The sequence below is a fragment of the Anolis sagrei genome, chromosome X (genome assembly GCF_037176765.1).
Source record: "Anolis sagrei isolate rAnoSag1 chromosome X, rAnoSag1.mat, whole genome shotgun sequence".
NCBI classification, from domain to species: Eukaryota; Metazoa; Chordata; class Lepidosauria; order Squamata; family Dactyloidae; genus Anolis; species Anolis sagrei.
Genome location: NC_090034.1, coordinates 63,493,217 through 63,737,564, shown reverse-complemented (window position 1 = coordinate 63,737,564; position 244,348 = coordinate 63,493,217). Strand labels below are relative to the sequence as shown.

At 42.9% G+C, this 244,348-nt stretch overlaps 1 protein-coding gene across 5 annotated transcripts; it reads left to right on the top strand.

Annotated features, from left to right (window-relative positions):
• The first annotated feature begins 13,119 nt into the window (after positions 1–13,119).
• Positions 13,120–195,379, top strand: HIVEP3 (HIVEP zinc finger 3). 5 transcript variants are annotated; one of them, XM_067473635.1, is made up of 9 exons: positions 13,120–13,530; positions 43,703–43,800; positions 98,722–98,822; positions 137,592–143,132; positions 144,641–144,786; positions 168,601–168,776; positions 179,651–179,749; positions 189,111–190,174; positions 192,260–195,379. In XM_067473635.1, the coding sequence occupies exons 4-9, from the start codon at positions 138,111–138,113 to the stop codon at positions 193,070–193,072; spliced, it is 7,320 nt and encodes a 2,439-aa protein (XP_067329736.1). In that variant the 5' UTR covers positions 13,120–13,530; positions 43,703–43,800; positions 98,722–98,822; positions 137,592–138,110; the 3' UTR covers positions 193,073–195,379. The 5 variants fall into 5 exon arrangements, with proteins under 5 accessions (XP_067329736.1, XP_067329737.1, XP_067329738.1 ...); XM_067473636.1 differs by lacking the exon at positions 43,703–43,800; XM_067473637.1 differs by lacking the exon at positions 98,722–98,822.
• The last annotated feature ends 48,969 nt before the right edge of the window (positions 195,380–244,348 follow it).

Sequence of the window (244,348 nt, the reverse complement as noted above, 5' to 3'; positions counted from 1 at the left end):
TGTGGCGGCAAAAAAAGCCAATGGGATTTTGGCCTGCATCAATAGGAACATAGTGTCTAGATCTAGGGAAGTCATGCTACCCCTCTATTCCGCCTTGGTGAGACCACACCTGGAATATTGTGACCAATTCTGGGCAGCACAATTGAAGAGAGATATTGACAAGCTGGAATGTGTGCAGAGGTGGGCGACTAAAATGATCAAGGCTCTGGAGAACAAGCCCTACGAGGAGCGGCTTCAAGAACTGGGCATGTTTAGCCTGAAGAAGAGAAGGCTGAGAGGAGATACGATAGCCATGTATAAATATGTGAGAGGAAGTCACAGGGAGCAAGCTTGTTTTCTGCTTCCCTGGAGACTAGGATGCGGAACAATGACTTCAAACTACAAGAAAGGAGATTCCATCTGAACATGAGGAAGAACTTCCTGACTGTGAGAGCCGTTCAGCAGTGGAACCCTCTGCCCCGGAGTGTGGTGGAGGCTCCTTCTTTGGAAGCTTTTAAACAGAGGCTGGATGGCCATCTGTCAGGGGTGATTTGAATGCAATATTCCTGCTTCTTGGCAGGGGGTTGGACTGGATGGCCCATGAGGTCTCTTCCAACTATGATTCTATGAAAAACAAGACTGACTGTCTGCTTCTTTCATCAAGCAGGGTTCAAGCCTTTAGAGACCAAAGTTACAAGCAGATTGGATTTCACCCCAAACTCCGAAATTAACTCTGACTCACACTTGGTGAAAAGACATGTCATGGCTTTCTTCTGTTCTTATTGGCTCAACAGACAGGGCTCTCAGGGAAACCCCGTGTGGGCACGTGGCTGCCTCTCTGCGCTCCATGTGTGTGAAACCAAAAGTAGCCATGGTTAGCAGCCCCATGGTCTGTTGCGGCTGGAAAATAATATGGTGGCAGGACCCATGACGTTACGGCTGGCTGAAAGGACCGAAACAGCCAGAGCTGGTTTTGAAAAACTGATCTGTGCACAGCCTTATAATGTAGTAAAAAAATGTGAGCATTAGAATCGAGTAAATACGGTCGTTCACAGCCTAGATGGAGCTTATATGTACCATGGAGATGGGCCTCACAACAGTTGTAGGAACTGCAGTATGTGTTTTTCCACCTCCCCTGCTACAATGTGCTGTGATTTACACTTAGGTGTACTGATACAGATTATGGGCTCTATTTCAGAGTATCCCATTTTCCTCATCCTGGTTTAAAGCCCTTAATGTGTGTTCACATTGAGTGTTATCTAAACACATGTTTTCATGGTGCTTTCAATCCACAAGACGTGCTCAGTGTAGATGTGCCCTAAGTTTGAAGGCAGAGGGGATCCTGAATGCTCTCCAGTGTGTTGGCTTGCGTCATCTAAATCACAGCTTCTTAAACTGTGGGCCCCAACCCCCTTAGTTCCATGTTAGCAACAGTGAATGTCACTGCTGTTTAAGACATTTACGTGAATATGTGCAGGGTTTACGGTAGATGCTGCAGAAAGTGCTTCAGCTGTAGTTTATGAAAAGGGAATATCAGCCTGTTTGTCAAGCCGTGCAAATACAGCTTTTTTTACTAGTAAATGCTTGATCTTATTTATTTATTTATTTATTTACTTTGCTTGTATACCGCAGTTTCTCAGCCCGTAGGCGACTCAACGCGGTTCACAAGAGCAAAAAAGTCAGTCCAACAACATACAAAATTTAAAAACAATTAACAACATAATATACAGAATAATGACACATCAATAACAACACATTAACGTCTCATAACTAGAATCGTGATCCAATTCGTCATCCATAATTCCGTTTCCGTTTCCTATATTGTGTCCAATTCTGGGCACCACAATTCAAGAGAGATATTGACAAGCTGGAATGTGTCCAGAGGAGGGCGACTATATATATACATTGCACTGTTTATCCGAACGCCTGTTCAAACAGCCAAGTTTTTAGTTTTCTTCGAAACACCATTAACGAAGGGGCTGATCTAATGTCCATGGGAAGGGCGTTCCACAGCCCTTCCCATGGACATTATACCTATACCTGATCTTATACCTATTTTATTTACCTGGGCAGTCACATAAAAATTTCTCAGGCCAAAAGGGAAAGTTTTAGAAGCCCTGATCTAAATGCGGCATTTCCAAGCTGCCTTCAATCCACAGTGCTCAGTGTAGATTGGGCATGTTAGGAATTGTAGGAATTGGAGTTCAAAACACCTGGAGGGAGGACCCAAGTTGGCCCATGCCAGGTGTAGATGTCTGCTAAGGTTCTTTTCAGACAACCCATTCCAGGCAGGCGCGAGTCTGAATCTGGCTCAGTTTGCGGGTGACGACGGAAGGAATCCAGCAGCTCTCCCTGTCCTGCTTCCCTTTTTCCAGAGTATTGACCAGCCCCCTCTTTTCCTTGTTGACGTCTCTCCTTGCTTGGATCAATACAGTGGCCTGATATTGGGCAGAGGCCCAAAGAGAGAGAGGCAGGGTTGCTTTGGTGCCAAGGTTTTGCTGAGCTCAGGCTGCTGCTCCTGACATTTCCGGCTGCCGCTTCCCATCTAATTGGCAACGATACGTGAATGGTGATGGTTTGATTCTGCTGGAGAACAAATGAGGAGGAGAGGAAAGAGAAAGGGAAAGAGATCAGCTAGGCTACTTCCAATCTTCCAAATTGCACTCTTCACACTAATTTAACAGACAATGGTTCTTTCCTCCCATCCTGGACATCATTCCACAGGTATATATAGTTATTATTATAGATTTATTTATACATATCAACAAAGCACACATGCACATTATTTCTGAGTGTCTGAGATCTATCTCTGAATATCAGGCTCTTCCCAAGGGCCTGGGATATTACAGGTATTATTATTATATCATTATTGTTATTGTTTGAAACAAAACAACATGAGTCCACAGCAAACAAGAGGGACCGCCTCACCCCCTACCAACCCCAGAGATCCCTTCATTCTGAGGACCAAGATTTATTGGAAATTCCCAGTTTTAAGACCTTGCGTCTAACAGCAACTAGATGCAGAGCCTTCACAGAAGTGGCACCGTCGCTTCTGGTGGAATACTCTGCCACCAGAAGTCCGTGCCTTGCGGGACTTATCAGTTTTCTGCAGGGCTTATAGGACATACCTGTTTCTACAGGCTTTTGATCTTTGATATGTTGTTTTAAATTGTGTTAGATTCTAGTTAGTTCTTGTAAGCCGCTCCGAGCCCTAGGGGAGTGGCAGCATATAAGTTTGAATAATAAATAAGTTTGAATAATAAAGATCACTCTGCTGGCTGTTCTATTTGATCATACGTCGGACACCTCCCAAGTGGGTGCTAGAAACAATATCCTACGAAAGCTGACTGGCACAACCTGGGGATCACAACCAGATACAGTGAAGACATTTGCCCTTGCGCTGTGCTACTCTGCTGCTGAGTATGCATGCCCAGTGTGGAACACATCTCACCACACTAAAGCAGTGGATGTGGCTCTTAATGAGACATGCCGCATTATCACGGGGTGCCTGCGCCCTACACCACTGGAAAAATTACAGTCTAGCCGGTATTGCACTACCTGACATCTGCCGGGAAGTAGCAGCCAATAGTGAAAGGACCAAGGCAGAGACATCTCCAGCCCATCCCCTGTTTGGGTATCAGCCAGCACGTCAACGACTTAAATCTAGAAATAGTTTTCTAAGATCTACAGAGACACTCACTGGAACACCTCAGCAAGCGAGAGTCCAAAAGTGGCAGGCCCAAACCCAGAACCTCAACCAATGGCTGATACCCAATGAGAGACTCCCCCCTGGGCACACAGAGGACTGGGCGACCTGGAAGGCACTAAACAGACTGCGCTCTGGCACCACGAGATGCAGAGCCAACCTTCAGAAATGGGGCTACAAAGTGGAATCCTCGACATGCGAGTGTGGAGAGGAGCAAACCACTGACCACCTGCTGCAATGCACCCTGAGCCCTGCCACATGCACAATGGAGGACCTTCTTGCAGCAGCGCCAGAGGCACTCCAAGTGGCCAGATACTGGTCAAAGGACATTTAATCAACTCTCATACTCACAAATTTTGTAATCTGCTTGTTTGCTTTGTTCTGTTAGAAATGTAATATAATTTGACTGGTTGTTCTGACACGACAAATAAACCTCCCAAGTGTCTAGAACTGTGTGATGTATCGGCGAATAATGCATGCAGATCCCAGTAGGGTGGCCTTTTGCAGCTGACAGATGGTAATTTCGTCAGTGCCAATTGTATTTAAGTGCAGGCCAAGGTCTTTAGGCACTGCACCCAGTGTGCCGATCACCACTGGGACCACCTTTACTGGCTTGTGCCAGAGTCTTTGCAGTTCGATCTTCTCATATCATGTCAGCTTTTCCAGTTATTTCTCTTCAATCCTGCTGTCATCTGGGATTGCAACATCGACGATCCATACTTTGTTTTTTTAACATGATCATGAGGTCAGAAGTATTGTGCTCCAAAACTCTGTCAGTCTGAATCCGGAAGTCCTGGAGGAGTTTGATGTCTTCATTTTCCATAACTTTTTCAGGCTTGTGATCCCACCAGTTCTTTGTCGCAGGCAGATGGTATTTGTGGCACAAGTTCCAATTAACATCTGAGCAACAGTTTATGCCTCTGCTTGTAGTCTGTCTGCGTAATCTTCGTAATCTTCTTGCAGCAGCTGAGGATATGATCTATTGTTTCATCTGCTTATTTGCAGAGTCTACACTTGGGATCTGTTTTCAACTTTTCAATTCTGGGTTTGATGGTGTAGTGAATCCACTACCAGTTAGGCTGAGAGAAGCCTAGGAAAAAAGTAGGCCCAAGAAGTTCGGAAGCCATGTTGGAAAGGGTGCTGGGGGAATCCATTTTAGTTATTCATTTTCTGGAGGGGGCGTGGTTTTCGTATCACAAAACCACAAGTCGAACACTTCCCAAGCGTTTAGGACTGTGTGATGTATTCTTGAATGATGCGTGCAGATCCAAGTAAGGTGGCCTTTTGCAGTTGACAGATTGTGATTTTGTTAATGTTTATTGTTTTCAAATGCTGGCTCAGATCTTTTGGCACAGCACCCAGTATGCCGATTTTTGTTGTTGTTGTTGTTGTTGTTGTTATTATTATTATTATTATTATTATTATTATTTTGAGCCTTTCTTTCTCTCCATGGGGACTCAAGGGGGCTAACATCTATTCACACTAAAAATTTTAAAAGAACAATACAAACATTAAAAAACAATTAAATAATAGCAGTGTGATAAAAACCATTAAAATACAATAAAATTGCCTTGATTTTTAGGAGTTGTAGTTTAGCTACTTCCAGAGAGCACTGTGAATCCAAACAACAATGGATCTGGACCAAACTTGCCACAGATGATGGGACTTGCAGTACCTTCACTCACTTCCAGAGACCACTGCAACCCCATGAATGATGGGCCTGGATCAAACTGGGCACACAGACCCCCATGACCCACAGCCAGTGGAGCTGCTTCAAAAGGGTGTGTGTGTCTGCTCCCTGTAGCTAGCCACACTTAGCTACTTCCTGTTGAAGTTTGGAGGAGGATGAACCACGTCTGATGGGATTTGCAGTACATTCACCCAATTCAGCTCCCACAAACTACTGTGACCCCCCACGAATGACGGACCTGGACCACACTTGGCACACAGACACCCTGTGACCCACTTTACATCCTAGTGTGGTTTGGGGGAGGTTGGACCATGAATGATGGGATTTGCAGTACCTTCACTCATATCCAGAGACTATTGTGACCCCCACAAATGACGGACCTGGACCAAACTTGCCACACAGACTCTCCATGATGTTCTTAGGATCATAGAATCATAGAATCATAGAATCAAAGAGTTGGAAGAGACCTCCTGGGCCATCCAGTCCAACCCCCTGCCAAGAAGCAGGAATATTGCATTCAAATCACCCCTTACAGATGGCCATCCAGCCTCTGTTTAAAAGCTTCCAAAGAAGCTTCCATCCAGCCTTTTGTCAGCACTCCGGGGCAGAGAGTTCCACTGCTGAACGGCTCTCACAGTCAGGAAGTTCTTCCTCATGTTCAGATGGAATCTCCTCTCTTGTAGTTTGAAGCCATTGTTCCGCGTCCTAGTCTCCAAGGAAGCAGAAAACAAGCTTTTAAACAGAGGCTGGATGGCCCTCTGTCAGGGAGTGATTTGAATGCAATATTCCTGCTTCTTGGCAGGGGGTTGGACTGGATGGCCCATGAGGTCTCTTCCAATTCTTTGATTCTATGATTCATTCTGAACCCCACGAATGACAGAATCGGGGCAAACTTCCCACACAGAAACCCCATTACCAACAGAAAATACTTAAGGCCATCAATTCCAGCTGCCTTCATCAGGACAAGAAAACATAATCATAGCCCTCCTGACAAAAAGCTATAATATCTATCTATCTAGATAGATATTATTCACACACACACACAGATATAGTATCATAGAGTTGGAGAAATTACACTGCTTAGCCGGTATTGCACCACCTGACATCCACCGGGAAGTAGCAGCCAATAGTGAAAGGACCAAGGCAGAGACATCTCCAGCTCATCCCTTGTTTGGGCATCAGCCAGCACGTCAACGACTTAAATCAAGAAATAGTTTTCTTAGATCTACAGAGACACTCGCTGGAACACCTCAGCAAGTGAGAGTCCAAAAGTGGCAGTCTCAAACCCAGCACCTCAATCCGTGGGTGATACCAAATGAGAGACTCCCCCCTGGGCACACAGAAGACTGGGCGACTTGGAAGGTGCTGAACAGACTGTGCTCTGGCACCACGAGATGCAGAGCCAACCTTAAGAAATGGGGCTACAAAGTGGAATCCACGACATGCGAGTGTGGAGAGGAGCAAACCACTGACCACCTGCTGCAATGCAACCTGAGCCCTGCCACATGCACAATGGAGGACCTTCTTGCAGCAACCCCAGAGGCACTCCAAGTGGCCAGATACTGGTCAAAGGACATTTAATCAGCTACCAAGTTTGCAAAATTTGTGGGTTTTTTTGTTTGTTTGTTTTTTATCTGTTTGTTTTGTTCTGTTAGAAATGTAATACAATGTTCTGGTTGCGGATGACACGATAAATAAAATCAGCTTCCCTATGCGGTCAGTGGTTCCCTTGATGTATGGCAAGAACACTTTTCCTCTGGGTGGATCTTCATCTTTATTCTCGTGGCTTGTTCTTGGTCTTGCAGCTCTTCTGATATCTGAGGTGGAGTCTCCATTGGCCTGGAGAGCCCAGTTGAGGTTATTTTATTTATTTATCGAGTCATCAGCAACCAGTCAATTATATTACATTTCTAACAGAACAAAGCAAACAAACAGACAAAATACAAAATACAGAATACAAAATTTGTGAGTTTGGTAGGTCAAATGTCCTTTGACCAGTATCTGGCCACTTGGAGTGCTTCTGGTGTTGCTGCAAGAAGGTCCTCCATTGTGCACAGGCCTGTAGCCAGGATTTAGTTCCGGGGGGGGGGGGGGGGGGGGGCTGAATTTTTTTCAGGGGGAGGTTCGGGGGGGCTGAGTCTGAGTGAAAGAGGGTCTACCCTAGCAAACCTTTTGTATCGTTACCCCAATATCCCCATGCATATGTTATAATGCTCAAGATCCTGCAAGGAAGACTCCAGCAATACATGGAGCGAGAGTTGCCAGATGTTCAAGCTGGGTTTAGAAAAGGCAGAGGAACGAGAGACCAGATTGCCAATATCCGCTGGATAATGGAGAAAGGCAGGGAGTTTCAGAAAAACATCTATTTCTGCTTCATTGACTACTCTAAAGCTTTTGACTGTGTGGATCATAATAAATTGTGGCAAGTTCTTGGTGGGATGGGCATCCCAAGCCACCTTGTCTCTCTCCTGAGGAATCTGTACAAGGACCAAGTAGCAACAGTCAGAACTGACCACGAAACAACAGACTGGTTCAAGATTGGGAAAGGCGTACGGCAAGGCTGCATACTCTCACCCAACCTTTTTAACTTGTATGCAGAACACATCATGCGATGTGCGGGGCTTGATGAATGCAAAGTCGGGGCGAAAATTGCTGGAAGAAACATTAACAACCTCAGATATGCAGATGACACCACTCTGATGGCCGAAAGCGAGGAGGAGCTGAGGAGCCTTCTAATCAAGGTGAAAGAAGAAAGCGCAAAAGCTGGGCTGCAGCTAAACATAAAAAAAACCAAGATTATGGCAACAAGAATGACTGACAACTGGAAAATAGAGGGAGAAAATGTGGAGGCCGTGACAGACTTTGTATTTCTAGGCGCAAAGATGACTGCAGATGCAGACTGTGGCCAGGAAATCAGAAGACGCTTACTTCTTGGGAGGAGAGCAATGTCCAGTCTCGATAAAATAGTAAAGAGTAGAGACATCAGACTGGCAACAAAGATCCGCCTAGTCAAAGCCATGGTATTCCCTGTAGTCACCTACGGATGTGAGAGCTGTGGTGTTGGAGGAAAGTGCTGAGAGTGCCTTGGATTGCGAGAAGATCCAACCAGTCCATCCTCCAGGAAATAAAGCCCGACTGCTCACTGGAGGGAAGGATACTAGAGACAAAGTTGAAGTACTTTGGCCACATCATGAGGAGACAGCAAAGCCTAAAGAAGACAATTATGCTGGGGAAAGTGGAAGGTAAAAGGAAGAGGGGCCGACCAAGGGCAAGATGGATGGATGGCATCCTTGAAGTGACTGGACTGACCTTGAAGGAGCTGGGGGTGGTGACGGCCGACAGGGAGCTCTGGCGTGGGCTGGTCCATGAGGTCACGAAGAGTCGGAGATGACTGAACGAATGAACAACAACAACATATGTTATATATTGAGTATGGTGATCAGATCATGATATGAATAAACATAACAGTTTAAATAATGCACCAGTAAGGCCTTTTCGCGAACCACCATGAGCCCCCCCCCCCCCCCGGCTACATGCCTGATTGTGCATATGGCTGGGCTCAGGTTGCCTTGCAGCAGGTGGTCAGTGGTTTGCTCTTCTCCACACTCGCATGTCGAGGATTCCACTTTGCGGCCCCATTTCTAAAAGTTGGCTTTGCATCTCGTGGTGCCAGAGCGCAGTCTGTTCAGCGCCTTCCAAGTCGCCCAGTCCTCTGTGTGCCCAGGGGGGAGTTTCTCATTTGGTATCAGCCATTGGTTGAGGTTCTGGGTTTGAGCCTGCCACTTTTGGACTCTCGCTTGCTGAGGTGTTCCAGCGAGTGTCTCTGTAGATCTTAGAAAACTATTTCTAGATTAAAGTCGTTGGCATGCTGGCTGATACCCAAACAGGGGATGAGCTGGAGATGTCTCTGCCCAGTTGAGGTGGCGAACAAGAAATACTGTTTACCCACAAGCAGAAAGACATTGCATATATTAGAAACCAACACTTTCTCATTATTATTATTATTATTATTATTAAACTTTATTTGTACCCCGCTAGCATCTCCCGAAGGATTCGATGCGGCTTACACAGGCCGAGGCCTCAACACATAATACAACAATACAATCTAAGCAAATCAAACAATTAAAAACAGAATAAAGCAAAGTAAACAACAGGCACAATACACTAAAACACAATAAAACTGGGCCGGGCGAGGTGGGTACAAGGATTAAAAGTGCTGATGTGACAGGAGGTGTATAAAGGGCTTCTAGGGCAAGTGCGATGTGCGATGTGCAGGAGTCATTGGTTCTGGTAAAGTGATTATGGGACTTGGTAGAGGAGATTTCCTAATCTGGGAAGGCGCATCGGAAAAGCCAGGTTTTCAAGTTCTTTCTGAAGACAGCCAATGAAGGGGCCTGTCTAAGGTCTTTGGGGAGGGTGTTCCAGAGTTGGGGGGCCACCATGGAAAAGGCCCTGTCCCGCGTCCCCACCAAGCGCGCTTGCGACGCCGGTGGGATCACGAGCAGGGCCTCTCCAGATGACCGAAGTGAATGCGTGGGTTCATAGATGGAGATGTGGTCACGCAGGTAGGCTGGTCCCAAACCGTTCAGGGCTTTGTAGGTAAGCACCTGCACCTTAAATTGGGCTCGGAAAATAAACGGCAGCCAGTGGAGTTCTTTGAACAGGAGGGTTGACCTCTCTCTGTAAGGGGCCCCAGTTAGCATCCTGGCTGCTGATCGTTGGACCAGTTGGAGCTTCCGAGCCGTCTTCAAGGGCAGCCCCACGTAGAGCGCATTGCAGTAATCCTTTATTTTCCAGATCACCAGACTGGGCCACAACAACGCCTGGCAGGGGACAGCTAGTACCAGGGCCGTAGCCAGAAAAAAATTTCGGGAGGGGTTGAAATTTGGGGGGTGTGTGAAATTTTCTTGGGGGGGCGGTTTGAAACCTGCCTCCTAGTTCACGCTGAAGCAAAGAGCAGAGCAGGGGGCAGAGCAGCCTTCAATAACCTGCAGCTCCGCCCCTGTCAACCACCTCCACCAAGTCTGGCCTCCTTAATGAGAACATTCAACACATACACCCCCAACTTGGTTGCTTCACTACATCGGCTATTGCTGCAAGTAATGACAGTGTGAATAAATTGTCAATATTTGCCTGAGATAGTGCTTGCAGTTCTGGAGGGACTCTTAATTTCATAGACTTAGCATGAGGATTTGGTTAACCAGTTAAAATTCATGAGTAAATCAGGTTTTTTTAAAAATCTGAAACATTTCGGGGGGGGGGTTGAACCCCTAAAACCACCCCCTCACTACAGGCCTGCTGGGGGGAGTATCTCATTTGGTATCAGCCATTGGTTGAGGTTCTGGGTTTGAGCCTGCCACTTTTGGACTCTCGCTTGCTGAGGTGTTCCAGTGAGTGTCTCTGTAGATCTTAGAAAACTATTTCTAGATTAAAGTCGTTGGCGTGCTGGCTGATACCCAAACAGGGGATGAGCTGGAGATGTCTCTGCCCAGTTGAGGTGGCAAACAAGAAATACTGTTTACCCACAAGCAGAGGCGGCCCTAGGTAATTTTCAATGGTAAACAAACAGTATTTTGGCGCCCCCCCCCCCCAACCAATCATTGATATATATTTTCTGTTTGTCGTGGGAGTTCTGTGTGCCATGTTTGGTTCAATTGCATCATTGGCGGAGTTCAGAATGCTCTTTGATTGTAGTTGAACTATACATCCCAGCAACTACAGTTGCCGCACTTGCTCCCTTGCCTGGCCTGTTTTTGGTCCGGAGGTGTGCCTGAAGACCCCGGCGTGTGCACCAAAAGTCACCTCTTCTCCTGACTTTCTCCTCAGCCATTGGGACAGAGAGAGAGAGAGAGAGAGAGAGAGAGAGGTGGAGAAGGTAGGCGCAAAAACAAAGGAGGGAGCGGAGGTGGGAGATACCTCTAGCTGGAGGGGCTCTCTCTCTCTCTCTCTCTCTTGGTCCCAATGGCTGAAGAGAAAGTCAGGAGAAGAGGCGACTTTTGGTGTGCATGCTGGGGTCTTCAGACATGCCTCTGGACCCAAAGCGGGCCAGGCATGGTGGCTCCGCCCCTTGGCCCACCCGCGGATTGGGGAGAGGAGAGGAGGCGGGTGGAGCGCCGGGGGATCGGGAAAGGGAACCGGTCATGGAGAAGGGATCGAATGTGGAGAACGATTGGGGGGAGCAGGAACGAGAGGGGCTAGGCGAGGCTCAAGGGCCCGGCCCCTTTGGGCAGCGAGGCAAGAAAGCCGAGCCCCCCCCCCCCGACTGCTAGGGCTGTTGTGAGCTGAGGGGGCGCTCCTCAAGTGGCAGTCGAGGGGCATTTACAGAGGCGCCTTTGCGCCCCTGGCAAAAAAAAAGTGTTCTGCGATTGCTTATTTATTTATTTATTTATTTGCTTTATTTCTATACCGCATTTTTCAGCCCTTAACAGGCGACTCAATGCGGTTTACATGGTACAATTATCAAACAGTGTCAGTGCAATTAAAACATAACAATGCAACAAACAGGATCAACAGCATCAATCCACAACAGTTCACAATCAACAAGACAGATCAACAAAACAGACATAACATAACGCCTCAGTTGAAATCAGATCCGTTCTCATAATCCTTGTGCCATTCCTATGTTCCATTTACCGTCTTCCTATGATTGGTTGCACTGCTTAACCAAACGCTTGTTCATAAAGCCAGGTCTTAATCATTCTCCGAAACGTCAGCAGCGAAGGTGCCTGTCTGATGTCTGCCGGTAGGGCATTCCATAGCCGAGGGGCCACCACTGAGAAGGCCCTGTCTCTCGTCCCCGCCAAGCGTGCCTGTGACGCAGGCGGGATCGAGAGCAGGGCCTCCCCAGACGATCTTAATGTTCTGGTTGGTTCATAGGTGGAGATGCGTTCGGAGAGGTAAGCAGGGCCAGAACCCTTTAGGGCTTTATAGGCTAAAGCCAGCACCTTGAATTGTGCCCGGTAGCGGATTGGCAGCCAGTGGAGCTGGTTCAGCAGAGGAGTGGTATGCTCCCTGAGTGCCGCTCCCGTTAGCAACCTGGCCGCCGAGCGCTGGACCATTTGAAGCTTCCGGGCAGTCTTCAAGGGCAACCCCATGTAGAGCGCGTTGCAGTAATCTATACGGGATGTAACCAGAGCGTGGACTACCGTGGCCAAGTCAGACTTCCCAAGTAAGTATGCTTACTTCGCGTACTGGACGAGCCGCCCCTGCCCACAAGCAGAAAGACATTGAATATATTAGAAACCAACACTTTCTCATTCAATGTATTGTCGAAGGCTTTCATGGCCGGAATCACTCAGTTCTTGTGGGTTTTTTCGGGCTATCTGGCCATGTTCTAGAGGCATTTCTCCTGACGTTTCGCCTGCATCTATGGCAGGCTTCCTCAGAGGTCCAAGACCTCTGAGGAAGCCTGCCATAGATGCAGGCGAAACGTCAGGAGAAATGCCTCTAGAACATGGCCATATAGCCCGAAAAAACCCACAAGAACTGACTTTCTCATTCCTTTATTTTCCAGATCACTAGACTGGGCCACAGCAAGGCCTGGCAGGGGACAGCTAGTACGTAATACTTGTGTGTATGTGTGTGTACGTCTAGGTCTGTCTGTGTGCATGGGCAGTGTGTCATGTCGGTGTCAAAATGCGTGGCGCGGCTGAGGCGCTTCGTGGGGGAGCGGTGACGCCTCGCTCGGCCGCCCCTCCTCCTCCAGCTCTGCCTCGGGCGCAGCGGACGGGGCCAGCCCGCCCTCCCTCCCTCCCTCCGGGCGAAGAGGAGGGAGGAGAGGAGGATGCTGGCTGCCCATCCGCTGCTCGGAGGCGGCAGGAAGAGGCAGCTCCCCTTCAGATTCCTCCTCCTCCTTCGCCGCCGCCTTGTGCCTGGATGACTTCCACCGCGAAGCCGAGCGAGGGAGGGCTGGTTCCGGGCGGAGCATGCTCACACGCGGCGCCCTCCCTCCCTTCCTCCGTCCCTCCGCCCGGGCTGAGCTCCTTCTCCTTCTGACAGGCAGGCAAGCAGGCAGGCAGGCACTCTCCCTCCGCGCCAAGCAAGGAAGCCAGGCAGGCAGGAAGGAAGGAAGGCACAGAGGAGCAGGGGGGCCGCCCAGGTTCCCCCCCTCAAGAACAGCAGAGGAAGACTGCCTTCTCCACCAGCCCGCCCGCAGGTAAGCACCGAGCAGGCTTCCGCGCGCACACAGCCGCGCCACGCCGCACCTGCAGCACGGGAGGGCTCGCGCGCTTCGGCCCCACCTGCAGCGGACAGGGATGGGCATTTTTTGGGGGGGGGGGGAGCAGTGACAACACCAGCCCGCCCCTGGGAGGGACTCTCCTCCTCCTCCTCCTCCTCCTCATCATTTAGTACTAATAGAAATAATACCCTAACCTGACAGTATCATAACAATACAGTAATAGAATCCAAGACTATAGAATGCAAAAAGAATAGGAATAATATAATATAGGAATAATGTCCTATTATGATACTTTAAGAAGAATATAATGCAATAATATGTAATAGTAATATAATAATTTATTCATACAACACAATAATATATCATATATCACAATAATATCACAATAATAATAGAAAACATATCATTAATAATCGTATGTCCTAATGTGATACTGATATAATAATATAATTAATCATAATGTGATAGTATAATAATAATAATAATATAGTAAAATAGTCCAATAATAATAGGTCCTAATGTGATAGTATAATAATAGTATGTCCTAATCATAATTAATCATAATGTGATAGCATAATAATAATAATAATATAGTAAAATAGTCCAATAATAATAGGTCCTAATGTGATAGTATAATAATAGTATGTCCTAATCATAATTAATCATAATGTGATAGCATAATAATAATAATAATATAGTAAAATAGTCCAATAATAATAGGTCCTAATGTGATAGTATAATAATAGTATGTCCTAATCATAATTAATCATAATGTGATAGTATAATAATAATAATAATATAGTAAAATAGTCCAATAATAATAGGCCCTAATGTGATAGTATAATAATAGTATGTCCTAATCATAATTAATCATAATGTGATAGCATAATAATAATAATAATAATAATATAGTAATATAGTAATATACTCCAATAATAATAGGTCCTAATGAGATAGTATAATAATAATATAGTAAAATAATAATATAGTAATTATACGTTCGGACCTTCCCTGCGAACTTCCTTTAGGAGAGACTTGTAATAAATCATAATAATATAGTGATATAATGCAATAATATGTAAGAATAGTAATATGATCATAATTTATTCGTGAGACCTCACCTCTGAGGATGCTTGCCATAGATGCAGGCGAAACGTCAGGAGAAATGCCTCTAGAACATGGCCCTATAGCCCGAAAAAACTCACAAGAACCTAGTGATTCCAGCCATGAAAGCCTTCGACAATCATATCATTGATAATAGTATGTCCTAATGTGAGACTGATATAATAATGTAATTAATCATAATGCGATAGCATAATAATAATAATAATAAGAATAATATAGTAATATAGTCCAATAATAATAGGTCCTAATGTGATAGTATAATAATAATATGTCCTAATGTGATGCTGATATAATAATATAATTAATCATAATGTGATAGCATAATAATAATAATAATATAGTAATTATACATTCTGACCTTCCCTGCGAACTTCCTTTAGGAGAGACTTGTAATAAATAATAATAATATAGTAATATAATGCAATAATATGTAAGAATAGTAATATGATCATAATTTATTCATACAACACAATAATATATCATATAATAATAGTAATCATATCATTAATAATAGTATGTCCTAATGTGAGACTGATATAATAATATAATTCATCATAATGTGATAGCATAATAATAATAATAATAATAATAATATAGTAATATAATGCAATAATATGTAATAATAGTAATATATTATTAATGTATTCATACAACACAATCATATATCATATAATAATAGTAATCATATCATTAATAATAGTATCTCCTAATGTGATACTGATATAATAATATAATTCGCCTGCAAGGATCCTCAGAGGTAGTGAGGATGCTTGCCAAAGTGCAGGCGAAACGTCAGGAGAGAATGCCTCTAGACCATGGCCATACAGCCCGATAAAACCTACAACAAACCAGTGATTCCGGCCATGAAAGCCTTCGACAATACAATAATAATAATAATAATAATAATAATAATATAGTAATATAGTCCAATAATAATAGGTCCTAATGAGATAGTATAATAACAATATAGTAAAACAATAATATTGTAAGTATACGTTCTGACCTACCCTGCGAACTTCCTTTAGGAGAGACTTGTAATAAATAATAATAATATAGTGATATAATGCAATAATATGTAAGAATAGTAATATGATCATAATTTATTCATACAACACGATAATATATCATATAATAATAGAAATCATATCATTGATAATAATATGTCCTAATGTGATACTGATATAATAATAATAATAATAATAATAATAACAATATAGTAATATAGTCCAATAATAATAGGTCGTAATGTGATAGTATAATAATAATATAGTAAAATAATAATATAGTAATTATACGTTCTGACTTACCCTGCGAACTTCCTTTAGGAGAGACTTGTAATAAATAATAATAATATAGTAATATAATGCAATAATATGTAATAATTTATTCATACAACACAATAATATATCATATAATAATAGTAATCATATCATTAATAATATGTCCTAATGTGATACTGATATAATACAATTAATCATAATGTGATAGCACAATAATAATAATAATAATATAGTAATATAGACCAATAATAATAGGTCCTAATGTGATAGTATAATAATAATATAGTATAATAATAATAATAGTAATTATACGTTCTGACCTTCCCTGCGAACTTCCTTTAGGAGAGACTTGTAATAAATCATAATAATATAGTGATATAATGCAATAATATGTAAGAATAGTAATATGATAATAATTTATTCGTACAACACAATAATATATCATATAATAATAGTAATCATATCATTCAGTTCTTGTGGGTTTTTTCGGGCTATATGGCCATGTTCTAGAGGCATTTCTCCTGACGTTTCGCCTGCATCTATGGCAAGCATCCTCAGAGGTGAGGTGAGACCTCACCTCTGAGGATGCTTGCCATAGATGCAGGTGAAACGTCAGGAGAAATGCCTCTAGAACATGGCCCTATAGCCGAAAAAGCCCACAAGAACCTAGTGATTCCAGCCATGAAAGCCTTCGACAATACATATCAATAATAATAGTATGTCCTAATGTGATACTGATATAATAATATAATTAATCATAATGTGATAGCATAATAATAATAATAATAACGGTGTGTTGTAGGTTTTTTCAGTCTGTATGGCCATGGTCTAGAGGCATTCTTTCCTGATGTGTCGCCTGCACTTTGGCAAGCATCCTCAGAGGTAGTGAGGTCTGTTGGAACTAGGAAAAAAGGGTTTATATATATCATATAATATGGATATGACCAGGGTGAGACAAAGGACTCTGGTGTGAATGTTTCAACTGACCACCTTGATTAGCATATAATGGCCTGACAGAGGTAGTGAGGATGCTTGCCAAAGTGCAGGCAAAACGTCAGGAGAGAATGCCTCTAGACCATGGCCATACAGCCCGAAAAAACCTACAACAAACCAGTGATTCCGGCCATGAAAGCCTTCGACAATACAATAATAATAATAATAATAATAATAATATAGTAATATACTCCAATAATAATAGGTCCTAATGTTATAGTATAATAATAATATAGTAAAATAATAATATAGTAATTATATGTTCTGACCTAGCCTGCGAACTTCCTTTAGGAGATTCTTGTAATAAATAATAATAATATAGTAATATAATGCAATAATATGTAAGAATAGTAATATAATAATAATTTATTCATACAACACGATAATATACATCATATAATGATAGTAATCATATCATTAATAATAATATGTCCTAATGTGATATTGATATAATAATATAATTAATCATAATGTGATAGCATAATAATAATAATAATATAGTAATATAATGCAATAATATGTAATAATAGTAATATAATAATAGTTTATTCATACAACACAATAATATATCATATAATAATAGTAATCATATCAATAATAATAATATGTCCTAATGTGATACTGATATAATAATATAATTAATCATAATGTGATAGCATAATAATAATAATAATAATAATAATAATATAGTAAAATAATAATATAGTAATGATACGTTCTGGCCTTCCCTGCGAACTTCCTTTAGGAGAGACTTGTAATAAATAATAATGATATAGTAATACAATGCAATAATATGTAAGAATAGTAACATGATCATAATTTATTCATACAACACAACAATATATCATATAATAATAGAAATGATATCATTAATAATAATATGTCCTAATGTGATACTGATATAATAATATAATTAATCATAATGTGATAGCATAATAATAATAATAATAATAATAATATAGTAATATAGTCCAATAAGGAGCCCTCAGTGGCGCAGTGGGTTAAAGCACTGAGCTGCTGAGCTTGTTGATCGAAAGGTCGCAGGTTCGATTATGGGGAGCGGCATAAGCTTCCGCTGTCAGCCCTAGCTTCTGCCAACCTAGCAGTTCGAAAACATGCAAATGTGAGTAGATCAATAGGTACCGTTCCGGCGGGAAGGTAACGGCGCTCCATGCAGTCATGCCGGCCACATGACCTTGGAGGTGTCTACGGACAACGCTGGCTCTTCGGCTTTGAAATGGAGATGAGCACCATACCCCAGAGTCAGACATGACTGGGGACTACCTTTACCTTATAGTCCAATAATAATAGGTCTTAATGTGATAGTATAATAATAATATTGTATAATAATAATAGTAATTATACGTTCTGACCTACCCTGCAAACTTCCTTTGGGAGAGACTTGTAATTAATAATAATAATAATAATAATAATAATAATATAGTAATATCATGCAATAATATGTAAGAATAGTCATATAATAATTTATTCATACAACACAATATCTAATATAATAATAGAAATCATATAATTAATAATAATAATAGGTCCTAATGTAATATAAGAATATAATTAATCATAATGTGATAACATAATAATAATAAAATAGTACTATAGTACAATAATAATAGGTCCTAATGTGATAGTATAATAATAATATAGTAAAATAATAATAATAAAAGCAATTATACATTCTAACCTACCCTGAAAACTTCCTTTAGGAGAGACTCGTAATAAATAATAATAATAATAATAATAATATAGTAATATGATACATTGATATATAATAATAGTAATAATATAATAATATAGTTGTAATATAATGTAATAATATAGTAATATAATACATAATATAATAATAGTAATCAGATAGTTAATAATGATGATGATGATGATGATGATGAAGACAGGAGCAGAATGCAAAGATACAGAATGCGGGATGCGTGTCTCGAGAGCAGTACATGTGAAAAACATCTCAGAGTCCTTGTGGACAACAAGTTAAACATGAGCCAACAATTAGATGCTGCAGCTAAAAAAGCCGATGGGATTTTGGCCAGTCTAGTCTCTTGGTCAGACCACACTTGGAATATTGTGTCCAATTCTGGGCACCACAATTGAAGGGAGATATTGACAAGCTGGAATATGTCCAGAGAAGAGCGACTAAATGATCAAGGGTCTGGAAAAAATTCCTATGAGGAGCAGCATAAAGAGCTGGGCATGTTTAGCCTGTAGAAGAGAAGACTGAGAGGAGACATGATAGCCATGTAAAAATATGTGAGGGGAAGTCATAGGGAGGAGGGAGCAAGCTTGTTTTCTGCTTCCCTGGAGACTAGGATGCAATGGAACAATGGCTTCAAACTACAGGAAAGGAGTTTCCACCTGAACATTAGGAAGAACTTCCTGACTGTGAGAGCTGTTCAGCAGTGGAACTCACTGCCCTGGAGTGTGGTGGAGGCTCCTTCTTTGGAAGCTTTTAAACAGAGGCTGGATGGCCATCTGCCAGGGGTGATTTGAATGCAATATTCCTGCTTCTTGGCAGGGGGTTGGACTGGATGGCCCATGAGGTCTCTTCCAACTCTATGATTCTATGATTCTATGATTCATTCTGAACCCCACGAATGACAGAATCGGGGCAAACTTCCCACACAGAAACCCCATTACCAACAGAAAATACTTAAGGCCATCAATTCCAACTCTGTTCCCCCACAACTCTGTGGTGGAGGCTTCTTCTGTGGAGGCTTTGAAACAGAGGCTGGATGGCCATCTGTTGGGGGTGCTTTGAATGAGATTGTCCTGCTTCTTGCCGGGGGTTGGACTGGATAGCCCACGAGGTCTCTTCCAACTCTATGATTCTGTGATGATTGCTCCTAACCTTCCCCGCAAACTTCCTTGGGAGCAGGTCCGTAGCCAGGATTTCGTTTTGGGCGGGGGGGGGGGGGTGTGGGGCTGGCTGAATTTTTTTCAGTGGGGGTTTCGGGGGGGCTGAGTTTCGGGGGGGGGCTGAGTCTGAGTGAAAGAGGGTCTAGCCTAGCAAACCTTTTGTATCATTACCCCAATTTCTTGACTTACTTGACTTAGGCGATCCCTCGCTTTCCGAGGATGATTGTCTTCCAATATTCTTGTGGGTCCGTATGTGGCTGTGGAGCCCTATTCTTGCTCTTGCCAATTCTATTCTTGCCAATACCCCCATGCATATGGGATATATTGAGTATGGTGATCAGATCATGATATGAATAAACATAACAGTTTAAATAATGCACCAGTAAGGCCTTTTCGCGAACCACCATGAGAATTTCGGGGGGGGGGGGTGAAGCCCCCCGAGCCCCCCCCCCCCCCCCGGCTACATGCCTGCTTGGGAGAAATATCATAACAATAATAAGAATGTGATCATGTAGGTGGACTGCAACTTCCATCACCCTCCCTCCCACCACCAGTATTTGAAGATGGTCACGAGGGGTATGTGTGCCAGGCTTGACCCTGGGGAGCCTGAGGAGGCAGCAAGAGCTTGGTGAACCTGTTCCGTGCTTGCTCCAGGGGAAGGACATCACACCGCTTCCTGCAGCAGCAGCACAGCAGTAATCTCTCCGAGAAAGTGGCCTGGAAAAGAGCTGGAATGCCTTGTCACTGCTTGGGACAGGCAGCATTTATTTCCCCGGTGTCTGTGTCGGGAAGGCATTACCTGCAAAAGAAGGGAAACAGCATAGATGCATTTCCCTTCAGCTTTCAAGCCCTATTGTTGGTCTGCAAAATATGATTGACAGGGACTTGGCCGCAATCTATGGCTGGGGAGCAAGCACACGGCCGATGCTGGCTAGCCACATCAGGTGCCTCCTAACAGAGGCCCAGCTCAGCCTGGACACCTTAGTCTCCCTTTCATTGTCCGTCCATTTCCTGCCGATACTCCTATGATTGTTTCTCCTTGTCTGTCTGTCGTATTATCTCTTGGGCAGCAGTGTTGTGTTGGGCATCCTCTTGATTCCTAGGTCTCGTCCTTCAGGCAGGTGACCTGCAGCTTTTGCTGAGCAAAACAGGCCCCCTTTCCCAAGCAACCTCACGTCTGCAGTGCCGGCTTACCTCTCTTCTTTAAAAGCAAGACCTTTCTACTGGGTTTCAAGGAAAGTGCAAAGCTGTGATTGCAGCAGTGACTGCAGAGGACTGTCCTCTGAGGAAGGCTCGAAAAAAGTCTGAAGGCACCAGAGCACACAATTTGGCCCCTTGAATTGGTCCAGTTATTGCATAATAAGAGGCACGGCAGATGCAATGTAAGCAAAGGCTGTTTTTGGTTAGTCTTGTGAATTCAGTCTTGGGGATGGTGCATTTTTCTCTCTCTTCTCATCCCTTGACCATTTCCTGCTAGGCTTTGATCTATAAACAAATGATGTATTTTTTTTAAAAAAAAACAACAAATACTGCACTCATTGTCTTTTTAACCTGTCTCTGATAAAAGTCACCTGAGCCCATTGTTCTTGTTCAGGTGTTTATTGTGCTCTTGGTAAACAAGAGGATGGCTATTACCCTCCAGCCGGAATATCATCATACAGGACTGGGAGACAGAACAAAATGATATTAGAATGAATACTGAGTTTCACTTAACCTTGCGATTATGAAAGCTATGTTTTAAGAACAAACCCCAGTGAGCCTGGGATTAAGATTGCAACTGTGGCTTGTTGAAATACTATTATTACTATCCTTGTGTCTCTTTGAACCCCGCTTTTTTTCTCCACAAGGAGACTCAAAGCTGAAGCTCTTTTTGACAAAGATGGTTTGGCAGAGCATTTTCATAGCATTTTCTTGTTATAGGTTTTTTGGACTGTATGGTCATGTTCTAGAAGCATTCTCTCCTGACGTTTCGCCTGCATCTGTGGCAGGCATTCTCAGAGGTTGTGAGATCTCACAGCCTCTGAGGATGCCTGCCACAGATGCAGGAGAACTGTCAGGAGAGAATGCTTCTAGAACATGGCCATACAGCCCGAAAAACCTACAACAACCCAGTGATTCCGACCATGAAAGCCTTCAACAATACAAATTATAGCATCACAGTTTAATATTTGGGCAACACATGAACCTATGCTTAACCTGAAAGAGAGGAGGAAGATTTGTGAACTGTGTTTGGCTCTTCATCCAGGGGAGGAGGCATTCATACGTGATACTGCACCTGGTGTTTAATAACATCAAATGCATTAAATACAGTATTATTGTATATGGTCAGGGGCGGCTCGTCCATTACGCAAAGTAAGTGGTCGCAGAACACTTTTTTTGCCAGGGGCGCAGTGGCGCCTCTGTAAATGCACCTTGACCGCCACTTGAAGAGCACCCCCTCAGCTCACAACAGCCCTAGCAGTCCGGGGGGAGCCTCGGCTTTCTTGCCTTGCTCCTGGGCGATCCTCTTCCCAAAGGGGCCGGGCCCTTGAGCCTCGCCTAGCCCCTCTTGTTCCTGCTCCACCCGGCCACCGGGTGCGCGAGTAGAGCCGGCGCTCAATTGTTCTCCGCATTCGATCCCTTCCCCATGACTGGCTCCCTTTCCCGATCCTCCAGCGCTCCACCCGCCTCCTCTCCTCTCCCCAATTCGCGGGTGGGCCAAGGGCCGGAGCCGCTGCGCCTGGCGTGTCTGAAGACCCCAGCGTACGCACCAAAAGTTGCCTCTTCTCTTTACTTTCTCTTCAGCCATTGGGGCCGAGAGAGAGAGAGAGAGAGAGCGAGAGAGACCCTCCAGCTGGAGGTATCTCCCACCTCCGCTCCCTCCTTTGTTTTTGCGCCTACCTTCAGGAAAGGTGGGCATCTCCACCTCTATCTCTCTCTTGGTCCCAATGGCTGAGGAGAAAGTCAGGAGAAGAGGTGACTTTTGGTCTTCAGGCATGCCTCCGGACCCAAAGCGGGCCAGGCAAGGGAGCAAGTGCGGCAAGTGTAGTTACTGGGATGTATAGTTCACCTAAAATCAAAGAGCATTCTGAACTCCACCAATGATGGAATTGAACCAAATATGGCACACAGAACTCACACGGCAAACAGAAAATATATATCAATGATTGCTTGGGGGGAGGGGGGGGGGGGGCGCCAAAATACTGTTTGCTTACCATTGAAAATTACCTAGGGCCGCCTCTGTATATGGTATATTTTAATAACTGCATTGTTAATTTTTATAGTCGTTCACCAGACAAAGAATTAAATTCAAGATGAAACAGTATTAGCCAAAGCGCTAATCCACTTTGGCACTTAATCACGCCATTGCGTGCCCTGTGTTCCTTGAGTGTGATCTCTTCCTGGACTGCTGCTGGATACTTGGCCAGAGCATTTGTGTGACTAAGCAACATAGCAGTTGCTGGTAATGGGGATAACAACTTTGTTAGTGAGAGGGATTTGTTTACTTCCCAGCAGGAAGAGAAACAACCCCAGGACTGTGAGATAGTCATAGCTAGTAAGTAATACTACTATTATGACTACTATATCTCCAGCAGTTGAATTGCAAGATACCCTCATTTCAAGTCATGTAATGACGGGTCCTTCGGTGGCAGAGTGGGTTAAAGCACTGAGCTGCTGAGCTTGTTGATCGAAAGGTCGCAGGTTCGATTCCGGAGAGCGGCGTGAGCTTCCGCTGTCAGCCCTAGCTTCTGTCAACCTAGCAGTTCGAAAACATGCAAATGTGAGTAGATCAATAGGTACTGCTCTGGCGGGAAGGTAACAGCGTTCCATGCAGTCATGCTGGCCACATGACCTTGGAGGTGTCTACGGGCAACGCTGGCTCTTCGGCTTAGAAATGGAGATGAGCACCACACCCCAGAGTCAGACATGACTGGACTTAATCTCAGGGGACTACCTTTACCTTTACCTAATGACTGGTACAGGAAATAATTGCACGATTCTTGAGTCCAAAGCCTGACTTCTGAACGGAATCAACTTTTTTTCAGGGGCATACTATTGAGAGTATCCAAAAGGGGTTCCACACATTTGCTTTCTCGGAGGACAGACACAAAGTGATACTTCCATTCATTCTTCTGACTCCTGGGCCTGCAAGCCTTTGCCTGCAAACCCAAGGCAAGTGGGAGAGGGATGATTCCACTCCTCCTATTCCTTCCCATGCCCCACGCAGGAGCAGGCTTGGCCTCGGCTGCTCTCCAGACTAGCCGTTCTCCTTTCTACTTCCTCTTCTCCTTTCTCGTGTGATTTCAGAGGCAGGCTTGGCAGGATGTTACTGTTGCCATGGCGACCAGGAGGTGTTGCTTCCCTGCTGCTGCCTTTTCTGTCCCTCATTGTTGACATGGTGATGGAAGGCATGGTTCCTTTTTTGCTATTTGAGAGGATGAGCCATTATACATGATCACGGAGGCAGAATTATATTGCCATTGACAGTCTTGAGTTGACATATCGTTCTACACAGCTTAGGTATTAGCAAAATTCAGCCTCACTGTAGTCATATGTCCATGATGGTTGTTTTATTACCAAAGATACAGCGCTATACCCAGGAGCAGGCCTGTAGCGAGGGGGTGGTTTTAGCGGTTCAAACCCCTCCCGAAATGTTTCAGATTTTTTTAAAAAAACCTGGTTTACTCATGAATTTTAACTGGTTAACCAAATCCCCATGCTAAGTCTATGAGATGCAAAAAATCAAGAGTCCCTCCAGAACTTTAAGCACTATCTCAAGCAAATATTGACAATTTATTCACACTGTCATTACTTGCAGCAATAGCCGATGTACCAAAGCAACCAAGTTGGGGTGTGTGTGTGAATGCTCTCATTAAGGAGGCCAGACTTGGTGGAGGTGGTTGACAGGGGTGGAGCTGCAGGCTATTGAAGGCTGCTCTGCCCCCTGCTGTGCTCTTTGCTTCAGCGTGAGCTAGGAGGCAGGGTTCAACCTCCCCCCCCCCCATAAATTTTCACCCCCCCCCCGAAATTTTCACCCCCCCCCCAAATTGTCAACCCTCCCCGAATTTTTTTTCTGGCTACGGCCCTGCCCAGGAGTATTTATGGTGGTCTAGTAATTGGAGAATTAGGCCCTTATCACAGTGGGATGTCATCCGTTTATATCAGTATGCATCCCATATTTTTAAAATAGCATCGCTGATGGGATGCATGCAGATTTTCCTATCACATGCAGAAACAGTGCATCAGCAACGGAATAATCTGTAGTATATATTAGAATTCCGTCTGCAAATAATCTGTTTTTGCAACACTTTGCAGACGGATTCCGACAGAATACTGACAGGATGGGGCAAATGTCATGTGATGGGACCCGTTCAGAATCATAGAATCAAAGACTTGGAAGAGACCTCATGGGCCATTCAGTCCAACCCCCTGCCAAGAAGCAGGAATTTTGCATGCAAATCACCCTTGACAGATGGCCATCCAGCCTCTGTTTAAAAGCTTCCAAAGAAGGAGCCTCCACCACACTCTGAACGGCTCTCACAGTCAGGAAGTTCTTCATCATGTTCAGATGGAATCTCCTCTCTTGTAGTTTGAAGTCATTGTTTCACGCCCATACCTCGGGAAGTCTGACTTGGCCACAGTAGTCCACGCTCTGGTTACATCCCGCATAGATTACTGCAACGCGCTCTACGTGGGGCTGCCCTTGAAGACTGCCCGGAAGCTTCAGATGGTCCAGCGTTCGGCAGCCAGGTTGTTAACAGGAGCGGCACTCAGGGAGCATACCACTCCTCTGTTGAGCCAGCTCCACTGGCTGCCAATCTGCTACCGGGCACAATTCAAGGTGCTGGCGTTAGCCTACAAAGCCCTAAACGGTTCCGGCCCCACTTACCTCTCTGAACGCATCTCCACCTATGAACCGACGCGGACATTAAGATCTTCCGGGGAGGCCCTGCTCTTGGTCCCGCCTGCGTCACAGGCATGGTTGGCGGGGACGAGAGACAGGGCCTTCTCGGTGGTGGCCCCTCGGCTATGGAATGCCCTACCCATTGACATCAGACAGGCTCCTTCGCTTCTGGCGTTTCGGAAGAAGGTTAAGACCTGGCTCTACGAGCAAGCGTTTGGCTAAACAGTGCAATTGAACATAGGAAGACGGTAAAATTGAACATAGGAATGGCACAAGGATTATGAGAATGGATTTTGCTCTGTTATCGAGGCGTCATGAATTGATAATAATTGTGGATTTTGCTATTGTGTATGATGTGTTTTAACTGTTTATTGTTGTGATAACCTGCATTGTGTAAACCGCATTGAGTCGCCTAATTAGGCTGAAAAACGCGGTATAGAAATAAAGCAAATAAATAAATAAATAGTCTCCAGGGAAGCAGAAAACAAGCTTGCTCCCTCCTCCCTGTGGCTTCCTCTCACATATTTATACATGGCTATCATATCTCCTCTCAGCCTTCTCTTCCTCAGGCTAAACATGCCCAGCTCCTTAAGCCGCTCCTCATAGGGCTTGTTCTCCAGACACTTGATCATTTTAGTCGCCCTCCTCTGGACACATTCCAGCTTGTCAATATCTCTCTTGAATTGTGGTGCCCAGAATTGGACACAATATTCCAGGTGTGGCCTAACCAAAGCAGAATAGAGGGGTAGCATTACTTCCTTAGATCCAAACACTATGCTCCTATTGATGCAGGCCAAAATCCCATTGGCTTTTTTTGCCACCACATCACATTGTTGGCTCATGTTTAACTTGTTGTCCACGAGGACTCAAAGATCTTTTTCACACGTACTGCTCTCGAGCGAGGCATCCCCCATTCTGTATCTTTGCATTTCGTTTTTCCTGCCAAAGTGGAGTATCTTGCATTTGTCACTGTTGAACTTCATTTTGTTAGTTTTGGCCCATCTCAAACAGTCTTAGAAACAGAATATTTCCTAACGTGAGAAGGTCCTTAGACTAGGACACTGAAACAGACAGATGCAAGTGCAGAGTCCTACTTATCAGTGGATGTTACTGGATAACCTTGGAGTTGATGTTGATGCTCAGCCACTCTCATCGTGCCTCATTCTTGAATGACCCACACAGTCTTCAGCTCAACTGCACAACTTCTGTCAGGGAAACAAAGGCCTAGTAATTGGTAAAAACCGAAGACAACAAGGCCTAGGTAACTAAACATTCCATGTGACAGAAGGACAGGGATTTGGTATCATTGTTGCATATCTGTGCATTGAAGTATTGAAGGTGTAATGAAGTTCTTTGTTCTCTGCCAAACAATAGAAGTCATGCTGTTGACTTTGGTTGGAAGTGGCCTGGGTCCCAGTTACAGCTGCTCCTGGTAGGATCACAGTGACCTTGATTACTAGCACTCTTTAGTGTTTCCAGGCATATTAGGAAAAAGAGCAGGGTCTGTGCGTCTTGCAAACCTTGCTTTGTAAGGTTTACATGAACTGAGTTAGTGCAATAATCTGGCAACTGTCCTGTTAGGTTAGCTAGAAGGTGGTGTCGATTGCCCCACAAAATATAAGCCATAACTAGAACAGTGCAATTTATTTATTTATTTATTTGGGGTGCTTCTACCCCGCCCTTCTCAACCCCCTAGGCGGGACTCAAGGCGTCTTAGAAAAGGCACAATTCGATGCCCAACAATTCACAAAATAAAATATACAAAATTACAATATAACATCAACAGTTATAACTAGTTAAAACAATCAAAACAATACAGTCGCAGCAATAAAATCAAGATATGTGATGGGGGATGAAAAAGTTTTTTCCCAATGTGCCAGGGATTGGTACCATATTCAAGCCAATTGCCTTTACGTTTAACAAAACCTAAACTTCCCTGTCCGGCTGGAAGTTTTCAAATCATTGTCAGAATTGGAAGGATGGGGAAGGAGGGCCACAGAAAGACAGAGTTTTGGTGTTAGTAAAAATGTCTCTAGTATTTATTTCTCGTGTCAGGGCAGCCAGTCAATTATATTACATTTCTAACAGAACAAAGCAAACAAACAGAGAAAATACAAAACATGTGAGTTTGGTAGTTGATTAAATGTCCTTTGACCAGTATCTGGCCACTTGGAGTGCTTCTGGTGTTGCTGCAAAAAGGTCGTCCGTGGTGCATGTGGCAGGGCTCAGGTTGCATTGCAGCAGGTGGTCTGTAGTTTGCTCCTCTCCACACTCGCATGTCGAGGATTCCACTTTGTAGCCTCATTTCTGAAGGTTGGCTCTGCATCTTGTGGTGCCAGAACGCAGTCTGTTCAGCGCCTTCCAAGTCGCCCAGTCCACTGTGTGCCCAGGGGCGAGTTTCTCATTTGGTATCAGCCATTGGTTGAGGTTCTGGGTTTGAGCCTGCCACTTTTGGACTCTCGCTTGCTGAGGTGTTCCAGCGAGTGTCTCTGTAGATCTTAGAAAACTATGTCTGGATTTAAATCGTTGACGTGCTGGCTGATACCCAAACAAGGGATGAGCTGGGGATGTCTCTGCCTTGGTCCTTTCACTATTGGCTGCCACTTCCCGGCGGATGTCAGGTGGTGCGATACCGGCTAGACAGTGTAATTTCTCCAGTGGTGTAGGGCGCAGACACCCCGTGATAATGCGGCATGTCTCATTAAGAGCCACATCCACAGTTTTAGTGTGGTGAGATGTGTTCCACACTGGGCATGCATACTCAGCAGCAGAGTAGCACAGCGCAAGGGCAGATGTCTTCACTGTATCTGGTTGTGATCCCCAGGTTGTGCCAGTCAGCTTTCGCATGATATTGTTTCCAGCACCCACTTTTTGCTTGATGTTCAGGCAATGCTTCTTGTAGGTAAGAGCACGGTCCAGAGTGACTCCCAGGTATTTGGGTGCGCTGCAATGCTCCAGTGGGATTCCTTCCCAGGTGATCTTCAAAACTCGGGATGCTTCTCTGTTCTTGAGATGAAAGGCACATGTCTGTGTTTTAGATGGGTTGGGGATCAGCTGGTTTTCCCTGTAATAGGCAGTAAGAGCACTCAGAGCTTCGGAAAGCTTCTGTTCTACCATCTCAAAGCTCCCTGCTTGAGCAGTAATGATGTCTCTAGTAAAAAGTGCAAACAGCATTATTGCCACTTCAAACCTTTTTTGCACTTTTTGCACATGTCTCTAGTAAAAAGTGCAAAAAGGCTTGAAGTGGCAATAATGCTGTTCTGCTCTATCCTATCCTATCCTATCCTATCCTATCCTATCCTACTGAAGCTGTGTGTACCTCCCTGGAGCAGGCACGATAAAAGAAGAACTGCCTCTTGAACCTCTTAATGCAGTGGTTCTCAACCTGTGGGTCCCCAGGTGTTTTGGCCCACAACTCCCAGAAATCCCAGCCAGTTTACCAGCTGTTAGGATTTCTGGGAGTTGAAGGCCAAAACATCTGGGGACCCACAGGTTGAAAATCACTGCCTTAATGGATGAGTGTGAACAGCAAAATAGAAAAAAGGAGAACAGATAAGCCTATCTCACCAGCTATGAAATCATGTTAAATGAAGAAGAAGAAGCAGCAGCAGCTGCTGCAGCATAGATCTATACATTCAGTCACCAAAACTAGAAACTATAACAAAGTAGGTGCCTTTGTAATAATCATTCATCCCAGGGTGCATTTTGGAAGGAGTTTTTAAAGGATCGCTAGAAAAAGGGACCATAATTTTGACTAGCAGTAAACTAGACAACTTCCATGCTGAGCATTAACAGCTGCTAACCCAAGTAGATCCCACAGCATCATATTACTTATTCTGGGCTCAGTTTGAACCTGCAGGCTTAAGCCTTCTTATCCCATAGGGTGATTTTTAAATCAGTGCGGACTCTATTAAGATCTCCTAAAAGTTTCAGCAACATGGTCTCCCTTCCCTCCCACACTCAAGTTTTGAGAAAGCCAAAACCATATTTAAGCCATGCATACTTGATCATAGAATCATAGAATCTAAGAGTTGGAAGAGACCTCATGAGCCATCCAGTCCAACCCCATTCTGCCAAGAAGCAGAAATATTGCATTCAAATCACCCCTGACAGATGGCCATCCAGCTTCTGTTTAAAAGCTTCCAAAGAAGGAGCCTCCACCACACTCCGGGGCAGAGAGTTCCACTGCTGAACGGCTCTCACAGTCAGGAAGTTCTTCCTCATGTTCAGATGGAATCTCCTCTCTTGTAGTTTGAAGCCATTGTTCCGCATCCTAGTCTCCAGGGAAGCAGAAAACAAGCTTGCTCCCTCCTCCCTGTGGCTTCCTCTCACATATTTATACATGGCTATCATATCCCCTCTCAGCCTTCTCTTCCTCAGGCTGATGTAAAAGTTTTGGCCAAATTACTAATTTCCTATTAATTAACAGAACACCTTGTATGTACAAACCACCAAAATATATCTTGGCACTCTTATTTCATAAGCATTGAAGGACTTTCACACTTGGTTTTTACGTGACCTGGGTATATAGGGATATAAAATAGGTATAAAAATCAAACACTTACTGATTACAAATCTGTCCTTGCAAAGTTTGCTAAACAGGCTGTTTTTTCTTTTTATGAAGTACAGCCGAAGCATCTTGAAACATTCAAGATAAATGGATAACTTACCATGGCATGTTGGTTGTAGAAAACGAGTTTTTTTGCCGCCACATCACATTGTTGGCTCATGTTTAACGTGGACAACAAGTTAAACATGAGCCAACAAAGTGATGTGGCGGCAAAAAAAGCCAATGGGATTTTGGCCTGCATCAATAGGAGCATAGTGTCTAGATCTAGGGAAGTAATGCTACCCCTCTATTCTGTTTTGGTTAGACCACATCTGGAATATTGTGTCCAGTTCTGGGCACCACAATTCAAGAGAGATATTGACAAGCTGGAATGTGTCCAGAGGAGAGCGACTAAAATGATAAAAGGTCTGGAGAACAAGCCCTATGAGGAGCGGCTTAAGGAGCTGGGCATGTTTAGCCTGAAGAAGAGAAGGCTGAGAGGGGATATGATAGCCATGTATAAATATGTGAGAGGAAGCCACAGGGAGGAGGGAGCAAGCTTGTTTTCTGCTTCCCTGGAGACTAGGACAAGGAACAATGGCTTCAAACTACAAGAGATGAGATTCCATCTGAACATGAGGAAGAACTTCCTGACTGTGAGAGCCGTTCAGCAGTGGAACTCTCTGCCCCGGAGTGTGGTGGAGGCTCCTTCTTTGGAAGCTTTTAAGCAGAGGCTGGATGGCCATTTGTCAGGGGTGATTTGAATGCAATATTCCTGCTTCTTGGCAGGGGGTTGGACTGGATGGCCCATGAGGTCTCTTCCAACTCTAGGATTCTATGATTCTATGATTCTAAGTTTTGGCCAAATTACTAATTTCCTATTAATTAACAGAACACCTTGTATGTACAAACCACCAAAATATATCTTGGCACTCTTATTTCATAAGCATTGAAGGACTTTCACACTTGGTTTTTACGTGACCTGGGTATATAGGGATATAAAATAGGTATAAAAATCAAACACTTACTGATTACAAATCAGTCCTTACAAAGTTTGCTAAACAGGCTGGTTTTTCTTTTTATGAAGTACAGCCAAAGCATCTTGAAACGTTCAAGATAAATGGATAACTTACCATGGCATGTTGGTTGTAGAAAACGAGTTATATAGGATTGAAATAATGGAAGGGTTTTTTAAAGGTAGGCATCATATTCATAGACAGTTGATGGGAAATTTAAAATGGATACAAAATGTCCTGGGTTTGAATAAAATAAGACAGAATTTGAGATACAAACGTGTGCCAATGATGAGCATTTAAGGACAAATATGTGCAAATTATTTTGAAAATTGAAATGTAAGACGAACACGTGAAGGAATAAATGAATGATTCAATGGGGTCAACATATAGATCATAGCATTCAAGTGGTACAATGGGAAAAATGTGGGCCAATGGGCTGAGATTGGCTCTGAGTTATAACATGAAACCAAAATATGTATAGATAAGAGAGAAAAAGGCTATGTGTCACAATTTCAACAAAGCCAAGCAGACTGTATCCTCATCCTCTTAAGATTGTATTAATGGCAATTGCCTTTGGAAGACTACCTAGTCCCTGGGCACGTATCCCTGTTCTAACTAATCTTCTCACAATGGATTGGGGAAGCAGGAAAAAGCTGCTTAATGTAGGCGTGCATTCAAAGTGCACCCCATTCCCATTGATAAAATATCTCCCGTACTTATGAGCTAAAGCCTTTTCCATTGATAGGCTCCCATTTCATTGTGAAACTTCCTGCTATCATTGAGAGTTTTGGGGGCTTTCATTGATATCATCTGGACTATCCACAGATACAGGCAAAGCTTAGCCCATTGAACTATTCTATTCTAGTCTATTTGTCTTTAATCCACTCCTTTGGGCTTCACGCAAATCTACCATTTGCCAAAACATACGATCCTGTGCTTTTCTTTTCCATTTCTGGCTGAATAGCGTAACCATAGGTTCGTCTCATTGACTACGATGTCTGCCCAAGGGCCGCTTGGGGTCTCGATTGAACAATTGGTTGCATACAATTACTCATTGTATTTACTGGACTTTCTGAAATCGGGGTGTGGTCTGACAATATCTTTGGGTGTATTTCCATTTTTAAGATTATTTCCAACACACTGTTCGATGTCCTTGTCAATTTGAGAGTAAGTTTTGTGTCTCTCCAAGTAAAAGATATAATCTTTTTCATCTTTATTCAATTCCTGCCATACATCTTTTATTCCATATTCTTCATGTAACTGCCAAAAGGTTTTTAGGAGTTCGCCTGTTAGTTTTTGTGATATCTTTTCGGTTTTCGATCCATGGTCAAATCCGCAACTGCATTGAAGTGGACTATTATTTATTTATTTATTTATTTACTTTGCTTATATACCGCTGTATCTCAAGCCCGAAGGCGACTCACAGCGGTTCACAAACAGTAAAAACAGTAGAAACAGCAGTGGTTCCATACAACATATAACAATTGACTTAACACATTATCCATAAATTACCAATAAGCAATTACAATGCACAATTATTACAAAAAACAACCGTACCCAATCTTCTCATCATCCAAGCGTAGTCCAGGTTCGTCATCCATTGTTCCATTCCTATGTTCCATTACCAGATTGCACTAAATTACTCAAACGCCTGCACAAACATCCAGGTCTTCACCTTTTTGCGGAATACCATTAGAGATGGTGCTAGTCTAATGTCTGTAGGAAGGGCATTCCACAGCCGAGGAGCCACCACCGAGAAGGCCCTATCTCTCGTCTCCGCCAGCCGAGCTTGAGAAGCAGGTGGGATCGAGAGCAGGGTCTCCCCGGAAGATCTCAAAGTCCTGGTGGGTTCATAGGCAGAGATGCGGTCAGATAGGTAGCTTGGGCCGGAACCGTTTAGGGCTTTAAAGGCCAACGCCAGCACTTTGAATTCAGCCCGGTAGCAGATCGGTAGCCAGTGGAGTTGGCGCAACAGGGGGGTTGTATGCTCCCTTCTCTTTGTGTATGCTCCCTATCTCCCTATCTCTTTGTGTTCACCTGAGCCGGACTATTGACTCATTCAAGGATTCTTTTGCGTATTGCCCAACCACATTTCTAGTTTTCGTGCCCCTCTCGGGGGTGGAACATTACACAGACTGAAACTTTGTACTAGCAAATGACAGCTCTTTGAATTTCCCGCCACCTGGAGGACCAACCTCGGAAGCTGCTTCACTGAGTTTTCAGCTAATGGGGGCACATATCTTATCCTGACTGCTTTTTAGCCAATCAGAGCTGGCGCAGGTATTCTGAATAGCTGTCAAAGTGAATTAAAATGCTCTGTATTTCCTAATGCTTTATGTCAGTACTTTGAGCATTTGCTCTGCTGATACCCTCTTTGGCCACTGATATTAAAGACTTCTGCATTTGCCTTCACACCCATCTGTGTCTCTTTAGACCTCTTGGCTGCCTGACACACCGGGCTCCCGGACCCACAGTTTAGTGGTAGCTGAAACCACTCATCAATTCTAGTGAGAAGCTAAAAGGAGCAAAGTAATTGGCAGAAAATGCTGCTAATGCCAAAAGCTTCATGACAAAGTCACCAAGCCATGCATCCAACTCCTGCAGCTGTGCACAGCTTTCGCTGAGCTTTTCACAACAGGCTTTTTTTCAATTGGGAAGTAATTTGGTGGAGATTCTTTCCGCTGCTGTTTCATGTTGTTGAGTGAATGTTGGATGGATGACCATGTTAATCTTGATGTTTGCAAAATACTGCTGTCCTTTTTACAGCTGTATGCTTTTCATCTGTCTCTCACTGCAAAGTGGTGTTATCCAATGTTCTGTCTTCATTTTTTTTGGCATGGATTAATATATGGATTGCCAGTCTCCTAAAGCAAAGTAACACTTTGAAAATTGATTGCTTCTAAGAGTTATAAAAATAGATTCAAGAGATTGGGAAATTTGTTGTAGATTGAAGACCTTGGAAAAACAAGTTTTTCTGGTCACTTGAAGTCTTGTAATACCATGGCCATTCAGGCTACTCTTCTACACTGAAGTCTATGGTTCACCTAAATCTTCAGTTGCATACCAGTCACATGTTGCCGAGTAGTCCTTTATCTGGTACCAGTTACTGATGCAGTCATAGTTTAGAGAAGAATATGAAAGGTGTGCCAGAACTGGAAAAAGTATTCTGAAAGTGTTGTGGAATAAGTTGATGTTCTTGTTTTTGAAAAATCGTATGTGGAAGGAAAAGAAACATTATTCTTCCTTCCCAGATATCATCTGGAATGATAGGTACCATGTATATGCATGTATAAGCTGACCTCATGTATACATCAAGGGCAGGTTTTGGGGCCAAAATTATGAATTTTGATATGAGCCCTGGAGTAGTCAAGAGTAATTCAGCAGAGCAATGAAAGTGTCTTTTTTTTTTTTGCTGCTGGTATTGCCCTTCCATAGGCCTCCAGATAGATCTTGGCTTCTTTCCCAATGGAACCACACTACATTTTCTGCCACTGTCCATCTAGTCCCCTTCTCGCCCTTTTCATTGCTGTTAGTTCCTCAGTGAACCAAGGGACTAGTTTAGCTCCACTTTTGAGGCTTTCATTGTCCTGCGCAAGCCACATCAATGTGCAGGGTGACTTCTTCTTCTTTTATTTTTTAAATTTTGATTTAAAAATGCCAATGACTGACTTCTGTGGTGTTTTCACCCTGTTGGGTTGGGCATCAACATTTTTACCAGATCTAACATATTATCCACAAAATAAACTCCTCCAAATAAATAAAGATGTTTCGCCCCTTGCTCAGGGCAATTGGGAAGGGAAGGGAGCCATTTTCAGTTAGTCTCAGCAAGGAAAGCTATTGTACAGGACGTGTGCAAGCTTCCCCTGTACAAAAGCTTCAACCCTTAAGACTTTCCGGGGGGGAAACAGTCTTATGAGCATCCAAAAATTCCCAAAGATTCCCAGGGAAACAGCCCTAAAGCTCTGAGGAATTTCGGAGGGAAAACCAGCTTTGAATATCAAAGAACTCCAGCTGAAGAGACTACAGGCCTTGCTGGTAGGTCCACTCGGTGCTTTGAGATGCAGTTCAACCCGGTAGTGGAGCCCACATCAGTTAGGTTTAGGTTCACAGTCAGCCTGGGCGAAGTTAGAAAGGGATTTTCCTTTAAAGTAAAGTAACAGCCACCAGTTGCACAAAAGCCTGGAAGCATTTGTTTAACCTTTTGAAGACAAGAGAAGTTTCTGTTTGTTTGTTCATCAATAAAAGACTTTGTTATATTTCACAAGCCCTCTAAAGACTGTTTGTGGTGGAAATTTTCTAAGAGTTTCTTTTTGGGCCCCCTGGCTTCCCGCTGGGCAAAGGTTGCATGTCCTGTTCTAAAGGAAATTCTTTACAGGCCCAGCACGCGACAGAACAGTTAATAAATTGGAGATGAACTTTATTTCTTGTGGTATTTTAGTAGTATCATATCTCAATAGTAAAGCTATTTCTGGGCTACTCGTTAGCTCAGTTTTTGTCACCTCTCTTATCTCTTTAAATATAATTTCCCAAAAGTTTTGTGTATATTTGCGTTATGGATATATGAACCTCTTTCTTGACATCCTCTAAGACATTGATTTGAATATTTCTTATCCATCTGGTTTAATCTGACTGAAGTTAAGTACCACCTCCATACAATCATATAATCATTTTCTTTAATCTTTACAGACATTTTTTCAAAATACACACACCCCATATTTCCTTCCATAATTGTACCTTCAAACTTTTCCACCATCTTTTCCCCATGTTTCTTTGAGGTAGCCTTGCTTCTGCTCTTCTTCCATCAGTATTTTGTAGATATCACTTGTTGTGCCTTTAACTGTTTCATTCCCTGTTTTAGCCTCTCTTCGAACACTCATTAGTTCAAATTTTGTATACTCTCTATCTCCCTTGTACTTCTTTCATATGTCTGCTGGCCATTTTTCTAATTGTGGGCTCTTGAACCATGCAGGGTGGCTTCTGTTTCTCATGGTAGACTCTTTTTCCTTTGAAGTAGTAGACCTCCGTTATGCTGGTTCTGCTGGACCTCTCTTCGGCCTTCGATACCATCGACCACTGTATCCTCCTGGGACACCTCGCGGGAATGGGCCTCGGGGTACTGCTCTGCAGTGGCTCCAGTCCTTCCTCGAGGGTCGATCCCAGAAGGTGTCGCTAGGGGACTCCTGCTCGACCCCACGGCCTTTGTACTGTGGAGTCCCGCAGGGTTCAGTACTGTCCCCTGTGTTGTTCAACATATACATGAAGCCGTTGGGAGAGATCATCCGGAGTTTCGGGGTGCGATGTCATCTGTACGCAGATGATGTCAAGCTCTGTCACTCCTTCCCACCTGCTACTAAGGAGGCTGTTCAAGTCCTGAACCGGTGCTTGGCCGCTGTAATGGACTGGATGAGGGACAACAGATTGAAACTAAACCCAGACAAGACAGAGGTACTCCTGGTCAGTCGAAGGGCCGAATAGGGCATAGGTTTACAGCCTGTGCTTGACGGGGTGACACTCCCCCTGAAGGCGCAGGTTTGCAGCTTGGGAGTGATCCTGGACTCATCGCTGAGCCTGGAGCCCCAGGTTTCGGCGGTGGTCAGGGGAGCTTTTGCACAATTAAAACTTGTGTGCCAGCTGCGCCTGTACCTTGGGAAGTCTGACTTGGCCATGGTGGTCCACGCTCTGGTTACATCCCGTTTAGACTACTGCAATGCTCTCTACGTGGGGTTGCCTCTGAAGACTGCTCGGAAGCTCCAACTAGTCCAACGAGCGGTAGCCAGATTGTTAACAGGAGCGGGATACAGGGAGCATACTACTCCTCTGTTGCGCCAGCTCCACTGGCTGCCAATTAGCTTCCGAGCACAATTCAAAGTGCTGGTGTTAACCTATAAAGCCCTAAACGACTCCGGCCCAGTTTACCTGTCCGAACGCATTCTCCCCTATGAATCATCAAGATTGTTAAGATCGTCTGGAGGGGCCCTGCTCTCGGTCCCACCAGCCTCACAAGTGCGTTTGGTGGGGACGAGGGACAGGGCCTTCTCGGTGGTGGCCCCTCAGCTCTGAAACTCCCTTCCACTGGAGATCAGAATGGCCCCTTCTATCCTGACGTTCAGAAAACGGGTGAAGACTTGGCTCTGGAAACTGGCATTTGACGTGTGAATCAATATCCTGCAATATGGATGGATGATGGTGAACGATTTTATTGTGACGACTGATCATTGTAATTATAGGACTGTATTTTGCTATTTTAATGTTTTTGTGTCATGTGTTATATGATGTTTTTAACGATTGTTTGTGATATTGTTGTTGGAAACTGGCCTGAGTCCCTCGACGGAGGTGAAAAGACAAAATTTCTAAATAAATAAATAATAAATAAATATCAACCGAAAGTATGGGAATCAAAGATGAAACAGGGCTGTAGTTGAAGGGCAACAGGTTAATTTAACCCTCTCCCGATGCATACACATAAATTCAGGCCCAGATCCAAGTAAACTGTTTCAAAAGAAGCATTCTTTCCTTAAGGGCATGTAGTTTTTCCTAGAAACCCACAAGGTTGTGCTAAATGATCATACACATATTACTTCAGGCAGACTACCAGTTATTACTCCTAAAGAAAGTCAGCAATGTTTTTATTATCATAATTAGAACCCCAGAAAATATATATCTTGTTCTATATTTCCAGTGTTCTGCAGTTGCTGCTGTGGTTTGTCGTATATATTTTGTATTGACAGAGTGCAGGTAATGAACAGAAATTTGCAAGGCAGAAGCACTTCTCATTATGTTGTTTAAAAATATGCCTGACATGGGAAGGACGTCAGAATTTTTTATGGAAAACATTTAGGCACACACATGCAATGCTTTCCTGCTTCTTCCTGTCGCAGCTGAATTGTATCTATCCGCAGGAAAATGTTATATGTCTTAAAATACACAGTGCAGTTTTGTGCTCTGCATCGCTTCTTCTGGAATGTGTCTAAGAAAATAGAAAACCACAGAATGAAAACACAGTTGACCTATCTGGGAGGTGTTTTCATTTTCTAGTTTTCTCTACTTCCTTTCTGAAAATAAAGGAAGCTCCTTTATGTCAAGTCAGACAACTGCTGGTCCTTTTAGCCCAGTTCTGTCTGCACGGATCGGCAGTGGCTGCAGACACAGTGTTTTCTCAATACTTGCTGGAGATGAAATAAAATAAAATAAGATCTGCATAGTCAAAGCCAGGGTATTCCCTGTAGTAACCTACGGATGTGAGAGCTGGACCTTAGGGAAGGCTGAGCGAAGGAAGATCGATGCTTTTGAGCTGTGGTGTTGGAGGAAAGTTCTGAGAGTACCTTGGACTGCGAGAAGATCCAACCAGTCCATCCTCCAGGAAATAAAGCCCGACTACTCACTGGAGGGAAGGATACTAGAGACAAAGTTGAAGTACTTTGGCCACATCATGAGGAGACAGCAAAGTCTAGAGAAGACAATTATGCTGGGGAAAGTAGAAGGTAAAAGGAAGAGGGGCCGACCAAGGGCAAGATGGATGGATGGCATCCTTGAAGTGACTGGACTGACCTTATTTATTATTTATTTATTTCGCGTACTTATACCCCGCCCTTCTCAACCCCCGAGGGGGGACTCAGGGCGGCTTACAAAAGACACATCTCGGTACCTACACAAATACAATAACATATAAAACCAGCAATTAAATCGTCAACAATTAAAACACTTAAAAACAATATATCACACAATCAATAGCCAATCTCAGACACAGCGTTCACCAACTCAGAGTTCATATTTCGTTCCACCATTGTCCAATTCCTATCCATCGTCACAGTCCCTTATTCATCTGCCAGAGTGCCCAAACGCCTGGTCCCATATGCACGTCTTTAATTTCTTTCTGAATGTAAGGAGGGATGTTGCTGATCTGATCTCCCCGGGGAGTGAATTCCATAGGTGAGGGGCCACCACTGAGAAGGCCCTGCTCCTCGTCCCCACCAATCTCACTTGTGACAGAGGCGGGGTCGAGAGCAGGGCCTCCCCAGAAGATCTCAGACTCCGAGATGGGACGTAAAGGGAGATGCGTTTGGACAGACCTTGAAGGAGCTGGGGGTGGTGACGGCCGACAGGGAGCTCTGGCGTGGGCTGGTCCATGAGATCACGAAGAGTCGGAGACGACTGAATGAATGAACAACAACAAGCTGGAGATGTTGGACAGATTTTACAAGCAAACCATATGATTGACCATGAAGTTAAATTTCTCCCTGTAAGGCTTGCCTCCCTTTCCCCTTCATTGCTAAGTTTATCTAGAATTCAATTTGCAACCTCTTGTATTCAAAACAGGCATTGTGCACATATATCATTACTATGCAGTATGTGACTCTCAAGGTGTTATTTGAACTGTAACTTCCATTAGTCCTGAACCAGCATAGGCTGTAGTGACATTATGGACATTTTGGTGGCCCTTGTGCCTGATCAGTTGATTCTCAACACATTCTAGCATTAGGTTAGGTGCATGAAAAGAAAGGAAGGCTCTGCACCTTTAATAGCTGTCCAGAAAGGTGGCATAGGAATAATCTATATCTATATATCTATATTTATCTACATATATCTATATATCTATAATATGAATGTATATACTATATCTATGTTTGTTTGTATGCATTTTTGAAGATGGCTCCAACTTCCAGAAAACACTGTTACTTCTGCCAACAATGGATCTGGACCAGAATTGGCACACAATGCCCTCCATGACCCACTTTAAATCCTGGTGGGGTTTGGGGAGGTGAAATACCTTTACCCACATCCTAACATGGCTGCGAACCCCATCAGGGGAGGTTCTGTCTCCCATGCTTTTTAACATCTACATGAAACCACTGGGAGAGGTCATCCGGAGTTTTTGAGTTAGGTGTCATCTCTACGCAGATGACACACAACTATATTACTCATTTCCACCTAATTCCAAGGAAGCCCCTCGAGTGCTGGACGAGTTCCTGGCCGCTGTGGCTATCTGGATGAGGGAGAACAAGTTGAAGATCAATCCCGACAAGACAGAGGTCCTCCTGGTCGATCGTAAACCGGATCGGGGTATAGGGTGGCAACCTGTGCTGGACGGGGTTACATCCCCCCTGAAGTCACAGGTCCGCAGCTTGGGAGTCCTCTTGGATTCATCACTTATGCTTGAGGCTCAGGCGTCGGCGGTATCCGGGAGGGCTTTTGCACAACTAAGACTTGTGCGCCAGCTGCGACTGTACCTCGCAAAGGCTGATCTGGCCGGGGTGGTCCATGCCTTAGTCACCTCTAGGTTGGATTACTGTAATGCGCTCTACGTGGGGCTGCCCTTGAAAACGGCTCGGAAATTCCAACTTGTTCAACGGGCGGCGGCCAGGATGTTAACTGGCGCCCCTTACAGAGAGAGGTCAACCCTCCTGTTTAAGGAGCTCCATTGTCTGCCGTTTACCTACCGAGCCCAATTCAAGGTGCAGGTGCTTACCTACAAAGCCCTAAACGGTTTGGGACCTGCCTACCTGCGTGACCGCATCTCCGTATATGAACCCACGCGTTCCCTCCGTTCATCCGGAGAGGCCCTGCTCACGATTCCACCTGCGTTGCAGGCTCGTTTGGTGGGGACGATGGACAGGGCCTTCTCTGTGGTTGCCCCCGACTTTGGAACACCCTCCCCAAAGACATTAGACCAGCACCTACGTTGGCAGTCTTTAGGAAGAACTTGAAGACCTGGCTATTCTGATGTGCCTTTCCTGAATAGGATAACCTCCAGCACTACGTCCCAGAAGCACTTTATTAGAGCTTAAGACTCTCTGCACATTGCACTTGCCCAGAATCCCAACATATCACCTCTTACACCCAGCACTTTTTTAACCTGTACCCTTCATTGGCCCGGCCCTGGTTTTATTGCGTAATAGTGTTATGTTTTGTTGTTGTTATTGCTTATATTTTTAATTTGCTAGCATTGTATTGTCTGTTGTTGTTGTTGTTGTGGCCTTGGCCTTTGTAAGCCGCATCGAGTCCTTCAGGAGATGCTAGCGGGGTACAAATAAAGTTTAATAATAATAATAATAATAATAATAATAATAATAATAATGAAGGACTTGTAAATGAGGCACCACTTTGAAAAATGGACTGTTGCTAATCACGCCGATCCTGTCTTAGCAAATGCACTCTCCAGAGGTTATTAGTAAGAGGAGCCCCTGTATAAGCCAATGACTTTGAGAAAACCTCAGGCAGGTGAGAAGGACCCAGGAAGAACTGGATCCTGAATGAGGGACATGTATGTTGCTGTGTGTGTGTGTGCGCACAGAGGAAAGATGCTGCCTGCAATGATTCTTTACTGTGTGCTCTGAGGAAGGCCAGCTAACTTCTCAAATTAGGACCACACATGGGGTCAAGCAGGGCTGCACACTGGCTCCTACTTTGTTCAACATATTTCCGTATGATTTACCCCAGGCTTTAGCATTGGTGAATGGTCATAGTCCCCAAGCTCCATTCTACACATGTTCCCTTACTCTTATATGCAGATGATGCTGTGTTATTGTCCTTATCTAGTATCGGCCTTAAACGCTTAATTCATTGTTTTGCCAATTACCCTGAAATAAATAGACTGGAAATTAGCTATGTTAAATCCAAACTTCTCATTTTTGCCAGAAAGTGGAAGCCCATGTTTTGGCAGATCAGGGGCCACAAAATTGAACAGGTCAAATCTGGAATATTGTGTCCAATTCTGGGCACCACAATTCAAGAGAGATATTGACAAGCTGGAATGTGTCCAGAGGAGGGCAACTAAAATGATCAAGGATCTGGAGAACAAGCCCTATGAGGAGCGGCTTAGGGAACTGGGCATGTTTAGCCTGAAGAAGAGAAGGCTGAGAGGAGATATGATAGCCATGTATAAATATGTGAGAGGAAGCCACAGGGAGGAGGGAGCAAGCTTGTTTTCTGCTTCCTTGGAGACTAGGACGCGGAACAATGGCTTCAAACTACAAGAGAGGAGATTCCATCTGAACATTAGGAAGAACTTCCTGACTGTGAGAGCCGTTCAGCAGTGGAACTCTCTGCCCCAGAGTGTGGTGGAGGCTCCTTCTTTGGAAGCTTTTAAGCAGAGGCTGGATGGCCATCTGTCAGGGGTGATTTGAGTGCGGTATTCCTGCTTCTTGGCAGGGGGTTGGACTGGATGGCCCATGAGGTCTCTTCCAACTCTTTGATTCTATGATTCTATGATTCTAAATACTTTTGATACCTCGGTATTTGCTATAGATATAACCTGCCGTGGCTCTCACAGCGACAAGCAATCATGGCTTCTGCACATACCAACATTGCAGCAAAATATTGTTTCTTCTACAGTAAGGGTAATCAATATATTTCTGGAGCCCTCAATGGTTTTGTGGCTAGGATTGGTTCTCTGTTGCTGAAAGGCTATTCCCCATTTGGATTTCTGCAATCAATAAGTCATTTAATACACCACATTGCAAGTTTCTCTGGAAACTAATGGGGCTTCCTAAATGTGTGTCTTATGCCGTTCTAAGCATTGAGACAAGTCAAACCACTCTTTAAACCTGAACATGGATGAGAGTTATATAATCCTGGCTGCATATACATTTTCATAGAATCATAGAATCATAGAATCAAAGAGTTGGAAGAGACCTCATGGGTCATCCAGTCCAACCCCCTGCCAAGAAGCAGGAATATTGTATTCAAATCACCCCTGACAGATGGCCATCCAGCCTCTGTTTAAAAGCTTCCAAAGAAGGAGCCTCCACCACACTCCGGGGCAGAGAGTTCCACTGCTGAACGGCTCTCACAGTCAGGAAGTTCTTCCTCATGTTCAGATGGAATCTCCTCTCTTGTAGTTTGAAGCCATTGTTCCGCGTCCTAGTCTCCAAGGAAGCAGAAAACAAGCTTGCTCCCTCCTCCCTGTGGCTTCCTCTCACATATTTATACATGGCTAAAAGCAGACCCCGATAGCTATATTCCCTCTCTGTTATCAGATCATTTTATTTCAGAATGGTATTCTTTGATTCTCAGAAAGATCGAAGCAATTGACCTGCCTTTGGAAGCACTCTTAATGCTTGCAAACGTGGAAGCCTGCAAGTCAGTCAAGAGCAGACTTTTGGATCTTGACTTCCATAACCTGACTCTTGCAGCAAAGACGGTTTTTGTTCCTCTACCACATCATTCCTCCCATGCGATTGTGGCATCATGGCAGCATATCTTCTCATTTTGATTAATCCCACCCAGAGGAGAGCTTTGGCCTCCTGCAAGATGAAATGTGTTGCCATCATAGGCTCTTTGGGTGGGAGTTATAAAAAAAGTGGCACGTTTAAAAAGGGTCTGTTCTTGTGACTTGGTCTCTGTTGAAACATTCTCTTTTTGTTTGCCCAAATATAATAATATTATATGTGATGAAATACAGGAATTCCATTTTTTTTCACAGTGTTCCCAATGGCAAAGGTGTGATAAAATACCATATCTTCTGAACAACTCTGATGCATTCTTTTGTGAGACTGCTGCAAATTTTATCCTTAAGATAAGGTATGTTTTTTTTTTATCTGTGATTTCCTCTTGTTGTATATACCAGTGTTGATTAGATTGAAAGTGCTGCCTTACCATTGTTTGTGCAAATGTAACAAACCCTTAAGAAGTGTTCCAGGGCCAGATCAACTACACCCCAGAGTATTGAAGGAACTAGCGGAAGTCATTTCGGAACCATTGGCAACCATCTTTGAGAGTTCTTGGAGAACGGGAGAAGTTCCAGCAGATTGGAGGAGGGCCAATGTGGTCCCAATCTTCAAGAAGGGAAAAAAGGATGACCCAAACAACTACCGTCCGGTCAGTCTCACGTCGATACCGGGCAAGATTCTGGAAAAAATAGTTAAGGAAGCGGTCTGCAAACACTTAGAAACAAATGCGGTCATCGCTAATAGTCAACATGGATTTATCAAAAACAAGTCATGCCAGACTAATCTGATCTCTTTCTTCGATAGAGCTACAAGCTGGGTAGATGCGGGGAATGCCGTGGATGTAGCGTACCTGGATTTCAGTAAGGCCTTCGACAAGGTCCCCCATGACCTTCTGGCAAGGAAACTAGTCCAATGTGGGCTAGGCAAAACTATGGTGAGGTGGATCTGTAATTGGTTAAGTGGACGAACACAGAGAGTGCTCACGAATGCTTCCTCTTCATCTTGGAAAGAAGTGACAAGTGGAGTGCCGCAGGGTTCCGTCCTGGGCCCGGTCCTATTCAACATCTTTATTAACGACTTAGATGAAGGGTTAGAAGGCATGATCATCAAGTTTGCAGACGACACCAAATTGGGAGGGATAGCCAATACTCCAGAGGACAGGAGCAGAATTCAAAACGATCTTGACAGATTAGAGAGATGGGCCAAAACTAACAAAATGAAGTTCAACAGTGACAAATGCAAGATACTCCACTTTGGCAGGAAAAACGAAATGCAAAGATACAGAATGGGTGACGCCTGGCTCGAGAGCAGTACGTGTGAAAAAGATCTTGGAGTCCTCGTGGACAACAAGTTAAACATGAGCCAACAATGTGATGTGGCGGCAAAAAAAGCCAATGGGATTTTGACCTGCATCAATAGGAGCATAGTGTCTAGATCTAAGGAAGTAATGCTACCCCTCTATTCTGCTTTGGTTAGACCACATCTGGAATATTGTGTCCAATTCTGGGCACCACAATTCAAGAGAGATATTGACAAGCTGGAATGTGTCCAGAGGAGGGCGACTAAAATGATCAAGGGTCTGGAGAACAAGCCCTATGAGGAGCGGCTTAGGGAACTGGGCATGTTTAGCCTGAAGAAGAGAAGGCTGAGAGGAGATATGATAGCCATGTATAAATATGTGAGAGGAAGCCACAGGGAGGAGGGAGCAAGCTTGTTTTCTGCTTCCTTGGAGACTAGGACGCGGAACAATGGCTTCAAACTACAAGAGAGGAGATTCCATCTGAACATTAGGAAGAACTTCCTGACTGTGAGAGCCGTTCAGCAGTGGAACTCTCTGCCCCGGAGTGTGGTGGAGGCTCCTTCTTTGGAAGCTTTTAAGCAGAGGCTGGATGGCCATTTGTCAGGGGTGATTTGAATGCAATGTTCCTGCTTCTTGGCAGGGGGTTGGACTGGATGGCCCATGAGGTCTCTTCCAACTCTTTGATTCTATGATTCTATGATTCTATGATTCTAAGGGAAAGATGTTTAATTTGCAGAGATACATCAGTAAACTACAGAGTCTTTACCCATCCAGTATCTTTATACCATTACCATTTTTGTTAGAATACCAGCACGATTTCACAGGCTTCATTGACATTGTAGAATGCTTTATTTAAAAGGATCTATTTTAACTTGGGGAGTCTCAAGAGTTTCAGAGGAGTGGAAGCTCTCTTTTAAGAAATTTCAAAGCATAGCCGCATCCTGACTCAAAGACATGTTAAAGGTTGATGGGTCGATGAAGATGCAAAATGAGCAAAGGTGCACTTTAGAAGAAATAAGAGGATTGTTTCTGATATGGATTCTCAATAGCAGGCAGATTTGGTAGATATGCAACATTTAAAAGAGGATACTTTAATGGCGGTAGATATTTTGCCTGCATATGCATGGCCTGCACCTTTGAAAGATTTTTATTATTTTATTTATTTATTATTTAAACTTACATGCCGCCACTCCCCTGGGGCTCGGAGCGGCTTACAAGAATAGCTAAAATCTAACAAAATTTAAAAGCAATTTAAAACAATTTAAAAACAACAATATCAAACATTAAAAGCCTGTCAAAACAGGTATGTCTTACATGCCCTGCGGAAAGCTGGTAAGTCCCGCAAGGCACGGACTTCAGGTGGCAGAGTATTCCAGAGTGATGGTGCCACTGCTGTAAAGGCTCTGCGTCTGGTTGTTGTTAGACGCAAGGTCTTGACACTGGGGACTTACAATAGATCTTGGTCCTCAGAACGGAGGGATCTCTGGGGTTGGTAGGGGGTGAGGTGGTCCCTCAGATGCATCGGCCCCAGACCATGCAAGGCCTTAAAGGTGAGTACCATCACTTTGAAAGTGATCCGGTGCTCAATTGGTAACCAGTGCAGCTGTAGTAAGATTGGTGTTATGTGGCATCTCATCGGAATTCCCGCAAGAAGCCGAGCAGCTGCATTTTGTACCAACTTGAGCTTCCGGATCACCGACAGAGGAAGGCCAATGTAGAGGGTGTTACAGTAGTCCAGTCTTGAGATGACCATGGCCTGGATAACCGTAGCTAGGTCGTCCCTGGACAGGTAGGGGCCAGCCGTCTAGCCTGCCGCAGATGAAAGAAGGCGGTTCTGCTAACGGCGGAGACCTGGGCCTCCATCGTCAGCAGAGGGTCCAAAAGGACTCCCAGACTCTTTACCAATGATGACGGGCGTAGCACCTCGCCATCCAGGGTAGGCAGCTGGATGTCCCCACTGCTCGTTCGACCCAGCCATAGGATCTCCGTCTTTGCTGGATTCATCCTCAACCTGATGGGCACCACAGTAATCAGGGCCTTCAGTACTGTTTTCAGGGGAGAGTAAGTCCTCACAATTTGTAAGCAAAGAGGTTGCCTTTTTAAGGGTTAACAATTATATAGACTTGTATGAAACATGAGTTCACCATTCTTATGTCTATACATTTCCCCCCTTCCTTTATTTCCTTCTGTTCCCATGCCCCCCTTCTCCAGAGCCGTCTCTTCTTCTAAAATCCCACCCAAAGTGCCGTTCTTTCCATGGAGGTAAATCCCCATATTCTTTTCCCAATACTATTTCTAAAAACCTTCTCCAGATACTTTCAAAGTCATTTTCCCACATAGTCCCTTCTTTAAATTTGACGTTAGTTTATCATTCAACGCCATTCTCCAGGCTTCTTTATACCAGTCATCATTTCCCCCTTCCAATATTTTGCTATTAATAATCTAGCTGACGTTAATAGCATATCTATTAAAAAATTTCCCTCTTATCTTTCCCTTCATCTCTTTTTTAATTGATTGCAATATTTCTGCCGGGTTCCTTCTAATTTCTATATTCATAATATTTTCTATGTCCCTTATAACAATTTCTCAAAAATCTTGTACATATTTACAATCCCAGCAGATATGCATATAAGAGGTTGCATTTGTAAAGAAGGAAAGCTGAATGTGCGTGTTGGGTCTGTGTCAAGACCCAGAAGCCTCAAGAAGGCCAAACACAGTATAAAAGATCCAAACAAAGGTTTATTAAACACAAAAAAGGCTTAGAGACACTCAACTCAGTGCCTCTAGCACAAACTAAGAGTCTATAGCAATCACTAAGCAAAAAACCCAATTTAAATATAATCTGGATTATACCGGAGTATAATCTGGGATAACAAAAAGTTACAGCAATCTGCTTGAAATTCAAAATGGTCCAAAAAGCACAAGAAAACAAGGTGCAAAATTGAAGTCCAAAAACAGTCCGAAGTCCAGGCACGTCCAAAATGAGATGAAGCAGTCCAAATAACGAAGTCGTCGTCAAAACACAGTCCAGAGTCAAAGGGGAGGTTGAAGTCAGCACTTACGGAGTTTCAGCCAGAAGACACGGAAACACGGAGATCTGTAGTCCAAGGACCCAAACTTGAGAGTAATGGCAGTAACAAAGATCCAATCCAGTTAGACACTTTGCCTTCTGCAAAGACCCATTGAAAACAAACCAACTTATATCCTATAATTCCTCATCAGAGGATGAACTGCTCCCCACCCTTTTATCATCACTTTCAACTGCCCCATTCCCTGCAACTGAGCAATGCCTCTCATCTCTCCACCTTTGCCAGTGTCTTTCAAGACTTAGGTCTTCCCAAGTGTTCCCTGATTGCCAGTCCTCTGCAAACCCCTCAAAGTCATCACTGGATGTAGGCTGAGTACAGATGTTCCTAATCTCCTGCACACGGGTCCAGTCTAAAGCATCCTCCTCCCCATCGTCACTCCCAGTCCCATCACTCCTTTCAAAACCCACAAAGTCTTCATCTTCTGTTGGAGCGCTAAGTATATCACGGATTGTTCTCAAGTAGCCCGCTTTACTCCCCGCTTTCCTCTCCTTCCCCCATTTCACAATCTGAGAAACCCTCAAAAGACTCAGAATCACTTGGAGCCATGAATATGTCTCTTATCCACTTTCGCTGCTGCTCTTCCTCCAACACCTGCGCAGCCCTCTTCTCCCTTCTACCAGTAGTAGTAATGTTACTATCACACTGTACTACAACAGTCTGCTTGTGCCCTGATTCATGACAGCCTTAAGTTAGTGAATGAGGCCAGATGAGAACCACATGGGACTAAGACTGGGGTGAGAGGAGGCAGGTGAGAGATAATAGTAATAATAATAATAATAATAATAATAATAATAATCTTTATTTATATCCCGCTTTTCTCCACAAAGGGACCCAAAGTGGCTTCCAACATGTTAAAATACAATAAAGTGCAAAACAAAATCATCAACAGTCAAAGGCATAGGTATAAACATAATGAATCCCGAGGGCTGCCTTGGATTTTACTTATTTATTAATTATTTATTATTTAAACTTATATGCCGCCACTCCCCTGGGGCTTGGAGCGGCTTACAAGAATAGCTAAAATCTAACAAAGTTTAAAAGCAATTTAGAACAATTTAAAAACAACAGGATGCCATGGCTAAGCTGCAGGAAGAACTGGGTCACCAGTTGGGCAAACTGGGATCTACAGAGCCTAGAGGCTACCACAGGCACGGGCCAACCTGCACCCCTCCAGATGTTTTGGACTCTAACTCCCATAATTCCTAACAGCCTATCTAAAAATGCCAATAAATATTATCAAATGCCTTCTCTGCATCCAATAATATCAACAGTCCTTTTCAGGGCCATGGCCAGAGGTGTGTGAGGGGGGTTAAGGGTTCTAACCCCCACTCCCCCGAAAAGGTTCTAACCCCCCCCCCCCCTTGAGTAAAACCTGGTTTACTCAAGAATTTTAACTGGTTAACCAAGTTATGAGTAAATCAGGTTTCTTGTTTAACCTGACACATTTCAGGGCAGGGTTAAACTTTTAACACCCTCCCCCCCCCCCCCGGCTACTGCCCTGCTCTTTTGGTCTTTATGCCCCTGTAGATATTCTATAGCATTCGATATCATATATTCCAGGCACAGGCCAACTTCAGCCTTCCCTCCAGGTGTTTTGGACTTCAACTCCACCATTCCGAACAGCCGGTATCTACCTATCGACTGTTAGGCTGTTAGGAATGGTGGGAGTTGAAGTCCAAAACACCTGGAGGATGGCTGAAGTTGGCCTGTGTCTGGGCTACCACCTCCCTGGGGCTCCAGGTTTTTCTGGGCCTTTTCATGCAGTTGGGTTTATATGATTCTTATGCACTGTCGAATTTAATGTACAAACCTAAAGCTCTGCTGATCACTTCCTCTCTGTTTCCCCTATCTTCTTTCAATCCTTTGAAACTGTTTTTGTGAGAATATCATGGGAGACCTCATTAAAGTCCTTGCTGAAACCAAACTCTCTCTATAGCTGCAGCACCAGCTCCTGGAGCTCGGTGCACAACATACAGGAGTTCAGTGCACAACAAACTGGTTAGGTGGTGCTCACCAATGGCTCCTCTTCATGCTGGAGTGACGTACCGGTGGGGCGCTGCTGTGTTCTGTCCTGGGCTCAGTGCTACTCCACATTTTTATCAATGCTACCCCTCTATTCTGCTTTGGTTAGACCACACCTGGAATATTGTGTCCAATTCTGGGCACCACAATTCAAGAGAGACATTGACAAGCTGGAATGTGTCCAGAGGAGGGCGACTACAATGATTAAGGGTCTGGAGAACAAGCCCTATGAGGAGCAGCTTAAGGAGCTGGGCATGTTTAGGCTGAAGAAGAGAAGGCTGAGAGGAGATATGATAGCCATGTATAAATATGTGAGAGGAAGTCACAGGGAGGAGGGAGCAAGCTTGTTTTCTGCTTCCCTGGAGACTAGGACGCGGAACAGTGGCTTCAAACTACAAGAGATGAGATTCCATCTGAACATGAGGAAGAACTTTCTGACTATGAGAGCCGTTCAGCAGTGGAACTCTCTGCCCTGGAGTGTGGTGGAAGCTCCTTCTTTGGAAGCTTTTAAATAGAGGCTGGATGGCCATCTGTCAGAGGTGCTTTGAATGCAGTATTCCTGCTTCTTGGCAGGGGGTTGGGACTGGATGGCCCATGAGGTCTCTTCCAACTCTTTGATTCTATGATTCTATGATTGATTATAGGAAAGCTGGAAGCTTGTCCAAAATAGTGACTAAAAGGGCTAAAGGTCAGGAAACAATTGATCCCTCTAAAGAAGAAGTAGCTGAGGAAGTTGGGGGTGTTTGGCTGAGAGAAGGGAAAGCTAAGAGTCGACATGATAGCCATGTTTAAATATGTGAAAGGAATATTGAGGAAGGAACAGGCTTGTTTTCTGCTGCTGTGGAGACTAGGACACAACGCAGGAATGGATTCAAGCTCCAGAAAAGGAGATTCTACCTAAACTTTAGGAAAAAGTGTGGATGGTGAGTGTTGTTGGCTTGGGTGGAGTGTTTTTCTTTGGAGATTTTTGTAAAATGGGGGCATGGCAGAAGGGGGTTAGGTTGAGGGCTCATGCAACACTATGATTGTATGATTCTAGAATATTTGACAATTACTCACATAGCTAGAATTCTTCCACTCTTCTTTGTTTCTGAAGAGATAATGGCATATGTTTCTTCAGTACTTTCCAGCATGTAGGGCTGTGAGTGATGGAGGAGTAGACACTGCCTATATTCTCCCAAAACATATCATCTGGGTTGATTTTTTTAGCATTGACTCCTACGTGAATCAATAAATGTGCTTCTCAGGGATAAAACAAGGCACAGTTGTTCTTTGCTAAGATGCGGGATTTAATGCTGTTTGATGTATTGTCTAAGGCTTTCATGGCTGGAATCACTGGGTTGTTGTAGGTTTTTTCGGGCTATATGGCCATGGTCTAGAGGCATTCTTTCCTGACGTTTCGCCTGCATCTATGGCAAGCATCCTCAAAGGTAGTGAGGTCTGTTGGAACTAGGAAAAAGGGTTTATATATCTGGGGAATGACCAGGGTAAGACAAAGGACTCTTGTCTGCTGGAGCTAGGTGTGAATGTTTCAACTGACCACCTTGATTAGCATATAATGGCCTGACAGTGCCTGGAGCAAACTTTTGTTGAGATGTGATTAGATGTCCTTGTTCGTTTCCTCTCTGTTGTTGTGCTGTTGTAATTTTCGAGTTTTTAAATACTGGTAGCCAGATTTTGTTCATTTTCATGGTTTCCTCCTTTCTGTTGAAATTGTCCACATGCTTGTGTATTTCAATGGCTTCTCTCTGTAGTCTGACATGGTGGTTGTGAGAGTGGTCCAGAACTCCTGTGTTCTCAGATAAACTGCTGTGTCCAGGTTGGTTCATCAGGTGCTCTGCTATGGCTGACTTCTCTGGTTGAAGTAGTCTGCAGTGCCTTTCATGTTCCTTGATTCGTGTTTGGGCAATGCTGCGTTTGGTGGTCCCTATGTAGACTTGTCCACAGCTGCATGGTATACGGTAGACTCCTGCAGAGGATCCCTCTTGTCCTTTGCTGAACGTAGCATTTGTTGGATTTTCTTGGTGGGTTTGTAGATTGTTTGTATGTTGTGTTTCCTCATCAGTTTCCCTCTGCGGTCAGTGGTTCCCTTGATGTATGGCAAGAATACTTTTCCTCTGGGTGGATCTTCATCTTTACTCTCGTGGCTTGTTCTTGGTCTTGCAGCTCTTCTGATGTCTGAGGTGGAGTATCCATTGGCCTGTAGAGCCCAGTTGAGGTGGTTCAGTTCATCTTGAAGGAGGTGGTGTTCGCAGATTCGTTTTGCACAATCCGCCAAGGCTTTAATGGTGCTTCTTTTTTTGACTTGGGTGATGGTTGGAGTTTTTATGTAGATATCTATCTGTGTGTGTGGGTTTTCTGTAAACGGTGTGACCCAATTGTTGATCTGGTTTGCGGATGACTAGGACATCTAGAAAAGGCAGTCTTCCTTCATTTTCTTTTTCCATGGTGAACTGGATGTTTGGGTGGATGCTGTTAAGATGGTCCAGGAACCTGTTTAGTTCTTCTTCTCCATGGCTCCAAATGGTGAAAGTGTCATCCACATATCTGAACCATATAGTGGGCTTTTTTGTTGCTGTTTCTCTAACTCTAAAATTACAACAGCACAACAACAGAGGGGAAACAAACAAGGACATCTAATCACCTCTCAACAAGTTTGCTCTAGGCACTGTCAGGCCATTATATGCTAATCAAGGTGGTCAGTTGAAACATTCACACCTAGCTCCAGCAGACAAGAGTCCTTTGTCTCACCCTGGTCATTCCACATATATATAAACCCTTTTTCCTAGTTCCAACAGACCTCGCTACCTCTGAGGATGCTTGCCATAGATGCAGGCGAAACATCAGGAGAGAATGCCTCTAGACCATGGCCATATAGCCCGAAAAAAACTGACAACAACTTAATGCTGTTTATTTCGCCACACATATTTGTGCTATTCTCGTACAGCGAACAGCAGCCTTGGCAATGCATATTGTTGTGTTTTTTTTTCAGAGTTGCAAATATTTTTTCAGTTATTTGTTTTGTTTGGGTCTTGGTTTTGGAATATGTATCTGAGAATTATGGATATCTGCTATTGCATCTACTATTATTCTATAGAAAATTGTCTCAAGAATGGTTTGGAGTACATTGTCTGCATAAAGGCCAATGATCTTATTTTGAGAATGTCGTGAAAAATAATGTGCATGTCCTTTCAGACTTTTAACTTCCACCTGAGTTTGTTAAAGTTTGGCAAAATATTGTCATGTTACTTCAGATTTTTCAATCTATCTGTAAATTTCAAAGGAATTCCCATAGAAGGTCTTTAGCCTTTTCAGCCAAAGTGCTGGTGCCTTGCCTCTACCCCCATGATTTCATATCATTGAACCATGCCAGTTAATGTGGTGTTTAACAACATTAATTCTAGTTTAGATACTCCCTAGGGCATGCGTGATTCAAACTGCAGGAAAACGATTCCACCTAAATATTAGGAAGAAATTAAGATAAACTAGCTCTGTATTTCAGTGGGAGAGATCATACGTGCTAACGTTTGTAGAACGGATTCACAAAGATGTTGCACGAATGTGATAGGATGAAAAGAAAAAAGCACGAGATGTTAACCTGCTTCCGTTCCTTGATGTATTGTGAAGATACGGTAGCTGCCCCTTTTAAGCTCTGGAGAACCTCTTGGGAAATCTAGAATAAGTTGTTGATTAAGAGTTATTTAAAGGATGTCATTATCTGATTAGGAAAATACTGGTTGACAGGTGGCTTAGATAGATCAACCTAGTATACAGCCGTGATTCCCAACCCGTGTATTAATTTTACATCCTACTATCAAAACTACCAAGTCCCACTAAATTGGAGGCAAAAAAGTCAACTTTCTTGAAAAAGGACGTTTATGTGTTTGTGGCTGTTTATTTGTCGCTTACATTAAGCCTCAAGGGCATAAAGATATAGCAGTATTAGTGAGGCAAACACAAACGTCCAAATTAATTACTAACATACAAAAAGGTCATGGATGGATAATCGGTGTCAAATACGGCCAGCGTGCTCACAAGACAACTTTGGGATTGAGAGAGAGTGAATTCTTTCTCATGATTAAGGAAATTCTCCATCCCACATTGCATCTCACTGCATTCAGTGAATATGCATGGAACCAGGTTAGAAGAGGTTGCTTTCCCACACAACGTTGGCAATTCCCCTTCCAAGCAGGTATGATAGAATCATAGAACCATAGAGTTGAAAGAGACCTCATGGGCCATCCAGTCCAACCTCCTGCCAAGAAGGAGGAATATTGCATTCAAAGCACCCCTGACAGATGGCCCTCCAGCCTCTGTTTAAAAGTTTCCAAAGAAGGAGCCTCCACCACACTCCGGGGCAGAGAGTTCCACTGCTGAACGGCTCTCACAGTCAGGAAGTTCTTCCTCATGTTCAGATGGAATCTCCTTTCTTGTAGTTTGAAGCCATTTTTTCGCGTCCTAGTCTGCAAGGAAGCAGAAAACAAGCTTGCTCCCTCCTCCCTGTGGCTTCCTCTCACATATTATTATTATTATTATTATTATTATTATTATTATTATTATTATTATAACTTTATTTGTACCCCGCTAGCATCTCCCGCAGGATTCGATGCGGCTTACAATAGGCCGAAGCCCAACACAAAAACAACAATACAATATCTAGCAAATAAAAACAGTTAAGCAGAAAAAACAATAACAATAGCAATACGATAAGACAATATTAAAAAACTGGGTCGGCCAGAGTGGGGTACAAGGTTAAAAAGTGCTGATGTGTCGGAGGAGTATGGGATTATGATATAAGTGCAGTGTGCAGTGTGCGGTGGTTTTGGTACTAAAGTGCTTCTAGGATTTGGTACTGGGAGATTCCTAATCTGAAAAGGCACGTTGGAACAGCCAGGTTTTCAAATTCTTCCTGAAGACTGCCAGTGTAGGGGCTTGTCTGAGATCTTTCGGGAGGGTGTTCCAGAGGCGGGGGGCCACCACGGAGAAGGCTCTGTCTCGTGTCCCCACCAAGCGAGCTTGTGACGCGGGCGGGATCACGAGCAGGGCCTCCCCAGATGACCGGAGTGATCGTGTGGGTTCGTAGACAGCGATGCGGTCACGCATATTTATACATGGCTATCATATCTCCTCTCAGCCTTCTCTTCTTCAGGCTAAACATGCCCATCTCTTTAAGCCACTCTTCATAGGGCTTGTTCTCCAGACCCTTGATCATTTTAGATCAGAACAGACTGGATACTTGTGTGGGTCCAGAGAGCACCTTCCTTGGAGTGTTCATGGATACTATGGATAGCAGGTTAGAGGAGATCCCAACTCAGGTGATTTCTGGACTCCCACAGATCCCTATGGCAGTATGTCATCTCTCTTGAGATTAGAAGGGGAACTGGCAACATTGTCGGAGAAAGCAATAGCAGATGAGTAGTGGTTACTTGATGACTATGGGTAATATTTGGGAGGCAGCCTCATCTTTCCTGCCTGCAAATTGGGTGAGCTTGGGAATGTTGACCCTGACATGTTATTTCCTTTTCAAATGTTTGGCACTGAACAGCGAAACACAAGGCCAGAGAGAGCCACACCCTTTTCTTTTTTCACAAGTGCCCCTGGCTCCGATATGGTGAGGATACACAAGAGACGAGACAGGAAGCAATGTACCTGTGCAGTGCATTTGCCCAACCTTGTGATGCTCTTCGTACTGGTCCAGTATATTTAAAGAATGCATCAGCCATAGTGAACACTTGATCCACCATGCTGCTAATTACTAGAAGTGTGCATTTTTGTGTTATTCCTTATAAGTTGTATCAAATTTGTTAAATTCGTACTTAGGAGGCAATATCCAATATATGCCAAAAACTTAAGAATCAGAACTTACCCAATACTTTTTCATTTGCATTTTGTAAACCTCGTAATTCTCTCAAAGTCTGTTTTATGTTCAGCGCAAAGAAGCAAAGCAAAGCCAAAAAGGCTCCCTTTCCTTGTCAGCTCCAGGCAGATCTCAGAACAAAACCACGCTCACAAGGGGGATTCCGTGGATACACATTTATTATTCAGTCTTGCCAGGATGAAACGAAGTTAGATCTGAATGTTTCCCGCCAAAGCAGTGGTATATTACCCATCCGATTCACACCCCTCTCCCCTCCCCCCTTATCTTGGTTTATGACTACATTCCATTCCCAAAGAACACAGAGCATCCCTTCCTGGCCAGATGGCCCTTATCAGGCCATATTTTACTTCAATGTCAGGAGGGAGGATTCCAGCTTTTGTTGACTTAAGCTGGAAGACCAGATCCTGACATTCCTCTTTAGATTAATGGCCTCTCACCATGAGAGGGAAGCAGCAGAGAGAAAGCAGAGTTCTCTGGGAAAGAGATGGAGAAAGCACAGCATTCTGGGAAATGTAGTTTGGGAAGACAAGGAGCCCTATGCCAGAGAATGCAAAAGGCCCTGCCCTGAACTACATTTCCCAGAATTCTGCTCAGCATCAGGAAGGCCCAGTCAGGAGAGGGAGCGACGTTTCCATTGTAGCAGCCAACCAGAGTTCCAATGAATGGTTGAATCTGCAAAGAGAAGGACTGCTTGAGACTTCTAGTAGGTAATAATAATAATAATAATAATAATAATAATAATAATAATAATAATTTTATTTATTTAAATCAGTGCTGGGCTGGGAAGAAATCCCTCAATGGATGGCCCATGGGGGTCTCTTCCAATTCAACAGGGGAAGCATATTAATTAGTTTAGGGGCTGGATGGCTATCTGTCAGAAGAGTTTTGATGGTGGCCTTCTGCCTGGAAGAAGGGGGTTGGACTAGATGGCCCTTGGGGGTCCCCTCCAACTCCAGGATTCTATGAAAATGTAGACTTGGTTAATATTGGTTTATCTTGGTTAATATATGAGAGACATTCAATGAGGTAACTGTTCAAGGAGATCACGCTTGTAGTTTCCTTTTAAAAAAGTGTTGTTTATAAAAACTTTGAAAATTCCCCAAAATTCCATGGATAAGTAAAACGTTCTGAAACTTGATGGGCCAATGGTGGTCAATGTGGTCTGCCATTGTAGGATGTTCCACCCGAATAGCTCTAAAAAGGTTTAAGATGAAGTGCGAGAGCACAGTGGAAATGGGCATATCTTTGAGTGCAGCATCAAGGAACACTTCATAATTTTAAGACAGTTTGGGAGAATTGGGCAGGGATTTTGTTTTACTTCTTTAGGATTTTGGGAACTTAAAGACAAGCCACCAGAGCCAGGCGTTTCACCTTTGTGGGCGTGGTGCATTTTTGTAGTTGAATGTTTGTTTTTAAAAGACATTACTTAGGAACTTCTCAGTACACAGTGATTTAAAACATTTGGTGCTATATGTGGAATCTCTTACTATTTTTAGTGTTTGCATAGTCTGAGATTGCGGCACAGCTGAGAAGCTTATGTGCCTTTATTTAGGTCAGGGAAAGCATATGTATGAAAAGCATCAAGACAGGTCAGGAAAGAAATCCCTCACTCTCTGTTCTGGGGAAAGATGGAGTGCATGACTTCATTTTTTGATACGTCTTAGTCACTCAAGTGCTAACAGGTATCTGGGTGATGTACAAAAAAATACAAATAAAATTCAAAGTCTTTTTCAATCAAATTGAAGAGTGATTTCAATGAACACATGGGTTCATAGCCCGATGCACTTTGCTACTCCAAAGGCCAGATCAAGACATGAAAATGAATTTGACGGCAAAACAAACAGAGGTTTATTGTTTCTGTCCAGATAGAATGTCAGTACAAAGTCTGCACTCAAAAGAAACAATACAAAGAACCTTATCCACTTTGACAGCCATTCAAAACACCCGTGCCCTCCCCTGGTTGGATGGAAAGCTGTCTTGGTTTGGATTTGGACTTCTGACAGCTGGGAATTCCTTCTGACGTAACGGGCTGTAGGGATTCAGCCCATAGCAGGAAAAAATAATAGCTGTGGTTGGGTGGTTTAAAGTCCAAGTCTGTCTAAAGATCCGCCCCCCCCCCCGAGGGGTGTGAGTCCAGGAATGTGTTGATGTCAAATGCAAATAGTCCCATGATTAACTTAATGTCCAGGTAAGCACAAAGAGGTAGTCTGGAAAACACAAAAGGGTGATTGGGATTTCTTGATGGAATGAGCAGGTCTGGCCCACAGCAGGTCCACTGATCAGTATCGGCACATATCCTTGGTCTTATCAATGGAAGTCAGGAAGTTTCCCAACACATGGAAAAGGATTTATCAATAGGAAGGAGATTTGTCAATGGTGAGGAGTTTTGGGTCACAGAAACACAGTGGAAATCTTATCAAGGGGGCTCGGGCACTTCCAAGCTTGTATTCATTAGCAGGCTTTAGCCCATTTCCTGTCCCAAGGTGTGAGATTAAGCAAGACAGTTTTACAGATATGGAGTTTTACTTACACTTTAAGGATTTATTTCCTTTGATATAGTTTATTCAATATCATAAAGATGGATTTCATAGATAAGGGGAGATAGGGCTGGGCAACCACGGAAAAATTTGTTTCTAAACTCGATTCGTTTTTTGGGGTTTTTTGCGTTTCGATATTTAAAAGAATTCCAAAATTTTTCTTTAAAAAAGTTCGATATTTACGAAATTTCGTAAAATTACGAAACAATACGAAACGAATACGAAACGAATACGAATTGATTCGTTAATGGCGGACGCGACCACGCAATACGCTAAAAAACCTCCATATGGGACAGGGGGAACTTCTGAAGCTTCCCTCTCCCTCTGTTGTTGACTGTTGGTGTGATATTTATAATTTTTTTCACTGATTAAACAAACAACAGATATAAAACTTGCCCCAGACATGCGGAAATAATAACGAAACGATTTCGAAACGATTTCGAAACGAATACGAAACGAATACGAAGCAATTACGAAATGAATTGAAAAATTTGTTTCGTTTTTTAGATGCTCCTAAATGGTTCGTTATCACTTCGTAACAAAAAAAAATAACGAATTTTAAAAAAATTACGAAATTATGAAACGAAACCGCCCAGCCCTAGGAGATAGCGCTGGCCAGACTTTTCCAGACTTGAAAAGGAGCGGTCTTTCAACATTGTGAAATTGGTTCAAAAAATCCATAACTATGTTTTTAACTTCGGTATTGTATGTTTTATATGTTGCAAGCTGCCTTGGATCCACTTGCGGGGTAAAAATATCTTAAATAAATATCAACCTGAACAACAAGTATCACTGGAAGATCTAATAAATAATAATAACAATAATAAATATTTTATTTGTATTCTATTATTTATTTATTTATTTATTTCGCGCATTTCTACCCTGCCCTTCTCAACCCCCGAGGAGGGACTCAGGGCGGCTTACAAAAGGCACAATTTGATGCCAACACAACAATAAGATAAAACATACATCAATAGCAATTATAAAAACATTTAAAACAATCAATTATACATCACAATCAATAAAACCAATCTAATGCTCAACGTTTGCCAGCTCAGAATCCGTAAGTTCATTCCACATTCTACTCTATCTCCCCGAGGGGACTCAGGACGGATTCTAGCATACACAAACTCAAAGGCAAACATTTAATTCCTAGAAACAACGACACACAGATAAAGGTAAAGGCTTCCCCTTCTGGCTCTGGGGGTGGTGCTCATCTCTATTCAGAGGCGGCCCTAGGTAATTTTCAACGGTAAGCAAACAGTATTTTGATGCCCCCCCCCCCCAACCAATCATTGATATATATTTTCTGTTCATCGTGGGAGTTCTGTGTGCCATATTTGGTTCAATTCCATCATTGGTGGAGTTCAGAATGCTCTTTGATTGTAGGTGAACTATACATCCCAGTAACTACACTTGCCGCACTTGCTCCCTTGCCTGGCCCGCTTTGGGTCTGGAGGCGTGCCTGAAGACCTCAGCGTGTGCACCAGAAGTCACCACTTCTCCTGACTTTCTCCTCAGCCATTGGGACCAAGAGAGAGACAGAGAGACAGAGAGACAGAGGTGGAGATGCCCACCTTTCCTGAAGGTAGGTGCAAAAACAAAGGAGGGAGCGTAGGTGGGAGATACCTCCAGCCGGAGGGGCTCTCTCTCTCTCTCTCTCTCTTTTGGTCCCAATGGCTAAAGAGAAAGTCAGGAGAAGAGGCGACTTTTGGTGCGCACGCTGGGGTCTTCAGACATGCCTCCAGACCCGAAGTGGGCCAGACGTGGCGGCTCCACCCCTTGGCCCACTCGTGGATTGGGGAGAGGAGAGGAGACGGGTGGAGCGCCGGGGGATCGGGAAAGGGAGCCGGTCATGGGGAAGGGATCGAACGCGGAGAACGATTGAGTGCTGGCTCTGCTTGCGCACCCGGTGGCTGGGTGGAGCAAGAACGAGAGGGGCTAGGCGAGGCTCAACGGCCTGGCCCCTTTGGGAAGAGGATCGCCCATCAGCGAGGCAAGAAAGCTGAGCTCCCCCGGACTGCTAGGGCTGTTGTGAGCTGAGGGGGTGCTCCTCAAGTGGCGGTCGAGGGGCATTTACAGAGGCGCCTCTGCGCCCCTGGCAAAAAAAAATGTTCTGCGACCGCTTACTTCGCATAATGGACGAGCCGCCCCTGTCTCTATTTCTAAACTGAAGAGCTTGTGCTGTCCGCAGAGGTGGTTCCTATTGATCTACACGTATTTGCATATTTCCAAAGTGCTAGGTTGTCAGGAGCTGGGCTTAACAGCAGGAGCTCACCCTGCCCCACGGATTTGAACCACCAACCTTCTGGTCAGCAAGTTCTGCAGCTTAGCGGTTTAACCTGTTGTGCCATCGCGGCTCCTTTTATACCAAAAAATATATAAAACGACTGAAACCACAGGAAATCCTAGTTCATTGCTTCAGTAGCAGAGAATATTTTATTCTGAGTAGATAGGGAGAGGGAACAGAGATTGAAAGAATGCCTGAAAATATTTGAAAAAATGTAGAAAATTATGGGAGTCAGGAATACCAGTATTTCTGTATTTTTCCTGCCTAGATGCATCTATTTTACATCTTATCGTTGTCTATCCTCTTGAGCAAATGTGAGCACAGTCCGATTTCTCCTCTTCAGGTATTGGTCATTCCTTTTTATTCCTCTTTGTATTTTATTATAGATGACTCTTTTAAATCTTAGCTCATCTGAACAGTCTTTGTACATCCACTATGGTTTTTTTGGGACATCTTGTATTTTTCTTCCATATTGGAATTATTTGTGACTGTGCTATCAATGTTTCAACCTCAATAAACATTTATGCACTGTGAAGTTCCTTCCCTTTGAGCATTTTAAATCATGGAATACCACCAAGCTTAAACTTACTGAAACCAGCTTTCTTGAAGTCCAGAATGTGTGTCTGGCTTATTTTGCTTCTCCTTTTATCTGTGTGATCAAGAGGCCGTGGTCATTTCCATCACTGGACGCTTTTACATGGACATTTATCCTGAGGCTGATCCAGAGTGTTGAATTCTGGATCAGCAACTCCTACCATCCCTCTCCCCTTCTTGTCATAGTGGCAAACAATGGCTGTGACATGGCTAGTGTTTGTCGCTCATTGCCTAGAATCATAGAATCATAGAGTTGGAAGAGACCTCATGGGCCATCCAGTCCAACCCCCTGCCAAGAAACAGGAAAATTGCATTCAAAGCACCCCTGGCAGATGGTCATCCAGCCTCTGTTTAAAAGCTTCCAAAGAAGGATCCTCCACCACACTCTGGGGTAGAGAGTTCCACTGTTGAACGGCTCTCACAGTCAGGAAGTTTCTCCTAATGTTCAGATGGAATATCCTTCCTTGTAGTTTGAAGCCATTGTTCCGCATCCTAGTCTCCAGGGAAGCAGAAAACAAGCTTGTTCCCTCCTCGCTATGACTTCCTCTCACATATTTATACATGGCTATCATGTCTCCTCTCAGCCTTCTCTTCTTCAGGCTAAACATGCCCAGCTCTTTAAGCTGCTCCTCATAGGGCTTGTTCTCCAGACCCTTGATCATTTTAGTTGCCTTTCTCTGGACACTTTCCAGCTTGTCAATATCTCTCTTCAATTGTGGTGCCCAGAATTGGACACAGTATTCCAGGTGTGGTCTAACCAAGGCAGAATAGAGGGGTAGCATCAGGCCCGTAGCCAGGATTTCGATTTTGGGGTGTGTGTGTGTGTGTGTGTGTGAGTTTTTTTCAGGGTTTTTTTTGGGGGGGGGTGAGTTTCGGGGGGGGGTGCTGAGTCTGAGTGAAAGAGGGTCTACCCTAGCAAACCTTTTGTATCATTACCCCAATACCCCCATGCATATAGGATATATTGAGTATGGTGATCAGATCATGATATGAATAAACATAACAGTTTAAATAATGCACCAGTAAGGCCTTTTCGTGAACCACCATGAGAATTTGGGGGGGGGGGGGCTAAGGCCCCTCAAGGCCCCCCCCCCCCCCGGCTACATGCCTGGGTAGCATGACTTCCTAGGACCTAGACACTATACTCCTATTGATACAAGCCAAAATCCCATTGGCTTTTTTTTGCCGCTGCATCACAATGTTGGCTCATGTTTAACTTGTTGTCCACGAGGACCCCAAGATCTTTTTCACACATACTGCTCTCGAGCCACGCGTCCCCCATTCTGTATATTTGCATTTCATTTTTTCAGCCTAAGTGGAGTATCTCGCATTTGCCTGGAGTGATGTTGGTCACGGTATCAGGAGGAAGAGAGGGGACAAGGGAGACGATGCCTCCTTTCCTCTTCCCTTCTTTGATAGCCCTCGAACAAAGTGGCAATCCATCTATCAGACACATGGCCAGCTATTTAAGCTTAGCAGACTGAAAGCCAAAACCAAGGTCACAATAACATCTGTTATAGAATCCCAATATGCTGATGATAAGGTAGTCTGTGCTCAATCAGAAGAAGACCTACAAGCCACTCTAAACAGCTTTGCAGAAGCATATGAAAAGCTTGGCCTCTCAGTGACCATCGAGAAAACCAAGGTACTGTTTCAACATGCACCAGTCAATCCCTCTGCAATGCCAGAAATACAACTTCATGGTGTAATGTTAGAAAATGTTGCCCATTTCCGCTCCTTTGGCAGCCACCTCTTCACAAAAGTCAACATCATCACTCAAACACAACACTGTCTGAGCTCTGCAAGTGCAGCTCTTCCAAATGAAGCAGAGAGTATTTGAGGATTGGGACATTCAAGAAGCTTGTTTATAAAGCCATTGTCCTCCCAACCATGTTATATGCCTGCGAAACTTGGACCATCTACAGATGTCACATTCAATTCCTGGAACGATTCCATCAGCATTGCCTCTGAAAAATCCTGCAAATCCCTTGGGAAGAAGACAGGTAGACAAATGTCAGTGAAAGAAGAAGCAAATATCACCTGCATTGGAGCTGTGTTCCCCCTCCATTAACTCCACTGGACTGAATGCCACGCCGTCTGAATGCTTAAAGATCACTGTCTCCCAAAGCAGTGACTCTGTTGGTGGTTAGGAAAAGAGATTGAAAAATGGGCTTAAAGCTAACCTTAAAAACACTCAAGCCTTGGCCCTTGAGTGTTGGAACTGGAGGTCAGCCGTGACCAACAGTGCTGTGAATTCGAAGAGGCACAAATGGAGGGGTGAGAGGGAGAAATGTGTCAAGAGGAAGAAGGCGCCTCAAGCCAACCCTGACCGGGACCACCTTCCATCTGGAAACCAATGTCCTCCCTGTAGAAGAAAGAACATTAGATCAAGAATAGGTCTCTACAGTCACCTGTGGACCCACCGCCAAGACCCTACGCTTGGAAGGCCATCCTATTCGGACATGAGTGATCGCCAATGATGATGATGAGCCCTTGAATCCTTAATGTTTGTATATTTGTATATTTTAAATTGGATATCAATGCTTTTATGTCAAGCCGCTTTGAGTCCCCTTTGGGGAGATCAAGTGGGGTATAAATAAGTAGCGGTCCCCTGCCACACGTTGCTGTGGCCCAGTCTGGTGATCTGGAAAATAAATTAATGAGAAAGTGTTGGTTTCTAATATATGTAATGTCTTTCTGCTTGTGGGTAAACAGTATTTCTTGCTGTTTCTTTGCCAGTGTTGAGTGGAGATTGTCTGGTTTGCCTACTCTGGAACATGCAACATATCATTGTCCTTCTTTAGGGGTCCCTTTCAAATCTTTTATACTGCATCTGTCATATACATATATGTGTGTGTGTGAATGGCTGGATGGCCTTTTGTCAGGAGGGCTTTGATTATGTTTTCTTTCCCTGGTGAAGGGAGTTGGACTGGATGGCCTTAAGGCAGCATTTCTCAACCTGGGGTTTGGGACCCTGGGGGCAGGTTGCAAGGAGGTGTCAGAAGGGTTGCCAAAGACCAGCAGAAAACACAGTATTTTCTGTTGGTCATGAGGGTTCTGTGTGGGAAGTCTGCCCCAATTCTGTCATTGATTGTAGGGGAACTATAAATCCCAGTAACTACAACTCCCAAATGTTAAGGTCTATTTCCACCAAACTCCATTTGTGTTTATATTTGGGCATATTGAGTATGCGTGCCAAGTTTGGTCCAGATCCATCATTGTTTGAGTTCACAGTGCTCTCTAGATGTAGATGAACTACAACTCCAAAACTCAAGGTCAATGCCCACCAAACCCTTCTAGTGTTTTCTGTTGGTCAGGGGAGTCCTGTGTGCCAAGTTTGGTTCAATTCCATCGTTGGTGGAATCCAGAATGCTCTTTGATTATAGGTGAACTATAAATCCCAGCAACTACAACTCCCAAATGACAAAAGCATAATTTTTTGAGTGGTGGTCACTCCTTGTGTTGTGAGACGTTTTGTTGCCAAATTTGGTGTGATTTTGTTAATTGGTTCTTTTGTTTTTAGGGTACTCATTACGCACAGAACATTTATATATATATAGATTATAATAAAATATAATAATAGTAATAATAATAAACAACAGCAACAACAATATGAGCAATGAGCGGTGGGCCCTTGTCATATTGTGCCCAGTGACTAGTGCTATGATGAGAACAGGAGGTGGACATTGAGTTCTGCTTCAGCTCAGGAAATATTGATTGAAAATATAGAAAAAAGAGACCTGATGCTGGGTGTTACAAAAACATTCTCCACGGTCTGGTCCTCACTGAATCTCCTAAACTGGAATAGGGAGTTCTGTCTGTTACACAACCTGTTCTGGATTTGTTCCGTCATTAAAGCTGCTTTCTCAAGGCTTGATGGAAAACAGAATCCCATTGCCGGTGTTAAAATAAAACTTGACCGCCAATCAAACCAGCTTCTGTAAATGGAAAGCGAAGTTTGTGCCATTTTGCCCTTTATCTCCATCAAGCCTTAGTTAGACATCAATCTCATTTGAAAACACTTGGCCCTGGAAACCTTGCCAGGAGAATGGGAGAAATTGGAAACATTTCCCTTAGGTCTACAATTCGTAGTAGCTTCTGTGCTGTTTGGGGGTTCGTGGAAGCTGCAGTGTGAAGAAGCAGAGCCCCCAGTTAAACAGTAAGGGTGATATGAAAAGGTCTCCAGTCGATTACAAGGCAGCATTTGAAAGAAATGTGAACTGTTTTTGATGACTGCTGAGACAAGACTTTGCATTCCGAGTTGGGTCTTTTGGGGATGGCTTAGCAATCACTCTAAATCAGGTTTTTCAGAAAATCTCATTTACACAAAATAGGCCATTCAGGGATAGATGAGGAGAACTGAAACACCGAAAAGCAAAGCGGAACTGCACCGGGTTTTCAGAGTGTTGACTTCTGCAAAGCAGAGGGAGGGATCCCACTCAAACTTGGCAAGGCAGGGGAGTGTTTGCAAGTAAATACAGGAATTATTTATAGACCCAGTAACTCTGGTACCTTTTTCAAAACGCCCCCTTTCCCTTAATGAGATCAACCACATCCTGTAAATAGCTCGCATCAGGATTCTGAATATTGATGACTATATATACTCGTATCTATGTCTAAAAATGTTAGTCAAAAGCAAAGCACTTCAGATCTGGGTCACCATTTCAATGTAAGTACTGTGCCTTTCCCCTCTTCTGAAAAAGTAACCATCCCCTTGTCTGAGTAGAAAAGTGAAAAGCAAGAGTTCGGTCCATCCGGGCAGAACCTAAAAGAAGCGCTTACATTTTCCGTTGTGCACCAATTCTAGCCTTTTTTGAGAAGGATCTTGGTGATGGCGACCCTGGTGTGTTACAGGCAGTTTCTGCCACACACCAGGGTCGCCATGACTTATTGATGGGTCGTATCAAAATTCATAATTTTGGACCCCCATACCTGATCTCAAGTTACACGTTGATGTGAGTTGTCCTGGCTGTCTGGCCCTGTTCCAGCAGCATTCTTTCCTAACATTTCACCTGCATCTGTGGCTAATCACATCTTCATAGTTCTGTTGGCAGTGAGGCAAGTGGAGCATAGATATAGATACATAGGTAAAGGTAAAGGTTTCCCAACATTAAGTCTAGTCGTGTCTGACTGGGACTCTGGTGCTCATCTCCATTTCTAAGCTGAACAGCCGGCATTGTCCACAGACACCTCCAAAGTCATGTAGCCAGCATAACTGCATGGAGTGCCCTTACCTTCCAGCAGAAGTGCTACTATTGATCTACTCATATTTGCATATTTTTGAACTGCTAGGTTGGCAGAAGCTGGTGCTAACGGTGGGAGATCATTCTGCACCCCAGATTCAAACCATCAACGTTTTGGTCAGCAAGTTCAGCAGTTCAGCGGTTTAACCAGTGGTGTCACTGGAAGCTCCATATCTATCTATTAGGGCTGGGCGGTTTCGTTTCGTAATTCGTTAAAAATTCGTTTTTTTTGATAACGAAGCGATATTGAACCATTCAGGAGCAACTAAAAAACGAAACTAATTTTTCCAATTCGTTTCGTAATTGTTTCGTAATTGTTTCGGAATTGATTCGTTATTGATTCGTAAATGTTTCGTTATTATTTCCACATGTCTGGTGCAAGTTTTAGGATTTCTGTTTGTTTTCTCAGTGAAAAAAAAATATAATTATCACACCAACAGTCAACAACAGAGGGAGAGGGAAGCTTCAGAAGTTTTTTTAGCGTATTGCGCGATTGCGGCCGCCATTAACGAATCGATTCGTAATTGATTCGTAATTGTTTCGAAATTGTTTCGTAATTTCCGAAATTTCATAAATATCGAACTTTTTTAAAGGAAAATTTCGGAATTCTTTTAAATAACGAAACGCAAAACCCCCCTAAAAACAAATCGAGTTTAGAAACAAATTTTTCCATGGTTGCTCAGCCCTACTATCTATGTATCTATCTATCCATCCATCCATCCATCCATCTGTGGAATAATGTCCAGGGTGGGAGGAAGAACCCTTGTTTGTTTAAAGCAAGCGTGAATGTTTCAGTTAGCAAGCTTGATTGACATTGAGTAGCCGTGAAGTTTGCAAACTCAATCAGTGAGGGCATCTGCAGAGAGGTAGCCTGTACTCTCTTGCCTGGAGGCACCCTCTGTTTGGGAGGTATTACCTGACACTTGGTTATTTGCTGTATGGAGTTCCCCTGTTGCTGAGTGGTATTCCTTATTTACTGTCTTGATTCCGGTGTTTTTGAATACTGGTACCCCATATGCTTGTGGATTTCAGTGGCTTCTCTGTGTAGTCTGACATGGAAGTTGTTACAGTGGACCAGCATTTCTGTGTTCTCAAATAAGATGCTGTGTGTACACAGAGAAGCCATTGAAATCTACAAGAAGCATGAGGACAATTTCAACAGAAAGGAGGAAACTAGGGCTGGGCAACCACGGAAAAATTTGTTTCTAAACTCGATTCGTTTTTAGGGGTTTTTTTGCGTTTCGATTTTTAAAAGAATTCCGAAATTTTCTTTAAAATTTTTTCGTTATTTACGAAATTTTGTAAATTACAAATCAATTACGAATCGATTTCGAAACAATAACGAATCGATTCGTTAATGGCGGGCGCGATCGCACAATACGCTAAAAAAACCTCCAAATGGGAGAGGAAGCTTCCCTCTCCCTCTGTTGTTGACTGTTGGTGTGATAATTTTTTTTTTCACTGAGAAAACAAACAGCAACCCTAAAACTTGCACCAGACATGCGGAAATAATAACGAAACGATTTCGAATCAATTACGAATCGATTTCGAAACAATTACGAAACAATTACGAAACGAATTGAAAAAATTCGTTTCGTTTTTTAGTTGCTCCTGAATGGTTCAATATCGCTTCGTTATAAAAAAAAATAACGAATTAATAACGAATTATGAAATTAACGAACGAAATCGCCCAGCCCTAGAGGAAACCATGAAAATGAACAAAATCTGGCTACCAGTTTTTAAAAAACACTAAAATAAGGACAGTAAATAAAGAGCAAGACTCAAAAAGCAGGGGAATTCCAGACAAGAAGCAAACAGGGCCAGTTAACACCTAAAAACAAAGGATTCTCCCAGGTTGCATTCAGCCAGGCTTTGAAGCTGCAAGGCCATTATGCGCTAATAAAGGTGTCTAATTGCAACATTCACACTTGCCCCAAGCAGACAAGGGTTCTTTCTCCCACCCTGGGCATTCCACAGATATATAAACCCCACTTGCCTAGTTTCCAATGAAATGGCAGGGAGAAGGTTTGAAGAAAAGAGACAAAGAGAGGTCCTGAGGTCTGAAAAGCAGGGTTTATTCTCGTTTGGCGCCAACTGGATATGGACCCTCCTGGTAAGCCATGAAAAAAGGGTACAGAACAAAGAAAAGGCTTGGTATATATACCCTTTAAAATAATATGCGTGCATCATACAGGCATCACAATGCGCGTCACAAAATTCTACTTTTACATTAACTTCAATGGTATATTTCAAACTCAACACCTGTCAATCTTTATTTTGAGCCTCCTTATCTTGTGGCGGCAAAAAAAGCCAATGGGATTTTGGCCTGCATCAATAGGAGCATAGTGTCTAGATCTAGGGAAGTAATGCTACCCCTCTATTCTGTTTTGGTTAGACCACATCTGGAATATTGTGTCCAATTCTGGGCACCACAATTCAAGAGAGATATTGACAAGCTGGAATGTGTCCAGAGGAGAGCGACTAAAATGATCAAGGGTCTGAAGAACAAGCCCTATGAGGAGCGGCTTAAGGAGCTGGGCAGGTTTAGCCTGAAGAAGAGAAGGCTGAGAGGGGATATGATAGCCATGTATAAATATGTGAGAGGAAGCCACAGGGAGGAGGGAGCAAGCTTGTTTTCTGCTTCCCTGGAGACTAGGACGCGGAACAATGGCTTCAAACTACAAGAGAGGAGATTCCATCTGAACATGAGGAAGAACTTCCTGACTGTAAGAGCCGCTCAGCAGTGGAACTCTCTGCCCCGGATTGTGGTGGAGGCTCCTTCTTTGGAAGCTTCTAAACAGAGGCTGGATGGCCATCTGTCAGGGGTGATTTGAATGCAATATTCCTGCTTCTTGGCAGGGGGTTGGACTGAATGGCCCATGAGGTCTCTTCCAACTCTTTGATTCTATGATTCTATGAGGTGCTATTAATGAGGACCATCGCCAGAATGTCTACTAGACCCGATAGCAAGAACTTCCATCCATCTTAAGATAAGTTCTTCCTAAAGCCTCTTGATGGCCACCTCATTAATCTTATGATAAGGTGCCTGGTACCAAAATGGAACCTCTTTCCTTTCATTCCTTTCTTTAGCCCCTGGCCTCTAATTTTTGCAGCTTTTAAGAAGCCAAGTGACGTGAAGGCCATGCATACATACATTTCTCTTTGTGATTTCATATATTTTCTAACTCTTATTTCTAATATGGTTACATCAAATATATATTTCCCAATATGTGCATGATGTATTTTCATTATGCCTTCATCACCAACAGACCTCACAACCAGGCCTGTAGCGAGGGGGGGGGGGTTTAGGGGTTCAACCCCCCCCCCCCGAAATGTTTCAGATTTTTTTTAAAAAACCCAGTTTACTCATGAATGTTAACTGGTTAACCAAATCCCCATGCTAAGTCTACGAGATGCAAAAAATTAAGAGTCCCTCCAGAACTGCAAGCACTATCTCAAGCAAATATTTATTTATTTATTTATTTATTTATTCGAATTTATATGCCGCCACTCCCCTGGGGCTCGGAGCGACTTGCAAGAACAGGCTAAAATCGAACACAATTTAAAAACAATTTAAAACAATTTAAAAATAACAATATCAGAGATCAAAGTCCCGTTGAAACAGATATGTCTTACGTGCCCTGTGGAAAGCTGATAAGTCCCGCAAGGCACGGACTTCAGGTGGCAGAGTATTCTAAAGTGATGGTGCCACTGCTGTAAAGGCTCTGCGCCTGGTTGCTGTTAGACGCACGGTCTTGAAACTGGGAATTTCCAAGAGATCTTGGTCCTCAGAACGGAGGGATCTCTGGGGTTGGTAGGGGGTGAGGCGGTCCCTCAGGTACATCGGCCCCAGACCATGCAAGGCCTTAAATATTGACAATTTATTCTCTGGAATACTCTGCCACCTGAAGTCCGTGCCTTGCGGGACTTATCAGCTTTCCGCAGGGCATGTAAGGCATATCTGTTTCAACGGGGACTTTGATCTATGATATTGCTGTTTTTAAATTGTTTTTAAATTGTGTTCGATTTTAGCCTGTTCTTGTAAGCCGCTCCGAGCCCCAGGGGAGTGGCAGCATATAAGTTCGAATAATAAATAAATAAATAAATAAATATTTGCTTGAGATAGTGCTTGCAGTTCTGGAGGGACTTTTAATTTTTTGCATCTCATAGACTTAGCATGGAGATTTGGTTAACCAGTTAAAATTAATGAGTAAACTGGTTTTTTAAAAAAAAAATCTGAAACATTTCGGGGGGGGGGGTTGAACCCCTAAAAAAAAAACCCTCGCTACAGGCCTGAAGTTGGGTGTGTGTGTGTTGAATGCTCTCATTAAGGAGGCCAGACTTGGTGGAGGTGGTTGACAGGGGCAGAGCTGCAGGCTATGGAAGGCTGCTCTGCCCCCTGCTGTGCTCTTTGCTTCAGCGTGAGCTAGGAGGCAGGTTTCAACACCATCACCCCCTGCAAAAATTTTCACCCCCCCCCCCCCCGAAAATTTCAACCCCTCCCGAAATTTTTTTCTGGCTACGGCCCTGCTCACAACCACTGAGGATGCCTGCCATAATGCGGGCTAAACGTCAAGAGAGAATGCTTCTGGAACATGGCCATACAGCCCAAAAAACTCACAGCAACCCAGTGATGCTGGCCATGAAAGCTTTCAACAACACATTGTTCTCCTTGATTTTGCTTCTATAAACAGGATGAGCAGGAGGCAAATGTGGATATCCCGACAGGACTCAGTGATCAGCACTAGGATGGATTCCTTGTTTAATGGCACAAGCAATAAAATTATTCCCTGTTGCCTTAAATTACAATATAGGTTGGTGGTAGTGGTGAGGAATCCAATACTGCCATAATGTTTAAGGGACTCTGTAAGCTATAGCCCCAATAAGTAACTTTCCCTATCTATGCACAGCATAATGTCACAGCCTTTAAATGATAGAAGTTGAAACGTACTTGCCTTCCAGCTTTGTCTAGTCGAATGCCACATGTCAGTGGCAGTTCCCTTCTGGAGAAAGATGCATGAAAGCACTTGCTTCTTCCCTTGCCGTGTTGTAATATTACTCCATCTTATGCCAATGGCTAAAGTAGTTGTCAAAAGATAACTCTCTTGTAAGTAGGTGTGAAATATACCTTGTAAATCTCTACAGCTTTCTTTCTCTTCACACATAGCTTGGTTTGTTCGTATTCCTTCACAAGGTCATATCTAGATGCTCAAGTAGGCATGGGAAACATGTTCTCAGCTTTTAAGACAGTGTTTCTCAACCTTTCTAATGCCACGACCCCTATATACTAGGCCTGGGCAGTTTCGTTCGTTAATTTTGTAATTCGTTAAATATTAGTTAATTTTAGCAATTACAAAACGATTACAAAACTTATTTTTAAACCCGGAAGTGTTTTTAAATATCGAAACGGCATGCGCCAAAAAAATTTGTATTTCCGTCCATTTCGGAAATACGTAAGATGGCTTGGCTAGATGCTTGCTGGGAGCTCTCCTCTCTCTCCTCTCCTTAGCCAGTCAGAGACAGAGCCTGAAAGAGGAGGAGGAGGAGGAGGAGGAGAGGGCGGGGAAGGCGCCGGCTGAGCAAGCGAGCGAGAGGGCGAGCGACCCTCAGTGGGAAGGCGGCTCGTCCCTCCTTCCTCACCTTTGCGGTGGGTATGCTTCGTTCTCCCAATTCCTTAGCGGAGGGCTGTGCTTCGTTCTCCCAATTCCTTAGCGGAGGGCTGGGCTAGATGGCCTTTGGGGAGCCCTTCTCCCAATTTCGCATTGCTTTGGAGGAGCCGGGCCTGACTCGGCGGCAGCGCTTGAGGGCCCGCCAGAGTGAGTGCCTGCCTTCCCTCCTTAATAATAATTTCTCCTCCCTATTCTACTAAATTAATAATTAAATTAAAAAAAATGAAAAAAAATTGAAAAAATATTGAAAAAAAAGGGCGCCATCTTTACAAAATGTTTTGTAAATATTAACGAAATTTCGTAAATACCGAACTTTTTAAAGGGAAAATTTTGTAATTATTTTAAATATCGAAACAAAAAAAACCCCCAAATACAAATTGATTTTAGAAACAAATTTTTGCGTTGTTACCCAGGCCTACTATATACAGTTCCTCCTGTTGTGGTGACCCCAACCATAAAATTATTTTCGTTGCTACTTTATAACTGTAATTTTGCTACTTTTATGAATCGTAATGAAAATATTTGATATGCAGGATATATTTTCTTTAAAAAATATTTTTTATTGTTTTATCATAGTTATTACATTTGTTATGCGTTTGGTTATAGCAGTTACATATTATTCAACACACTCTTTAACATATAATCTTATTATTCTGCTTAAGAATTTTCCCCCCTTTTTCCCACCACTGTGCTCTTCTCCCCCCCATATCAAGCCACAACTTTTACATATCGTCTGTCCAAAATTTCAATTCTTCTTGTGACGGTAACTTTCCTTCTTTGTTTTTTAAACCATTTACAACAAATTTTCCCCATACAACATCAAAATCACTTTGTTTCCATATACCTTTTTAAACTTTTAATATACATGTAAGCTTATCATTTATTGCCAATTTCCATACTTCCTTATACCACTCCTCTATTTGTATATTTATTTCTTTTTTCCAATTCCTTGCTATAAACAGTCTTGCTATTGTTAATAAGTTTGTTATCGCTTCTTTATCCTCCTTTTTCAATTGTATATTGTTATATAATGATAATAAAGCTGTACTAGGGCTTTTCTCAATTTTCATATTCATTATATCTTCTATTTCTCTAAATACTTTTCCCCAAAAATTATTTACATATTTACATTGCCACCACATATGTATATATGTGCCTGGTTCTTGACACCCTCTCCAACAATTTTTTGAATTATTTTTATTTATATATGCTAATCTTACTGGTGTTAGATACTAGGCCTGGGTAACAACAGGCCTGGGTAACAACAGGTAAAAACCCCCCAAATACAAATCTAAAATCGATTTGTATTTGGGGGGTTTTTGCGTTTCGATATTTAAAATAATTACAAAATTTTCCTTTTAAAAAGTTCAATATTTACGAAATTTCGTAAATGTGAAAACAATTACAAAACATTAACAAATCGATTTCTGAAACAATAACGAATCGATTCGTTAATGGCGGACGCGACCGCGAAATACGCTAAAAAACCTCCAAAAACTTCTGAAGCTTCCCTCTCCCTCTGTTGTTGACTGTTGGTGTGATATTATAATTTTTTTTCACTAATTAAACAAAAAACTTGCCCCAGACATGCAGAAATAATAACGAAACGACCTCAGAACAATAACGAAACGAATACAATAACGAAATACGAAGCATTTACAAAACGTGTTTAAAAATTCGTTTTTTTAAAAAATTGCTCCAGAATGGTTCGTTATCGTTTTGTAATTGAAAAAATTAACGAATTATTAACGAATTACAAATTAACGAAATGAAACCGCCCAGCCCTATTAGATACCACTTCCATATTAACTTATAATAATTTTCTTTAACCCGTATTGATAAATTTTTAAATGTCTTTGTCTCCATAGTTGTTGTCACTCTAATTCATTTATTTTTACCCCTAAGTCTTCTTCCCAGACATCCTTGAGGGTGTTATTTTTTGTGTTTCCTTCCTTTATTTCGATTATTATCTTGTATATTTTACTAATTATTCCTTTCAAGTTTTCATGCTCTTCTAGATCCCTTCCCTTCTGTATTATTTGTTCAAATTGATTAAGTTTACTTCCATTTTTATAATTTTTTCCCCAATTTTTAAGCCATTGTTCTAATTGTATACAAATATGGAACCATGTTAATTTTATTTCTCTAAAATCTTCCATAATCTTTTCCTTCTTCATTCCAACCTTTGCCCAGTCCCCTATCTTGTCTAGATTTTTTCCCCTTAACTTTTTATCCATTACTTTTTTAAGATTTTTTGGAAACTTCTTTTCCATTACAATTGGAGTAATAATTGACCCATCCTTTATTAACTTTCTCCTATATTTATTCCATACTTCTAATCTATTACTCATCATTGGATTTCTAATATTTATTTTATTTATTTGGTGCATTTGTTGACCGCCGTTCTCAGCCCTAGGCCGACTCACGGCGGTGTACAACATGTAAAAAACACAATTTACAAGAAGGCAATACCAACAAATCAGCATATCATTAATACACAATAATATAGTTACACTAAATAATCCGCTTCGTCTCTTCGTAAAATCATAAATCAATCTCGTAATCCAAATTCCGTTCCAGTTGTCATTACCATTTTATGTAGCACTCAGTTAAATGCCTTTTCGAATAACCATGTCTTTAAGTTCTTACGGAAAGACATAAGGGAGGGCGCCTGTCTGATGTCAACAGGGAGGTCGTTCCACAGCCGGGGGGCCACCACCGAGAAGGCCCTCTCTCTCGTCCCCGCCAGACGTGCCTGTGAGGCAGGCGGGATCGAGAGAAGGGCCTCCCCAGACGATCTCAAGGCCCTCGTGGGCTCATAGGCCGAGATGCGGTCCGAAAGGTATTTTGGGCCAGAACCGTTTAGGGCTTTGTAGGATAACACCAGCACCTTAAATTGGGCACGGTAGCAAATCGGCAGCCAGTGGAGCTGGAACAACATGGGCGTTGTATGCTCCCTGCGTCCCGCTCCTGTTAGTAGCATGGCTGCCGCGCGCTGGACTAGCTGAAGCTTCCGGGCCGTCTTCAAGGGCAGCCCCACGTAGAGAGCGTTGCAGTAGTCAAGGCGGGATGTGACTAGAGCGTGTACCACCGTGGCCAAGTCAGACTTCCCGAGGTACGGGCGCAGCTGGCGCACGAGCCTAAGCTGTGCAAATGCTCCTCTGGTCACCGCTGAAACCTGGGGATCCAGGCTCAACGATGAATCCAGGATCACACCCAAGCTGCGAACCTGCGCCTTCAAGGGGAGTGCGACCCCATCCAGCACAGGCTGTAACCCTATACCCTGCTCGGCCTTGCGACTGACCAGGAGTACCTCTGTCTTGTCTGGATTTAATTTCAGTTTGTTCGCCCTCATCCAGACCGTTACAGCGGTCTGGATGAGGGATGTATTTTCATTGCAGGATGTATTTTCATTGTTACAAATTGAACATAATTAAAGCATAGTGATCAATCACAAAAACAATATGTTCGTGGGAGTAGGGGACATGGATGGTGGGTACCTTCAAATGATTCAGCTCTGACTTCCACAGACCACTGAGACCCCACAAATTACACACCTGAACCAAACTTGCCACAAAGAACCCCCATGACCAACAGAAAATACTGGAGGGGTTTGGGAGGAATTGACAGTGATTTAGGGGAGATGTACACACCTACCTCCAGAGAGCATTGTGAACCCAAACAACTATGGATCTGGACCAAACTTGGCAAATTTGGGGAAAATAGACCCTGACATTTGAGTTGCAACTGCTTGGAGTTATAGTTGCACTTGAAATAAAAGAGCATTCAGAACTCCACCACAATGGAATTGAACCAAACTTGGCATAGAGAACTCCCATGACCAACAAAAAATACTGGAGAGTTTTGGGGAAAATAGGCCCAGACTTTTGGGAGTTATAGTTGCACCTGCAATAAAAGAGCATTCTGAATGAATGGCTTGAAGCCTCTCGCCTGGCTCACGCCACTGCTGAGTCTTGCGGGCGGCGCAAGCCGGGTGACCCAAGCTCCAAGGCAGGGCCTGGGCCTTGTGGGGGGACATTTTGAGGACACAGAGGGGGTGGGGCCAAAGGAGGCAGCCTCGTGATCCCTCCAAAATGGCCAAGCGATTCTCTGGGGGTTGCGACTCCCAGGTTGAGAACCACTGTTTTAACAGCAGACATGCACTCGTACATACAAGAATTGTTAGTTACTTTCACAGTATGTGTGAAAAATTTATTATTTTTCCAAGAGAGATTCATTAGCCAGAGTTGCTACTGTTTATACACCTTTTCCATGTTGCCTGTTTAGAAAGGCAAAGGATGCCTTTTATTTATTTATTTATTTATTTGCTTTATTTGTATACCGCTGTTCTCAGCCCTTATTTATTTATTTATTTAGGCAACTCAGTGCGGTTTACAACCAGGTCAATATACAAAGTGCACAACACTAGATTTAAAAACAGTAACTAAAGCAACTACATCAATATAACAGCACATCAATACATCCATATAACTAACCCATCACGTCTCATCAGTAAAGTCATAATCCGATTTCCTCGTCCATTATTCCAAGTTCCAAGATCAATCAGTTAATTGCACTGCTTAATTAAATGCCTGTTCAAAGAGCCAGGTCTTCACTCTTCTTCTGAACGTCAGCAAGGAGGGGGCCGACCTAATGTCTGCGGGAAGGGCGTTCCACAGCTGAGGGGCCACCACTGAGAAGGCCCTGTCTCGTCCCCACCAGCCGTGCCTGTGAGGCTGGCGGGATCGAGAGCAGGGCCTCCCCGGACGATCTTAATGTCCTAACTGGTTCATAGGGGGTGATGCGTTCGGACAGATAGGTCGGGCCAGAACTGTTTAGGGCTTTAAAGGCTAAAGCCAGCACTTTGAATTGTGCCCGGTAGCAGATTGGCAGCCAGTGGAGCTGGCGCAACAGAGGAGTGGTGTGCTCCCTGAGTGCCGCTCCTGTTAACAACCTGGCTGCCGATCGTTGGACCATTTGTAGCTGCCGAGCAGTCTTCATAGGCAACCCCACGTAGAGAGCGTTGCAGTAATCTATACGGGATGTAACCAGAGCGTGGACCACCGTGGCCACGTCAGACTTCCCAAGGCGACTTTTGTGAAGCTAGAATTGCTTTGCCATGGCTTCCAAGTTTTGACATCACAGAACTCCAGTGCGGTTTCTTGTTTGTTGACTATCTCACTATTTTTAGAGCTGTGCCATTGGGACTCCAGGAGTCTAGGGATTGCTTCCAGGTATATGAGGAAGGGTGGTACTTAGGCAAAATATTGTGATCTTGTGGTGTAACAATAAATATATTTTAGGAAGTTCTGCTATATTCCCCAACTAGTTATATAAACTCCATGAGAGCTGTTACTTGCAAAGAATGGAAAGCGTGTATTTGCAGCTAGACAATTAAGTTATGCTCATGATCATCCTAGCTCCAATCAGCTCCAGCCAGCTAATAATCATGATTGGTGAGAATTTAGCAACATTGAATGGCCCCAGGAGCCATTTCGGCTGGAGAGGTTGTAGACCTTTATTCCAAAATACAGAGGTACATGCACCAAAAATATTTTTGGATTAAAGGTCTACAACCCCTCCAGCTCAAACAACCGGGCAAAGGCTAAGGAGGATCAGGAGCATAACTTAATTATCTAGCAGCAAATGCAGGCTTGCCATCCTTTGCAAGTAACAGCTTTCATGAGGTTTATATTTGCATTGGGATGCTGGTGGGTGGAGGAGTTAAAAGCCTGCTCTCCATACTTAATGATCCTACTGGTATTTGTCTACATTCCTAGAGATAGCAAGATGCTTGTTTAGAAAGCTATTGTCTTTCCAATTCTTCTTAGCGTCATTCTCGACTTCTGGAATGATTGCATTAGTGTTCATAGAATCATAGAATCATAGAATCAAAGAGTTGGAAGAGACCTCATGGGCCATCCAGTCCAACCCCCTGCCAAGAAGCAGGAATATTGCATTCAAATCACCCCTGACAAATGGCCATCCAGCCTCTGCTTAAAAGCTTCCAAAGAAGGAGCCTCCACCACACTCCGGGGCAGAGAGTTCCACTGCTGAACGGCTCTCACAGTCAGGAAGTTCTTCCTAATGTTCAGATGGAATCTCCTCTCTTGTAGTTTGAAGCCATTGTTCCGCGTCCTAGTCTCCAAGGAAGCAGAAAACAAGCTTGCTTCCTCTCACATATTTATACATGGCTATCATATCTCCTCTCAGCCTTCTCTTCTTCAGGCTAAACATGCCCAGTTCCCTAAGCCGCTCCTCATAGGGCTTGTTCTCCAGACCCTTGATCATTTTAGTCGCCCTCCTCTGGACACATTCCAGCTTGTCAATATCTCTCTTGAATTGTGGCGCCCAGAATTGGACACAATATTCCAGTTGTGGTCTAACCAAAGCAGAATAGAGGGGTAGCATTACTTCCTTAGATCTAGACACTATGCTCCTATTGATGCAGGCCAAAATCCCATTGGCTTTTTTTGCCGCCACGTCACATTGTTGGCTCATGTTTAACTTGTTGTCCACGAGGACTCCAAGATCTTTTTCACACGTACTGCTCTCGAGCCAGGCGTCCCCCATTCTGTATCTTTGCATTTCATTTTTTCTGCCAAAGTGGAGTATCTTGCATTTCTCACTGTTGAACTTCATTTTGTTAGTTTTGGCCCATCTCTCTAATCTGTCAAGATCGTTTTGAATCCTGCTCCTGTCCTCTGGAGTATTGGCTATCCCTCCCAATTTGGTGTCGTCTGCAAACTTGATGATCATGCCTTCTAGCCCTTCATCTAAGTCATTAATAAAGATGTTGAACAGAAAATTAATATCATTAATAAAGATGTTGCCTTAGAAAAACCCTGCAAATCTCTTGGGAACAGGACAGGTGGACAAACGTCAGCATTCTGGAAGAAGAAGCTAAGACCACCAGCGTTGAAGTCATGATCCTCCACCATCAACTCCGCTGGACTGAAGGCCATGTTGTCCGAATGCCCAAAGATCACTGTATCTCAAAGCAGTGACTTTACTTCCAGCTCAAGAACAGAAAACAATGTTGGTGGACAGGAAAAGAGATTCAAAGATGGGCTTAAAGCTAAACTAAAATACTGTGGCATAAACACTGAGAACTGGGAAGCCTTAGCTCTTGAGTTTCTAACTAGAGGCCAGCTGTTACCAACAGTGCTGTGGATTTTGAGGAGATGTAAATAGAAGGAGAAATATGCTGAGAGGAAGGTGCATCAAGCCTTGTCATTACCACCATTTGGAAATGCATGGCCCCTTTGAGAAAGAAAGACCATGCAAGATCTAGCCACTTACGGACTCACTGTCAAGACTCTACCTTGGAAGACATTCATAGAATCATGGAATCAAAGAGTTGGAAGAGACCTCATGGGCCATCCAGTCCAACCCCCTGCCAAGAAGCAGGAATATTGCATTCAAATCACCCCGACAAATGGCCATCCAGCCTCTGCTTAAAAGCTTCCAAAGAAGGAGCCTCCACCACACTCCGGGGCAGAGAGTTCCACTGCTGAACGGCTCTCACAGTCAGGAAGTTCTTCCTAATGTTCAGATGGAATCTCCTCTCTTGTAGTTTGAAGCCATTGTTCCACGTCCTAGTCTCCAAGGAAGCAGAAAACAAGCTTGCTCCCTCCTCCCTGTGGCTTCCTCTCACATATTTATACTTGGCTATCATATCTCCTCTCAGCCTTCTCTTCTTCAGGCTAAACATGCCCAGTTCCCTAAGCCGCTCCTCATAGGGCTTGTTCTCCAAACGCATGATCATTTTAGTCGCCCTCCTCTGGACACATTCCAGCTTGTCAATATCTCTCTTGAATTGTGGTGCCCAGAATTGGACACAATATTCCAGTTGTGGTCTAACCAAAGCAGAATAGAGGGGTAGCATTACTTCCTTAGATCTAGACACTATGCTCCTATTGATGCAGGCCAAAATCCCATTGGCTTTTTTTGCCGCCACATCACATTATTGGCTCATGTTTAACTTGTTGTCCACGAGGACTCCAAGATCTTTTTCACACGTACTGCTCTCGAGCCAGGCGTCACCCATTCTGTATCTTTGCATTTCATTTTTTCTGCCAAAGTGGAGTATCTTGCATTTGTCACTGTTGAACTTCATTTTGTTAGTTTTGGCCCATCTCTCGAATCTGTCAAGATCGTTTTGAATTCTGCTCCTGTCCTCTGGACTATTGGCTATCCCTCCCAATTTGGTGTCGTCTGCAAACTTGATGATCATGCCTTCTAGCCCTTCATCTAAGTCATTAATAAAGATGTTGAACAGAAAATTAATATCATTAATAAAGATGTTGCCTTAGAAAAACCCTGCAAATCTCTTGGGAACAGGACAGGTGGACAAACGTCAGCATTCTGGAAGAAGAAGCTAAGACCACCAGCGTTGAAGTCATGATCCTCCACCATCAACTCCGCTGGACTGAAGGCCATGTTGTCCGAATGCCCAAAGATCACTGTATCTCAAAGCAGTGACTTTACTTCCAGCTCAAGAACAGAAAACAATGTTGGTGGACAGGAAAAGAGATTCAAAGATGGGCTTAAAGCTAAACTAAAATACTGTGGCATAAACACTAAGAACTGGGAAGCCTTAGCTCTTGAGTTTCTAACTAGAGGCCAGCTGTTACCAACAGTGCTGTGGATTTTGAGGAGATGTAAATAGAAGGAGAAATATGCTGAGAGGAAGGTGCATCAAGCCTTGTCATTACCACCATTTGGAAATGCATGGCCTCTTTGAGAAAGAAAGACCATGCAAGATCTAGCCACTTACAGACTCACCGTCAAGACTCTACCTTGGAAGACATTCGTACTCAGCCACAAGTGATAGTGTCTATTTTGATGTTTTGGGGGAAAATGTATGTTAGAATCTTAGAATCATAGAGTTGGAAGAGAACTTGTGGGCCATCCAGTCCAACCCCATTCTGCCAAGAAGCAGGAAAATCACATTCAAAGTTCTGTGTAATTAAGTTTAACTACTTGTATTTTTTTTATAATTCGCATCTCTTTTTATTCTGTAAATTGATTTGAGTTACATAATAAAAGCACTTCTAACAGAGGGCCATCCAGCCTCTGCTTGAAAATCTCCAAAGAAGGAGGCTCCACCATGATCCAAGGCAGTGAGATAGAAATCATGATGATGATGATGATGATATTAATAATAATACATCCATGTGATCCAATAGATAATAAGCCTATTCTTAAACAGAGGCCCAGAACCTCAGGGATATCTCCAAAGTGTCATATGTTTGAGCTACAGGAGCTGTTTGTTTTTAATATTATTCATATTTAATTCAGTTTTCATGTTTGTATATTTTAAGGTTTTAAATTGTATCACATTGGTTTTTCTTGTAAGCTGCCTTGAGTCTCTTTTGTAGAGAGAAAAAGTGTAAATAATCATAATCATAATCATAATGATGCATACACGAATCCCCATGTAGAGTCTTCAAAGGACTTCTTGTATCTGAGCTTGAGTGTCCATGGTGTATGGAAAGTGAATGGGATTTTGGCCTGCATCAATAGGAGCATAGTGTCTAGATCTAAGGAAGTAATGCTACCCCTCTATTCTGCTTTGGTTAGACCACATCTGGAATATTGTGTCCAATTCTGGGCACCACAGTTCAAGAGAGATATTGACAAGCTGGAATGTGTCCAGAGGAGGGCGACTAAAATGATCAAGGGTCTGGAGAACAAGCCCTATGAGGAGCGGCTTAGGGAACTGGGCATGTTTGGCCTGAAGAAGAGAAGGCTGAGAGGAGATATGATAGCCATGTATAAATATGTGAGAGGAAGCCACAGGGAGGAGGGAGCAAGCTTGTTTTCTGCTTCCTTGGAGACTAGGATGTGGAACAATGGCTTCAAACTACAAGAGAGGAGATTCCATCTGAACATTAGGAAGAACTTCCTGACTGTGAGAGCCGTTCAGCAGTGGAACTCTCTGCCCCGGAGTGTGGTGAAGGCTCCTTCTTTGGAAGCTTTTAAGCAGAGGCTGGATGGCCATTTGTCAGGGGTGATTTGAATGCAATTTTCCTGCTTCTTGGCAGGGGGTTGGACTGGATGGCCCATGAGGTCTCTTCCAACTCTTTGATTCTATGATTCTATGAATCTCATTTTATAAGTTGAGGCATAATGAAAGGTTTCTCACTCTTTCTAAATCAGGGGGTCTTGAACTCATTTTCATCGAGGACACATGGTTGCCTTTGAAGGGCCGTTTGTAATTGTATGACTGTATGAATAGAACTACTCCTAAACTAATGTTAAATGACCTGAGACACCAGGTCTCATTTATCACATGCCATTCTCACTCATTGATCGTGTTCTGGAAATAACAAGAAACACGAGACAAGATACAAGAACAACTCCTCAAATATATTCAGATTTTTTTTAAAGCACACCGTTTCCCGTGGTCAATGTGTCTATGCCTCATGGGCGACATAAAATGACATGGCGGGCCGGATCTGGCCCCCGGGCCTTGCGTTTGACACATGTTCTGAATGGTCTTTATGACTAATAATTGCTAGCACTGCTTTCTCCTCAAGATACTTAGATCAGCTCAAAGTGTAAAATGTGCCTTTTGTGTGTGGGTGGGGGAAGAATGATCCCACAAAGATATTTTTGTGTCAGTGTTGTGTAGTTTCTTCTTCCGGTCCTAATTATAACTTTGGGCCTGAATGAGACAGTCAACTCTGAGCCCCCAGGCAATGATTTTGTGGTTTCCGAATATATATTTTTTGGCAGAGAACTTTAGTTTCCCCAAGTATCAATAGCTAGTTTGTGCATCTCTACCTCATCACTGGAGCATTGCAGCACACCCAAATACCTGGGAGTCACTCTGGACCGTGCTCTGACCTACAAGAAGCACTGCCTGAACATCAAGCAAAAAGTGGGTGCTAGAAGCAATATTATACGAAAGCTGACTGGCACAACCTGGGGATCACAACCAGATACAGTGAAGACATCTGCCCTTGCACTATGCTACTCTGCTGCTGAGTATGCATGCCCAGTGTGGAACACATCTCACCACACTAAAACAGTGGATGTGGCTCTTAATGAGACATGCCGCATTATCACGGGGTGTCTGCGCCCTACACCACTGGAGAAATTACACTGCTTAGCCGGTATTGCACCACCTGACATCCGCTGGGAAGTAGCAGCCGATAGTGAAAGGACCAAGGCAGAGACATCTCCGGCCCATCCCTGTTTGGGTATCAGCCAGCACGTCAACGACTTAAATTAAGAAATAGTTTTCTAAGATCTACAGGGACACTTGCTGAAACACCCCAGCAAGCGAGAGTCCAAAAGTGGCAGGCTCAAACCCAGCACCTCAATCAATGGCTGATACCAGATGAGAGACTCCCCCCTGGGCACACAGAGGACTGGGCGACTTGGAAGGCGCTGAACAGACTGTGCTCTGGCACCACGAGATGCAGAGCCAACCTTAAGAAATGGGGCTACAAAGTGGAATCCATGACATGCAAGTGTAGCGAAGAGCAAACCACTGACCACCTGCTGCAATGCAACCTGAGCCCTGCCACATGGACAATGGAGGACCTCCTTGCGGCAACACCAAAGGCACTCCAAGTGGCCAGCTAGTGGTCAAAGGACATTTAATCAACTACCAAGCTTGCAAATTCTGTGTTTTGTCTGTTTGTTTGTTTTTGTTAAAAATGTAATACAAATGTCTGGTTGCTGATGACACAATATTTATGTATTTATTTACTTCATTTATATACTGCTTTTCTCAGCCCTTAGGAGACTCAAAGCGGTTAACAACAGCAATTTCAATACACACATTACAAAACCATTGGAGCATTTAAAACAATAGCATAACAACAATTAAACATCAATATGACAAATCATTCACGTCTTATCAATAGAATCAGAATCCGATCTCATCATCCGTTATTCCGTGTTCCTATAATCAATTACACTGTCTAATCGAATGCCTGTTTGAACAACCAGGTCTTCACTTTCCTCTGAAATGCCAATAAGGAGGGGGCCCATCTGATATCTGTAGGAAGGGCGTTCCACAGCCGAGGGGCCACCACTGAGAAGGCCATGTCTCTCGTCTGTATTTTGGAATAAAGGTCTACAATCTCTCCAGCTGAAATGGCTCCTGGGGCCATTCAATGCTGCTAAATTCTCACCAAACACAATAAATAAATACCTCATCACTTCACTTATCAACTTTTTAATCACCTTTTCCCAGATTGGAGGAGAAGAGATCGAAGAATCTATACACATAATAAAAGTGAAAACGTGTATGTGTGTATGTGCCGGAGGTGTTCACTTACACAGACAGGCTTCTTTAAGGAATTTGAATTAGATATAGTAATAGAGGAGACAAGTGGGCATCAGTGTTAGATTTGCTTCTGAATTTGCCCATTGAAGCCATTCTCAGCTTCTTTCTTTTTCGCTACCTTTTTCTTGCTTGCTTGCTTTCTTTCGTCATCCCCTGGTGGGGTTTTCTGTTTCTCCCCCAGCACCTACTTGTGGCGAATTATATGGGTTTGAGCAAACTCCCTTCTGAGCACGATCACTTTCTAATTTTAGAAAACCCAACTTCCTTCCCCCCCTTCTTGTCCCAACACGTCATGAAGTCAAACTCATTGGGCTAGGTTTGGTCTTTCCACCAAAAGGGCTTTTTTCCACTTCTTTTTTTGCATTTGGGTTGTATGCTCTCATGTCAAAGTGTGGAAGTGGAAATCTCTGTGTTCGAAAGAATGAGAGAGGGGCTGTTTTTATTTGCAGCCTTCAGTTTCAGGTGAAATCTGACATCCTCTGTGCAGTCCTATGCTTTGGGTCTGCTAAAGCCTGGAATGCTTAAGCAAGCAAGAGCAACAGGTCATGTCATGTGGCATCAGTCTGGGCACAAGGGTGCCATGCATCCAAGCTGGAGGTTGTCCTCTATGTTCTTTCCTCCTGGCTTCAAGACACCACTCAATTGCCAGTAAAGAGGGGGCCTTGGCAGCCAATCAGTGATAGCATCTTTTACCACCCATTTTGCACTGGAACACAAGTGTTCGAGTGTGTTGTATCCAGAGTAACCGATTGAGCAAAACTGGAATCAAATGGCATTCACTGGTGAGTCAATGCTATTTGTGGCGTGTGAATGTTCAGTGACATCAGGTGGCTTATAGGATGGGGGCAGAGGGCGAATTTGCCCATATGCCCAAACAGTCACCCACCCTTGCTGTTCAGGGAGGTTTAGAATCAAACAATAATAGAATCATGGAGTTGGAAGACACCTGGTGGGCCATCTAGTCCAACCCCATTCTGCCAAGAAGCATGAAAATCACATTCAAAGCACCCCTGACAGATGGCCTTCCAGCCTCTGTTTAGAAGCCGCCAAAGAAGGAGGCTCCACCACACTCCGGGGCAGAGAGATACAGAGATACAGAGAGAGAGAGAGAGAGAGAGAGAGAGAGAGAGTTGAACAGCTCTCTCTCACAGTCAGGAAGTTCTTCCTCATGTTCAGGTGGAATCTCCTTTCCTGTTGTTTGAAGCCATGGCTCCATTGCATCTTAATTTCCAGGGCAACAGAAAACAAGCTTGCTCCCTCCTCCCTATGACTTCTCCTCACATATTTATACACGGCCATCATGTCTCCTCTCAGCCTTCTCTTCTGCAGGCTAAACATGCCCAGCTATTTGAGCCACTCCTCATAGGGCTTCTTCCCCAGACCCTTGGATCATTTGAGTCTCTCTCTACTTCTGGACACCTTCCAGCTTAAACATCTCTCTTCAGTTGCGGTGCCCAGAACTGGGCACAGTGTGATTCCAGGTGTAGTCTGACCAAGGCAGAATAGAGGGGGAGTATGACTTCTCTGGATCTAGGCACTAGATTCCTATTGATGCAGGCCAGAATACCATTGGCTTTTTTTTTTTTTTGGCACTGCATCACATTCCTGACTCATGTTCCCTTTCCTCTCCATGAGGACTCCGAGATCTTTTCCACACATCCTGCTCTCGAGCCAGACATCGTTCCCCATTCTATCTCTTTGTATTTCATTTTTTCTGCCTAAGTGGAGTATCTTCCATTTGTCCCTGTTGAACTTCATTGTGTTCGTTTTGGCCAATCATCTCTCTAGTCTGTTAAGATAGTTTTGAATTCTGCTCCTGACTTTTGAAGTATTGGCTTTCCGTCCCAATTTGGTCCCATCTGCAAACTCTATGATCCTGCCTTCTAACCCTTCATCTAAGTCATTATTATAGATCCTGAACAGGACTGGGCCAGGATGGAACCCTGCTTATGGCACTCCACTCGTCACTTCTTTCCAGGATGAAGAGGAAGCATTGGGAGAATCGCCCTTTGAGTTCGTTTGCTTAACCAATTACAGATCAACCCAACCATAGTTTTGCCTAGCCCGCACTGGGCTAGTTTCCTTGCCAGAAGGTCAAAGGGGACCTTGTCGAAATCCAGATACACCCCATCCACAGCATTCCCTTCATCCACCCAGCTTGGAACTCTATCAAAAAAAAGAGATCAAATTCGTCTGGCATGACTTGTTTTTGATAAATCCGTGTTGACTATTAGTGATGACCACATTCCTTTCTAAATGTTTTCTGACCACTTCCTTAATTATCTTTTCCAGATTCTTGCCTAGTATCAACATGAGTCTGACCAGACACTGGTAATTGTTTGGGTCATCCTTTTTCTCCTTCTTGAAGATAGATAGGGACCACCTTTGCCCTCGTTCAATCTGATGTGAACTCTGGATTTGGAGCCCCCAGTGGCAGAATGGGTTAAACCCTTGTGCCAGAAGGACTGAAGACCGAGAGATTGGAGGTTCAAATCCGGGGAGAGCGCGGATGAGCTCTCTCTCTCTCATGTGGGGACATGAGAGAAGCCTATCAGTGCCGATTGTGTTTAAGTGCAGGCCAAGGTCTTTAAGCACTGCACCCAGTGTGCTGATCACCACTGGGACCACCTTTACTGGTTTGTGCCAGAGTCTTTGCAGTTCGATCTTTAGAGCCGTCGCAAACTCTGTTCCTGCGGGAGCAAACCTTGCTAGCACGTCCCTGACGTCATGAGCCTGCGCCTCTCTCCCCGCCCCTTTCTCCGCCCCTTTCTCTTTGCCAGCGTGGTTTTTCCTTTGCTAGGGCAGCATTGCCCGCATTTTCTCTCAGTTGAATTCTGCCAACTGAGAGAGTATGCTGGCAATGCTGCCCTAGCAAAGGAAAAACCACTCTCACAGGAAGAAAGAGGCGGAGAAAGGGGCGGGGCGAGAGGCGGAGTCTCATGACGTCAGGGACATGCTAGCAAGGTTTGCTCCCGCAGGAACAGAGTTTGCGACGGGTCTTAAATCCTCATATCGTGTCAGCTTTTCCAGTTGTTTCTCTGCAATCCTGCTGTCACCTGGGATTGCAACATCGACGATCCATACTTTGTTTTTTAACATGATTGTGAGGTCAGGAGTATTATGCTCCAAAACTTTGTCTGTCTGAATCCGGAAGTCCCAAAGGAGTGTTCATTCTCTGTAACTTTTTCCGGCTTGTGATCCCACCAGTTCTTTGTCGCAGGCAGATGGTATTTGTGGCACGAGTTTCAATGAATCATCTGAGTAACGGTTTTATGCCTCTGCTTGTAGTCTGTCTGCGTGATCTTCTTGCAGCAGCTGAGGATGTGATCTATTGTTTCATGTGCTTCCTTGCAGAGTCTACATTTGGGGTCTGTTGTTGACTTTTCAATTCTGGCTTTGATGGCATTGGTTCTAATGGCTTGATCTTGGGCTGCCAGAATCAGGCCCTCCGTCTCCTTTTTCAAAGTTCCATTTGTGAGTCACAGCCATGTTTTTCCTTTGTCCATTTGGCTCTCAATTTTCCCCAGGAATTGTCCATGAAGAGCCTTCTTTTGCCAGTTTTCTCTTCTGCTCTGGATTATGTTTTTACAGCATTCCCTCTTTGTCTTTTGCACTTTAAGCAGTTTACTACTATTGACTTCCCTCAATGTTGGTTTTTGACTGCTATTATTATTATTATTATTATTATTATTATTATTGCAAAGGCTATCTGGCCTTTGAGGCCACCTAGCCCAGCCGTTGGGGTGCTTTGATTGTGTTTTTCCTGCAGGGCAGAATAAAGGGGGTTAGTCTGGATGGCCTCGGGTTTATTGGGAACTTGTATGTCACAGATTAGCACTTTAACACATTACCTCAGAGCTTTCCAAACTTTTAATGTTGGGGACACGCTTCCTATGCCTGGTTTTGCTAGCAAATCAGGGGCCAAACCAACCCCTTATAAGAGTAGCATACAATAAGGTTACAAGATTTTTTTAAAAAGATAAAGAATGACTATATTTTAATGCAACTTACATGGATTGTATTTATTTATTTATTTATTTATTTTCCACATAGGAATTGCGGGAGTTGAAATATAAAATACCTGGGGAGCTGAAGTTTGTCCATGCCTGCTCTATAGCCATTCTATGAACTTCATCGCAAACATAATTATCAACAGGTTTTCTTTTCTTAATTCGAAACTTACCCATTTTAGTGGTAATTACTGCAATGGAATCAACAACTTGTGATTCCATTGTTATTTGAACTCCCACCATAAAATAAAGAGACCAGACACAAGAAAATGGATCTAAAGGGCCATTTTCTGACCAATTTATTGAAAGAACTCGTAATAACCTGTAAAGGGAAAATCTGTAAACACATGCAATGTAACTCATGGGTTTTTTTGAATTTATTTATCGTGTCAGCCGGGCAACCAGTCGATTACATTACATTTCTAACAGAACAAAGCAAACAAACAGACAAAATACAAAATTTGTGAGTTTGGTAGTTGATTAAATGTCCTTTGACCAGTATCTGGCCACTTGGAGTGCTTCTGGTGTTGCTGCAAGAAGGTCCTCCATTGTGCATGTGGCAGGGCTCAGGTTGCATTGCAGCAGGTGGTCAGTGGTTTGCTCCTCTCCACACTCGCATGTCGTGGATTCCACTTTGGAGCCCCATTTCTGAGGGTTGGCTCTGCATCTCATGGTGCCAGAGCGCAGTCTGTTCAGCGCCTTCCAAGTCGCCCAGTTTTCTGTGTGCCCAGGGGGGACTCTCTCATTTGGTATCAGCCATTGGTTCTGGGTTTGAGCCTGCCACATTTGCTGAGGTGTTCCAGCGAGTGTCTCTGTAGATCTTAGAAAACTATTTCTAGATTTAACTCGTTGACATGCTGGCTGATACCCAAACAGGGGATGAGCTGGAGATGTCTCTGCCTTGGTCCTTTCACTATTGGCTGCTACTTCCCGGCGGATGTCAGGTGGTGCAATACCGGCTAAGCAGTGTAATTTCTCCAGCGAACTCATGGGTTAATGGCAACCTAGTGAACCTTGTCCTTGGACCAGGTGTCACTCCCTCTGACCACCTCCAATGATATGCCTGCACCAAGGAGCCTGAAGGCCAACCAAAATTCTTTGGCTGCACCTGTCGGCTGATCATAGTTGGAAGGCCATCCCGAGGGTACGCTCTCTTTTTAAGAGAACCCCCAATCCAGTCCCAAGGGTAGCTCCCATTTTATGAAACTTATAGGGACTTTTGTGGAAGTCGGGGGTGCCACAGTTACTACAATGACTATTTAACCTTTATCATGCCTTGGAATCTTATTAATGACTCAAGGAAATCTATTTAAATGACACCATCCCAAAGCCAATTCCCACACCGATCTGAAACATTGTGGGGTAGGTGAAAAAACCCCAATTCAAACTTGGGGTGGGGTGGGGGGATTCCTACCCGTCCCTTGTACGACCAGTCTATACTCACACTGTCCATAGGCTGGAAGGGTGGGACACGCTGGCACGAGGCAAACTGAAAGAGAGGAACAGAGCAACCTCCTCCAAAGTATTGCTCTGCCCCTTCACATGCATGGGCCAGTAAAACGGCTGGCCCAAACAAAGTCTGACTCCTTCATGAGGTCATTCAAACTGCCCCCCTCCCCTGCATCCTAAGCTTTGCTTGGCTGCGGGTGGGACAACGGTACCAACGCAGTGATTAACCCTCTGGAGGTTTGTAAACAGAGGCTTTGACTGTGAGTTTCTGCCATGCGGAATGAAAGGAGCGGACTAGATGCCCTTTGGGGGTCTCTTTCTCCTTACTGTCCCCCTTCTCCTCCTCTTCACCCAGGGGCAATCAATGTGCTGTCATGACACTGTGAAGATAAGAAGGAAGGAAGATAACATGAGGAAAATTAAAGAGAAATTGTGGACAGGATATATATATATATATATATGGAATGGATAAAAAGTGGTGAAGCCCATGTAAATATTGTGAAGAGATGGGAAAAGCTGAGCTCATGGGTGAAGTTAAAGATATAATGGAAATTGTGGTATGGGTATCGGGAGGAGGAAAAAAAAGAGTGAATAGAATTAAGATATATTAGATAACTGAGTGGATTATACAGAAAGGAGGAAGAGAGAAAAAGGAAGAGGGAAGAGAAATGTTGCAATCGATCAAGGACATGTATGGAATAAATGTACAAAATCTACTCACATTATTATTATTATTATTATTATTATTATTATTATTATTATTTTGAAAAATAATGGCTTTACCTTCTGTCGTCTACTTGTTTTTGGAGATGGCCATGCATGAGAAAACACACTGATCGTTGATAATTGTAGGCTGTGGCAGCATGACCAAAAACGCCCTGTCTTTTGTCAAACTCATCTAATACTTTTAATTGAAGGAGGAATAGAATCAAACTAGTGTGGAAATGCATAGTTACTTTAAAATTTGGTGAACAACACACCAGTTCAACTGGATGATGCCCAACGGCCGCCCATGTGAGTCTATATATATGCTTAAGTATCAACCGATATAAAAAATGCATACACCTTCTCATTTTCCTTTCCAAGAGAAGAAGATTTTGGTTTCTTCGCCACACATTGCCGCCTAGAATAAGCAGACTTTCATTCCTGGGAGTGATATCTCACCAAGAATGAATGGCAGAGATGGAGCTGTAAAAACAAAGGACTGGCATTGTCTCCCCATGAATTAAGACAGCATGTGGGTGGGTGGTGAATAGCAAAGACTTCCTTCATCTTGTCACTGAGCTTTTCTTGTGTTTTGATTTTTTAAAAAAAGAAATCAGCTTAACGCTCTGAACTATGAATTGCCAGCAATTTGGAGAGAACAGGCAGCAAGCAATTAATATTACATGCATGTATATTTTTAAAACCCTTTGGCAAAGCACACGTGATGAGATGGAAACCTGGCCAAGATGGCTTTGTAGGTAATAGTATTGTTTAGAGGGTGGAAGAGGCAGCGAGAGGATCAGCGGTTTTATATGTGATCCTCCCCACAGGGATATCTTTGATGGCAGATGGGATGAACGTGAATAGCAGGATCTATGCTTGAGGACTGTTTGTATATAAAGAGTACCGACCACTATGTAATATATATAGTTCTTTGGATATATATAGTGGCTGGTGCTCTTTAGTTTTACCCAATTTTTGTCCTCAGATGCTATCAGAGGCGGCCCTAGGTAATTTTCAATGGTAAGCAAACAGTATTTTGCCCCCCCCCCCCCCCAACCAATCATTGATATATATTTTCTGTTCGTTGTGGGAGTTCTGTGTGCCATATTTGGTTCAATTCCATCATTGGTGGAGTTCAGAATGCTCTTTGATTGTAGGTGAACTATACATCCCAGTAACTACACTTGCCGCATTTGCTCCCTTGCCTGGCCCGCTTTGGGTCCGGAGGCGTGCCTGAAGACCAAAAGTCACCTCTTCTCCTGACTTTCTCCTCAGCCATTGGGACCAAGAGAGAGAGAGAGAGAGAGAGAGGTGGAGATGGCCACCTTTCCTGAAGGTAGGCGCAAAAACAAAGGAGGGAGCGGAGGTGGGAGATACCTCCAGCCGGAGGGGCTCTCTCTCTCTCTTGGTCCCAATGGCTGAAGAGGAAGTCAGGAGAAGAGGCAACTTTTGGCGCGCACGCTGGGGTCTTCAGACACGCCTCCAGACTTGAAGCGGGCCAGGCGCGGCGGCTCCACCCCTTGGCCCACTTGCGGATTGGGGAGAGGAGAGGAGGCGGGTGGAGCACCGGGGGATCGGGAAAGGGAGCCGGTCATGGGGAAGGGATCGAACGCAGAGAACGATTGAGCGCTGGCTCTTCTCTCGCACCCGGTGGCTGGGTGGAGCAGGAAAGAGAGGGGCTAGGCGAGGCTCAAGGGCCCGGCCCCTTTGGGAAGAGGATCGCCCAGCAGCGAGGCAAGAAAGCCGAGGATCCCCCTGGACTGCTAGGGCTGTTGTGAGCTGAGGGGGTGCTCCTCAAGTGGCAGTCGAGGGGCATTTACAGAGGCGCCTCTGTGCCCCTGGCAAAAAAAAGTGTTCTGTGACCGCTTACTTCGCGTAATGGACAAGCCGCCCCTGGATGCTATTGAATGACAACTCATTACTTTTGATTATGTGTCCTGAGGACTGGGAATAATGGGAATTGCAACCTAAAAGCATTTATGGCTCTGAGTTTAGGGGAAAGAAAGGTTAAAGGACATTTTAGAGTCAGACATCATCCTATCCACAAGTCTTGTATCTAAACCCTAACCCCCCTGTCCTGACTAAACAGAACAAACTTGCAGATGTGACTGTATCACAACTCCTACCAACTTTAGTCATGATGTCTAATGATGAGAAGTACAGGGCTTGTGATCCAGCATCCGGAGAGCCACATAAAATGACATGGTGGGCCAGATTTGGCCTGCAGGTCGTAGCCCGTAGAAATAGGAGAGAAAACTCTAGCTAGTTTGTGGTGGGTGGGTTAACTTAGCTTGTCTTTTTGAGCCAAGGAACCGAAGCAAAGCCCCACTTCCATCCTGGGAAGTGGGAGGACGGTGTCCACAGGAGGGCTTTGGTAAACTCATGCGTAACTGACTTCATGGATGTCAAACCGGTGAATGTGGGAATCATTCTTGCCACATTCTCTCACACCTGATTGATTTAAATCAGAAGCTTTCTGGTTTTGTTCATAAAACACATTTTATGAGTAATGTGTGCAGATCCCAGTAAGGTGATCTTCTGCAGCTGGCAGATGGTAATTTTGTCAGTGCTGATTATGTTTCAGTGCAGGGCAAGGTCTTTAGGCACTGCCCCCAGTGTGCTGATCACCACTGGGACCACCTTTACTGGCTTGTGCCAGAGTCTTTGCAGTTCAATCTTTAAATCCTCATATCATGTCAGCTTTTCCAGTTGTTTCTCTTCAGTCCAGGATTGCAACATCAACGATCCAACTAATTATTATTATTATTATTATTATTATTATTATTATTATTACCACTCACATTTTTTCTGTACAACAATTCTCCTAATTCTGGATTGTTTTTAGAACCACCAAACCAACCTTGGGCCAATGAAATTATTTTTACCATTATCAATTTGTCTAATCCCTCATTTTTTTTAAAAAAAGCAAACAACCAATGATATTATTTCTCCATTACTCGTCTCAGTTGGTTCACCAACTTTTTTTCCCCAGCGATATATGCATATGACAACAAGAGCCCCTTAAAAAATCAATTGATGCTTGTGCGCCATCACTCCAACCTCATGCCTTGGACATCTGCTTCCTCAAGTAGACCTTGGAAAGTCTGCCAGCAAGCGATCTGGCGGAAACGATGGTGAACTCCTGGGCAGAATTGTGCCTGGATTTTCCATGCAGCCTTTTGTTTGGGTGGGCATTGTAGCTTCCGTGTCCCTGGGATGGGAAGTGGGAAAGCGAATAGGGAGGGAAGGAGGGGAAATGATGGAGGAAACAACATGGCATACCTTTCATTAAAAGCTGAATCACCCACACCACTATGGGCAGCGTGCGTGGCCATTGGATTGTATTGCCCCCAACCATGCTGCACCCCACCTGCTACAGGCTGTGGTTGCCAATGCCTGCTCTTTGCAACGGTTCAAGGAGGTACAATTTCATCCTCTCTTCAGTGCTGGTTCCCCTTGACAGCAAAATCCTTGTTTTAAATATAGAAACCCTAGTTGCCATAACTACCATCAATTTTTTCCTCCTTCTGAAAGAAAAGAAAGCTTTTCAGTTTGAGAGGTAAAACGTTCTCCTGCCAACCAAGAAGCAAACAGTTGCTTTCAATTCCTTTTTTTATGCTTAGCCAAACTCTTGGACTTATTATCCTCAAAGGAGCCTGTATGGGAAAGCATGGGGGAGTGGGCACAGGCACATGTATGTGCGTGCACACACGCACAGGCTTCATGCTCAGGGCTCCATCTGCTGTTTTGTTGTCTGGAGTGACCAGCCTGCACTACAACAGGGATTCTACAGGAAAGAAAATGAGGGCATTTTCCTTCCCTTTCTTCCGTGTGCTTGTTCACATGTGAATCCCTTCTCATTGCTAGAACTACCTCAGCAGGCATGTCAATGTTTCATGGCTGAAAACTGAGACAGATGTGGTCAAGATGCAACTTTTTTAATGTGGACATATACACAAGCGAGGACATACCACAGCAGTTTTCTTTTGCCTGATCCCACTAGGAAGGACAAAAACCTCACCTCCTCTTTCCTTTCCACACTGGTTAGTTAATTGAATGTAAACCTTAAGATTCTGAACTCAATTTAAGCAAGGGACAAAGGTGGTGAATGGGAGGACGGGAGAAAAATGAAGATATTTTAAATATAGTTGAAAAGTTGAGATTTTGTTCATTCGTTCAGTTGCCTCCGACTCTTCGTGACCTCATGGACCAGCCCACACCAGAGCTCCCTGTCGGCCGTCACCACCCCCAGCTCCTTCAAAGTCAGTCCAGTCACTTCAAGGATGCCATCCATCCATCTTGCCCTTGGTCGGCCCCTCTTCCTTTTGCCTTCCACTTTCCCCAGCATAATTGTCTTCTCTAGGCTTTCCTGTCTCCTCATGATGTGGCCAAAGTACTTCAACTTTGTCTCTAGTACCCTTCCCTCCAATGAGCAGCCGGGCTTTATTTCCTGGAGGATGGACTGGTTGGATCTTCTCGCAGTCCAAGGCACTCTCAGCACTTTCCTCCAGCACCACAGCTCAAAAGCATCGATCTTCCTTTGCTCAGCCTTCCCTAAGGTCCAGCTCTCACATCCGTAGGTTACTACAGGGAATACCATGGCTTTGACTAGGCGGATCTTTGTTGCCAGTCTGATGTCTCTACTCTTTACTATTTTATCGAGACTGGACATTGCTCTCCTCCCAAGAAGTAAGCGTCTTCTGGTTTCCTGGCTACAGTCTGCATCTGCAGTAATCTTTGCACCTAGAAATACAAAGTCTGTTGAGATTGGAGAGGATCAATTGGGACTGCCCTTGCCAAACCAGGACAGGACCCTCGTGTGTCAGCAACACTTGCCGTGTGAATGTGTCCAAGCGTCTCACCCAAATAATTTCTTACAAGCAGGCCATGGAATATTAAGGAATACTTTACATGTACAAAAGTATAATATGTTTGCAGCTGACATGCCCAACAATTGCGTTTGTTTTTCAAATCCTCGTGTGGTTTTAAGGTGAAAACATTTCCCTCTCTGTCTTTTATATATTACATCTTATATTTTATATATTTCCAGACCAAATATATAAAATACATTTTATATATTACTAGACCAAAAATGCAATTTGTCTCAATTAGACTTGTTTCTGAGTAGGCAGGTGCAGTAGGATCTCAGGCTGTTGTGCTTAGTTACAAGAGGGCAGATAGGCTAGGGAGCTGGAACAAGTCAACACCCAATATGTCTTCTTTTAAAAAATAGGAACCAGAAAAAACTCATATCCGAAACTGCGGAGGGCCATTGCCAATCAGCATACAGTAGTGTCAAGGTAATGTGCCAGTGTTCTATTCATTATAGGGAACTGAAATTTGTTTACAACCAGAAGGTTGAGAGGAGACATGACAGCCATGTATAAATATGTAAAAGAGAGGGAGTGGTGGCCTCTCAGCTCCAGGAATTTTGGACAAAACTGATTATCTAGATCCATTGCAGTCTGGTTTCAGGCCCGGTCACGGAACGGAGACGGCTTTGGTTGCCTTGGTGGATGACTTCCACAGAGAGCTAGATAGGAGTGTGTTCTTGTTGGTTCTCTTGGACATCTCAGCGGCTTTCAATACCATCGACAATGGTATCCTTCTAGGGCAGCTCTCTGGAATAGGTTTTGGGGGCATTGCTCCGCTCCTTCTTGAAGGATCGCACCCAGTTGGTGAAGCTGTGGGACACTTGCTCGGACCTCTGGCCTTTGACCTGTGGGGTCCTACAAAGTTCCATTCTATTCCCCATGCTTTTTAACATCTACATGAAACTGCTGAGTGAGGTTTTGGAATTCGGTGCCATCTGTACGCAGATGACACACAACTCTACTACTTCTTTCCACTGAAACCCAAGGAAGTCCTCCGGATCTTGGACTAGCACCTGGCAGCTGTGATGGACTGGATGAAGACTAACAAGATGAGGCTTAAGCCAGACAAGACAGAGGTCCTCCTGGTCAGTCACGAGGCCGATCAAGGCATAGGGTGGCAACCTGTGCTCAATGTGGTCCCATACCCCCGGACATAGGACCGCAGCCTGGGGGTCCTACTGGATTCAGCGCTGACACTCAGGTCAGGTGTTGGTAGTGGCCAGGAGGACCTTTGCGCAGTTAAAATTGGTGCACCAGCTGTGACCGTACCCCGAGTGGTCCATGCCACGGTGGTCCATGCCTGAGTTACCTCCAGATTGGATTACTGCAATGTGCTCTACATGGGGCTGTCTTTGAAGATGGCCCAGAAATTGCAAATGGTACAAAGGCTGGCAGCCAGATTACTACCTGGAGTGAATTATAGGGAGCAGCCAGTTCCACTGGCTGCTGATAAGTTTCCGGTCCCAATTAAAGGTGCAGGTTATCGCCTACAAAGCCCTAAATGATTTGGGTCCAGCCTATCTTTGCGACCGCAACTTCCCCTATGAATCTATATGAGTTCTAAGATCTTCTGGGGAGGTCCTTCTCTCGCTGCTACCTCCATCTCAAGCGAGCTTGGTGGGGACGAGGAGAGGGCCTTCTCGGTGGTGCCCCCCCCCCCCCCCCCCCCCGCTCTGGAACTCTCTCTCCAGGGAGATTACATGAATGCCCACCCTGTCCACTTTTTGTAAAGACACAAAAACTTGGATGTTCCAATGTGCCTTTGATTAATCGGTTCACTAGTTGATTTGGGCTTCCTAGCTATCATTTAATATCTGGGTTTTGCACTTTTCTGTTGGCTGTGCCTTTGCATTTGCATTGCACAAATTGGCTTGCCCTAACTTACCTTCTGGCTCTTGCACTTTACTATTAACCCCGTCATTGTAGTTGTATTTCACAAGCCCTTGCCTCACCCTTTTGGTTCTGAACATGTCCACTGTGCTCGGCTGCTAGTTGTTGATTGTTGATTTATTTATTTATTTATTATTTACTTTATTTGTATACCGCTCTTCTCAGCCCTTAGGCGACTCAGAGCGGTTTACAACAATTTAGGTATACAACAATTTAGGTTGATGGTTTATGTTTATATGATACAGTTTATTGTGCTCTATTTTAGCTCTGTGTGACTGGGCTTTGTACCCGTGTAAGCCGCCCCCAACGCCTTTGGGGAGACGGTGGCAGGATACAAGGATAAAGTTATTAGATTATTATGATTATAAGGAAGAGGGAGCAGGCTTCCTTTCTGCTGCCCTGGGACCTAGGACTCAGTGGAGCCATAGGTTCAAATGACAATAGAGGAGATTCCATTGAACACGAGGAAGAGCTTCCTGACCATAAGAAAAAGAGCCTTGGAGTCTGGTGGAAGCTCCTTCTTTGGAGGCTTTTAAACAGAGGCTGGGTGGCCATCTGTTGAGGGTGGGGTGGGGTGGAGTGGGGGGCGGCGGCTTTGAATGTGCTTTCCCTGCTCGAAAGAAGGAGTTGGACTAGATGGCCCATGGGATCTCTTTCAACACTATTATTCTGTGATTCCAAGGAGGCACTTCCATTTTGTTTGTGTCTGGTAAAGAGAAGGGCAAAGGCCAGGGAAGGCACTTCTACACTGACACTATAATCCTGTTTGGAGTTGGTTTGGGAAGAATGAGTTTCTCTGCATGGGTGATTAGATTGACAGATCTGGAACTGGTTTGAGGCCGGGAAAGTGATTACATTTACTACAGAACCTTGCATCAAATTATTTTGCACATTTTCTTGTTCTGTTTCTTGGAGAGATGGCGCATCAGTGCATTAAAGGCATCTGGGGTGAAAAAAGGGGGAGAAAAATGACAGTTAGCAGTATCTTTCTGGGGGTCATGTAACCTCCAGCTGCCTGTTATTTTGGGCAATTTTTCAGCAGCCTCCATTTGGGATTATTTACTATACTTCAGCAGTAGTTTACAGTGTGCTATGCATTTTGTGAAGTTGATTTCACCATGGATCTGGGATATAGTTGGCTCAGTGGCAGCATGTTATATGGCTTACATCGGACCTTCTTGTGCTGCTTCCCATTTAATCCGTGGTGTACTGTGCATTTTTGCTGTTTACTTTGTGCCCACCATGGCCTCAAGTCAGCTTCGAACTGCATTGTCAGTACAGACAAGCCTGAGTCCAAGCTTATTCATGTAGTTGGCAACCACGTTTTTCTATTAATGTCGTGTCTGTCCCCTTCAGTGATATTAGAATGTATTCTGAACTCATGTTCAATGTCATGTTGCTTTTCTCTACCAGATGGTTGTTCATGGATCGGCTTCCCTGCGCTACCCCCCTCCCCCCCTTTATGGAGTGTTGCGGATATGAATGAATCGAGGCACATGGTTGCGCCCTCCTAGGTAAGAAACCTTCAGATCAGATTTGTTTGTTGAACTTTTTAAAAGAAGCTGTTTGAAAATAAGTTTTAATGAATTGTTGACATAATATTTTAGTGAATGAAACTGGGAAACCACAGAATCATTCGTCATTCAGCCAAAGGGTCTCTTGCAGGTGTTGAACCACCTGCAAGCACTGGTGTTCATTGGAGATGTTCACATCTTGTTGGTTGCTTCCAGCCTTCTCACATACACCTTCTATATCCACCCATTTGTCTGAAAATTCTGCAATGTCAGATTATTGATTCTGAGATGCCATTGACAGAGATGCATGGACTTGTGGGGCGGGGAGGGAGTGGGGAAGGGATGAATTATGTTGTTGGGTTACCAGATCTCTGGGGGATCCGATTTACATGGTCACTTAGATCCAGGGATGGTCTGGAACAGGGCTTCTCAAACTTTTAAAGCCGCGGAGCCCTTTTGAAGCAAAAGTTTACTGTGGAGACCCAAAAAATGTTTATATATAGTACCTTCTTTCTCTTCTCTTTCCCTCTCACTGCCTTTTCTATCAAGGCTTCTTTCTCCCCTTCTTTCTCTTCTCTTTTCCTCTCTGTGCCTTTTCTTTCAAGGCTTCTTTCTCCCTTCTTGCTTTTACCTTCTTTCTCTTCTCTTCCCCTCCTTTCTTTTCTCTTTCCCTCTTCTATTCTCTTTCCCTGTCCAGTCCTCATGTTAAAAGTTTCTTTGAGGATTAACTGGACAGATTCTACTCATGAGATTTCAACCTTGGGTTGAAAACTTGAACCACTGAAAAGGGCTCCATTGTAATTTCTGTCTTTCCTAGTGTTTTTAGCAGCAGAAACATTGGCTAAAAAGGTTTCCTTCCTCTGCGCATTACATTTGGCAGCAAATCCTTTTTTTTTGGTTTGGAAAACTGAGGTGTGCATTAGATTCAATGGCACACTAGATTCGAGTAAATGCAGTATTATATATAATGTATCATATATCAGGCGAGGCAGGCCCGTAGCCAGGATTTCGTTTCGGGGGGGGGGGGAATTTTTTCAGGGGGGTTTCGGGGAGGGGGCTGAGTTTCGGGGGGGGGGGGCTGAGTCTGAGTGAAAGAGGGTCTAGCCTAGCAAACCTTTTGTATCATTACCCCAATACCCCCATGCATATGGGATAGATTGAGTATGGTGATCAGATCATGATATGAATAAACATAACAGTTTAAATAATGCACCAGTAAGGCCTTTTCGCGAACCACCATGAGAATTGGGGGGGGGGGGGCTCCCCCCCCCCCCCCGGCTACATGCCTGAGGCGAGGACCAGGCCAGTGGCAGATGAATGGAGAGTGTTTGTGTGAACTAATTCACACTAATTCCTCGTGCTAAATTTCAAAAGGGCCGCAGAAGGGGATGCAGCTTTTTCAGATCTTTACAGTGGTCAGTTAGTGTTGATGTGTGAAAGCAATAAATCTGCTGTCTGAAAGTCAGTTTCCTTGTGTTTATTTATTTTGTTAACAGTAGGAAGGACTCTTGTATTGATATATGCAGTGTGCCAAAAAACCATTTTCTTTGCTCATGCCTCCGATAAGGGATTGGGATGTCTAATTATAATTCAATTTGGTATTTTACCTTTCTAGTTTTTGTTAAGGACTGCAACACGCCAATCTTTTATTGTGCCCAGAAAGGTTGAGCTCTTTTGCAACTGGTTTTGGGGTTCTCATTTCTAACACCAGGTTAGTGACCGTGACTCCTTTGTGTGGAGATTGTCCTGTTTGTCCACCATCGAGGGTTATGACTTCGCGAGTGGCGCCACCTATGTATAGAACTGTTAGTTGTAAGATTTAAACTGTTGTATCATGCTTATTCCTGCCCCTTTTTACCTTGCTTATGTATAGTTGTATGGATTGGTTGCTTGTAGCTGTCAATCAGTACTGTTTGGCTCCACCTCTTCCTGCAAGAGGGGAGAGCTTCCATTTTTCTTTTCATTCTGCCATCAGAGTTCATACCACATGGACGTGAGTAAAAGACTTGATTATAGAGGACCCTGATTTAAGTTACCTCTTAGCACCAGTTCTGAAGTTTTTTACCCTTGGGACTCATGCTTTATGTCCAGATCGTCCTGGATAACATTGAGGAGATCCCAAGCGCCTTCAAGCCGGTTCTTTTGCCACTGGAGGAAGATCCTGAGTCTTCAAAACATAGGCCATCTGAACTGGGGTTGTGGTTTGCTCCGGCATTCACAGCCATTGAGGAAAGAGGAAACTTGGTGAGGCTTCTCAGCTTCAAACCCCTTGGACCCAGGACTAATTGAGACTGTAACATATGTTTTCCTTCACCCCTCTAAAGTTTTCCAGCTCATTGCTTTGAAGAAATGACTTTGTGATAAAGAAAACTTATTTTGAGCTATTTACAGCGTTTTGGGTTTTTGGGAGTTCCAGTTTCCTATAGGAGGGCAAGAAGCAATCCCTTGGGGGAAAGGTGCCACATCCATCCCTCCTTCATTAAGAATAATAGCCCCCAAGCGCGATGGCACAAGGGTAGAGAAGCAGTGATGACATAGGATGGCACAGATCACATCTAAGTAAATATGTCTCTGATGTAGGTGGTGTTATTGGCCACTGTGATATTGCTTTCAAAAAGGAGGTGAATATAACATTTGCACTCGGGTTTAGGCCTGGAACTTGGCCATCATTTCCTATCCATTTTGTGTATCTTGTTGCAAGATTTGGAGGCTGTTGATAGAGTAATAAAGTAATAAATAAACCCTGCCGCCCTGAGTTTGTGGGAGGGTTGTGTTATTCTCCAGAAGTGGTTTTAGCTTGTTGATAATGTGTTTGAGTGGTCTCATCTGGGGATTGTTTGGTGTCTCCTGGGTACTAACATGTGCTGAGAAAACAGTGGTGATTTTATGTGCCATTTCCCATGGCCCTAGATTTATCTACTACTGCTGAGTTTTGCAGCAGTCATGGGATGTGTATATGTTCGTGTGTTTCGGTGTAGCTTTTTCTTGCCAAAGTATTGTTTAATGGGCTATCCTGGTTGTAACATAAAGTATTTTGGATTGGTACTGCTTTTGGTGTAGCTAAAACTGCACTGTTGATTATGAATTAACATGTTCTTATTATGATTATGTTTATTTATACCCCAAAGTGACTCAAAACCTGCAGTTTAGGATTGTTGATGGGATTGTTTCTATGGAAGCCACTGTTCATCACGTTGGCTTCCATAGACATTATTCCATGGATAGAGATTTACCACACATTATTATTATTATTATTATTATTATTATTATTATTATTAGCCGTCCCCTGCCATGCGTTGCTGTGGCCCAGTCTGTGTATATGTGTTTTGTGTGTGTGTATATATATTTGTGTATATGTGTATATATGTATGTGTATATATATGTGTGTGTTTATGTATATCTATGTGATTTTGTGCATGTGTTGTAATGTATTTTTTATTATTTTTTTGGATTTTAAGTCCCTTCTGCTGTGTTTTCAGTGTTTTTATGAGTTATAGTCACTCATTGGCCTGATAGGTGTATTGTGTCCAAATTTGGTGTAAATTTGTCCAATGGTTTTTGAGTTATGTTAATCCCACAAATGAATATTACATGTTTATTTATATAGATATTTATTTATACCCCACTTTATTTCCTCAAAGGGGACTCAAAGTGGCTTAACATCAAAGCCTTGGTATGCAATTTAAAATATACAAATATACAAACACTAAAACAGAATTAAACATAAACAGCACTAAAAAATTAGTTTAAAAGCATCAAAACATATTTACCCTCTTACCACTGAATGCGAATACTTAAGCATATGGCTTTCAGAATGACAGTTTAGCAGAAGCTACTGGCCAAAGTGTATTTAATAAGTAGCACAATCAGAAATATCTGACGGAAACACCCAAAGGCGTGATCCTGGGTCCCTTTGGAAATGTGTTGACTTTAAGGTGTGACGTGTAATTGTTCTTTAGTGATGGTGGCAGGATGGCACCTGCCCTAGGACAGAAAGAGAGATGCCACGGGCAGCTATGTCCATCTATTTGTCCTGTGTCTTCTGGTCATTCCTATCATTTCCTCCTCTGAACTGTGGAGGACAGAGTTGTATATTAGTATATTAGTCTTCTTAATTAGTCTGCTGCCCAAAGGACACCTAAATTTTTATTGCTATTATTGAAATAGGATTGGATTTCTAGCTCGCTCAGCTTCCTAAATGGAATGATGGTAGTGGTGGCAGTGGGGCATCACTTCCATCAACAACAAGGTAAAAATGCCAACCCTGAATGGCAAGGAGATGCAGCTTGTTTTCCCTGACTTAAAACTGTGTAGATGTCTTGGACCACAGGCAGTTAGCTGGCAAGCAGGTCAGAAATCCATATGTGCAGGTCAGCAGCACACCAACACACTTGTGTAACATCGCACATGACAGAACGACAGGATGAGCTGCATACTAGGAAAGCAATAGATCATTTTCCAAATAATACGCGCGCGTGCACACACACATTTATATATATATATATATATATATAAATATTATACAAACTTCCCTTGAAATACTGATATCTCTCTCCAGGAATGTTCACATCCACAGCCAACAATGACAACAACAGGGCTGCTCATGTGCCGTAGTAGCCAGAAATCCTTTCTCTCCACATGCCCTGGATTTAGTGTTCTGGGGGCCTGTACAAACAGTACCTTTATCCCAGGAGCTTCTGCAGCAAACAGGAGGGTGGCCAAACACAGTTCCCTGTTAACCTGGAAGCAATTGCTACAAAAGGCAAAAACCCCAAGATTTCCTGGTGCAGGAAGCCAAATATCTGGATTGTCACATGTCTGTATGTCCCTGCAATCGGAAATCACGGGATTTTAAAATCTGGGTTTGTTCCTGGGTTCCTCAGCAATACTTGCTGAATTGAACACTATTTGTGTCTTAATATTTGCACTAAAATGTGCGATGCAAGGCCAGAAAGTTATTTTTGTTCTTTACAATATGTTCTGTCTACTTGATCTTTATGAAACAAATTGCATTTATTTGTTCCTGATTGGTTTTGTTCCTGATTGGTTGGTTCCTAAAAGAAGGTGACACTTAAGTAGGTGACACTTAAGTAGAAGGCAAAAACTTTGTTTTTGTGCCAGAAACTTCATGAAACGTGTGGAGGGCATATTTTCTCTGGCCAGGACAAAGTTGTGGCCCCCTAGTCAATGTTGTACATCTTTTCACAGGAAGAGCAATCAGGAACAGCCATGTATAATCCAGAAACAGCACCCTGTTGTTTGATGCCACAAGTACACAATCAAATCTGTCTGGACAGGTGGCCAGGCAGCCAGGCTCTAAAAAGTGTCAGTAATGACAAAGTTTTGTTCCTGGCTTGAAAGTGTGTGTTCTTGTTTGATTGAGCAGTGCTTACTTGGGAAGAAGTGGTCCTACCTGTTGGGGTTCAGCCTGAGTTTGAACTTGAACCTGATTCTCTGTTTGTTCCTCCTGATGCTAATGAAAGTATATTTACTGATGCTAGTGGAAATGTACCTTTTGATGCCAATGCTCCTGAAATTAGTGAGGAAGAAACTTCTGTAGGTTTGGAAAATGCCAATGCTCCTGAAATTAGTGAGGAAGGAACTTCTGTAGATTTGGAAAATGAAAGTACCAGTGTTCATGAGAATGTATCAGAGGGAGACCTTGAACTTTCCCTCCCTTCTGCACCTGTTAACTGTAATGACAACGGAAGGGGCCAAATTTGGGAAGACAGAAGTAAATCACTCAGTTTGCGTCGTTCCTCCCGAATTCATGAATTAAAAACATTGGCTTCAAAACAGAAGGGCGGTTCACGGAATCAATTCTTGAGTTTTAATTGCAATACACCGGGCTAATTGTCTCAGTTCAGGCATCGTTTCAGAATTGATGAAGACCTTGGCAGTTCTCCCGGTTCCCTGGCCATAGTTTGGGAAGATTTCTAGGATATCAAGTACGGTTAGTGGATTGCTAACAGATTCCAGTATTTCCTAGTGAGGCTTTTGGTTTTGCTGTGTCCATTTAAATTCATGTTTGCTGATTTTGCTGTGGCTTTTGACTTGCATTTTCCCTTTATTTTGTAACCATTTTTCTTCAATAAAAAAGGATTGTTTTTCACAGCCAAGTGTGGTGGATAGTTATCTTAGGGCCTCGTTCCCTGCTCTGGATTGCAACACTACCCTTTAAACTTTGTTTGTGAGGCAGAGACTTCATGAAACATCTGGAGGGCACAGTTTCTTCAGCCAGGACAAAGAACGGAACTTTTGCACTGATCCGCATATCTGCATCTTGCGGGTTTTTTAAAAAACTTCCGGTTTCTGGCAGAAGTCCTGTGGCTGCCATCTTGGGAGCCTCTAAATCTCAGAACAAAGCATCAAGTCTGGACAACAGAGGCAGAAATCCTGGGACCAACAGGCCTGCATGTGGACCTCCTCTGAAATCCCAGGATTTTTTGCCTCTCACTAAATCCCGTGATTTAGTGCTGTCTGGAAGCGCCCTGGGACATTATGGAGGCTAAAACTGTAACAATAAGATGGAATCATATGGGTGGAGGGGGTTTCACCTGTCCTCTTGTCTGCCTATTGAAATTTGAACTTAGTGAAATGCCAACTCTATAGGAGTATGATGGAGAAGAAAGGGAAGGGGAACATTCTGTCGTCGACTACATGTTTTAGCCTAGGTTGTTTCATTGGCTTATTTTTTTTTAACTGTTTGTTTTTAATTGTTTGTTTGACTCTGTTTTATTTCTATTTTTGTCATTGCACATGGCATTGAATGCTTGCCATTTTTGTCTCTGGAAGTCCCTTTGGAGAGAGAGGGCAGGTTAGAAATAAAGTATTATTATGATTATGATTATTGTAATCATTATTATTAAATAGAAATTTTTGACACGAGGTGAGGTATAGCTTTGGAAACTGATATACTCAATCCAGTTGCTAGTCTGAATGACAAAAAGCCAATGGAGTCAGTGAAGTTTACTTGAGAGTTGCCTTGCCAAGCTGTCGTTGATTCAGTGGGTCTGCTCTCAGGACTTAATCTCACGAGCAAGTGGAAAGCAGAGGGAGCCACCCTACTTCGTTCCTGACTGTCTTTCCCCATCTTCTGCAATGGCCAGCCAACTCGTGTCCTTTCCCCGTCTTCCACCCGCCTTTACCCGTATTAATCCATTTGGATTAATACGGGTATTCCTGAAGACGGACTGTTAGTTGTGTTTCCATGAACTGTGGAAATGGAGACTGGCAGGACCATGAGGCCAGAGGAAGATGAGGAGGAAGAATGTGGCGTACCTGGATTTCAGTAAGGCCTTCTACAAGGTCCCCCATGACCTTCTGGCAAGGAAACTAGTCCAATGTGGGCTAGGCAAAACTACGGTGAGGTGGATCTGTAATTGGTTAAATGGACGAACCCAGAGAGTGCTCACCAATGCTTCTTCTTCATCCTGGAAAGAAGTGACGAGTGGAGTGCCGCAGGGTTCCGTCCTGGGCCCGGTCCTGTTCAACATCTTTATTAATGACTTAGATGAAGGGTTAGAAGGCATGATCATCAAGTTTGCAGAGGACACCAAATGGGGAGGGATAGCCAATACTCCAGAGGACAGGAGCAGGATTCAAAACGATCTTGACAGATTAGAGAGATGGGCCAAAACTAACAAAATGAAGTTCAACAGAGACAAATGCAAGATACTCCACTTAGGCAGAAAAAATGAAATGCAAAGATACAGAATGGGGGACAATGCCTGGCTCGAGAGCAGTACGTGTGAAAAAGATCTTGGAGTCCTCGTGGACAACAAGTTAAACATGAGCCAACAATGTGATGTGGCGGCAAAAAAAGCCAATGGGATTTTGGCCTGCATCAATAGGAGCATAGTGTCTAGATCTAGGGAAGTAATGCTACCCCTCTATTCTGCTTTGGTTAGACCACATCTGGAATATTGTGTCCAATTCTGGGCACCACAATTCAAGAGAGATATTGACAAGCTGGAATGTGTCCAGAGGAGGGCGACTAAACTGATCAAGGGTCTGGAGAACAAACCCTATGAGGAGCGGCTTAGGGAACTGGGCATGTTTAGTCTGAAGAAGAGAAGGCTTAGAGGAGATATGATAGCCATGTATAAATATGTGAGAGGAAGCCACAGGGAGGAGGGAGCAAGCTTGTTTTCTGCTTCCTTGGAGACTAGGACGCGGAACAATGGCTTCAAACTACAAGAGAGGAGATTCCATCTGAACATGAGGAAGAACTTCCTGACTGTGAGAGCCGTTCAGCAGTGGAACTCTCTGCCCCGGAGTGTGGTGGAGGCTCCTTCTTTGGAAGCTTTTAAGCAGAGGCTGGATGGCCATTTGTCAGGGGTGATTTGAATGCAATATTCCTGCTTCTTGGCAGGGGGTTGGACTGGATGGCCCATGAGGTCTCTTCCAACTCTTTGATTCTATGATTCTATGAAATATGTTTGTTTTCATCCACTTCCAAACTGTATTATAGTGCCTGTGTAGAATAGCACTAACAGTTAGATTTAGGTCAACATTAACTGGGTGTGTTTTTATAGTGTCAGTATAGAACTATTTTAATAGATTTACATCAGTATTAACTGCACAGAAGTGAAGTTTTCTATGTGAAATGGTGCAATATTGGACAGAAGCTGCTGTGTTCTGTCTCATCACTGCATGTGTGGCTTGCACTTTAACATCCTTCTTTCCTGCTCATCTCATAAAAGACCTTTTGGTACTAATTTTAGAAAAATAATAAAAGAGCGATGGTCAGGAACAGCTATGATGAATTAATAAGATTTTAAACTCTTTTTTAAGAGTAGGGGGATGCTTCCTACTCTAAAATTTGCCTGATTTTTGAAGGGCTATGTGTAATTCTGGCATTTGAGTTGTATAAGCAGGTGGCACATTAAAATGCATGTATGATTTCCTAGCAGGATGAAATGGTGTGCTTTTACTGGCCCGCTTTTCCTTTTGTATAAAAAACAACTATTGCAATTTGAGTTATTCTGAGGAGCAGGAGAAGACAAGGAGGATCAGGCTTGTAGTTGTTTCTGGAGCGTGATCAGTTCCTATTTCATATCTAGGCAAACTCTTGCCCCATTGAGATTGGAAACAGCTGGTTTTGTCTGGAATCATTCCTATTTTTCATTGTCGAAGGAAGGTTTTCTTGGCCAGAATCACTGGGGTGTTGTGTTGGCTGCACAGCCAACACATTGGCCATATATTCCTACTTTCAATTTGGGAATCTATAAGCTTTCGTAGTAAACAAACATTATTGATAAAGAGTCTGACTTTGGTACATTTTTAAAGCCATTACTGTATTTACTTGATTCTAATGCTCACCTTTTTTGACTAATTTACTCCCCTATGGAGAACAAGCCCTATGAGGAGCGGCTTAAGGAGCTGGGCATGTTTAGCCTGAAGAAGAGAAGGCTGAGAGGAGATATGATAGCCATGTATAAATATGTGAGAGGAAGCCACAAGGAGGAGGGAGCAAGCTTGTTTTCTGCTTCCCTGGAGACTAGGACTCAAAACAATGGCTTCAAACTACAAGAGAGGAGATTCCATCTGAACATTAGGAAGAACTTCCTGACTGTGAGAGCCGTTCAGCAGTGGAACTCTCTGCCCCAGAGTGTGGTGGAGGCTCCTTCTTTGGAAGCTTTTAAACAGAGGCTGGATGGCCATCTGTCAGGGGTGATTTGAATGCAATATTCCTGCTTCTTGGCAGGGGGTTGGACTGGATGGCCCATGAGGTCTCTTCCAACTCTTTGATTCTATGATTCCCCAAAATTAGAGTGCACATTAGATTCACCTGATATCATAAATACTTTCTAAAGTTTCATGGTTTTGATAATAGAGATGTGCATTAGATTCGACGGCGTGTGAGACTCGAGTAAATAGGGGTATTATATTTCTGGCAGCTGTGTAACTTACAAAATGCTTTTGGTGGAGTTATTTCCTGGAAGAGAAATGAATGAGATGGGAAAAGCAATGCTAACTTAGTTCTTGTGGCCATTTAGTCATCATTCAAATTAGGAGTGAAAATGCCCTGTTCAGTCTGCCACACTCCTTTTAACAAAGCACAGCTGGAAAAAGGATTTTGGCAATTTGCTGAATGAGACTCAGTTGGGCCTCAAAATAATCATTAAGTGCGCAAAGAGTTTGCTTTTTATTAATAGCGGCCGTCCTCTTCGTGGAACAGTTTTGAACTATGGAAGTATATCGTTGCTCATGTGAGAATGAAAATTTCACAGAAAATTTCAAAGGTGAGGTTACAGACTTTTTGCATGATTCGACATTGCTTCTATTTATACATTTATATATTCTCCATCTCATTCTTTTTTAAATTTAATTTTATGAAATAAAAAATACATCCTAAATCTACCCAATTAAAACACCACAAATACATCAATCCTAAGGTAATCCCCCGATTTTTCTTTTCCAAAACTTCCCCCATCGACTCTTTTATCTCCCTTATATAATAAATACACACATACATAAATACACATAGGCATTAAAATGTACCTGAGGGACCGCCTCACCCCCTCCCAACCCCAGAGATCCCTCCATTCTGAGGACCAAGATCTATTGGAAATTCCCAGTGTCAAGACCTTGCGTCTAACAGCAACCAGACGCAGAGCCTTCACAGCAGTGGCACCATCACTCTGGAATACTCTGCCACCTGAAGTCCGTGCCTTGCGGGACCTATCAGCTTTCCGCAGGGCATGTAAGACATATCTGTTTTGACAGGCCTTTGATCTCTGACGTTGTTTTAAATTGTTTTAAATTGTTTTTAAATTGTGTTAGATGAGATACCACATAACACCAATCTTACTACAGCTGCATTGGTTACCAATTGAGCACCGGATCACTTTCAAAGTGATGGTACTCACCTTTAAGGCCTTGCATGGTCTGGGGCCGATGTATCTGAGGGACCGCCTCACCCCCTACCAACCCCAGAGATCCCTCCGTTCTGAGGACCAAGATCTATTGGAAGTCTCCAGTGTCAAGACCTTGCGTCCAACAGCAACCAGACGCAGAGCCTTCACAGCAGTGGCACCATCACTCTGGAATACTCTGCCACCTGAAGTCCGTGCCTTGCGGGACTTACCAGCTTTCCGCAGGGCATGGAAGACATACCTGTTTCGACAGGCTTTTAATGTTTGATATTGCTGTTTTTAAATTGTTTTAAACTGCTTTTAAATTTTGTTAGATTTTAGCCATTCTTGTAAGCCGCTCCGAGCCCCAGGGGAGTGGCGGCATATAAGTTCAAATAATAAAATAAATAAAAGCATTAAAAAACACAACTGACCTCTCTCTTCTAGCCAAGGCAAATCTCTAAAGTGTGATATGTTCTATTTGTTGCACCAACTGCTGCTAAATATTGACAAATGTATTTAAGATTGCTACATACCCATGAGTAATATTAATACAAATAATTGAATATTTTGACTAAAATTCCGTTCTTGTAATTTCGTCTTTTGTACACCATCTTCATATTTCCCCATTTTTTCTTTTTAATCTACATTAATTTTACTGCATTTCAACATTTCTCTATATAGCATTTCATTGTTTTCCCCCTTTGTTTTCAGTGTTCTTACATTTTATATTTTTTATTCATTTATTGTTTTACATTGCTTTAGTGAAAATGTTATGAAAGTTTCTTCCCCATAAAAGTGCTTTGTATGCCAAATACAAGTTTTAAGACATAGAATCATAGAATCAAAGAGTTGGAAGAGACCTCTTGGGCCATCCAGTCCAACCCCCTGCCAAGAAGCAGGAATATTGCATTCAAATCACCCCTGACAAATGGCCATCCAGCCTCTGCTTAAAAGCTTCCAAAGAAGGAGCCTCCACCACACTCCGGGGCAGAGAGTTCCACTGCTGAACGGCTCTCACAGTCAGGAAGTTCTTCCTAATGTTCATAACAACGTTTGTCACTGATGAAAGCAAGTAAACTTTTTAGGTTCTTCTCACAGGGTAAAAAATGCTTCAATTGACATTGTTGTGATACACTTTCTCACTGACAATAAGAACTTTAAAAAAAAAATCATAGTTTGGACTACAGACAAAAGCAGCAGGGAGTGCCTGAAATTAGTAACTATTTTATGCAACGAGCCATTAAACTACATATTGTGGTATCCGCATAGCCACATAGTTTAGTATGATTCACTTAAGTGTATTGTGGCCTTAAGTCTATTCGCCTTCTTTTGACTTTGCACATTGTGTTGTGTTGCAACCTAGAACTTATATTGATCTAATTAGAATTTATAGCACTCAATGTCCACAAGTTGCACAATATTGAGAAGGTGCAAAACATGCTTATTATGGCAGAGAAGTTAAATAAATGAACACAAACTGGGATCACTGCCCCAGATCAATATTTGGCAGGAGTGCCTTCGTCAACCATTACAGTATTCCTTGTTAAGCTTCTCTCAGCTTTACAATCTTCGCCTGTTCTTCTGGATCCTGCAATCTTTGTCTATTCTTCTTGGTAAAGGTTCAAGTCTTGCCACAGATTCTCAATCAGATTGCGCTCTGAGCTTTAACTAGATCATACTAAGATATTCGGGTTCTTATTCCAGAATTGCCGGATTGAAAATAGGAGGCAGCTTCTGGACCTTTCATAGTTATGCAGAAGAGGGAACTTTAGCACAGGTCGTTTATCACACAAACATGTAATAAGTAACACCTGATGAAATGCCCTCTTCTATACCACTGTTAAAGCAACCACATCCACGTTTTAAATGGTTGAACAGAAGCTCTCTGAAGCCTTAGGTGCTCTTACTGCCTGCTGTAGGGAAAACCAGCAGATTCATAGAATCATAGAATCAAAGAGTTGGAAGAAACCTCATGAGCCATCCAGTCCAACCCCATTCTGCCAAGAAGCAGGAATGTTGCATTCAAATCACCCCTGACAGATGGCCATCCAGCCTCTGTTTAAAAGCTTCCAAAGAAGGAGCCTCCACCACACTCCGGGGCAGAGAGTTCCACTGCTGAACGGCTCTCACAGTCAGGAAGTTCTTCCTCATGTTCAGATGGAATCTCCTCTCTTGTAGTTTGAAGCCATTGTTCCACGTCCTAGTCTCCAAGGAAGCAGAAAACAAGCTTGCTCCCTCCTCCCTGTGGCTTCCTCTCACATATTTATACATGGCTATCATATCTCCTCTCAGCCTTCTCTTCTTCAGGCTAAACATGCCCAGCTCCTTAAGCCGCTACTCATAGGGCTTGTTCTCCAGACCCTTGATCATTTTAGTCGCCCTCCTCTGGACACATTCCAGCTTGTCAATATCTCTATTGAATTGTGGTGCCCAGAATTGGACACAATATTCCAGATGTGGTCTAACCAAAGCGGAATAGAGGGGTAGCATTACTTCCCTGGACCTAGACACTATGCTCCTATTGATGCAGGCCAAAATCCCATTGGCTTTTTTTGCTGCCACATCACATTGTTGGCTCATGTTTAACTTGTTGTCCACGAGGACTCCAAGATCTTTTTCACACGTACTGCTCTCAAGCGAGGCGTCCCCCATTCTGTATGTTTGCATTTCGTTTTTTTCTGCCTAAGTGGAGTATCTTGCATTTGTCCCTGTTGAACTTCATTTTGTTAGTTTTGGCCAATCATCTCTCTAATCTGTCAAGATTGTTTTGAATCCTGCTCCTGTCCTCTGGAGTATTGGCTATCCCTCCCAATTTGGTGTCATCTGCAAACTTGATGATCCTGCCTTTTAACCCTTCATCTAAGTCATTAATAAAGATGTTGAACACGACCGGGCCCAGGACGGAACCCTGCGGCACTCCGCTCGTCGCTTCTTTCCAGGATTCCTAATCCATCTAAAACCCAGACGTGTGCTTTTCACCTTAAGAACAGACAAGCATCTTGAGCCCTGAGAAGGAATCTCACTGGAACATTGCATCACACCTGGGAGTCACTCTGGATCGTGCTCTGACTTACAGGAAGCACTGCTTGACTATCAATCAAAAAGTGGGCGCTAGAAATAATATACGAAAGCTGACTGGCACAACCTGGGCATCACAACCAGACACAGTGAAGACATCTGCCCTTGTGCTTTGCTACTCTGCTGCCGAGTATTCATGCCCAGTGGAACACATCTCACCACATTAAAATAGTGGATGTGGCCCTTAGTGAGACATGCTGTATTATCACAGGATGTCTACACCCTACACCTCTGGAGAAATTACACTTTTAGCCTGTATTGCACCACCTAATATCCGCCGAGAAGTAGCAGCCAGCAATGAAAGGACCAAGGCAGTGACATCTCCGGCCCATCCTCTGTTCGGATATCAGCCAGCACACCAATGCCTTAAATCAAGATATAGTTTTCTAAGGTCTATAGAGATACTTGCAAAAACACCTCAGCAAGCGAGACCAAAAGTGGGCGGCTAAAACCCGGAACCATAATCCATGGCTGATACCAAATGAGAGACTCTCCCCTGGGCACACAGAAGATGGGGCGACCTGGAAGGCACTGAGCAAACTGCACTCTGGCACCATGAGTTGCAAGCCAACCTTAAGAAATGGGGCCACAAAGTGGAGTCCACGACATGTGAGTGTGGAGATGAGCAAACCACAGACCACTGACTACAATGCAGTCTGAGCCCCGCCACATGCACAGTGAAGGACCTCCTTACAGCAACACCGGAGGCACTCAAAGTGGTCAAAGGAAATTTTAATATAATGCCAAGTTTTTAACTTTGTGGTTTTTAATACATTATAACTAGAGTTTCAATTTGCTTCTGACACGAGAAATAACTAACTCCGGGAATGGTATCCCAATATTGCTTTGGTTATGTGTTTGGGGTCTTTGTTCTCCTGAAGATAGACTCTGCCCCAGTCCAGATTCCTTTTAGAACAAAGCAGGTTTCTTTCTAGAATTGTCTGGATTTCGCTCCATGGAACATTGAGGACAGATTTGGGGGCCAGAATTATGGGGACCCTCAGTCTACTTTAATAACCCTATTCTAAGAAATGGCTTATTAAAAAGATCATTTTTTATTTTTTATTTTTTTAAGTAAACATACATTTGTGTTTGTTGCATATAGTGCAATACTTTCTATTAATATTCTATAATCATTTATCTCATAATATATTTCTATTAAGGGGTCACAGTCTACTATAAATATTACATAGAAAGATATCATAGATTCTTACTTTACATCCACTTCTTCCTTGTCTACAGTCTTATAGGATCCTTTATATACATTTTTAATTTAACTTTACATTAAGGTGTTGAATCATTGGTTGCCATTCATTAACAAAGTTGTTTAATATTTCTCCTCTTAATAATACAGTTATTTTGTCCATTATCAACATATCTATAATATATTTTCCCCATTCTTCTAAAGGAGGTATATCTGGGGTTTTCCAATATCTAGCATATACAATTCTAGCTGCCACTGTTGTGTAAAACAATTTTTTTCCAAATTTTCTTTCTAATTCTTCCTCGGGCATATACAAAAGGTACATTTGAGGTGTCATTTTGAAATTTGTGTTTAACATTTTTTCAAGATATACATGGATCTGTTTCCAGTAATTTTTTACTTTGCTACAAGTCCACCATGTGTGGTAGAATGTACCTTTTTCTTTCCCACATTTCCCACATTTGTTGGAACAATTGTACATCTTAGCTAGTCTCTCTGGAGAGAGATACCATCGCAAATGCATTTTATAAACATTTTCCCTTAGGTTTTGACATGCAGTGTATTTCATTCTTCTCTTCCATGTCTTTTCCCACTGGGACATTTTTATCTCTTGGCCTATATTTTGGGCCCATCTAACCATAGAATCTTTTACTATTTCCTCTTCCGTGTGCCAAGTCAATAAATTTTTGTATATATATGATATAAGACCTTTTGGTTTCTGAAACATTGCCACATCAAACCATGTTTTCGCTGTCTGGAAGCCTGAGGTTCTAAGTTGTTCTTTAAATTTCTCTCGCAATTGTCTATGCAGTAGCCAATTGCATTTAAGGCCCTTTTGGTTCAGTTCCTCTAGGGATTTTATTTCTGGTTTTTCTAAATCAGTTTGGATCAGTTCCCTGTAGGTTAGCCATTTCCCTTGGAGGGTATTCTCCCCCTCATGTGGGGACATCCACTCCGGTGTCTTTGTGTAAATTCTGTTTTTATATCTGTTCCAGGTATTTAGAATTGGTCTCCGTATATAATGATAATTAAATATGCCTATTTAATTGGTTTTTTTTTTTTTTTAAAAAAAACAACAAATTATTGGGGCTTGAAAGGAGTTATGTGTTTCGGCGAGGTCTTGTTTTCTTTCCCACATACATTGTATACAACAGATGACAAAATTGCTGTTGCATGCGGCAAAGAGGGCCAGTGTGTACCTCTGATGGTCAACATTGTTTGTGAACTTTGTCGTTTTGGAAGTGTAGCCATTCCTCCACTTTTTTCCAATCGATTTTTCACAGACTTGATTAAAAAAATTATTTAGGCATCTATATGTTCTTCAGTGTGACTTTATCATCAGCTTCCTCCAGTCATGCTGGAGGACCTGGGGATTTTTTAAAGAGAAAATGCCTCACCAGGAATATCTAGATGCTCCAATGTCATTCCTTGACCAGCTTCTAGCAAACGTTGACCAGAATGTCATGCTGGAAGACCAATATATTCGTAGAGAGGTATTCTCTCAGGTAAATAAGTCTTGATTTCTTTATTTGTGGCTCTTCACTCTCCTGTGCCCCAAAGCTCAGTGAATATGGAGAGCTGACCGAATATCTGCAGTCAACATTGTGGTGTCCTCTGAACATGGTTTGAGCTCAGAGCGTTCGTGTATGTTTCTTTCTGTTTCCTAACACTGCTATTCACCAAAACACCTCCCATTGTTCCTTTGAATGAAATCTGAAATGGCGTCTCCAATGCAAATGGTCCCCAAGTTACATACAAGATGAGTTTTCTAGGTTCATCCTTAAGTTGAATTTGTATGTAAGTCGGAACAGGCCCAGTGCGCGGTACTAGAAAGGAAAACGAGAGAAAGGCTCCTTCCCTGAAGGAGCCTTTCCTGGTTAACCTTCCTCAGCTTCCTTAGATACATCTATGCTGTAGAGTGAATGCAGCTTGACACCACTTTAATTGCCTTGGTTCAGTGCTATGGATTCTGGGGGAGGGGGGGGGTATAGTTTTACAAGGACTTTAACCTTCTCTGCCAAATAATGCTGTTGCCTCACAAAAGTACAAATCCCAGGATTGCATAGCATTGAGCCATGGCACTTAAACAGGTGTCAGGCATTGAGCAAAGGAAAGGAATAGGGAGAGAATGCAGCAGGGAGCTAAGGAAAGGAACAGGGAGCAATATAAACACACTTTGGCTCATCACTGAGATTGTATGACAGGGAGGGAGGGGAAGAGGCCCATTTGTTACTAAGGGTTGTACCTAAGTCAGATGTCCGTAACTCAGGGACTGCCCGTGTCTCACCTTTAATAAACACTCATCCATCATGAACTCCTTTCTCTATTAGTTTTCCTGGCCATGGGATCACGCTTACTTCTTCCAAGTTTGCTGAAGTCAGCTTTTGTAAAGTCTAGACTGTGTATCTGATTAACTTACCTTTGTTTTTGAGTTTTCAAACTTTATTGAATAAAAAAACCCATGTTTAACGGAAAATATGTTAACAGTTGGATTAAGAGACATTTTTGGATTGAGAGACATTAATATTGTCATTCCCTTTATTAAGCAAAACAAAACTGCAGCAAGTTATAGTTTCCACTTGGACATCATGACCCGTTAGATATAGCTGTGTAAATTCAGAAGAGATTTAATACTATGGTGAAAAATGGAAAATTATAAGAATATGTTGCATTAATTTCTGGGGTAAAGAACTATGTTTCATTACAATTAGAGTATCTGTATTGGTTAGTATGCTAATGCTCAGGGATGGCTCTGCCGTGAGGCTAAAGGAAGTGTTGGATTATTGTTTGTTATTGTTATTTTTAGATTATCTTATTATCAGTTCTTTAATTTCATGTCATTTTTACTGGGTGATAGGGTAAGGGAAACTTTTTGGATATTGTGATCCACGTGACAAAATATTTTGACTGACAAAATGCCTTGAGCAAGTCATCTGCACTACACTACACTTACCTTTCTGATGTAATAACAAACTCTAGAAGAATGTGATCATTCCCACCTACAGAAGTGTTTCATAAACGTTCTACTCAGGAGCAGCTGCCTGTGATGAAATGAATCTTTGTGGAAAACGCAGGACAAGCTGAAAAACAGGAACCCCCCCCCCTTCTCCCTTCACAACCCTTCCCTATACCTTTTAAATGTTATTTGTACAAACTGCAAAATTCTAATAAAAATTTATTTTAAAAAAATGCTGCCTTTTATAACTTGACATAAGACAAAACATCAAACATTGAGCAGAAGCAACAATTTCCCAATAGACAAAAAGGTAATAAAAGAAGAAGTAGGAGCATGGAAGATCAGCTTCTGATTGACAAAATGATACTGGAGAATTGTAAAAGCCGCAAAACAAATCTCTATACAACTTGGATTGATTATAAAAAAGCATTTGACTCACTGCCACATAGTTGGATCATCAAATGTCTACATGTCATCGGGGTTTGTGAAAATATTGGAAAGTTCATTGAAAATGCAGTGAAATGCAATGAAACAATGGAAAACTGAGCTGTTTGTGGGAAACCAAAGCTACGGAACTGTTAACATCAAGAGGGGAATTTTTCAGGGCGACTCATCATTGTAATGACCCCACTGTCAGTAATTCTACAGAAAACAAATCTTGGCTACCAAATGGCAAGAAATTCACAAAAAAACCCCAACAAAAAAACACTTGCTGTACATGGATGATCTAAAGCTTTACGGAAAATCAGAAACTGAAATCCAGTCACTGACCAACACAGTCAGAATCATCACTGACATCAGTATGGAGTTCGGCCTAGACAAATGCACCACACTGACATTAAAGAAAGGGAAAATTACTCACACCGAAGGCATAGAGATTCCAAATGGACAAACCATAAAGTGCAATCTGGACATACTACAGTTGGACCATATCAAACATGGACATGTGAAAAATATGGTTAGCAAAGAATATATCCAAAGGGCCAGAAAAGTTTTTGAAGAGCAAATAAAATGGTGGAAATATGATCGCCCGGGCCATCCTGCGAGAGGGGGAAGGGAGGCTGGATTTGAAGGCCCTCATGAAGGAGACAAGACTTATTTATTGCAACCAGAGAAGTCAGCCATAGCAGAGCACCTGATGAACCAACCTGGACATAGCATATTATTTGAGAACACAGAAATGCTCTGCCACTCTAACAACCACCATGTCTAGACAACACAGAGAAGTCACTGAAATCCACATGAAGCACATGGACAATTTCAGCAGAAAGGAGGAAAACATGAAAATGAATAAAATCTGGCTACCAGTTTTAAAAACTCTAAAATCAGGACAATAAATAAAGAACAACATTCTGAAAACAGGGGAATAATAATAATAATAATAGTAATAATAATAATAATAATAATAATAATATAAATAAAAATGTAATGTTAGTTTGTGGGATTAACAGAATTCAAAAACCACTGGGTGAATTGACACCAAATTTGGACACAAGACACCTAATAACCCAATGTATGTCCTTCACTAAAAAAAAAAATGATTTTGTCATTTGGGAGTTGTAGTTGCTGAGATTTATAGTTCGCCTACAATCAAAGAGCATTCTGAACTCCACCAACGATGAAATTGAACCAAACTTGGCACACAGTTCTCCCATGACTAACAGAAAATACTGGAAGGGTTTGGTGTGCAGTGTCCTTTGGCTTTGGAGTTGTAGTTCATCTACATCCAGAGATCACTGTGCACTCAAACAATGATGGATCTGGACCAAACTCTACACGAATACTCCATATGCCCACATGTGAACACTGGTTGAATTTGGGGAAAATAGAATCTTGACATTTAGGAGTTGTAGTTGCTGGGATTTATAGTTCACCTAAAATCACAGAGCATTCTGAACCCCACCAACGATAGAATTGGGCCAAACCTCCCACACAGAACCCCCTGTGGGCCACAGCTACGCGTGGCAGGGGACAGTTAGTAATAATAATAATAATGATTGTTGCCAGGGCCCACCCACCAACGATCTTGGCCTACATGACAGATCTTTCCAAACATTCATGTTGTTGACACACCTTTTTAGACCGCTATAGGTTTGTGACACAGTTTTACTAGCAAACCAGAGGTTAAATGAACCACTTAGAAGACATGCAGACCCATACTAAAATTGTAATAACGAAATGTTGCATGAAAACATTTCTCTCTCTCTCACACACACATATATATACATACATATTATTTATTGCTTATTTCACATAGACTCAGAAGAGTCTTGTTATGTCCATGTGACACACCCACTCACTGCAGCCCACATGCCAGTGTGTTACAGCACAGTTTGGAAAGCTCTGCTATATAATGTATGCATTGGCCTCGCGTAATCTGAACCAAGAGTTATTTATTATATTCCTAAATACAAAGTATTCTCTAAAAATGCTTTTGTAGTAATGCAAGATAAAATTTTGTTGCAAACAGCAATAATATTGGAACTTCTGTTTTATTTACAAGTTACTAAAAGGCCATTAATGCTTCTAACATCATCATCTGCAATCCCTCATGTCTGAGTAGGATGGCCTTTCAAATGCAGGGTTTTGGCGGTGGGTTCATAGGTGGCTGTAGAGGCCTATTCTTGACCCGCATGGTCTTTCTTCCACAGTGAGAACATTGTTTTCCAGGTGAAAGGTGGTCCTGACAAAGGTTGGCTTCTTCCTCTTGAACCATTTCTCCCTTCTGCCTTCCATTCATGACTCTTTGAATTCCACAACACTCTTGGTCACAGTTGACCTCCATTTTGAGACTCAAGAGCCAGGGCTTCACGTTCTCTCCTGGTGTTGATGCCACTGTTTTTAAGGTTGACTTTAAGCCCATCTTTCAATCTCTTTTCCTATCCACCCACATTCTGTTTTCCATTCTTGAGTTGAGCGTAGACTCATTGCTTTGGGAGACAATGATCCTTGGGCATTCAGACAACGTGGCCTTCAGTCCAGCGGAGTTGATGGAGAAGGATGCTGGTGGCCTTTGCTTCTTCTTCCAGAATGTGGATGTTTGTCCACCTGTCTTCCCAAGATATTTGCAGGATTTTTGGAGGCAATTTCTGATGAAATAGTTTCAGAAGGTAAGTGTGACATGAATGTCCTCATCTGCAAACACTCTCTGCTTCATTAGGAAGAATGTTGCACTTGCAGAGCTCAGCACTGTTGTATTTCAGTGTTGATGTTGATTTTTGTGGGAGAAGTGGCTGCCAAGGGAGCGGAAATGGTCCACATTTTCTAACGTTACACCATGAAGCTGTATTTCTGGCATTGCAGAGGGATTGGCTGGTGCCTTTTGCTGAAAGAGCACTTTGGTTTTCTCAATGTTCAGTGAGAGGCCAAATTTTTCATATACTTCTTCAAAGGCATCTAGAGTGGCTTGTAAGTCTTCTTCTGAATGCGCACAGACCATATGTTTCTAACATATTGTCTAATGTTTAAGAGGTGGCATTTGCCATTGGGCAAACTGACATCCTCCATTTACTTACTTTGGCTTCTGTGGGGACTTCTAGCTTGATTTGCCCATTCATTGGCCTTTTTTGCTGACCACACTTTCCCTAGGACTTTTCTCCAGCATCACACTTCATTCAAAGGACTGGTTTCATTTTTTTCTGCCTGAGTGGAGTATCTTGCAATTGTCCCTGTTGAACTTCATTTGGTTAGTTTTGGCCCATCATCTCTCTAATCTGTGAAGGTCATTTTGAATTCTGCTCCTGTCTTCTGGAGTATTGGCTGTCCCTCCCAATTTGGTGTCATTCTGACCCTTCATCTAAGTCAGTGGTTCTCAACCTGTGGGTCCCCAGGTGTTTTGGCCTTCAACTCCCAGAAATCCTAACAGCTGGTAAACTGGCTGGGATTTCTGGGAGTTGTAGGCCAAAACACCTGGGGACTCACAGGTTGAGAACCACTGTTTTAAGTTATTAATCAAGATGTTGAACAGAGCTAGGCCTAGGACATCTACATTCATCTACATTGTGGAATGAATGTTGTGGAACATCACTTTAGCCTAAATCAGTGTTTCTCAACCTGGGGGTCGGGACCCCCATGGGGGTCACGAGGGGGTGTCAGAGGGGTCACCAAAGACCATCAAAAAACATAGTATTTTCTGTTGGTCATGGGGGTTCTGTGTGGAAAGTTTGGTCCAATTCTATCAGTGGGGTTCAGAATGCTATTTCATTGTGGGTGAACTTATGAATCCCAACAATTACAACTCCCAAATGGCAAGGTCTATTTTCTCCAAACTCTACCAGTGTTCACATTTGGGCATATTGAGTATTTGTGCCAAGTTTGATCCAGATCCATCATTGCTCGAGTCCACAGTGTTCTCTGGAAGTAGGTGAACTACAACTCCAAAAAACTCAAGGTCAGTGTCCACCAGAGCTTCCCAGTATTTTCTCTTGGTCATGGGAATTCTGTGTGCCAAGTTTGATTCAATTCCATCATTGGTGGAGTTCAGAAGGCTCTTTGATTTTAGTTGAACTATAAATCCCAGCAACTCCAGCATTACCAAATGACGAAAGCAATCACCCCCAACCTCACCAGTATTCAAATTTGGGCGTATTGGGTATTTGTGTCAAATTTGTTCCAGTGACTGAAAATACATCCTGCATATAAGATTACAAATCATAACAGTAGCAAAATTACAGTTGTGAAGTAGCAACGAAAATAACATTATGGTTGGGGGTCACCACAACATGAGGACCTGTACTAAGGGGTCGCGGCATTAGGAAGGTTTAGAAACACTGGCCTAAATGGAGACACTTGACCCCCCGCCCCCAAATGATAATAACTCTTCCAGGAGTGAATTTCCCTTCCTTCTGAAGGTAGATTTCTCTCACTTCCTGTTGTCTCCCCTCAATTGTTCTTAAGTAGGAGTCATATGTACGTCAGATGCTTGCAACTTGGGGACGGCCTGTATATAAAGAGCACTAACCATTATATGATATACTGTTATTTACTCAATTCTAATGCTCACCTTTTTTGACTAAATTGCCTTTCCAAAAGTGTGCATTAGATTTGCATAATATGGTAAATACTTTTTGAGGTTTCAGAGTTTTGAAAATTGAAGTGCGCATTAGATTCGATGGCACATTAGACTCAAGTAAATATGGTATATAGTTCTCTGGGAATATCTATCTATCTCATAGTGGTCCCTGCTCTTTAGATGTGTCAGCCCTACTCCACATGTGATGTAATGTTTATTTTCTGCCACTAGGCGTCATTGCAGTAGTGCTTGCAACATGAAGCAATCTGTAGCAAGAGAGGAAGACAAAATACTGTGTACAGAGTAGGGCTGGGCGGTTTCGTTCGTTAATTTCGTAATTCGTTATTGATTCGTATTTAAATTAGCTTACGATCCGATATTGAGCCATGCAGGAGCAACTAAAATTCGAAACGAATTTTTCAATTTATTTCGTAATTGTTTCATAATTGGTTCGAAATCATTTCAAAATCGTTTCGAAATCGTTTTGAAATTGTTTCGTTATTATTTCCGTATGTCTGGTGCAAGTTTTATAGTTGTTGTTTGTTTTATTTATAGTTGTTGCATCAATAGGAGCATAGTGTCTAGATCTAAGGAAGTAATGCTACCCCTCTATTCTGCTTTGGTTAGACCACATCTGGAATATTGTGTCCAATTCTGGGCACCACAATTCAAGAGAGATATTGACAAGCTGGAATGTGTCCAGAGGAGGGCAACTAAAATGATCAAGGGTCTGGAGAACAAGCCCTATGAGGAGCGGCTTAGGGAACTGGGCATGTTTAGCCTGAAGAAGAGAAGGCTGAGAGGAGATATGATAGCCATGTATAAATATGTGAGAGGAAGCCACAGGGAGGAGGGAGCAAGCTTGTTTTCTGCTTCCTTGGAGACTAGGACGCGGAACAATGGCTTCAAACTACAAGAGAGTTAGGAAGAACTTCCTGTGAGAGCCGTTCAGCAGTGGAACTCTCTGCCCCGGAGTGTGGTGGAGGCTCCTTCTTTGGAAGCTTTTAAGCAGAGGCTGGATGGCCATTTGTTGATTTGAATGCAATATTCCTGATTTGAATGCAATATTCCTGCTTCTTGGCTGGGGGTTGGACTGGATGGCCCATGAGGTCTCTTCCAACTCTTTGATTCTATGATTCTATGAAAAAAATATAATTATCACACCAACAGTCAACAACAGAGGGAGAGGGAAGCTTCAGAAGTTCCCCCTGTCCCATTTGGAAGTTTTTTTTAGCGTATTGCGCAATCGCGTCCGCCATTAACGAATCAATTCAAAATTTATGAAATTTCGTAAATAACGAAAATTTTTTAAAGAAAAATTCGGAATTCTTTTAAAAAACGAAACGCAATGGACCCCCTAAAAACGAAACGAGTTTAGAAACAATTTTTTTCCGTTGTTACCCAGGCCTAGTACAGAGATGTCCCCTGAAAGCACAGCTAAGCAAAATGGCTCCATTTGGAGATGACCATTTAGGATAGGAATGCAGTAACTTCAAGGGGCTTTAAAAATGAATGGAGGTCATCATTGTCATGTATACCAGAAGTTAAAATTCTGGGTTGTTCTAGGTGTTTTGGGCTGTATGGCCATGTTCTAGAACAGTGGTTCTCAACCTGGGGTCCCCAGATGTTTTTGGCCTACAACTCCCAGAAATCCTAAGTTGATAAACTGGCTGAGATTTCTGGGAGTTGTAGGCCAAAAACATCTGGGGACCCCAGGTTGAGAACCACTGTTCTAGAAGCATTCTCTCCTGGAAGCGTTCTCTCCTGACATTTCACCATCTATGGCCGGCATCCTCAGAGGTTGTGAGGTCACAACCTCTGAGGATGCCTGCTGTAGATGCAGATGAAACATCAGGAGAGAATGCTTCTAGAACATGGCCATACAGCCTGAAAAATCTACAATCAACCAGTGATTCCGGCCATGAAAGCCTTCGGCAATACAGTTAAAGTTCTATTTTCACATTGTCACAGGTAGGGATAGTGATCCACCTCCTGATTGCAGCTGTCAGTGCTTCGCTCCCTCCCACAATCCTGAGAATGCCCTCAACATTCATTGCATGTTTAAATGCATGCAATAGATCATTTGCACTCCTGATGCAGGTTTTATGGGGTTTTGGTAGTTTTTTATTTATTTATTTATTTACTGCATTTGTAGACCGCCGTTCTCAGCCCTAGGGCGACTCACGGCGGTGTACAACATATAAAAACACAATTTACAATAAAGGCAATATCACAACAACAATAACAACATCACTATCAATAATACAGTTACACTAAATCATTCGCGACGTCTCATCATAGAATCACAATCCAATCTCGTTATCCATATTCCGTTCCAATCATCAATGCCAATTGTTGTAGCACTTAGTCAAACGCCTTCTCAAACAACCACGTCTTTAGTCTCTTGCGGAATGTCATAAGGGAGGGCGCCTGTCTGATGTCTACAGGGAGGGTGTTCCACAGCCGGGGGGCCACCACCGAGAAGGCCCTCTCCCTCGTCCCCGCCAGGCGTGCCTGTGAGGCAGGCGGGATCGAGAGAAGGGCCTCCCCAGACGATCTCAAAGTCCTCGTGGGCTCGTAGGCCGAGATGCGGTCAGACAGGTATTTTGGGCCGGAACCGTTTAGGGCTTTGTAGGCCAACACCAGCACCTTGAATTGGGCCCGGTAGCAGATCGGCAGCCAGTGGAGCTGGAACAACAAGGGCGTTGTGTGCTCCCTGCGTCCCGCTCCTGTTAGTAACATGGCTGCCGCGCACTGGACTAGCTGGAGCTTCCGGGCCGTCTTCAAGGGCAGCCCCACGTAGAGAGCGTTGCAGTAGTCAAGGTGGGATGTGACCAGAGCATGTACTACCGTGGCCAGGTCAGACTTCCCGAGGTACGGGCGCAGCTGGCGCATGAGCCTAAGCTGTGCAAATGCTCCCCTGGTCACCGCTGAATTAGCCCGGCAAGTAAGAGTCCGAACAGGCAGTTGTATTGTTAAGGCACATCAACAAACTAGCTATAGCCATTTTCATCTCTAACAGGACCAAGCCTACAAGAAAGGCCTAAATTATCAATTCAAAACCAAGCCCCCCCCCCCCAATTGCTTTTTCTTTACCCCAGGGATTGCTCACAACAGTACATTGGTCTCCTCTACACCTAATGTGAAGATGGCAGGGAACTGGAATATAGGCGTTACAGTGGAATGACCTTAGCTTTGAAAGTCCTGGTTCAACTTCATCATTACTTTATTATAAGTGTCTTGAAGCCTGTTGGAGCTTGTATTAACTCCTGCTTTCCTAGGTAAAGCCTGAGTCATCTTCCATTGTGTGACCCTGAGTTCTAACATTATGAGTGGAAGGGCAAAATGTTTTTTACGAGCTCTCTTTGTCTCTACTTACAGCTTGCAGTGAGAGAGAGAAATCCATAATAATCCAATACGTGACCAAAAATGCTATCAAACTGAGAGACCTTTGCTTGGATTTTGGTTCGTCATTTTTGAAAGTGCTCCAGAGAGGTTGATTCAGGAAAGAGGAAGGCACCTAAGCAAATGGAGAGTATTTAGAGAAGCCGTTTTTAATAATTGATCACTATTGATTGATGCAACCATCTGACAAGAACATTAATAACCATTTTTAACTGATATAATATATCTGCTTAGGACCCTGAGCTGCTTCATATTTCGATGAGGAGCAAGAGCAATCAACATGTTTTTGTTTCATTGCATGGCCACAGCACTAAAGCATTTGATTCCCTTTTAATTGCAAGGTCCTCTTTCGTCTGAGATCTGATGATGATGATGATGATGTTACTTCTTCCCCGCCTCTCCTCACGGCTTGCAGTGGGTTGCAATAGCATACAGTTTGAAAGAGTAGCATCCTAGAGCCCTTCTACACTGCCATATAAAATCCAGATTATCTACTTAGAACTGGGTTATATGGCAGTGTAAACTCATATAATCCAAAGCAGATAATGTGGATTACCTGCTTTGATAATCTGGATTATATGGCAGTGTAAAAGGGTCTCTAGAATGTCACAATGGGAGCATGTTTGAATCGGTAGAAAAACCCCATGGCCTTCCATTTGAGACTAGCATTATGTTGAAGAGAGCTGTACTCAAAGCTTTGTATCATAGAATCATAGAGTTGGAAGAGATTTCATGGGCCATCCAGTCCAACCCCCTGCCAAGAAGCGGGAATACTGCATTCAAAGCATCTCCGACAGATGGCCACCCAGCCTCTGTTTAAAAGCCTCCAAAGAAGGAGCCTCCACCACACTCTGGGGCAGAGAGTTGCGTCCCCCATTCTGTATCTTTGCATTTCATTTTTTCTGCCTAAGTGGAGTATCTTGCATTTGTCACTGTATCAAATGCTATTGTATATTTCAAAAGTTTCTCCTTTGAGCAAGCAATGGGTGGATGAAATGACCATCAGTGTTCCTTTAATAAGATTTATTTTATGTGACCAACCCACTGGTATCTATCCAGCATCACACTGCCATTGATACTGTCTTCCATCTTTCCCTCCTTTTTCACTTCTGGAAACCTTTCTGTGGTGCAAGAATAGATGAGCACCACCTGTAGCCATCTCCTCCTGCACACTAAGGTGGTCGAGACAATTGTGTTATATGTCCATTATGAAATTGTTGCTGTTTCCAAAGACACCCGAGAGAGATTTCCAGAGAGATCAGTTTGAGAGCTGAGACAGGCTTTTAAAAAGTACTTTTGAGACTTTTGAAATGCCAATGAATTAGCTGAGAATTGGCATGTTTTGAATTATGCAGAATACTGATGCAGTCTCTCATTAGTACAGGCAGCCTACCCAACCCAAGTTACAAAAAAGAGATGTGCTGTCGAAAGCTTTCATTGCCAGAATCACTGGGTTGCTGTGAGTTTTTCAGGCTGTATGGCCATGTTCCAGCAGCATTCTCTCCGGATATTTTGCCTGTACCTGTGGCTAATGGCATCCTTTGATGTTTGTTCAGAGGTCTGTGGGAATGAGGCAAGTGAGGTGTATATAAAATTCAACAAATGCTATGCTCAGCAAAGGACAAGAGAGATCCTCTCACCTCTGCAGGAGTCTACTGTATACCATGCAGTTGTGGACAAGAAGTCTTCATGGGACCCCCAAACGCAGCAGCATTGCTCACACATGAATCAAAGAGCATGAAAGGCACTGTAGTCTAATCCAACCTACCTTTGATGGCGCTGCTCTATCTCCATCGCCTACCGTTAAGAGCCTAGGTGTCGTTTTGGATTCACAGCTGACAATGTCGCTGCTTCCAGCAAACAGGCCTTTTTCCATCTACGAAAAGCGAGGCAACTGGCACCTTACCTGTCGGATGAGGCTCTGGCAACAGTCATCCATGCCACGGTCACATCTAGGCTAGACTATTGTAACGCCTTGTATGTTGGCCTTCCTATTTCTACGACCCGAAAGCTCCGCATTGTCCAGAATGCTGCAGCCAGGTTACTCACAAAAACGCCCATGAAATGCCATATAACACCAGTGCTGCGGCATCTATACTGGCTCCCAATTGAGTATCTTGGTTTGTATAAGATGCTGGTCCTGACCTTTAAAACTTTATATGGCCAGAGTCCATTGTATCTTGGAGACCGTCTCTCCTTCTACCATCATCGGAGGTCGCCACGACCATCCCAACATGCACTTGGAAAGCACCAGACGCAGGGCCTTCTCTGTTTCTGCCCCTGCCTTATGGAATTCCTTGCCTCCCTATTTGACAGCCATGCGTGACTTAGGGCATTTTATCCTAGCACTTAAGACCTGGCTTTTTACTAGAGTATTTGACCCATGTTAATTTTAATATTTGTATGTATGTGTTTTATCCTGTATAATTTCTGCAATGTAAATCGCCTGGAGCATCTCGGATGGAGGGCGATTAATAAGTAATGAAAGATGATGATGAGATGATGATGATGAGAAGTCAGCCATAGCAGAGCACCTGATGAACCAACCTGAATGCATAATAATAATAATAATAATAATAATAATAATAATAATGCAAAATCCAGCATATAGATCTCATTTGCTATGACATACTGTGGTTTTGTTTCAGTAAAATAATAATAATAATAATAATAATAATAATCAACTTTATTTGTATCCCTCCACCATATCCCCAGAGGGAGTTGGGGTGGCTCGCAGGACACACTCAGTAGTGCAACACAATACAAATACAGCAAAATATAAAAAGGTTGAATTAATAACAATACTATTAACCCCATTACACATAAAACAACGATAAAACCGCTATCAATTAAAAATGCTAAAAGACCCAACAAGCTATAAATATTATTTGAGAAGATAGAAATGCTGGACCACTTGGACTACCACGTCAGGCTACACAGAGAAGCCATTGCAATCCACAAGAAACACGTGGACAATTCCAACATAAAGAAGGAAACCATGAAAATGAACAAAATCTGACTCCCGGTATTAAAAAAATCAAGAAAGTAAATAAGGAACATATTTTTATTATGTGTTTTCAATTTGTGTGCTTCATGTTTAAATGTCCCGTTATGATGAATTTGTCCTGTTGTATTTTATGCTTAGCTATATGCTGCTTGATTTATGATTTGATTCATGTATGTAAGGCATTGAATTTTGCCATTATTTTTTGAAAACCACTTTAAGTCCCCCCCCCCGTCCCCCCCAGGGGTGAGAAAAGCGGTATATGAATACTGTAAATAGATAAATAATTATCACTCAGAAACAGGGGGATTTCAGGCAGCCAACAATCAGCGAACACCTCCCAAGCATAGGGTGCCTCCAGGCAACAGAGGTCAGGCTTTGCAGCTGCAAGGCTACTCAATTGCTAATCAAGCTGACTAATTGCAACATTCAGACTTGTCTCAAACAGACAAGAATTATTTCTTCCACTATGGACATTATTCCACAGAGATATATATGCCCCACTTGCCTCATTCCCACAGACTTCTGAACAAACCTCGAAGGATGCCAGCCACAGATGCAGGCAAAACGTCAGGAGAGAAGGCTACTGGAACATGGCCATACAGCCAGGAAAACTCACAGCAACCCAAGAATGAGTTTCCCTTTCTTCCGAGGTGTAGATTCCTCTCACTTCCTGTTGTCTTGCCCCCATTCTTCACTAGGCATCCAGATGTCTTTAACTCACAGACTGCCTGCAGCAGTTTATTCATTAATAATGTCTAGCTTCCTGTTGCCTGGAATTGTTAGATCATGCTCTGATGCTACTCTCAGTTTGCATCTTTATAATGTTAGATTGTATGGAACTACACTTTTTCTCCAAAATAGTGTTGACTACTATAATGGTAGGAATTTATTTAGTAGGGCTGCCAATTAATCCTTCTTAATACCAGACTAGGTATTGCTGTTAGCGTTGGCATTCCTGCTAAAAGAAGACTGTACGCTTTCATCTTTGTAGGCACATTTTTCGTGCTTTTTCCTAAAGATGAATACGTCTGACTCATATTGTGTAACCCATATGTTTGACTGCTGAGTCATTCATTTTGGTAACCTTATTTCACCCATTTTGGATTTCAGGGATGTTACTTCCTTAAGCGATCCCTCGTAGTCCGAGGATGATGGTCGTCCAAGTTCGGTGTCCGGGCGGTGGGTTCATAGGTGGCTGTGGAGCCCTATTCTTGTCCTGCATCTTCTCCCACAGTGAGGACATTGGTTTCCAGGTGGGAGGCGGTCTCGGTCGGGGTTGGCTTGACGTGCCTTCCTCTTGGCACGTTTCTCTCTTTCACCCTCCATTCGTGCCTCTTCAAATTCTGCAGCACTGGCTGGTCATAGCACTCAAGGGCCAGGGCTTCCCAGTTCTCAGTGTCTATTCCAGAGTTTTTAAGGTTGGCTTTGAGCCTATCTTTAAATCTATTTTCCTGCCCACCAACATTCCGTTTTCCATTCTTGAGTTCGGAGTAGAGCAACTGCTTTGGGAGATGGTGGTCGGGCATCCGGACAACGTGGCCGGTCCAGCGGAGTTGATGGCGGAGGACCATTGCTTCGATGCTGGTCGTCTTTGCTTCTTCCAGCATGCTGACATTTGTCCACCTGTCTTCCCAAGAGATTTGCAGGATTTTCTGGAGGCAGCGCTGATGGAATCATTCCAGGAGTTGCGTATGACACCTGTAGACAGTCCACGTTTCTCAGGCATATAGCAGGGTTGGGAGGACAATAGCTTTATAGACAAGCACCTTGGTATCCCTACACTCTCTGCTTCATTCGGAAAAATGCTGCACTCGCAGAACTCAGGCGGTGTTGTATTTCAGTGTTGATGTTGACTTTGGTGGAGAGGTGGCTGCCAGGGTAGCGGAAATTATCAACATTTTCTAATGTTACACCATTAAGCTGTATTGCTGGCATTGGAGAGGGTTTTGCTGATGTCTGCTGGAATAGCACTTTGGTTTTCTCAATGTTCAGTGACAGGCCGAGGTTCTCGTATGCTTCTGCGAAGGTGTTTAGAGTGGCTTGTAGATCTTCTTCTGAATGCGCACAGACAACATTGTCATCAGCATACTGGAGTTCTATAACACATGTTGTTGTAACCTTGGTTTTGGCTTTCAGTCTGCTGAGGTTAAACAGCTTGCCATCTGTCCGATAGATGATTTCCACTCCGCTGGGAAGCTTCCCATCAACAAGGTGAAGTATCATAGGAATGGAGATGGAGAATAAAGTTGGGGCAATAACACATCCCTGTTTGACACCTGATTCCACCTTAAATGGATCACTTTGGGAGCCATTGTTGTCCAAAACTGTTGCCATCATGTCATCATGGAGGAGCCTCAGGATGTTCACAAATTTGTTTGGGCACCCAATTTTTTGGAGGATGGTCCACAGAGCACTGTGATTCACTGTGTCAAATGCCTTTGCATGGTCAATGAATGCCATGTACAGTGGTTGATTTTGTTCCCTGCATTTTTCTTGGAGCTGTCGTGCAGTGAAGATCATGTCCCCTGTTCCTCTGGAGGGGCGGAAGCCATTCTGGGATTCTGGGAGGGTGTCTTCTGAGAGGGGCAGAAGGCGGTTTGCAAGGATTCTTGCGAGGATTTTCCCAGCAGAGGTTAAAAGGGAGATACCTCGATAGTTTCTGCCGTCTGTTCTTTCCCCTTTTTTGAAGAGAGTGATGATGGTGGCATCCTTGAAATCTGCTGGGATTTTCTCAGTCATCCACACTTTTTCTATGAGCTGGTGGAGTTGTTGTGTCAGCTCAGGTCCTCCCTCTTTAAAGATTTCAGCAGGGATCCCATCAGGTCCGCTGGCTTTGTTATTTTTTTGTTGGCTGTTGGCATTGCTGACTTCTTCCAAACTAGGCAGTGCTGCAAGCTCATCCCTGGTTTGTTGTTGTGGGATTTGTGAGAGAACCTCTTCGGCCACATTGGAGCTCCAGTTCAGGAGGCTTTGGTAGTGTTCTTTCCAATGTAGTGCAATTGATTTTTGGTCCTTCAGGAGTTTGGTTCCATCTGATGAGCGGAGAGGCTGTATGCCATGGTTTCTTGGTCCATAGATGACCTTTGTGGCTTTGAAAAATCCCTGAGCATCATGGGTATCTCCCAGGTGTTGGATTTCTTCAGCCTTTTTTGTCCACCAGATGTTCTTGAGTTCTCTTGTCCTTCTTTGGAACTCAGCTTTTGCGCTGGCATAGATCTTTTTCTTAACAGCACTGTTGATGTCTCTCTGCCATGTTTCGAAGGCTTTCCTTTTCTTGTCAATTAGCTGTTGGATCTTGTTGTCATTTTCGTCAAACCAATCTTGATGTTTCTTGGTTTGATATCCAATAGTTTCTTCACAGGCTGTGATGATGGAGGTCTTCGGTTTGTTCCAATGTTCCTCGACATTTTCGGGGTGTTCTGTGGGTAGATGGTCCTTGAGTGCTGTTTGGAGAAGGGCTCATTTGGAGGGCTCCTGAACGGCTTGGGTGTTCATTTTGTGCCTTGTCTTTCTTCCTTGGAGTCTGTGCTTGGGGGCAATCTTGATAGCCATCGTGGATTGGATTAGCCTGTGGTCTGTCCAGCAGTCGTCAGCACATGTCATGGCTCTTGTGAGGATCACGTCATGGCGGTCTCTGGCACGGGTAATTACGTAGTCTAAGAGATGCCAGTGTCAAAACCGGCGGTGCTTCCATGATGTCTTGAACTTGTTTTTCTGCCGAAAGAGCGTGTTGGTGATGACAAGGTTGTGTTCCGCACATTTGGTGAGAAGCAGGATGCCATTCGAGTTGCTTTTTCCAACCCCATCTTTTCCTATGATCCCTGGCCACAGGTCGAAGTCTCACCCGACTCTTGCATTAAAGTCTCCCAGGAGGATGATTTTGTCCTCCTTAGGTATCTCCGATAGGACCGTGTCCAGCGGACAGTAAAAATTTTCCTTGATGTCTTCAGCAGCATCTAGTGTTGGTATATAGGCACTTATGATGGTTGCCTGTTGGTTTTTGGCAAGATCAGTTGGGAGGGTTGAGAGTCGTTCGTTGATGCCAGTGGGTGCTTCAGTCAGATGTTTCACCAGATCATTTCTGATAGCAAAGCCAACTCCATGCATTCTTCAGTCTTCTTCAGGCAGTCCCTTCCAGATGAAGGTGTAGCCTCCTTTTCCTTCTTTCAGCTGTCCCTCTCCTGCTCTCCCAGTCTCCTGAAGGGCTGCTATGTTGATGTTAATGCGTCCCAACTCCCTTGCAATGATAGCAGTTCTGCGTTCGGGGTGTTCACTGTCAGTGTTGTCCATCAGTGTCCGTACGTTCCTTGTTCCAAAGTTCATTTTTCTTTTTTGGCTGCAGGGTGGTGATCCCACTGGACGCGGCAGTCCAGTCAGGGATAAGAGAGGCAGACTATGTTTAGGGCACCTTTTCTAGTCCCCTCCCCATGTGGAGTGACCAGAGTGGATAGGGCTGCTCAGTCGTGGATACAGCTGCTGAACTACTCAACTGCCTCGGACCTTGAAGTAGAACGACTGAGTCCGTACTGGCCCATGTGCCAGTCTGTGACTTGGGGCTTCCAGATTTCACAGTCCTGCCCCTGTTGCCACTCGCTGATCGCCATGGGACTTTGGTTGGTTTGTTTTTCTTTTCTTTGGAAGACGCTTGTTCGTGAGTTTTTTTTAATGTGTGGAGGTCAGTGCACACTGATCAACACACAGTCTTCACAGAGTGAGGTTCCACTGGTGGTGTAGTTTAACACAATGACCATGGCTTCTCAGTCTGTTGCAGCCTTCTTCCACCTTCACAGCCATTGTAACATGTACCATTTTATCCTCCGCCTGCTCCACCGTTGAGGTCTTTGGGTCTTCAGGCTGTGCTTGGTCTGGAACCTCCCCCGCGGCCACTCCTGGGCGTACACGACTCCAGTTGTTGTGCCAACAGGTTCATTGGAACATGCAAGCCCCCTCACCACGACAATGTCACAGTCCATCGAGGGGGTCAGGGATGTTAAGGCATACATAACAAAATAATTCTCTAACTTTCCAACTGAGTGTGTGCATGTGTGTGCCTTCAAGTTGCCTGTTGCCTCGTGGAGCCCCGTGTATGTCATTCAGGTTCCCTCTACACTGCCATATAACCCACAGCCCATACTGTCATATTATCCAGTTCAATCCAGATAATCTGGATTGTCTATGGCAGTGTAGAAGGGGCCACCATTTTGTTTTAGCCAAGGAATTCTCAGAGGCTGTTTTGCTAATTTCTTCCTCTGAAATACAGTCTATAGCAGTGATTCTCAACCTAGGGTCCCCAGATGTTTTTGGCCTTCAACTCCCAGAAATCCTAACAGCTGCTAAACTGGCTGGGATTTCTGGGAATTGTTGGCTAAAAACATCTGGGGACCCCAGGTTGAGACCCACTGGTCTATAGCAATGGGTATTAATTGGCTCCTACCATCAATTACTCATTAGAGCAACCCTGCTTAGCTTCCAAGATCCAATGGGATCTGGTGCCGTCAGGGCATTTAAACCATCTATTAAAATGTCCAGGGCCTTGTATGGAGATGCTGGGATCAAATATCCAAGACTTTCTTTGCAAAGGATACGTCTAGTCCAGGCATGGGCAATCTTGTGTTTTGGACGTCAACACCCACCATTCCTCACAGCCTTAGGGCCTTTCCTTTTCTTTTTCCCTTTCCTTTTCCGCCTAAGCGGCTGAGGGGGGAAAAGAAGGGGCCTGAGGTTGTGTGGAATGGTGGAAGTTGGAGTCCAAAACACTTGGAGAGAAGGAGGGCCAAATTTGGCCCAGGCCTGGTCTAGTCCAAGGCTGGTCTAGAACATTGGTATTGGAATTTTTGAATTTCATAGGTGGAACAGAACATACTTTCTCCGTTGGCACTTTTGGTTTTTGATTTGTTGCCCAGGCAGCCACCCCTGCCTGAGCTGCTCTTCAGTGGTGAACCTCAAGGATGTAAACTTTCACCGGCAGTTTCATGCTTGTTCTACTGGGCTGATTTTGGCCCCAACACAACAATGTTACACTTGAGCCAACTGGCTTGCTTTGTGCAGGAGTGGATAGTGCACAAGATAGATCTTGACCCAATAAAAATAATAATAAAATGTGAAGTAGTAATTTGCGGTAAATAAAATGTGGCCGGCGTAACACTTTAGAGTGCTGACATCAACTAATGGACTCATAGGGCCATTAGTGACTTTTGGAATGGAACGGGTGATTTGGGAGCCTATTAGCCTTTTGGGATAGTGCTCCAGTCTGTGGCGCATGGGCCTATTACCGTTAATATTTTATGGAGCCACCTCTTGGCCATCCTTCCTGTGAGTCATCCTCACCAGGAATCCAGAGGCCTTTTGGGCTTGTTACTCCTTTAGTGTATTTAGAGAGAGGCAGACGTGAAATATTGCTGATGAAGTGTTTGCTGTGCCAGGCAGGCAGGCAAGCAAGCAAACAAGCAAGCAAGCAAGCAAGAAAGAGCTCTCTCGGTTTTGGCTCCATGGGCCCAGAAGTAGCATAAACATGCGTATTCGTCATATGGCCACGGGGCTCTCAGTTCTGAACAGCTATTTAGGCAGGACTCTGATTAATGGACTATTGAAGTTAAGCCATTAACTCTGAACTGGGGCTAATTGGTTGAGCTGTTTAATTGCTCGTTGGGTTGCCTGGCAGGAACAGAATGATGAGTGAGATCTGGCTCACCTCCAAAGGACAGGCATTTAGCTTAGAGAAAGGCTAGTTACTTACTGGCAGAAGAGGCTCTAATATCCAGGTTAAGCCACAAGGCGGAGGTCTCATCTTCACTAGCAAAATGAAAAAAAGGAAATGGGATCGGCTTTGCATCAAGGGCCATTGGCACACATGATGGATGGCCATTTTGACAGTGAGAATGCTTCTTTCAAGCTTTGCTGTGATAAAAAAATGTAGTTTATACTCCACAGTTTTGGGAAAATCTGGTCTTTTTTACCATTGTGTCCATCAGGATTGCGTTCGTGTTGTCTGCTCTTCCCAGGACTGCTCCTGCTCTCCTCATGGGGAGGAAGGGGAACATGAGCCAGGAATGTCATGCGGCAGCTAAAAAAGCCAATGGGATTTTGGCTTGCGTCAATAGGAGTCTAGTGCCTAGATCCAGGGAAGTCATGCTCCCCATGCTCTATTCTATTCAGACCACACCTGGAATCACACTGCATCCAATTCTGGGTACTGCAGTTGAAGGGAGGTGTTGACTCTAAGCTGGAATGTACCCAGAGGAAGAGGCTGACTCAAAGTTCTGGAGAACAAGCCCTATGAGGACAGAGTGGCTTCAAGAGCTGGCCATGTTTAGCCTGCAGAAGAGAAGGCTGAGAGGAGACAAGATGAGGGCCATAGATCAAGATGTGAGGCCGGTGAAGTCATAGGGAGGAGGGAGCAGGATTCCTTTCTGCTGCTCTGGTGACTAGGACACAATGGCACAATGACTTCAAACTATAGGAAAGAAAGGAGATTCCAGCTGAACATTAGGAAGAGCTTCCTCCCTGTGAGAGCTGTCCAGCAGTGGAACTCTGTCCTGAAGTGTGGTGGAGGCTCCTTCTTTGGAGGTTTTGGAACAGAGGTTGGATGACCATTTGTTGGGTGTGCTTTGAATGTGATTTTCCTGCTTCTTGGCAGAATGTGGTTGGACTGGATGGCTCACCAGGTATCTTCTAACTCTAGGATTCTATGATTCTATCCTCTGCTCCACTTTTCAACTGCCATTCTGTTTGCCACAGTTCTTCTCTGGAGTTTGATACCTGTCTTCTCAAGGAAGAGGAGTGTAATTGCCACTCCTCCCCTTTGACCCAAAGGCCAAATTTCTGCAGTAGACAAAGGATAGAATCTACACATACAATCACTTGTACATTTGTGGCAGAGGGACAACATCCTATGTTTGAATTAGGAAGATTGTCAAAGGGGGGGGGAGGCAATTCTATAGACACAAATCTTGTTTGATCTTGGAAGATAAACATGGTCACCCCGGTTAGCATTTGGGTGGGAGACTATCAATGAATACTAGGTACTCTTGTTGAAGACTTTCAACAACCACACCTGGAATCACTGGGATGCTGTGAGGCTTTTTGGGCTGCTTGGCCATGTTCCAGTAACACTCCTCTGATGTTTCACCTGCATCAGTGGCTAATGGCATCTTCAGAGGTTCAGTTGGTAGTGAAGCAAGTGGAGTGTATATAATTATATCTGTGGAATAATGTCCAGGGTAGGAGAAAAAACCCTTGTCTGTTTAAAGCAAGTGTGAACATTGCAGTTAGCAAGCTTGAATAATATTAAGTAGCCATGAAGCTGCGAAGTCAAACAGTGAGAGTATCTGCATAGGGGTGGCCTGGCTTCTGTTGCCTAGAATCCTCTATGTTGAATATGTGTGCTAGGTGTAGTTGAGATCCACCATCAGTTGGGTTCAGAGTGCTCTCTGCACATGAATAAACTACAACTTCCAACATCGTGTGTCATTTCCTCCCACACTTTGCCAGTATTGATAGTGGCCATGTTCGGTATGTGTGCCAGGTTTGGTCCAAATCTATCTTCTGTTGTGTTCGCAGTGGTCTCTGGATGTGGGTGAATGATAACTTGTGGGTGAACTATAACTTCCAGAATTTAAGGTGAGTTCCCTTCAATCCCCATCAGTGTTCAAAGTTACCTGTACTGAATATGTGTGCCAAGTGTGATCCAGATCCATCATTGGTTGGATAATGATGAGAAGATGTGGAAAGAAGTCAAGGAAGATCTATATTGATGGGAAAATTGGAATTATCTATATTAGAGAGAATATCAGCAGTCAGGATGAACATTTTGTCTACATTTGTATGAAAGTAAATATGTAGCAAATAAGACATTTATTAATTTTAGAAGGCAACATGTAAGTTCAAAAGGCATATTTTTCATACATGGTTATACGTTTTCATTTCAAAGCCAGAGTAAGTCCATTTTTATCAATGCTGATTTCAACTGCACTCACAATGGCTTCCCACTCCAGCTTTGATTCCACACTTGTATCTGCTAGTATCTGAATATACAGAGATCTGCTTCAGGGATCTCTGATGCCATATCAATTTGTGTTGCATAGTATCATTATTTAATCATCATGGTAGACCAGGGAAAACACACCCTCGTTTCCTTCCCTTGCTTTTTCAGGAGCAAATACCTGGCGATATGTAATTGCTTAAAATAGAATGAATGCAAACTGCAGTAACTCTGTCTGTTCCTCTTTCTGGCTAATGTCATTTCAGACGGCGAGTGGTCAATTTCCCAAGCCATACGAACACAGAAGTGGAAGAAGACGGAGACAAAGGCAGAAATGGCTTTTTCATTCCAAGTCAAAGAAAAAGATGATTACAAGATGAGCACGGGAGTATCAAGTTTGCAAATGTTTGCTTGAGAAAAGAACCAGAGACACTTGGAAGATTGCTTCTTGCCTTTGAAAACTTGTCACTGACAATGACACTGACATGGCCTGGTTGAAGGTCTTGACAAAATTCACCCAGAAAATACCTGGACTGCAAAAATGGGGCAGTTTCCCCAGTTTGGAGGAGTTTGTCCTGTCTTGACTGTGTGAATTCCATTGATCCTCTTTAGGTTTTGTTTGTCTTCTAAGTAACTACTTTGAAACCTTGAGTTCACAACAGTACTTTGTAAGCTCCAGCAAATGCAGGGAAAGCAGAAGGATGACTGAGGAGTCGTTAACTGATTGCAAATGAAGCCTATCAAGGCCTCACCAAGATAGAACTGCCTGCATCTTTGCTAAGGTCATGGATCCTGATCAAGGACAGAAGAGCACAAAAAAGGGCGAAGAAGGTCTGAGGAAGAGGCTTGTGAAGGGAGAGGCATTCCAAGGCAGTGTTTCCTCTGCGGCAACGCATCACCTGAGCCACTCCGCTTCTTTGCAAGGCTCCCCTGTTCAGGACGTTGTGCCTCAGCAACATTTTTCAAAGGATGAAGCCCTAGAGAAAACGGGACAAACACAACCCAAACATTCCTCTTTTGAGCCTTTGGCACATATTGCCCAGCACTCTCTGTCATCAGCATACATGCCTCCCCGTAAACCGGAGCATGCCCTAGAAGGGCCCACGTGGCAGCTCGTTGAACCCACTAGAGTGGTGCCCTCTGGCTCATTCCCATACTCTGGGCCTCATTCCAGCCACAGTCAGATCTTAGCGCCCCAGTCTTCTGTCATTCCCAAAGAGGATGCGTCTTCTGCCCAAAAGGTCTATGCTTCTCGCATGTCGCAGGTTTCCTTAAAATCACCTGAAGAAGGCCACAAGAAAGAAAAGAAACCCCAGAAACCAGGCAAATACATCTGTCAGTACTGTAGCCGCCCTTGTGCCAAACCAAGCGTCCTCCAGAAACATATCCGATCTCATACAGGAGAGAGACCTTATCCCTGCATCCCATGTGGATTTTCCTTTAAAACCAAGAGCAATTTGTATAAACACCGGAAATCTCATGCTCACCGAATCAAAGCCGGGCTTTCCACAGGGCCTGGAACAGAACTGAATCCTTCCAGCCTGGAAATGGAAAAAATGGCTGGAGATGAATTTGAAGAGCCTACCGAGGGGGAAAGCACAGATTCTGAAGAGGAGACCAGAACCACGCCTGGCCCTTCAATAGAACTGTCTCCCAGACAAAAGCAAACTCTGTTGTATGGCTCAGGAAGCCAGGGCTCCAGTCAAGAGAGCAGCTCCTTCTCCCATTCTAGCCTTTCTCAGTCTCTTGAGGAGAGCGGTCATTTTGTAGAGCCGGCTTTGGAGAAAACCCAGAGTCACAAATCAGATGAAACACACACCATCAAACAGAAACTTGCTCTGCGATTAAGCGAAAGGAAGAAAGTTATTGAGGAACAGTCTTTCCTTACCCCTGGCAGCAAAGGAAGCACGGAATCAGGCTATTTCTCAAGGTCAGAGAGTACAGAGCAACAAATCAGCCCACCAAATACCAATGCAAAATCTTATGCAGAAATTATTTTTGGCAAATGTGGAAGGATTGGCCAACGGACCACCATGTTAGCTGCAGCCACCACCCAGGAATTTCCACAGGTAACAACTGAAGAAAAGATCAGCACTGTTCCTTTGTCTGTACCCAGAACACAGGTGATTGAACATATCACCAAACTGATTACAATTAACGAAGCTGTTGTTGATACCAGTGAGATTGATAGTGTTAAGCCTAGGAGAAGTTCTCTGTCCAGACGAAGCAGTATCGAATCTCCCAAGTCAGGTGCCTACAGAGAACCTTTTCAGTTAGAAATCAAATCTGGTAGCCAAGCTGATCCCTCAAAGTTGCTGACATCCCATGTTGAAAAACCAAAACCTGAACAATCCCCACTGTCGCTGCAGCAATCCCACAGTGCCACAGATACCATGCCTCTCCTTAGAAGCCATTCTATGCCTTCAGCAGTGCGTACTATGGGTTCTCCCCATGCCTTTAGAGGCAGTTATTCTTTTGATGACCACATCCGTGAATCAGAGGCTATAAGCCGCAGCCAGGTGTCTTCCCATCCACGAATGTTAAAACGGCAGCCTGCCATTGAACTTCCATTTGGGATGGAGTACAGTGCGGAGGACGTTAGTGCAGCCTGCAGGGAAGGTGTTTCCAAACCTGTGGAGGAACAAGAAGCCAAGGAAAGCGAGTTTCCCAAAAAGTCAAGAAAAGGCACAAAAACAAAAGGGTTCATGTATGAGTGTACAATTTGTGGTGCTCGGTACAAGAAAAGGGAAAATTATGAAGCTCACAAGAAGTATTATTGTTCAGAGCTTCAGATCCCAAAGCCACATTCTTCCAGTTCTCATACCTCATTGGAAGCTGAGAGAGGCCTCATGGAATCTGATCCTTGGCCACAGATGATGCATTATACATTGGGAAGTAGTTTAGAGCTTACATCGCTGAGGAAGAGGCGTAAAGAAAAGAGTCTTGGAGATGAGGAGGACCCTACCCCTTTTGAATTGACTGGAACGCCCTCTCCTGGCACCGGGGCAGCTGCTCCATTTGCGAGTTTGAAATCCACTGGTGTGACTTTCACTCTGACTCCTGGATCCATGAAGCCACACACAGATTCCAGTCAGTCGGTGCATCTTTCTGATGCTAGTGGAAGTTTTAACCCCATGGCTGCAAGGCCATTTGTTAGTACAGAAAGCAGGGAAAGGAGACTCGCAAAGGAGATCTCTGTTATCCAACACACAAGCTCATTTGAGAAATCGGATTCCATAGAGCAGGTGAGTGGATTAGAAGAGGAGGAGAAATTGCTCTTGCCATATGCATCTCAGCCAGAAGCCCAACACAGCAGGCTGTCTCATTCCTTGCAACCTAAACTGGTGCGCCAGCCCAATATCCAAGTCCCTGAGATCCTTGTCACCGAAGAGCCCGACAGGCCAGAAATGGAACCTGAGCCTCCTCCTAAAGAGCCAGAAAAAACAGAGGAGTTCCAGTGGCCACAGAGAAGCCAGTCTCTCTCCCAGCTTCCTGCTGAAAAACTGCCACCCAAAAAGAAGAGGCTCCGGCTTGCAGAAATGGCCCAGTCTTCGGGAGAGTCCAGTTTTGAGTCAATCAGGAGTCCAAGTCAGGAAAGCAGCCTCTCCTACACGTCCAGCCATGCGACATCATTTGAACGAGAGGAAGCCACTTCCCAGTCTTCTGAATCCCACACACAACCTCCTGGCATTGGCTCATATACATTAAAAGTACCCGGTCCCCACCATTCCCGGGAGATGCGGAGGTCTGCCTCTGAGCAGACACCCAATGTTTCTCACTCTGCTTCCATGTCAGAGACTCGCAGCAAATCATTTGACTATGGGAGCCTATCATCCTCAGCTTCTTCCAGATCCTATCCTCAAACAACAGCACCACCGGAGAGGAGGAAGTGTTTTCTTGTTCGGCAGGCATCTCTGACTAGGCATTCTGAATATGAACAAGAGTCCTCTCCCAAAGGAGGGGCAGAGACTGAAGAGTTGTTGCAGCTTTCAGACAAATCTCCTGCTTCAAGCTTATCCCACCACCAACCATCTTCATCTTCCTCCTCCTCCTCCTCCTCTTTTCCTCATCCATCTGATAAAGGTCAGCCAAAGGACTGCCCTGAGCAGATGTATTCCCATAAATACATTGAAGCTCTAAGGGTGTTCCATCACTCTGCACCAAATATTCTTCATGAAAAACAGTACTTGACTCCAGAGATCTCCTTCTTGCCGTTTCATCACCTTTTCCCACAGCTGGAGCAGTCAGTTGAGCTGTTCTCCAACCAGGCACTGGCCAACATCTTCTCTGCTCAATATTCCATCCCACATATGCCTCACTCCATTTTTCAGAGTGCAGCTTTTCCTCTGCATGGAGCCTTGATGCACCCAAACCAGCTTCACATTGCTTCTCCACTGTTGTCGCACCCAACAGATGTGACACTCAGGCACAGTCCGTCCTTGGTCCCTGTACACTGTCCAGGTTCTCCGTCACTCTCTTCTGCGTTCTTTCTGCCCCTTCAGACACAGCTTGCTCTCCAGTTCCCAAGTGACATTGGTGCTCATTTGCACCAACTCAAATCCAGCTTCGCTCCACCAGTAGGAAGCCCAACCTTCTCCTCAGTCACTGATCACGGCTCTGAGAACCAGTTACAAATTTTTGCTCACCCAAGCAGTCCGTCTGCATCAATCTCCATCTCTCAGTTTGTGGTGCCTGCATGTTCTGAGCCTGTGGTATCGCTTGTCGTCCCAGTTCGCATTGAGACTAACATGCCATCGTATGGAAGTGCTATGTACACCACTCTTTCTCAGATCCTAGTTACTCAGTCTCACTGCAACTCCTCTTCTATCATCTTGCCAAAATTTGATGATTATCGGACCAAAGGTACCTTGGTCTGCACTACCAATATCCATGGAATTGGTCTCGATTTAGCACAGATTATTGCCAATGAAAAAAAGTCCTTGTTCCAGTCTCCATATCTGAAGTTTCCATTATCACTATCAGAAACAAAAGCTTACATTCCTCTGGGGTCCCCATCCGAAAGTGCCTTGGGTCTCGAAGGAAGTTCGCTGAGCGTTGGAGGAAGCAAGCGGATGCTATCTCCAGCTGGGAGTTTGGAGCTTACAATGGAAACTCAGCAGCAAAAAAGGGTGAAGGAAGAAGAATTTTCTGAAACGGAGGAGAAGCTGGAAATTGTGACAGCATCTAGTGAAGAAGAGGAAGGAAAGAAGCACAATCAAAGGATAGCTAAGGCAAAACTGCCCTCTGCTGTATCTCGTGAATTGCTGCAATCCCAGGAAATCCAGGGAACAATACAGCTAGTATTACCCCGTGCTGAGATCTTGAGCTTTGAAGCACAAGAGGAAATTAAGCTGTTGGCTGGGAAACAGCTCCAAAGTAAGGATTCTCCAGAAATGGTGGAGAAGGAGAGCCCCAAAGAAATACTGGAACCGCCCGCAGGAAATGGTCCAAGCTCAGCACTTTCTTCTGCGTCTGCGCAAATTACAAAAAAGTCTCACAGCAGTACTAGTATTAAGAAGGCATTCCCATTCCCCAGTCTCAATACAACTACTAATGTCAGTTGGTGCTATTTAAATTACATAAAGCCAAACCATATTCAGCAAGCTGACAGGAAGTCCTCGGTGTACACCAGCTGGTGCATTAGTTTGTACAGCCCTAACCTCCCTGGTATATCCACCAAAGCGGCTCTTTCACTCCTGTGCTCCAAGCAAAAGGTGAACAAAGAGACCTACACCATGGCAACAGCTCCATGCCCACAGACAGGGAAGATGGTCACCTCGAGCTCCAGGAAGCCCAAAATGTCTGAGGTAAGGACATTTGATTAACCTTTCATCCTCACCTATTTTGTGGGTAATTTTTTACACAGGTACTATTACTATTGGATTTTTCTGAAGCAATTTTGTACAAGCACACTTGTGTTGGTAAATATTTTCCCATCTAAAGGGCTGCCTAGAGTCAGTTCCCGTCACTCCTTGATAGTATACCCAACAATGGTCTGCTGAAAGTCATGGTCTAGGTTTGCTGTCAGTATTTTCAAGCACCACCAGTATTGGCATATTTTAAAGCATATTTTAAAGTGCCAACGGCCACTCTGGGGCCAGAATAAAGAAGGGGAGCCAGGAGGACATTGCCATCTTGTCCCCTGTGACATCAGCGCCCCTCCCCTAGCAATAATGTAATATTATGTAGTACTAGTGTTATGAATGATGTAATAGTACTATGCTAGTTATGTATTATGTAGTATGTTGTATGTACTTATGACTTGTAAGCCGCTCTGAGTCCCCTTCGGGGTGAGAAGGGCGGCATATAAATGTCGTAAATAAATAAATAAATAAATAAACTGTATGCCTACCTACTGAGTTGTGTTCACCTGTTTTATTTTAGAGTCCTAGACAATTGCCCCCAGTCTCCTGATGCACCAGACCTTGCCTTATGAAAGGAAACTGCCTCAGTGCATTTCCAAGCAGCCCCAAAATCCACGCTAAAGCGGGTTCTGGATTAATTCGGTTATTGAGCCTGTCTGGATGGGCCCTCAGACTGAAGAAACCTGAATATTCTTTGAAAGGCGGATCCAATAATGGATACTATTTCCAAACCAGCACAAATACCTTTATGGGGAAACATCTTCTGAGTAGATTGCTGGTTTTAGGCTAATGGCTAGTCTCATCCCAAGCAGCAGTACTAGCAGCTAGGATAATATCTGGCAACTTTTATTTTAATGACAGGGGAGTTATTATACCTTATGATTCCAAGAAAAAGCTCTGTATGTTCCCCAGAGTCTGATATACATACTGGGGCAGGCTTCCTCATTCAATTTTGAGAATAGACATTAAGAAATAATTTCTCTCTTAAGCTATCCAAACACTTATGGCAGTTGCTAATGAGCAGATCAGGTGCTGGTGATTCAATGTATTCATCTGTTACATTTCCAAAAAGACAATAAATTCAAAACCAAGCAGTTCAATACTTAAAAGTCTCTCAAAGCATTGATGAATCGAGTATAATGTAAGCAACATAAATAACAATTTTAAGATATTCATTTAGAGTGTTGGGATAAACCAATGGTTTCTCAACTTTGGAACTAATATTTTCCTTTGATTTTTTGCAGGTTATTCAGGTTTATAGAAATGTTAGAGATGGTCACAGTTTGCTATTGAGTACCAAAGATTTTGAAATGTATATAAATTGTTGTAACCAACTTGTAAGCAGTGTTTGGTTTTTGTCTCTCAGGAAGTTACACTTCTCCAAAGTTTGTATGTTTGGCAACAGGCCTTTTGAGTAATAAACAATTCCTCTGATTTTTTGGGGGAGGTAGGTTCACCTGCTTTCGCTCCCTGCCAGTGAGGGTTGGAAAGATGTAAAGAAAATGGATAAGGAAGAGGAGAAAAGAGAGAAGGCTGAAGATGACATTCCCATATCCAAACCAGGGGAACCGGCCAGAATCAGGATCTTCGAAGGAGGGTGAGTGAGTTCCCTTGCAGCTCATCTTCCAAAGTGCTTGCTTGATGGAAAGGTTTCCTGAATGCATTGTTACATTGACTTCCTGCTGACTTTGATTGGGTCGGGCTTTCCATTGCTTCTTCCTCCCTCCATCACCATTGGGTTCTCTTGACGCTTTTAATCTTTATGACTGTGAATAGCAGCACTTAGTCTCTAGAACTAGACAGGAAACATGTATTTTATCTTTAAGTGATTTGCTTAATAGAACTGTGTTGTAAAGGTATTGTCAGAGCTCAGATGCCTTAAAGAGCCAGACACAGTAATGTAAACAAATCAACAGTTTATTAAATCAAAGCAAACAAGACTCAGAGACACTTCCTTCAGTGTATCTGGCCAAAACTCAAAGTTTGTTGCAATTTGTAGCTTAAAAAACAAACTAAGCAAATAAACCGGATTAAACTGGCAAAAAATCCGGATTAAACAAGAGTTCAAGCAAAATGCACCAAAATCACACAGTTCAAAGATAAAGCCAAAACAAGGTGCTGTGAAAAGAAGCTGTCGTCCAAAAGCAGTCCTAAGTCTAAGAAGTCCCAGCTGAAGATATTAAAGTCCAAGAGTCAGTGTCGTTGTCAGAAACAGTTTGTGGTCAAGGAGAGGGGAAATCAGCACTTACAAGAGTCCAAGCCGTTAGCACATGAAGAACACAGCAACCTGCAGTTCCAGGACCCAAGCCCAACAAGAGAAGCGGCAGCAACAAAGTCCAAGGCACGTATCCAACACTTTGCCTACTGCAAAGTTCCAAACTTTCAGTACCTTCCTTTATCCTACAACTCATCATCCGTTGATGAGCTGCCCTCCGCCCTCTCCTCATCGCTGTCAGCTGTCTTACCCATTACAGCTGAGCGCCAACACCCGTCTCTCCAACTTTTCCACCTCTTGTCAAGACTTAAGTCTCCCAAAAGCTGGGAAAGCTCCAGGTCTGGACGGTCTGGGAACAGAATATTATAAAGGTTTTAGAGAAGTATTGACTCCAAAATTATTAGAACTGTATAATGGAATAATGAAAGGAGATAAGATGCCAGAATCATGGAGGAAGTCATTAATAATATCAATACCAAAACCTGATAAAGATTTAACAGATCCAGGGTCATATAGGCCCATATCGTTAGTTAATCAGGATGCAAAGATTTTATCTGCTATATTTGCCAATAGAATGAGTAAATGCATGTACAAGTATATTAAAAAAGATCAGTGTGGGTTTGAAAAAGGACAACAAATGTTAAATTTGATAGGGAGAGTAATAAATAAAATTTGTGTGGCTCAAGAGAAGAAGATAAAAGTAGGGATATTATCATTAGACATTTTTAAAGCTTTTGATTGTGTGGAATGGAGGACACTAAGGGAGATTATGAAAAAATTTGGAATGGGAAGTAAAATAAAAGGAATATTAGAACAATATTATTCAAGAAATTCAGTAGTTGTAACTATAAACGATGGAGTGACAAAAGAAATAAAAGTGACAAGGGGAACAAGACAAGATTGCCCTCTATCACCAATTTTGTTTGCTATGGTGATAGAATTATTTGCAAATGCCATTAGGAAAGATAAGAATTTAGAAGGGCTAGGAAAAAAAGGAAAAACAGAAGGTGAGTCTGTTTGCCGATGATACATTGTTATTTATTGAAAATGTAGTAAGTAAAATGGATAAAATAAAGGATCATTTAGAGATATTTGGGAAAACAACAGGCCTACAAGTTAATTGGAACAAGTCAGAAATGATGTTATTTAATTATACAAAGAAAGAAGAAAAAGACTTTATAGAACAGAGCAAGATGGGAATTAGAATTAAAAATAAATTAAAATACCTGGGAGTAATAATAACAAAGGATTTAAAAGAAATGGAAGAGGTAAATGTAGTAGCATTGAGAAAAGTTGTTCAAAAAACGTTAATAGAATATGAAAATATACATTTATCTTGGTTTGGAAAGATAGCATTAGTAAAAATGAAAATACTTCCAAAGATACATTTTATATTTAGGATGCTGCCACTTCAAATTACAGAAGAAGAGCTAAATATATGGCAACAAATGATAAATAAATATTGTAATGGTAGTAAAAGAAATAGATTAAACAGTTGTGGTACAGATTGCAAAAAAGACTTAAGTCTCCCCATGAATATCTGGTATCCCCAGACTGCCAATCCCCAGAAAAACCCTCAAACGTATCACTGGATGTGGGTTGCATGCACACATTCCTGACTTCTTGTACTTGAGTCCAATCCAGTGGTTCCCTTTCATCCTCACTACTCCCAGACCCATTACTTCCAGTAAAGCCCATGAAATCCTCATCTTCAGTGGGAGCACTAAGTATGTCCCGGATCCTTTTCCTATGACGTTCTTCGTCTGACTCCTGCTCTCGAATAATCCGTTTGACACCTCTACTCCCATCTCCCTCCTCCTCCTCACACATTTCACTCTCTGAGAAACCTTCAAAAGAGTCTTCGTCTGTGGGAGACATAAGTATTTCCAGGATTCGCTTCCTTTGTTGTTCATCCTCTAGCACCTGAGCACCTTGTTTCCCTCCTCTACTACTCTCACTAGTAGTAGTATCATTGCCAGCAGACTCTACTACAACAGGCATGCTGTTGTATTAACCAGAGTTTGGGGTTATTGATTTAGACTGGATTCCCTTAAGCCTAGGTATAGAAAAGTGGCGGCTTGCATTTGCTCACATTTCTGCCTGAGTCCAGATAGTGTTGGAGTAGCAGTATATGACTGACTGAATGGGCAAATATTCATGTAGAATTTTGTCTGGCTATGCATGGGGCTTCTCCAACTATGCTGGCTGGGGAATTCTAGATGTCCAAAAAAGTAAGCTACTACAATTCTCACCCACAGGATACTTAATGATAAAAAATACTTTAGTTGTAGGTTGCCCTGTCTCCCCGGGGGGGACTCAAGATTTTTTTAGTTTGTATTTGTGTTTGAGTGAGAAAATTGGGTTGACTTTTCCATAATAATAATAATAATAATAATAATAATAATAATGACTTTTCAATAATAATAATAATAATAATAATAATAATGACTTTTCAATAATAATAATAATAATAATAATAATAATAAGGAGGAGGAGGAGGAGGGGTCAGTGAAAGCACTGTGACCTGACTCTTATCAAAGGAAAGTAACCACCTCCTTCTCTGAGTAGAGAGGTGACAAGGGAAAGCGTAGTCCATTGTGGGAGAGTCTGCGAGAAGCCTTGACTCCCCTTTCCATCTCAGTTGAGGAGCCATTTGTGAAATCTTTGTATACCTGAGCAGGATAGGTAGATTTGCTTATGGATTAGTCCTCTGACCATATCAACAATAAAACAATAAAAGACAAAAGACAAGTATACAAATCCTATCCTACACTCCTGCAATAGTTAGCTAAAATACATTTAGGCACTTAAAACTTGTTTTTTTTTTTCATGTCAGGAGTGATTTGAGAAACTGCAAGTTGCTTCTGGTGTGAGAGAATTGGCCGTCTGCAAGGACATTGCCCAGGGGACGCCCAGATGTTTTTGCCATCCTTGTGGGAGGCTTCTCTCATGTCCCCACATGGGGAGCTGGAGCTGACAGAGGGAGCTCATCCGCACTCTCCCCAGATTTGAACCTGCAACCTGTTGGTCTTCAGTCCTGGCAGCACAAGGGTTACAGAACAATTAAAACACATGAACACAGCAAAAACACCACAAATACACATATTAAAACGTGCCTCTATAAAAGTTACACACAAAAACGCATCTCTATAAAATACATATTAAAATACACAAAATAGAGATTAGACAAAAGACACACATTTGAAATTGATGTTTCAAGATTGTTTGGGCAGGCCTGCCAGAAGGGGTAGGTCTTTACATGGTTTTTAAATTCTGACAGCTGATTCACCAAACTTAAATAATACGTTTGATAAAATCGGATTACATTAAATTACAAATAAGTTCATTGCTATACTTCAGGAAATAAAGCCCGACTGCTCATTGGAGGGGAAGGATATTAGAAGTATTAGATGATATGTAGTCCTAGGAGTCATTCAGCTGGCATGTTTGTTCCCTCCTCAGAAATGTTTACTTGTTATGTTGTGTGCAAAAACCGGTCAATATGGAAAAGCCACAATTGTTGGAATATTGGCCTTTTTCATCACAAAATCATGTAACACCCTTTGCTGTCATAGCAACAATTTCTAAATGTCTCCTAATCCACAAGCATAGGTGGTGACAACCATTGCTCTTTCCCTGGCAGACTCAGAAGAGTCAGGATTATGCGATATATCATGAAGAATAGGCATTGGTTGGCTCTGCATAGCACTCCCCACTCACCCCCCCCCCCATATGTGTCACTTGAGCTGCTGAAAGCCATTAATGTGAAGGGTCACATCTGGAATCATGAATCTGATTCACAAACTGTGCCTCCAATTCATACAGCTTCTGGCTAGATTTCAGATGGTCCTGTCAAGGCAAATCCCTTTTCAGCAAGGCGTCATTCCTTTGTATCTGTCCTTAGCAAATGGAAAAAAGATCAGATTTTAGAATAGAATTCCACGCCTTTGAAAAATGTACACATTGCAATATATCCAGTCTTTTCCGTGGTGGTGGGTTTGAATGCTCCTGAGAGGTAAGATGCAATGCTGTCCAATAAATCAATCCTGTTGGTGAGGGCTTCCATGTCAGACAGGGAAGACTTTGGAAATGCATGTAGAAAACACATGCATTAAAACCCAAGAGGAAACAGGTTAAAAGGAGGGGTGGGTGTCTAAATGGCGTTTAGTCAGTGCAGGATGAATCAGGAGGAATTGGGATAAGGACTGAAAAACGTGTTTAAAAGGTGCCCTTTAAACATGATCCTCTTCATCTTGGAAAGAAGTGACAAGTGGAGTGCCGCAGGGTTCCGTCCTGGGCCCGGTCCTGTTCAACATCTTTATTAATGACTTAGATGAAGGGCTAGAAGGCAGGATCATCAAGTTTGCAGACGACACCAAATTGGGAGGGATAGCCAATAGTCCAGAGGACAGGAGCAGGATTCAAAACGACCTTAACAGATTACAGAAATGGGCCAAAACTAACAAAATGAAGTTCAACAGTGACAAATGCAAGATACTCCACTTTGGCAGAAAAAATGAAATGCAAAGATACAGAATGGGTGACGCCTGGCTCGAGAGCAGTACGTGTGAAAAAGATCTTGGGAGTCCTCGTGGACAACAAGTTAAACATGAGCCAACAATGTGATGTGGCGGCAAAAAAAGCCAACGGGATTTTGGCCTGCATCAATAGGAGCATAGTGTCTAGATCTAAGGAAGTAATGCTACCCCTCTATTCTGCTTTGGTTAGACAACATCTGGAATATTGTGTCCAATTCTGGGCACCACAATTCAAGAGAGATATTGACAAGCTGGAATGTGTCCAGAGGAGGACGACTAAAATGATCAAGGGTCTGGAAAACAAGCCCTATGAGGAGCGGCTTAGGGAACTGGCCATGTTTATCCTGAAGAAGAGAAGGCTGAGAGGAGATATGATAGCCATGTATAAATATGTGAGAGGAAGCCACAGGGAGGAGGGAGCAAGCTTGTTTTCTGCTTCCTTGGAGACTAGGACACGGAACAATGGCTTCAAACTACAAGAGAGGAGATTCCATCTGAACATTAGGAAGAACTTCCTGATTGTGAGAGCCGTTCAGCAGTGGAACTCTCTGCCCCGGGGTGTGGTGGAGGCTCCTTCTTTGGAAGCTTTTAAGCAGAGGCTGGATGGCCATTTGGCAGGGGTGATTTGAATGCAATATTCCTGCTTCTTGGCAGGGGGTTGGACTGGATGGCCCATGAGGTCTCTTCCAACTCTTTGATTCTATGATTCTATGATTCCTGAGAAACACGCACCTTTTCATACCTGTGTATCTCACCAGTCATGCAAAACACATGCTTTCCTCCCCCCGCCCCCACTGTGTGGATTCCTCCAGAGCAGGTACATTCCTGAAAAGCCTGAAACAGCTGATCAAAGGGGGACACAGGTGGCTCAAGGGAACACAAGTGGAAAGCAAAAACAACTCTCTAAAATTCTGTCTTTTACACTTTGTGATATTAAATAGAGCTTGAGTTAACATTTGGGGGAAGACAGAGACCCAAGGGAAGGTTTTTTAAAAATGCTCTGTTATGCTCTGGACCTCATATGCCCATCTCTGGAGTGAATTTTTTAAAAAACAACCTTCCTCCGGATGTCCCCATCCGCCCTCTATCTTAATCTGCTTCAAAAAACAACTGTGAGGACAGCGGGGGACTATGCAGTGGGGCAGACAGGTCTGTATTTGGACACCCTTTTAATTTTTAAAGTATTAGCTTTATTGCATTTAGGGAAGATAGAAATTTTTGCCCCCAAAATGGTTTTATTTTTGTGTATGTGGGAAAAAACAACCCAAAATAGACAATTCCTCAGAATCTGTATAAATAACTTCAAGATATCCTTTTCCACTGAAGAAGGATCTTTCCATTTCTTAGTAAACCAATATAACCTGGACATTTAACAATTTAGATTGGAATGTAGCTCCTTTTATGGTGCATTCACCAAATATCGTGATACATTTCATAGTAAAAACAAAAGTGGTGCAAGTGTATAGGAAACAATTGTATTTTTACAGTTCTCATACTACCACAGACAGCAAGAAACCCTTTCCAGATTCTAATCTATATCAGAAACATATTTTAGGGAAATATCCATTTTTTTCTTTCTTTTTTTTTTTTAAAAACATGCATTCAAAGATGTATTTAGATGGGTTCTTCAATGTGATTTTTTTTTGCGTTTCTTTTAATTCGTAATATGAATCCCAAATTCTTCTGCACAGGTGTCATATAAGGGATTTATCACTGAAGACATGTAAAGTTGGCACAAACTTGACATAATATCCATCTCTGCAGAATGTCTGAAGTATTTATTTATGTCTTATCTATTTTGGATATTTCTACCCCGCCTTTCTCCAGTGGACCCAAGGTGGCTTACAAGATCATTAAACCACATCCTAACATCAACCAAATCATAGAATCATAGAATCATAGAATCAAAGAGTTGGAAGAGACCTCATGGGCCATCCAGTCCAACCCCCTGCCAAGAAGCAGGAATATTGCATTCAAATAAATAAGACATAAAAGTAACATCGACCATATAAATAAGACATAAAAATAGAAAGCCTTAAAATAGTAGAATTATCAAAATGGTAAAAATGGATTCAATAGAATACCTCTAAAATTCCCAGATAACCGTAATAACAGGACTCAATGAAATCTATTAAAAGCTTTGTGAAACAGGAAGGTCTCCACTCCTTTTCTGAAGGACAATAAGGAGGGGGGTGTTCTAATTTCTTCCAGCAGCTCATTCCATAATTTAGGAAGAATGTACTCTGGAGAATTTTAGACGTAGGTTGCCGCTTGGCTGATTGGGGAGGACGGTCTGCTTACTGGATCTAAGTGATCTGCCCAGTCTATAACACCAGACCCGTTGTCTCAAGTAGCCTAGACCAAAGCCGCATAGGGCTTTATAGGTTAGCTCCAGCACCTTCAATAGGGTCTAGAAGTGAATTGGCAGCTAGTGGAGGTGTCTCAACAGAGGAGTAGTATACTTCCTGGCAGGCCCGTAGCCAGGATTTTGATTTGGGGGTGTGTGTGTGAGTTTTTTTCGGGGGGGGGAGTCGGGGGGGCTGAGTTTCGGGGGGGGGGGCTGAGTCTGAGTGAAAGAGGGTCTACCCTAGCAAACCTTTTGTATCATTACCCCAATACCCCCATGCATATGTGATATATTGAGTATGGTGATCAGATCATGATATGAATAAACATAACAGTTTAAATAATGCACCAGTAAGGCCTTTTCACGAACCACCATGAGAATTTCCGGGGGGGGGGGGGGGAAGGCTGAAGCCCCTCAAGCCCCCCCCCCCCCCCCGGCTACATGCCTGCTTCCTGGAATCCGCACCACCGTGGCGAAGTCAGATTTCTCCAGGAACAGGCTCAGCTGGTACACAAGTTTACTTGCGTGAAGGCAGCCTTGGTCACCACTGTCACCTGCGCTTCCAGGTTTAAGGCGAAGTCCAGGACCACACCCAAACTGTTGGAAATAGCAGCCTGATATTTCTAAAACCTTTAAGAAAAAGTTTCACTAACAGGTCAGAAAAACAGGAATGGCAGCTAAATAACTTTTAAGGGAAGAAAGGGAAAGCCCTGCTTCTGAGAGAGACACCAAGAAATCTAAAGCTAAGGAAGTAGGAGCTGTCGCAGGGTCCAAACCCTTCTGGCCAGCAAACTTGGAGAAACGGGACCATTTATAAACATAAGAGTGTTTAGTGGAAGCCCCGTGAGCCGCCTCTATTATTTCCCTAACTGGTTTTGAAAGAGCAGAAAAGGGAGTTAAGGACTGAGCAGAATTTACCAAGCCGTGAGCTTTAGGTTGTGAATGTCCAGGTATAGGACTTGGCCCATTGAGAAGTGAGAAGGTCTGCCCTGTCTGAGAGGTGTTTGTGTACACCCCTGCACATCTCTAGAAGGAGGGCGAACCACGGCTGGTGCGGCCACCAAGGGGCAATCAGGATGCACCGCCCCTTGTCGAACTGAAGCTTTCAGAGTAATTTCTTCATGGAGTGTTAATAATAGTTGTAGAAGTCGTCTGTCTATTGAGGTGGACCCAAGCTTTTCCCATAGCTTGGTACGGGAGATGGAATCAAAAGCTGCTCTGAAGTCTATAAACGCAGCATAAAGGGAGGATGGACTTTGGGAGGAATATTTTTCTGTGAGATGTTGCAATACTATACATTGATCGATGGTGGATTATTATTATTATTATTATTATTATTATTATTATTATTATTATTATTATTATTGACAGCTTGGATAAGCCATGCCCAGTTATTTTTCATGGCTTCTCCCTTCTTGCGAGTCAGCAGTTGTTTATATTGTCTCTTTTGCTGAAAGAGATCTTGTGCAGTTATAGGTGAAGTGTTGGATTTGAAGATTTGATAAGCAGTGGTGAGTGCTTTTTTGGAAGAAATACACTCCTTGTCAAGCCACGCCTGGGATTGTTGGTACTGTTGTCGATGTTGCAGGTTCCGGTCTAAGTTGTTGCTCTGACTTAACTGTCTCTGAAGCTCTTGAATGATGTTTCTATAGCTTTCCATGAGTGTGCCAGTGGTTTCAGGTGATGTCAGAGAGGAGTGAAGGCTCATAAGCTGATCTGTAGCCAGCAGATCAGTTATTCTTTGGTTCAAGTGTGGAGTCCACTTGGCTCAGTTGTAAGATCTTTCTGTTGGTAGTAGTAGACGCTGGTAGTGTTCCGTTATGTGAGTTTCCTGCAAGAAGGAGTTTAATTGAAGAGAGACTAGAAGATGGTTGCTCTCAAGTTTGGGCATAAGGGAGGAAATCCCTTGAAATGGCTATGTAATCAATAGCACCCGTTTTTATGCCTGAAAGAAAGGTGAGTTCAACTGGGTGATCACCTTTCAGCACCCCATTTAAGATGTAGAGATTTATTTATTTATTTAGAATTCAAACTTATATGCCGCCACTCCCCCGGGGCTCGGAGCGGCTTACAAGAACAGGCTAAAATCTAACACAATTTTAAAACAATTTAAAACAATTTAAAAACAATTTAAAACAACAATGTCAGAGATCAAAGATATGTCTTACATGCCCTGCGGAAAGCCGATAGGTCCCGCAAGGCACGGACTTCAGGTGGCAGAGTGTTCCAGAGTGATGGTGCCACTGCTGTAAAGGCTCTGCGTCTGGTTGCTGTTAGACGCAAGGTCTTGACACTGGAAATTTCCAATAGATCTTGGTCCTCAGAACGGAGGGATCTCTGGGGTTGGTAGGGGGTGAGGCGGTCCCTCGGGTACATTGGCCCCAGACCATGCAAGGCCTTAAAGGTGAGTATCATAACTTTGAAAGTGATCTGGTGCTCAATTGGTAACCAGTGCAGCTGCAGTAAGTTTGGTGTTATGTGGCATCTCATCGGAATTCCCGCAAGAAGCCGAGCAGCTGCATTTTGTACCAACTTGAGCTTCCGGATCACCGACAGAGGAAGGCCAATGTAGAGGGCGTTACAGTAGTCCAGTCTTGAGATGACCGTAGCCTGGGTCACTGTAGCTAGGTTGTCCCTGGACAGATAGCCTGCCGCAGATGAAAAAAGGCGGTTCTGCTAACAGCGGAGACCTGCGCCTCCATCATCAGCAGAGGGTCCAAAAGGACTCTCAGACTCTTTACCAATGATGACGGGTGTAGTGCCTCGCCATCCAGGGTAGGCAGCTGGATATCCCCACTGCCCAGTGGACCCAGCCATAGGATCTCCGTCTTTTCTGGATTCACCCTCAACCTGCTGGCACGCAGCCATCCAGTAACGGCCTCGAGGCACTGATGGAAACAATCGGGTACAGAGTCCGGTCGGCCTTCCATCTTCAGCACAAGCTGAGTGTCATCAGCGTACTGGTAACACTCCAGCCCAAAACCTCGAACCAGCTGAGCATGTGGTCGCATATAGATGTTAAACAACAGAGGAGAGAGAATGGCCCCCTGAGGAACCCCACAAGATAGAGGGGACCTCTCAGAGACCAGGCCTCCCCTCTCCACTCGCTGTCCACGGTTGTGAAGAAAGGAGGACAGCCAGTTTAAAGCTGTCCCCCTGACTTCAGCAACAGCAAGGCGGTGGGTCAAAAGATTGTGGTCGACTGTGTCAAATGCTGCTGTGAGATCCAATAACACAAGCAGCGCTGACCTGCCCTGGTCAAGCTGGCATCGAAGGTGATCCGTGATGGAGACCAGCACAGTCTCTGTCCCGTGCCCCGCACAGAAGCCGGACTGGAAGGGCTCTAGTCCGGCTGTGTCGTCTAGGAATTGGTGCAACTGCTCTGCTGCTGCCCTCTCAATCACCTTGCCCAGGAACGAGAGATTTGAAACTGGGCGGTAACTGGAGGGAACTGAAGAATCTAAATCTGGTTTCTTCAGCAGGGGAGAGACCACCGCCTCTTTTATTTTGCCTATAAGTTGTTTTGGCTAGACACAAGCCTGCAAAATTTGATTTTGGGTCTTTGGACAGGCGGAAAGGGAAAGGTCCCTTATCCTCATGGGTTGGAGATGGACAGTTCTGCTGCTTAAAAGGGGAGGGGTCATCTGGGCCCATCCTTGCATTAAAGTCACCTCCTAAGAGTATAAATGCATTGGGATTCTGCAATATAAGATCCTCGATATAGGATACCATTTGGCTTTGACTTGGGCTTTTCTTCTCATAGGGCATATGGAGACATTTATTGCCAGCATTTTGTGGTTGTTGAATTGAATTAGAACAGCCATAGCACTTGACTTTAAGGGGAGAAGGGATGTTGTCTTAGCCCGTAGCTCATTGGAGATTAGGATTGTTAAATCTCCTTTGGGCCTCCCTTATCTGGTTGGGGGCTCTGCACTGATTGAGTGGGATTGAAACCCATTACTTGTTGTGCCATCTACCATCCAGGTTTCCTGTAGCAGAATAATATGATGTTGGGCTAAATATTCTAGGAAAGATGGATCTTCTATAGAAGACTTCCACCCTGCAATGTTCCATATCAGAATGTTGAATTTGTGCTGGTCATCAATTTGTCAATTTTGGGAGCAGCCAGAGGTTTCAATCTGAGAATTCCTTGTTATGTCTGTATCATTGTGTAAGGTAGGATGGGAATCGTTAATAGCCATGGGTCCTACTTGGGGGGGGGGGTTGTTTTGTTGCTGTGCATCTTTGGAGTACATCCAGGTAGGCTTCTCCAAGGGTTGAGCAGCAGTTTCTGTTATTGTTGGGGCCTCTTTAAAACCTTTAGGCTCTCTATTTTTGTTTTGGAATCTAATCCAGCAATGGGATCTTTGTAGCACCCAGGGGGGGCACAATGGGAGAGCAAATCAATTCTATACATAGTGTCAACCATCTTGGGGATTGCTGGGGTGGCAGCCGGGGAAACATCTGGGCCAATTTGAGAAGGTAAGGCAAAACTGGAAAAGCAGTAGTCGAGGTTCTTGCTGATCAGACGGAAAAAGAGAGTCATCCACAGGAGCGGGTGGCTTGGGGGTGGGAAGGTCCAAGGCTGTAATCATTCAAGCCATCAAAGACACAAACTTATTTAAGTCATCAGCGGATGGCAACTTAGGGTCACCATCCCTGATCCCTGATCCTTTGTATTGTCTCTGGCATCTAGTTAAATTACCTTTCTTGAGAAGGGCCCTGCTCAAGCGCTACCTTACTCGGATCATGGGGCACCACTAAAGAGGGTGTGGGCTATCGACCTACTTGGGACTGTGTCCCCAATTATGGTTGCATCACGACCTGACAAGCATCTTGTGTTGCAGTAGGGGGCGCCAATGGTATTGAGGCCGATGGGGCTCCCTGCACTATTACGGGAGGGAGAGCATCCCCGGTGCCAGGGTTATGCCATGGGTGGGCAGTGAAGGGGAGCAGAAGGCCCCCCCAAAAATACTTTCCCTGTGGTGTTAACTCCCAAAAACCTGGTTTAGATGGAACACCAGGGTGGCCGGCCACATATCCTCCCCATTGAGAGGAGGAACGGGACCAGCGTGTGCATGCACATCCTCTCCTCTATGACCTCTCCCGGGAGCAGGAGGAAGAGGGGGAAGCAGAGGATGATTGGGAATGATGGCGGCGTTGAGACGCGCAATACTGATGGCGCGAGGGGGAATGAGCACGCCAATGTCACGAGGAGCCCCTCAAGCCCAACACTGCTGGAGCCAGCACAGAAACATTTAACTGCTGATCTTGCACCTCTGATACAGAGGGGACCAGCAGTGATGGTGTCAAGAGGGTCGGCATCGGTGAAGCTGCCAGGGACTCGTCGCATTCTGCGGCTGTGCTGGTTGAGGCTCCATGGTGTAAAGAAGCTGTGTCCCCGCCACAATTGAGAGGAGCCCACCTTCTCCCTGAGCCAAGGGAGGAACTGCTGCCAATAGCGGGGGAGTAATAATAATAATCTTTATTTATACCCCGCCACTATCTCCACATAGGGGACTCGGGGCAGCTAGCATGAGGCCAAACCCGAAAATACAATACAGCAAAATAAAATGCAAAGCAACAAAAGAAAAATTACATCACCATAACATACATAAAGTAACAGAATAAAATAAGCAGTGCAGAATAACATAGTGAAAAATAGAACACAATGGGCGAGCCAGATCCACAAGATAAAATGGTAAAACCCTGGATGAGATATGAGTGGAAAAGTGTATTTGTGAGGGAGGAGCTCAAAGGGACGAACAGCGGGGTTAGGGCTTTATTAAGGACGGGGGGAAAGTGCATCATGAGGACGACTCTGTAGATGGAACAGACAGAAATGGGATATATGGTCACTCTCCAAAGGCTGCTCCCGCCCTCTTGGGAAGGGAACCGGCTGCTCCAATGGCACTTTGTGGCCATTCTTTCTAGTTTGGGGCATAAATCCCAAACAAACAGAGCAAGAATGGGACAAATGTCTCTCTCCCAGGCACAAGAGGTGGAGAGAATGGCCATCGTTATCTGGGAATTTCGCCAAGCATGAAGCGCAGTGTTTGAAGGCTATAGTGGCCGACATAATGAAGAATAGCTAAATAGGACAAAATACTTATGTGACAGAATCCAGGCAACAGTCCAAGTCAGGAGTAGGGAACGATGGTGAGAGAAAGACAGTCCAAAGTCAATTAAAGTGAGGCAGTTTGATAAAGGGTAGTCAAGTGAAGGAAGATTCTTGAGCTGCTGTAGGAGCGGCGGATGAAAAGAACTGAAGCAGTGGCCCCGGCCATGGGTTAAATAATAATAATAATAATAATAATAATAATAATAATACTTTATTTATACCCAGCTCCAACTACCTCAGGGGGACTCGGTGCGGTTTACATGAGGTCATGCCCATCAGTACAGTAAACACAATATAACACAAAAGCATAACAAAACCAGAAAATAAAATACATAAAATGCAAAACCAATATAATAAGCAACACAGCAATATAAAATCAGCATTAAAACACAAAAGATTACACTGGGCAGGGCCAAATTCAAAGATAACATATATATGCTCCATGGGGAGAGTGGGCGGAGCTACCACCTAAATGTTTTAAGTATATTCTAGAAGATTCCGAAGTTGACTGTGCAGGTGTTGGATATGTGCGATTCACAGTTGACCACGATGGAGAATATGCAGTTCTCAGCTGTGTTGCTTTAAATAAAAATGGGCCGTTTTATAGGTTAGAAACAGAATGCTTTAGAACAGACTCCATTAGACTCTCACACTGTAAAAACTCTATTAGACGTGCAGACGAGAGATAGTTTCAACTTTGGACCGTTGATTGTAAGAAGGATGCTCTGTGTTATTTACACAGAGAAATTACTTCAAATCTATCTGTAGCTGGATTGATTTGCAACGTACGTGTATGCTGAATACATGAAGTTTGTGAGTAAACCAACTACGTTATTTTAACAAAGTTTACTTTATTTTTGGTCTCTTGAGAGCATGATTTAAACCAAGATGTTTTAAGGGAGAGTAGATGTTTTGGGGCAACTGAAATAACACTTCTGAAACTCTGCAATACATATATATGTTTTTTTGTGAATTGACATAACTTTGTTCCGAACAGTTCAGAGATATCTAGGTATATCAGTCTAACAGCTGAGAAACCTAAATTGCCTTGCATGAATACTGGTGGATATTTACCATTAAGGGGAAGGTTGACTCAGTTTTTAACTCTTCCAAGACAGATCATACTTTACAAAAGGTTGTGATTTCTAACAAGGTCATGCTTTTCCAATAGGTTATGATTAACCTATTAACAAGACGAACTCCAACTTTTAGCACAACATCACAAATATGATATCATAGGCATCACTGAAACCTGATGGGATGACTCCTATCGCTGGAATGTAGACGTCGAGGGCTATAACCTCTTTCACAGAAACAGAACAAAGGGGAGAGGAGGCGGAGTAGCCTTATATGTCAAAAACCGTTACGCTGCAAACTGTGCCAACAGAGAGAAAAAACAGGACAAGTGCAAAGAAGCCAAAATGGATGTCCAAAGAACTTCTAACTGTGCTAAGACACAAAAGAGACATGCACAAGAAGTGGAAAAGGGGAGAAAACACCAAAGAAAAATTCAAACAAATAGCCAACACCTGTAGGGAAAAGGTCCACAAGGCTAAAGCACAAAATGAGTTCAGGCTTGCCAAGGACATTAAAAACAACAAAAAGGGCTTCTTTTCTTATGTCAGTAGAAAAAGGAAAAACAAGGAGGTGATAGGACCTCTTTGAGGAGAAGATGGGGCAATGCTGACAGGGGATAGGGAAAAGGCAAAACTACTTAATGCCTTCTTTGCCTCACAAAAAGAAAGTCATCTTCAACCTCAGCAAGATAGAGTGGATGAGGGATTAGAGGACATCCAATCCCAAATTGGGAAACAAGTCGTTCGGGAATACCTGGCCGCTCTAAATGAGTTCAAGTTCCCAGGGCCAGATCAACTACACCCAAGAGTATTGAAGGAACTAGCGGAAGTCGTTTCGGAACCATTGGCAATGATCTTTGAGAGTTCTTGGAGAACGGGAGAAGTTCCAGCAGATTGGAGGAGGGCCAATGTGGTCCCAGTCTTCAGAAGGGAAAAAAGGATGACCCAAACAATTACTGTCCGGTCAGCCTCACGTCGATACCAGGCAAGATTCTGGAAGAGATTGTTAAGGAAGTGGTCTGCAAACACTTAGAAACAAATGCGGTCATCGCTAAAAGTCAACATGGATTTATCAAAAACAAGTCATGCCAGACTAATCTGATCTCTTTTTTTGATAGAGTTACAGGCTGGATAGATGCGGGGAATGCTGTGGATGTAGCATATTTATTTATTTATTTATTTAGAGCTTTTAACCCGGTCTTCTCGACCTCCGAAGAGGGACTCAGGCCGGCTAACAGCAGAAAATTCATACACAAGTAGGATAAACATAATAGCATCGCAATACATTAATACATAAAATACATTAAAATACAGATCATACAATTACAAAAAAGCCAGGTTGTCAAAGTAAAATCACAAATTCATCACCATCCACCGGTGTGGTCAGCGGTTATTGACTCCATCATCATTCTGCAAATGCTATATCCCAAAGCCAAGATTTTCCCAGCTTTCTGAAAGTTAGGAGGGAAGGGGCAGAGTACCTCTGTCTTGTCTGGATTTAGTTTCAATCTGTTAGCCCTCATCCAGTCCGTTACAGCGGCCAAGCACCGGTTCAGGACTTGAACAGCCTCCTTAGTAGCAGGTGGGAAGGAGTAACAGAGTTGGACATCATCTGCGTGCTGATGACACTGAACCCCGAAACTCCGGATGATCTCTCCCAACGGTGTCATGTATATGTTGAACAACATAGGGGACAGTACTGAGCCCTGCGGGACTCCACAGTACAATGGCCGCAGGGTTGAGCAGGAGTCCCCTAGTAACACCTTCTGGGAGCGACCCTCGAGGAAGGACTGGAGCCACTGCAAAGCAGTACCCCCGAGGCCCATTCCCGCGAGGCATCCCAGGAGGATACCATGGTCGATGGTATCGAAGGCTGATTAGAGGTCCAGCAGAACCAACAGGGACACACTCCCCCTTTCAAGTTCCCAGCGAAGATCATCCACTAAGGCGACCAAGGCTGTCTCGGTACCATGTCCCGGCCTAAAGCCAGACTGCGCCAGATCCTGATAATCAGTGTCTACCAGGAAATCCTGGAGTTGTGAGATCACCACACATTCCAGGACTTTGCCCAAGTAGGGGAGATTGGAAACTGGCCGATAATTGACAAATTGAGTGGGGTCCAGTGATGGTTTTTTCAACAGCGGTTTTATAACAGCTTGTTTTAAGCTGGTTGGAATGTTGCCTTCCTGAAGGGAGGCATTAACCACCACGTTTACCCACTCTGCCAAACCCCCTCTGGCTTCCTTTACCAGCCAGGATGGGCAGGGATCTATGATGCATGTGGTAGGCCTCACCTACCCAAGAATCCTGTCGACATCCTCGAGCTGAACAGATTGAAACGTACCTGGATTTCAGTAAGGCCTTTGACAAGGTCCCCCATGACCTTCTGGCAAGAAAACTAGTCCAATGTGGGCTAGGCAAAACTACGGTGAGGTGGATCTGTAATTGGTTAAATGGACGAACCCAGAGAGTGCTCACCAATGCTTCCTCTTCATGTTGGAAAGAAGTGACAAGCAGAGTGCCGCAGGGTTCCATCCTGAGCCCGGTCCTGTTCAACATCTTTATTAATGACTTAGATGAAGGGCTAGAAGGCATGATCATCAAGTTTGCAGACAACACCAAATTGGGAGGGATAGCCAATACTCCAGAGGACAGGAGCAGAATTCAAAACGATCTTGATAGATTAGACAGATGTGCTAAAACTAACAAAATGAAGTTTAACGGGGACAAATGCAAGATATTCCGCTTAGGCAGAAAAAACGAAATGCAAAGATACAGAATGGGGGACAATGCCTGGTTCGAGAGCAGTACATGTGAAAAAGATCTTGGGGGCATCATGGACAACAAGTTAAACATGAGCAAACAATGTGATGCGGTGGCAAAAAAAACCAGTGGGATTTTGGCCTGCATCAGTAGGAGTATAGTGTCCAGATCTAGGGAGTCATTCTACCCCTCTATTCTGCCTCGGTTAGGCCACACCTGGAATATTGTGTCCAATTCTGGACACCACAATTGAAGACAGATATTGAGAAGCTGGAATGTGTCCAGAGGAGGGCGACTAAAATGATCAAGGGTCTGGAGAACAAGTCCTACGAGGAGCAGCTTAAAGAGCTGGACATGTTTAGCCTGAAGAAGAGACGACTGAGAGGAGACATGATAGCCATATATAAATATGTGAGAGGAAGTCACAGGGAGGAGGGAGCAAGCTTGTTTTCTGCTGCGCTGGAGACTAGGACATGGAACAGTGGCTTCAGACAAGAGAGGAGATTCCATCTGAACATAACGAAGAACTTCCTGACTGTGAGAGCCGTTCAGCAGTGGAACTCTCTGCCCCGAAGTGTGGTGGAGACTCTTTCTTTGGAATCTTTTAAACAGAGGCTGGATGGTCATCTGTTGGGGTGCTTTGAATGCAATTTCCCTGCTTCTTGGCAGGGGGTTGGACTGGATGGCCCATGAGGTCTCTTCCAACTCTTCAATTCTATGATTCTATATTTTAAACTTGGCAAATTTAGCCAGAATATCTTTAACATTTTTTCCTTAATTGAATTAAATTCTCATTTTTAAGATATGTTAATTCCTAAATATTTTATTGAGTTCCTTATTTTTATTCTTCTCAATCTCCCTTCTCTTAATTTCTCTTCCTCTTCTTTAGTGTGATTGAATAATAAGATTTCCAATTTATTCCAATTAACTTTAAGGCCTGCAATTTCTCCATACTCTGTTAGATGTGCCTCTATTCTTTTTATTTGATCTAATGGCTTTTTGAAGGTTAGTAATGTATCATCTGCAAATAAACATATCTTATATCCTCCCTCCTTCCCTATCCCCTTTATATTTATGTCCTCTCATATCATATTTGCTAGCATTTCTATAATGATTATGAATAAGCTGGGTGAAAGGGGGCATTCCTGTCTTGTTCCTCGAGTTAATCTAATTTTGTCCGTAAGGCCATCATTTACTTGTATAGCAGCATAGTTCGTTGAGTATAGTTTCTCAATCAGTCCTTTAAATCTCATTCCTTATCCAATTTGTTTTCTATTTTTTTATGCCGTCCATGAAACGTAATTGAATGCTTTAAATATATATATATAGGGCCAGTATTCCTGCTTTAATTTTCTTTTTTTCTTAATTGTATGGATTTCATTTAGTACTCTTCCCACTGGGTTTGACATTTGTCTTCCAGGAATAAATCCACATTGATCTTTTAAAACATAATTATGTATAAAGCTATTTAATATCTTTGTCATTATTGCTGTCAATATTTTAGCATCTTGATTGATAACGGCAATAGGTCTGTATGAATCAGGATCTGTAGAATCTTTGTTTTTTAAAATTAATATGATCCTAGGTCCGTGATGGCGAACCTATGACACGCGTGTCAGTACTGACACTCGTAGCCATTTCTACTGACACGCGCCCACTGGATATTATTTGTTTATTTATTTTATGCCATTTTAAGAAATAAATAGGAAAGAAATTATTATTTTGCAATGTTACCTAAATATTAAGGAGTTTCATATTTAAACTGAATGATAAATACTATTACTTTGCTATATTATTCAAATATTAAAATGCATTAAATTAAATGTCAAGTTTAAAAATATTTAATTATTATTAATATTTAGGTTGTTGTTGTTCATTCGTTCAATCGTCTCCGACTCTTCGTGACCTCATGGACCAGCCTACGCCAGAGCTCCCTGTCGGCCGTTACCACCCCCAGCTCCCTCAAGGTCAGTCCAGTCACTTCAAGGATGCCATCCATCCATCTTGCCCTTGGTCGGCCCCTCTTCCTTTTGCCTTCCACTTTCCCCAGCATCATTATCTTCTCTAGGCTTTCCTGTCTCCTCATGATGTGGCCAAAGTACTTCAACTTTGTCTCTAGTATCCTTCCCTCCAATGAGCAGTTGGGCTTTATTTCCTGGAGGATGGACTGGTTGGATCTTCTCGCAGTCCAAGGCACTCTCAGCACTTTCCTCCAACACCACAGCTCAAAAGCATCCATCTTCCTTCGCTCAGCCTTCCCTAAGGTCCAGCTCTCACATCCGTAGGTTACTACAGGGAATACCATGGCTTTGACTAGGCGGATCTTTGTTGCCAGTCTGATGTCTCTACTCTTTACTATTTTATCGAGATTGGACATTGCTCTCCTCCCAAGAAGTAAGCGTCTTCTGATTTCCTGGCTACAGTCTGCATCTGCAGTAATCTTTGCACCTAGAAATACAAAGTCTTTGCAAAATCATAGAATCATAGAATCATAGAATCAAAGAGTTGGAAGAGACCTCATGGGCCATCCAGTCCAACCCCCTGCCAAGAAGCAGGAATATTGCATTCAAATCACCCCTGACAGATGGCCATCCAGCCTCTGCTTAAAAGCTTCCAAAGAAGGAGCCTCCACCACACTCCGGGGCAGAGAGTTCCACTGCTGAACGGCTCTCACAGTCAGGAAGTTCTTCCTAATGTTCAGATGGAATCTCCTCTCTTGTAGTTTGAAGCCATTGTTCCGCGTCCTAGTCTCCAAGGAAGCAGAAAACAAGCTTGCTCCCTCTTCCCTGTGGCTTCCTCTCACATATTTATACATGGCTATCATATCTCCTCTCAGCATTCTCTTCTTCAGGCTAAACATGGCCAGTTCCCTAAGCCGCTCCTCATAGGGCTTGTTCTCCAGACCCTTGATCATTTTAGTCGCCCTCCTCTGGACACATTCCAGCTTGTCAATATCTCTCTTGAATTGTGGTGCCCAGAATTGGACACAATATTCCAGATGTGGTCTGGAATATTGTGTCCAATTCTGGGCACCACAATTCAAAAGAGATATTGACAAGCTGGAATGTGTCCAGAGGAGGGCGACTAAAATGATCAAGGGTCTGGAGAACAAGCCCTATGAACAAGCCCAATAATAATATTGGTTTATTTAATTATTAAGTAAACGAATATTATTTTGCATTGTTTCCTAAATGTTAAGGATTTACATATTTAAATTAAATTAAATTATAAATAATACTTTGCTATTTCAGAATGCCTTAAATGAAATGGTAACTTGAATTTTAATTTGACATTTAATTTAATGCATTTTAAATATTTTTTAATATATGCCTCTCTCTCTCTCTCTCTCTCTCTCTATATATATATATATATATATGCCTTAAATGAAATGGTAAATTAAATATCAAAATATTATTTTGCAATGTTACTTTATTGTTATTGCATTATTATTATTATTATTATTATTATTAGAAATACATTTAATACCATATTAAATGCTAGAAATACATTTAAATTAAATTAAAAAATAAATAATATTTTGTTGGGTTTTTAAAATTATATTTTAATAAACACTCCAAAAAGGATATTATTTACATAAAGAGAGGTAGAACAACATGATAAGAGAGAAAGTGGGAATTACAATTATATATTTTTTGTTGTATTGTCGAAGGCTTTCATGGCTGGAATCACTCAGTTCTTGTGGGTTTTTTCGGGTTATATGGCCATGTTCTAGAGGCATTTCTCTTGATGTTTCGCCTGCATCTATGGCAAGCATCCTCAGAGGTGAGGTCTGCTGGAACTTGTTATTTAAACTAAATATTGCGAAATTATGGTTTTTTTCTTGAAGTGACACACCATCTGAATTATGCTCATTTCTTTGGCAAATTTTGACACACCATGCTCAAAAGGTTGCCCATCACTGTCCTAGGTGCTAGTTCTTGGCTATTTTTTCCAGTATTTTAGCCTACCCATTCCTGGAGTCCTCCCCCCTTTCAATTTCTCTATAGCTTCTATCTTTTTCTGATGCTAATTACCCATCTCCTGTAATTTTATTTTCCAATATGTATCTATAGCCCCCTCTATCTTGTTGTTTGGATTATCCACTGCTGTATACAGTTTTTGATAGAATTCTTGGAAGACAGCTAACTTTTCTTTCATTGATATGATTCCCCTGCCCCACTTATCTTTTATAATTCCAATTGTGTTCTTATTCCTCGTGTCTTGTGCTGCTTTAGCCAGCACCCTGGAGTTCTGATTGCTATACTCAAAATATTCCCTTTTCGTGTATAATAAATCTCTCTGTACTTCTTCCAAGTTGTGTTTATCCAATTCTTTCCTTTTAGCCATTGCATTAAGATAACTTTGCTTATCCTTTTCCCTTACGTATCTCTTTTCTAATTCCTGGATTTCTAATTCTAAATTCCTTTTCTCTGCTTCTTGATCTCTACTTAGATTGAATGCTTCTTTTATACAAAGACCCCTCGATACTGCTTTCATCATGTCCCACATGGTTGCATAAGAGCATTGCTTGTTATAGTTAATTTCCCAGATATGTGCTAGTTCTTGGCTATTTTTTTCTTCACTATTTTATTGTTCTCTAATATTCATTTCCTATCTTTCAGTTCTTATATGTTTCGTAATTGTTCTTTATTTGGAGATCCAAGCTTATTAATGCATGGTCTGAGCATCTTATTACCTCTATTCTAGTATCTAGTACTTTGGGTAGTACCTGCTGTGAAACAAAGAAATAATCAATTCTAGAAAAAAATTGATGGGCTGTCAAATGGAATGCAAATCTTTTCTCATTTCCCTTTAACATTCTCCAGATATTGACCATATTTTTATTTCTTATTATTCTACTTAGAGTCATTCTATTTTGTGTTTTCCCTTTTCCTTTCTTTGTGTGGTGGGATTTATCCATTTTCTCATCCATTATTCCATTAAAATCCCCTCCTAAGATTTCTGTATTCTCTCTATTTTTTAAAAATATTGTTTCATAAAATTCCACTTGGTTATTGTTTGGAGCATATACACTGGCAAAATTGAAGTCCTCATTTCCCATTGTCCTTTGTATAATTATATATCTTCCTTGTTCATCTATCTTTGTTTCCTTTACATCAATTTTGAATTATAATAGCCATAACCCCCAATTTGGATGTTCTATATGATTTTATATATGTTACAGATCCACGCATCTTAAGCTCATTCACCTCTGGTTTTGATTGATGGGTCTCTTGTAAGAATACAAAATTAGCTTTAGCTTTATAAATCAAGTCTGTAATGGTTTTCCTTTTAAAGACTGAGCCCAAGTTTTTACAATTCAAAGATATAATTCTCCAATGTTCCCCCATTTCTTTACCATTCTCCTTTTACTCCTACTTGGCTGGTCCCTAATTCATGCTCTCCCCTGTTTTAGACCCCTCTTCCTCCCTTCCCTCCCTTTCCACCCTTACCTTGTGAAGTATTCTTCTCCCCCTATTCCTTTCGCCCCACTATGTTCAGAGACTACTTGTCTTGAACCTGGTTTACTCCAAATCTCTTTTTGGGATGGGGGGGGGGGGAGGGGACACACTGTAGCATCTTGATTGGTTTTTCTGTATGCAGAAGTAATGCATTCTTAGCCAAACACACTGTAATGTCTTGATTGTTTTCGTATGCAGAAATGATGCATTCTTAGCCAAACAAACTATGGCATCTTGATTGTTTTTGTATGCAGAAGTGATACATTCTTAGCCAAACACACTGTAGCATCTTGATTCGGTTTTTGTTTGCAGAAGTGATGCATTCTTAGCCAAACACACTGCAGCATCTTGATTGTTTTTGTATGCAGAAGTGATGCAGTCTTAGCCAAGCACACTGTATTGAGACAAAATCTGTTTTTAAAATTTTACAGTATCTGTATGTTACCTGTAACAAGAGTTAGTTTTAACAGACCCCTTAAGATAATGAATCAGTGGTTTCAGTGTTTAAAAAAAATGAGTTGTGTTTTAGATTCAATGGCGCATGAGACTCGAGGAAATATGGTACGTTTAAATAACTTTTCAAGATTTGCATCGCACCAGCTTTTTTCCCACATATGGCAAGAAAAGAACATGCATGAAAATAGGATGTTTAATGGGGCAGCTGTAGCCATATAAAGGAAAACTATGCATGCACCTTATGGTACTCTCTCATCCCCCATACATGCAACTTCATTATTCCTCGATCATTATCCAACAAGTTTCTAGTGACAACATTTTTTCTTGTAACCATGAGTAATGCTGTTGGATTGTGTGTTTGAATGAGAGACTTGTTACTATTGTAAGGTAGGAATCTTTTGTTTCTGTCACCATGACACCCTGTTGCTCATAGGTACAAATCAAACGAAGAGTATGTGTATGTGCGAGGCCGTGGACGTGGGAAATATGTATGTGAGGAGTGTGGAATTCGCTGCAAGAAACCCAGCATGCTGAAGAAACACATTCGCACGCACACAGATGCCAGGCCATATGTCTGCAAGTACTGTAACTTTGCTTTTAAAACCAAAGGTAAGCATCAGTCTCATACAAATTCATACTCCTAGTTTATTTGCTTACTGGTTGAGTATTGTGGGAATTTTTCTGCAAAGTTATACACTATTCCTCTGCTTTATTTGGAATGTGTTCTTGAAACAGATTTGTAGTGAAACACACTTTCCCACTATGCTGCATTAAACAATTGAAAAACCATCCAAACAGTGCTTAGTCATTAATTTATTATTTATTTAAAGCATTTATATTCCATTCTTCTCACCCCGAAGGGGACTCAGGGGTATAAACGGTAAACATTAAGGAGAAGGCTTCCTAATTGTCTGCTCCAAAGGCATAGGCAGCTGAACATGTTCAATGTCCTAGAACAGAGCTTTCCAAACTTTTCATGTTGGTGACACACTTCTTAGACATGCCTCCTTTCGCTACACAGTCATTCAGTTTTACTGGCAAAGCAGAGGTTAAGCCAACCCCTTATAAGAATTTCATACATATTCAAGAATTATATTCAGTAATGTATAATATATACTGTATTTACTCAATTCTAATGCTTGCCTTTTTTGACTAAATTACCTTCCCAAAATTAGGGTGCATGTTGGATTTGCATAATATAGAAATTCTTTTTTGGGTTTTGGGGTTTTGAAAATTGAGGTGTGCATTAGATTCGATGGCACATTAGACTTGAGTAATTACAGGATATGTAAGTTTTATCTCTACTGTACAAACAAGGTTTGGAATTGGTTTCCTTTGCACTTACATCCCGTGTAGTTTCCTCTATATCCACTCCATGCGGTTCATCATTTGACCATGATATTTATGATGAACTGCATGGAGCGGCTATAGAGGAAACTTATGCATTGTAGTGGCATTTGCTACACCTCAACCAACAAATTGTGCCAATTATAAAAATTAGAACAATACCTACAGTTGAACAGCACCAACTTTTGTGTATGTGTGGTGGTGGGATAAGCATTTTTTACATGACACACCCACAAACTCCAGGCAACACACTAGTGTGCCCCGACACACAGTTTGGAAAGCTCTAGCTAGAGCTTCTAACTTAGTACATATTTCTTTTTATTTTGAACTATTCCTTCCCTTGCCTGCAGAATGTCACACACACATCAATAGGTGTTTCCCTAAACATGTTTCTTGTCCAAACCTGCAGGATTATCAGTTTTTTGGAGTGCTGTTCCTTTTCTCTTCCTTTCTGGCTTCCTAAGCCATTTTGCATAGATCAACTGGAAGGCATGACTGCACCATTACCAGAAGGAACACAATTTGAGAGATTATAAAATTGGTCCAAACTACAATTTGCCAGGTTTAAAAAAGTAGATTTGTCAACATTATACGTTAGCATAATGAAAGCTATCCCAAGGGACTTCAACACAAGTTACGCTGTTTTCCAGACCGTAGTTTTCTTTTCTTAAAAGGGATTTGTGTGAGATGTTCGCTGTGACACGTTAAAGCTGCCATCAATTCCAATTGGTGTCCAGATTTGCAGCTTTCTGGTGAAGAAATTACCTCATGAACAGAGTGGGAAGGCTTTATTTCTAAAAGCATACAGTGTGGTACAAAACAAAAATCCAACTGACAGTTTCTTACCCTCACACATCCTATCCCTCAACTTGCCCCCACTTCATTGCTCCCATTTCCATGGAAAACCTTTCCCTTGTTTCAAGTATGCACAGGCCAAGGCAAGGTAAGGCATGGTCTAATTTCCTAGTTCCACACAAACCAGGAAAGAAGGTCATGATATATCTCCCCACCCAAAAAAAGAACCACAAACAATAAAATTGGAAATACTAACAACACGTTAACAACATGAACAGGAATCAAAATCATTGCACATATACTTTCACAGTTATCTAACCACGGCTTATCTCAGTATTTTTTTAAAAAAATATGTTTATTATAATTTTGCTTACAAATATTTTAAAAACAGAAAGAAGATCGCAATGGGGGAGGGTGATTGGGCAGGGTTAGGTATAAAGGTGTGCAGGGATGGGTTAGGGATGTATTGAGGAGTGGGGGGGGAGACAAAATGTTGAAGATAAAAGAGAAAAAGAAGAGAAAAAGGAGGAAGGAAAAGAAAAAGAAGAAAAGAAAAAAAGAGAGAAAAATACATAACAAGTGAAATTCAAGTTTGAAGTAGGTTCTATTCGTTGACTTCCACCTTTATCTTCCCTGGGTAGTTTTAGTTTTCACACTGGTGCCGTACTTTTGTTTGATGTTGGTCACTTCTTTTTTGGATTTTTCAAATCTCTAATTTCTTGTTTTCAGTTATATAACTCATACTCACTTGGGAGTATGAAATCTTAGTGGGCTTCGTTGTGATTCCTTATAATTTTTATAAAGGGTCCAGTCTGTTGGGTTTATAGGTTTGCCCTCTGGGTCTTTTAGGTAGTATGTCAATAGGTCCATATCCATGATTTCGGATACTTTAGTTTCCCATTCTTCTTTGGTTGGCAGTTCTTTTAGTTTCCACTTCTTAGCATATATTATCCTTGTGGCTGTTGTCAGGTAGGTGAATAGTTTGTCCTTATTTTTTTCAAGTGCAATGTCTTCATCCGTAATGCCGAGAAGGAAGTATTCTGGTTTTAATTGTATTGTTGTTTGTAGTATCTTCTGAGAGGCTTCCTGTATTGTTTTCCAGTATTTTCTAGCTCTGGGGCATGTCCACCACATGTGGTAGAATGTTCCCACATGTGTTTGGCACTTCCAGCATTTATTTTGGATATTTTTATACATTAGACCCAGCTTCTGTGGGGTCATGTGCCATCGAAAGAACATTTTGTACCAGTTCTCCTTCAGATCAGTTGAATATGTGTATTTTAGTTTCAGTTTCCATAATTGTACCCATTCTCTTAAGTTTATCGGTCTTCCAATATTTCTGGCCCATTTGATCATGCATTCCTTTATTAATTCAGTCTCGGTGGACCATTCTAGTAGTTTTGAATAGATCTTAGTTATAATTTTCTTTCCGTTCTTTATCAGGGGTTCCCAGAAATCATCCTTATCCGTGAATCCTATCTTTGAGTCTTTACTGAAATGTTCCTTAATTTGTAAGAATTGGAACCAGGATATGTTTTTGTATTGTGATGTTATCTCCTCTTGTGGCTTTAGTTGTATTTTCCCTTCCTTCTTCATTAACAAGTCGCTGTATGTTGGCCATTCCGACCAACCTAGTAGTCTCTTTTGGCTCGCTTCTAGGGGTGAGATCCAAGTTGGCGTTTTTGTATAGAAGGAGTTCTTGTATTTTTCCCATATCCTTATCAATGCAGTTCTTACAAAATGATTTTTTAAGTTCTTCTCTATTTTTATCTTTTCATACCAGAGATAACCGTGCCATCCAACCCTTAGACTGAACCCTTCCAGGACTAATATTTTCTCTCTTTTAAGTGTAATCCAGTCTTTTAGGATGGCTTCTCTTCTTCTCTTCTTTCAGTTTTTGCCAGTTGTTCTCTCCCTTCTGTGGTTCCTACTGTGCCTGCTTCTATTCTCCCCTCCCCCGCATCTCGTTGAATGATTTGATTTATTGATTTATTTGTCTATTTGAATTTAATTATTAGTATTATTTTATTTTATTTTATTTTTTTTCCTTTACTTCTGTTTTTGTGTGTATATATGTATATATGTGTGTGTATATATTTGTGTATATGTGTATATATGTGTGTTTGTGTGTATTTGTGTGTGTGTGTATGTATATGTGTGTGTATATATTTGTGTATATGTGTATATATGTATGTTTGCGTGCATTTATGTGTGTATAGTTTTGCGCATGTGTTGTATTTTTTTAATTTTTTGCTTTTGTCTCTTCTGTGTTTTTCAGTGTTTTTATGAGTGATGGTCACTAGTGGGCCTGATAGTTGCATTGCATCTAAATTTGGTGTCAATTTGTCCAGTGGGTTTTGAGTTGTGTTAATCCCACAAACTAACTACATTTTTATTTATATAGATTTGAAAAAAAATTAGCCAATAGATTAGAAAAGATACTACCAAAATTAATAAAAACAGACCAATACGGATTTTTTAAAGGTGGATTTATTGGATACCCAATTAGAAATACACTAAATATAATTGAACATAAGCAAAAAAAAAGAAACTAGCTCTCTTAAAATTAGATATACATAAAGCATTTGATTCAATAAACCATGAGTGCTTGTGGGAGGTTATGAAGAAATCTGGAGTAGATGACCTATTTCTTAAAGCAACTAAATAACTATACAGAAAAGGAACAGCTACAGTCAGAATAAATGAAGGAGCATCAGGGGAATTCCCAATTCAAAGGGGAGTAAGACAAGGTTGTCCCCTAACACCACTGCTCTTTGTTTTAGTGTCAGGATCTGGTCTTTGAGCTAAAGACAACATAAGCTGGAATCCTCCTTCCTGACATTGAAGTGAAATATGGGCTGATAAGGGGTCATCTGCTCTTTGTGTTTCCTGGGAATGGAATGTAGCCATAAACTAAGATAAATGTCCTTCCTGACATTTAGGAATAGAGGTGTTAGTGGAGAGAATAAGAAACAGTGCAAAGATTGAGGGATGTAAATTTGATTGGGGTCTGGAGGCTAAATTAAACCTTTATGTGGATGATCTCCTGGTGTTATTAACCAATCCCCTAGAGGGAATAAGGGAATTAAAAATTATACTGACTGTGAGAGAAATACAGGATTTAGGGTTAATACAAAGAAGTCAGAAATTATGTACTTCAAAGTAAATAAATTAGAAAAAGTGGAAATAGATAAAATAACTGAAATAGGCATGGGAAAAGGAAAAATAAAAAATAAAATACATGGGAGTGACAATACAAAAAAATAGATAAGATGAAGAAGAGTAACTATAAGGAGGTGTGGAAAAAAATTCTTAAGATCATGAAAAGATGGAAGGAAAAATTTGAATATCTTTGGTAAAATAAAAGCAGAAAAAATGTTCTTAATCCCAAAATTAAGAACATTAATTCCAGGTTCTCCCACTAGAAATTAATCAAAGGCAAATAAAAACTTGGGGCAGGACTGTTAAAGTGTGGATCTCGAGTGAAAAGAAACCTAGAATTCCAAATAAAGTATACTATATGCACCAGGAAGAATTAGGGTGGGGGGCCAAACCTGGAATTATACTACGAAGCATTCCAATTAAAGTCACTGATAGAAAACAGCTTAGGGAGAGAAGAAAAATGGTGTAGAATAGAAGATGCAGTAAACAATAGAGAGTGAAAACTTGGGATTCTTACAGGAAACCTAGAGGTTTCCATTAAAAAAAAACCAGAGGTCGTAGAAGAGTAGTATTAAAAATATGGAATAAATGGAAACCACTCTGGATGCCTGAAATAGTAGTAAAGTGGACACCCCTAGAAAGCTTATATGGAAAAGAGTTTAGATCTACAGGGTAGAAAGACATGAAAGATAAAGGGTATTACTGCATTACGGACATGCACAATATAAATGGTCAACTGATTCCCATTGAAAGGATAATAGAAAAAATGGGAAATAAAAATTGGATAAAAGTATAAGGCCTATATAACAAACTTAAACAGGAGAAATATGGAGAATGTTTAGGAAAACAGAGTTTGAAAACATATTTATGAAAGGCCAGAAGACAATGAAAGGATTAGTAGAATTATATAAAATGATGATAAAAGACTATGAATATGTAATAAGAACATTACAAAATAAATGGCAGAAGAAAGGGCCACTCTCAAAACAAACTATAGAGGAAATAAAGTAGGGGGTCAAGAAAATTAAAATGGAAAAATTAGGAAATTTATCTGGAAATGATACAGGACACCAGCTCAACTAGCAAATATGGGGACAGGACTAAGCTAAAGTAGAGAAAGGCTTTTATGCACATATGTGGTGGGACTGTTTTTAATGCAACAACTTTTTGGGAAAAGATAATTAAAAATGGGAAAACTTTTCAAAATAACAATCCAAGTCAATATGGAATTTATGCTAATGACAATTACAGGGAATAAAAACATTACTGCGAAGAACCAAGACCTACCCAAACAATTACTGTCCAGTCAGCCTCACATCAATACCAGGCAAGATTCTGGAAAAGTTTGTTAAGGAAGTGGTCTGCAAACACTTAGCAACAAAAGCTGTCATCGCTAATAGTCAACAAGAATTTATCAAAAACAAGTCATGTCGGACTAATCTGATCTCTTTTTTCAATAGAGTTACAAGCTGGGTAGATGCGGGGAATGCCGTGGATGTAGCGTATCTGGATTTCAGTAAGGCTTTCGACAAGGTTCCCCATGACCTTCTGGCAAACAAACTAGTCCAATGTGGGCAAGGCAAAACTATGGTTAGGTTGATCTGTAATTGGTCAAGTGGACGAACCTAGAGGGTGCTCACCAATTCTTCCTCTTCATCCTGGAAAGAAGTGATGAGCGGAGTGGAGTGCCGTCCTGCGACTGGTCCTGTTCAACATCTTGATTAATGACTTAGATGAAGGGTTAGAAGGCATGATCATAAAAAAAAAATCCAGTGGGATTTTGGCCTGCATCAATAGGAGTATAGAGTCTAGATCCAGGGAAACCCTCTATTCTGCCTCGGTTAGACCACACCTGGAATATTGTGTCCAATTCTGGGCACCACAATTGAAGACAGATATTGAGAAGCTGGAAAGTGTCCAGAGGAGGGCGACTATAATGTTCAAGGGTCTGGAGAACAAGCCCTACGAGGAGCGGCTTAAAGAGCTGGGCATGTTTAGCCTGAAGAGGAGAAGGCTGAGAGGAGACATGATAGCCAAGTATAAATATGTGAGGGGAAGTCATAGGGAGGAGGGAGCAAGTTTGTTTTCTGTTGCCCTGGAGACAAGGACGCAGAACAATGGCTTCAAACTACAAGAAAGGAGATTCCATCTGAACATGTGGAAGAACTTCTTAACTGTGAGAGCTGTTCAGCAGTGGAACTCTCTGCCCCAGAGTGTGGTGGAGGCTCCTTCTTTGGAAGCTTTTAAACAGAGGCTGGATGACCATCTGTCGGGGGTGCTTTAAATGCAATTTTTCTGCTTCTTGGCAGGGGGTTGGACTGGATGGCCCATGAGGTCTCTGCCAACTCTATGATTCTATTTAAAACAATGATAATAGTCTGGGGATGGAGAGATGAAAAAAATGGAATCTGGAAAATTGGAATAACTATTTATTTGAGCAAGTTCAATCAGATATCATTGCATGTATAACCCAAGAAGGTTCACAGGAGGACAAAACAGAAGAAATTAAAGAGAAATTGGCAATTTATATGAAATGGGTAGAAGAAGGTGAAGCCAGCATAGATATTGTATAAAGATTAAAAATGTGTTTGTGGTTAAAAATAACGATATAGAGAGAAAAGTGGTGGGAGGGATAGGGAAGGGTGGTGGGAGGAGGTGGGAGAAAAAATAAAAAAATGTAATATGAACGAATCTGTAAATAATGTGAATAGATAATATAGAAATATTTTATCATAATGTACGCCTACAATAGACATTTATTATCTGTTTTAAAAATGTAAGCTGGTTTGATAAGATTGCAATGAAAGAATGTATGTATTCGTTTTAAGCCATGAGAGAGCTGGTGTTGTACTGTAACTGGGTTAATTATCTCTATTATGGGGATCAGCACCAAGTATATGTCATATGGTCAAATGAAACCAAAGTAGAACTGTTTGGCAGAAACAAAGAGTGTTGTCTTTTCTTTTCTTAAAAGGGGACATTGATACCTTATATGATCCCACCTTCCACACTGAAAACACCTCATTTTTCCCTCAGGAGCAGTTTGACTTGTTACACTCTGCCTCCTCCAGGAGGGGTTTTGCATTCAAAATCTCACAAATCTCACAATACATGGCCCCATTCATTCTTTCATATATACGGATCAGTCACCCTGGTCCCTTTGCACAGAAAAAGCCCCAAAGCATGATGTTGCCACCCCCGTGCTTCACAGTAGGTATGGTGTTATTTGGATGTAACTCAGCATTCTTTCTCCTCCAGACACGACGAGTTGTGTTTCTGCCAAACAGTTCTACTTTGGTTTCATTTGACCATATGACATTCTCCCAATACTCTTTTGGATCATCCAAATGCTCTCTAGTAAACCTCAGTCGGCCCCGAACATGTAGTGGCTTAAGCAGGGGGACATGTCTGGGACTGCAAATTCTGAGTCCCTGGCGGCGTAGTGTGTTACTGATGGTAGCCTTTGTTACATTGGTCTCAGCTCTCTGCAGATCATTCACTAGGTTCCCCCGTGTGGTTCTGGGATTTTTGCTCACCGTTCTTGTGATCATTTTGACCCCACGAGGTGAGATCTTGCGTGGAGCCCCAGATCAAGGGAGATTATCAGTGGTCTTGTATCTCTTCCATTTTCTAATTATTGCTCCCACAGTTGATTTCTTCACACCAAGCTGCTTGCCTATTGCAGATTCAGGCTTCCCAGTCTGGTGCAGGGCAACAATTTTGTTTCTGGTGTCCTTTGACAGCTCTTTGGCCTTCACCATAGTGGAGTTTGGAGTGTGACTGCTTGAGTTGTGGACAGGAGTCTTTTATACTGATAACAAGTTCAGATAGTTGCCATTACTACAGGTAATGAGTAGAGGACAGAGGAGCCTCCTAAAGAAGAAGTTACAGGCCCGTGAGAGCCAGAAATCTTGCTTGTTTTGTAGGGGATCAAATACTGATTTTCCACCATAATTTGCAAATAAATTCAATGAAAATCAGACAAAGTGATTTTCTGGATGTGTTTTCTCATGTTGTCTCTCATAGTTGAAGTCTATCTATGATGTCAATTACAGGCCTCTCTCATCTTTTTAAGTGGGAGAACTTGCACAATTGGTATCTGACTAAATACTCCCCCCCCCCCCAATGTATGCTATCATAGTCATATGCTGCAGTGTGGTAAGTTGGAAGAGAAGGTGCTTTCTTGATACAATGCCAAAGTGGAATGCATGTTTTCTTTTCATGGTTCACATGATAAAACGAGTTTGGTCTACAACTCCTTCCGGTCCATTTTTTCTTTCATCCCCCTAGTATGAACTAAGAATTGTGCTACTACTCTCATTCACTGGCTGGCTGTATGGATGGATGGATAGATCTGAATATTTTAATTGAGTTGGTCTACTGGCTGTTTCAAATAATTACAAATGATAAAAACAATATGATTATAAATACTACAATGCAACTCATAATATCTGGATTATATTGCAACATAGAAGGGGCCTGACTCTGGTAAACATGGGCTGTCCAACAAATTTTCATATAATTTGGTCTTTCCAAAGGTAGATGAAAGAACAAGGGGATTCTGGACTCACTCATAACTCATCCTAGACTCCATTCAAAGTAGTAGGAAGAAGTTGGTCACTGGAATTAAAGTAGCTGGTACTTTAGGTGAAAGTGACTATGTGGTGCTATAATTCACAATTGTGGAAAAGGATGCTTTTTTCTTTCTTTCAATGTTTGCATGAGAGCGAGTTGTGTGAAAGTTGCATCGTAGTCATCCAAGGATTCAGACAACTAAATATTAGGGCTGTGAAAAATTAGTGTTAGTCCGCATAAGTTGAATTAAATTTGCTACATTCATACTTTGGAAGCAATATCTGATACATGGGCATGGCCCGCACCAAAAACTTAAGAATCGAAACTTTTTCGTTTGAATTCTTTAAACATCAGAAGCCTCCCAAAGTCATTTTCATTTTCAGTGCAAGGAAGCCAAGCCAAGCCAAAAAGGCTCCCTTTCCTCTTTAAATGAATGGCCTCTCGCCATGAGGAGAGGGAAAGCAGAGAGAAAGCAGAGTTCACTGGGATATGTAGTCTGGAAAGACAGGGAGCCCTATGCCAGAGAATGCAAAAGGCCTTGCCCTGAACTACATTTCCCAGAATTCTGCTCAGCATCAGGAAGCCCCAATCAGGAGAGGGTAAGATGTGTCCCACCGTCACATCAGCAGCCAGCCAGAGTTCCAAGGCATGGTTGAATCTGCAAAGTAAGAGGACAGGCTGAGACTTCTAGGAAGTAAGTGGCCAGATACTGGTCAAAGGACATTTAATCAGCTACCAAGTTTGCAAAATTTGTGTTTTTTGTTTTTTTTTATCTGTTTGTTTGTTTTGTTCTGTTAGAAATGTAATACAATGTTCTGGTTGCGGATGACATGATAAATAAATCTTTGCTGGGCTGGGAAGAAATACTTACATGGAAGTTCTATTGATTAATGAGAGAGAGAGAGAGAGAGAGAGAGAGAGAGAGATTTTCAATGAGATAGCTGTTGTGGCTTTTTTAAAAAATACGTTTTGTCAAAATGTTTTTTAAAAATTCCCTAAAATCAGTAGATGTATGAATATTTCTGAAAGTTGTGGGGAATTATCCTCTTGTGTCATTGTAGAGAAAATTCAAGGAGATCGCTCTTGTAGGTTTTTTAAAAAAAATGTTTATAAAAACTTTGAAAATTCCCCAAAAATCCATGGATAAGTGAAATGTTCTGAAACATGATGGGTTCATAGTATTCAATGTGTTCTACCATTGTATCAGGTTTCTCCCCAATAGCTATAAAAATGAAGGAGAAAGGAGCCCCCTAAGTTTCCCCACTGGCACAACTACCATAACAAAAAGTAATGAAATTTCATTACTCTCATTATAGTAATGAATTTTTCACTAATGATACTTTAGAAACACTTTAGAAATATAACACTGGCACTCCCTAATTTTGTAATGAGTTTTGAAATGAAAATTTCATCGATCACGTAATCCTACTAAATATATGCTTAGCCACTTAAGGGAACTGCTTTGGAGTAAGAAAAAGAAATTGTTCCAAGAGAACAAGAACGCATTGTGTAGGCAATGCTCTTCAATGCACACGACCATTTTGTTGCACTGCACAGAAAGCAAAATACAATCAATACATATGCATTCCTTTTTATTGTTTCAGGGAATCTGACTAAACATTTGAAGTCAAAAGCTCACAGCAAAAAATGCCAGGAGCTAGGTGTGTTGGTGTCTTCACTAGTGGAGCCAGAAGCAGAAGAAGGTAACAAACAGTCCTATACCATATTGCATCTTCTGTTCAAGCTGGTTAGAACTGAACTCAAAAAAAGGTTGAATTTCTTGATCTTATTTTCAGCTGCAAAATTACGGAACAAGGCTTTTTAAAAAAAAATCTAAGGAGGGGCAGGCTTATCATAGGAAGTAGCTATTGCCGCCTTTAAGCTCTTCCTCCTCCTTCTTTTAGATGAAACTTCCTAGGACATTTTATTTATTTATTTATTTATTTGCTTTACTTGTATACCGCAGTTTCTCAGCCCGTAGACGACTCAACGCGGTTCACAACAAGAGCAAAAAAGTCAATCCAACAGGCATCAAAAATTTAAAAAACCATTAAACAACATAATATACAGGGTAATAACACATCAATATCAACACATTAACGTCTCGTAACTAGAATCATGATCCAATTCGTCGTCCAAATTCCGTATCCTATATTCATCATGTACAAATGCACCGTTTATCCGAACGCCTGTTCAAACAGCCAGGTTTTTAGTTTCCTTCGAAATACCATTAACGAAGGGGCTGATCTGATGTCCAAGGGAAGGGCGTTCCACAGCCGAGGGGCCACCACAGAGAAGGCCCTGTCCCTCATCCCCGCCAGCCGTGCTTGAGACGCAGGTGGGATCGAGAGCAGGGCCTCCCCAGAAGATCTTAGAGTCCTGGTGGGTTCATAGACAGAGATACGTTTGGATAGGTAGCTTGAATTGGCTCCTGGATAAAGTGGGAACATTTGAATTGGCTCCTGGATAAAGTGGGAAGTAGATAAATCTTTTAGGTTAAATTCATAGATGTCTGAACAAAGGGGATCCTGAGCTCTATCCTAACTAACTAAGCCTGGACTCCATTCTAAGTAATAGGAAAAATTTGGTCCTCATAGATGGTGCTGTCTGTTTCTTTGGAAAACAAGTGAAAGATGATATTCTAGATCAGTGGTTCCCAACCCATGGGGCATGGCTCATAGGTGGGCCATGAGACCCAAAATAAGGTCCATGTCTGGGGGTGCTTGCTGCCGTTGGAGGAGAGTGAAAGAGAGAAGGAGGAAACCAGGGCACGTGACCCTGTCTGCTCACTTGCCCTCGTGCGCTTGCTTGATAGCTTCCTCCTCACATCCTCTCTCTCTCTGCAGCTGCTGCTTGTTTGAAGGGGGGGGGGAGGCAAGGGAGGGAGAGTGCATGCCAGCCAAAGGAGGGTGAAGCACAAGTGCATGTGTGTGCCCCAATTGCACAGCTGTTGCCTGTTTAAGAGTGAACAAGGATGGGGGAACAAGGATGGGGAGCTGCAAAGGGTGGTGGCTGTGTGCGCGCTCCAAGGAAAGAGAGGCGTCAACCACCTCTCTGTCTTGCACACATGCTCTCTCTTTGCTGGCAGAGGCAGGCAAGCTCACGCACCCTCAACATGGGGGCCACGGAGCCTCTCCTCAGCCACTTGATCTCTCCTTCACACACCTGCCTTCTCCCTCCCCTCTCCCTCTCTTCCTGGGGTTCCAGGAGTCAGGCCTGTAGCCGGGAGGGGGGGCAGTTAGGGGTTCAATCCTCCCGCCGAAATTTTTCAGGTTAAAATAAATTATTTTTTGGCTATTTTTGGCCTTACTAACCTTGCATACCTTGTATCTTATACCTTTTACGGTGCAATAAGGGTATTTGGACTGTATTAAAAATGTTGTTGTTGTGTTATCGAACTACTCTTCATGATTTAGGATCATAGATTATAGAATCCTAGAGTTGGAAGAGACCTCATGGGCCATCCAGTCCAACCCCCTGCCAAGAAGCATTCAAATCACTCCTGACAGATGGCCATCCAGCCTCTGTTTAAAAGCTTCCAAAGAAGGAGCCTCCACCACACTTCGGGGCAGAGAGTTCCACTGCTGAACAGCTCTCACAGTCAGGAAGTTCTTCCTCATGTTCAGATGGAATCTTCTTTCTTGTAGTTTGAAGCCATTGTTTCGTGTCCTAGTCTCCAGGGAAGCAGAAAACAAGCTTGCTCCCTCCTCCCTGTAGCTTCCTCTCACATACTTATACATGGCTATCCTATCTCCTCTCAGCCTTCTCTTCTTCAGGCTAAACATGCCCAGCTCCTTAAGCCGCTCCTCATAGGGCTTGTTCTCCAGACCCTTGATCATTTTAGTTGCCCTGGTCTGGACACATTCCAGCTTGTCAATATCTCTCTTGAATTGTGGTGCCCAGAATTGGACACAATATTCCAGGTGTGGTCTAACCAAAGCGGAATAGAGGGGTAGCATGACTTCCCTAGATCTAGACACTATGCTCCTATTGATGTAGGCCAAAATCCCATTGGCTTTTTTTGCCGCCACATCACATTGTTGGCTCATGTTTAACTTGTTGTCCACGAGGACTCCAAGATCCTTTTCACACATACTGCTCTCGAGCCAGGCATTGTCCCCATTCTGTATCTTTGCATTTCGTTTTTCCTGCCAAAGTGGGGTATCTTGCATTTGTCACTGTTGAACTTCATTTTGTTAGTTTTGGCCCATCTCTCTAATCTGTCAAGATCGTTTTGAATTCTGCTCCTGTCCTCTGGCGTATTGGCTATCCCTCCCAATTTGGTGTCGTCTGCAAATTTGATGATCATGCCTTCTAGCCCTTAATCTAAGTCATTAATAAAGATGTTGAACAGGACCGGGCCCAGGACAGAACCCTGCGGCACTCCGCTCGTCACTTCTTTCCAGGATGAAGAGGAAGCATTAGTGAGCACCCTCTGGGTTCGTCCATTTAACCAATTACTGATCCACATCACCGTAGTTTTGCCTAGCCCACATTGGACTAGTTTGTTTGCCAGAAGGTCATGGGGGACCTTGTCGAAGGCCTTACTGAAATCTAGGTACGCTACATCCACGGCATTCCCTGCTTCTATCCAGCTTGTAACTCTATCGAAATAAGAGATCAGATTAGTCTGGCATGACTTGTTTTTGGTAAATCCATGTTGACTATTAGTGATGACCGCATTTGTTTCGAAGTGTTTGCAGACCACTTCTTTAACAATCTTTTCCAGAATCTTGCCTGGTATCGACGTGAGGCTGACCGGACAGTAATTGTTTGGGTCATCCTTTTTTCCCTTCTTGAAGATTGGGACCACATTGCCCCTCCTCCAGTCTGCTGGAACTTCTCCCGTTCTCCAAGAACTCTCAAAGATCATTGCAATGGTTCCGAGATGACTTCCGCTAGTTCCTTCAGTACTCTTGGGTGTAGTTGATCTGGCCCTGGGGACTTGAACTCATTTAGAGTGGCCAGGTATTCCTGGATGACTTGTTTCCCAATGTGGGGTTGGATGTCCTCTAATCCCTCATTCACTCCATCTTGCTGAGGTTGAAGATGACTTTCTTTTTGTGAGAAGACTGAGGCAAAGAAGGCATTAAGTAGTTCTGCCTTTTCCCTACCCCCTGTCCGCATTGCCCCATCTTCTCCTCAAAGAGGTCCTATCACCTCCTTGTTTTTCCTTTTTCTACTGACATAAGAAAAGAAGCTCTTTTTATTGTTTTTAATCTCCCTGGCAAGCCTGAGCTCGTTTTGTGCTTTAGCCTTGCGGACCTTTTCCCTACAGGTGTTGTCTATTTATTTGAATTCTTCTTTGGTGGTTTCTCCCTTTTTCCACTTCTTGTGCATGTCTCTTTTTTGTTTTAGCACAGCTAGAAGTTCTTTGGACATCCATTCTGGCTTCTTTGCACTTGTCCTATTTTTTTCTCTTTGTTGGCACAGTTTGCAATTGCGCCTTGAGTATTTCACTCTTGAGAAATTCCCATCCATCCGTAACTCCCTTGTCTTTTGGTATCTGTGTCCACGGAATGTTGCTCAGTGTTTCCTTCATTTCTCGGAAATCAGCTCTCCTAAAGTCCAAAATGCGGTTTTGACTTGTCTTAGTTTAGGCCGTCCTTTGTACCTCAAATTGCAGGAGCACATGGTCACTTGCCCCTAAGGATCCGACCACTTTGACCGCATCGATCAGGTCTTCCGCATTTGTTAGGATGAGATCAAGAGTAGCCAACCCCCTTGTTGCCTCTTCTACCTTCTGGACCATGAAATTGTCTGCAAGGCAAAGGAGGAATTTGTTGGACCTTGTACTCTTGGCCGAGTTTGTTTTCCAGCAAATATCGGGATAGTTGAAATTGCCCATGTGCCTGTTTTGTCAACTGTTGGCAGAAGACTTCATCAAGTTCTTCCTCCTGGCTTGGAGGTCTGTAGTAGACGCCTACATTGACATCCTTTTGAGTCCCAGTACCCTTGATTCTTATCCAGATGCTTTCAGGCTGGTTTCCTAGATTGCTGTCTTGCATCTCTTCTGCAGCATAAGAGTTTTGGACATATAAGGCTACTCCGCCTCCTCTCCCCTTTGTTCGGTTTCTGTGAAAGAGGTTATAGCCCTCGATGTCTACATTCCAGCGATAGGAGTCATCCCACCAGGTTTCAGTGATGCCTATGATATCATATTTGTGGTGTTGTGCTAAAAGTTGGAGTTCGTCTTGTTTATTTCCCCTGCTCTGTGCATTAGTGTAAAGACATGTGAGCCCCTGAGATTTTCCCCTGAGCTGTTTAATTGGAATTATTGTGCTTTTGGTACTTGGTCCTCGTTGTGTTTGTGCAGCCCTCCATTTAGCCTTCTGGCGGTTCCCTGACGTTGTGGGTAAAGTAGTGTTCGCAAGGCTGTTGTCCCCTTCCCCCGGTGGACCTAGTTTAAAGTGTGCCTAATGAGATTTGCGAGTCTGTGAGCAGAAAGGTGTTTTCCTACTTGTGTAAGATGCACCCCGTCCCTTGCCAGTAGGCCATCCTCCTGGAAAAGCAGGCCATGGTCGAGGAAGCCAAAGCGTTCCTCCTGACACCATTTTCTAAGCCAGTCATTGACCTGTACTATTTTTCTGGCCTTTGTAGGACCTTGTCTTACAACTGGGAGGAGGGATGAAAAGACCACCTGTACATTACATTGTTTTAGCTTTGTTCCGAGAGTTCAAAAATCATTTATGATCTTTTGAAAAGTATGCCTAGCAGTATCATTGGTTCCTACATGAATCAACATGAGGGGTGGACGATGATGGGGCTTGAGGAGCCTGGTGAGCCTCTGACTGATATGGTGTATTTTTGCCCCCGGTAGGCAGCATATTTCTCGAGCCATCCCACCTGGTCTGGAAATGACGGCTTCCGTTCCTCTAAGGAGGGAGTCGCCTACTACTAAGACCTGTTTACTTTCAGGATAGATAAGAAAATTGTTGAAGAATCTAAAGATTCCTAGAGATTTCTCTATAAGATTATTTCCCAAGTCTTCCAGCACAAATTATAACTTATAGGAAACAAAGTGTGCAGATGGGACCAAACTGGGAGGGAGAGTAAATACTCCACTCCAGAGGACAGGATCAAAATTCAAAATGACTTAGAGAGCAGATTGGCCAAAACTAACACAATGAATGTCAACAAGGACAAATGTAAGATACAGCACTTATTTATTTTATTTATTTATTTTAAACATTTGTACCCCGTCCTTCTCAGCACCCGAGGGGGGACTCAGGGAGGCTTACACCGGCAACAATTCAATGCCAACACATAACATAGCAATAAAACACAATTAAAACATTGATTAAAAAATTAAGTATAAATAGGCAGTTAAAATATTATTAACAATAATATGGCCACATCCAAATTCGATTCAACGTTCAGGGACTTAGTCCAAAGTCTGTCCATTATTAGTTCACATACATCAACTTTGATTGCTGCTAAGCCTGCTGTCCAAATGCCTGATCCCACAACTACGTTTTGAGCTTTTTCCTGAAGGAAAGGAGAGATGGCACCAACCTAATTTCACTGGGGAATGAGTTCCACAGATGGGGAGCCACCACTGAGAAGGCCCTGTCTCTCGTTTCAACTAACCGCGTTTGCGAAAAAGGCTGGATCAAGAGCAAGGCCTCCCCGGACGATTTTAAATTCCGAGGTGGAATGTAGAGGAAGAGGCGTTCGAACAAGTAGGCTGGGCCGAAACCGTATAGGACTTTATAGGCCAAAACCAGCACTTTGAATTGTGCTCAGAACTAGACCGGCAGCCAGTGGAGCTGACGTAACAGGGGGTGGTATGTTCCCTGTATGCTGCTCCAGTGAGCAGTCTAGCTGCTGCCCGTTGGACAAGTTGGAGTTTCTGAACAGTCTTCAAGGGCAACCCCACGTAGAGTGTGTTGCAGTAATCTAGTCGGGTTGTAACAAGAGCATGGACCACCGTGGCCAGATCAGACCACGTATGGGCACAGCTAGCGCACAAGTTTTAACTGTGCAAAAGCTCCCCTGGCCACCACTGAGACCTGGGGTTCCAGGCTCAGCGATGAATCCAGGATCAGTCCCAAGCTGCAAACCTGTGCCTTCAGGGGGAGTGTGACCCCATCCAGCACAGGCTGTAACCCTATCCCCTATTTGGCCTTTCGACTGACCAGAAGGACCTCTGTCTTATCTGGATTCAGTTTCAATGTGTTAGCCCTCATCTCGTCCGACACAGGTCTGGACAGCCTCCTTAGTAACAGGTGGGAAGGAGTGACAGAGTTAGATGTCATGTGCATACAGATAACACTGTACTCCGAAACTTTGGATGATCTCCCCCACCAGCTTCATGTAGGCAGAAAAAATGAAAAGCAGCGACAGGATAGGTAACGCCTGCAGAGACACATGTGGAAAAGATATTGGAGTTTTCGTGACACCAAACTCAACATGAGCCAAGAGTGTGATGCAGCAGCTAAAAAGTCAATGGGCTGCATCCAAAGGAGCCTACTGTACAGATCGAGGGAAGTTTGCAGACAAAGTTGCTCAGACACGTCTTGAGCTGGACTCCAATTTTACCACAGTACCAGGGGAGGTGATTGAGGCATCTGCTTGTCCAACTTTATGGGATTCTTTTAGGCTTGTTCTTCCTGAGACCGTGGAGGCGGTCCTTGGTGCTGTGAGGGCGACCACGTCGGCTCTAGACCCTTGCCCGTCTTGGCTAATTAAATCGGCCAGGGAGGGGTTGGTTGATTGGTTTGTGTTGATCATTAATGCATCCCTGGAGCAGGGGTTTTTTCAATCTCAATTGAAACAAGCTGTGCGTCGTCCACTACTTTAAAACATCTCCCTCGACTCCACAGTGCTGAACAACTTCAGACCAATCTCCAACCTCCCTTTCTTGGGCAAGGTGCTGGAGCTGGTGGTTGCCTCCCAGCTCCAGGGCTTTCTAGATGACAACAACTACCTAGATCAGTCACAGTCTTGTTTCAGGCCTGGCCACAGCACTGAGACGGCCTTGGTCACCTTGGTGGATGACCTCCGTAGAGAGCTGGAAAGGGGGAGTGTGACTCTGTTGGTGCTCTTGGACATTTCAGCGGCTTTCAATACCATCAATCATGGTATCCTTCTGGGTCGACTCTCTGGGATGGGTCTTGGGGGCACGTTTTTGTCGTGGCTCCGGTCCTTCCTGGAGGGTCGATCAGATGGTGAAGCTGGGAGATGCCTGCTTGGACCCCTGGCCTTTGACCTGTGGGGTCCCGCAAGGCTCTATTTTGTCTCCCATGGTTTTTAACATCTACATGAAACCGCTGGGAGAGGTCATCCAGAGTTTCGGAGTTAGGTGCCATCTCTACGCAGATGACACACAACTTTACTACTCTTTTCCACCTAATTCCAAGGAGGCCCCTTGTGTGCTGGACGATTGTCTGGCCGCTGTGGCGATCTGGATGAGGACGAACAAGCTGAAGATCAATCCCGACAAGACAGAGGTCCTCCTGGTTGATCGTAAACCGGATCGGGGTATAGGGTGGCAACCTGTGCTGGACGGGGTTACACTCCCCCTGAAGTCACAGGTTCGCAGTTTGGGAGTCCTCTTGGATTCATCACTTACGCTTGAGGCTCAGGCGTCGGCGGTGTCCGGGAGGGCTTTTGCACAACTGAGACTTGTGCTCCAGCTGCGACCGTACCTCGCAAAGGTTGATCTGGCTGGGGTGGTCCATGCCTTGTTCACCTCTAGATTGGATTACTGTAATGCGCTCTACGTGGGGCTGCCCTTGAAAATGGCTCGAAAATTTCAACTGGGCGGCGGCCAGGATGTTAACTGGTGCTCCTTAAGGAGCTCCATTGGCTGCCGTTTACCTTCCGATCCCAATTCAAGGTGCAGGTACTTACCTACAAAGCCCTACAAAGTTTGGGACCATCCTATCTGCGTGACTGCATCTCCGTCTACGAATCCACGCGCTTCCTTCGTTCATCTGGAGAGGCCCTGCTTGCGATCCACCTGCGTCGCAGGCACGTTTCGTTGGGACGAGGGACAGGGCCTTTTCTGTGGTTGCCTCCCGACTCTGGAACACCCTCCCCAAAGACATCAGACTAGCACCCACGTTGGCAGTCTTTAGGAAGAGTTTGAAGACCTGGCTATTCCGATGTGCCTTTCCGGAATAGGAAAACTCCAGCATTTGTCCCAGAAGCACTTCATTAGAATTTTAAGATTCTCTGCACATTGCACTTGCCCTGAAATCCAACATACCACCTGTCACACCCAGCACGTTTTAATTCTGTACCCATTACTTGGCCCGGCCCTAGTTTTTACTGTGTTATGGTGTAATGTTTTGTTGTTATTGCTTTATGTTTTTGATTTTGCTTTGAGTTGTTTTGTTATGCTGTTGTTGTGTTGAGACCTTGGCCTTTGTAAGCCGCATCGAGTCCTTCGGGAGATGCTAGCAGGATACAAATAAAGTTTAATAATAATAATAATAATAATAATAATAATAATAAGTCCTTGTGTCTCTCTTTTCGGCTTTGGTCAGACCTCTTTACTTGGAATCACACTGAGTCCAATTCTGTTCAAAAGAGATACTGACTCTAAGCTGGAAGGTATCCAGAGGAGGAAGGAAACTAAAACAATCAAAGGTTTGGAGATCATAAATCCCTCTGAGGAGTGTCTTAAAGAGCTGGGCATGTTTAGTCTGCAGAAGAAAAGGTTTAGAGGAGGAGACATGAGAGCCATGTATCATAAGGAAGAGGAAGTAGGATTTTTTCTGCTGCCCTGGAAACTAGGACTCAATGGAGTCATGGGTTCAAATCTCAGGAGAGGAGATTCCATTGAACATTAGGAAAAACTTCCTGGCCATAAGAAGAGATTCCACTTGAACCTGACAAGGAACTTCTGGCTGTTCCGCCATGGAATATGGTGCTTCGTATTGTGATGGAACCTCCTTCTCTGGAGGTTTTCTGTTGGGAGCAATTAAATTGTGAATTCCACCATGGCAGGGGTTGGGTGGCTCTTGTGATCTCTTTCAACTCTAGGATCTAGGACTTGGGAAACGCTTATTTGAAACTGCATATTTGCTATGTTATCTGTTTCTTTCTTTCTTTTAGGGACTAATGAAGATACCTTCCAAGATTCAGAAGGGCAGGAAGGATCTGAGCTCTTTGAAGAACATAAGTTTTCAGATTTGGAAGAGGAGGATGATGAGGAGGAGGATGACAGTGAGGAGGAGGAAGAGGAGGAGGAGGAGGAGGAGGAGTGGGAGGAGAGCGAAAACAATTCACTGTTAAAGCCCTGGGAAACGAAGAACACTCCATTCCAAGGGCATTGTCTAAGAAGTGATCCCTCTCCCCATAAGAAAGGAACCACAGCAGCTTTGCCTTCAATGCAGAATGTTGTCTGTAGCAAAGAGCGTACTGTTCAGAATCATAAGACAGGCAGCTCAGGATCAGAAATAAAATGGCCATTGGTCAGCAGTGAAGTTGTGCCCTGTCACAGCTCCCTGAGACTTCACAGCCCAGTTTTGACTTCTAGTTTGCTCTTGGCTTCTGCTAAGAAGGGATCAGTGGCAAAGCCTCAGATGCTTTTGTCAGTGGATTTCTCCATCCACAAAGACACTTGTTCTGGAATAAAGTCAGGCTCTGATAGTGTGGGCAGTTATCAATCAATGCTGACTACAAGTAGCAGGCAAGTGTTGACCAAGCGTGAATTTCCACCTAAGAGGTTCTCATCTTCAGAAGAGACCTCCTTATTGAGAAGCCCCTCCTTGGGGCTGGGGATCTCTTCCTCTCACTGGGTAATATCTCCAAGCCAAGAGGCAGCCCCACCATCTAGTCTGTCCCCACAACCCGAGTGGTCCTTAAACAGATACATTTCTCCAAGTCAAGAGTGGTCATCACAGGCGTACCTTTCACCAGAACGAAGCATGTCTCCTGTGTGGCACGTTTCTCCAGTCAGGGAAATAGCAGCGGTGAGATACCTATCCATGAATGAACTGTTCTCTGGGAGCTGCTCAGAACCGTCACCTTCACAAAACCCACCCTCTTGTCACCTCTCTGAAGCAGTCAAAGAAGTTCATAGCTTGTCTAAAACTCAGCCTGAAATATCACCTCTGATGCCTCTACCTCACTGGTCCTTTGACAAAAGTACAGAGCTGTATGAAGAACCTAAAATGGTAAGCTTTATAATTTTCACATCAGGGATCTGCAAATGGATTGCATTCAATTAAGAAAAATATTTTTAAGAGAAGGGATGACTTCTTTTTTTTTTTTTTTTTTTTTAAAGAATGATGGAAATAAATGAGTAGGAAGATGCAATGGAAATCTGGTGTTATCCTTTTGAGTTACTTTTTTGAAAAATTAGGACCTTGTTAAACTAATTCCGTTTAAGCTAATTCAGGTCAAATCTGTGCTTTTGAAGTCTCTTTATGTTAAAAGCCTGAGTGTGGAGATAACTATCGACATGAAGAGTTATTTCACCAATTATTTTTTGCAATATAGTTTTTAAAACTTTTCCACGCTTTATTTTTTTAAAAAGTGATTATTTTGGGTTCATAAAAGGGTTAAAACTTATTATATATAATATGTGCAACTGTAAACAGAAGTAGAGGATAAGGCAGCACATGCGATCATACAGACAGAGAACTTTTTAAAAAGTTTTAAACTTATAGTTTACATAAAAATTAAAAACCGTATAATCTTTCTTCATCAGCACCAGAAGAATAGCCCTCCCTTAGAACAAAAATCTACAGGATTATCTTAAATTTGTTTTTTGCACCAGTTGAAGAATACCTAAGTTACATAATGATTGTACTACCCTGAGAAATAATGTCACTCCTTTTATGATATATGGTAACATTCTGAGAGATTTATTTATTTATTTATTTGGGATATTTCTATATCGCCTTTCTCCAAGGACTCAAGGTGGTTTACAACCATTGTTAAAAATAACAATATAAAATAACTCATTCAAATAATTCCAAATCAGTCCATACTGGATGTAAAATTATCAATTAAACAGTCTAAAATACCCAGGGAGGTAAATTGTGATTATAAAGTGTAGGTCCCAGGCTTCTGTCATGTCACCATAAGTTAAAAGCTATTCCACACAGGAAAGTTTTCAAGTTTTTCCCAAAGGCCAAGAGCGGGGGATATATATATATGTGCTGATGTTAGGAGTTTAATAAATATTTACCTACTTTTGAATTCAGAAAAGTAAATACTGTAGAACAATGACTTTCAAAGTAAGGCTGTTCAATTAAACAGGAAATAACACTTTCAAACCAGGAACAGAAAATGTTTCAAATTGTGTTACACACATAGTGTTTGTTATTTAAGATACAGAATGGGGGACGCCTGGCTCGAGAGCAGTACATGTGAAAAAGATCTTGGAGTCCTCATGGGGAGGAAGGGGAACATGAGCCAGGAATGTCATGCGGTGGCAAAAAAAGCCAATGGGATTTTGGCCTGCATCAATAGGAGAATAGTGTCTAGATCCACCCCACATCTGGAATACTGTGTCCAATTCTGGGCACCACAATTGAAGGGACTCTAAACTGGAATGTGTCCAGAGGAGGGCGGCTAAAATGATCAAGGGTTTGGAGAACAAGCCCTATGAGGACAGAGCAGCTGAAAGAGCTGGGCATGTTTAGCCTTCAGAAGAGAAGGCTGAGAGGAGACATGACAGAGGCCATGGATCAAGATGGGAGGGTAAGTAATAGGGAGGAGGGAGTAAACTTGTTTTCTGCTGGCCTGGAGACTAGGGTGCGGAACAATGGCTTCAAACTACAGGAAAAGAGATTCCACTTGAATATTAGGAAAAACTTCCTAATTGTGAGAGCTGTTCAGCAGTGGAACTCTCTGCCCTAGAGCATGTTGGAAGCTCCTTCTTTGGAGGCTTTTAAACAGAGGCTGGATGGACACCTGTCAGGGTGCTTTGAATGCAATTTTTCCTGCTTCTTGGCATAATGGGGTTGGACTGGATGGCCCACGAGGTCTCTTTCAAGTCAATGATTCTATGAGTCTTATGATCCTACGATTCTATGATTCTGTTTTAGGCCCCTTCTACACTGTCATATAATCAAATCAGACAATCCACATGATCCATTTTGAACTTGATTATATGAGTCTACACTGGCATATCATCCCGTTCAAAGCAGATAATCTGGATTTTATATGGCAGTGTAGAAGGGGCCTTAGAGTAACAGTCCAAGCTGTGGCTGCAAGTTGAATGACGTGTCTATAATCTCCTGTCATTACAGAAGGCAAAATTGAGGAAATGTTCTCCAGACATTATGAATCAACTTCTCTGTATGAGACCTTTGCAATCACCCCATGAAATGTGCAACTGTAATCCAAGTCATGTGGGAGAGCGCATCTTCAGTCATCTCCCACTGCACTCCCAGCAGCTTCCCTGGAACCCTTGTCCTATGATTCCCATTGGGGGCATCCAGATGGTTCAAGCGAGGCACATTGGTCACCCCAGCTTGCGGGGTAGATCAGTGATGTCCCTGCAAGCCAGCTCTTTTGCACACGACAACTTCACTGAAAATGGACAAACAAAAGGAAAGGGCGGAAAAACTCCTTATTCACCAGCAGACCCTCCATTCCAATGCAGCAGCTACTTGGAAGAGAAAGTCAGGACAAGTGAGTTCCAGCAAAAGCTGGCCAAAGTAAGTACATGTCCTGAACCTGGCAGCTCAGAGCAGGGAAGTCGTACTGCCGTCAGAATTGGTTCCTGCTCACAGGATGAAGCCTCTCCAAAACCTTATGCTATTGGAGAAGACAATTCTAGCAAGGAGGAGGGGAACAAACAGCACAGCAGCTCACATACCTCTGGGAATCCCACCTGCGCTTTCATGCCCACTCAGCCCCTGGACAGGAGCAGCAGCACGAGTTGCTTGTCGGAGGCCCTGCTGAGCCACTCGCCGTCCCCTCTGTCCATTCGGAGAAGGAGCCTCTCGGGGGAGGCAGTGTCCGCAAGAGGGGAGCACCAGAGGAATTGTCCTCCCTTAGAACAAGCCTCCGTTGGCCTCACTTCCAGGCCAAGGGATAACAATGCAGAAAGCACTTAAGTGCTCTCTTCTTTTTCTACAGGCTTTCCCAGGGTGCTTCCAGGCAGCACCAAAACATGGGATTAATATGTGGGATAAAAAAACCCGGGACCTCAGAGCAGGTCCCCATTCTGTGTCTGGAGGGTGAGCAGGAGACATCCACCGGTAGTTTGCTTTAAAAAAAAAATCACTTGTTATGTGCTGATGCTTATATGCGCACATGCAAATATCCTAATACCAATACGGAGAGATTCTGATGTGCACATATACACATCAGCGCATAACAGCGGGGATGTTTTTTTAAAATGCTGCCGGATTTCTCTCTTTTCCCAATTGCTTGTTTCAGATTATTAAGTTTAAAATAAACACTTTTAGAGACCTCTAATGGCTCCCTGCTTCTCCTCTCTTGAAACCAGCTGTAAATGAGCTGTGCCTCCATGGGAGCCCTGACATCTGATCAGCTGTTTCAGGCTTTTTAACACTAGCACAGGTGGGAAGTAAAAGAGAGAAATCCCACAGGGGTAAAAGAGAGAAATCCCAAGCTTTACATGACTGCAGGGCCACACACTCATGGGAAATCCGCCTTTTTTCACCCGGAACTGGGATAAAGTAGGACTGTTTTGAAACAAGTTTTTCCCTCTGTTCCTGCGATTGAGCGTGCGTTTAGCACAAACGTCACCTTTTAAACTCATTATCTCCCAAATTATAGGTACTGTGTGGAAGTGCCCTGGTTAATCAACAAAGCTTTGTCACGTTTGGTTTTAGAACAGACATGGACCAACTTTGGCCCTCCCTCCAGGTGTTTCAGACTGCAACTCATAGGCTGTTAGGAATTGTGGGAGTTGTAGTCTAAAACACCTGGAGGGAAGCTCAAAGTTGGCCCATGCCTGCATTAGAATAATGATTAGGAAAGAGAAAACTCTCACATCCAACCAGACCTGCAGAGCCTGTTGCTGGTTTTTCTCCCTCCCTCCCTCAATTCTTTTTCTCTTTCAGTCTGGTATTACACATACCTGTGCCTTTTCTATATCTTTTTGTTGCTTGAAATACACACACAAACACACGCACAAATACAAAACAATGATTTGGGGTGTAAAAGAAGAAGAAGAAAAGAATTTTGGAAAGGTAGTGTCTCTTTCTATAATTTTGATCAATGCAGGCAAGGAAAGGGTTTGAAATCATTTCCAAAGAATGCACTGAAACGTTAGGAAGAGAAACACCTCTTTAAAAGATAGTGATTATCCTGCTCCCTTGTACATATTGTTGAAATACTCCCCCCAGTACTTATTAATTGCTTTCTATAATATTTTGCAAGGTAGTTGCTATATTTTGTAATTATAGCTTTTTAATTATTTGCATTCTCTGATTGCCTATTAAATGTGCTTTAAGGAGAGCTATTACTGCTTCAGTTTGAGGAAAAAAAGAGAGAAGTGTTTACTTTTGAATTGTAAGTGAAACTAGCACTTATTTTGTATGTGAATGTTGGTCTTGAAAGAGCAATTCTAACTCGCCCCCCCCCCCCGACACCCAAGAAAGGGCCTCTGAATGTGCCTCCCTTGAGTAAAAAAGCACTTTTTAAAGACAAAAAGAAAAAGGGATACATCGCCACGTGTACCGTTCCTTTCTTGCCCTCCTCTGCAAAAGGAAAACAAAGGAATTGCAAGGAAATGGAATCTCTTAAATGTAAAAATACCAAAATAGAAAATGGTGGAGATCCAGGGTAGGTGCCTTGATACCTTCCTGGTGGCGCAATGGGTTAAACCCTTGTGCCGACAGAGCTGAAGACCAACAGGTCAGAGGTTTGAATCCGGGGAGAGTGGGTTCAGCTCCCTCTGTCAGTTCCAGTTCCCCATGCAGGACCATGAGAGAAGCCTCCCACAAGGATGGTAAAACATTAATCATCCGGGCATCCCCTGGGCAACGTCCTTGCAGACAGCCATTTTTCTCACACCAGGAGCAACTTGCAGTTTTTCAAGTCGCTCCTGACACACACAGAAAAACCCTTTCAGATATTTTTGCTGATGACATCTACCTTCACTTTACGTTTCTCATTCAATAAGATATATTGCCCGAATCATCTGAAGGGGTCTAGGTTGCCTTTCCATGTGTAGCTCTTTGCTTTCTATTAGCCATTCCTGCTTTAAAACGGCATTCTGGGTGTGGCAGCTTTATTCCATATGCACAATCCCTGTCAGGTGTTGTACCTGGCCAGATACAGCATCATCATCGTCATCGTCATTCAGGCTTCTCAGCTATGAGGCCTGGATTCTTCGATTCTTTGGATCTCACCTTGTGTAAGTTAGCTTTCGAGTCTGATCCCCCCCCCCCCCCCCCAGCTATAGAAAATCCTGTTTGATCTGGAAATGTTTAAGGGGGAATGTTAAGAAGACAGCTAGAATCCTGTGCTGGACATTTGTGAGCAGGAAAGTTTTGTGAAATCTGTATCTAGGAGAGAAATGCTGTTACGTTGTCATATATTAGAATCAGTAAATGGCTATTATGCAATGGGACCAACGTACACTGGGCACTCTTGCCTGTGTCCCGTTACACATTTTCACTCTTCACTAACAGTCTTTCTTAACCCGCTCTAGCTAAGCATATGTAAAGTTAGGTCACGTAGGCAATGGTATACATTTCCAGCTGGAATAACCAATCAGGTTTGCTTAACTATATTCATCAAGCATTCTAGATACAGATCATTTTCCATAGCAGCCTTCTGCTACATACTAGACTAGGCCTGGGCCAATTTCAGCCCTCCCTCCAGGTGTTTTAGACTCTGGCTCCAAAACACCTAGAGAGAGGGCCGTTGTTGGCCCAGGCCTGTGCTAAACTTTGCCCCCATCTACACTGATTATCTACACAGGCTTTGGCTCCATCTACACTGACCTTGACCCCAACTACACTGACCATCAACACTGCCTTTGGCTCCATCTACACTGACCAATCTACACTGACTTTGGCCCCATCTCCACTGGCCGTCTACACTGGCTTTGGCCCCATCTGCACTAACCATCTGCTGAAGTGGACTCAGTTGAGGGCATCCTCGTTGGGCCGGATCTGACCCGCTTTATTTGTCTACATAGAACTGCCCTTTGGTTCATACAGTGCTGTTTATTAGAATGCTGATGTGGGTCGTAGTCCAGCACCACTGGAGTCTGGCAGGCTAAAACCTTTTTATCTTTATTTTAAAGATTAAGATATGTTTGAGACAGAGTCACGAGGTGCTGTGGTTTTTTTAAACTGTTTTGGTGGATTTTAACTGAATTTTTTTCATGGTGCTTGTGTTTGATTCTGTTTTAATTTTTGCATATTTATATGTTTTAAATTGTGTAGTAATGCTTTTTCTGTCAAGCTGTGTTGAGTCCCCTTTGGGGAGATAAAGTGGGGTATAAATAAATAAATATAATAGTAGTAATAGTAATAATAATAATGCTAGAGGCCATCATGTTTGGAGAGTGCTCCGATAGGGAATGTGTCTATGATTCCAGCCATTGAGAGCTTTCTTGCTCATATTTCGGTTGGCCTTGAACCATCCTTGTTATTTCTGGTTGTCAGATTTGTCTTTGAACTATTTGTCTTTGTCACTTTTCATCCGCAGAAGAAATTAAGGAATTGTTTTCCTTCTTCAACGTGTTTTTTCCTCTCACACCCCTAGTTTGGAATGAAATATTACAAATGTGTATTGTCGAAGGCTTTCATGGCTGGAATCACTCAGTTCTTGTGGGTTTTTTCGGGCTATATGGCCATGTTCTAGAGGCATTTCTCCTGACGTTTCGCCTGCATCTATGGCAAGCATCCTCAGAGGTGAGGTCTGACCTCACCTCTGAGGATGCTTGCCATACATGCAGGTGAAACGTCAGGAGAAATGCCTCTAGAACTGGCCATATAGCCCAAAAAAACCCACAAGAACTGAGGATTACAAATGTGGTTCCATACAATATGTAGGGTATTTCAGGTCAATTAGTTGCCATTGCAAATTAGAACATAGGCATACTTTTTATTTTTTTTATAAAGTAGTCATCCAGAAAATTAATCAGTTTGCTAACAAACAGGTCAAGGTCAAGGTAGAGGTTTCCCCTTGACATGAAGTCTAGTCATGTCCAACTATGGGACTCTGAAGCTCACCTCCACTTCTAAGCCAAAGAGCTGGTATTGTCTGTAGATGCCTCCAAGGTCATCTGGCCGCTGGCATGACTGCATGGAGTGCTGTTATCTTCCCACAGAAGTGGTACCTATTGATCGACTCACATTTGCATGTTTTCGAACTGCTAGGTTGACAGAAGTTGGGCCTAAGAGTGGGAGCTCACCCTGCTCCCTGGATTTGAACCACTGATCTTTCTGTCAGCTAGTTCATCAGCTCAGCTGTTTAACCTGCTGCACCACCAGGGAGCCCAACCAAACAGGTACCACATGAGAAAAACCAGAGCCCTGTGTTAATAATGTTTACTAATGCAATTGTCAAAATAAATGTTTACTATGGTAGAGAGAAACTTGACATTTATTTAGAAGATCTTTGGCATTGCATAGAATATTTACAAGCACACTTTCAAAATTAACTAGGCAGAACAAGTTTTACAAATATTTAACCAATTGCCCAGGCCTTGCTTCTTTCTGTGATGTTCCATTAATAAATGCTTCAACAAAACAATATGCTTGCTTGGGGAAAATGCAAATAAATCCAAAATGCTGCTGGCTTTTTAAAGAAGGCTGCAAAAGTCATGGTCTGTTGCTACTGCAGAGCTGAATACTATGAAATGTGTCTGGTGTGAATGGAATAATATTGTGTATCCAATTGTGATTCCAGAAAAGGGTGGTGGTGGGTACTCTGTTTTATTAGATTTTGGTGGGTTCTTCTTCTTTTTAAATGAAAAATAACATTGAAATTGTGAAAGCAACCAAATCAATGCTGGAATTTTAAGAGTTCACTGCAAAACTCTATTCATGATCTACAATGTTTTTTCTTTCTTTATGTACTTCTGTTTCCCATACCTCCTTCAGTGCGCCAGTCTAGAATAATCTTGCAGTTGGGTTTGCAGCAAAGCCCAGCACCACGGCCATATTGAAGATATTATTATTATTATTATTATTATTATTATTATTATTATTATTATTGTATACCCCGCTTTATCTCTCCCAAAGGAGATTCAAAGTGACCTCTTTCAACAGTTTCTGGGGGAAATGAACATCAGTCTAGCTTCAGTGGAAATGGGCATCTTACTTACTTACTTAGGTGATCCCACGTAGTCTGAGGATGATGGTCCTCCAAGTTCGGTGTCCTGGCGGTGGGTCCATAGGTGACTGTGGAGCCCTATTCTTGCTCTACATCTTCTTCCACAGTGAGGGCATTGGTTTCTAGGTGGAAGGCGGTCTTGGTCGGGGTTGGCTTGATGCGCCTTCCTCTTGGCACGTTTCTGTCTTTCACCCTCCATTCATGCCTCTTCAAATTCTGCAGCACTGCTGGTCACAGCTGACCTCCAGCTGGAGCGCTCAAGGGCCAGGGCTTCCCAGTTCTCAGTGTCTATGCCAGTGTTTTTGAGGTTGGCTTTGAGCCCATCTTTAAATCTCTTTTCCTGGCCACCAACATTCCGTTAGCTGTTGGATCTCGTTGTCATTTTCGTCAAACCAATCTTGATGTTTCTTGGTTTGATATCCAATAGTTTCTTCGCAGGCTGTGATGATGGAGGTCTTCAGTTTGTTCCAATGTTCCAATGTTCCTCAACATTTTCAGGGTGGGAAATGGGCATCATGCTCACACCCACAGTATTGTCTTCTGGCTTTCTGGAAAGAGCAAACTTGGGATCAAGAGGCCACTTGTGGCCCATATCAGAAAGCAGCATCTCATCTCCACCATGGCTTTCAATTTCTTCTCATTGCAGGCACCCCATATTCCTGCATGTGCTTCTTTCATCACTTACCAAATGATTTGTGTTCATGACATTGGACATGGCCTTTTATTAGTGCACTTCTACATCTCTTACCCATTCTTACTACCAGTGTCCCCCCATTTATTTTTGGGCTCGATCAAATGCAACATGATGTTCAATTCCCAGGCTTTGTTTTGTTTTTGATGTCTTTCCTTCGATGTCCTTTCAGTGCATTTCTAGTAGTGTTTTCCTTTCAGTTATGGTGGGATTTCTCAATGGCTCAGAGACAATAATAGTAACAATAATACTGATGAGAACTCTTGGGATCTGTTTATCTTTGTGCTCCTGCACTTCTCTCTCTCTGCTCCACAAGGACTCAGTTGTGGGGTGATTTGTCCACATTGCACTACAAGTCAGCATCCGGCAGGGGAAAACAGGTTGCTCAAACACAATAATGTCATCAATGTGTTGTTACAGTCTAGACATTTGTATCTAGGCAATATAGGATGCAACCCAAGGAACTATGAACAGAGAACCACAATTCTGTTCCAATAGGCAGAGACTCAAAGCATGCAGAACACTTCTCTTACTGTGGAGTTATCTATTTCAACTAATTTCTTGTTTTCCTATTTGTCACCTGTGTAAAGCCAAAATATTCAGGGTAGGTTCACCTGCCTGCAACTGTATTGAAATGACCCTTTCTGCAATTTCAATACAGTTTCCAATTGGTATAGTCTATATGAGACATAAGACATAAGCCCTCTAGGTGTTTTGGACTTCAGCTCCCACAATTCTTCATAGCTGGTAGGATGTTAGGAATTGTGGGAGTTGAAGTCCAAAATACCTGGAGGGCCAAAGTTTGCCCATGCCTGGAATATATGGTGGTATGCAAGGTCTCTAATTGGTAGCTACTAATTGCTACCAATGTTGTTGGACTTGAAATAAATCAATCGAAATGCAGAGTTGTATTCCCTTAGTTGTACAAAACCTTGCTGGCATTCTCAATCAAACACAAGTCTTCTATGAACTCCAACTTAGAACATGGAATACCAGTCTTGTTTTTGCTTACTGTAATCTGCAGTATAATATACATCCAGAAGGAAGCCCCAATGATTTCGGAAGCTTTGCTTTCTAGATAAAGAAGCATGCATAGGATTGCAGCCTTTGACTAAAACAATGATTTGCTTATGTGAACTGACTTGAGAGTTCTTGTTGTGTGTCTGAAGGCTGCCCTAAACATTCAAGAGAAAAGCAGGATATGAATGTAAATAAAATAAAATAAAATAAAATGAATACTTGAAAATGAACTTTTGAGGAGAAAAAGAGAGGCCCAAGCCATTGTTTGCTCTTTTAGGTATTGCACCACAAACCGCAGCTTGCCCAAACTGTTAGGAAACTGTAATTTTAGATCCTGACATGGGAGTTGAAGTCCAAAATACCTGGAGGGCCAAAGTTTGCCCATGCCTGGAATATATGGTGGTATGCAATGTCTCATACAAGGCTTAAATATGCCTTGAGCCAGACTCTGCATTTGGAAAAATGACTTTCTAGAAACAACAACCATATTGATGGGAATGTCAGGAATTATAGTCCAGAAAAGTAGCTTTCTAAGCTCCGGTATTGAGCCTTGCAGGGACTGAAGAAGTGGGAGAAATCAGTTGTTCCACCAGCATCCTTTTAACATTATTGTTAGAAGTCTGTGCATGGAAACAAAAGCTTTCCTTTCACATATGTCTAAATGCTTTTGAGATACTTTGCAATGCAAATAAAATCATGGTGTTCAGTGATCTCTTTCTGCCCGTCACCATTGTCAACCAACTTTACTCCCATGTGACCTCAGAGATAGTTCTTGGCAACTGACTGGGCGCACATTCACTTTTGATTTAATGCAGTTGGACACCACTTGAACTACCATGGACCAATGCTATGGGATCCTGGGACTGGGAGTGTGGTGGGGTACCAGCATTCTTTGGCAGAGAAGGCTAAAGACCATGTAGAACTACAATTCCCATGATTCCATAGCATTGAGCCATAGCAACTAATCAACATGTTCAGCTGTGTTCCTTCAGCCATGTAGATATGCACCTTAAGTGTGTTGCTGGCCAGATGGAGCTGTCTCTGCTTCTTGCAAGCTGCTAAATACACCGAGAGCTCAAACTGCAAGGTGTTGAGCATCCCAGCAAAGCCTTAAACAACTGCTTAACCCGAAGCCCTTAAATTGCCCCACAGGTTCTGAGTCAGTTGCCAAGTCCCTGCATGGTCCCCACATTGTGGTGCTATAACACAAGGCAGAGGAGAACGAGCCAAAGGGTTAGCTGCCCCTTGAAATCACTTCAGGCTAAGGAGATTGGAGACTGTTGCTCATTTATTATTTCTCTATTAAAATATTACATTGATCAAACATTTTTGCCACTAATGATTGTTTAAAACTCATTAGCCTGAGTCCTAGTTGGTAGTTTCAACAAGAATAGACCAATTAAGCCAATTGTTGAGTAGGGAGTTGGCACTTAAGTAAATCTCATTAATTCAAAAGGTTTCCTCTGGTTGGAATCAGGTTGCTCCCCTGCAAAACCTGCAGTCGTTTACACTCTACTTTGCAAATAGATCTACTGACTGTAAACATCCCTAGAATTTGGCTGAAACTTTTAGGGGTTATTTCTGTAATTCTTTTCTATGTTGGCACATCTTTCTGCTCACATTTGGATGTCAGTTTGTTTTTAAAAGAAAACCCTGTAGTGAAGGTGTTTTGGAACAAGGTGTTTGTATCTGGGTTTCTCAGCCCTGGCTTTGATCTTTTTCAGACAGACTCTCCTATCTTTATTCATATGCAGGCTAAAGAAAGAAAAGTGTGTTATTTTTCAATATTGATGTCATTTTCAGATTGCTTTATTACTAATGTTTTATAACGAACTCTGTCTGCATAAAGCAAACTCTTGGATAGGCTGGCTGGATTTTCCAGAATTCTGAAAGCCACAAAACTAATTGCTACCAATGTTGTTGGACTTGAAATAAATCAACCGAAATGCAGAGTTGTATTCCCTTGGTTGTACAAAACCTTGCTGGCATTCTTAATCAAACACAAGTCTTCTATGAACTCCACATTAGAACATAGAATACCAGTCTTGTTTTTGCTTACTGTAATCTGCAGTATAATATACATCCAGAAGGAAGCCCCAATGATTTCGGAAGCTTTGCTTTCTAGATAAAGAAGCATGCATAGGATTGCAGCCTTTGACAAAAAAAGGCCAATGGGATTTTGGCCTGCATCAATAGGAGCATAGTGTCTAGATCTAAGGAAGTAATGCTACCCCTCTATTCTGCTTTGGTTAGACCACATCTGGAATATTGTGTCCAATTCTGGGCACCACAATTCAAGAGAGATATTGACAAGCTGGAATGTGTCCAGAGGAGGGCGACTAAAATGATCAAGGGTCTGGAGAACAAGCCCTATGAGGAGCGGCTTAGGGAACTGGGCATGTTTAGCCTGAAGAAGAGAAGGCTGAGAAGAGATATGATAGCCATGTATAAATATGTGAGAGGAAGCCACAGGGAGGAGGGAGCAAGCTTGTTTTCTGCTTCCCTGGAGACTAGGACCCGCGGAACAATGGCTTCAAACTACAAGAGAGGAGATTCCATCTGAACATGAGGAAGAACTTCCTGACTGTGAGAGCCGTTCAGCAGTGGAACTCTCTGCCCCGGAGTGTGGTGGAGGCTCCTTCTTTGGAAGCTTTTAAGCAGAGGCTGGATGGCCATCTGTCAGGAGTGATTTGAATGCAATATTCCTGCTTCTTGGCAAGGGGTTGGACTGGATGGCCCATGAGGTCTCTTCCAACTCTTTGATTCTATGATTCTATGATTCTATAAAGAAGCATGCATAGGATTGCAGCCTTTGACTAAAACAATGATTTGCTTATGTGAACTGACTCAAGGGTTCTTGTTGTGTGTCTAAAGGCTGCCCTAAACATTCAAGAGAAAAGCAGGATATGAATATAAATAAAATAAAATAAAATGCATACTTGAAAATGAACTTTTGAGGAGAAAAAGAGAGGCCCAAGCCATTGTTTGCTCTTTCGGGTATTGCACCACAAACCGCAGCTTGCCAAACTGTTAGGAAACTGTAATTTTAGATCCTGACATGGAGGGCATGGTTGATTATATGGGGCTGGTTGAGACATTATGACAAACTTGATTGATGCCGAAATGGAGACATTTCAAATCTACTTGTTCAAAATAGCCCATAATCTAGTGAAATCAAGGCGCTACTAATATGAGTCAAATGAATGACCTAAACTTCACCTGGACTTCACGTTACCAGGTGTGCCCTATGGACATCCATTTGGGCCAATTCTCCACATAAATGGAAGCATCTAGGCTTGGGTAACTACGGAAAAATTTGGTTCTAAACTCGTTTAGTTTTTAGGGGTTTTTTGCGTTTGGCTTTTTAAAAGAATTTCGAAATTTTTCTTTAAAAAAGTTCGAAATATACGAAATTTCGTAAAATTACGAAACAATTACGAATCGATTCGTTAATGGCGGACGCGATTGCGCAATATGCTAAAAAACCCTCCAAATGGGACAGGGGGAACTTCTGAAGCTTCCCTCTCCCTCTGTTGTTGACTGTTGGTGTGATAATTTATTTTTTATCACTGATAAAACAAACAACAACCCTAAAACTTGCACCAGACATACGGAAATAATTACGAAACAATTTCGAAACAATTACGAAATAAATTGAAAAAATTGTTTCGATTTTTAATTACTCCTGCATGGCTCAATATCGGATCGTAAGCTAATTTAAATACGAATTAATAACGAATTACGAAATTAACGAATGAAACCGCCCAAGCCTAGAAGCATCTGGCCCTTCCCTCTCATTTTGTGCAATGCACACACAGTTGCAGTTTCACACTTCTGCTCTAGAATCTAAAGCAGGGTCCCCCAAAACAAGGCCTGCAGGCCGGATGTGGCCCTTTAAGGTCACTGACCCGGCCCTGTTCTAAAATTAGGGTCACCCTAACTCTGAAATGCCTTGAAGGCACATAGTAGCAGCAACAACAACAACAACAACCCTTGTTAACTTGACTCTGTCATCAGCCAAAAACAGGCCCACACTTCCCATTGAAAGACTGGTAAGCTTATGTTGGTTACAATTGTGCTTCATTTTTAATATTTTCCTGTTCATTCATAGTTTATTGCACTACGAATATCAAACAAATATTTATTACAGTCATAGACCAGCATAAAGAGAGTCTATAAGAGAGTCTTATAAAAGCATAATACATTAACATCATTATGATCTAGGCCCCTGGTAGTGCAATGGGTTAAACCCTTCTGCCAGCAGGACCAATGACTGACGGGTCACAGGTTCGAATCCTGGGAGAGAGCGGATGAGCTCTCTCTGTCAGTTCCAGCTCCCTGAGAGAATCCTCCCACAAGAATGGTAAAACATCAGTCATCCAGGCATCCACTGGGCAACATCCTTGCTGACGGCCAATTCTCTCACACCAGAAGCGACTTGCAGTTTCCCAAGTCACTCCTGACACACCCAAAAAAACCTTCCAGATATTTTTGCCGACAACATCTACCTTCACTTTATGTTTCTCAGTTGATAAGAAATTTATTTATTTATTTATTTACTTTACTTGTATACCACAGTTTCTCAGCCCAACAGGCGACTCAACGCGGTTTACAACAAGGATAAGAATCAATCAATGATATACAATTTAAAACCATAAAAGCATAATATACAATATTGACACAACAATAGACAACACAATGCATCTCATAACTAGAGTCGTGCTCCAATCCGTTGTCCAAATTTCCATTCCTATAATCATCACATTCATTGCACTGTTTAACCGAATGCCCGTTCAAACATCCAAGTTTTTAATCTTCTTCGGAACACCATTAGCGAGGGGGCTGATCTTACTTCCATAGGAAGGGCGTTCCACAGCCGGGGGGCCACCACAGAAAAGGCCCTGAATCATCTGAAATGTTGCCTGAATCATCTGAAGGGCTCTAGGTTGCCTTTCTATGCCTAGCTCTTTGCTTTCTATTATCCATCCCTGCTTTAAACTGGCATTCTGGGTGTGGCAGCTTTATTCCATACACACAATCCTTGGCAGGTGTTGTACCATGCGTGGTACAGTATCATCATTATTCAGGCTTTTGAACTATAAGACGTGGGTTCTTCCATTCCTCAGATCTCACCTTGTGTAAGTTAGCAAAGATGGGAAAACATCAAAAACATCTGGGCGTCCCCTGGACAATGTCCTTGCAGACGGCCAATTCTCTCTCACCAAGGATGTCTTGCAGTTGCTCAAGGATGTCTTGCAGTTGCTCAAGTCGGTCCTGACACACACACACAAAATCTAGCCTAAAAGCTAAGATACAGAGGTATATTAAAAAGCTCTGCGCCAAAGTGTTGGGAGTGATCTGCAGTGGATTTGTCCATTCCTTCTCTCTTCTTCAATGGGGACACAAAGGGAGTTGTGTTTTGAATTGGCTTCTGTTTTAGATTAAACACTGTTAGGATTGCATCTGAACCATTAATTGTGGTTAATCATAACTCCTCTTCTTTGTTGAAACAAACGTCATAATCTGTAGTTTTGAAGTTGCCAAACAAGCCATGATTGAGTGTGCAACACTTGGAAGGCTTGGATCGTGCTCAGAAAGGCTCCTTTTTGGACTTCAGTTCCCAGAATTCACCCCAAATTGTTTTGTGGGTTAGTGACTCAGGGATTCCTAGAATGGTACTTACTTACTTACTTAGGCGATCCCTCGTTGGACGAGTAAGATGGTCTTCCGTTATGGATTTCTCTGTGGGTCCGTATGTGGCTGTGGAGCCCTATTCTTGCTCTGCATCTTCTTCCGCAGTGAGGGCATTGGTTTCCAGGTGGAAGGCGGTACCGGTCGGGGTTGGCTTGACGCGCCTTCCTCCTGGCACGTTTCTCTCTTTCACCCTCCACTCGTGCCTCCTCAAATTCTGCAGTACTGCTGGTCACAGCTGACCTCCAGCTGGAGCGCTCAAGGGCCAGGGCTTCCCAGTTCTCAGTGTCTATGCCAGAGTTTTTAAGGTTGGCTTTGAGCCCATCTTTAAATCTTTTCCTGTCCACCAACGTTTCGTTTTCCGTTCTTAAGTTCGGAGTAGAGCAACTGCTTTGGGAGACGGTTGTCAGGCATCCGGACAACGTGGCCGGCCCAGCGGAGTTGATGTTGGAGGACCATCGCTTCAATGCTGGTGGTCTTTGCTTCTTCCAGCACAATGACGTTTGTCCGCTTGTCCTCCCAGGAGATTTGCAGGATTTTCCGGAGGCAGCGCTGATGGAATCGTTCCAGGAGTTGCATGTGACGTCTGTAGACAGTCCACGTCTCACAGGCATAGAGCAGGGTTGGGAGGACAATAGCTTTATAGACAAGCACCTTGGTATCCCTACGGATGTCCCGGTCCTCAAACACTCTCTGCTTCATTCTGGAAAATGCTGCACTTGCAGAGCTCAGGCGGTGTTGTATTTCGGCGTCGATGTTGACTTTGGTGGAGAGGTGGCTGCCAAGGTAGCGGAAATGGTCCACATTTTCTAATGTTACACCATTAAGCTGTATTACTGGCATTGGAGAGGGATTGGCTGGTGACTGCTGGAACAGCACCTTGGTTTTCTCAGTGTTCAGTGACAGGCCGAGCTTCTAGTATGCTTCTGCGAAGGTGTTTAGAGTGGCTTGTAGATCTTCTGAATGCGCACAGACGACATTGTCATCAGCATACTGGAGTTCTATGTTGTTGTAACCTTGGTTTTGGTTTTCAGTCTGCTGAGGTTCAATAGCTTGCCATCTGTCCGATAGATTATTTCCACTCCGGTGGGAAGCTTCCCATCAACAAGGTGAAGTATCATAGCGATGAAGATGGAGAATAGAGTTGGGGCAATAACACATCCCTGTTTGACACCCGATTCCACCTTAAATGGGTCACTTTGGGAGCCACTGCTGTCCAAGACTGTTGCCATCATGTCATCATGGAGGAGCCGCAGGATGTTCACAAATTTGTTAGGGTGGTACAAGAATGGTACAAGGCTGCGTGTCCCTTATCCAAAATGCTTGCGACCAGAGGTGTTCTGTATTTTGAAATGTTTGAGGGTTTTGGAAGACTTGCATATCCCTAAAGAGATATCCTGGAGATGAGACACGATATCCTTTTATGTTTCATCTACACCTTTTACACATATCCTTAAGGTAATTTTATACACTATGTTTCTAAATCGTGCATGAAACAAAGCTTGTGTACATTGAGCTGTAAGAAAAAGCAAAGATTTTCTTTCCTGTCCCGGCCACCCATTTAGGCAATCTTAGATTTTTTAGATTTCAGATTTCTGGAAAAGTGATACTAAACTTTAGGGCTGGGCGGTTTCGTTTCGTTAATTCGTAATTCATTAAAAATTCGTTATTTTTTTTTATAACAAAGCGATAACGAACCATTCTGGAGCAACTTAAAAACGAAACGAATTTTAAAATTCGTTTCGTAAATGCTTCGTATTCGTTATGTATTCGTTTCGTTATCGGTTTGAGGTCGTTTCGTTATTATTTCCGCATGTCTGGGGCAAGTTTTATAGTTGTTTTTTGTTTAATTAGTGAAAAAAATATATAATATCACACCAACAGTCAACAACAGAGGGAGAGGGAAGCTTCAGAAGTTCCCCCTGTCCCATTTGGAGGTTTTTTTAGCATATTGCGCGGTCGCGTCCGCCATTAACGAATCGATTCGTTATTGTTTCGTATTTGTTTCGTTAATGTTTCATAATTTTTTTTACATTTATGAAATTTCGTAAATATCGAACTTTTTAAAAGAAAAATTTCGGAATTCTTTTAAATATCGAAACGCAAAAACCCCCAAAAAATGAATCGATTTTAGAAACAAATTTTTCAGTTGTTACCCAGGCCTACTAAACTTGTAGTGGAAAACCTTTCCAGGCTTCGGTTTGCATTGCAGCAGTTGCAGCAGTTGAAGTTCATCTAAACCAAGTGAACTTTCTTCTGATGTGCTGAAAGAGGAAGCATACAGTCAGGTGTGGCAGCTCATTCCCATTATTCTGAAATAGAGCTTTATGTGATGCTTGTACCTAACAACTGACCCTTGCTAGGTGGATGTCTCTCTTTAAAAATACCACCAAGTTATCGCAATGACTTTTGAAAAAGGCATAGAAACCATATTCTGGATACCAATAAGAAATTTCTGAGTCAAGGATGAAGCTCTGTGCTCTGCCCCTTCCATGGTGTCTCTTAAAATGACCTGATTCCCTGCTCTGATTTCCCCATCACTTTGTTTTATTGTGCTCCTTGCCATTTTGTTTTGTTCAGTTATTGCACAGTATTTGTGAATTAAAAGGTGATTTTTTAAAAAAAAAATACCAAATTTGGGTCCTAATGATGACATAAACTGAGTATAGTTCTTGAAATATTATGGCACTTATGCTCACTTTAGTAAATAAATGTATTGTAAAATATTAATGATATTAATGATGTGTATGCAAATTTAATATACATGGTCTCATGTAAGATAAATATTTGCCTTTTTTTCTTAAAGATCTATGTATTCTGTAAGTGGAATAGTCTTTAGAAAGTTTCTATATGTTCCTAAAATGGCAATACATTCCAAAAGGTACTGTAAATATGTACAGAGTACAATGTAATTGGGTAGTTTTGCCTGTAATTTTTTGTTTCAAGTTGACTTTCTACATTTGCATCTTGCAATGTCCGTATGGTTTAAAAGTGCAAAATAATAATAATAATAATAATAATAATAATAATAATAATAATACAGGTAAAAAAGCACAGAATATAATGTTTTAAAAAGAGAGAGGAATACTAGGCATTTGGTGTTTGTGATCCTTATTGTAAATGATATCTGTACTGTGAATGAAAAGACGTTTTTACACGTATCTTGCCTTTACTATCGTTCAGACTCTCTACTTCATCTGAACCTATTTTCTAAAAAATAGCATGTTGGAATAAAATTTTAATTCCCAACATATTTCTTCCAGACTCTTTGGCAGTTATTTCTCCATTTGCAAGGACAGAACTGCATGTGCTCTATAGCTTATCCTATTCTCCAAAATGATCCTCTACTTTTAGATGTGATAAAAGATGCCGTCCGCTCTGTCAGCTTCTGGATGGCAGGTAGACTTCCATCTTGTTCTCCACCTCGAGCAGGAAAATGTTCTTGGTTGATTCCAAAACGGTGCTTTTTATGATTTCTGTCACATGGTTTCCTATAGCCATAAAACAGTGTAATGTACAGGTGGTCTTTTCATCCCTCCTCCCTGTTGTAAAACACAGCCATAAAAGGGCCAGAAAAAATAGTACAGTACAACAGTACAATAACTGTACAATAACTGGCTCAGAAAATGGTTTCAGGAGAAACGCTTCAGCTTCCTTGATCAAGACCTGGTTTTTCAGGAGGATGGCCTACTATCAAGGGATGGGGTGAATCTCACACAAGTAGGAAAACACCTTTTTGCTCACAGCCTCACAAACCACATCAGGCACATCAGGCACACTTTAATCCAGGTCCACCAGGAATGGAGGGAGACAACAGCCATGTGAACAGTACTTTATCCACGACAGCAGGGAACCGCCAAAAGGCTAAACTGAGAGTTGCACAAACACAACAAGGACCAAGTAGCGAGAGCACAGTAATAAATAAACAGGGGAAGGTCCCAGGGACTTACATGTCTTTACACTAATGCACAGAGCATGGGAAATACACAAGACAAACTCCAAATTTTAGCACAACACCACAAATATGATATCATAGGCATCACTGAAACCTGGTGGGATGACTCCTATCGCTGGAATGTAGACATCGAGGGCTATAACCCCTTTCACAGAAACCAAACAAAGGGGAGAGGAGGCGGAGTAGCCTTATATGTCAAAAACCGTTACGCTGCAGAAGAGATGCGAGACAGCAAGCTTGTTTTCTGCTGCTCTGGAGAATAGGACGCGGAGCAATGGCTTTACACTACAGGAAAGGAGATTCCACCTGAACATTAAGAAGAACTTCCCAACTGTGAAAGCTGTTCAGCAGTGGAACTCTGTACCCCAAAGTGTGGTGGAGGCTCCTTCAATGGAGGCTTTTAAACAGAGGCTAGATGGCCATTTGTTGGGTGTGCTTCTTGGCAGGGAGTTGGACTGGATGGCCCATGAGGTCTCTTCCAACTCTATGATTCTATGAGAACAGCAAAATATTTCAGAAATTCTTGTTTTTAGACCCTGCAGTCATAAATTGGGTATGCTTTGAAGTCATGGTATGCAGATGCTTTTATGTTAAGCCACTTCGATTCTCCTGCAGGAGAGATAAAATGAGATATAATAATAATAATAATAATAATAATAATAATAATAATAATAATGCTATTATAAATCAGGAATACATTGAATGCATAACATTCAATGAGATGTGCACTCACTACAAATGTTGCCTCTGGCTATTAGCGTTCCCTTACTAACCTCTTCCAGGTCAAATCATTTGTTCATCTAATGTTCTGTTTTTTACTCCGATGGGCAGCAAAATTCCAAAGATCTTGTCCATCACTTGTCACTTAAAAGTATTTTTATGGTAACCTAGGTTTTCTTCCTAAATTGACATGGCAAGTAGTACTTGGGGTGGGTTTTCCATTTGCTGAAACTAGTGTCAAGTAGAATTCAGGTAGGTCAGCACCCTAGAAAGTTCACCAACTATTTCCCTCTGGAAACATTACGGGAGAAATCCATGTAAATCTGCGGGACACCATTCACAAAAAGAGAGCATCCACTTGCGGGTGAAGCAAAAGCAATTCCTTCTTGAGGTTGATTTAGAAAAGTTGCAATGGTCGGGGCAAACATAATCAAGACCCAAATTGCATAGGACTCTTGTGTCTGGTGCAGACAAGGCACCTTATCTCTCAAAAAAAATTCTTCAAAAACTAGGAGGCAAATTGCTTATCTATTGGATGAGACCCTGTGATATGTCTCATTGAGAGGCTGTCAGTCTAGTTGTGCATGCGATGAAATGCACCTGCTCCGAAAATACATCCATCACCAGTGAGATGAGAGTTTGACTGGGGCTGACTTGAAAATGCATTCCTTTTCCAAAGCATCATTTCTCAGTGCCAAGAAGCTAAGGCAAGCCCCATGCTTCCAGAAAGAGCCTAGACCATTATTTTTGAAGTTTTGGGGGTGAAATGCATCGGCACAGCTGGGTGTACAGCCACCCCTCCCCTGCTAATCATCTGGGGTTGCCTCCAAGACATGGACTCAAAATGCGACAGAAACCGGCATTTTAGATGCCAATTTGTGTGGCATTTTGGGCCAATGTGGAATCGCCCACTATCTTTACTGAATCATGGTTCCCAGAAATTGGGCACAGCATTCTAGGTTTGCTTTAGCAGCTATTAGTCACTCATTGATTCAGCAGAAGCCCCACTTCTTCACACCACAGAGCCTCCAAATGGCACAGCCAAGCAGTCAATGCTATTGTGTTTTAAGGCAATAAGCAACCCCCCCCCCCACACACACACCCTTTCAAACTGTCTGAACTCTCCCCACTTAAATGGCTAGTCCTGGAATGTTATTCTCAATCAAGAACAATCGCAGCTGCATGGCAGGTGGACCATCAAAGCTCCAATATGTTGTGGTTTCCTTTATTTTGCTTCTGCTCTAATACTGAACTGTGTTGCCCGCGTTGCAATCATCACTGCACTTGCAGCTCATAAGTATGCCTCAAGAGGATATCCTAACACTATGTCACAATATTTGGAAGAAAAAAAAGTTCTGTTCCTAGTTTGAAAGTGTTATTTCCTGTTTAATGGCATGGCCTTTGCTTTAAAAGTGGTTTTCTACTCCAGAAACTTGGTTTTTGTGGCACAAACTATGTTGAATTAGTCGAGACTCGATGCAATGAAAAACTATTTATTATTTACAGTATTTATATTCTGCCCTTCTCACCCTGAAGGGGACTCAGGGCAGATCACAATGCACACATACATGGCAAACATTCAATGCCATTTTTAGACATACAAGACAGACAGATAGAGGTATTTCGGCATTTTCCAACTTCGGCGCTTGGAGGTTATGTTCAATTCCGGCCATGGGGGGTGTTGTTGAATTAGCCAAAAGATGGCATCAAGGTAGGAGGATCTCTGCAGAGATCGAAGGATACCTTGGGAAACCAGTTGGGGACCAGCTGGAGGAGAAATAAGGAAAAGAAAATTGCCTGCGAGAGCAAGCTGGGTTGAGCTCGGTCGCCATTGCCTGCGGCTAAAGATTATCACGCTACCTGCCTAGGGATTAAGAGATCATTGTTGAAAGATCTAAAGAATCTCTTCAAAGACCTGTAGAGACAAACGTTTGCAAGATCTTAACTACTTCAATATAATTCCCTACCTCTTGATGGGTAGATGTTTACCAGCTTGACGCCAAAGACACTAAACTCCCCCGTGAGCACTTTAAGCCTGCAATCGCTTGCTACTACCATCGGTCAGTCCGGAAAGTTTTGTTTGCCATTTGCAGCCGTCATTAATCATCCGGTGGGCTTGGGGCTTTATGGCCCCCCGCTGCTGCTGGCCATATGGCCAGTGGGTCTGTGTCACCCCAATGTCGCAACTGGCTGCTCCACACAACTCCATTGCAGTTCCGGGTAGGCTATGCCCAGGCCTGTAGTGAGGGGGGGGGGGGGTTAGGGGTTCACCCCCCCCCGAAATGCTTCAGATTTTTTTAAAAACCTGGTTTACTCATGAATTGTAACTGGTTAACCCAATCCCCATGCTGCTAAGTCTATGAGATGTAAAAAATTAAGAGTCCCTCCAGAACTGCAAGCACTATCTCAGGCAAAGCAAAGCAAAAGCAAAGCAAAGTTTATTGAATAGTCTATTGACCGCATCAACATTAAAAACAAAAACAGACACGTGCACAAACAGACAACAATCACCATCCCAAGACCCCCACAACAGCGAACCAACACACATTAGGTTAAAAGATGACTAAAAATATTATCTCAGGCAAAAATACTATCTCAGGCAAATATTGACAATTTATTCACACTGTCATTACTTGCAGCAATAGCCAATGTAGCGAAGCAACCAACTTGAGGGTGTGTGTGTTGAATGTTCTCATTAAGGAGGCCAGACTTGGTGGAGGTGGTTGACAGGGGCGGAGCTGCAGGCTATGGAAGGCTGCTCTGCCCTCTGCTGTGCTCTTTGCTTCAGCGTGAGCTAGGAGGCAGGTTTCAACGCCCCCCCCCCAATGAAATTTTCAACACCCCCCCCCCCCGAAATTTCAACTCCTCCCGAATTTTTTTTCTGGCTACGGCTCTGGCTATGCCAGACCTATATTGCAGGCCTCATCACTGCCCTTGCTGGTATTTTGGGAGGACCATGCCTCATCTATTCAGTCCCCGAGAGGCTTTGCTGGCTGCGCACTGGAGAGAGATGACTATCAGCCCCCATGGAGCCAAAAAGGACACCACTGGCCACAACAAACTCGGGGAGCATCGCAACACCACCCATTGGCTCCCACAAAGCCTAGCAAGGGCATTGCTGCCCAGCGCTGCACAATTTATCCTGGGGCTGGTGAGAGACTGTCCAGTGCTGGGGTCTACTTAGCGCAAAGACGTTGGAGCAGGGAGAAATAGAAGGAGAGAAGAATAGAAGGGGAGAAGAATAGAAGGGAGCTCAGTTTAATGAGGGATGGGGGACACAGAAAGAAATAGGAAGATCAAGAAGGAGAGACTTTAAGTAGGAGAGAGGGGAGAAGAGTGATTAAAGAACTGGTGAAGGCAAAGCAAGGGGGAAAGAATGTAGGTAGCTAAGGGAGAGAAGGAGAGAGAGAGAGTGATTTGGGAGTCATTTAGATTAGGAAGGGGAGAAGAGTCAAAGATACGTAAGGAAGACTGAGAAAGTGATAGAGGGTAAGAGGAAGTGAGAGGAAGAGGAGGATTGGGAAGAGAGGGGCAGAAGGTTAGCAAAGGGAAGGGAGAAATGAGTAAAGAGAAGGCTTAGGAGGAAGAGAATGAGAGGAAGATCAGTGAAGGAATATGATGAGTTAGGCAAGGAAGGGAAAGGAAGACTAAAGAAAGTGATAGGAGGTAAGAGGAAGTGAGAGAAGTGGTAGAAGGTTTGAGAAGGGAAAAGCGAACAGGCAAAAAGGAAGGGCAGGAAGAAGAGAATTGGAAAGAAAATTAGGAAAGAGAGAGGGGGGATAAAATGATCTAGGCAAGGAAGGGCAAAGAAGAATAGAGTGAAGCAGAAAGGGTTAGAGGAGGGTGAGTGAGAGATCAGGAAACACAAAAGGGATTTAAGAACGTTATAGTTGCAATTGAATCAGCTGCAGGATTGCTGTCCACTCTGCCACTTTGCTTCCCTGTTCCCGAGTGAAGGTCACCTCCATTTTATCAACATGCATCTATCGAAGATCTCACTTTCCCTGAGGACAATGGCTGACCTTGGGACACTGCTGAATGCTGAATTTCAACACATTGGTGACTTGATGGGCTGAACAGTGTTCCTCTTTCTCAGTCATACAGAGGCACTTAACAAAAAATTAGACCACCTCCTTACTTATGTTTCTTCATTAGCAATTAATCCAATGTGCGTGTGGAAGGGAGAGGAGGGGGTGGCTTCTTGTCATGCTAAAGATGGATCTACGGAGAGGGGGGAGGGGGAGGATCTGGATCTAGTAAGGGAAGGGGAGGGGAGGATTTGATGGGGGAGAATCATCTCGCCACCATTAGGAAGGAAAATGAAACACCCTGCCAGCCAGAAAGCGACATACAACAAATAATCTTCCAACCAAATGAACTGGCTTTTGATATCCTAGATACTCATCTGAATAAGGGGAGATGGTGTTCATCTAAAGCTATCAAGATGTCCCTAAGTCAGATTCTTAGGAAGAATTCTAAGGAACTTAAAATCACAGCCATTAAATGGCTTCATAGAGAGTACAACATCAACTTCCTTAGTTTATTAATAACTTTTGGAGACGCTGATACACTCAGGCCCTCCCTACAAAGATGGGGAATTAAAGTAAGGAAGGTGTTTCAAAATCTAACTCTGCGTCCCCTTTTGAGTAGGTCTCTGGTAATTCCCCAGGAAATTCAAACTTTAAATAGGCCAGAGAAAATCTTAGAAGTTGCCCCTCAGACTCAAAAGAAGGATTCAGTCCAGAAAATGGTACCCACTACCAGGGGCGGCTCATCCATTACGCAAAGTAAGCGATCGCAGAACACTTTTTTTGCCAGGGGCGCAGAGGCGCCTCTGTAAATGCCCCTCGACTGCCACTTGAGGAGCGCCCCCTCAGCTCACAACACCCCTAGCAGTCCGGGGGGAGCCTCGGCTTTCTTGCCTTGCTGCCGGGCGAGTCTCTTCCCAAAGAGGCCGGGCCCTTGAGCCTCACCTAGTCCCTCTTGTTCCTGCTCCACCCGGCCACCGGGTGTGCGAGCAGAGCCAGCGCTCAATCGTTCTCCGCGTTCAATCCCTTCCCCATGACGGCTCCCTTTTGTGATCCCCCGGCAATCCACCCGCCTTCTCTCCTCTCCCCAATCCGTGGGTGGGCCAAGGGGTGGAGCCGCCGCATCTGGCCCGCTTCGGGTCCGGAGGCGTGTCTGAAGACCCCAGCGTGTGCACTAAAAGTCGCCTCTTCTCCTGACTTTCTTTTCAGCCATTGGGACCAAGAGAGAGAGAGAGAGAGAGCCCCTCCGGCTGGAAGTATGTCCCACCTCCGCTCCCTCCTTTGTTTTTGCGCCTACCTTCAGGAAAGGTGTGCATTTCCACCTCTCTCTCTCTCTCTCTCTCTCTCTCTCTCTCTCTCTCTTGTTCCCAATGGCTGAGGAGAAAGTCAGGAGAAGAGGTGACTTTTGGTGCATACACCGGGGTCTTCAGGCACACCTCCAGACCCAAAGCGGGCTAGGCAAGGGAGCAAGTGCGGCAAGTGTAGTTACTGGGATGTATAGTTCACCTACAATCAAAGAGCATTCTGAACTCCACCAATGATGGAATTGAACCAAATATGGCACACAGAACTCCCACGACGAACAGAAAATATATATCAATGATTGGTTGGGGGGAGTGCGCCAAAATACTGTTTGCTTACCTTTGAAAATTACTTAGGGCCGCCTCTGCCCACTACCCCCAGAGACTAGGTAACAAGGAACATTTCCCCTTTCACTCAAGCCCTAAGAAAATGCCTCACAACTGACAGCAGACTTCCACCAACTTAACTCCATGGCCCTGCTAGGTAGATATGAGCAAACAGCCCAACAGCTCCTGAACCTAAGGGAACAATCATTAGAGCTCGTCTCTCATGACTTTCACAATTCTGTCCTATTATACTTAAGAGAACTATCAGAAGAATCATAGAATCAAAGAGTTGGAAGAGACCTCATGGGTCATCCAGTCCAACCCCCTGCCAAGAAGCAGGAATATTGCATTCAAATCACCCCTGACAGATTCCTTCACAGATTCCGTTATGACAGTCTTTAACCTTTTAAAATAGACCTTTTGAAGCACATAAGTCTTTTTTTCAAACATAGCATTAGAGATAATTCAAAAACACTCTTTATCCCTCTTTTCATAGAATCCTAGAGTTGGAAGAGACCTTGTGGGCCATACAGTCCTATCCCCGCCTAGAAAACACTGCACTCAAAGCACTCCCAACAGATGGCCATCCAACCTCTGCCCAAAAACCTCCAAAGAAGGAGCCTCTGACACACCCCGGGGCAGAGAGCCCCACCGCCGAACAGCTCTCACAATCAGGAAGTTTCCTCTAATGTTCAAACCTCCTTTCTTGTAGTTTGAAACCATCGCTCTGCATCCCAGTATCCAGGGCAGCAGAAAACAAACTTGTTCCCTGCTCCCTATGACTTCCTTTCACATATTTATACATGACTATCATGTATCCTCTCAGCTTTTTCTTCTTCAGGCTAAACATGACCACCACTCTTTAAGCTGCTCCTCATAGGGCATGTTCTCCAGACACTTTCTCATTTTAGTCACTCTGGACATATTCCAGCTTGTCAATATCTTTCCTCAGTTTGGGATTCATGGAAGCATTCTAGAAAGCAGGTAATTAAACATTTTTGAAGATACAATTTTCATCCCACAATTTCAATTATCTTATAATTTTTGTCACTTAATCCTTGCGTTAGAGAAAGACATTCAAGTGGCCACCTTTGAATGCTCTCCTGACAACACAATGACATTTTAATTAATTTTCTTTCAGCCAAATTGATTCATTTTTCACTTTGATTAAGCAAACAGTCACAGAAAAGAAAATGAATGACTACATAAGACAGTCTAAGGCATATGAAAAGTATCTGAGTTTATCAATGTTCTAAACATACACACATCTATAAACATAAAAAATGTAATGTTCGTTTGTGGGATTAACTTAACTCAAAAACCACTGGATGAATTGACACCAAATTTGGACGGAATATGGCTAACAACCCAATGAGCGACCATCACTCTAAAAAAAATGTAGATTGTCATTTGGGAGTTGTAGTTTCTGGGATCTATAGCTTACCCATAATCAAAGGGCATTCTGAACCCCACCAACGATAGAACTGAACCAAACTTTTCACACAGAACTCCCATGACCTCCGCAAGGGTCCCAACCCCCAGGTTGAGAAATGCTGCCTATAGTCCATCCAGCCCAACTCCCTTCACCAGGGCAAAAAAACACAACCATAGCCCTCCTGACAAACAGCCATCCAGCCATAGATAGATAGATATGATTCACACACATATTTATATGACATATAGTATCATAGATTTCAAAAGGGACCCCTAAAGAAGGACAATCACATGCTGCATGTTCCAGAGTAGGCAAACCAGGCAATCGCCACATCAATACTGACAAAGAAACAGCAAGAAATACTGTTTACCCACAAGCACAAAGAAACCACATATACCAGAAACCAACACTTTCTCACCACTTTTCCAGATCCCCAGACTGGGCCACAGCAATGCGTGGCAGAGAACGACTAGTATCCTTATATTTACACATTCCATTCACTGGATCATCTAACTTCAAACTGGAATGTCAAAAATATTCAGACATGCAGAGAATCCATTCATTCACATTCATTCACATCCCACATATGTCAGCATATCCAATCCACTATGTAGTCCCTTCTAGTCACTTTTAACCTTACTGGAATTACTTGGCCATTAGATATTTATCAAGGTGACCAATTAAGACATTCACATGCTCTTCAAACAAGCAAAAACTCTCTCCTATCCTGGGCATTCTACAGACATATAAACCTCACTTGTATAATTTTCAACAGACTTCACAACCTCAGAGGATGCCCACTAGGGCTGGGCGGTTTCGTTTCGTCAATTCGTAATTTGTTAAAAATTCGTTATTTTTTTTGTTAATGAAGCGATAACGAACCATTCTGGAGCAACTTAAAAACGAAACGAATTTTTCAATTCGTTTCGTAAATGCTTCGTATTTCATTATGTATTCATTTCGTTATTGGTTTGAGGTCATTTCGTTATTATTTCCGCATGTCTGGGGCAAGTTTTATAGTTGTTTTTTGTTTAATTAGTGAAAAAAAATTATAATATCACACCAACAGTCAACAACAGAGGGAGAGGGAAGCTTCAGAAGTTTTTTTAGCGTATTGCGCGATCGCGGCCGCCATTAACGAATCGATTCGTTATTGTTTCGTTATTGTTTCGTTATTGTTTTGTAATTTTTTTACCATTTACGAAATTTCGTAAATACCGAACTTTTTTAAAGGAAAATTTTGGAATTCTTTTAAATATCGAAACGCAAAAAACCCCAAAAAACGAGTCGATTTTAGAAACAAATTTTTCCGTTGTTACCCAGGCCTAATGCCCACCACAGATAGAGGCAAAATGACCACAGAACTCGAAAAAACACACAACTACCCAGCAATTCCGGTCATGAAAGCCCTCAACAACACACCCAAACTTTTCCTTTGTCACGTTTCTCTTGACATTTCTGTTTTAAGTGGTTTTTGTTCTCTCTTGTATGCGGACACAAATGCGGGCATAATTATCATTTATCTTTATTGCTCCTGGGGAAAAAAACAAATTTTTCAGGAAAAAAAACAAATTCATCCTTTCCTTTTGGTTCCATTGCATCAATACTAGTTTACTATCTTAAGTATGTACAAAATTTTTGGCTTGCCAAACAAAGACAAACAACAAGAAACAAAGACACTTCCTCCAACCAAACTCTTTGACACGCCTTTCAAAAACAAATCATTCTCACACACAATTTTCATACGATCTTTGTTGCCACTATATTTCCTGAGGAATCCACTGTCCCCTGACTTTACTATTACTCCTTCCCTATAATTGAATTCCCTTTTACCTGGCAACTATTTCTTATCTGATCTTTCCCCTAAGACTTTTCTTGGTCCCAATGACCATCCTTGACACCTTAGTTTCTCTTTTGGCTTCTATCCGCGGTCCCCTTTTGGACCAATTTTGTCTCTTTACTACTGGGGAAAGATTCCATCCTGGTTCCTAACCCCGGGATCCCATTTACCCAACTTCTAAGTTACCTTCCTGTGGCGGTGTCTATCTATCCGTTGCAAACTTCAAGACTAGACTACTGGTCCCCTTGACCTCCGCCCCTCTCGCAGGTAACTTAAGTCTCCTATTAGTCTGAGGCAGAGTCTACCATTTCGTGTCTCACTTCAAAGGCTAGACTACCAGAAACTGGTGGCTGCTCTTCGGCCCTGGCCTCCCTAACGCGCTTCTCTTTCTCTGACTTAAGTCTCCATAAATTTGAAAACAATACTTGCCTGTCCTGGATTCCTCCTCTTTTTTTTCGAACCAGGCGAACCTCTGACGTTGTTTTTTGTCTCTCCTATCTGTGGGTTCCCTCAGACAGACGGCTCCTGATCAGGACGACGAAGGAAGTCGGTCTATTTGCTTTTCAGGTACCCTCTCGACTTTCCTTGGTAAGCTGCGACTCAGCGCTAACCGTCAGATCGGAACAGACTGGCAACAGCCCTGGCTCACTCCTTTCGCGCAGTCACCGTGACCATTTCACTGTCCAGGCTAACGAGCCCCCAAATTATGTTAGAGACCCTAAATTGGGTCTTCTTAGGTCCGTGCAGTCACGGGAACACGTAAGAAAGGAGACAGTCCCAAAAGAGATAAAAAAACAAGGTTTATTTTAATTTCTTCATGAAGAAGACGAACAGCCCTGTAGCATGCGCAGATGCTACCCTTCAAGTCACTGCTGCGTCCCCTTGGCTTTTTGACCACCAATATATAACCTCATCGAATCATAGAATCAAAGAGTTGGAAGACACCTCATGGACGATCCAGTCCAACCCCCTGCCAAGAAGCAGGAATATTGCATTCAAATCACCCCTGACAGATTGCCATCCAGCCTCTGTTTAAAAGCTTCCAAAGAAGGAGCCTCCACCACACTCTGGGGCAGAGAGTTCCACTGCTGAACAGCTCTCACAGTCAGGAGGTTCTTCCTCATGTTCAGATGGAATCTCCTTTCTTGTAGTTTGAAGCCATTGTTCCGCGTCCTAGTCTCCAAGGAAGCAGAAACAAGCTTGCTCCCTCCTCCCTGTGGCTTCTTCTCACATATTTATACATGGCTATCATATCTCGTCTCAGCCTTCTCTTCTTCAGGCTAAACATGCCCAGCTCCTTAAGCCGCTCCTCATAGGGCTTGTTCTCCAATAATGGACACAGCATATGGACACAGCATATTATTTGAGAACACAGAAATGCTGGACCACACCAACAACCACCATGTCAGACTACACAGAGAAGCCATTGAAATCCACAAGCATGTGGACAATTTCAACAGAAAGGAGGAAACCATGAAAATGAACAAAATCTGGCTACCAGTATTAAAAAACTCTAAAATTACAACAGCAAAACAGCAGAGAGGAAACAACCAGGCACATCTTAACACCTATCAACAAAAGATTTTCCCAGGCTCAACCAGGCCTTCAAATGCTAACGAAGGTGGTCAGTTGAAACATTCACACCTAGCTCCAGCAGAGAAGAGCTCTTTGCCCCACCCCAGCCATTCCACAGATATATAAACCCATTTTCCTAATTCCAACAGACCTCACTACCTCTGAGGATGCTTGCCATAGATGCAGGCGAAACGTCAGGAGAAATGCCTCTAGAACATGGCCCTATAGCCCGAGAAACCCACAAGAACCTAATGATTCCAGCCATGAAAGCCTTCAACAATACAGATTTTTGCTTCTTATTTTTCATATATCGCATTTATCATATTTTGGAAATAATAGCCTATGTCCATTTCTTTCATCAGTGCTTTAAAAAAATTCCAATTTACATTGTCAAAGGCTTTCTCTGCGTCTAAAGCCAAGAGCATTACCTTTTTTGGTTATTAATTTCATAATATTCAATCAAGTCTATTATTATTCTTACCTTTTCCTTTTGTTGTCTATTCTGATTGTTCTTCTTTAATTCTTTTCTTGAGCAAATTTTTAAGTCTTTCTGCAATTACGAAGCTAAATATTTTATAATCTAGGTTCAACAAAGAGATGGATCTATAGTTTTTAACTCTTTCTGGGTTGGTATTTTCTTTGTGTATCACTGAAATATTTGCTTGTCTCCACAAATTTGGTATCTTTTTAGATTCTCTTACTTTGTTCATGATTTTTTTAAGGTATGGTGTTAATTCTTCCTGGAATGTTTTATAATATATAGCTGAGAATCCGTCCGGACCCGGAGCCTTATCTACTTTCAAATTTTTAATTGCATTTTTATCTCAACTTCTGAGAACTCTTTGTTTAAGTCTTCCCTTTCCTCTTCTGATATTCTTTGAATTTTTCATTCTCCCAAATATTGTGAAATTTTTTCTTCTTGTATTTGGTCTTTTTTATAGAGATGTTTGTAAAATTCCATAAATTGTCTCTTTATTTCCTCTTCTTGTGTATATGTGTTATGTTCATCTTTCAGTTTTGTCACATATGTTATTTCTTTTTCCCCCCCTTAATTTTTTTGCCATCCATTTCCCTGGCTTGTTGGCATTCATGAAATAATTTTGTTTCAAGTATTTCAGTTGTTGTTCATTCGTTCAGTCATTTCCGACTCTTCGTGACCTCATGGATCAGTCCACGCCAGAGCTCCCTGTCGGCCGTCACCACCCCCAGCTCCTTCAAGGTCAATCCAGTCACTTCAAGGATCCCATCCATCCATCTTGCATCTGGTGCTTTCCAAGTGCACTTCCCTAGGACCGGCATATAGAGCAAATTGCGTTGGGATGGTCGTGGCGACCTCCGATGATGGGAGAAGGAGAGACGGTCTCTAAGATACAATAGACCCTGGCCAAATAAAGTTTTAAAGGTCAGGACCAGCATCTTATACAAACCACGATACTCAATTGGGAGCCAGTGTAGATGCCGCAGCACTGGTGTTATATGGCATTTCATGGGCGTTTTTGTGAGTAACCTGGCTGCAGCATTCTGGACAATACAGAGCTTTCGGGTCGTAGAAATAGGAAGGCCAACATACAAGGCGTTACAATAGTCCAGCCTAGATGTGACCGTGGCATGGATGACTGTTGCCAGAGCCTCATCCGACAGGTAAGGTGCCAGTTGCCTCGCTTGTCATAGATGGAAAAAGGCCTGTTTGCTGGCTGCAGCGACTTGAGCCTCCATCATCAGCTGCGAATCCAAAACGACACCTAGGCTCTTAACGGTAGGCGATGGAGATAGAGCAGCGCCATCAAAGGTAGGTAACGAATGGGTTGGACCTATCGGGCGGCCATACCACAGGATCTCAGTCTTTGCCGGATTCACCTTCAGTCTGCTAGCATGTAGCCAGTTCGACAGAGCCTCCAGGCATAAGGTGACATTGTCAGGTATTGACGTTACTCCAGGCTCCAAGTGCAACAGGAATTGGGTGTCGTCCGCATATTGATAGCAGTCCAGGCCGAATCTCCGAGCCAAACTGGCAAGGGGTCTAACGTAGATGTTGAAAAGAAGAGGGGAGAGAATTGCACCTTGGCGTACCCCGCATAGGAGGGGGGAACTTTCGGAGACTTGATCCATATATTCATCATCCAGTCCAACCTCCTGCCAAGAAGCAGGAAAATCGCATTCAAAGCACCCCCCAACAGATGGCCACCCAGCCTCTGTTTAAAAGCTTCCAAAGAAGGAGCCTCCACGACACTCCAGGGCAGACAGTTCCACTGCTGAATGGTTCTCACAGTCAGGAAGTTCTTCCTAATGTTCAGATGGAATCTCCTTTCTTGTAGTTTGAAGCCATTGTTCTGCATCCCAGTCTCCAGGGCAGCAGTAAACAAGCTTGCTCCCTCCTCCCTATGACTTCCCCTCACATATTTATATATGGATATCATGTCTCCTCTCAACCTTCTCTTCTTCAGGCTAAACATGCCCAGCTATTTAAGCCACTCCCCATAGGGCTTGTTCTCCAGACCCTTGATCATTTTAGTCGCCCTCCTCTGGACACATTCCAGTTTGTCAATATCTCTCTTCAATTGTGGTGCCCAGATTTGGGCACAATATTCCAGGTGTGGTCTAACCAAGGCAGAATAGAGGGGCAGCATGACTTCCCTAACTAGCCTAAAGTTCCTCAAAGCAGAGAAGAACAAAGTAGACAGACAGCAATCTCTCCTCCAAAGCAGACAAGAGCCTGAGGCATGGAGGCTGCTCCCTTGAAGCCCTCAAGCCCTGGACTCTGGCGCTTGGTCTTAACTTTAAACAGTGCTTTTATGTCAAAGCATAACCCAGGCCAAGTGACTGAGGAGAGCGGTTGATGACAGGGTGATTTGTGGAGGTCTTTCATTTTTAATGACACCATGTTGAAGTCACCTTGGGTGCAGTTAACAACAAATGGGAATCCTATTTACTGGTCTCTCTTCATGTGCCCCAACACTCCTTGCAAGAGATGCAAAATAAATAATTTCAAAAATAATCAAATAATGCCATCTACTGGATTGCTCAGAAAAATCCCATCATTGATCCTGGTTGTGGCAAAAGCAGCCCCCAGGACTAAAAATCCAAATGTGTGGAGGCATTTTAATGTGAACAGAAAGCACACACTTTTGGCATCTACGTCTTGCATTCTTCCCACTTAGACTGGACTTTCACATTTTCAATTTTGTATTCCAGGATATACTTTACTGTCACCCAAGGTCGGTGTCCTGGCGGTGGGTACCTAGGTGACTGTGGAGCCCCATTCTTGACCTGCATGTTCTCCTGCAGTGAGGACATTGGTGGAAGGTGGTCCTGGTCGGGGTTGGCTTGACACACCTTCCTCTTGGCACGTTTCTCTCTTTTGCCCTCCATTCGTGCCAATTCAAACTCTACAGCACTGCTGGTCATAGCTGACCTCCAGCTGGAGCGCTCAAGGGCCAGGGCTTCCCAGTTCTCGGTGTCTATGCCACAGTTTTTAAGGTTGGCTTTGAGCCCATCTTTAAATCTCTTTTCCTGCCCACCAAGGTTATGTTTTCCGTTCTTGAGTTCGGAGTAGAGCAACTGCTTTGGGAGATGGTGGTCGAGCATCCGGACAACGTGGCTGGTCCAGCGGAGTTGATGGCGGAGGACCATCACTTCAATGCTGGTGGTCTTTGCTTCTTTCAGCACGCTGACATTTGTCCACCTGTCTTCCCAAGAGATTTGCAAGATTTTTTGAAGGCAGCGCTAATGGAATTGTTCCAGGAGTTGCATGTGACATTTGTAGATTGTCCACGTTTCGCAGGCATGTAGCAGGGTTGGGGGACAATAACTTTATAAACAAGCACCTTGGTATCCCTACGGACGTTCTGGTCCTCAAACACTCTGTGCTTCATTCGGAAAAATGCTGCACTCGCAGAGCTCAGGTGGTGTATTTCTGCCAAGTCTTATCCATATGATGCTTTGCACGAACTCCATGTTGATTTTTCTTGGCCTTTTTCTTCTGTTCTTCTTCATGCACTCACACATTCATTCATTTCTCCTTCTAGGCCATCGTTCTACCCAACCACTGTAGCTATCTATCGCTGCTAACAAATATTGGAATCCTTCTTTAGTCCTGGTCAATTTGTTTATACAATCAATATAAATTCTTCCAAAAGGTCCTTCATAGGCACCAACATTCCTTCTTACTTTTGGTATTCTCGTCTCACCATACCACATTGTACACATGAATCTATTATTTCCTTTATCATTTTATTTTTATTTTTCCAATTTCCAAACTCTTCTGACTTTTTCATCATCTTTGAAATACCTTCATGTCTTATTTTATGAATTTCTCTTAACAATTGGTATTCATCTATATGTTCTTTTTCCTCTTTAAATGTTTTAATTCCAACTTCACTTTGCTTTACCAATGCATCCACATATTGGTTGCCTTTGTATCTCCAATAATTTTTTAAAATCTGCCTTCTTTTCCTGATGAACTTTTATCCATGCAAATTTCACATTTGGTAATTCTTTCATAAGTTGCCATATTTTTTCATAGATCTATGTACTTCAAATCTTTCGAATCCGCATTTTAAATCCATCTTTTGGCCAAAATTGAATAAATTTTGATACTCTATGATACACATATTCACTGTCCATGATTATTACCACATCTGCTTCCTCATCTGTTTTCTCATCTGTTCCTCCCCCCCCCCCCCCCGTTCTTTTATGTTTAAAAGAACACTATACACTGCATGCAATTAAGCTTCTTGGCCCCCCATAACATTAGGTATGATATCTCTCTTTTCTTTATTCCTTGAAGGATTATTTATTTATTATTTATTTATTTACATCACTTATATCCCGCCCATATCAGCCCGCAGGCGACTCAGGGCGGTCTACATATCGGCACAATTCGATGCCATCAATACAATACAAAAGCAAAAACAATTAAGTGCATTTAGACAAAAATAACAATTTAAAAAGAGCTATATCCTCTCATTCCAATCCTCGTCCATTTCATCGTCTTGGCCGTTCCTGGGTCATTCTCCATCTCAAGCTTGACTATCTATTCCGGGGTTCCGAATGCCTGCTCGAAGAGCCAGGTTTTCACTCTCTTACGAAAGGTCAGGAGGGAGGGGGCTGATCTAATATCCCTAGGCAGGGCGTTCCACAGCCGAGGGGCCACCACAGAGAAGGCCCTGTCTCTCGTCCCCGCCAAGCGTGCTTGCGAAGCAGATGGGATTGAGAGCAGGGCCTCCTCAGATGATCTTAACTTCCTGGAGGGTTCGTAGGAAGAGATGTGTTTGGATAGGTAGGCTGGGCCAGAACCGTTTAGGGCTTTATAGGCTAAAGCCAGCACTTTGAATTGGGCCCGGTAGCAAACTGGCAGCCAGTGGAGCTGGAGCAGCAGAGGAGTTGTGTGCTCCCTAAGCGCCGCTCCTGTTAGCAACCTGGCTGCTGCATGCTGGACCATTTGAAGCTTCCGAGCCGTCTTCAAAGGCAACCCCACGTAGAGCACGTTGCAGTAATCTATGCGGGATGTAACCAGAGCGTGGACTACCATGGCCAAGTCAGACTTCCCAAGGTACGGGTGCAGCTGGCGCACAAGTTTTAGTTGTGCAAATGCTCCCCTGGTCACTGCCGAAACCTGGGGTTCCAGGCTCAGCGATGAATCCAGGAGCACACCCAAGCTGCGAACCTGCGTCTTCAGGGGGAGTGTAACCCCATCCAGCACAGGCTGTAACCCTATGCCCTGTTCGGCCTTTCGACTGACCAGGAGTGCCTCTGTCTTGTCTGGATTCAGTTTCAATTTGTTAGCCCTCATCCAGTCCGATACAGCGGCCAAGCTGCCGGAAGCTGTTCAGGACCTGAACAGCCTCCTTAGTAGTAGGTGGAAACGAGTGACAGAGTTGGACATCATCTGCGTACAGATAACACCGCACCTCGAAACTTCGGATGATCTCCCCCAGCGGCTTCATGTAGATGTTAAACAACATGGGGGACAGTATAGAGGCCCATGCTGTTATCCTTTCTCCTCATTTCCACCATGAACTCCCATCAGTAAAATAAACATCCATATTTTGTGTTACATTCTGCAAACATATTGTTCTCTCATTTTGTGTAATTTCTACCTCTGTAGATTCATGATGTTCTCCTGTCGGTAACACTGCAACCATCATGTCCGGTTTATCCCTAGTTTGAAAATCTTATATATTTTAACACACCATGGGGGCTTTGGACTATAACTTTAGACAGTAGGGCTGGGCGGTTTCATTCGTTAATTTCGTAATTTGTTAATAATTCGTATTTAAAGTGGCTTACGATCCGATATTGAACCATTCAGGAGCAACTAAAAATCGAAACGAATTTTTAAAATTTATTTCGTAATTGTTTTGTAATTGTTTTGTAATTGTTTCGAAATTGTTTCGAAATTGTTTCGTTATTATTTCGTTATTATTTCCGCATGTCTGGGGCAGGTTTTATAGCTGTTGTTTGTTTAATCAGTGAAAAAAAATTATAAATATCACACCAACAGTCAACAACAGAGGGAGAGGGAAGCTTCAGAAGTTCCCCCTGTCCCATTTGGAGGGTTTTTTAGCGTATTGCGTGGTCGCGTCCGCCATTAACGAATCGATTCATAATCGATTCGTAATTGTTTCATAATTTCTGAAATTTCGTAAATTTCAAACTTTTTTAAAGAAAAATTTCGGAATTCTTTTAAAAACCGAAACGCAAAAACCCCCTAAAAACGAATCGAGTTTAGAAACAAAGTTTTCAGTGGTTGCCCAGCCCTAATTTTAACACACCATGGGGGCTTTGGACTATAACTTTAGACAGTACTATTAAGTATTCCCACATGATGGCAGCAGTCGCCTTCTCACATTCATTGTACTTCTGTTCAGGGTCTTTTAAAATAATAATAAATAAACAACCTTTGAAAACATGTTCTGTTCCTGGTTTGAAAGCGTTAGTTCCTCTTTAATTGAGTGCTCCATACCTTGAAAGTAGTTGTTCTGCTCCAGAAACTTAGTACAGATGGATAAATTGTAGGCCTGGGCGGTTTCGTTTCGTTAATTCGTAATTCGTTAATAATTCGTTAATTTTTCCAATTACAAAACGATAACGAACCGTTCTGGAGCAATTATTTAAAAAACCGAATTTTTAAATACGTTTTGTAAATGCTTCGTATTTCGTTATTGTATTCGTTTCGTTATTGTTCTGAGGTCGTTTCGTTATTATTTCCGCATGTCTGGGCCGTTTTATGGTTTAATTAGTGAAAAAAAATTATAATATCATACCAACAGTCAAGAACAGAGGGAGAGGGAAGCTTCAGAAGTTTTTGGATGTTTTTTAAGCGTATTTCGCGGTCACGTCCGCCATTAACGAATCGATTCGTTATTGTTTCGGAAATCGATTCGTTAATTTTTTACCATTTACAAAATTTCGTAAATATCGAACTTTTTAAAAGGAAAATTTTGTAATTATTTTAAATAACAAAACGCAAAACCCCCCAAAAAACGAATCGATTTTAGAAACAAATTTTTCCGTTGTTACCCAGGCCTAATAAATTGAACAGATGGTGTATGAAACAGATGATTACATGCTAGATATAGGGCCCTTCCCCATATTCTAGAATATCAAGGCAGTAATCCACAATATCTGCTTTGAACTAAGTTATCTGAGTCCACACTGCTATGTAATCCAGTTCAACATAGGTTTTATACAGCTGTGTGGAAGGGGCCTATGTAAGAATTGCTTCTCCCTTCCTTTGTAACCTCCATGGCAGCTGGCTTAGAGAGCAAGTAGTAACAAATTAGTGTGAATGGGAGCTGGATATTAAGTATTGCCATTTAGATGCCCACATGATGGCAGCAGTCGCCTTCTCACATTCATTGTACTTCTGTTCAGGGTCTTTTAAAATTCTCTTAGCATAGGCAACTGGCTGGAATTTTCCTTCTTGTCCCCTTTGATAGAGTCCTGCAGACAGGATCTCTCTGGTCCAACCTGGTCTTAAATAAAACGGCTCTCCTGTTTGCGGTTGCCACAATTTTATTCTCCTCTGTGTCCATATTTTTAATTTTTCTTAATTCTGGTGACACCGCTCATCCCAATTCCATTCTGCTGTCTTCTTTAATAACTGGTACATTGGTTTTGTTAAAGCCACATAATTTGGTATGTAGAAGCGTACAAAATTAAAAGCTCCTAACAACCTTTGTAGTTCCAATTTGTTTTGTGGGTCCTTGAAATCACAAAGAACCTTAACTCTGTATTGTTGAAGGCTTTCATGGCTGGAATCACTAGGTTCTTGTAGGTTTTTTCAGGCTATAGGGCCATGTTCTAGAGGCATTTCTCCTGACGTTTCGCCTGCATCTATGGAAAGCGTCCTCAGAGGTAGTGAGGTCTTAACTCTGTTTTCTTCTATCACTCGGCCTCCACTTTGTAATGTGATCCCTAAGTATTTTACTTGTTGTTTTACCAATTGTGCCTTATCGAAGTTCACCTTAAATCCTGTATTCTGTATCAATTGCAACATTCTAATTGTTCTTAGTAATACTTCATTTTTTGAGCTTCCTGTCACCAAAATGTCATCAACATAAGAGAGAGTGTGTTCCCTATATTCAGGTGACAGGTTATGTAGCATTCTTGTCAGATAGCTTTGTGCTATACTGGGGCTATCACGAAATTCTTGTGGAAGTTTGTAAATGTGTACTGTTTTCCCATAAATGTGAAGCGAATCTGGGTTTGCTTTCCTTGGTTAGAGGCAATGCAAAGAAGCAATTAGCCAAATCCAATACAGAATAATAAGTTGCCTCTGCTGAAGTTCTAGCCGCTGCTTCTACTATATTTACAACTACCGGGGCAGTGGCCGGCATTCCTTTATTTACATTTCTATAGTCTACAACTAGCTCTTTTTCACTGGCCATACCGGTGAATTAAAAAGGCTTACTGTTTCTTCCACTATGCCAGTGGTTCTCAACCTGGGGTTTACCAACTGTCAGGATTTCTGGGAGTTGAAGGCCAAAAACATCTGGGGACCCCAGGTTGAGAACCACTGCACTATGGCCAACTTTTCCAATTATTTAATAGTTTCCCCTATTCCTATAAGGACTTCTTTTGCTAGTGGGTATTTTTTTGGGATGGGGCCACCCCCCCCCCCCATATTTCAACTTGTGCAGTTTTATGTTTTCCAACATCATATTTTGATTCTACATCTTCCCCTGGCAACAATGCCCTCCAATCCTCTTTATGGGACATATTCTTTGCAGAACATGTATAGGTCATAATTATAGCCTTAGAGGATACATTTGGCCGTTTATTTATTTATTTATTATTCGAACTTATATGCCGCCACGCCCCTGGGGCTCAGAGTGGCTTACAAGAATGGCTAAAATCTAACATAATTTAAAAACAATTTAAAACAATTTAAAAACAGCAATATCAAAAATCAAAGGCCTGTCGAAACAGGTACGTCTTACATGCCCTGCGGAAAGCTGATAAATCCCGCAAGGCATGGACTTCAGGTGGTAGAGTATTCCAGAGTGATGATGCCACTTCTGGAAAGGATCTGCGTCTGGTTGCTGTTAGACGCAAGGTCTTGACACTGGAAATTTCCAATAGATCTTGGTCCTCAGAACGGAGGGATCTCTGGGGTTGGAAGGGGGTGAGGCGGTCCCTCAGGTACATCGGCCCCAGACCATGCAAGGCCTTAAAGGTGAGTACCATCACTTTGAAAGTGATCCGGTGCTCAATTGGTAACCAATGCAGCTGTAGTAAGATTGGTGTTATGTGGCATCTCATCGGAATTCCCGCAAGAAGCCGAGCAGCTGCATTTTGTACCAACTTGAGCTTCCGGATCACTGACAAAGGAAGGCCAATGTAGAGGGCGTAGTCCAGTCTTGAGGTGACCGTAGCCTGGATCACCGTAACAAGGTCGTCCCTGGACAGGTAGGGGGCCAGCCGTCTAACCTGCCGCAAATGAAAAAAAGCGGTTCTGCTAACGGCGGAGACCTGGGCCTCCATTGTCAGCAGAGGGTCCAAAAGGACTCCCAGACTCTTTACCAATGATGATGGGCGTAGCACCTCGCCATCCAGGGTAGGCAGCTGGATATCCCCACTGCCCGGTCGACCCAGCCATAGGATCTCCATCTTTGCTGGATTCACCCTCAACCTGCTGGCACGCAGCCATCCAGTAACGGTCTCGAGGCACTGATGGAAATAATCAGGTACAAAGTCTGGTCGGCCTTCCATCTTCAGCACCAGCTGAGTTTCATCGGCGTACTGATAACACTCAAGCCCAAAACCTCGAACCAGCTGAGCAAGTGGTCGCATATAGATGTTAAACAACAGAGGGGAGAGAATGGCCCCCTGAGGAACCCAACAAGATAGAGGGGACCTCTCAGAGACCAGGCCTCCCCTCTCCACTCGCTGTCCACAGTTGTGAAGAAAGGAGGACAGCCAGTTTAAAGCTGTCCCCCTGACTCCAGCAACAGCAAGGCGGTGGGTCAAAAGATTGTGGTCGACTGTGTCAAGTGCTGCTGTGAGATCCAATAACACAAGCAGCGCTGACCCGCCCCGGTCAAGCTGGCATCGAAGGTGATCCGTGATGGAGACCAGCACAGTCTCTGTTCCGTGCCCCACACGGAAGCCGGACTGGAAGGGATCTAGTCCGGCTGTGTCGTCTAGGAATTGCTGCAACTGCTCTGCTGCTGCCCTCTCAATCACCTTGCCCAGGAACGAGAGATTCGAAACTGGGCGGTAACTGGAGGGAACCGAACAATCTAAGTCTGGTTTCTTATTATTTATTTTATTTATTACTGCGCTTGTATACCGCTGTTTCTCAGCCTACATTGGCGACTCAACGCGGTTTCTTCAGCAGGGGAAAGACCACAGCCTCTTTTAAACCCTCTGAAAAAACTCCTTGCTCAAGGGAGCTGTTTATAATCTTCAACAGAGGGTCACGTAATCCCTCCAAGCAGGATTTCACCAACCAGGAGGGACACGGATTGAGGGAGCAAGTGGTTGGTCTAGCTGCAGCTATGAGCCTATCGACAGCCCCTGCATCCAGCGGGATGAACCGGTCGAGGATGGGCCCAGCAAGTGGCCACGGAGTCTCAAGTTCTCTCACTGTATCAATTGTGGCAGGGAGGTCCCGGCGAAGTAGCAAGATCTTGTCTGCAAAATAGCTCTGAAAAACCTCGGCTGAAGGGGCCTGAGCACCACTTTTTGGGACGGTAGGAACCGTCGTTAGAGATCGAATTATTTTGAACAATTTTGCCGGCTGTGAGCTAGCAGACGCTATCAAAGAAGCATAATATACTCGCTTTGCCTCGGTGATAGCATGCTCATAGGACTCCCTAAATGCTTCATAAGCTGATCTCGATACTCCATCACGGAGTTCTCACCACACGCTCTCTAGCCGTCTCTTTTTCCACTTCATCAGTCGAAGTTCCTCGGTGAACCAAGGAGACTGATTTCGGTGGGCCGGAGAGGGTGTCTAGGGGCGATCTCGTTGAGTGCATTGGATAGCCTGATGTTCCATGTGTCCACCTGCACATCTATCGAGTCGCTGGCAGGCTCCAGATCCCTCAGAGCATTCCGGAACCTACTGGGTTCCATAAGTCTCCTTGGGCGAGCCCAAATTGGCTCGGCGCCCTTGCAGGATGGGTAGGCATGCTCCAACCGGACTCTCAGAGCACAGTGATCCGACAATGGAACCTCTGTTGTGGAGGCTTGGGTCACTTGAATTCCTGCGCTGAAAATCAAATCTAGCGTGTGTCCCGCCCAATGCGTGGGCCCAGTACGACAAAGCAAGAGTCCTAGTGTCTCCATGGTAGACACTAGGTCCACAGCCACTAATGAACAAGAGTCTGCATCAGCGTGGACGTTGAAATCCCCCAAGACGATAAGTCTGGGGAACCTCAAGGACCACTCCAACACAGTCTCAAGCAGCTGGGATAGGCTGTCTGCTGGTATTTTTTATTCAGCCTCATAGACGTAAAACTAGAAAGAAATATAGAAATCCTCTTTCAGTATCTCACAACGGCTGCCAGAATAGTCTATGTCAGGCATTGGAGGAAAGAAGAAATTCTTACAGAAATTGAGTGGTTAACAAAAAAATGGTTGAGATCACGAACCCCTCTATAAGAACAAAACAGACTGTACTCCATTGATTGTTCAAGGAGCTCCACTGGTTGCCGTTTATTTTCCGGTCCCAATTCAAGGTGCAGGTTCTTACCTACAAAGCCCTGAACAGTTTGGGACCTGCCTACCTGCGTGAGTGCATTTCTGTGTACGAACCCACACGATCTCTTCGATCATCTGGAGAGGCCCTGCTCACGCTCCCACCTCCTTCGCAGGTGCGATTGGTGGGGACAAGAGAGAGGGCCTTCTCGGTGGTGGCCCCCCGACTCTGGAATTCACTCCCCAAGGACATCAGACATGCCCCAACGCTGGCAGTCTTTAGGAGGAGCCTGAAAACGTGGTTGTTCCAGTGTGCCTTCCCAGAATAAGGAAAACTCTTAGCAATATGTCCTCAAATGCACTTTAATATTGATTTAGGATTATCTGCGTGCCCTCATCTTTCTTTAAAAACCCTATCCTAGTTTACCCTGCCTTGTTCATGCCTAGCATTATTTTAAATTTTAATTATTACATTTGGCCCGGCCATAGGTTTTTATATGCTTGTATGTTATTGTTATTGTTTATTGTGTATTTTTTGTTTTTGAGCTTTATTTGAACTGTTTTGAATTATTTATTATTGCCTTTGTTTATTGATGTACTGTGGGCTTGGCCTCATGTAAGCCGCACCGAGTCCCTTGGAGAGATGGTAGCGGGGTAACCTCCACCCCCTACCCCCACTTGGGTAAAGCTCTGGCTAGATCAATTAGAGAAAATATGTATAAAATGTTTTATAGAAGTTATATATCCTCAGAATTAATGGCCAAAATAGATAAAAGTGTCGAAGGGAATGCTAGAGGGGTAGGACACAGAAAGGCTCCTTTTTCTTTTCTTTTTTTTTATTTTTTATAATTATCTTTATTGAGATTTTCTTATTTACAACTTAAAAGCAGATAGGCAAGAAAAAAAAGAAAGGTAGGTGAAGATAGAAGTTGGGAGATAGATCTGGGAGTAGTAGGGTGGGTCAGTGGGGGGTAGGCAGGGGGATGCGGGTTTAGGGTTTGCAAGGAGGGGTAAGAGTATAGTAAGGGGGGGGGGGCGAAAATAGGTAGTAAAAGTAAAGGTCTGAAGTTGTACAGTCTTAAAAGCACGGGTAAGAAGATTGGGGGTATCCCCTTCGTTCGGTCCGACTTCCTTGGTGTTGTAGAAGAAGCTTCCTTTTCTTTCTTCTACATAAATCTTTAACTTCTGTTGACTCTCTATTTGTTGGCAAATGTCTTTCATATTTCCTATCTATCCTTTCCATCCAAAATATTCATTTATCGGTGTCCAGTCCGTTTCTTTTTCTATAAGTCCTTTACTTTTCTGTATCAAAAAGCTTAATCTGTCCATATTTCTTATATCTGCTATTTTGGTTTCCCATTCTTCAATATCCGGTATCTCTTTCTTTCTCCATTTCTTAGCAAAGCAGATCCTGGCTGCTGTTGTTGCTAAAAACAGTAGCTTATCCGTATCTTTGTCTAGTTCCATTTTTTCATCTGTAAGGCCCAGCAGGAATATCTCTGATTTCAATGGTATGTTTATTTTCAATATCTTCTGTAATTTTTGTTGTATGTTTCTCCAATATGTTCTGGTTTTCTTGCAGCTCCACCACATGTGGTAGTAGGATCCCTCAATTTCTCCACATTTCCAACATCTGTTGTTTAATTTTTTATAGTAAATTCCTAATTTCTTCGGTGTCATATGCCATCTATAAAGCATCTTTATATAATTTTCTTTCAAATTGTATGCCTTTACATATTTCATTTTCCTGGTCCAGGTATTCTCCCATTCTGTCAGGAGTACTGATCTCCCTATATCCCTTGCCCATCTTATCATTCCTTCTTTGATCCTTTCTTCTTCGGTACTCCATTCTAGAAGTTTTTTGTATATTACTGAGATCGTTTTCTTTTGTGTCTTTATCGCTTTATCCCAGGTATTTTCTTCCGTCATAAAGCCCATCATCTTATCTTTATTATAGTATTCCTGTATTTGTCTGTATTGAAGCCAATTCAAATTCTTATATTTTTGTTTAAGGCTCCTTTTTCACGTCAGGTGATCCTGCAATATAATAGAAACTTTTTGGGAAAAGGTGGTTATAGAAACAAATAATATGATCATCATGACTCCTATGAAATGACAGGCCCTCCTTTAAATATTCCTGGCCTTGTTTACCAATTAAGATCAGGAATGAGGAGATTATAAAGTACAGAAGTTTTATTACTGCAGTAGGAAACTAACGGGTGCCTTCTGGAATAGCCAGGTGAACCACACCCAGAACAAAGAAAATGATAGCAGTATTTATGCAGCTCACAGACAATCACACAGGAGCACACCCAGGCCTGTAGCAAGGGGGGGGGGGGTAGGGGTTCAACCCCCCCGAAATGTTTCAGATTTTTTTTAAAAAAACCCAGTTTACTCATGAATTTTAACTGGTTAACCAAATCCCCATGCTAAGTCTATGAGATGCAAAAAATTAAGAGTCCCTCCAGAACTGCAAGCACTATCTCAAGCAAATATTTATTTATTTACTTATTATTTGAACGTATATGCGGCCACTCCCCTGGCGCTTGGAGCGGCTTACAAGAACAGGCTAAAATCTAACACAATTCCAAAACAATTTAAAACAATTTAAAAACAGCAATATCAGAGATCAAAGTCCTGTCAAAACAGATATGTCTTCCATGCCCTGCGGAAAGCTGGTAAGTCCCGCAAGGCACTGACTTCAGGTGGCCGAGTGTTCCAGAGTGATGGTGCCACTCCTGTGAAGGCTCTGCGTCTGGTTGCTGTTAGACGCAAGGTCTTGACACTGGGAATTTCCAACAGATCTTGGTCCTCAGAACGGAGGGATCTCTGGGGTTGGTAGGGGGTGAGGCGGTCCCTCAGGTACATCGGCCCCAGACCATGCAAGGCCTTAAATATTGACAATTTATTCACACTGTCATTACTTGCAGCAATAGCCGATGTAGTGAAGCAACCAAGTTGGGTGTGTGTGTGTTGAATGCTCTCATTAAGGAGGCTAGACTTGGTGGAGGTGGTTGACAGGGGCAGAGCTGCAGGCTATTGAAGGCTGCTCTGCCCCCTGCTGTGCTCTTTGCTTCAGCATGCAGGCAGGTTTCAACCCCCCCCCCCCCGCGAAAATTTCAAACCCCCCCCTGAAAATTTCAACCCCTCTTGAAATTTTTTTCTGGCTACGGCCCTGAGCACACCAACATCCTTTTGTTCTAGGACCACTTCTTAACTTCTCCCAGTTCCAACTCATGGTTGTCCCTCCCAGTTGCTGCACTGAGTATGTCCCAGATTCTTCAGACTGAGTCCTATTGTTTATTCAGAGTTTGCAACTGTCTTATCTTTATCTGTCATTTCCCAAGTCCTGAATATCCCTTTGTGTGTAAAGCTGACTACTCACTCTTAACTGTTCCCTCCTCCCTTCTCTGTTCTGTTACTGAATCAAAATTTCAAAATGGGAATTTAATACAGAAATTATCCTTCCAACAATAATTAAAATATATATTTTGGCCAGATGCATCTCCAGGGTTCTGCTCGATTTGGGAATAACAATTCTGTTGAAATCTTTATTTATGGTGCAAACCATTTAAAAAAATGTTGACTGAAAATATATAATTTTTTTTCACAGAAAACAGGTTTCCTGCATTGGAAACTTAAATTCTATGCAGAAAATGCAATTTTCTATGAATATACCCCCTGCCCCCCAGAATTTATTTTTCTCTCTCTCTGCATGAAACACTGTCTTTGCAGGTTTTATTTTCTTTGGCAGAATAATTATCCAGCTTCGCTCCCACATTTTGAGGGTTTACCGGCAGAAAATTAATACAAAACTGTGAGCAGTCTTTTTAAATGGTTCTTACATTGGCCTGTAAGATCCAGGGTTTGGGATTGATTTTTTTTACTAGAATTATTATTATTATTATTATTATTATTATTATTATTATTATTATTTACTTTATTTGTACCCCGCTAGCATCTCCCGAAGGACTCGATGCGGCTTACAAAGGCCAAGGCCTCAAAACACAACATAACAATACACAACCTAAAGCAAATTAAAACGGTTAAAGCAATATTAAACAACAAGCAATAAAACAAAACACCAAAATACAATAAAACTGGGCTGAGCCAGAGTAATGGGTATAGATTAAAAGTGCTGACGTGACAAGTGGTATGTAAGGATTATGGGGTAAGTGCAGTGTGCCAGCAATCTTAATTTCTAATAAAGTGCTTCTAGGACTTGTTGTTGGAGGATTCCTATTCTGGAAAGGCACATCGGAATAGCCAAGTCTTCAGGTTCTTTCTAAAGACTGCCAACGTAAGGGCCTGTCTAAGATCCTTGGGGAGGGTGTTCCAGAGTCGGGGGGCCACCACGGAAAAGGCCCTGTCTTGCGTCACCACCAAACGCGCCTGCGATGCAGGCGGAATCGCGAGCAAGGCCTCTCCAGATGAACCAAGTGAGCGTGTGGGTTCATACACGGAGATGCGGTCACGCAGGTAGGATGGTCCCAAACCGTTTAGGGCTTTGTAGGTAGGCACCTGCACCTTAAATTGAGCTCGGAAAATAAACGGCAGCCAGTGGAGCTCCTTGAACAGAAGGGTTGACTTCTCTCTGTAAGGAGCACCAGTTAACATCCTGGCCGCTGCCCGTTGGACCAGTTGAAATTTCTGAGCCGTTTTCAAGGGCAGCCCCACGTAGAGCGCATTACAGTAGTCCAATCTAGAGGTGACCAAGGCATGGACCACCCCAGCCAGATCAGCCTTCACGAGGTACGGTTGCAGTTGGACTTATACTTGAGTATACAAGGAAAACAAATGAGGGTTTTTTCCCCTTAGAAAGCTATGCATGTTTCTGCATGTAGTAAAAAATACTATGGCCTGTATTAGGACCTAAAATGAGTTATGGCATTGTAAATCCCTCTTGAGTGCTGAAGGATGCCAGGCTAGGTACTGTTCCCATTACACTAATGCTGTAACTGCTTTCAAGAAGCTCAAACCACATTGAGCTTGGATGAAAGTCATCCCAAACTATGAATTGCCTCTCTTTCACCATGCTTCTCCTCTCCATGTTTTTCCCTCTTGAAATAATTTCACAATTCTGAGAGTTCACAAGCTGATGAGATTGTGGCATTGTCTCTATGCAAGTTTGCAGTTGTGCAGTTACAAACATTTAAAATCTTAATAATGAAAAGATGCATTTTGCAATCCCAAGTATTCCCTGTTTTGTGCATTCTGCAAAAGTTGGTTGCACTTAGGATTGCCTTTTTATTGTTATTTTATTGTTTTATCCCACTCCCAACCTCCCTTCCTTGTACACACAATTTATATAACAAATCACAGAAGTTACATTTGAAATATCAATCTGAGTTTTTCATTTCTCCACTCCACATCTTAGCACATTCTCTAAATAATTCCTAACTGGTTCCCACATCCTCTTAGTTATTGTAACCGTTTCAATTTATCTATATTGTTCCATTTGCAAGTTGTTATTTCCACATTTAACATATTAACAATATACTTATGCCAATTAATCAGTGGCCATTTTGTTTTATCTTTCCAATCCCATACACGCTATTAATTTGTCAACCAATTTTTATTTTTGTGTATTCTTCACTCCTGTTATCCTTGCATGTAGTACATTTTAAGTAACTATTACCATTTGTAAATTTAACATTCTATTGACTTCTCCTTCAATCAAACGCCAGTATTCTTGCACTCGATCGCTCTCTACGTGGGGTTGCCTCTGAAGACTGCCCGGAAGCTTCAACTAGTCCAACGTGCGGCAGCCAGATTACTAACAGGAGTGGGGTACAGGGAGCATACTACTCCTATGTTGCGCCAGCTCCACTGGCTGCCAGTTACTTCCGAGCACAATTCAAAGTGCTGGTGTTAACCTATAAAGCCCTAAACGACTCCAGCCCGGTTTACCTGTCCAAACATATTCTCCCCTATGAACCGATTGCTAAGATCGTCTGGAGGGGCCCTCCTCTCGGTCCCACCGGCCTCACAATTGCGTCTGGTGGGGATGAGGGACAGGGCCTTTTCTGTGGTGGCCCCTCGACTCTGGAACTCCCTTCCACTGGAGACTAGAACTGCCCCTTCTATCTTGACGTTCAGAAAACAGGTGAAAACTTGGCTATGGAAACGGGCATTCGACGAATGAGTCAAGATCCTGTGATATGGATGGATGATGACGAACAATGATTTTAGGATGACGACTGATCACTGTAATTATGACTGTACTTTGCTATTTTAATGTTTTAGTGTAATTTGGATTATGATGTTTTAATGATTGTTTGTAATATTGGAACAACAAGGCCTGAGTCCCTCGATGGAGGTGAGAAGACCGGTATACAAAACTGCTAAATAAAATAAATAAATAAATAATCTCATATCATGTGATTAAACACCCCTCTTTGCTCATAACCAGGCCAACACCTCTCCTTTATCCCTGGTAAAAAATGTGAAAGTTGTGCAGGAGTTCTGTACCATTTTTGTAACATTTTCCTTCTTGCTTCCCTTAATACATTGTACTTTTCTTTTGCTATATTACTTATTTTCCTTTGGATGTCTTCTCTCTCAATTTCCATGTCCATTCTCCATGTTTGGAAAATTACATCTATTATTTCTTCTTTTACTGTTATGATTTGTTCGTACAGATCTCCTGCCACCTTTTTTTCCTCTCTCAAACATTTCCTAATCACCTCTCAAATGGACTATCCTGTTCTCTAATTTTTTTCCTTCTGTCTAAAAAATTCCTGACTTATAGCCCAGCTTTGAATATAGTTCCCTGATCCTATCCAATTCTGAATTTATTTTTGTTCTACAGGGTTTCCATCTTCTGTATACAAGTCCTCCACTAGCCTTTTCCCTTTACTTTCAATTAATCTCAATGTTCTCAAAATGAAATGCAAAGATACAGAATGGGTGACGCCTGGCTCGAAGGCAGTACGTGTGAAAAAGATCTTGGAGTCCTCGTGGACAACAAGTTAAACATGAGCCAACAATGTGATGTGGCGGCAAAAAAAGCCAATGGGATTTTGGCCTGCATCAATAGGAGCATAGTGTCTAGATCTAAGGAAGTAATGCTACCCCTCTATTCTGCTTTGGTTAGACCACATCTGGAATATTGTGTCCAATTCTGGGCACCACAATTCAAGAGAGATATTGACAAGCTGGAATGTGTCCAGAGGAGGGCGACTAAAATGATCAAGGGTCTGGAGAACAAGCCCTATGAGGAGCGGCTTAGGGAACTGGGCATGTTTAGCCTGAAGAAGAGAAGGCTGAGAGGAGATATGATAGCCATGTATAAATATGTGAGAGGAAGCCACAGGGAGGAGGGAGCAAGCTTGTTTTCTGCTTCCTTGGACACTAGGACGCGGAACAATGGCTTCAAACTACAAGAGAGGAGATTCCATCTGAACATGAGGAAGAACTTCCTGACTGTGAGAGCCGTTCAGCAGTGGAACTCTCTGCCCCGGAGTGTGGTGGAGGTTCCTTCTTTGGAAGCTTTTAAGCAGAGGCTGGATGGCCATTTGTCAGGGGTGATTTGAATGCAATATTCCTGCTTCTTGGCAGGGGGTTGGACTGGATGGCCCATGAGGTCTCTTCCAACTCTTTGATTCAATGATTCTATGATTCTGCCTATAATTTCATTATTATAATTAATTTGCCAAAGAGTTGCCATCTTATTCTCATTGTCTGGGCTTAACATCTTCTTTCTTTTTCCCCACACTTTTATTGTTCCTTTAAAGGGTTCCTTAAATTCTGTTTCCTCTCACCTACTCCATTCCCTAAATATTATTTCTTTTCCATTAGTACTATTTATTATCTTCTCCATATTTACCCCTTTTTTCATATACTATATTTCCAACAATCTTTGGATTTGAAATGCATTGTAATAGACTTCTAAATAGGGCTGTCCAACCACGGAAAAATTTGTTTCTAAACTCGATTTGTTTTTAGGGGGTTTTTGCGTTTCGTTATTTAAAAGAATTCCGAAATTTTTCTTTTAAAAAGTTCGATATTTATGAAATTTCGGAAATTACGAAACAATTTTGAAACAATAACGAATCGATTCGTTAATGGCGGACGCGATTGCGCAATACGCTAAAAAACCCTCCAAATGGGACAGGGGGAACTTCTGAAGCTTCCCTCTCCCTCTGTTGTTGACTGTTGGTGTGATAATTTTTTTTTTATCACTGATAAAACAAACAACGACTATAAAACTTGCACCAGACATACGGAAATAATAACGAAATAATAACGAAACAATTTCGAAACAATTACGAAACAATTTCGAAACAATTACGAAACGAATTGGAAAAATTTGTTTCGTTTTTTTAGTTGCTCCTGAATGGTTCAAAATAACGAATTAATAACGAATTACGAAATTAACGAAAGAAACCGCCCAGCCCTACTTCTAAACTTGGAATTCCCCAGCCTCCCTCTTCCTCTTTTGCATTTAACCATTTGTCCCTTATTCAGGGCCTTTTTCAGGGCCTTTTTCTTATTCAGGGCCCATTTTCTTATTCTTCTGTCCCATGTATTCAGCGTCTTCATATCTACTGTGTTTAGTAATGTTTGGAATTCTTAAATTGTTTCTCTATTACTTTCCATTTTTGTATTGTCGAAGGCTTTCATGGCTGGAATCACTAAGTTCTTGTGGGTTTTTTTCGGGCTATATGGCCATGTTCTAGAGGCATTTCTCCTGACGTTTCGCCTGCATCTATGGCAAGCATCTGTTTGTAATTCCCCTTAACTATAGTCTTTGGATTTTATATAGCCATACTACTAAATTTAACTTCTTTGATCCTAATTTTAATTCTGATATTTTCCTAATCTCCAATTGTTCACTTGGTGGGGTATTAAGACATAGTATCTCTGACTTTTTGATGTTAATGAATAGTCTTGTTATATTCTTAAACTCTTTCAGTTTTTTATCATATCTTTTATCATGATTAATGGTTGACTTGTAATAATCATTGCATCATCAGCAAACAGATTGAACTTTATTTCTTCCTTTTGTCCTCCTTTTCTATTTTATACTTTGTCCAATTGGTGCTATTACTGATACTTTTGGTTCGTATTTCTATCGCCATTACAGATAGAGTTGGGGGATAATGGACACCCTTGTTTTGTACCATTTAAAATAGGTATCTCTCCTTTCCTTCCAACATTCACCCTTATTCTTGCTTTGCAGTTTCTATACAATTGCTGCAATGTTTTGCAAAAGTTTCCCCATATTCATTAACATACTCTTAACAAAAAATTATGATTGACTTTATCAAAAGCTTTATAAACATCTAATTTGAGAATTCCAATTTTTTCTTATTCAGATTTGCATGATTCATTGCAATTACCAGATTTTTATTGGACCCCCATTTTAATTCCCTTCACAAATGCATATTGATCTTCTTTTATTATATTTGGCATTATTGTTTCCAAACATTTTGCAAATTTTTTTCTGTAAAAATGTTGTAATCCTGATTGCATAGACTAATAGGTCTGTATGACCCAGGTTGTGTTAAATCTCTTCCTTTTTTGGTATAGTAATAACTTCTGATACTTTCCATGTTTGAGGGACTTTTTTGCTTAATGTATATTTCATTAAACAACTCTGTTAAGTGTGGTGCCAATTCTTCCATATATGCTTTATAATATTCCGCTGAAAGCCAACTGGCCCTGATTACTTTTTTTTAAAATTGTTTTATTGGTTTTTCCCACTCCCACCCTCCCCTCCTTGTACATGCCATTTATACATCAAACTACAGAAGTTACATTTGAAATATCAGTCTCAGTCTTAATTTTTCTGCTCCACATCCTAACACATTCTCTAAATAATTCCGAACTGGTTCCCACATCCTCTTAGTTATTGTAACCTTTTCAATTTTATCTATATTATTCCATTTGCAATTTGTTATTTCCACATTTAACATATTCACTATATAGTTATACCAATTAATCAGCGTCCATTTTGTTTTGTCTTTCCAACCCCTCACTAAAACAATTTGTGCACAAGCGATTAATTTGTCAACCATTTTTTCCTTTTGTATATTCTTCACTCCTGCTATTCGTGCATGTAGTATATTTCTATTAATTATTACTATTTGTAAATTTAACATTCTATTGATTTCCCCTTCAATCCTTTTCCAGTATTCTTGCACTTGATCACATTCCCATATCATATGATTAAACACCCCTCTTTGTTCACAGCCATGCCAACACCTATCCTTTATCCCTGGTACAAAGCGTGAAAGTTGTGCAAGAGTTCTGTACCATTTTTGTAACATTTTCCTTCTTGCTTCCCTTAATACATTATACTTTTCTTTTGCTATATTACTTATTTCCCTTTGGATGTCTTCCCTCTCAATTTCCATGTCCAATCTCCATGTTTGGAAAATTTCCTCTATTATTTCTTCTTTTACTGTTATAGTTTGGTCGTACAGATCTCCTGCCACTTTCTTCTCCCCTCTCAAACATTTCCTAATCACCTTCTCAAATGGACTATCCTGTTCTCTATTTTTTCCCCTCCGTCTAAAAATTTCCTGTCTTATAGCCCAGCTTTGAATCCAATTCCCTGACCCTATCCAATTCTGAATTTCTTTTTGTTCTACGGGGTTTCCATCCTCTGTATATAGATCCTCTACTATCTTTTTCCCTCTGCTTTCAATCAGTCTCAATGTTCTGCCTATCATTTCATCATTATTATAATTCATTTGCCATATAGTTGCCATCTTATTCTCATTACCTGGATTTAACTTCTTCTTTCTTTTTTTCCACACTTTTACTGTTCCTTTAAAGGGTTCCTTAAGTTCTGTTTCCTCTCTCCTCTTCCATTCCCTAAATATTATTTCTTTTCCTTTAATATTATTTATTATCTTCTCCATATTTACCCATTTTCTTTCCGTATACTGTATTTCCAGCAATCTTTGGATTTGAAATGCATCATGATAAACTTCCAAACTTGGGATCCCCCAGCCTCCCTCTTCTTCTTTTGCATTTAACCATTTATCCCTTATTCTGGGTCTTTTCCCGCCAACTGCCCATATTCTTATTCTTCTGTCCCATGTCTTTAATGTTTTCCTCTCTACTGTGTTTGGTAAGGTTTGGAGTAAATATAATAATTTCGGTATTATGAACATTTTCAATGCCCTTATTCTGTCCACTCTTGTTAATGTTTTCCCTTCCCAGTTCTTAAGTTGCTTCTCTATTACTTTCCACTTTTGTTTGTAATTCCCCTTAACTATACTCTTTGGATTTTTGTATATCCATATTCCTAAATATTTTAGCTTCTTTGATCCTAATTTTAATCCTGATATTTTCCTAATCTCCAATTGTTCTTTTGGTGGGGTG

Coding starts and splice junctions, on each gene's coding strand:
- HIVEP3 (XM_067473636.1), top strand. CDS start 138,111: ATGGATCCTGATCAAGGACAGAAGAGCACAAAAAAGGGCGAAGAAGGT. Junction 179,750..189,110: donor GGAGCCAGAAGCAGAAGAAG/GTAACAAACAGT, acceptor TCTTTCTTTTAG/GGACTAATGAAGATACCTTC. Junction 190,175..192,259: donor TGTATGAAGAACCTAAAATG/GTAAGCTTTATA, acceptor CTGTCATTACAG/AAGGCAAAATTGAGGAAATG.